The sequence below is a fragment of the Dendropsophus ebraccatus genome, chromosome 5 (genome assembly GCF_027789765.1).
Source record: "Dendropsophus ebraccatus isolate aDenEbr1 chromosome 5, aDenEbr1.pat, whole genome shotgun sequence".
Taxonomy (NCBI): Eukaryota; Metazoa; Chordata; class Amphibia; order Anura; family Hylidae; genus Dendropsophus; species Dendropsophus ebraccatus.
The window spans coordinates 144,040,435-144,328,792 of record NC_091458.1 but is presented as its reverse complement, the minus strand read 5'-3'; the positions used below and the strand labels follow the sequence as shown (position 1 = coordinate 144,328,792).

The window sequence follows — 288,358 nt, the reverse complement described above, 5'->3', positions numbered from 1 at the left end:
TCGGAGTCGGGCCGTGGAATACGGCCTTAAGACAGTGGCCGTTGTTTGACACGGCCTTGTCAAATAATAGCCATTGTTCCCTACATAGTGTGAACATAGCCTATGACTGGAACACAGTTGCAAAACCACATTCAAACTGAGGACAGGAGCAGCCATGTTTTTCTCAGCCTGGACAACCCCTTTAAACATTCTCATAGTCAATGGGGCTAGTTGCAGTCTGAGTTGTGCGATCAGTGCTGACAGTATTAGGTCGCATTCACACATTCTGCAAATACGGTCAGTGCACAGAGCTACGGACCGAAGCTTGGAACTCCCGGCATCTTCCTTTATTATGATGCTATGGGCTCCAAAACTGTTAAATCTTTATGCCGATTTTTCTACGGGTTCACCATTTAAAGTCCTACCAGATCCGCGTTTGTCTGAGAATGTCTATGCAATAAAAAACGGATCTGCAAAAAAATAAAAATGGCTGAAAGCCACCATGTGACCATTTGAACCAGTTCAACTTTATTGTCCTGCAGGAAGTGGTGTTTTCTTTTCAGTCTGACACAGTGCTCTCTGTTGACATCTCTATTCAAGACAGGAACTGTCCAGGGCAGCAGTAAGTCTCCATAGAAAGCCTCTCCTGCTCTGGACAGTTCCTGTCTTGGACAGAGATGTCTGCAGAGAGCACTGTGTCAGACTGAAGAGAATACACCACTTCCTGCAGGACATACAGCAGCTGCTAAGTATGGGAAGACTTGAGGGGGAAATTTATGAAGACCAGTGTACAAGTAAGACGGTCTTATATTAGGCCCCGCCCCCTTTCCCCAGCAGGCTTCACTAAGAGATGCACGCCTCTTAGTGAACCCAGGCGCCCAAACCTGCGCCCGGCGTACTAAATCTACAACTGCTTTCAGCAGGTGTAGATTTCAATCATGATAAATGAGGTGCAGAAGGAGGCGTGCACCTTGGGGCGTCCCCTGAGATTTTTAAATAGAAGTAAATTACAAGTCTATATAATTTTAGGAAACCAGTTGATTTGAAAGAAAAGAGATCTGCTGTAACTGAAATCTATTAAATTAATATATCATCTGTGATTTGAAATCACATTTGTATAACATGAGCATTTAGACAATGACAACCATCATGTAGTTGGTACTATTTTCTATAGATCTTTGATCTTAGCATGAATACAATCAGGGGCGTAGCTAATGTCTCCTGGGCCCTGGTGCGAGAGGCCAACTTGGGCCTCCCCCCCTCCTTTCATGACCAAGTGATGCTATTGGTGTGTATATATAAATATATATATATATATATATATATATATATATATATATATATATATTTATATATACACACACACCAAGACAGATATTACCAATAACACCAGCATATTGGAAGAAGAGTATTATCACCGTACATATTACCGCCATACTGTTACCGACCAAATCCTGTATACTGAGACCAATATTACCAGTAATACCAGTATATAGGAAGGAAACATTACTGCCACACCACAACCACTACCATCACCACCATATTGTTACTGACCAAATCCAGTATACTAAATCACCTCATCCAGTCATATAGAGGTGGCCCCAGCTCTACACAGGCTCTATACACCATATACATTACAGTGCAGTTATATCAGGTGACTCACAGGAGACGTCTTTTCTGATCGGAGTTCTTCCCTTTTCATCTTCTTCTCCATCTGCCCTGGGCCGTTATGAGAACTTCTCCAAGCCACGAATCCACAGAATCTGCCAGACAGACATATTAGTCTCCTCACTCTGGCACCATCCTCATCTATATACATACTGCACATTTGTATTGGCCCCTTTACACCCTCATTTAGTGTGACCCCCTAATAATATATGCCCCCCTCTGTGTATTCCCTCTCCCCCTATGTTGCCCCCCCCCCAAATAGATGGCCCCTCTCCCCCCATGTTGCCCTCCTTATAGATGGCCTCCTCTCCCCCCTCCATATAGATGGCCCCCTCTACCCCCTCCCTTATAGATGGCCCCCTCTCTCCTCACCCTCCCTTATGGATGGCCCCCTCTCTCCTCACCCTTCCTTATGGATGGCCCCCTCTCCCCCCTCCTTGATAAATGGCCCCCTCTCCCCCCACCCTCCCTTATAGATGGCCCCCTCTCCCCCCTCCCTTATAGATGGTCCCCTTCCCCCCCCCTCCCTTATAGATGGTCCCCTTCACCCCCCCTCCCTTATAGATGGTCCCCTTCACCCCCCGTCCTCCCTTATAGATGGCCCCCTCTCTCCTCACCCTCCCTTATGGATGGCCCCCTCTCCCCCCCCCCTCCCTTATAGATGGCCCCCTCTCCCCCCACCCTCCCTTATAGATGGCCCCCTCTCCCCCCACCCTCCCTTATAGATGGCCCCCTCTCCCCCCACCCTCCCTTATAGATGGCCCCCTCTCCCCCCCTCCCTTATAGATGGCCCCCTCTCCCCCCCTCCCTTATAGATGGCCCCCTCTCCCCCCTCCCTTATAGATGGTCCCCTTCCCCTCCTCCCTTATAGATGGTCCCCTTCACCCCCCCTCCTCCCTTATAGATGGTCCCCTTCACCCCCCCCTCCTCCCTTATAGATGGTCCCCTTCACCCCCCCTCCTCCCTTATAGATGGTCCCCTTCACCCCCCCCCTCCTCCCTTATAGATGGTCCTCTTCACCCCCCCCCCCTCCTCCCTTATAGATGGTCCCCTTTCCCCCCACCCTCATAGATGCCCCCCTCTTTCCCCCCACCCTGCAGGCTGATAAAAAACAAAACAAAACTTAACTCACCTGACAACGCGCTCCCACGTTGATCCTCACTCCTTCGGTCTGTCCCCGGCTGCTGCGCAGCTGGCGGGGGTGTCGCGTCTTATCCCCGGCAGCGCGCGCATCCCAGAGCTCCCTGCGCGCCGGAACCGGAAGTCAGGGCCCAAGGCGCGCAGGGAGCTCTGGGATGCGTGCGCTGCCGGGGATAAGACGCGACACCCCCGGCAGCCGCGCAGCAGCCGGGGGAAGACGGAGTCGGACTCTTGTGACCGCAAGCAAAACAATGCTTGCAGTCACAAGAGTGATTGATCGGGAGGGCCCCCTTTGTGGCGGGCCCGGTCGCGGCGGCGACCCCCGCGACCACGGTAGCTACGCTACTGAATACAATACTATAGGGCAAGATAGAGGATGAGCATTTGCATATTACAGTCTAACAAATGATGATCTTGATTTATTCACTTTAAGGCTGGGTTCACACTACGTATATTTCAGTCAGTATTGTGGTCCTCATATTGCAACCAAAACCAGGAGTGGATTAAAAACACAGAAAGGCTATGTTCACACAATGTTGAAATTGAGTGGATGGCCGCCATTTAATGGCAAATATTTGCTGTTATTTTAAAACGACGGCTGTTATATTGAAATAATGGCCGTTATTTACTGTTATATGGCGGCCATCCACTCAATTTCAACATTGTGTGAACAGAGCCTTTCTGTGTTTTCAATCCACTCCTGGTTTTGGTTGCAATATGAGGACCACAATACTGACTGAAATATACGTAGTGTGAACCCAGCCTAACACTGCATTTATATTGCAGCTACATACAAAAGTTAAAGCCACTCTGTAACCACAATGGAGATCCGGTGTCAGGTCCAAGGATTTGTGCCGAGGACCGCAGGGACCAAAAAAAGGCGCTGGACGGCTTCAATATTCTCTGATTGTGTATGTCTCTCTTACTTGGCGAAGGGGTATCTTGCCCAGAAACGCGTTGGACATGAGACCAATAAAGTGTGACATTGTACCTACTGAATATTGAAGCCGTTCAGTGCCGTTTTTTGGTCCCTGCGGTCCTCGGCAGAAATCCTTGGACCTGACACTGGATCTCCATTTCTCTACTCCTCGTTTTCCTGGCTTGGAATCGTGGTATCTCTTTGGACCAGGCTGCTCCGGCTACCATCAATAATATTTTATACACTGATTACGCTTAGAGGTGTTGTGTTCTTAGCACAACACCATCAGGTGAGCAGTTTTAAACCTAGACTATTTACTTGTTTCTTTTGCTTTACGTTATCACCCTATGGCGCCTTGTATATACTTTTAGCCTTCATCTGTAAGCACAATCTGACCTCCCCCAAACCACTTGTACCTTTGGATAGCTGCTTTTAATCCCAAATCTGTCCTGGGGTCCGTTCGGCAGGTGATGCAGTTATTGTGCTAAAAAACAACTTTTATACTTGCGGCCCTGTGTCAAATTGGCGTGGCCTAGAGTACCCATGCCCTAGGATTGCGACGCCCATCCTTACCTCCTCCCCGCCCTCCTCATTATAAGGAATGCCCCTGGAACATTTTCTCCTATTCATCACCTGTGTAAACACTGCACATGAGCTGGATCGTTAAGGCACCTGTGAATAGGAAAAATGGTGACGAGGGCACTGAGGAGGGACGGATGGGCGTCCCAATCCTAGAGCATGGGTACTCTAGGCCACGCCAATTTGACACAGGGCTGCAAGTTTAAAAGTTGTTTTTTAGGACAATAACTACATCACCTGGCGAACGGACCCCAGCACAGATCTTGGATTAAAAGCAGCTATCTGAAAGTACAAGTGGTTTGTAGGGGGCAGATTGTGGGTACAGAGTCGCTTTAAGTAATGTGAAAACATCAAGTAAAAGATTTCTCTGTCCAGGGTCCTGAAGAAGCACACCAGCAATTTCCTACAGCAGGACTGGAGATTGGGAGAAATAAATAAATGAATGAGTCAATCTAAATACATCTATAATAATAGAATTACAGTAAATTATTTTTACAATGTTTTAAAATGATTGTTAAACATTTGAGAAGAATGGACCTTGAGCTCCCTCTGATTTATCCGAACCCGAACGTGTGGCATAAGATTACAGATGAAGCCCTTATTCACGTATTCAGTAGTTTTTACAAGATAATATATTATGTCCAGAATCCACAAAAAGTTGTTTGTAGTATATCCGTAATCTGTATCTTTTGCGGACCTGCTAGAAATGAGAAGGTGATAGTTAAGTTAAGGTGATCCATATATTTTGCCGACATTACAGTTGTGTCTTCTGTAAAAATTACAGATCTGCAAAAATTATGGAAACTCCCCTAAAATTCTATGGAAGAATCCATGCTGCAATTACAGCCCGGACTTTGCAGATTTGTAAAACTACGGATAGTGTGAATAGCCCTATAGAAACTAATGAGACCCAAATTTGTCTGTAATTGCGGATCCCCAAATTTCTGTAATGTGTAAATAAGGCCTAAGGCTGGCTGGAAAACATGGATATAGCCATATGCACGAGATTTGTTCGTCTTTATTTAACATGCCATCGATCAGTTTTTATGTTTTTTTTTTTAAAGGCATTTTTGATACCTATAAAATCTCTCTATTCCTTCGATTGGACAAGTAGGGGCTTAAAGTATTTGGGCATCATATTACCAACAACGCATAAAGCTCTGTATCGAACTAAATATGAATCATTTTTAACAGCGATCTCCAAGGAAGCAGAATTTTTATCTAAATTTGACATTTCCTGGATTGGTAGAGTTGCTTCTTTTAAAATGTTTCTCCTACCAAAGTTTCTCTACTTATTCAGGACATTACCCATAAAAACTTCTAGCACCAAATTTGTATGGGCAGGTAATAAACCCTGTCTATCATCGCAGATCTTGAGTAAACATAGATATATGGGAGGCTTAGGAGTTCCCAACTTAAAGTGACTGTACCACCAGGCCCAGGCTGAAGCACTGGAGGCGGGCCGACCCACCCTTAGTGGGAGGAAACCCCCGCCCCTCTATGATAGGGTTCCATTGATTCTAATGGAGTCACGTCATGGAGGGGCTGGAGTTTCTTCCCGCTAAGGGTGGGTCGGCACACCTCCAGTGCTTCAGCTTGGGCCTGGTGGTACAGTCACTTTAAAGGGATACTATGTCGCCACTCTTCTTTTCCAACTAAAAGATTGGTGCAAGCCATTTGTATATTCACAGATGGAAATAACATGGCCTGTTCCCCTTGTAAAGATGAAGCCTGCTTATTAACCAGCCCTGAAGCTGCTGGCCAAAAACAACTCAGTGTATAGACTTCAGAGCCTGAAACTCACTTAGTCTGAATACAACTTCTGTATTAAGAACAATCTTTGATTCTACATTTAAACCTGCTGATTTTTTTTTTGTTATAAAATGGCTCCTAATCTACTTATGACAGATTTTGTGCCCAGTGGTGAATATGGAAGGTTTAGGCTGTCTGGAACCTAAGTGCCCTATTACGGGACGATTATCGTGCGGAAAATCATTATATTGCTCGAATTTAAACAATAATCGTCCTGTGTAATTGCAGGCAACAATGCAAAGATCGTTGGTGGGTTTTTGATTGTCGATTTAGATCTGACCCTAATGGTGCACTTACACAGAGAGATTTATCTGCCAAATTTTTGAAGCCAAAGCCAGGAGTGGATTTGAAAAGAGGAGAAATCCCAGTCTTTCCTTTAGGACCTGTTCCCGTTTATAGTCTGTTCCTGGCTTTGGCTTCAGAAATCTGTTAGATAAATCTGTGTGTGTAAACACACCATTAGGGCCCTTTTCCACGGGACGATTATTGTTCGAATAATTGTTAACGATAAACGATCTCAAACGACCACTATTGCGAACAACCTGAAATCGTTCACCCAAATACACGGAATGATGATCGTTACTTATGATCGTTCTTGCGGTCGTCTTTTCGTCGCTACTGCAAACGACGTCTTATTCCATGCGAATGAGTAACAATAAAAATAGGTCCAGGTCTTATTAAGCGATCAACGATTTCTCGTTTGTTGTTTAATTGTTAACTGCTATTCAACCGAACGATTATCGCCTAGTTCCGAACGATTTAACGATTATCAGAACGATAATCATCCTGTGGAATAGGGCGCTAAGATCATCGTTAATCGTTCACTAATCATTCACTGTAAGGGCTGGTTCAGACTATGGAATTCACGCGGATAAAATCTGTCTCATTCCGTTGCCTGTATGTGCTCACGGCTGCCCTTTTCCGCCAGCTCCATAGACACCATTGGGCCGGTCGATTCTGCTATCTGACGAAAGAATTGATGTGTCAATTCTTTAGTCGGAATCTGCCCGTGCATAGAATGGTGCCCATGGCACGGGCAGAGAAATTGTACAGGCAACGGAATCCACCGGATTTTATTCCCGTAAATTCCGTAGTCTGAACCTGCCCTAATTCCCATTTGTTCACTAATTTCAAATCGTTTCTTCTTTTGCTGGGATCAGATGAAGTAGACAATCATAGTAATGATCGTAACTAAGGCTGCATTCCCACGTTCCGTAATACTGACGAATCACGGACGTGGAATGCATATACTGGAGTCCCCCCGTGCCCGGACAGCATCTGTAATTAGATGCTGGGAGCGGGGGAGGCTGTATTCATAAGTGCTGCGCTGTAGTAACAGCACCGCGCGGCTGCTTCATTACAGCGCGGCGCTTATGAATACAGTCTCCCCCGCTCCCAGCATCTAATTACAGATGCTGTCCGGGCGCGGGGGGACTCCGGTACATGCATTCCACGTCCGTGATCCATCAGGATCACGGAACGTAGGAATGCAGCCTAAGGATGCCTTTATGGTGCGTTTACACAGACAGATTTATGATCTTTGAAGATCTTTGAAGCCAAAGCCAGGAATGGATTTGAAAAGAGGAGAAATCTCAGTCTTTCCTTTATGACCTGTTCCATTTATAGTCTGTTCCTGGCTTTGGCTTCAAAGATCTGTCAGATAAATCTGTAAGCGCACCATTACACAGAAAGATTTATCTGACAGATTTTTGAAGCTAAAGCGAGGAACAAACTATAAACAGGGAACATGTCATTAAGGAAAGACTGAGATTTCTCCTCTTCTCAAATCCATTCCTAACTTTGGCTTAAAAAATCTGTCAGATAAATCTCTCTGCGTAAATGCACCATTACGACTATCGCTCTGTGTAATATGGTGAATGATTTCAGGTTAACGATAATCTCATTTGTGATCATTTATCATTAATTGTCTATCGTTAAAATTTGCTTCATCTAATAGGACCCTAAGGCTCCTGGGGTCCAAGGTAAATAAATGTGCCTGTTCTCCGCTGTTGCCTGCCAATAGCATCACTAGCGCAGACATCTGCAGTCCCCAGAATGCCATTGGCTCCCTGGCCTGTGTTTCACTTGTAAGGCTGGGTTCACACTACTTTTTCCTTTTTTTTTATTAGTTTCTACAAATAACGGGTGAGAAAATTGCATGGAAAATGTGTTTTTGTGCATCTGTTTTGATCCGTTTTTTCCATTGACTTTTATGATTAAAAAAAAAAACAGATCAAAATGCATCCATTTTTTTAACATGCACAAAAACATGGTCAACCACATTTTTGTGTATAGTAAAAAAAAGGATGCGTTTTGATTCCTTTTTTTTTTTTATAATGGAAGTCAATGGAAAAGCGGATCAAAATGAATGCACACACATACATTTGTTTTTCCATCTTTTTTTTTTTTGTAAAAATGGCTGAAAAAGACGTAGTGTGGTCCCAGCCTAAGCCACAGGCTACCTTAAAGTAGCTATACACCTTCAATAACTGTTCAGACACATATCTCTTCTGCCAACTTTAAACTTTATGCACATAAATCTTTGGCAGAAAATTCACAGCATAGCTGGCCCTGTGGGGCCGAAAAACAAATCTAAAAAGTGTTGTTTGCTCCCTCTGTTGTCATAAATTGATGTTGATGGAGGTAGTGGTCAGGCTTGATAGATTTTAACTGCCCAACCCCTATGTTCTCTGAGAGATAAGCTGCTGCAGAGCTGTCTGGCTGCAGTTTACCCCCATCCGTCACCATAAAGAACGCAGGAATGTTCAGCCATGCCAAACACTCATGTGTACGGTGAAGATGGAAGATACAAGGCTGTATTCCCACGTTCCGTGTTCTTCACGGAACACAGAAGAGGAATGCCTGTAAAGGAGTCTCCTCCGCCTGGACAGCATCTGTGATAAGATGCTGAGAACGGGGGAACTGAACTGATATGCAGCGCGCTGTAATGAATCAGCAGCGCGTGGCCCATATCAGTACAGTTCCCCCCGCTCCCAGCATCTTATCACAGATGCTGTCTGGGCAGGGGAGACTACATAACAGGATTCCTCTTCCGTGTTCTGTGAGGAACACGGAACTTGGGAATACAGCCTAACTGTTGGCCACATGATCATTTGGCTGACACTTATTAAAGATGTAAAGGCACTAGAAATGAGCGAACCTGGAGCATGCTCGAGTCCATCCGAACCCAAACTTTCGGCATTTGATTAGCGGTGGCTGCTGAACTTGGATAAAGCCCTAAGGCTATGTGGAAAACATGAATATAGTCATTGGCTGTATCCATGTTTTCCAGACAACCTTAGAGCTTTATCCAAGTTCAGCAGCCCCCGCTAATCAAATACCGAACGTTCGGGCTCGGATGGACTCGAACCCGAACCCGGTTCGCTCATCTCTAATAGGCACCTCAAAACATTTCCTTGTTATAACCTTACCTAACCTTCTATTTGGATTGTTTTGACCAGTTATTCCTTATATGCCCTGTCAATAGCATTGACGGCGAGCAGAGAATGAGGTGAAAGCAAGCGCTGATCTGACAGGTCGGCGCTCGCTTGCTTCTAAATATCGTCCGGTGTAATAGGGGCTTTAGGATCAGCAGGACTGGCACTCATTTGCAGAGGTCTTACAAGGCTAAATCAATCATGCAGCTTAGCAGCACAAACAATTACTGCCCTTTGATTTCATTGTAGTTGCCGCAGATTCCTGTTTACACACAAAAGATGTGATCAGCTAACAAACAAGCATTTTCTTATTTGTCAGCTTTCCCTTTAAGGCTTTGTACACATTCATAATAAGGCTACAATTGCCTTTTTATGGTGCAGATGTGCCCGATGCATGTAAATATATTCGCAAATGCTGGTTTTGTGAATAATTTATTCCATCGGGTCTCTCTGCCGCTTGCTCCTGGGGGGCGGGGAGCGGCCAGCATGGGGGGGGGGGATCGGCTTCTGTGTGTGCCACATTTAACATTTTTCCACTCGAAAAATCTAATTCAAACCAACACCAGGTTTCACTTTGTGAGGGGCTCCGGTGTACGCTGGATTGATGTAGAGGCATTGCGCTGTACATGAATCCTCAGAGCCTCGGCACTGCAGGGACATTTCTAAGCCCGGTCCACAAAATGCCGGACTTAATAAATGTCCCCCATGGTGTTTATTTAGCGCCAATGATGTAATTTTAATAATGTTTTGCCTCAAATTGCTCTGTTTTACATTAACGCAAAATAAACACCATGGGGGACATTTATCATTATTGTGCCCCTGGCATACACCAGGGATAAGGCGCTGATTTGCCCCTTCTCCCTGGCGTACGTCTGCCGTAATGAGTGGGCAGGGGAGCATTGCAAAGCGGGGGAGGAGTGGCCTCCTCCTGCGCTGCATTTACTATGATTTACCCTGCTCGCAGGTAGGAGCAACTATTTCATCCTTACTCTAAGTGTCAAAGTGACTTTTTGTTAAGTAACATCATCATACAGCAGGAACGATAGACTGCACGGCTTTTTGGCCAACTGTTTTTGTTTTTAAAAAAATTGGAAAAGGACACACCTGTTCGGTGTAGGTAACTCTTTATTTATATTCGATAAATAACTTTGTTGGTATGTGTACTGTTTACATTTATTTCATTACATATATCGGCTGTAGCATTGTATTGAAGGCACTGAGAATAATTTTGTTTAAAAAAAAAAAAAAAAAAAAGGTAATGAGAAGATAACAACCCTAATTAGATAAGACGTACCTGGTAAGGGTGCGTTTACACAGACAGATTTATCTGACAGATTTTTTTAAGCCAAAGCCAGGAACAGACTATGAACAGGGAACAGGTCATAAAGGCAAGATGGTAAAGTGTGACTCCACTACAGTAGTGGTTGGTCGGGGAATAGCTCAGCCAGGTGTTATGTTGTCATGACGCCAGTGCCTGGCGGTATGCTGGCACACCTGCTTTTATTTTAGAGAGGCTGGCTATACCCTTTCCCCTGTGGTCAGTAACCTGCCAGGCTGTTTGGGGATCCCTTGGGCGCTTATCACGATGGTCCAGAGTGGAGTTGTGACCCACCCAGACTATCAGTATCGCCACCCACTGAAAGGGGAGATGACCCAAGGAAGATGCAATGGCTGTGTAGGTGTTTAGAGAATAACCACTGAGTCCAGTTAAAATAAATAACTTTTTCTTTACTTACAGAAATACTTAAATACAGTAATATACAGCGGACATCTGTCTTGATAATATCCTTTAGACTGTAGTGACAGGATCTGTGCTGAGAGCTTGTAGAGTAGTGCAGCTGTGCTGGCTGTGTTGCGTGCTGAGAGGTATAAGAGGTACAGAGAAGTGAAGAGGAGGATGTCGAGAGAGTCCTAACCCAATGTAATACTGTGCTCTGCCGGAACTTAAGAGGTAGAACACTTGAGAGTTGGTTGAATACTTGTGCCTATGTTTTGACTCCTTGGTCTTTGCACCACCTATTGCCCCCCAGTGTCGGACGACCCGTCCTATAGGATGACACAAGCCCCAGACCTTGTTATTTGGGTTAAGCAGAGTGGTCAGAGTTCTCTGATTACAGCCGTTCTGCGAGATAGAGTACATAGGCTTCTAAAAACTTTGCTCTATCTGGATCAGTTCCTCTTTCTTGTTTAGACATGTTCAAGGCATGGACTGGGATGATCCCTGACTTTGTCCTCTCTGTGAGCGTTTAGCACTGCATAGTGTGTATAAGTGCTACTTTCAAGAAAAGAGTGTCTGTTCCCATGTACGTCTGTTCTGTACCACACCTCAGACTACACTGGGCTTGTCCTTTGACAGGGGACCTAGCATAAGCCAGGGCCCAACTTTACTGCTGTAGGGACTCTTCTGGCTTGCGTCCTTCCTCTAGAGAAACCAGAGTAAGACTCACTAAAAGTGTGGCTATACCTTTCCCCATGTGACAACTTCCTACTGGATATGTAATATGTGCTGTGAGTGGGTGAGAAGAGAGTGCAAGGGAAGAAAGAAAATAGGTAGAGAAGAGAAAGAGCTCTCATTGGTGCCCAAATCACAGAAACAATAAACCTTTAGTAACCTACAGCTGTGCAATACTTAAGCATACAATATACGTACTAGCGACATCTAGTGGTAAAACTTATGTACTACTTCATTACCACTACTACTTTAAAGTACAGGCTTTTGCAAGGGTTGTAGAGACAAGTAACACCCGTGGTGGGACACCACGCAGAGCCTGTGTACAACTGCTATCTATTAATGTATAGTCACTGTATAGGGGGATATTGGTCTTAGTATAGTATAGGAATTTATTAAGTAACAATGTGGTTGTAGGGGCAGTGGTTATGGGAGATGGTATTATTTGTCCCCTGTATAGTGGTATTATTGTTAATACTGGTCTGTCTCCCAAGGGCCTGCATAAATCTGAACAGGAGTTTGTCTGGCATAATATAACTGCATAAAGTGGTAGGTATGTGTTCCTGAGTCCCTATTCACACTTCCATGTCAGTTTTTACTGTCAGGAAATCCTGATCAGGATTCCTTAATGGGTGTCAAGAAATCCTCATGGTTTCCTCGAGCCCTTTAAGGCCTCCTGATCAGGATTTCCTGACAGTAATCAGTTTTTATGTTCAAGAAACCATCAGTAGTGTCTTCAGGATTTCCTGATGTGCATCAGGGTTTCCTAAGCTCCTATAGACTTCTATGGGGGTATCTGTTTTATAATTTCTTGACCTATTTTCCTGAATGGACACTATTCAGGAAAAATCCTGAATCCTGGGTGTCAGTGTTCAATGCAATGCAATAAATGTCAATTCTTTCAAGCAGAGAGGCGCGGAGAGAGGAGGCGCGCGAGCCTTGCCATAGACTGCTTGTATGACACGGTGGCTGGCGGCAGTTTTACTCCGTGTTTACTCAGAGTTCAGTGCTCTGCTGCCAATGAGAAGGAGAGCTGGGCACAGGCACAGTACGGGCCCAGACCCAGTGTGGTGTCCCACTATTAAGTGCTTTAGGCGCCTGTTGCAAAGTTCTCACTCCAGGTTAAGTGGTGAAGGAGTACTCTACAGGTTCACCACTAGATGTCAGGATCTCTTATATGTTTATGTTCTTATATGCACAGCTGAAGAGAGCTAATGGGTTACTGCTATTGTTATACCATGTGTTCTGTGCTAGCCAATAGGAGGTGCTGTCTCTTCTTCTACCTATCTCTGCTCTACACACACTCTCACCCTCTGTAGGAGGAATTAGTTAGCTCCGTGTGGGAGGAAGTGACCAGCTCAGTCTAGTCTAGACACCAAAGTGTTCAGAAGCAGTTAGAGAAAACCAGTTTGTTTACTAATTCTACTATATCTAGGGAGAAGAGTATAAGATCATCCTAAACTATGCCGTAAACCAGTCTAAAAAGTGCAGGGCAGAGACACAAGAGGAACTAGCCTGGATTGGACAAAGCTACCAAGGAAGGTCTACGTATTCTATCTTGCAGTGCAGGTAACTGGGACACCCCCGGAAACTTAGCTTCACCCAGATAACCACGACTGGAGCTTGTATCACCCTATTAGGATGGGTCACTCGACACTATAGGGCAGAAGGTGTTCAGACGAAGTCTATACACGGGTACAAGTAACTTCTCACTCTAAAGTATTCTCTCAAAGTTCTGGCAGAGTACATTGCTACATTAGGCTAGGACTTCCTTTACAAACCCTTCTCCTCTACTCTCTTCTACTCTCAACTCTCCAAGCACCACTACAACTACCTCTCTGCTACTTAAATTCTCCAGCACCTCCACAAGCACCAAGGGATGGTCCGAACAGAGTTCGGTTCGGATTCGTACGAACCCGAACTCTCGGTAATGATTCCCGCTGTCTGCCCGCTCCGTGCAGCGGGCGGATCCAGCGGGAGGACCGCCTGGAAAACTGGGATACAGCCATAGCCATAGGCTGTATCCCAGTTTTCCAGGCGGTCCTCCCGCTGTATCCACCCGCTGCACGGAGCGGGCAGACAGCGGGAATCTGATGCCGAGCGTTCGGGTTCATACGAACCCGAACCTCGGAGGGTTCGGACCATCCCTAAGCACAACCTAGTTAAGCACTAAAGTCTGTGTGAAGATTTATCTATTTTACTGAAGTGTATTGTACTACTGAGATACTTAGTAAAGTCTTTCCTATAGTAAAGTATTTCCTATGCACCAGCACTCAGACACACTAACCGCACACCTTGGGTTATTTTTCCCCTTCCTGTGGGTGGAGCTACCGTTAGTCTGGATGTGTCGATTGCCACTCAGGAATACCATGACAAGAGCCGTAGGGACCCGAACAAACCCTGGTCACCGACCGTTTGGGGATCACAGCCAGCCACAACACAAAGCAGGCACCAACATCACACCTGTGTGCTGGACAAGCACTGACATCATGACAATATCTTCTTTGGCTAATCTGTCACAACACTACCTGTACCTGTACCTCACCACACCAGGACAGCACACTAAGGACAGGTAAGTATATTAGGAAAGGGTTAACCATTTCCATATAGCTGTTTTCAAATTTCCCCAGAATACCCCTTTAAGATTCCTATAGCAAATTATCCATTCCTATAGCAACCAGTCACAGTTCCTATACCAAAAAGGCACACTTTCTATAGCAACAAGTCACAGTCTGTACAGTCACCAGTCAGGGCCGATTCTGGGGTCTCTGCTGCCTGAGGCAAACCTCAGGCGGCCAGACCCCCCCCCCAGCCAGCTGCTCACCTGTCCCACGCCGCAGCTGGCCTGCACTCTCTCCGCTGTCTCCACATCCCGTCAGGTCCCGCGGCGTCACCCTGCAGCTGTCACGAACCTCCAGGCTGTGGTGAGTGAGTGGGGTGATCGGGTCCCCAGGGTCCCCAGCGCGTCCCCCACCGACCCCGGGCACTCACCATAGCCTGGAGGTCCGTGACAGCTGCAGGGTGGCGTCGCGGGACCTGACGGGATGTGGAGAGCGCAGGCGACGGGATAGGTGAGCGGCCGCTGTCATTTTTGTTGAGTGATACTAAACAAAAATGACAGCAGGGGGGACATAATGCCGCCCCCTGCAGGACCGCAAAATCTGCCGCCTGAGGCGGAAGGCTCATTTTGCCTCATGGCAGAAGCGGGCCTGTCACCAGTTACAGTTCCAATAGCAAGCAATCACAACTCCGAGAACAACCACACTTCCGAAAGCAATCAGGCACAGCTGTCCAGTCCAGCACCAGTCACAATTAGTATAGCCACCAGTTACAGTTCCAATAGCAAGCAAACACAATTCCAATGGCAACACTTACTGTTGCTATAGAAATAAGTCATAGTTCCTATAGCAACCAATCCCAACTCCTATAGCAACTAATCACAGCTCAAGGCAGCTCTGCCAATCAGCGGCCGTAGCGGGGTCCTGCCTCGGCCGCTGAATGGCGAAGCTGCCTTGAGACGTCACGTCTCATGTGGCAGCTCTGGCCAGGAAGCGGCCGCGGAACGGGAGTACCGGGCCGCGCGATCCGGGCTCCGGCGCTGGAACGGGGGAGGTAAGTGACCTCCGGCTTTAATTTCCACCCCCTCCCTGGCGATCTTCAAAAATATCCCCCGGCCCGGAGTACCCCTTTAAAGACTGTGTACTTAAAGACTGTGGGGGATTTTGCTAGGAAGAAGCAGTGTCTGTATGTGGCTGAGAGCAGTATTGCCCAACTTTTTTTTTTTTTTTTACCTCGGGGCACCTCTACCGAATAAAGTTCTACAAAATACAAAATAAACTTCAAACACTGACTCACAGATGATGTCTTCTTAGATCAGAGGCGTTCGCCTTCCTTTTCCTCTTCATCTGTCCTGGATCACCATGATGATTTCTTGCAGCTACAATTCATCTCTTCAGAACCTGCCAGACAAACATCTTAGGCTCCGCAATTTTCCAGCAACTTCCTTCCCCTTTTCCCCACCCATAAGGTTCCAAACAGTAGTAATGCCGCTTTTTGGTGTCATGTCTAGTAAAGTAAGTAGGTATGTGGACTGTCCCTTATAAGTAGGGTCCCCTGCTGTGTCCCCAAATAATAATAATAATAATGTTGGTGCTGTGCCCTGTATAGTAATAATGTCCCCTGCTGTGCCCCCATATAGTAATAATGTCTCCTGCTGTGCCCTCCATATAGTAATAATGTCCCCTGCTATGTCCTCCATATAGTAATAATGTCCCCTGCTGTTTCCTTCATATAGTATTGTATAGTATTGTAGCTAACCCCTCCACTGCCAGGATGCCCCTAGTTCTGTAGTTAACCCCTCTACTGCCAGAACAATCCTGCAGCTGTTAATTCTGGCAGAAGACGTGTCAACTACTATACTAGGGGCATCGGGGGGGGGGGGGGGGGTAACTACCATACTAGGGGCATCCTGGGGGGGGATAACTACCATACTAGGGGCATCCTGGGGGGGGGATAACTACCATACTAGGGGCATCCTGGGGGGGGGGGGTCTGGATGACTACAATACTAGGGGCACCTCCCCAGGATGCCCCTAGTATTGTAGTTAACCCCTCCACTGCCAGAATGCCCCCTAGTAAACTACAATACTAGGGGCATCCTGGGGAGGTATCCCACTCCACTGTCAGGATGCCCCTAGTATTGTAGTTATCCAGCCCCCTGCAGGATGCCCCTAGTATGGTAGCTTCCCCACCCCCAGGATGCCCCTAGTATGGTAGTTACTCTCCCCCCCCCCAGGATGCCCCTAGTATTGTAGTCCCCCCCCCAGGATGCCCCTAGTATGGTAGTTATTGCCCCCCCAGGATGCCCCTAAAATGGTAGTTATCCCCCAGCCAAGGATGCCCCTAGTATGGTAGTTATTCCCCCCAGGATACCCCTAGTATGGTAGTTATTTCCCCCCCCCCCAGGATGCCCCTAGTATGGTAGTTATTCCCCCCCCCAGGATGCCCCTAGTATGGTAGTTATCCCCCCCAGGATGCCCCTAGTATGGTAGTTATCCCCCCCAAGGATGCCCCTAGTATGGTAGCTATTCCCTCCCCCCCAGGATGCCTCTAGTACGGTAGTTTCCCCCCCCCCAGGATGCCTCTAGTATGGTAGTAATCCCCCCTCCCCAAGGATGCCCCTAGTATGGTAGTTAACCCCCCCCCCAAGGATGCCCCTAATGTGGTAGTAACCCCCCCCCAAGGATGCCCCCAGTATGTTAGTTATTCCCCCCCCCCCCAGGATGCCCCTAGTATGGTAGATATCCCCCCCCCCCCCAAGGATGCCACTAGTATGGTAGTTATCACATCGCCCCCCCCCCCAAGATGCCCCTAGTATGGTAGTTATCCCCCCCAAGGATGCCACTAGTATGGTATTTATCCCCCCACGCCCCCCAAGGATGCCACTAGGGGACCCCCAAATAAATGCCCCCTAGTTTAAAAAATAATAAACGTCCCTCTTACCTGTTCTCCGTTCCAACGCTGCAATATCTCTTCATCTTCTTGCAGTCCCTAGCGGAGTGTGCAGATCTTCTGCAGGCTGCGCGCGATGAAATGACGTCATCGTGCGGCCCGCAGGAGAAGATGTGCGCCGCTCTGCCACACAGGAGAGCCCCAGAGATCAGAGCTCCCTCACCTGCTTCTCCTGGATATGGCTGAACCCGTCCCCCTCCAGAAGAAACCTGCTCTAATGCTTCTGGAGGGGGACTGGTTCAGCTACATCCAGGAGAAGCAGGTAAGGGAACTCTGATCTCTGGGGCTCTTCTGTGTAGCAGAAAGGTGCACATCTCCTGCGGGCCGCGCAATGACGTAATTTCATCGCGCGCAGCCGGCAGGAGAAGATCTGCACACTTCGCCAAGGACATGGATGTGGAGCACAAATTCCCCACCCGACTCCCACCAGCCCCCACCGGTTGGGCTCCGCTGGGGGTTGCTGTAGATCACTACAGATCTACCAGCCTGAACTCAGAACCCTGCTTCTGGGTTCAGGCTGGTGGGGCCTCCAAGTGGTGGAGGCCCAGGGGCACGTCCCCAGGTAACCTCCCTTTAATCCGGCCCTGGGCACAAGTATTCTCTCTACTTTCATGTATTCTACCTCTAAAGTTCTGGCAGTATTTCTTGGATTGGGACTCTCTCGACATCCTCCTCTCTACTGTTCAGATCCTTTTCTACCTCTCAGCACACAACCCAGCCAGCATGGCTGTATCACTCTATCAACTCTGTGGTTCTTCACCAAGCACCGACACAGTAATCACTTCATTGGGTTATCTCCTCTTTCTGTGGGTGGCAGTGCCAATAGTTCGGGTGGGTCACTACTCTACTCAGGACTACCGTGATAATTGCCCAAGGGACCCCCAAACAGTCCGGCAGGATACTGTCCTCAGAGAAAAAGGTATAGCCAGCCCTCTCAAACTAAAAGCAGATGTGCCCACATACCTGTGTGTCCAACTGGCACTGGCGTCACAACAAAACACCAACAGGCAGGGCTATACCTTGGCCAACCATTACAGTGGTGGAGTCACGCTGTTCCATCTAACCTGTGACCGACCATCTGTCTCTGCTCACCGGCAGGGCAGTAACAACCACCGAACGGGTCATCTTCTCTACTCTTCCTTCTTCCTGTCACGTAACCCTATATAGGTTAGGGGTTTCTTGTTTTTGGTGTGTTCAGTTCCCTTCACTCCAGTTTAGCTCCAGACAAGAAAGGGAAAGGACCTGTTTCCATTAAGAGATAGACTAAGACCACCAGTATGAAGTGCTAAGCTACAGAAGTGGGGTAACTGTGGGTTGGGACACCCTTGTCTACTCTATGGTTCTTAAACATCAGGACAGTCACCCCCTAGAAGAGAGGCAGAGGGACTGATCCACAGTAAGACAAAACTGCTAAGTGCCAATGTATCTTAATAACAACACTTATCCACTTGGAGGAATCTTCAGTGGGAGCTCGACCTAGAGACAGAGACCTAGCACTCGCACTACCTCACATGGTGATCTCTGAACTTGCATAGGCAGAAGGCACTCATATATATATATATATATATATGTATGTATGTATGTATGTTACTATGAGAAGTTCTTCTGTCAAGTATCTACACCACAATCCTAGAAGAGCACTGTACTAGTTAGAATACTGATAAGGAAAAACAGAAGTTGGCACTCACCGCTTGGGGTCGTGAAAGTCCTTTATTTAGAGGAACGTGGTACACTCAGCTAGGAAGGGGGAAGGTGGTAGAGGCAGGGAGCGTCACTAGTACAACAAGTACTAGTGACGCTCCCTGCCTCTACCACCTTCCCCCTTCCTAGCTGAGTGTACCACGTTCCTCTAAATAAAGGACTTTCACGACCCCAAGCGGTGAGTGCCAACTTCTGTTTTTCCTTATCAATATTCACACTGTGCGTTTTCCTGCAATTTAGTTGAGCACCTCCAAGGGTCTGTTTTATAACGTGAGAGCTACGTGTTGCCACTTTCAGTGGTCCGAGACGTCTGTGTTTTACGTGGTGCCGGCAACCGCTCTCTCTACTCCAGACTGTACTAGTTAGACTACTTTATAAAGTTTCACTACTTTACATTCTTTATATTTCACTGAAGCTGTTACAAGCAAATATCCACTGTTGGTTAAGTGCTTGACTCTGTCACCTCTTTTGCGGTGCACCTGTGCCTGCACCCTTACACCTTACTACTGTTTTACCAAAGGACTGGTGTTCGGGGGTGGGTACTGCCACTCCTGGTCACCGTGACAAAACCAACCCCAAACACCAGAAGCCCGCCAGCTGCCACAACACCTGCACACAGCACCCGGGCCACGGCACTAAGCCAAAATATGGTTCAGGGAAGAAACAGAGTGCTGCACCTCACACCTATGGCTGATACTAGTGCCGCTAGGCTAAATAAAAAACACATCAGAATTTTGTGTATGAATTGATCAAGCCATACTGCCCCATGTACCTCGTGCCGGTATCTGATACACATGGGTCCCTACACTAAGTCCACACCGTGCCAGTCAGTGGCCACCAACCCCGCAGGCGCGCACAGCCAGGGAACGGGGGCCATGGGACGGCCCTGCGACCCCCATGCCACAGGACCAGACCCAAAAACACCACACCAGAACCCGGCCAGCACCGCCGGCGGAGAAGGTCGCCCCCAAGCAACACAAGTCTGGATAAGGTATTACACTCGCCATAGCTGCAGCAAACAGAATGGGAAAAAAAACAGGAGGGATTAAAACCATGTGCACTCAGGTGTCTCCTGCTAATTGCGGTCATGTGGGTCTCACCAGGAGGAGTGCAAAACACGGAGAAAAGAGAGAAACAAAATGCGGTTCAGGGAAGAAACAGAGTGCTGCACCTCACACCTATGGCTGATACTAGTGCCGCTAGGCTAAATAAAAAACACATCAGAATTTTGTGTATGAATTGATCAAGCCATACTGCCCCATGTACCTCGTGCCGGTATCTGATACACATGGGTCCCTACACTAAGTCCACACCGTGCCAGTCAGTGGCCACCAACCCCGCAGGCGCGCACAGCCAGGGAACGGGGGCCATGGGACGGCCCTGCGACCCCCATACCACAGGACCAGACCCAAAAACACCACACCAGAACCCGGCCAGCACCGCCGGCGGAGAAGGTCGCCCCCAAGCAGCACAAGTCTGGATAAGGTATTACACTCGCCATAGCTGCAGCAAACAGAATGGGAAAAAAAATATACCCATGATATAGGCAAGCCTAGGCTACTCTAAAGCGATTCTGTACCCACAATCTGATCCCCCCAAACCACTTGTACCCTCGGATAGCTGCTTTTCACCCCTTAACGACAGCGGCGTAAATGTACGCCCCCGCAGCCCGTGCCTTAATGCAAATGGGCGTACATTTACACCCGCTGTTTCCCCGTTCGCTGTGTGTACACACATGGTGCTCGGGGAAGATGGCCTGCTATAATGTTGGCACGGGGGGTGGTTAACCCCTCTCCCGTGCCAACGATCGCTGCTATTGGCTGATCAATGCAGTTTTTTTTTGGGGGGGGGGGGGGAGTGGGGGGCAGATTGTGGGTACAGAGTCACTTTAACCACGAGTATAGTCTGGACTGGGGGTATACTCTGGCCTGCGTGTGATGAAGACCCCAGACATTACGCTACACTCAGGAGCTTCGTCAGGAGTTAAACAATGTACACAATATCAAAGCAGTATAGTCATACAGCACTACCGGAGGGAGGGAAAAACCGCACTGTGTGGACACGTTCTTGGTCCTGATACAGCTGGTGGTGCTCAATCGATCCAAACAATCTTCACATAGTACTGTCCATATAGACCAGAATATCGAGGCACTCACCACAGCTTCTTGACAAATTGGCTTGCTTTATTCACAAAAACACAGATACATGGATGCAGACAGGTGAACGGGCGACAGCCTGTTTCACGTGCTTAGCTCGCACGCTTCCTCTCGGCCCTGACGTCACTACGTTACACAGTCCTTTTAAAGGCATACTAATTGCTACATAAATACACACGTCTAAAAATACACATAGCATTATTTAAAAGAACATAGAACATTACAAATCTTACAGTAGTGATACCAATTAATAATAACCATGTAAATCGGAACAGTCATTTAGACCAAGTGGTCCAAGTGCTTCCGTCTTTAAGATAAGCTCTGTTTCCTTTTTAATCAGCCTGTTATCTCTGCCGCCTCCTGCTGGAGAGTTCTTAACTTGCAACAATCCCATAAAGCGCAATGCAGACGGGTTACCGTTATGTGCTACGCGCATGTGAGAGATCACTCTCGGACAGCCTCTACCTGTTCTCAAAGAGCGTGTATGTTCAGCAAAACGTTGATACAGTGGGCGTGTGGTCTTCCCAATATAATAAAAGCTGCAACTGCATAGGAGTGCATAAACCACAAATGCAGATCGGCAAGTAATGAAATCGCGTATCTGCCAAGTAAGACCACCTAGACGCACTGTATTACTCTCGTTCAGCTGGCCTCAAAAATTACAGTGACCACATCTGTGGTTTCCTTCTAACTTTTTTTGGCCCAACCATGTATTTTTATTTTTTTACCTCAGGTGAATTCTTAAACTGTCCCTGAACTAATTCATCACGAATATTCCTACATCTTTTGAACACCTGTCGGGAATCTGCAGTAGCCTGTGTGAACTGGACCTGGTGTTTTGCCTTTGTGTGCCACACCCGATTGCTTCTCAGCTTCTGGCTATGCAGGAGTTAAGCTGAGAAGCTCCTGGTCTTGAATTTACACCTGTGTTGTTGCTGTGATTGACAGGTTTCTCTGCCTGTCTGTACCTGGAAGATCAGAGCGCTGGTCCAATAAGGATCCAGACCGAGCTCTTGGTCAGCATAAAAGCTGAGTCCCAGCGCTGGCTAATTAGGTGTATTCCTGGTCCCAGCTCTCCCTTGTATATTCCTGCGCTCCCCGTCCTATCCCTCCTACTGCTCGACTCGTTTTTCTGACCTCCTGCCTGACTTGTGACTACTCTTTTGGATTACTGATTTTGTACTACGTTGCCCGTGTGGTTTGACCCGGCCTGGTTTACTATTCCTTATTGTGTTTGTCTGTCCGTATTGTTTTGTGTATCACGTATATAGCGCAGGGAACGTCTCCGTGGTTGTCCGCGACCGCCTAGGGTCGGCTGAGGCAATTAGGCAGGGACAGTGGGTGGTTCAGATAGGGCCCACTGTCTGGTTGTGTCTGTGTTAGTCTGACAACACCACTAGGGGTTTACTTTTCATATATTCCTGTAACAACTCCTCCCCCTCCAATAGATTCCAATATTTACATATTATAGATCTCACCTTTTTATCCATCGGACTGTATCAACGTTTTGCTGAACATACACGCTCTTTGAGAACAGGTAGAGGCTGTCCGAGAGTGATCTCTCACATGCGCGTAGCACATAACGGTAACCCGTCTGCATTGCGCTTTATGGGATTGTTGCAAGTTAAGAACTCTCCAGCAGGAGGCGGCAGAGATAACAGGCTGATTAAAAAGGAAACAGAGCTTATCTTAAAGACGGAAGTACTTGGACCACTTGGTCTAAATGACTGTTCCGATTTACATGGTTATTATTAATTGGTATCACTACTGTAAGATTTGTAACGTTCTATGTTCTTTTAAATAATGCTATTTGTATTTTTAGTGTGTATTTATGTAGCAATTAGTATGCCTTTAAAAGGACTGTGTAATGTAGTGACGTCAGGGCCGAGAGGAAGCGTGCGAGCTAAGCACGTGAAACAGGCTGTCGCCCGTTCACCTGTCTGCATCCATGTATCTGTGTTTTTGTGAATAAAGCAAGCCAAGCTGTGGTGAGTGCCTCGATATTCTGGTCTATATGGACAATGTACACAATATGGCAGTATTTATAATGAGATAACTTGCACATGTAACATTGTGAGAAACGGAGGACAGCGGGCGGGAGTAAGCTCTGCTTCTGCGCAGACCAAGTAGCGGTGATAGCTAATGACTCGCTGTACTGCTCATGCGTTCAGAACATCAGGATCAGTACTCATCTACATATGCGGATGTACACGAAAATTGTTTAGCATAAATCACATGACATGATGAGTCATCATAGATCAGGTGACCAATAGCGATCTGTTTATACCTGTGTAGCGAACAGTCAATAGTCAAGTCTCAGAGCAATGTGGGGTAATCCAATAAAGTGCACGAGCAAAGACGTGATGCATGTTAATATGCTAATATATTGTAAATAACCTGATAACAAAGAAATGCTAACAATTACCAAAACAATTACAAATATGTGTCCGTAGATGCTATTGCTGACCAGAAATGCACCTATCCGTGCCAAAACTATTACCCCTGAATTAGTGCCAGCAAAATCATAGGCCAGTATCAACCCTAAATAGTAAAACGCCTCCATTATAATATTCATGTAAAGGGCAGCAGTCTTATCATCTTTATGATAGATAGGTATAACTATATAATATCTCAGCAATTTATATGTATACTGGTATATATATACATTTCCCACCAGATGACGCTTGTGCTGGCATTTTAACTGTATTATAGGCCGTATGGTGAGATATCTTGTTAATAGGTTGACTACCAGTATTATGGACATAGCTGCTATTCTTACTAGCACCCCCAGAGGGCAGCAGTGTGCCATTATCCTGATAACTGCGGGAAATATTTGGGACTTTTCTTATGTAATTTACGTTATAATTTGTTTATCATCTCAACCTACTTATACTGGGTTGTTATTCTGGTGTATTCATTCAGAGCTCACATCAAACTGGCACTTCTTGTTTATTCATACGCACACGTTATTGGATCAGCACATGTTTTTATTCTTAAAACAGGTATTCACTTATTTTTTAGTCTTGATTACTTGCAGTGACTTGTATCCCTATCACTGTTGTTAGGATTGGCCTGTGATTTGATACAATTAGGTTCCACTAGATGGCAGCATTGTCTTATTAATAAGATTATTTGCATGCTAGAATACTATGGTTCCACTAGATGGCAGCATTGTCTCATTTATAAGATTATTTGCTTACTAGAGTATTGTATTGGTGAATGATGGTTCCACTAGATGGCAGCAGCATCTCACCGTTGAGACTGTGTGTTCGTAGATGAAAGTGCTAGTGCTGACCAGAAATGCACATATCCCTGCCGAAACTATTACCCCTGAATTAGTCCCAGCAAAATCATAGGCCAGTATCAACCCTAAATAGTAAAAAGCTGGTACAAAGTGATGGACACATAGTATAAACTGTAATATACATATATACATACGTCAAAACATGAAACATATACTGTGTGCTGACAAGGGTTGGTAAGATATTGAGTTGCTGTTAAAATATAGCAGCTCTCCCCATGATAATGGTAATCATCCTACTCACAGTCTCAATGGTGAAATCCTGCTGCGATCTAATGGAACAATCAATCACCAATATAATTTTCTAGCATGCAAATAATCTTATTAGTGAGACAATGTTGCCATCTAGTGGAAACATATTATTCTAGAATGCAAAAAAAATCTCATAAATGAGACAATGCTGCCATCTAGTGGAAGTATAAAATTAATGCATGCAAATACTCTCATTAATGAGACAATGCTGCCATCTAGTGGAAGTATAAAATTATTGCATGCAAATACTCTCATTAATGAGACAATACTGCCATCTAGTGGAAGTATAAAATTATTGCATGCAAATACTCTCATTAATGAGACAATGCTGCCATCTAGTGGAAGTATAAAATTATTACATGCAAATACTCTCATTAATGAGACAATACTGCCATCTAGTGGAAGTATAAAATTGTTGCATGCAAATACTCTCATTAATGAGACAATGCTGCCATCTAGTGGAAGTATAAAATTATTGCACGCAAATAATCTCATTAATGAGACAATGCTGCCATCTATTGGCACCAATGTGTATTAAATCACAGGCCAATTCTAACAACAGTAAGCGATAAGTATGCAAGTCTCATAATTAGGACTAAAAGATAACACCCCCAAAATAGGTAAATAACTGTATTAAATTGAAAAACTTGCTGATCCGATAATGAGTGCATACAAAAAAGCAACAAGTGCATGTTTGATGTGAATTTAAAGGAGAAGTCCGGCGAAAATTTTTATTAAAGTTTTGTATTGCCCCCCAAAAAAGTTATACAAATCACCAATATACACTTATTACGGGAAATGCACATAAAGTGCTTTTTTCCCTGCACTTACTACTGCATCAAGGCTTCACTTCCTGGATAACATGGTGATGTCACAACCCGACTCCCAGAGCTGTGCGGGTTGTGGCTGCTGGAGAGGATGATGGCAGGGGGATGCTCAGTGTCCCTCCAGTGCCCTGTGTCCCTCAGTGTCCCCCTGCCATCATTTCCCATAATAAGTGTATATTGGGGATATGTATAACTTTTGGGGGGCAATACAATACTTTAAAGGGGTTGTCCGGCGATAAAAAATTATTCACAGAATAACACACATTACAAAGTTATACAACTTTGTAATGTATGTTATGTCTGTGAATGGCCCCCTTCCCCGTGTTTCCCCCCACCCACGCTAGACCCGGAAGTGTGGTGCATTATACTCACCGCATGTCGTGTCGTCCACGGTCTCCGATCGTCAGCAGTGACGTCTTCTTCGTGAGTCCGGCGGATCTTCCCGAGTGCTGGCCGCCCTCTGCAGCGTCATCCGAAGCTCAGCCGCGATTGGCTGAGCATAACTGTGCTCAGCCAATCGCGGCTGAGCGGCTGATGACGCGGCCACGTCATCAGCTGCTCAGCCGCGATTGGCTGAGCACAGTTATGCTCAGCCAATCGCGGCTGAGCTTCGGATGACGCTGCAGAGGGCGGCCAGCACTCGGGAAGATCCGCTGGCCTCCCGAAGAAGACGTCACTGCTGAGGATCGGAGACCGTGGTCGGCACGTGACAGGTAATGTATAGCGCACCACACTTCCGGGTACACGGGTGGGGGTGGTGGTACACGGGGAAGGGGGCCATTCACAGACATAACATACATTACAAAGTTGTATAACTTTGTAATGTGTGTTATTCTGTGAATAATTTTTTTCGCCGGATAACCCCTTTAATAAAAACTTTTCCTTTAAATAAATATACCAGAATAACAACCCAGTACAAGTATGGGTGAGATGATAAATTATAACGTAAATGACGTAAACAAAGTCCCAAATATTTACAACAGAATCCACATAATAAACTCTATAATACAGTTAAAATTCCATAACATTGTTACCTCCATGTTTTTAAGTGATTGGCTTGAGATGCATTTCACACTGTTCCTGTTAGATGGCAGCATTGTCTCAGTATTGTGATCATGTTCGCCAGATTATTATACTGTATTGGCATATCATGTAATACACACTGGTTCCACTAGATGGCAGCATTGTCTCATCATTGAGATATCGTGTGAATAGGATGACTGCCAGTATTAGGGTATGTGCACACTGAGCAATTCTCGAGGAATTGTAGCTGAACGTTTTCAGGCAGAATTCAAGCAGAATTTAAGCCCCTCATTGACTTCTATAGGATTCCTCTAGCAGATCTACAGCAGAAAATTCTGCTCGGAAATTCTGCAGTGTGAACAACAGAGCAGAAAACCCATTGAACACAATGGGACTTTGCTCTGTACATATTTTACGGGAAGAATTTCAAGCTGAATTTCAAGCTGAATTCCTCGCCTTTTCCTCATACCCTTATGGAGAGAGCTTGTACGCTTATCAGCTCCACCAGAGGGCAGCAGTGTGCCACTATCCTGACAATTGCTGTAAATATTTGGGACTTGTCTTACGTCGTTTACCTTATATCTTGCTTATCATCTCACCCATACTTGTACTCAGCTGTTATTCTGGTATATTCATTTTTACACTGCTATGAGCATTTTTTGTCTAGCACTAACACTTTATTAATAACTATATATTTGTAGGTGCATATGTAGTTTGCTGCACTGATATATACAATTTGCAACCTTTATTATTATGTTTTGTTTCTCACGTTATCTATGATGTATTAGCACATCATACATGCACTTTTTTTTCGTTCACACACGTCCTTGCATTAGCACATGTTTTTCTTCTTATTACAGATATTTACTCATGTTTGGGGGTATTATTTTTTAGTCCTAATTATGTATAATCAGGGCACACCGTGTGACTTGAATATCTATTACTGTTACTAGAATTGTCCTGTGATGTAATACATATTTGTTCCACTAGATGGCATCTCAATAATGACATTATAAGCGAGCTAGAATATTATGGTTCAACTAGATGGCAGCATTATATAATCAATGAGATTATTTGCGTGCTAGAATAATATATTTCCACTAGATGGCAGCATTGTCTCACTTTTAAAATTATATGAATGCTAGAATATTATATTGATACATTACCGTTCCAAAAGATGGTAGCAGCATCTCACCATAGAGACTGTGTGCTCATTTATTTCCCCAGTACATGGTATAACAGCATGCTCACAAGCTGAACATTTTCCTCAGTCCAAACAACATGGAGTCCTGGGCGGACATTTCGGAGGACAGACACTTCCCCTTCTTCATGCACCAAACAAGGGTTGGTAACTCATTGGTACTATCTCATGGAGCTCATAAATATAGCAGTTCTACCCATGATAACCGTAATCATCCAACTCACACACAGTCTCAACGGTGAGATGCTGCTGCCATCTAGTGGAACCACCGTTCACCAATATAATACTCTAACACGCAAATAATCTTAATAAAATTAATGAGACAATGCTGCCATCTAGTGGAACCGCAGTAGTCTAGCATATAAATAAGCTCATTAATGACACAATGCTGCCATCTAGTGGAACCTAAATGTATCAGATCACAGGCCAATTCTAACAACAGTGATAGGGATACAAGTTACTGCAAGTAACAAACTAAAAAACAAGTGAATACCTGTTTTAAGAATAAAAACATGTACTGATCCAATAACATGTAATAAGTGTAGAAGCTCTCCTCCATAATACTGGGAGTCATCCTATTCACACAATATCTCAATGATGAGACAATGCTGCCATCTAGTGGAACCAGTGTGTATTACATGATTTGCCAATACAGTATAATAATCTAGGCCCATGATCGCAATACTGAGACAATGCTGCCATCTAACGGGACCAGTGTGAAATGTATCTCAGGCCAATCACTTACAAATGTGGAGGTATCAATGTTATGGAATTTTAAATGTATTATAGGGCGTATCATGTAGATTCTGTTGTAAATATTTGGGACTTTGTATACGTCATTTACGTTATAATTTATCATCATGTACTTGTACTAAGTTGATTTTCTGGTATATTTATTCAAGTTCACATCAAACATGCACTTGTTGTTTTTTTTGTACGCACACATTATTGAATCAGCAAGTTTTTCTTCTTATTTACCTATTTTGGGGGTGTTATCTTTTAATCCTTGAGACTTGCATACTTATTGCTTACTGTTGTTAGAATTGGCCTGAGATTTAATATACATTGGTGCCAATAGATGGCAGCATTGTCTCAGTAATAAGATTATTTGCATGCAATAATATTAAGCTTCCACTAGATGATAGCATTGTCTCATTAATGAGAGTATTTGCGTGCAGTAACATTATACTTCCACTAGATGGCAGCATTGTCTTACTAATAAGATTATTTGCATGCTAGAAAATTATATTGATGATTGATTGTTCCATTAGATGGCAAGAGCATTTCACTATTGAGACTGTGTGAGTTGGATTATTATCATTATCATGGGGAGAGCTGCTATATTTATCAGCAACTCAATATCTTAACAACCCTTGTCAGCACACAGTATATGTTTCCAGGCCTGTATTTGGAGTACATGCTGCCCTAGGCACCTCTGTGTAGCTCATTATGCACGTTTGTTCTGAGGAAGGGAGAATTTTCTCCTGAAACATGTTAACGCTGTGCTATAATTAAAGACATTTTTTTTAATCTCACACCGACTCCAAGAGGAGAAATTTCTTCAGTGACAGCGCTGGTCAGTGTATATACCTTTTTTCTTTTACCTTTTTATTTTTTCATTATGTCAGGGAGGCTGGCGACATTTCACGGCGGACAATTCCGCTAGTTTTGTGACCTGAGTATACAGAGAGGAGGTAGGGGATCCTGTACACCCCATGCCCTCCCCCCTCACCCATGTACTGTTCAGGGCCTGGTGCCTATACAGAGCCCCCCCTCCTGTATATTTGGGCACCAGGCCCTGAACAGTAAATAGGTAAGGGCGGGGGATGTGTACAGGATCACCTCCTCCTCACCATACGGCTTACTAGGCTTACCGGTGCAGGGGAGAGGGAATACTGTATAAAGATCCCACCCAAATTTTGCTCAAGGCCTAGACCACGGGTGCCTAGTGGCAAATATGGCTCTGTATGTTTCATGTTTTGACATAGTATAAACTGTAATATACATATATACATATCTGTCCATCACTTTGTACCAGCTTTTTACTATTTAGGGTTGATACTGGCCTATGATTTTGCTGGGACTAATTCAGGGGTAATAGTTTTGGCACGGATATGTGCACTTCTGGTCAGCACTAGCACTTTCATCTACTCACACACAGTTTCAACGGTGAGATGCTGCTGCCATCTAGTGGAACCATAGTATTCTAGCACGTAAATAATCTCATTGATGAGACAATGCTGCCATCTAGTGGAACCTAAATGTATGAGCTAACAGGCCAATTCTAACAACAGTTAAAGGTATACAAGTCACTGCAAGTAATCCGGACTTAAAAAATACGTGAATAACCTGTATTAAGAATTAAAACATGTGCTGATGCAATAACGTGTGCGTACAGAAAAACAACAAGTGCATGTTTGATGTGAGCTCTTAATGAATACACCAGAATAACAACCCAGTACAAGTACGGGTGAGATGATAAACAAATTATTACGTAAGAAAAGTCTCAAATATTTCCCGCATTTATCAGGATAGTGGCACACTGCTGCCTTCTGGTGGGGCTAATAAGTATAGCAGCTCTATCCATAATACTGTTAGTCATACTGTTAAAATGCCAGCACAAGCTTCATTGGTGGGACATGTATATATATTTTACAAAAGGCCATTCATACCAGTATACATATAAATTGCTGAGGTATTATATAGTTATACCTATCTATCATAAAGATGATAAGACTGCTGCCCTTTACATGAATATTATAATGGAGGCGCAGTCATTTGGCATTTGGCAATAAACCGCTCACACCAGTATGATACCAATAGTTACAAAATGTCTAACTAGATAGAGAAACACTTTTCTGTTAATAAATAAATAAAAATAATAACAATAATACATAATTAAGCATCATGGAGTACAATGAGATGATGCTTTGTATTTTGTGCCGCCTAGTCCCATTAGAAGTCAGCCTTGTCTCAGGATTATGTGTGCCAGATTATTATATTTTGCCAATGATGTAAGGGTCCATTTACACAGAAAGATTATCTGGTAAAGATTTGAAGCCAAAGCCAGGAATGGATTTAAAAAGAGGAAAAATCTCAGGCTTTCCTTTGTGACCTGATCTCTGTTTATAGTCTGTTTCTGGCTTTGGCTTCAAATCTTGGACAGATAATCTGTCACATAATCTTTCTGTGTAAATGGACCCTAATACTTACTAGTTCCACCAGATGACAGCATTGTCTCATAATTGAAATATTGTGTGAATTGGATTGCTACAAGTATTATGTTTCACTTATCAGTTCCACCAGATGGCAGAAGTGTGCCACTATCCTGATAATTATTGTTGTTATTGTTGTTGTTATATTTGGGACTTGTCTTACGTCATTTACTTTATAATTTGTTTATCATCTCACCTGTACTTGCACTGGGTTCTTATTCTGGTTTATTCATTCAGCGCTCTTATTTTTGACACTGCATTTTTTTTTTGTCTAGCACCATTACCTCATGAATAACTATATATTTGTAGGTGCATTGTGCGCACACGTCATTGGATCAGTACATTTTTCTTCCTAATATTCTTTGGGTGTATTATCTTTTAGTCCTAATTATCTATAATCAGGGCACATATCCTGTGAATTGCATATCTATCGCTCACATATTACTTTCACTAGATGGCAGCATTGTCTCATTAATGAGATAATTTGCGTGCTAGAATATTAATTTTCCACTAGATGGCAGCATTGTCTTATTAATGAAATGATTTTGGTTGTAGAATATTAAACTAGCGAATGATTGTTCCACTAGATGGCAGCATTGTCTCATTAATAAGATTATTTGCATGCTAGAATATTATGGTTCCACTAGATGGCAGTATTGTTTCATTAATGAGATTATTTGCTACATCCAGATAACCATGGCTGGGGCTTGTAGTACTCTACTGGGACGGGTTTGATGATACCAGGGAGCAGAAGGTGATCAGACTAAGTCTATACACAAGTACAAGTAACTCTTCACTACAAGATATTGTCAGGTTCCGGCAGAGTACATAGCTACATTGGGTTGGGGCTCCTCTGGCCAACTCCTCTCCTCTACTCTACTTCACTCTACTCTACAAGCCCCACTACAACTACCTCTACCTTCTCCAAGCACAAAGGGTCAAGTACTTCAGAGCATGTAAACATTTATCTATTCTGTGAAAACGTGTACTATTGTATTGCAAAGTCTGACAGTAAAACTGTTAAATTTTGATACTACTGGGACTCTGTCATCTTCTATCCACACTGGCACCTATATACACAGCACCGTACACCTTGGGTCATTTTTCTCCTTTCTGTGGGTGGCGGTACCGACACTTGCCACTCAGGACTGCTGTGACAAGAGCCCAAGGGTTACCGACCATTTGGGGAACACAGCCAGCCATACAACAAGCAGGTACCAATGTGGTAGCTTGACCGGTCACTTTCTAGGTTGTTATGGGTGACGCTAATTCTGTGGTGGTTGGTCGGCTTTGCACAGCTCAGCCAGTGATGGTACTGTCGTGATGCCAGTGCTAAATCAGCACACAGGTGTGTAGGTATACCTGCTTTTTATTGTGGCTGGCTGTATTGATCCCAAAAGGTCGGTGACCTGCCAGGTTGTGATGGGTCCCTTGGGCTCTTGTCACAGTGGTCCAAAGTGGAGAGATGACCCACTCGGACTGTTGGTACCACCACCTATAGAAAGGAGAGAGTAACCCAAGGAGTGTGTAGCCAATATGTGTAGGTGCTGGTGCAATGATCATTGAAGCCCCGTAGAATAAGTAAAATAGCTTTACTGATGATAAAATGGCTTCTCTTGTGATACAGGATACTTCATGTGTATAGACTCGTGTTCACTGGATCTGTGCTGGGAGATACTTTAAGTGCTGAGGTTGGATAGCAGAGAGCAGAGAGTAGAGGAGTTTATGATGAGAGTCCCAACCCAGGGTAGTAGTGTGCTCTGCCGGAGCTTGAGAGAGACATACTTGCCTGTGTTTCATCTAACCACATTCTGCCCTGCAGTGTCGGGGTACCCGTCCTATCAGGGTGACATAAGCCCTAGTCTTGGTTACCTGAGAGTAGCTAAGTGTCCGGTGTCACCTGCGCTGCGAGATAGAGTACTTAGACCTTCGTACAGTTGCTTTTCGGGTCAGTTCCTTTGTACTAGGACACTGCCCTGCACTGTCTAGAGAGGCTCACGGCGTGGTCTGGGGAGATCTCTGACTTGTCATAGTGCACACTGCATAGTGTCTGTAGTCATAGTCTTGGAAGTATACATCTCAGTGTTCTCCATACTGTCACGGCCGCGGCGGCGTCCCGTGCTCCGAGCCGCCGCCGCGACCTCCCTCTGCCCCATGCAGCTGCCGGGGTCCTTGTGCAGGGACCCGGCGCTGCTACATCTTCGGCCCCGGGGGGCGCCTTACCTCGCCCCGCTCCTGTCTCCGTCTGTGCCGGCCGGCGCGCGCGTCCCCACCATCTCAGATTTAAAGGGCAAGTCCGCCCCTAATTGGTGTTGCACACAATCACTCCCTATAAATTCCAGCCCTGCCCCACCACAGGTGTTGGAGCCTCTACATGCTTCCCATAGCGTTTGGCCCAGCTCCCTGTTTTTCCTGACCTTAGTCCTTGTCCCTTGTTCCTGTCTTCAGTCCTTGTCCCTAGTCCTTTCCCGCTGCCTTCCCATTGTTCCTGAGTCCTGTCCGCCACCTGCCAGCACGTCTACAGTCCTCTGCCTGCACTATCTCCTGCCTACTGCTCCTGCCACGCCTCGCCTGCCGTCACTAGCAACCAAGCCAGGGGTAGCAACCTGGGGGTCGCCTGCCGCAGCAAGTCCATCCCGCCTTGCGGCGGGCTCTGGTGAAAACCAGCTGCCCCTTAGACTCCGCTCCCTGGTGAGGTTAGTGCTATCGCTAGTGACGGTCCAGGCGTTACAGTAGGCTCCGACCATGGATCCCGGCGAGGTGCCTGATCTCCGTGACGTCGCCAGAGTGGTCGCTCAACAGGCTCAACAAATCCAGCAACAGTCGCAGCAGATGCAGCAACTGACTGCCGCCTTACAGCAGCATACTACGGCTCAGCGCTCACCACCACCTGCAGCCACCTCGAGACTTCGACTGGCCCTCCCAAGTAAATATGGAGGCGATCCCAAGTTGTGCAGGGGATTCCTGACTCAGTGCACCATGCATATTGAACTTTTAAGTAGTCAGTTTCCCACCGAGCGCTCTAAAGTGGCTTTCATCATCAGCCTATTGGAGGGTAGAGCTCTGGCCTGGGCCACGCCGCTGTGGGACCGAGATGATCCTGTTGCTGCCAATCTCTGAACCTTCCTGGCCGAGTTTCGCTCCGTCTTTGAGGAACCTGCCCGTGCTACTTCAGCTGAGACGGCTCTCCTCAACCTCTCTCAAGGGAGCTCCTCTGTTGGTGACTACGCCATCCAGTTCCGCATCCTGGCAGCTGAATTGGACTGGAATGAGGCCGCTCTATTAGCCACCTTCAAGAAGGGCCTATCCAGTCGGGTGAAAGACCTGCTCTCCGCCCGCGACCTCCCTTCATCTCTGAACGATCTAATCCTACTGGCTACCAGAGTCGACAACCGATTTTCCGAGAGAGAGGAGGAGGTCCGGCAAGAACGATGACTAAGCCTGCCCCGTCGCCATCACCGCCTAGCACCGGTGTTCCAGAATCCTGTTGCTCCTGTACCCCAGTCGACTCCTGAGATTCCAATGCAAGTAGAACGAGTTCGCCTGACTCCTCATGAGAGGGCTCGCCGACTAGAGCTGAATCTCTGTCTCTATTGTGGTGGCTCTGATCACTTTCGGCAGAGATGTCCCCAACGTCCTCAGTGTCCGGGAAACGCTCGCACCTAGGTCAGGTAGGAGAGGCCTCCCTAGGTGTGAATGCCACCTCTCCAAGATTGTCTATGCCAGTTTCCATACAGACACCCTCAGGACAAATTCACCAAACCACTGCCTTCATCGACTCCGGGTCTGCGGGCAGTTTCATCGTAGCTACCTTGGTCCAAAGATGGCGGCTACCCGTGATCCAGCTAGCCCAACCTCTGTCTATCTCCTCGGTCACGGGCGAGACTCTTGCTGAAGCTGTGCTCTACCAGACTGCACCTCTAGTCCTCCAGGTGGGCGCTTTGCATCAGGAGAGGATCTCCTTCTACGTTTTGCGCCATTCCTCTTCCGACATCTTGCTGGGTCTACCTTGGCTGCAATTAGATACCCCTAAGCTAGACTGGAGAACCGGGGAGATTCTCAGTTGGGGTCTGGACTGCCCTAACCGGTGTCAGAAGCTTCCTCAGCCCAAGGGCTCTGTGACGTCACCTGACTCCGTCAAGCCTCTACCCGGCCTACCGGCAGAATACCAAGACTTGGCTGACGTCTTTTCTGCCAAAGAGGCGGATTCTCTACCCCCTCACCGGACATATGATTGTCCCATAGCCTTCCTTCCTGGAACTTCTCCTCCACGAGGTCAGGTGTACCCTCTCTCCGTGCCCGAGACTGAGGCCATGTCTTCCTACATCCGAGAGAACCTACAAAAGGGTTTCATTCGCAAATCCACATCCCCTGCTGGCGCAGGATTCTTCTTTGTACAGAAGAAGGACGGTTCTCTTCGCCCGTGCATAGACTACAGGGGCCTAAATAAGGTGACAGTCAAGAACCGGTATCCTCTTCCACTTATCCCTGAACTATTCGACCGTCTCCGTGGAGCCAAGATCTTCTCTAAGCTGGACCTCAGGGGAGCATACAATTTAATCCGTATTCGTGAAGGAGATGAATGGAAGACCGCTTTTAACACCAGAGATGGGCACTACGAATACTTGGTCATGCCATTCGGCCTATGCAATGCCCCAACGGTTTTCCAGGAATTCGTTAACGACATCTTCCGAGACCTCCTCTAAGTCTGTGTCATTGTCTATCTGGACGACATTCTGGTCTTCTCCCCTGACCAGCAGACTCACGTGGTACAAGTGCGTCAGGTCTTACGAAGACTACGGGCCAATCATCTGTACGCCAAGCTAGAGAAGTGCGTTTTCCATCAGCGCAGTCTTCCATTTCTTGGGTATATCGTCTCCGACCAGGGTCTGCAAATGGATCCGGCCAAGCTCTCAGCTGTTCTCCAGTGGCCACGTCCTGTGGGACTCAGAGCTATCCAACGCCTCCTAGGATTTGCCAACTATTATCGGCAGTTCATCCCACACTTCTCTACCCTGGTCGCACCCATCGTGGCCCTCACTAAGAAGAGGGCGGATCCCAAGCATTGGCTACCTGAGGCCGAGCAAGCCTTCACTAGCTTAAGAGGGGGTAATAGAGTGGAACTTCTCAAGAGAAGGGAAGCCTATTGGATCCATACACTACAAACAATAGAACCTCAAGGCCTCAACAGAGCGTACGATAGGGTTTACAGCATATAACTATCCCTGATGTACATCACAGTCTTCATATATGCAGGACCCCACTGTTACCGTGCTCTTTGCCATGTACACGTTTTTCCAAATCCGATATCACTTTTGTTCTCCTGGGCTCTATATATGCCTGATACATGTGCCTTATTGATTATTCCATGCATTTTTCTTCCCCTCAGGGCTAAGCCACGCCTTGGAACATGTACAGTTTAGACACCATGGTAACTATGGTAACCTGCGTCATGCATGTCATGCTGTTTCTCTTATCCTCTCCCCACCTACTCTCTCCCTCCTTACTTACATCCCATTATGCTTATTTTCATCTTTCATTATTTTTTTCTTTTTTTATTTTTTTTCTTTTTGTATTCCCATTCTTCACTTCTCTCACTATGGTTTTTTCGTTTTTATTCTACCTTTATTCCCTCTTTTCTATATTGTATGGCCTTACATTCCCTTTCATTTGCCGTCACACCCATAGTATATGCTCCCTCACTTCTGTAGCATCCTCACTAGTCTGCCCTCTCTTCTTGCCCATACTACACTTAGGAACGCCTACGCGCATGTGCGGCATGACGCGACTCCGACAGTCACGTGACCGGCCTTTTTGGGTCACATGACTGTACCCTTCCCCGCCCCCGGACATGACGCAGTACGGCTACTGCCGTCATGTGACCAGTCTACCCCAGTGTCACGTGACTCCACCTCTTCTGCCCCGCACATGACGTCTATGCCACGTGACTTGCTCGTACGCGGTCATGTGATCTCGCCCGCCTCCATTTAGCCCGTCCGGCGGTGCCCCACACACACTCCACCGACCCTTCTCCCTGCATATAGCACATGAGGTAAGAATGAGGCTCCATATTCTACCATGTTTTTGCACTCCAGATATCGCTTCTCCTTACAGCCCAGTATGCTTCTGTGCTTTTTCCTCTTCCTGAGTACTTTTCTCCTTCGATGTCTCCTTTTCCCCTCTCCACCCCCCCCCCCCCCCCCTCCTCCTCCGTGGTCATCATTTCCTTTTCGTACTTGCATGCATCTACTCCTCTCCACAGACTGCATGTCCTAGAATTGGCCACCAGATGACACCATATAACCATTATGTATAGCCAGCCCACTAATCTTATACCTAGCTGTCCCCTACGTAGTCTTCAGCCTCCCTTTGTCTGCATTTGTATATATGTATATATGTATATAGTCCTCCAGCTTACCATGTGGATATGGAATTTTTTATTTGTTATTTTGTGTTGTATGCCCTACACCTTAGATACTGTGGTTTTACCCCAAGTATTACTATATACTAGCTGTACTGACTTACCGCATATATGTTCTTTATAGAGACCCCATTGCTTGAGGAAGGTCCATAGCGGACCGAAACGTCGCACTATATGTTATTGGTCTCATCTCTTGCATTTCTTATGTACGGTCGGAGTAAATACCTTGTATCTATTTACTAAATAAAAACCCTCACTTATTCTTGCAACATCAAGTGCCGTGGTTTTCTCCTATACTCCTTCACTAGCTTAAAGTCAGCCTTTGCTTCTGCTCCTGCGCTAGTTCGCCCGGATGCCACCAAGCCGTTTTCACTTGAGGTCGACGCGTCCTCTGTAGGCGCTGGAGCCGTCCTCTCGCAAAAGGACGCATCAGGCAAAACCCGAACCTGCGGGTTCTTCTCTAAGACTTTCTCTCCTGCCGAGAGGAACTATACTATTGGCGACCGAGAACTCTTGGCGATTAAGTTGGCACTGGAGGAGTGGCATCATCTCCTAGAGGGGGCTAGACATCCGGTAAATATCTACACGGACCACAAGAACTTTCTCTACCTCCAATCGGCCCAACGTCTTAATCCCCGGCAGGCCAGGTGGTCGCTTTTCTTTTCACGTTTCAACTTCGTTATCCATTTCCGTCCGGCTGAGAAGAACGTGAAAGCCGATGCTCTCTCCCGAGCATCTGACGTCATGGGACAAGAGGACTCCCCTCGCCACATTATACCTCCCGATCGCCTAGTGCCAGTCGCCACATCGCCTAGTCCTTGTGCGCTGCCTTCCCATTGTTCCTGAGTCCTGTCCGCCACCTGCCAGCATCTCCTGCCTACTGCTCCTGCCACGCCTCGCCTGCTGTCACTAGCAACCAAGCCAGGGGTAGCGACCTGGGGGTCGCCTGCCGCAGCAAGTCCATCCCGCCTTGCGGCGGGCTCTGGTGAAAACCAGCGGCCCCTTAGACTCCGCTCCCTGGTGAGGTTAGTGCTATCGCTAGTGACGGTCCAGTGGATCCACTACTCCAGGCGTTACACATACACGTGTGTCTCTGACCACTAACACAACTCAACTGGACTGTCCCGGAGAGGGAACCTGGCAGACCCAGGCCCTAGCTAAGCAGGGATGCTTGTTCTGTGTGTATCCTACTCCTCAGAGAATCAGAGGGAAACTGACTCTACACTTCCTCTCCCCAGGTAAATACTTCCTACAGAATATGTAAGAGTCCCTGTGAGTAGTGGAGAAGAGAGTGTGCAGAGAAAGAGGAAGAGAGATAGGTAAAGAAGAAAGAAGTATCTCCACTGGTCCACAGATTCACATAATACAAAGAAACAGTAACCCTATAGTGACTACAGCTGTGTAATACATATATACAAGTTTAGACATAGAACACTGACATCTGGTGGCGACACTCACAAACATCTTCATCTCCACCTTACTTTGGAGTATAAGGCTTTTGTGACAGGTGCCAGACAAGGAACACCCGTGGTGGGATACCCCGTACGCCTCCACTTGGAAAAAGCCATCCACAGCGTAACACCTGCAGAAAAAGACTGGATGAAAACGTTAAGGCACAGCAAGGGTTATTTTGTGAAAGTGGTTATAAAAATACACAAAAAACTCTCTTTTGCTCTTTGCGCTAGTCAATGGTTAGATCGTTCATAGGCAGCAATAATTAAGCAACTGGAACTCTGTCCATATGCACCCTAAATGGTGCTATGATGCGTCAGTCTCTTGGTAACAACACAAGTGGTGGTGAGGCTCGTTCCTGACAAAAGGGAAAAGGGGAAGAGAACACGGCTTGGCTGGGTACAGGAGCTTAAACAGAGGATGTTGCTAACTGGGGACACACAAAACTTGGGGAGCCAACATGGCTAAACTTGGGCTCAGCAGAGCGTCCTAGGTGAGCTCTTAAACAGCAGAGTGTCCTTGGTGAAAGACACACTTTCACTCTTTCTTGTAAACTGAAGGTGCAGCCGGAGATTTCTTCCTGGGCTGTGCCAGAAGAAGTCGTCTGGGTCCACTCCTCTTACAGCAGAGGCATGTTTCCTGTACTGTTAATGAAGCAGTAGTGGTCACTAGAGTTGGGGTAGAGGCAGTGGCGTAGCTACCAGGGCCACGAGGGCCTTGCCACCGCACTGCGCCCCCTCCCCCGTTAATCACTCTTGTGACCGCAAGTATTGTTTTGCTTGCTGTCACAAGAACAGGCTCATCCGGGCCCCGGCTGATGCGCGGCTGCCGGGGGTGTCCTGTACTATCCCCGGCAGCGCCGCGCATCAGTGAACTCCCTGGGGCCCTGACTTCCGGCACAGGAGGTGCACGTCAGAGATGCTTCCTGTGCCGGAAGTCCCAGCCCAGGCACATAGGGAGTTCACTGATGCTCGGCGCTGCCGGGCATAGGACGGGACTACCCCGGCAGCCGTGCATCAGCCGGGGGCGCGGACCAGCCTGAAGAAGGAGAGGATCACCAGAGGAGTGTGTTGTTGGGTGAATTTGTGTGTGTGTGTGTTTTTTTTTTTTTAACTTCTGCTTTGCATAGAGGGAAGAGGGGGCCATCTATAAGGGGTGGGGGGAGAGGGGGCCATCTATAAGGGGTGGGGGGAGAGGGGGCCATCTATAAGGGGTGGGGGGAGAGGGGGCCATCTATAAGGGGTGGGGGGAGAGGGCACCATCTATAAGGGGTGGGGGGAGAGGGCACCATCTATAAGGGATGGGGGAGAGGGGGCCATCTATAAGGGATGGGGGAAGAGGGGGCCATCTATAAGGGATGGTGGAAGAGGGGGCCATCTATAAGGGAGGGGGACAGCATAGGGGAAGAGGGGACCATCTATAAGGGATGGGGGGAGAGGGGGCCATCTATAAGGGATGGGGGGAGAAGAGGAGGGCATCTATAATGGGGGGGGGGGAGAATAGGGGGCCATCTATAAAGGGGGGAGAAGAGGGTGCCATCTATAATGGGGAAGAGAGGGGGCCATCTATAAGGGATGGGGGGAGAAGAGGGGGCCATCTATAAAGGGAGGGAGAGAAGAGGGGGCCATCTATAAAGGGAGGGAGAGAAGAGGGGGCCATCTATAAAGGGAGGGAGAGAAGAGGGGGCCATCTATAAAGGGAGGGAGAGAAGAGGGGGCCATCTATAAGGGATGGGTGAGAGGGGGCCATCTATAAAGGGGAGAAGAGGGGGGCATCTATAAGAGGGAGAAGAAGGGGCCATCTATAAAGGGGGAGAAGAGGGGGCCATCTTTAAGGCATGGGGAAGAGGGGGCCATCTATAAGTGATGGAGAAGAGGGGACCATCTATAAGGGATGGGGAGAGAGGGGGCCATCTATAAGGGAGGGGGACAACATAGGGGGAGAGGGGCCATCTATAAGGGATGGGGGGACAGGGGGCCATCTATAAGAGATGGGGGGAGAAGAGGAGGGCATCTATAAAGGGGGGAGAAGAGGGGTCCATTTATAAGGGATGGGGAAGGAGAAGGGATGGAAGGAGGGGGAAGAGGGGCCATGTATAATGGGGAAGATGGGGGAAGAGGGGCCATGTATAATGGATGGGGGAGAGGGGGCCATCTATAAGGGGGGCAACATGCAGTGGGGCCATCTTTAAGGGGAGGGGGGAGAGGGGGCCATCTATAATTGGGGGGAGAGAGGGGGCCATCTATAAGGAGAGGGTCCATCTATAAGGGGGGGAGAAGAGTGGGCCATCTATAAGGGGGGGAGAAGAGGGGGTCATCTATAAGGGGGGGCACATGCAGTGGGAGCCATCTTTAAGGGGAGGGGGAGAGGGGGCCACCTATAAGGGGTGGGGGAAGAGGGGGCCATCTATAATGGGGGTAGAGAGGGGGCCATCTATAAGGGGAGGGGGAGAGGGGGCCATCTATAAGGGGGGGAGAGGGGGCCATCTATAAGGGGGGGAGAGGGGGCCATCTATAAGGGGGGAGAAGAGGGGGCCATCTATAAGGGGGGTAGAGGGGGGCCATCTATAAGGGGGGAGAAGAGGGAGCCTAATATGTTTCTCTGGCAGATTCTGTGGATTCATGGCTTGAAGAAAATGAAAAGGGAAGAACTCTAATCAGAGAAGACGTCCCCTGTGAGTCACCTGATATAACTGAACTGTAACATATATGGTGTACACAACCTGTGTGGAGCTGCGTCCACCTCTATAGGACTGTATGAGGTGATAGTGATCTGTGTACAGTGGATCTTATTCAGTAGCAGCGGTGGGGTTAGTCAGTATGTGGTGGTGTTAGTCAGCAGCAGCGGTGGTGTTAGTAAGCATGTGGCGGTGTTAGTCAGTATGTGGTGATGTTAGTAGCAGCGGTGGGGTTAGCCAGTATGTGCTGGTATTAGTCAGTATTAGGGATGGTCTGAACAGAGTTCGGTTCGGGTTCGTACGAACCCGAACCCTCGGTAACGATTCCCACTGTCTGCCCGCTCCGTGGAGCGGGTGGATCCAGTGGGAGGACCGCCTGGAAAACTGGGATACAGCCATAGCCATAGGCTGTATCCCAGTTTTCCAGGCGTTACTCCCGCTGGATCCGCCCGCTCCACGGAGCGGGCAGACAGTGAGAATCTGCTGCCGAGCGTTTGGGTTCATACAAACCCGAACCTCGGCAGGTTCGGACCATCCCTAGTCAGTATGTGGTGGTGGTAATATTTGTTACTTGTTATCCGGATAAGGTCAGTAACAGTATGACAGTAATATATATGGTGATAATATTTTTTCTTCCTATATGCTGGTGTTATTGGTAATATCTGTCTTGTGGTACATATATATATATATATATATATTTATATATATATATATATATACACCTACCAGTAGCATCACTTGGTCGTGAAAGGGGGGGGGCTAGTTAACCTCTCGCACCAGGGCCCAGGAGACATTAGCTACGCCCCTGGGTAGAGGTCACAGCAACATTATAAATTCGGCTGTGTCGCTGGAGGTCACAGCGGCAGTGCCGGACCAGGAGTTGCGGGGACTGGGGCTGCTGTAGTCGCTGTAGTCTGGTTTGCAGCTGCCGCTGACCAGTGGGCCAGGGATCCCATGATTTCAGTGATCGCTGTGGATGCAGCGTCCATGACTTGTTGCTCTCTGCTCCCCATTTTACTGTGTCTGAGGGCAGAGTCCTCACTTCCGGTAAAGCGCAGGCCACGTCGGAATCTTAAGTGGGAGTGTGTCTCATCATCAGGGGTCCTCCCGGAAACAGTCCCATGCCTTTTAGTTCCACTTGGGGGTGGTGTTTAGACTTTAGCGGGCTTTTCGCTGAGCTGTCCTACCCTTGTGCGGGTGGGCTTTTTGAAAACTGTGGCGTAGGTAGTAAGTACTGGAAACAGTCCCGATTCAATAGAGATGGCTCCCCCACTTTTATATATCTTTGGGGAACTTATCTTCTGGGCAGTATTTATTCTGAATCACATGTAGCACAGATGAAACAAACAATGAGCAACAGCTGAATATGTCATATTATAAGTTACTGTACATTATAGCAATCAGCATGGGGAGTATAATGTATAGTACATTTATAAACCTGAAAAAACAGCAGCAATTCGTAGATACAGGATGGAGATGCAGATTCCCATAATGCAGTAGCATAGTACAACAGGCTACAATAGAGAAGCAGGGCCGGCCTTTGGGGCGTGCGACCTGTGCAGTTGCACAGGGCGCATCACTCCTGGTCAGCTAGGGGGCGCTCTGGCAGACAGAGAGCTGCACATCTAACTTAGACATAAGAATCTCTAGGTTAGATGTGCTGTGTGTATGCCGGAGCACCCCTCCAGCTGGCCCCCTTCCCTCCTCCCATGCTGGTTGCTTTGGGGCACTCCTGCACACAGGCAGCACATCTAACTTAGAGATTCCTATGTCTAAGTTAGATGTGCAGCCAGTAGGGAGCTTGCTGGGGACCTGGCAAATTACTGTTACAAGTATGTCCTGGTAGGCTCCGCCCCCCACCGACAAGCCCCACCCCCGGCACCGACCGCGAGTGAGACACAGAGCCTTCATTATCCTGCACAGAGCCTTCATTATCCTGCTGAGTGGCAGCAAGTAAGGGCAGGGGGGAGATACAGGAGGGAGGGGGCAGTGAAAATAGCAAAGGGAGATAGCAGCAGCCAGGATATTGATGAGCAGCAGCCTGTACTCAGCACTGATACTACTGCACTATGCTGCTTGCTAGAAGGATTCTTTCCTAGGCTACTAACATTATATGGCATTTGTGATTGGCAATGATTTATTTAGCAATGATTTATCGTAGTTAATATGATGGAAGTCACCAAGCTTTCCTAGCATCCTGTATTTCAGTGTAATGGAGGTCACCCAGCTCTCCCAGCATCCTGTATGTCAGTGTGATGGAGGCCACCCAGCTTTCCCAGCATCCTGTATGTCAGTGTAATGGAGGTCACCCAGCTCTCCCAGCATCCTGGATGTCAGTATAATGGAGGTCACCCAGCTTTTCCAGCATCTTGTATGTCAGTGTAATGGAGGTCACCCAGCTCTCCCAGCATCCTGAATGTCAGTATAATGGAGGTCACCCAGCTTTTCCAGCATCCTGTATGTCAGTGTAATGGAGGTCACCCAGCTCTCCCAGCATCCTGTATGTCAGTGTAATGTAGGTCACCCAGCTCTCCCAGCATCCTGTATGTCAGTACAATGGTGGTCAACCAGCTCTCCTAGCATCCTGTATGTCAGTACAATGGTGGTTAACTAGCTCTCCCCCCAGCATCCTGTATGTCAGTGTAATGGAGGTCACCCTGCTCTCCCAGAATCCTGTATTTCAGTGTATAATGGAGGTCACCCAGCTTTCCCAGCATCTTGTATAGTAGTCAGTATAATGGAGGTCACCCAGCTCTCCCAGCATCCTGTATAGTAGTCAGTATAATGCAGGTCACCCAGCTTTCCCAGCATCTTGTATAGTAGTCAGTATATGGAGGTCACCCAGCTTTCCTAGCATCTTGTATAGTAGTCAGTATATGGCGGTCACCCAGCTTTCCTAGCATCTTGTATACTAGTCAGTATATGGAGGTCACCCAGCTTTCCTAGCATCTTGTATAGTAGTCAGTATATGGCGGTCACCCAGCTTTCCTAGCATCTTGTATAGTAGTCAGTATAATGGAGGTAACACAGCTTTCCTAGCATCGTTTATAGTAGTCAGTATAATGGAGCTCACCCAGCTTTCCTAGCATCTTGTATAGTAGTCAGTATAATGGAGGTCACCCAGCTTTCCTAGCATCGTTTATAGTAGTCAGTATAATGGAAGTCACCCAGCTTTCCTAGCATCTTGTATGGTAGTCAGTATAATGGAGCTCACCCAGCTTTCCTAGCATCTTGTATAGTAGTCAGTATAATGGAGGTCACCCAGCTAGATAGAGAGATAGGCATTGTAACCTGCTTATGTTCCCTATGGATAACATAATCGGTTGGGGGCCCACTCAGACTCCTCCTCAGACTCCTCCTCTAGGCTGAACCCCTAGCTACACCCCTGTGTGCAATTGTCTGCAGGAGCGCCAATCAGGAAGGCCACGGACAGCAGCGAAGGCACCTGTCCCCGTGTGCTGGTAAGTACCTTTATCGGGAGTCGGGTGAATTAGGGGGCTGGGGTTTAGGGGTGGTGCTCATTGTAGTAGGATTTAGTCTATCATATCTAAATCCTTAAGCCTCAGCCTGGTTTGATTGTGGGGGTTGTCTGGCGGGGTGGGAGGCTGTGGGATTTAGTCTGTCACTATTAGGGGGTATAAAGGGGGTGGGGGGCGCCGAAGGAAAGTTGCGCACAGGGCGCCATATACCCTAAGGCTGGCCCTGGATGACAGAGACTGCAGGGAGTAGAGGGAATGACCAGGGCAGATGTGATCACATAAATGCAGCACTCTCTGTCCAGAGACAGAGGGGTTACAGTTATAAAGAGATTACCTCTACAGTCCTGTCCCCTGATGTTATCCCCAGCCTGAAGTGGATCTGCTATAAATGGGAAGGTGAGGGAGACTTTCTAGGTCAGAGTACAGTGCTGTAGACCACCCTGTGCAGGTCATTCCCCTCCCCCACTCCTGCTCCCACCCTGTACAGGCAGCTCTTAAAGTGACTCCGTACCCACAATCTTCCCCCCCCCCCCCAACCGCTTGTACCTTTTGAATAGCTGCTTTTAATCCAAGATCTGTCCTGGGGTCCGTTCGGCAGGTGATGCAGTTATTATCCCAAAAAAACTACTTTTAAACTTGCAGCCCTGTGCCAAATTGTGTCTGTGCATTATGCTGGCACAACCTCTCTGTCCCTCCTCTTCACCATTAGGAATGCTCCAGGCAGATTGTCTCCTATTCATCAGCTGTGAGAACACTGCACATGGGCTGGATCGTTAAGGCACATGTGCAGTGTTCAGTGCAGAGGAATAGAAAAAATATTGCCAGTGGCATTCCGAATGATGAGGAGGGTAGGGAGGAGGGAAGGAGGGGTGGTGCAGAGTTAGGGCACAGATACTCTAGGCCACGCCAGTTTGGCACAGGGCTGCAAGTTTAAAAGTTGTTTTTTAGGACAGTAATTGCATCACCAGCCGAACAGACCCCAGGACAGATATTGGATTAAAAGCAGCTATCTGAAGCTACAGGCGGTTTGAGGTGGGCAGATTGTGGGTACAGAGTCACTTTAAACTAAAGAAACGCTCTTAAACCAAGTTACAATTTTGAAAATCTGTGAGCTCTTCTTGCAAAAGGCTCTTAATCCAAGTTACTCTTAAACCAAGGTACCACTGTATAGGGTTCTAGTAGGGCAGATTAGAGGGACACCCAGCATTGAGCATTTTGTTGGGCAGAGGCAACTTAGAGTTCATGCAGTAAAAATAAAAAAGTAGTAAAAAAGAGGAGGTAAAGCACAAAGACCAGCGCTGTCACTGGAAAAAGCCACTTTCTTGCACAGAGTTAACATGTTTCGGGAGAGAATTCTCTCTTCCTCAGAACAAAAATGCATAACTAGCTACTGGCAGCAGTAAGATTTAAAAGGCATGAAAAACCTGCGGGTTTTTCATGCCTTTTAAATCTTACTGCTGCCAGTAGCTTGTTATGCACCGCTTGCCGCTTTAAAGAGGGCAAATCTTGAGCACGCTCAGGTTGTTGTGAACCTAAACACTCTGCATTACGGTGGCTTAAAAAGTTGGATGATTTTTGCATTTTCGTTTTTCTTCCTTGCCTTCAAAGAGCTATAGCGCATTTATTTCTCTATCTACAGGGCCATGTAAGGATTTTTTTTTTTTTTTTTCAGGAACAAGTGTACTTTGTAATGGCGCTTTTCAAACAATGATAACATTTATGACGGAACCCTGAAAATATTTATGGGGTAAAATTAGTAAAAAAAATTTTTCCCAATTTTGTAACTTCCTGTGTCTATGTAATGCACTTTATAATTTTTTTTAAATTATATAATGTAACAAAAAATCTGCAATCCTGGTGTTCTTTCTCTTTTCGTTTACACTGTTCACCGCGTGGAAACGCTATTTTCTGATCTAAATATAATAATATAATAAAATATAACAATTACGCACACAATAACTATGCGCACTCTATGATATATAATATGTTTATTTAATTATTTTTACGTTTGTATTTTTTTTATTTGTATAACAGGGAAGTTTGGTGATTATAACTTTTTTTGGGGGAGGGGCTATATCTCATTTAAAAAAAAAAGAAAGAAATGTTCCCACTTTTTAAAATTCCCCTAGGGAACTATTACATTTAAACACTAGATTGCATACATTGGTCCATGCTATGCTATAGGAAAGCATTGATCAGCGTTATCTGCGATCTTTACACAGAGACTGTCTGTGGCAGACGCTATGGGGGACATTTATCAAGGGGTTTGTGCTAATTTTTGGTGAATAATTGCATTTTTCACCCATTTTTGGTCTAAGTTCTATTTATGAACCAGTATTCGACAGGTGAATATTTTTAGATGCGACTTTTTTTTTATTTGCCTGTTTTAAGTATTCACCCAAAAGTTTGCATAATCCGGGATTAGCGCCCAATTTATAATTTGCGACTTTTTAAAAAGTCGCATAAACAGGCGCAAGCTTCCGTCTGGTCAGAACCAGGTGAATAAAACTGCGCAATTTTTTTTTATAGTTGCGCCTTTTTTGCGCCTTTTTATTTAGATGCATTTACTATGGCAGTGCTACATTTTAATGAATCAGTCACAAGAAATAAGAACACACCAATCCCCATTAAAATAGTTGCACTTATTAGACTCCTTAGTAAATGTCCCTCTATGTCTCTATGTGAAGATCGCCAAGGTGATTACACAGAGGTAAGCAATATACCTCTGGCAGTCCAGGAAAACGATTGGGACCCCCACAATCACACTGCTGCTCCTGTCACTTACACTTAAAGACTGCGACCGTGGTATTTAAGGGGTCGATGACGGGCTGCAGTGTGTTTGCTGCGGCCTGTCAGAAATGGTGAGTGCCTCCTGAGCTCACTTCATAGTACTGCAGATTGCTTGTATACGTTGCATTTTGGAACTCGTCTAGCACATGTAAATACCACTATTTGCGGGCTAAGCCTGTATTTGCCACATTTTAAAGCCGATAAGTACAGCTACAACAGACTAGACGACTCTCAAATTAATAAGATACCAGACTAGTCTCCTGAATTACTACAGAACCCCAGGTGGACACTTAAAGGAAAACTCTAGCGGAAAGAAATTTCCAATCAACTGGGGTGAGATAGTTATATAGATTTAAAAATCTCCAGTCGTTTAATGCTTATCAGCTGCTGTATGTCCTGCAGGATGTAATGTATTCTTTCCAGTGTTACAAAGTGTTCTCTGATGCCACCTCTGTCCTTGACAGGAACTGTCCAGAGCAGTAGCAAATCCTCATAGAAATCCTCAACTTTGCTTCAATGAGCAAAATGACACGGTCACACATTATTTAATATTTTCTTGAAGTGTATTAAATAAAATAAAAAAATGCAGTTGCACAAAAAACTGGAACAATTCAGACCTTGTAAATATCAACACCCACAAATGCGGACAAGTGTGGTGTATGCTCCTTAAGTCAGCGTGTCATGTGCGGCAGAGACCTCCATTACAGCTGGGAGGCCAGCAGCTGGCATAGTCACGCTACATTTCAGAGGCAAAACCCTCCTTTGTCAAGTGTAATCGACAGGTGAAACCCACCACCAATATATAGCAACTTCTGACTTCATCAGATTCTGGACTATAACAATAAAATATACAAAATACATTGGTTAAAGGGAACCTGTCACCCCCCGTGACGGGGTGACAGGCTCCCGACCCCCCGTTAGAGCCCCATATACTTACCTAATCCCGCCGGGTCCCGCTTCTGGAGGTGGTCGGGTGACGGAGATCTCAGCCGCTGCAGCCCGGCGCGCGCTCCTCAGATGAGTCCCACACCCATAGAGAATGACGGAGCGCTGGACTCTCCTGTCATTCTCTATGGGTGTTGGACTCATCTCTCAGCGCGCGCGCCGGGCTGCAGCGGCTGAGATCTCCGTCACCCGACCACCTCCAGAAGCGGGACTCGGCGGGATTAGGTAAGTATATGGGGCTCTAACGGGGGGTCGGGAGCCTGTCACCCCGGCACGGGGGGTGACAGGTTCCCTTTAAAAACAGATTTCTGGGATAGACAGTTGCATGCATCATTATGCCTAGACCTTTTTCTAATTATTTTATTTAAATTATTTAATTAATTTATATAACAAAGAAAATACGAAATAATGTGTGATCGTGTCATTTTGCTTATTGGAATATTGGACATTTAGGAGTAGGCGACTCCATTTAGTGACACGAAACACCCCGAGTATACGGTGTACTGAACTTTGTTTGCAAACCTCTACTTTGCACAGTTCCTGTCAGACAGAGGTGGCAGCAGAGAGCACTGTGTCAGACTGGAAAGAATACACCACTTCCTGCAGGACATCCAGCAGCTGATAAGTACTGGAAGAGTTGAGATTGTTAAATAGAAGTACACTAAAAATCTACATAACTTTCTGACACCCCACACACATGCCCCTCTCACACAGACTGATCTCCTGCCCCCTCCCCTTTCTCACAGACTCTCCACAGTTCACCCCACTATATTCCACAACACTGAAAATCCTCCCCGTGTCATGTGACTTTGGAGAACTCTCTCACCAAATGTCCTGCAACTCTTCTAGTTGCCGTTTTGCATCGATTTGCATAATATACTACATCTACATACAACTGTGTACAATATACTACTACACATATGTACATACTGTGTGTGGTGAGCCCCCAGACAATGTTGTAGCGGTGGGACAGCCGGTCACTTGCTACTGTGGTGGATCGTCGAGATACAGCCGGACCTTAGGGTTTTGTCACGTGATGCCAGTGCTTGGTGGGCACACAGGTGTGTTGGCACGCCTGCTTTTAGGTGTAAGGCCGTTGTACCCTTTTCCCCTGTGGTCGGTGTCCTGTCGGGTTGCTGCAGGGTCCCTTGGGATAGTATTGCCACAGGTGGCCAGAGTGGTGTAATAACCCTCCCGAATAGTAGTAGGACCCACCACCCATAGAAAAGGGGGATGTCCCAAGGTTGCGGTGTAAGTGCTGTGCAGGTGATGGTAAATAATCACAGACTCCGTTGATAACGTTGACTTGGTTTACTATAGGCAAATGTGCAACAGGTAATACAGAGGTGCTTAGATATACACTTGACAAAGTTCCAATAAATACTGAGACGTAAAACCACCAGATCTGCATAAGTGTGGCGTAGGATGTAGTAGAGTTGATAAGGTTGTATTAAGGTAGCATAGTAGAAAGGAGGATGCTGTGAGAGTCCCAACCCAAGTAGTAATGTGCTCTGCCGGGATGTTGGAGTGTATAGAAGAATACTTGTAGAAGAAGACAACTTGTGCCTGTGTATTGACTTTTTCCTATAGTCTTCACACCACCTTATGCCCACTAGCTTTGGCTGAACCGTACTAAAGGGTGACACAGGCCCCAGACCTTGTTACCTGGGATGAGCAGAGTGCTGAGGGTTTCCTGCTGACACTCTCGCTGCAAGATGGAGTTAATAGACTTTCCAGTAACTTTGCTCCACCTGGATCAGTTCTCAGCTCTTTCGCTCTTTAGTGAATACTGTCCTCCACTGTGGTTACTCCTAGTCCTTTGCGTAGATTCAGATGATCTGTTGGCTAGTCCTCTCTAGGTACTTCAAGAAAGAAGTTTGTAAGAGGGCACTGTCCTGCGTCCTACCCATGCGGGGTACTGACTAAGACTGCAACTTAAACTTCCTATCCAGCGTGTAAGGTGCGCTGTGGTTGGGTGGAAAAAGTGCAACAGAAAAGTAGAAAGGGAAGAGTTGATAGGACAGAAGAAAGTAAACATCCTACTGGTTCACAGAATCTGGTACATACAAACAAAAACTCCCTTTGAGACACATCAGCTGTGCAGCTTCCATACTTCAATATACAATACAGCGACATCTAGTGGTCATCTCTAGTAATACTTTGGCTGCAATAAGACCACAAAAAGTACAGACTTTTACTAAGAGTGTGAATAATAGTAACACCCCTAGTGGGACACCACATGTGTAAGGCTGCTGTCACACACATTCTAAATGCAGAAATATGCCTTAGGCCCCTTTGAGTTATTCAGAGAGCAAGACACTAAGCAAGATGTTTGCTTTCCTGGTCTGTTCAGGACAGCTGTACAAATAATACAGTGTTTTTACGCCAATACATTCCTTTTGATAGGTGTCACTGTTAAAATATTTCTATAAACAGACTTGAAATCTCCTCCCTTTTTATAGTAGAATCTACAGCTACTCTTACACAGACCTGGCGTTAACAGAGTCTTGTAATCGGCTTTTAACAGCATGTCCTTTGTAAACAAGCATTAAGGCACATAAAGGTTTAATAATGGGTGTTTACTGCATGAAAAGGCTGATAAAGCCAAGGGATTATTATTACCTGTAAATTAGCACAGCCAGGAAAGGGATGATTACTAATCAGATAAACCTTGCAGAACATGGCCATAATGGAAGAGTGACAGCAATGTAGCTGGTATCATTGGCAATGTCACTCTTTGTATTACACATTTAGGCTATGTTCACACTACGTAAGTCTCCGGACGTAGCGCGTTCCAGGAATAAGCAGACGGAGACTTACGTAGTTTGCGTACAATGGAAAGTATACGATGTACACAGGGCCGTTTTAATACATTGGTGGGCCCAGTGCACAGCCCTCAAGAGTGGGCCCCCCCTTCCCTTTCGGCACATTGTATAATGTACTGAATTTGCCCCCACACTGTATCAAGAGCCCCAATACATACAGTAGTTACCTTATAACACTATTTCCACCATACAGTGATTACATATTACATAAAAACTGCACTGAACAAAACAGAAAGATATCACCAATGATACCATTACATAATACCGCCACATCATGACCCCTAACACTACAACCCTATAACAGAGTGCAGTTACATCCAGTGACTCACCGGGGGCGTCTTCTCCGATCAGAGTCACCTTTTCTTTTTCTCTCCATCCAGCCTGGGCCACCTTGAAGTCTTCTCCTGGCTGTGAATCTTCTCTCCAGAATCTGCTAGACAAATATTTTAGGCTCCAACACATACAGTAGTTAGGTCCCTTGTACCCCTATACAGTAGTTACACCCCTCTGTACCCCTACATAGTTACACCGCTCTGTGCTTCCATAGTTTTAAGGTGTCCCTGTAGTATATAGCCCCTCATGTGCTCCTCCAGTTATATACAGCCCTCCTGTGCGCTCCCCCATTAGTATATAGCCCCCCTGTGCTCTCCCACAATAGTATATAGCCCCCCTGTGCTCTCCCCCAATAGTATATAGCCCCCCTGTGCTCTCCCCCCAATAGTATATAGCCCCCTGTGCTCTCACCCCAATAGTATATAGCCCCCCTGTGCTCTCCCCCAATAGTATATAGCCCCCCAAGTGCACTCTCCCCAGTAGTATATAGCCCCCCCCTGTGCTCTCCCACAATAGTATATAGCCCCCTGTGCTCTCCCCAATAGTATATAGCCCCCCTGTGCTCTCCCCCAATAGTATATAGCCCCCCTGTGCACTCTCCCCAGTAGTATATAGCCCCCCCTGTGCTCTCCCACAATAGTATATAGCCCCCTGTGCTCTCCCCAGTAGTATATAGCCCCCCCTGTGCTCTCCCACAATAGTATATAGCCCCCCTGTGCTCTCCCCCAATAGTATATAGACCCCTATGCTCTCCCACAATAGTATATAGCCCCCTGTGCTCTCCCCCAATAGTATATAGCCCCCCCTGTGCTCCCTCCAATAGTATATAGCCCCCCTGTGCTCTCCCCAATAGTATATAGCCCCCCTGTGCTCTCCATAATATATAGCCCCCCTGTGCTCTCCCCCATAGTATATAGACCCCTGTGCTCTCCCACAATAGTATATAGCTCCCCTGTGCTCTCCCACAATAGTATATAGCCCCCCTGTGCTCTCCCCCAATAGTATATAGCCCCCCTGTGCTCTCCCCCATAGTATATAGACCCCTGTGCTCTCCCCCATAGTATATAGACCCCTGTGCTCCTCAATAGTATATAGCTCCCTGTGCTCCCCAATAGTATATAGCTCCCCTGTGCTCCCCAGTAGTATATAGCCCCCTGTGCTCCCCAGTAGTATATAGCTCCCCTGTGCTACCCAGTAGTATATAGCCCCCTGTGCTCCCCCATAGTATATAGCTCCCCTGTGCTCCCCAGTAGTATATAGCCCCCCTGTGCTCTCCATAATATATAGCCCCCCTGTGCTCTCCCCCATAGTATATAGACCCCTGTGCTCCTCAATAGTATATAGCTCCCTGTGCTCCCCAATAGTATATAGCTCCCTGTGCTCCCCAATAGTATATAGCTCACCTGTGCTCCCCAGTAGTATATAGCCCCCTGTGCTCCCCAGTAGTATATAGCTCCCTGTGCTCCCCAGTAGTATATAGCCCCCTGTGCCCCCCATAGTATATAGCCCCCTGTGCCCCCCATAGTATATAGCCCCCTGTGCTCCCCCATAGTATATAGCCCCCTGTGCTCCCCCATAGTATATAGCCCCCTGTGCTCCCCCATAGTATATAGCCCCCTGTCCTCCCCCATAGTATATAGCCCCCTGTCCTCCCCCATAGTATATAGAACCCTGTGCCCCCCCCATAGTATATAGCCCCCTGTCCTCCCCCATAGTATATAGAACCCTGTGCCCCCCCCATAGTATATAGCTCCCCCTCCCATATAACATTGAAAAAAACAAACACTTACTCACCTAGGTCCTCGCGTTCCTCTTCTCTTCCCTCTTGTGGCCGCACTTCCTCCGGTCACAAGAGGCTGCACTCCCCTTACCCTCGCGCCGACGCTCCAGTGACGTCGGGCGCTAGAGGGAGAGTGCGGCCTCTTGTGACTGCAGGAAGTGCGGCCACAAGAGGGACTGACAGGGAGGGAGCCAATGGCTCTCTCTCTGTCAGTGTCGCTGCTGCAGCAGCGCTGAAGCGCCACAGCAGCAGCGGACGGGGGCAGCGGCGAACGCCGGGGGGGCCCTGCAGGGGGCGCCATGGAGGGGTAAGTAGATTACCCATCCATGGCGCCCCCCCTGACAGGCTGGTGGCCGCAGCGCTGTGCAACTGCATTGGTCGCACATAGCAACGGCCGGCCTGCTCGGGGGGGCCCCTTTAACCAGTGGGCCCGGTGCACGTGCACCATGTGCCCTCTGGTTAAAGCGGCCCTGGATGTACAACTGCACGTGGCGCCGTACGTGGCGCCGTAAAAATTGAACCAGACCATTGTTTGAGGACGAAAATGCCGTAACTTACGCCCGTAGCGTAACATGCGGTCCCGTACGTCATGGGGGCCACCTCTGGGGGCATTATTAGTTCATGGGGGTACCTCTGGGGGCATTATTAGTTCATGGGGGGCACCTCTGGGGGCATTATTAGTATATGGGGGCACCTCTGGGGGCATTATTAGCTCATGGGGGCACCTCTGGGGGCATTATTAGTATATGGGGGCACCTCTGGGGGCATTATTATCTCATGGGGGCACCTCTGGGGGCATTATTAGTATATGGGGGCACCTCTGGGGGCATTATTAGTTCATGGGGGCACCTCTGGGGGCATTATTAACTCATGGGGGCATCTCTGGGGGCATTATTAGTGTATGGGGGTACCTCTAGGGGCATTATTAGCTCATGGGGGCACAGCAGGGAATCCTACATACAGGGGGAATCCCACACAGCGCAGTTACTATGGGAGCCTACAGGAGGGAGAAAGGAAAGGAAGTTGCTAGAAATGTGCGGAGCCTAAATTGTTTGTCTCGCAGGTTCTGAAAAGATGAAACATATCTGGAAGGAATCATCATGGAGGTCTGGGCCGGATGGAGAGGAAAAGGGAAAGTGACGCCTCAGATCAAAGAAAACGTCACCTGTGAGTCCCTGTATGACACTTTTCTTATTTTGTAGAACATCATTTAGTAGGGGCGCCCCGAGGTGACAGCTACTACATTATCTGTACTCAGAGATATCACTGTGTTATCTGTGGTGTTACATAGGACTGCAGGTGACTACTACATTATCTGTACTCAGAGATATCACTGTGTTATCTGTGGTGTTACATAGGACTGCAGGTGACAGCTACTACATTATCTGTACTCAGAGATATCACTGTGTTATCTGTGGTGTTACATAGGACTGCAGGTGACTACTACATTATCTGTACTCAGAGGGATATCACTGTGTTATCTGTGGTGTTACATAGGACTGCAGGTGACATCTACATTATCTGTACTCAGAGGGATATCACTGTGTTATCTGTGCTGTTACATAGGACTGCAGGTGACATCTACTACATGATCTATACTCAGAGATATCACTGTGTTATCTGTGCTGTTACATAGGACTGCAGGTGAAATCTACTACATTATCTGTACTCAGAGATACCACTGTGTTATGTGGTGTTACATAGGACTGCAGGTGATATCAGGTGATTTCTCCAGGTTGCAGAAGTTCAAACTTCATCGTGCCCTGGTGTGCTGGTGTCTGTATACATGTGTGCTGGTGTCTGTGTACATGTGTGCTGGTGTCTGTATACATGTGTGCTGGTGTCTGTATGTCTGTATACATGTGTGCTGGTGTCTGTATACATGTGTGCTGGTGTCTGTATGTGTGTATACATGTGTGCTGGTGTCTGTATACATGTGTGCTGGTGTCTGTGTGTGAGATCAATTCTAGAGAACTGGCTCATATATCCCATTTCCCCAGTGGCTTAAAATGTAACCTATGTTATACAGTTATAAAATTGTTGAACCTAAATGTGAACAAGGTGCAATTCAAATAGACACTTACTTGTATAGCTGTCTCTTGTGCTCTGTATGCAGTGCATTATATTCACCCTTGCAACGTACAATTTATAGCGTGTCTACAAGCCCAGCGGGGCTCATTATGATGGAGACTAAAACTTATACAAGAGTGGGGTAGGGGTTCCCCTGTATTCAGAATGCTGTTGAGTACTAGGCAATGCCCCGTTTGGGATTATTGAATTTCGAGGGTCTATGCAGAGCAGGATAAAGACACCTCTGCTGCACAAACAGGATCTCCTAGAAAGCGTTCTCACCGCCATGTATTCGCTATCACTGGCTTGGGTGAGCTAAACTAGTCTGCCTGGGGGGGGGGGGGGTGATTTGTATATGCTCACTAACATGGAACAGCCTCATTATATTAGCCTTATCAACATATTCTATGTTAGTGAGCATACCGGGGGGGGGGGGGGGATATTGGTGAACATATACAAATCAAACAGCCCCCCAGACCCTCGAAATTCAATAACCCCAAACGGGGCATTGCCTAGTACTCAACAGCATTCTGAATACAGGGGAACCCCTACCCCACTCTTGTATAAGTTTTAGTCTCCATCATAATGAGCCCCGCTGGGCTTGTAGACACGCTATAAATTGTACGTTGCAGGGGTGAATATAATGCACTGCATACAGAGCACAAGAGACAGCTATACAAGTAAGTGTCTGTATGGTGACATTTAAATTGCACCTTGTTCACATTTAGTTTCTACAATTTTATAACTGTATAACAGAGGTTACATTTTAAGCCACTGGGAAAAATGGGGTATATGAGCCAGTTCTCTAGAATTGATCGGAACCAAATTATACCTCCCAGCAAGGCGTGGGTCGAACACACAATTCTTTTTTTTTATTAATGTGGGGGGCCCAGACACTTTGGTTGTATGGGGCCCCGAAATTCCTGATGGCGGCCCTGCGTGTCATAGACGCCATTCTATGCATGGGCGGATTCTGTTGTCCGTCCAAAGAATGAACACGTCCATTCTGTCCGCAGTCCGCGAGCGGGCACAAGTGGTAAATTCCCCAACGGATTTTCCATCAAATTAACTCAGTGTGCACATACCCTAATCCGTGAAAAACAATGTGTGACTGCATCCGTTCTTCATCTGTGTCCATTTTTTTCACTGATCACATAACCCCACGTGTTTTACATTCAGACATAGCATAGCTGAATGTCAGATGTAGCAGAGCTGGATGTCCCCCCCCCCCCCAGACCACCCAGCGCATCCCCAACCACAAGCCTCAGCACCAGCATTTGTCTCTAACAAACGAATCTGTCCATAATACGATAGGGTTGGGCAATAACGGCCTAAATCAATATCACCGCTAACCAAACATGTAGGTGTGGTAACGATAATTGAACAATAATTATGAAACGCCCCTTTTGCATTTCAGGTAAATAGCCACTACAGGAAGTGTATGCACAGGTATACAGATATGTACACACTGCAGGACTGCACAGGTATAAAGCCACTACAGGACGTGTATACACAGGTATACAGCCACTACAGGATGTGTATACATAGGTATACAGCATAGTTGCCAATATTTGAATTTTTTTTCCAGGGACACTTTAGTGTTAACCCCTTAGCGTCCCATGACGTACCTGTTACGTCATGGTGGCGCAAGAGGAGTTCAGAGAGGGGTCCCCCCGGCTGCTATCTGCTGCTACCTGGTCCCATTGCCATAAATATATTTGGTATCGCTGCGTGCGTAATTGCCCAAACTATTAAATTATCACATCCTGATCTCGCATAAGCGCGTAACGGCGTAAGCGCAAAAAAAATCCAAAGTGCAAAATTGTGAATTTTTGGTTGCATCAAATCCAAAAAAAATGTAATAAAAAGCAATCAAAAAGTTGCATATATCCAAACAAGATACCGATAGAAAGTACAGATCATGGCGCAAAAAATGACACCTTGATCAGCCCCATAGACAAAAAAATGAAAGCGTTATAAGGCTGGGAATAGAGCAATTTTAAACACATTTATTTATTTATTTATTTTTAAAAAGGCTTTAATTTTTTAAAAGTCGTACCATAGGGCGAACAGCGTAAACACAAAACTCCCAGAAATGAAAACAAATTCTTTTTTTTTTCCATTTAAAAGCGCAAATGATTTTCTTCGAATTTCGCAGCGTATTTTATGGGAAAATAAAGTCTGTCATTGCAAAGTACAATTGGTGTCACAAAAAATAAGGGTTCATATGGGTCTCTAGGTGAAAAAAATTCAAGCGCTATGGCCTTTTAAACATGAAGTGGAAAAGTGCAAAAACGAAAATTGGCTTTGACCTGAAGGGATTAAAAAGGGTTGTGGCTTATTATGGGTGTGGTCTCAGTGGGGTGTGGCCTATCATGGGTGTGGGTTCAAAATTTTCCAGTTAGAATTTACAGACAGAAAAACACAAAAGAAGCATTACACACCCCAGTATTAGGTCCCCAGTATATTACACACCCCAGTCTCAGGTCCCCAGTATATTACAAACCCCACTCTGTAATATACTGAGACTCAGAGATAGCCTTCTACTTACTGTACATACTGGTAGTTTGTACCCATATGATGCAGCTGCACCCCGTATCATCATACTACTACCCCCTTCATCCTCCTGCTCCTCCATCATCATACTACTACCCCCTTCATTCTTCTGCCCCTCCATCATCATACTACTTCCTCCTTTATCCTCCTGCCCTTCCATCCTAATAGTATTACCCCGCTAATCCTTCTTTCCCCTCCATCATCATACTACTACCCCCTTCATCATCCTGCCCCTCCATCATCATATTACCACCCCTTCATCATTCTCCTGCCCCTCCATCATCATACTACTACCTCCTTCATCCTCCTGCCCTTCCATCAACATAGTACTATCCCTCTCATGCTCCTGCCCCTCCATCATCATACTACTTCCCCCTTCATCCTCCTCCTGTCCCTTCATCATCATTCCAGTACCCCCTTCAGCATCCTCTTGTCCATTCATCTGTATTAAAAAAAAAAAAGAAGCTATACTTACCTCACCAGTATGGTTCCTCTAGTCCCTGAGGGACTCATCTCCCTGCTTTGCATGAGTGACATCACACTGAAAGGGGGCGTGGCTTCCCGCAACGGGGGTGGAGCTTCTCAGGAAATGATGTTGCTGGGGCTCTCTCCTCAGAATCGTGACAGTCCCGGCAAAACCGGGACTGTTGGCAACTATGATACAGCCACTACAGGACATGTTTACACAGGTATACAGCCACTACAGGACATGTATACACAGGTATACAGCCACTACAGTACATGTATACACAGGTATACAGCCACTACAAGATGTGTATACACAGGTATATAGCCACTAACAGCCCGTGACATCGCAGTCCATGCTGGGGGCACTCTGTCAAGCCATGGCGTGTGGGAAGGGGGGCGCACTGACACACTGTGCTAGGCGGGGGGTGCACTGTCACGCCAGTCTGGCTGCAGTTACACACCATGCCCGGGGTGCTCTGTCAAGCCGTGCCGTGCTGGGTGTTGTGAGGTGCACACGCCGGGCTGGACATGCCGAACCAAGCGGTGTGTGTGTGGTGTCCCACCATGGGTGTTTCAATTCTTACACCTGTCTCAAAAGCCTTATCCTCTTAAGTAAGGTGGTGATGAAGTTGTATGTAAGTTTCACCACCAGATGTCAGTGTTCATAACTCTGTATGCATTGCACAGCTGAAGTCACTATAGGGTTACTGTTTTGTTATGTGATTCTGTGAACCAATGGGAGATGCTCTTTCCCTTCTACCTATCTCTATCCTTCTTTCTCACTTTTTTCACCACCACTCACAGGGACCCTTACACACCCTGTAGGAAGTAGTCACTTGGGGAGAGGAAGTGTAGTGTCACTTACTTAGTTTCCCTCTGATTCTCTGAAGAGTAGGACACACATAGATAAGGCATCCCTGCTGAACTTAGCCAGGGCCAGGCCAGGTTCCCTGTCCAGAACAGACCAGCTGTGTTAGTGGACATAGACACATATGTATGGAGAACCCAGAGACTTTATTTCTACAAGCTATAACTACAGACACTATGCAGTAGGACACTATGTATGTATAACTACAGACACTATGTATCCTAGGACAGAGGAACTGACCCGGATAGAGCAAAGCAACCATATAAAGGTCTACGTACTCTATCTCGCAGCGCAGGGGAAACAGGGACACCCTCGGACACTTAGCTTCGCCCAGGTCTGGGGCTTGTGTCACCCTCGTAGGACAGGTACCCTGACACTGCAGGGCATAAGGTGGTTTATTAAACACAGGCACAAGTATTCTCTTCTCAAGTCTTCTTCTCTTCAGTACTCTTCTCTCAATTCCGGCAGAGCACACTACTACACTGGGTTGGGGCTCTCCCGACGAACTCCTCTACTCTCCCGACAAACTCCTCTACTCTTCTGACAAACTCCTCTCAACTTCTCTAAGCCCCTCTACTCTTCTCAACACTCAACTGAAACAGCACTGCTACTCTACCTCAGCACTTGAATATCTCCCAGCACAGATTCAGTGAGCTCACGTCTTTATTACAGAAGTCACCTAGTAAAAAGCTATTCTGTATTGCAAGAGACTTTCAGTAAAACCACTTTATTTATTCTACTGGGTAGGGGCGTTGCTAGGATCCTAAACACACGGGCACGGGCCCTTCAGTGCTGTAGTAAGCGGTTAGCGAAAGAGCCCAGTACAGAAGCTAGTAACCCTAATGACAGCTCTATTAGCCCAGCTCTTTTGCCGCCACTCGTAACAACTGCAGCTGAGCAGACACAGACAGCCACCCGCCCTGGCCTCCTGTCACGGTCACTGTCATTAGTAGCAGTGCACACCACTGCCCAGGCAGCTCCTTCACAGCTCCCCCTGTACACACAGCCTCTGTGAGGTCTGCCCTAGCTCCTATCTTGTAGGCCAGTGTTTCCCAACCTTTTCTAACTCGGGGAACTCCCACCTTATTTAGTGACTCACAGGTGACGTCTTCTTTGATTTGAGTTGTTCTCTTTCCCTTTTCCTCTCCATCCGGCCCAGACCACCATGATGATTTCTGGCAGCTGCAATTCATCTCTTTAGAACCTGTCAGACAAACATATTAGGCTCCGCACTTTTCCTTCAACTTCCTTCCTTTTCCCACCTATAGGGTCCTATACAGTAGTAATGCCCCTGCTTGGTGTCAGTGAGTAGGTAGGTAAGTGTGTTGCCCCCTGTCTGTAGGATCCTCTGCTGTGCCCCCATATAGTAATAATGTCCAGTGTTGTGCCCCATAGTAATAATGCCTCCTGCCACCCACACACACTACCCCATCTGACCCCCCACACACTACCCCACCTGACCCCCCCCACACACACTACCCCCCCCCCCCGACCCTCTTCCCCCCCACAGTACAACCCCACACACAATCTCATCAGACCCCCTCCCCACACACGCATACTACCCCACCTGACCCCCTTTCCCCCCTACACACACACTACCCCACCTGGGCCCCTTTTTAACCCCCCCAACCTCACCTGACCCCCTCCACAAAGATACTACACTACCTGACCCCACGTCAACACACATACATATTACCCCACCTGGGCCCTATCTTAACCCCCCCCCAGCACACACACACAACCTCACCTGACCCCCTCCACACACATACTACACTACCTGACCCCCCCCCTTCACACACATACATATTACCCCACCTGGGCCCCATCTTAGCCCCCCCAACACACACACTACTTCACCTGACCCCCTCCATACACACATACTACACCACCTGACCCCCCGAATCGCTTCTCTCGTCTGCCCCCCCCGGATTGTCCATCCGCCCGAAACCTCCCCTCGTCCGCTACACTACTCACCAACTTGCACCAACAGCCAGGTCATCCCAGTCGCCGTGAAGAAGCGCTGCAGGGCAAATGCTTGCCGGGTGACTTCCTGGAGAGTCTGTCAGTGGTAGGAGAGAGGCTGGGCAGGAGCGCGGCGCCACTGCGGACGGCTGCAACGCAAGCATTCAATGATGCACAAGTGACGAGTGACATCACTAAAGCTGTACCATCGCGGCCAATGCGAGGTGCGGGTCAGGCCAGAGGTCAAAGGCCATGGCTGCTGCTGCTAATTCGGCGCTGGCGGCAGCAAATAACTTTTGGCGCTAGGCAAAATTCATTCGGGGCTTAGGCCCCGAATAACTATGCCTAGTGACACCACTGCTACTGGGACTCGGTGATCATTGCACCAGCACCTACACACACCAGCTACCCCATCCTTGGGTTATTTTACCCTTTCTATGGGTGGTGGTACTGACAGTCCGGGTGGGTCATCTTCCCACTCCGGACCACCGTTATAAGAACCCAATGGACCCATCACAACCCGTCAGGTTACTGACCATTTGGGATCCGTATAGCCAGCCATTAAACAAAGCAGGTATGCCACCACACCTGTGTGCTGAATTAGCACTGGCGTCACGACTGTACCATCACTGGAGGAGCTATACGCTGACCACCAGCATAACATCATCCCGGTGGTTGGGCACCACATGTGTGTGTGTGGGGGGGCTTTTGTGGGGCGCACTGACACGCTGGGCCGGGCAGGGGGGGTATCGTTATTTTCACTGTATATGGCCCAGCCCTACCTTCTGTTTAGATCGGTCATATTGACTGTAATGTAAAAAGAGAAAAAAAGGATGTGCACTTTCCGTTTATGTTCTGGGTTTTTTTGGACAGAAAAGAAATTTGTGCATGAATAAATTTTATGTCTGTCCAAGTCCAAAAAAACCCAGAACACTGACAATATTAATGGGGAGTTTGAAAGTTCCATTTCTCTGTCATGGAAACAAAAAAGAGAAACGCAATTGTTACCATTTGTTTTTAATTTCAACAGGGGTGACATTATCACCATGCGGCGGACTCCTCTTTAAGTTCCGCCTGTCCTGTAGACACAATAATATTCTAAAGCTCAATTCGCCATCAACCCAAAGAACTGATGTGGAAGAGCCAGGCTGTGACACAAAAAGCAGATGTTAAAGAAAATATAAATAAATAATATATATATATATATATATATATATATATATATATATATATACACAGTACAGTGATATTATAATACATTTTTTAGAATAACTCAATAGATTGATAAATGGCTAGGTAAAAAAGTAAGAAAAAAAAAAGAAATTTAAAGGGAACCTGTCACCCCCCGTGCTGGGGTGACAGGCTCCCGACCCCCTGCTGGAGCACCCTATACTCACCTGATCCCGCCGGGTCTCGCTTCTGGAGGTGGTCGGGTGACTGAGATATGAGCGCCCGAAGCCCAGCGCGTGTGCTCCTCAGATGGGTCCAACACTCATAGAGAATGACGGAGCGTCGGACTCGCCTGTCATTCTCTATGAGCGTTGGACTCATCTGAGGAGCGTGCACACCGGACTTCTGGCGCTCATATCTCAGTCACCCGACCACCTCCAGAAGCGGGACCCGGCGGGATCAGGTGAGTATAGGGTGCTCCAGCACGGGGGGTGACAGGTCCTCTTTAAAGGAGAAAAAAATGGTGATAATTAAAAAATGACAGGATGGCAGGGCGGTGTGAGAACACAATAAACAATGTATACTTGTCTAGCCTCATGCCCTGTAGCGCTGCTCCCATGTCTCGCTGTGAGATACTCGGATGGCGGGCTAAAATGACAGCCGGTGGATGTCAGTGAGACCCGGGGTCAGCGCTATGGGGGCATGGGGATGGGTAAGTATACTTTGTTATGTGCCTTTCTGTGATTTTTTTAAAATTTTCCCAGGACTTTCTCATCTCTTTTAATTAAATAAAGGATGTATTTAAAGGCTACCAATTGTACACAACTATATATCTTTTCTGACATGCATGTTTGATTGATCGGTCAAAGCTATACAGTTACATTATTAGTTATACACAGTGTTGGACTGGAGGATCCTCTGGTGGGCCCCCAGATTTAGAGCTTGCACTAACACTGACTGACATGTTCTTTCTTACTGGTTCTTACTGGCCCCCAGGATCATTTCCTCTGGTGAGCCCAAGATACCCCAGTCCTACACTGGTTAAACAGCTGCATTCTATTTTTTGCACTAATGGTTTTCCCTAAAATGCATATGTCTAATATAAATTGCAAACTATGTTCTTCCCATACAAGTCAATGGAGCCGTAGCCCGCAAGCTGGGCTGCACGTCAGACTTACTTCACCATATTTTTTTTTCATAGATTTCCTGGCGTGTAGCTTGGTGTGTGGCCAAAAACTAGATGTGGCTCTAGCCTTAGACAAATTCATCTTGTGATACTTTTCAATAAACGCAATAAGAAGTATATGTATTAATGTAATGCAACATTTTAAATTACATATTTTCTGCATGCATAATGATAAAAAAACATAGGCAAATAAGTGGCAAGTAGTTCTTGAAGACCATCTCTGTTGCTAAGACTTATAGATATAGGGAATATAAACATCATAGAAGGGGACCTTACTTGGGACCCTCTCTGTGAGCAACAGAGATGGAAATCTCCTGCTCTGACAGATCATACTACTGTCTAGCCCAGGGGTACTCAAAAACTTTTAGTGGAGGTTCACTTACCTGGGTCTATTGTCAGGTGAAGGTCCGAGCTGAACATTAGTAGTAAATTATGTTTTGTTAACTTTTCACAAACATTGTTGAACTATTTACATACAAAATTGATGCTTATTAGTGGAAAAAATTGAATTTTTTTCTCTCTCACCAGCCCTTATATAGTTCCCCTGTGCGCTCCACCAGTAGTATATAGCCCCCTAATAGTATATAGCCCCCCTGTGCGCTCCCCCCAGAAGTATATAGCCCTCTAAGAGCGTCCCCCCAGTAGTATATAGTCCCCTGTGAGCTCCCCCCAGTAGTATATAGCCCCCCTGTGAGCTCCCCCCAGTAGTATATAGCCCCTCCAGTATTATATAACTCCCCTGTGAGCTCCCCCCCAGTAGTATATAGCCCCTCCAGTAGTATATAACTCCCCTGTGAGCTCTTCCCAGTAGAATATAGCCCCCCAGTAGTATATATCCCCCCTGTGCGCTCTCTCCCTCCCATATAGCCCCTCTGTGCACTCCCCCCTCCCATATAGCCCCCCTGTGCGGCCGCTGCAGCCACAAGAGTGACTGACAGGGAGGGAGCTAACTACGAGTGCTCATAGTCACTAAGCAGAGCGCAGATCAGTATACAGGTATACTGAGCTGCAGCAGAGGTCCAGACAGCTGGCCTCCGTGGTCTGCCAGTTGAGGACCCCATGTCTATGCATTGCACAGCCTTGGGACTTAGGGTGCCTTTGCACAGAGAGATTTTTCTGCCAGATTTCTGAAGCCAAAGCCAGGAATAGGCTATAAACAGAGATCAGGTCATAAAGGAAAGACTGATATTTCTCCTCTTTTCAAATCCATTCCTGGCTTTGGCCTCAAAAGTCTGTCAGATAAATCTCTCTGTGTAAAGGCACCCTTAGGAGATACTAGGGCCACATCCAGGATGTCACAGGCAACAAAATTGGCCTCAGTGATTGACTGCAGGAAGTAAATCGATGCACTGGGGCGGACCAAAGTGCTGGCACTGGACTTGGCTCACTCACTGAGCCTGTGGTTTTAAAGGAGTTATCCAGCGCTCCCAAAACATGGCCACTTTCTTTCAGAGGCAGCCCCACTCTTATAGCTTATTTATTGATGCCTTGTTTGCAGTTCTTACCTAGTATATAGCACTTTATATGCCACAGTGTGAGGCTTTGTGAGCTGTATTGTCTTTTGTGTTGCAGGCCCAGGGGACCTTTTTATTGCATGGGTCCCTCATGTTTGTGGGTATTTTAATAGTGTATAGGGATTCAGTGTTCCTATGCCATTGTATTATTTCCTTTGCTTCAGAACAAGTAATAAAGTAGCGTGATATTTTTGTATCTGTGTTGGTGTGCTCCATTTTTGTAACGTACCTCTATTCTTTCTGTTGTGCTATCCTTTAAAGGGGTACTCCGGGCGGGGGGGTATTTTGGTGGATTACCGGGGGGTGGGGTGGGGTTGGGGGGCTGCGATTGAAGCCGGAGGTCACTTACCTTCCCCGTTCCAGCACCGATGACCGGATCGTGCCGCCCGGTACTCCCGTCTTGCGGCCGCTTCCTGGTCGGAGTCCCGTCTCGACAGCTGAATGGCAGAGCTGCCTTGGGACGTCAGGTCTCATGCAGCAGCTCTGACCAGGAAGCGGCCGCAAGATGGGAGTACCGGGCGGCGCGATACAGGCACTGGAACGGGGGAGGTAAGTGACCTCCGGCTTCAATTTCCACCCCCTCCCCGGCGATCCTTCAAAATACCCACGGCCCGGAGTACCCCTTTAAAAGAGCACGGTCACTGTTGAGGAATATCTTTTCTGTGTATACAAGGAATTGTGTAAAGCCACTTTCCTGGAAGACATTAATGTGTGTTGTCCCTGCAGGAATATGCTGGGAAGTGGCTACCCAGGTCTGCTGCCCATGTAATCATCACTTCAGCATATGTAGAACTTTAATAACAGCCTATACAGAGCAATTCTGCAGGGTTGGGGACTGTCTGACAGGTTCCCTTTAGGTTATATTACCGCGTCACACTAGGTTCACACATTATTTGCATGCATTGCCTGCAGTTATTTCTCATCTGCTTCTGAAATCTTTCACTATAGATCCACATCTTGAGAAACCCAACTTGGATTAACCCTCTGGCGATCACTGCCCAGGGTTACGCTGGGAAATGCTAATCTATGATGTGGATACATTTTCACATTTTACTGGAGTAAACACAAATCATCCTTAAATTCTACAATGTGTTAACCCTTAAAGGAGTACTACAGGGAAAAAATGTATTTAAAATCAAATGGTGCCAGAAAGTGCCAGAGATTTGTCATTTTACTTCTGTTAAAAAGCTGCTATATGTCCTGCAGGATTCTTTTGAGTTTGGAGAGCAGGGGAGGTTTTCTATAGGGATTTGCTACTGCTCTGGACAGTTCCTGTCACAGACAAAGGTGGCAGCAGAGAGCATTGTGTCAGACTTGAAAGAATACACAACTTCCTGCAGGGCATACAACAGCTGATAAGTACTTTTTTTAATAGAAGTCAATTACAAATTTACATAACCTTCTGACACAAGTTGATCAAGAGTTCCGGTTTAAGGGTACGTTCACACTCACCGGATCCGTAGCTGATTTTCTGCTGCGGATCCGCAACAGATTCGCAGCGGATTTCATTTAAATGATTGAACACAGCATCAAGTCTGCACCATCAAATCTGCTGCAGATCTGCTGCGGATCCTGTACGTGTGAACGCACGTACAAGGAAAGTCTGAGATTTCTCCTCTTTTCAAATCCATTCCTGGCTTTGGCTTCAAATCTTTGGCAGATAATCGGTCAGATAATCTTTCTGTGTCAATGGACCCTTATTGTAACACCCCTCCCCCCCATCACAAGAATATGGGAATGCTGCAGTCAGACAGGTGTGCGGCTCCATCAACCTGATGAAGATCGCTTAGTACAGCAATGATTTACGGTGGTTTGTTTTATGCATACATTCTACCAGGTGTTTTTCATACTCTACAGTGAGGCCTACAGAAAAATGCCTGAAAATAACAGCAAACCTGTAGCAGGCTGAATATTGAAGAAAAAAAAAACCAACAACCTTGAGCGCAAAGCATCCCAAAAGTGTAGAGCAAAAAGCATTGTTTGTAGTGTATATTATATCAGTAAATATCTGGCTGCAGCGTTTGTCTTCTCTAAAAATCCTATTTGTGAAGCCTGCAGCATTCTAGCAGTACGTGAGAAATGGAATTATCAGTTCTCTTCACACTGCATTGGGTTAGGTTCACATCCATGTTGGAATTGGCAGGTTCAGATACCAATTGAGGTTCAGAGTCCAATACCATTTTCTTTTAACCCAACATTAATGACTAGTGTTCAGTGAGCATGCTCGGACGCTGCATGGGTAACTGATGGCCCAACCATAGTTTAGAGCAGGGATGTAGAATTTTCAGCCCTCCAGCTGTTGCAAAAACTACAATTCCCATCATGCCTGGACAGCCAAAGCTTTAGCTTTGGCTGTCTAGGCATGATGGGAATTGTAGTTTTTCAACAGCTGCAGGGCTGAAGGTTCCCCATCCCTGTTTTAGAGCTCCCACGCAAAGATGTCATTGACATCATTCAAAGTGTTACAGGATTTACCTGCAAAAAATGAAATATTTGTTCTTCTGAAAAATTCCCTATGTTACCAGACAACCTCTGCTCTGGGGACATCTGGTTAAATGCTTGAGTCCCCCATTAATTACAATGGGGCTTGTTACTGGAGATGAATACTGGGGAACACACCTGGCTCTGGTTACTGTGACCATCAGACCAGTAGAAGTGACCTTGGTTCCCTCAGATTTTCTGTTATCTGTGCCAGTCATAGAGGATCTGACACCTCACTACACTATGTATGACCTGGGTCAGATCTCTATGTCATTCAGATGCTCCAGCCACAGATCGGCCCGGATGTCACATTGTAGAGCAGCAGCACATGTGTCCATCCCGGGCACACACCCTGAGCGGCAATGAAAGGGTGTCCTCCCCTCCGCTCCTCACACCTGTCTGTCCTCCCATGTGACAGTCCCAGCCCGAGGTGTCAGGTGAGCGTCTCTGCCTGCTGATTCCTCCTCCAGCCCCGGGGTGCAGGCTTCCTCCTCCTCCTCCTCCTCCTCATCCTCAGCCGGCCCGAACCCCAAGTCTCTGCTGGACTGAGCTAGAAGCCCCCCGCCAGCATGTCCGCTTCAGCGCCGGAGTCCCCGAAGAAGCAGGGGCTGAGGAAGAGGCTGCTCAGGTTCTTCTCCCGGGCTGAGGGCAACACGAAGGAAAAGTCCAGGACGCGAAGTGAAGAGGACGGCAGGATCCCCACAGCCGGGGAGCCCGGGCACCAGGAGCGGAAGGGAAGGAGCTGGAGTGAGAGACTGGGCAGGAGGGACAGGTAAGAGGCCCAGCATGGCACTCCTGAGGGGGCCACACTACGGTACACCTGAGGGGGCACACCTGAGGGGCCACACTACGGCACACCATAGGGGCCACACCATGGCACTCCTGAGGTAGCCACACTACGGTACACCTGAGGGGCCACATTACGGCACACCATAGGGGCCACACCATGGCACTCCTGAGGGGCCACACTATGGCACACCTGAGGGGCCACACCACGGCACACCATAGGGGCCACACCATGGCACACCTGAGGGGCCACACTACGGCACATCTGAGGGGGCACACCTGAGGGGCCACACCACGGCACACCATAGGGGCCACACCATGGCACACCTGAGGGGCTACACTACGGCACATCTGAGGGGGCATACCATAGGGGCCACACCATAACACACCTGAGGAGGTCACAGCACACCAGAGGGGCCACACTACGGCACACCTGTGGGGGCACACTACGGCACACGTGAGGGGTCGCACCATGACATATCTGAGGGGTGGCACCATGGCACACCCGAGGAGGTCACACCATGGCACACCACCATGCAACACAGAAAAGATTCCACATCAATCTGCGCTATGTGCACATGGACATGTGGTGTACCTTGATCACCCAGCTCTCTAGATCACAAAATGTTGTCCCTGTTTGCTCCTTTCATTTTCCTCTTTGACCAGACGTATATATGTACATAACATGTCCAATGCTGTCTGTTTATTTGGAAAGGGTATATTATTTCAAAATGAGGGACAAATGTCACCTTTCTGATGCTTTTTGTGCTAATATTAAAAAAAAAAAAGCGGATGAACTATAGGGCTTCATGCACACACAGCATAAGTAACTGCACTGTATCCAGCCCCAAACTCTGCAGTCTGCACCATAGTTGGCATTGAGATCGGCCTGTGTTATATAGCACTCACATCCAATCTGGAAGAGTGTTTAAGCAGTCGGGCTCTCTGACAGACATAGGGGCATCCCGACTGCTTGAACGCTCTCCCATATTAGATGTGAGATGGAGTTGGTGCCTGCGCCTAAGCAAATCAATTGATCAGATGTTGTCCCAAAGTCCTATTGAGGAATTACCATATTGTAATAGATGATGGTTAATTGTGATCACAAGCGGGGCTGCGGTATTCGGTTTATATCTGCCTTCAGTGGAGTTGTGCCTACCGTTTAGCACAACTCCATCCGGTTAGTACTCTGATACATCTGATTATCAAATACTATTGCACTGGAAGATTTAAGCCTAGTACACTAATTTAGCATCCTAGTGCGTTTTTGTCTATTGTGACCAGTGTTAGGTTATGTGCACACTACCGAAGTCACGTGGATAACTTGCTCGCAAACCCGGCACACACACCTCCACGCTCCCACTTGAATTTCCACTGGTCCCATAGACTCTTTTCTATGGTCAGGTGGATTCTGTCGTCTGCCTAAAGCAGGGGTGGGGAACCTTTTCCATGTTGAGGGCCAGTCGGGCATTTATAAAATTAATTGAGGGCCGCATACCGCACGCCGCAATTAGTAGCGTGGGTTTGCAGCACACGGGGCAAGGCAAAGTATTGTTCCCCTAGTTCCCCTGCTATTGTAGTTAACCCCAGTGATGCCCCTTGTAGTCTAGTTAACCCCCAAGTCATGCCCCCTGTAGTCTAGCTATCCCCCGCAGTGATGCCTATGGTAGGCCTAGTTGACCCCCCCCCAATGATGTCCCTTGCAGCCTAGTTAACCCCCCAGTGATGTCCCTGGTAGCCTAGTTAACCCCCCAGTGATGTCCCTGGTAGCCTAGTTAACCCCCCAGTGATGTCCCTGGTAACCTAGTAACCCCCCAGTGATGTCCCCGGTAACCTATTTAACCCCCCCAGTCATGTCCCTGGTAGCCTAGTTACCCCCCCCCCCCAGTCATGTCCCTGGTAGCCTAGTTAACCCTCAGTGCCTGTCCCAAATAAAAAAATAAACATGCCTCTGCTCCTACGCAGTCCAGGTCCTCTTCTCTCTCCTCTAGCCCATGCCCGTCTTCTCCTGCAGGCGGCACGCACTGAAATGACTTCATCGCGCGCGGCCCACAGGAGAAGGAAGACGTGCGCTGCTCTGGTGGGGAAGGGGCCGGCACTCACGGCATCCTCCTGTGTCATCTGCCTCGGCGCGGTCCGATCAGCGATCTGTTCACTAAGCCTGCATAGGCTGGCTCAATGAGCAGATCGCCTATCACACTGATCAATGCTATGCCTATGGCACAGAAATGATCAGTGTAGTAAATGAAAGTAGTGTATGTACAAGTCCCCCAAAGGGAAATGTATATAAAAAAAAAAAAGTTAAAAACACTAACACACTACCCCAAAACCCCTCCCCTATAAAAGTTGAAATCACCCCCCTTTCCCATTATATAAATAAAACATATAAAAATAAATAAATAAACAAACATATAATATACCGTAGCGTGCATAATTGTCCGATCTATTAAAATATTACAAGCGTCATTGTGAACGGTGAACGGCGTAGACGAAAAGAGGGAAAAAGTGCGTGGATTACCTATTTTATGTTATATTACATTATATATAAAAAAAATTATAAAAAGTGATCAAAACGTCCGATCTTCACAAATATGGTATTAATAAAAACAAGAGATCATGGCGGAAAAAATGACACCCCATACAGCCTCATAGGTGAAAAAATAAAACTGTTATAAGCGTCACAATAGGCCCATTTTATTAATAATTAATTGCCAAAAAAAAGGATTTCATAAAAAAAAAAATATATATCATTAGAGAATCTGTGTAACCTGCATATGGTTGTCTTCGGACTGACCTATAGAATAATAGTATCATGTCGCTTTTACCATATAGTGCATTAAGTAGACACAGGAACCCCCCAAACGTTACCATATTGCATTCTTTTTTACGATTTCACCTATTTATATCTTCATAAATAATATATTTGGGATTCCGTCATACATGTTATGGTAGAATGAAAGACGCCATTACACAGTACAACTATTCCTGTAACAAACAAGCCATAACATGGCCTTGTAGATAGAAAACTGAAAGTGCTAGAGCTCTTAGAAGGGGAGGAGGGAAAAACAAAAGCGCAAAGATCAAAATTTGCGCGGTCCACTGGGTCATTTTGGGCCTGGTCCTCAAAAGGTTAAAGGGAACCAATCAGCATGATATGATTTCCAGAATAATAGTATAGAGCTACTGTGCAGCTCGCAGCATGTACCAGCCACAGCTGTAGAAGTAGCTTTTGTAAGGAGAAAAAAGTACTTAAGAGAGGGGCGACAACTAATCACCCCTGACTAGTCACCGTTTTCTGAATGTTGGTGCACAGTGCTGGGATGATGCAAGCACCTAACAGGTCCCTTCATTTCGCATTTCTTGTGCATGCATGTACACAGGTGACATATTTTCTATTGTGTCTGTGCAATCTAATCCATTGTACTTGCTGTATTACACAAAGGTTTACATATAGCAAGAAATGAAAATAAGCATTCATTTGTATTTACAAGGAAACTTTCCTGCCTGTGTTCTAATATTGTGGGAATGTGCATTGCGGTGAGCAGGCTTCCGTGTGAACGGCGGGATTCATTGTATGCTGAGGACTTATTATTGTTTGATTAGGTTTGTATGTCGGCCCATGCACCGCAGTGAGTAAACAACAGACGCTCAGACCACAGATACTGTAAAAAATGTGACAGTAATAATAGCGGCATCATAGCTGCAGATGGTGTCGGCCATAAACCTGGAAGAACACAGCAGCTACATTCCTTATGAGCTATCTACTGAGCCTGTATACTCCAGTCTTTCAACATCAATAGATAGGTCTGTATGTAATGTCACAGTACATGGCTTAGTGCTGACGGCACTGAACCTTACAGATAAAAGAGACATACCCAGAGCTTATGGAGACACCAATTAAGTATTATAGTGGCTTCCTGTGCAGGCTGGAAACACCCTGAAGCCTACAGCTTCTAAGCTAAATACTAGGGGGTTGTATGCAGAACTAGAAAGGGAAATAACTAATCATTTAGAATCTCCTGACATATACCTACCCGCCCTCCCCTCTACACATACACTCTGCAAGAACAGTGTTCACCTGAGCTAGGTTCACACACCGTCTTCTATTGGCCATCGGTTGGCTATCATTTTGAGGCCAAATAGCAGCCATCATTATAAAAAAAAAGTCAGTTATTTGGCCTCATAGTGATGGTTGGCCATCGAACTGCCGAAAAAAACACGGTGAACATAGCCTAAAAATGCATAAAAATGGACCCAAATCCTGTCCTTACCAGGCATCTAATAGCATATAGGGATCTACAATGCTGTCAGTTAAAACTTTTAGCTGTTAAAGGGGTAGTGCGGCGGTAAACAATTATTCACAGAATAATACACATTACTCGTCTCCGATCTTCAGTCTGCGATGTCGTCTTCGGACGGCCCGGCCGAATCCCTCCGAGCGTCCTGAGTGCCGGCCGCCCTCTTCAGCGTCATCAGATGCTCAGCCGCGATTGGCTGAGCACAGTTTGGCTCAGCCAATCGCGGCTGAGCAGCCAATGACGCGGCAGAGGGCGGCCGTCACTCAGGACGGTCGGAGGGATTCGGCCGGGCCGTCCAAAGACGACATTGCAGACTGAAGATCGGAGACGAGTCTGCACGTGACAGGTATGTATAGCGCACCACACTTCCGGGTACACGGGTGGGGGTGGTGGGACACGGGGAAGGGGGCCATTCACAGACATAACATACATTACAAAGTTGTATAACTTTGTAATGTGTGTTATTCTGTGAATAATGGTTTACCGCCGCACTACCCCTTTAAGTGGATATAACAATGCAGTCGTATTGTGCTCATGCAAAAGTGGCCAAAATTTGGATATACTGACAGAAGTTGGTCAATGTACCTCATTGTTTCAGTTTAAATAGGTGGTGTTGCATAGTTAGTTGGCTGCGTGTGTGTGTGCCTATAAGGGTCCTTTTAAGCGCCAATTATAATTATTGTGCAAATTATAATACGATGATAGTTATCATGCAAAAAAAAGTCATGTCATTCGAATTTAAGCAATAATCTTCTGGTGGAAACGTAGCAACGTTCAAACTACCAATGAAAAATCAATCTTAATCGTTCTTAAAGGGGTTGTCCAGCGAAAAGCTTTTTCTTTCAAATCAACTGGTGCCATAAAGTTATATAGTTTTGTGATTTACTTTTATTAAAAAATCTCAAGTATTCCCATACTTATTAGCTGCTATATGTCCTGTAGGAAATGTTTTATTTTAATTCTGACACAGTGCTCTCTGCTGACATCTCTGGCCCAGACAGGAACTGTCCAGAGTAGGAGAGGTTTTCTACGGAGGTTTATATAAAACCGAGACAGAATTCCTGTCTCGGCCAGAGATGTTAGCAGAGAGCACTGTGCAGACAATGCACCTAGGACTTCACTGCTTTGAGTGCTTTCACTAGCAGCCGGCAGTGTTGTCTTTAAGCTGGTCTCCCTGAGATCAGCAATGTGTTTTTCTTATGGCTCTACTAGGCATTGTTCCCACCTAGCCAGAATCCTGCTCCACACTGATGAGGGGCAACACCCTGAAACAGCTGTATGTGGATGGTTACCTGGCCTTGGTTTTTCCCTTGTCATTACATTGACTTATAGGGCCACTTAATATGGTGGTTTCGGTGGTTTCCTTACAGGAGCCACCCCTCGGCTAGGTCCTTCCCGGAGGGATGTCTGGCTAGTCCTGTGTTTTGAGACTCTTTGATGAGGCTCCACAGGCTCTTCTTTTGCATATTCATGTTTCCCAGGGGGCAATGCACCTAGGACTTCACTGCTTTGAACGCTTTCACTAGGAGCCGGCAGTGTTGTCGTTTGGCTGGTCTCCCTGAGATCAGCGATGTGTTTCTCTTTCAGTGTAAACACTCATCTTTCACAGTATATAGATACGAATGCAATTAACAACTTTTTATAGCGAGTCTAAAAGACTATTTAGATGAAACGATCTGTGAATTATCAGCTAGAGACCAGTAATGACTTAAGAAGATATTGAACAATTTTTCGTTTGACGATTTTCCGCTTGTACACTCAAGTGTGATCGTTATTGTGAAAATTTGAACGATAATCACTTTGTGTAAACGGACCATAAATGCCCATTGTTTAAAAGATAAATTTATTACTTGTCGTTCGATAAACAAGCGATTTATCTGTTGCTGTAAAAGGACCCTTACACACACAGATATCTGACAGATATAATAATCTTTCACATATTTGTGTGTGTAAAAAGACCCTTAGTTACAAAAACAAATGTATATGGTTGAGAAATGGCATGTTAACTATATTCATACCATTAAAATGAATGGTGCCAGTTTGTACAGGTCTAGAGAATATAGTGTTCTGTAGACAGTGAGTGCTTATTACCACGTCATGTATTTTACGGATGCTACGGATGGGGAAGTCCTGTAGTGGACTCTTTCTCCGCCCGGCATGATGTATCAATATTAGTGTTGATCAAACTGTGTGAGGAAAGTTAGATTTGAGTTGAACATCTCGATTTTCTCGAACTCGGACCAAACATTTTACTGTTCGTTCGAGTTAGCGTTCGAGTACGAGTTAGCGTTTGAGTGCCTTTTTGCCAGCCAATCTGTGCAGAGCATATAGAAGTGTCAGAAAAGTCTGATTGGCTGCTAAAATCACATGACCATCCCATATAAAACTTACTGTGATGCATTCCGGACGCCATTTTCTGCTCACTCACTGTGCTGGAAAGAGTACTCTCTCAGTGTCTCATTGTTTCCATGCATGCTGCCATTTCGATTAGACAGATAGTGAGATTAGTGGGGTGTTTAGCAAGGTTAGACTAGCATTTTTGCAACAAGCATTTTCCTGTCCATAGACAGCATTGCAGTAACAGCAATACTTAGCTTTTGTATTGCAGGCTGCATGTTGGATTTACCAATTAATACAATAGTGCCCAAAAGTATATTTTTGTCTGCTCACATCTGTTATACCCAGTAATTAATCGTACATCTGATTTGTGTATGTGGATTTTTTTCAGTGTATTCCTATCAGCTGACATACGTTCTCAGCCCGATAGTCTGGAATATCAGTCCGATAGTCTACAATATCAGTACTGTAGTCTAGAACAGTGCTTCTCAAACTTTTTGTTCTCGGGCCTCACCTGGCAATCCATGTTGATGCTCGGGCCTTACCAAACATATACAACTATGAAGCGCCAGATACCGCCACGTAGTGCACATAATATTCCAGAGCAGAATCAAAACAACACCAAAGTGCAGAAATAAATGTCGCTTCACCTTTAGTAAACCACCAGCACAATGCAGAAAATACATACTGCTCCACCTGCAGTGACCCATTACCACATACTGCTCCACCTGTATACCAGCCCCACAGTGCAGCATTTCTTTCTCCATAACCCACCTGGCAGCTTACACACACACAAACACGCTAGCATTATTCTACTCTTAACCTCCTCTTCTTGTGGTAGCTCCCTTTCCCCTCAATACTCAATTTCTGTACATTTGCCATTCCTGTCACTGTCAGAGTGATGTGCAGTGTTCCTGGCACTGTCAAAGTAGTAGGTATTCCCATAATAGCTCCCATATAATAGTTAATACCTTCAATAGTGCCTTACAAATAGTAAATTCTCCCACTAGTGCCCCACAAACAGTTAATAACCCCACTAGTGACCTACAAATAGTTAATTCCTCTGTAGTGCCCCGCAAACAGTTAAATCCCCCAGATTAGGTATGTGGGTTTCCCCCTGTGCCCAAGACCCCCTGCTTTTCCCCATATACTAATAATGCCACAGCTGTGACACTCATACAATAATAATGCCCGCTGCTATACCGTTATATAGTAATAATGTCCCCTGCTGTTCCCTCCATATAGTAATAATGTCCCCTGCTGTGCCCTCCATATAGTAATAATGTCTCCTGCTGTGCCCTCCATATAGTAATAATGTCTCCTGCTGTGCCCTCCATATAGTAATAATGTTTCCTGCTGTGCCTCCATATAGTAATAATGTCCCCTGCTGTGTCCTCCATATAGTAAAAATGTTTCCCTGCTGTGTCCTCCATATAGTAATAATGTCTCCTGCTGTGTCCCCATATAGTAATAATGTCTCCTGCTGTGTCCCCATATAGTAATAATGTCTCCTGCTGTGTCCACATATAGTAATAATGTCTCCTGCTGTGTCCCCATATAGTAATAATGTCTCCTGCTAAGTCCCCATAGTAAATGCCCCCTGCCCTAGTGTGCCCCCATAGCAATATCCACCATTCCACTCCCCCCCACCACCATAACACAAAAAAGTCATACTCGCCTAATCTGGGCAGGGAGCGGGTCTTCCTCTCTTCTCCAGCTTCTGAGCCACTGGAAAAATCACGTCCAGGCCTGGTGTGCAGAGTGAGGTCCGAGGGGGACAGAGGGGGGGGGGGGGGGAGGGAAGGAAAGAGGGGGAGAGAGGAAGAGAGAGGAGGTAAAGGGGGTAGATGAGGTGAAGAGGGTAAAGGGTGGAGGAAAGAGGAGGTTATGGGGGAGAGGAGGATAGAGGGGGGAAGGGGAGAGGAAGAGAGAGGAGGTAAAAGGGGTGAGGGGGAGAGAGAAGGATGGAAAGAGGAGGTGATGGGGAGAGAGGAAGTAAAGGGGGAGATGAAGAGAGAGCGGAGGTAAAGGGGGTGAGAAGGAGAGAGAAGGGAAAGAGGTGGTGATGGGAAGAGGACAAGAGAGGGGGTGAGGGGGATAGGGGAGGAGGGAAAGAGGAGGTGATTGGGGGAAAGGTAATAAAGGTGAGGGGGAGAGAGGAGGTAAAGGGGGAGATGAAGAGAGAGGAGGTAAAGGGGGTGAGGGGAAGCAAAGAAGGGAAAGAGGAGATGATGGGGAGAGGAGGTGGAGGGGAGAGAGGAAGTAAAGGGGGTAGAGAGGGGGTGGAGGGGGAGAGAGGAGATTATAGGGGTAGAGAGGAGGGGGAGAGAGGATATGATGGGGGTAGAGGAGATGATGGGGGTAGAGAGGAGATAATGGGGTACAGAGGAGGGGGAGAGAGGAGATGATGGGGGTACAGAGGAGATGAGGGGGAGAGAGGAGATGATGGGGGTACAGATCAGAGAGAGAGAGAGAGAGAGAGGAGATGATGGGAGTACAGAGGAGATGAGGGGGAGAGAGGAGATGATGGGAGTACAGAGGAGATGAGGGGGAGAGAGGAGAGGATGGGAGTACAGAGGAGATGAGGGGGAGAGAGGAGATGATGGGAGTACAGAGGAGATGAGGGGGAGAGAGGAGATGATGGGAGTACAGAGGAGATGGGAGTAGAGATCAGAGGGAGAGATGAGATGATGGGGGTAGAAAGGAGATGATGGGGGGAGAGAGGAGATGATGGGGGGAGAGAGGAGATGATGGGGCTAGAGAGGAGATGGAGAGAGATGATGATGATGATGGGGGTACAGAGGAGATGAGGGAGAGAGAGGAGATGATGGGGGTACAGAGGAGATGATGGGGGTAGAGATCAGAGAGAGAGAGAGGATATGATGGGGGTAAAGAGGACATGGAGAGAGATGATGATGGGGGTACAGAGGAGAGAGAGAGAGGAGATGATGGGAGTACAGAGGAGATGATGGGGGTAGAGATCAGAGAGAGAGGATACGATGGGGGTAGAGAGGACATGGAGAGAGATGATGATGATGGGGGTACAGAGGAGATGAGGGAGAGAGAGGAGATGATGGGGGTACAGAGGAGATGATGGGGGTAGAGATCAGAGAGAGAGAGAGAGAGAGAGAGAGGATATGATGGGGTAGAGAGGACATGGAGAGAGAGATGATGATGATGGGGGTACAGAGGAGATAAGGGAGAGAGAGGAGATGATGGGGGTACAGAGGAGATGATGGGGGTAGAGATCAGAGAGAGAGAGAGAGAGAGAGAATATGATGGGGGTACAGAGGAGATGGAGAGAGATGATGATGGGGGTACAGAGGAAATGATGGGGTACAGAGGAGGGGGAGAGAGGAGATGATGGGAGTACAGAGGAGATGATGGGGGTAAAGAGGGGGGAGAGAAGAGGTGGAGGGGTGGATTTGGAGTGGGGGGAGGGGGATGTGCTATTACTGAGAGGGGTCTGGCCAGCTTCAGGTAAGGGAACCAGGTCAGCGAGGGGGCAGTGGTGTGCACGGCTACCCTGCCAGAGGCTCCTGCAGCAGTGGATTGTGGACCGGCAGATGTGGCACCAAACTTCCACAGGCAGCAGCGTCAGACGTAGCACGTGGGTGGCCCCATCTCCCGGTCAACAATCCACTGCCTGAATGGGAAGTAGCGGCGGCAGCAGGTGGGCATGGCGGGCGCCCCATCCCCCGGTCCACAGTCCACTGCAGGAGCCGCGGGCGGGGTAGCCTCGCACACCACAACCCCCTTAGCCACTGACTTTCCTTGTGGCCGTGCTGTTTCGGCGGCCGCCTGCAGGGACATCAGCCTGCCGCTGCCGCATCTTCTATCCGCCTGTGCGGGCCGACTCAGACAACCTGCCTAGGACTCCCCAGGCTGCCGCATATCCTCCTTGAGCCCCCGATCCTCCTACTTCATCCTTCATCCTAGCAGCCTCACCAAGTCCCGTACCCCACAGAACGCTGCTGAGCTGCTGCTGGGAGAAGGATGTAAGGGCAGCGGCAGTGATAGGTGCCGGGACACTGCTGTGTGATAGCAGTGTCCCGGCACCCAAAACAAAAGTAATTTCCCCACCCCCACCTCCCCGCATACCCCCTCAACCTGCGGCCCGTACCCCCTGGGGTACGCGTACCGCAGGTTGAGAAGCCCTGATTTAATTGGCAGGTAATAAATCTTGGAGTCCCTGCTGTGTGCCGATGTCAGGCACAGACCAGGTCCCTGCGCCTCACCAGACAGTGAGCTGCGCCTCACCAGTGAGGCGCGCCTCACAGTTTGAGAAGCGCTGGTCTAGAATATGAGTACTGTAGTCTGGAATATCAGCCCAGTAATCTGAAATATCAGTCCGATAGTCTGGAATATGAGTCCTGTAGTCTGTAATATAAGTCTGTTAGTCTGGAATATTAGTCCTGTAGTCCTGTTGGCTGTTCACCAAGCCTGGCCCCCCCCACCCCACTGTAACTATGGAAGCACTAGCCTGGCGTTCATAGTACAGGATAGATAATGTCATGATGTCCTGACTTAAAAAAACTGTGATTTTTTTGCAAATCATGGCAGAAGTGTAGCCAGGAGACAGTACACCATTCTTTTTGGGTGGTCATGGGCCCCCCAGGAGCTCAGGGCCCCAGGCTGCCGCCCAAAACGCCCCTATTATAATCCACTACTGCCTGTAGTCTGTAATATAAGTCCCATAGTTGGAAATATCAGTCTTGTAGTCTGGAATATGAGTCCTGTAGTCTGGAATATTTGTCCTGTAGTCTTTAATATCAGTCCGATAGTCTGGGATATGAGTCCTTTAGTCTGGAATATCAGTCCGATAGTCTGGGATATTAGTCCTGTAGTCTGGGATATTAGTCCTGTAGTCTGGAATATCAGTCCGATAGTCTGGAATATTTGTCCTATAGTCTGTGATATCAGTCCGATAGTCTGGAATATCAGTCCAATAGTCTGGAATATGACTCCTGTAGTTTGGCATATCAGTCTGAAAGTGTGGAATATGAGTCCTGTAGTCTGGAATATCAATCATGTAGTATTTAATATCGGTCCGATAGTCTGGAATATTGTAGTCTGTAATGGTGTGTTTACACAGAGAGATTTATCTGACAGATTTTTGATGCCAAAGCCAGGAACAGACTATGAACAGGGAACAGGTCCTAAAGGAAAGATTGAGTTATCTCCTCTTTCCAAATCAATTCCTGGCTTTGGCTTCTAAAATCAGTCAGATAAATCTCTCTGTGTAAACACACCATATGATGAATCAATCTTTGGTACAGAGGAGTTGGTGGTCATTTTGGTTAGTTTACATTGCTGAATAATTAAAAAAAATATCAATCCTTTATTTGTTAGATGTATTGATGTTTCATACAGAGAAGTTGGTGGTTAAATTTATCCAGTACAGAGTCTAGTACAGTGACAATCTCTTTATCTGTTAGATGAATCGATGTTTCGTACAGAGGAGATCCAAAGTATTTTTCTCCCATAGACTATAATGGGATTCGATATTCGTTCGAATATACGAATATCGGGAGCTATTCGAATCAAATTTCAAATTATCAAATATTTCACTATTTGCTCATCTCTAGCAGTATTTTATCCCCCCTTTTTCCTTTCATTCTTAAAGCCAAATTTCCATCTGAAAGTTGTTCCATGTTTCCAGTTTACTCTTATAATTACAGTTTCTCCTACTACATATAGGTGTTAACCCTTAGAGGACCCGGCCAATTTAAATTTTTGCGTTTTCATTTTTTCCTCCTTGTGCTTAAAAGGCCATAGCACTTGCATTTTTTCACCTAGAAACCCACATGAGTCCATATTGTTTGCGCCACTAATTGTACTTTGCAACGACAGGCTGAATATTTTCATAAAGTACACTGCAAAACCAGGGGTAAAATTGACTTGTTATATATGTTACTCAAGTTGTTATGATTACAACAATATGTAACATGTATAACTTTCATTGTATCTGATGGCCTGTAAAAAATTCAAACCATTGTTAACAAATATATGTTCCTAAAAATCGCTCCATTCCCAGGCTTATAGTGCTTTTATCCTTTGGTCTATGGGGCTGTGTCAGGTGTCGTTTTTTGTGCCATGAAGTGTTCTTTTTATCGGTACCTTGATTGCGCGTATGCAACTTTTTGATCGTTTTTTATTACAATTTTTCTGGATTTGATGCGACCAAAAATGCACAATTTTGCACTTTTTTTTTTTTTTTTTTGGCGCTTACGCCATTTACCATGCGAGATCGGGAATGTGATAAGTTAATAGTTCGGGCGATTACGCACGCGGCAATACCAAACATGTTTGTTTATTTATTTATTTATTTATTTATAACATGGGAAAAGGGGGGTGATTCTGACTTTTATTAGGGGAGGGGGCTTTTTATTAATAATAACACTTTTATTTTTACTTTTACACTTATACTAGAAGCCCCCCAGGGGACTTCTAGTATAAGTGCACTGATCTCTCATTGAGATCTATGCTGCGAGCGGCACCGGGGACCGCGGCGGTAAGAGCGCTGCCGCTGCACGGCCCCGCTCTGAACACATGGAGGCGGCCCTGAACGTACAGGTATGTCCAGGGTCGCCTAGGGGTTAATGGGGTTTGAGTTTGAGACGAGTTTTGAACCAAACTTCGCTACGGTTCGAGGTTCAACTCGAACTCGAGCATTTTACTGTTCGATCATCACTAATCAATATCATGCCGGGAGCAGCGAAACTGAATCTCTGCGGCTCTGTAATGACAGACGCCCTGTAACCTGTAACTGCAACTCATCTCCCGTTCTAGTGAATAGAAACTGAGCTGCAGTTGCTCTTCCATAGAACATAATAGAGATTCTATTCTTACCTCACCACACTCGCCAAGTGTTCTCTTGTGGAGTCTTTGAGTCCCACGATGAACACTCCTGCTGCCACTTCGGAGACAGACTCAACTCACCAATGACAGCTCACTCAGCCAATCACTGCAGCACTGTTTCATCTCAGTCATTGATTGGCTATGCGGGCTGTCACAACTGAGACGAATCTGTCCCAGAAGTAACTGCGGAGGCACTCCACAGGGAACCCAAAGATATCACAGGAGGACACCCAAGAGAGAGGTGAGGTAAGAATAGTATCTTTATTATATTCTATGGAAGGGCAACATTATATAAAAAGTTTTCCATGGCCCCTTTGATACACAGTCATGGTAGGGGGGCACAAACAGGGAACTACTCTACTACTCTTCTTCTCCAAGGCTATGTTCACAAATAGCGTTTAATTAGTGCTATTTTGCTGTAAATTGTGCAATTCGCTGCAAAATAATGCTATTTTTGCCTCAATTGTGGAATCGCTTCAAAAATATTGCTATTCTATTGCGACAATAGCTCTAATTAAATGTTATTTGTGGATGTCGCCTCATAGAGAATATGGACAAGTGTTGAAACAGGTGCTTGAATGCTAAAACACAATAAAATGTTGTACGTGAATTCAGCCTAAAACTACTAGTTTAATTTTTTGCTGAGAAACCTTGAAAAACCAGTAACTGAGTAAGATTTCTGTGAGGGTATCCTTTAATTGTGGGTCACAAATTGAAGACTACTACTTAGAACTCTCTGCAGGATTTGTAAATCCTCTTTGAGTGTAATAGGTATAATTGCTCTATGAGCTCAAACATATCATCAGTGCTTGGTCAGAATTTAAGGGACTTTCATTATTTGTTTATTTTTTAACCCTTAGACGACCCAGGGCGTATAGTTACGCCATGGAAGTCTGTCCCCAGACGACCTAGGGCGTAACTGTACGCCCTGGGTGTTTCTCCGGCTATGAAGCGTGCTCCGGAGCGGATCGTGCTTCATAGCAGGTGGGGGCCGGCTGCAATCAGCCGGGACCTCACCGGTAATGACACCGGTAATGATCAGTGAAGAAATCAAACAAATGTATGTAAAAGTCCCCCAAAGGGACTTCAAATGTGTAAAAAAAAAAAAGTTAAAAACACTAACACACTACCCCAAAGCCCCTCCCCCAATAAAAGTTGAAATCACCCCCCTTTCCCATTATATAAATAAAACATATAAAAATAAATAAACAAAAAAACATATAATATACCGTAGCGTGCGTAATTGTCCAATCTATTAAAATATAACAAGCGTCATTGTGAACGGTAAACAGCGTAGACGAAAAGAGGGAAAAAAGTGCGCGGATTACCGATTTTATGTTACATTATATATATATATATATATATATATATATATATATATATATATTGTGGACATGTCACTGGTAAAGTGCTCGAGGGGATGTACATCTCACCCAGGTTGATACACAGTGTGGGATGGTGAGTCCAGGAGGCATCTGTGCTCAGCAGTGTTATGCTGCTGAGCTATTATTTATTATTGCCGGGCCTGGACTTACATGGAATGGCAGGTAGGTTTTGGTAGTGGGACTTGCCATTCCCTCCCCCTCGATCCAGTGTGGGTTTTGGGATCAGGTGAGCTCTGATCCCAATCAGCCTGAGAAGGCAAAAGGTGGGCTCAGTGTACAGGTCTCTCTCTCTCAGCCAGGAGTGAACAGCCTGCATGCTGTTTGGTGAGAGCTGGGAAGACAGCCGCTGCTGGGGCCTGTTCACACCCCGCAATACTGACCACTGAAGTGCCAGAGAGGTAACCTGCTGTATTAGTAAGCGCCCAGACGGGCAGGACTTTTTGTTTTGTTTATTATCAATGCACGGTGTTGCTGTATTTATGTTGCTGGACCGTTTATGCTACAAATAAACACCAAAGCTGTTTTTAAGTCCAAGTTTGCTGCCTGAACTGTGTCCTAACACACCATCCCCCGGGAAGATCCTTACAATTGGTGCTGCGGAGCGGGCAAAACGGTTGCTAGGGGCAACGGTGTGCATCAACTTGGCTACAGCTGCTTATGTCCTGGGTGAAGGCTGCGGCTTCACTCCAAAAACAGTCAAGCAACATGGAGGAGATGATGAAGCAGTTAATGCAAGTGAGTCTGCAACAGCAACAGGCTAATATGCAGCAACAACAGGCTCTGACAGACGCTAACCTACGCCATGAGCAAGCATTGGCCGCACAACAACAGGCATTGGCCGCACAACAACAGGCTCAGGCAGCCGCTAAACAGGATCAGGCAGCCACTAATCTGCGCCACGAACAAGCGATGGCTCAACAACAGAGACTTATTGAGCACCTGATAGCAAAGCAGGAGGCGTCTGCAGGTGCTAATCCCCAGCTGGTGGCAGCAGCCGCGCCAGAGACTTTGTCTGTGAAAAGAGCCGTGCAGCGTGCGCTGCAAAAGATGACTGCTGATGATGATGTTGAGGCCTACTTAACTGTCTTTGAGCGTGTGGCTGAGCGAGAAAAGTTACCCTCCACTGAGTGGGCAGAGGTCATTGCTCCCTATTTAACAGGCGAACCTCAAAAGGCCTACTATGACCTCAGTGAGCAAGAGGTCAAAGACTATCCTCGGCTAAAAGCAGAGATACTTGCCCGACTAGGAGTTACTGCTGCTGTCCGTGCCCGGAGGGTCCGCAACTGGAGCTACAGTCTGGACAAGTCAGCGAGGTCCCAGATGTACGACCTGATTCATTTGGCAAGAAAGTGGTTGGAGCCAGACACCTCTACTCCTGCACAGATCCTAGAGAGGGTCGTGATGGATCGCTACCTCCGCGCACTTCCTGCTGATCTGCAACGCTTGGTGGGACAAGGCGACCCTAGGAGTGCCGACGAACTCGTCAGCCTTGTGGAGAGGTTCCAGGCGACCGAGGACTACCTCCGTGATGTTCCTGCAGCACCGTCACCTCCCCGGAGTGCCAGACCTGTGCCGTCAGCTGGTAAGAGACTTCCATCTATTGGGGGAGTGTGGAGGGGTGCTGATAGAGGGAAGAGCGCTCAGGTGGTGTCTCAAGGGCAAAAGACTGGTGATGGTTCCCGGTGGCTAAGTGGCCCTAAAAAGGACTCCCTGCCAAGGAGACCAGGCCCTATCCAGTGCTGGAGATGCCATGAGACGGGACATATGTCTGCCCATTGCCCTCTTACCACTGAGCCCATGGAGTGTGACGCTAGCCGGCGTCAGTCGCTATTTGCGGAGCCGTCTTTTGTTGCAGTCACTGGACTAGAGACTGAACCACAAGTCTGCAACATTACTGTAAATGACTTCCCTGTTAAGGCGTTGCTGGACTCAGGAAGCCTTGTCACCCTGGTGCATGCCAGCCTGGTGACTGGGGACTTTGTGCCAAAAAGACATATGAGTGTGGTATGCATACATGGTGATACAAAGGTTTACCCTATAGTGCTGGCTAATGTCGGGACTGAACTAGGCGCTGTACAGTATGAAGTGGGTGTGGTTAAAAACCTTATGCATAATGTGATATTGGGGCGTGATTTTCCTTTGTTCTGGGCTCTATGGGGAAAACAACAATCCCCTGAAAGGAGTGAGGAGACCCCTAAGTCTATTGCATTACCCACGGTAAATGATCGAAATGTACAGGATGAAAATGATGCTTTTCCTTTGCAGGTCCTGGCTGGTGAGGAAGAGGCTCCTCCCACTGCGCAGAATGTTCCAGACTTAGAGGTGTCTAGGGATAATTTTGGTACTGCACAATTACAGGACCCCACTCTCAAAAATGCTAGAGAGCAGGTCACTGTTATGAATGGGGTACCTCAGGAGCCAGAAGCTGAGGAAAAATTTCCACATTTTTCTATGACTAATGATCTCTTATATAGAGTCACTAAGATTAATGATGAGGTTGTGGAACAGCTTCTGGTGCCTAAGTCGTACCGGCGTCAGGTACTCGACATGGCCCATAATCATGTCCTTGGGGGCCACTTGGGGACAGATAAAACACAGGAGAGAGTCCTCCAGAGGTTTTATTGGCCTGCGATTTATGCTGACATAAAAAAATACTGTGAGTCGTGCCCCACATGTCAGCTTAGCGCTCCAGTGTCGCATTTTCGCAGTCCTTTGGTCCCACTCCCCATCATAGAGGTACCTTTTGACCGGATCGCAATGGACTTGGTGGGTCCCATTGTAAAGTCGGCTAGGGGACACCAGTACATTCTAGTGGTGTTGGACTACGCGACCCGCTATCCTGAGGCTGTACCCCTAAGAAACACTACCTCTAAAACAATTGCACGGGAATTGTTTTATATGTTTTCCAGGGTGGGGATCCCCAAAGAAATCTTGACCGACCAAGGTACCCCATTTGTGTCCAAGGTAATGAAAGAGCTATGCAAACTGTTTAAAATCTCACACCTACGTACCTCTGTATATCACCCACAGACAGACGGGTTAGTGGAGAGGTTTAATAAAACCCTAAAACATATGTTAAAAAAAGTGGTGGAAAAGGATGGTCGTGATTGGGATCACTTACTACCTTACCTGATGTTTTCTATTAGGGAAGTACCCCAAGCGTCCACAGGGTTCTCTCCCTTCGAATTAGTCTATGGTCGTCACCCTAGGGGTTTGTTGGATATAGCGAAAGAGACATGGGAAAGTGAGTCCACCCCATACAAGAGTGTTATAGAGCATGTAGCACAAATGCAGGACCGTATAGCCACTGTAATGCCCCTAGTAAGGGAACACCTCCAGAGGGCGCAAGAGGGCCAAAGCAGAATTTACAATCGTTCTGCAAGAATCAGGACATTTAGCCCAGGTGACCGGGTACTCATACTTGTTCCCATGGTAGAAAGCAAATTCTTAGCAAAGTGGCAGGGTCCCTATGAAATTGTAGAGAAGATCAGTGAGGTCAACTACAAGGTACACCAACCAGGTAGAAGGAAGCCTTTTCAAGTTTATCACATAAACTTGATCAAGCCCTGGAAAGACAGGGAATCCTTGGTGGCGACAAATCCTGTTGGTCATCTGTCACCACCAATCCCTCCGGTCAGGATTGGTGACACCCTATCAGTGTCCCAGAAGCAGGAAGCTAAGGAGTTCCTGCAGAAAAATAAAAACAAGTTTTCTGACCTACCAGGGCGTACGCATCTCATTAGTCATCATATTGAAACTGAGCCTAGAAGCAGAGTAAACCTGAAGCCCTACAGGATACCAGAAGCACGGAGGGAGGCGGTATCATCCGAGGTAAAACGTATGCTTGACCTAGGAGTCATTGAGGTGTCCCAGAGCGAGTGGTCCAGCCCGATTGTGTTAATCCCAAAGCCCAATGGAACTTGGAGGTTCTGTAATGACTTTAGAAAGTTAAATGAGATCTCCAAGTTCGATGCCTACCCCATGCCCAGGGTAGATGAGTTGATAGAAAGGATGGGTAATGCCAGGTACATAACTACACTCGATCTCACAAAGGGCTACTGGCAGATCCCACTCACTCCTAAGGCTAGAGAGAAGACTGCATTCTCCACCCCTGATGGGCTCTTCCAATATGTAGTGATGCCATTCGGGTTACATGGAGCCCCTGCCACTTTTCAGAGGTTGATGGACTTGATTCTGCGACCACATCGTGATTATTCCGCTGCCTACCTCGATGATGTGGTCATTTTTAGCCCGGATTGGGAAAGTCACCTCTGTAAGGTCCAGGCGGTGTTAGATGCCATAAGTGATGCGGGGTTAACCATCAATGCAGAGAAGTGTGCACTAGCCTTAGAGGAGGCCAAATACTTGGGCTACATTATTGGGAGGGGGTTAGTGAAACCACAACTAAATAAAATTGAGGCAATACAGAATTGGCCTCAACCCCTCACAAAGAAACAGGTCAGAGCTTTCCTGGGTATTACGGGCTATTACCGGAGGTTTGTGCCGAATTTTGCTTCAGTTGCAGCCCCACTAACTGACCTGACAAAGGGTGCAAAGTCCGCAATGGTGACATGGACTCCAGAGGCCGAGAAGGCTTTTCAAAGCCTTAAGTCTGCCCTGTGCCAACAGCCTGTGCTAGTTACCCCTGACTTTAGGCGAGAGTTTCTAGTACAGACAGATGCCTCTAACACAGGGTTAGGTGCCGTCCTCTCACAGGTCGTGAATGGCGAAGAGCACCCGGTGATGTACTTAAGTAGGAAGCTATCCCCGGCCGAGAAAAACTATGCCATAGTTGAGCGAGAGTGTCTGGCAGTGAAGTGGGCCCTCGAATCCCTGAAGTACTACTTGCTAGGCAGGAGGTTTAAGTTAGTGACAGACCATGCCCCCCTAACATGGATGAAAATAAACAAGGAGAAGAATGCAAGGGTGGTTTCTGGGACTAGGTGGTTTCTGTCCCTACAAAACTTTAATTTCACTGTGGAACACCGGCCAGGGAAATTACAGGCAAATGCTGACGCCCTATCAAGGGTACACTGCCTGTGGGGACAATACGCTCAGCCCTCCGGTCTGAAGAAGAGGGGGGGGATATGTGGACATGTCACTGGTAAAGTGCTCGAGGGGATGTACATCTCACCCAGGTTGATACACAGTGTGAGATGGTGAGTCCAGGAGGCATCTGTGCTCAGCAGTGTTATGCTGCTGAGCTATTATTTATTATTGCCGGGCCTGGACTTACATGGAATGGCAGGTAGGTTTTGGTAGTGGGACTTGCCATTCCCTCCCCCTCGATCCAGTGTGGGTTTTGGGATCAGGTGAGCTCTGATCCCAATCAGCCTGAGAAGGCAAAAGGTGGGCTCAGTGTACAGGTCTCTCTCTCTCAGCCAGGAGTGAACAGCCTGCATGCTGTTTGGTGAGAGCTGGGAAGACAGCCGCTGCTGGGGCCTGTTCACACCCCGCAATACTGACCACTGAAGTGCCAGAGAGGTAACCTGCTGTATTAGTAAGCGCCCAGACGGGCAGGACTTTTTGTTTTGTTTATTATCAATGCACGGTGTTGCTGTATTTATGTTGCTGGACCGTTTATGCTACAAATAAAACACCAAAGCTGTTTTTAAGTCCAAGTTTGCTGCCTGAACTGTGTCCTAACACACCATCCCCCGGGAAGATCCTTACAATATATAAAAAATTAATAAAAAGTGATCAAAACGTCAGATATTCACAAATATGGTATTAATAAAAACTAGAGATCATGGCGGAAAAATTGACGCCCCATACAGCCCCGTAGGTGAAAAAATAAAACTGTTATAAGCGTCACAATAGGCCCATTTTATTTATAATTAATTGCCAAAAAAAGGATTTCATTTAAAAAATATATATATATAACATTAGAGAATCTGTGTAACCTGCATATGGTTGTGTTCGGACTGACCTATAGAATAATTGTATAATGTCGCTTTTACCATATAGTGCATTACGTAGACACAGGAACCCCCCAAACGTTACCATATTGCATTCTTTTTTACGATTTCACCAATTTATATCTTCATAAATAATATATTTGGAATTCCATCATACATGTTATGGTAAAATAAAAGACGCCATTACACAGTACAACTGTTCCTGTAAAAAACAAGCACTTACATGGCTTGTAGATAGAAAACTGAAAGTGCTAGAGCTCTTAGAAGGGGAGGAGGGAAAAACGAAAACACTAAGATCAAAATTTGCGCGGTCCACTGGGTCATTTTGGGCCTGGTCCTCAAAGGGTTAAATAGGTTCCCTGGATTAACCCCTTGCCGCATATGGACGTACCGGCACGTCCAAATCTGCATACAGTTCCTGCAGATGGACGTGCCGGTACGTCCACGGGATGACAGGGGCGCAGGAGCTGCTCTCCTGTCATCCCCGGCGGGGCCCGGCTGTCAGTGATAGCCGGGCACCCGCCGCAACTGCCGAGATCCGCGCCGAGCCCCGATCCTGGCAGTTAACCCGTTAGTGACCGCCGATACGGCGGTCACTAATGGGCCGGCGCTGCAGTGCTTTTCATCTCCCCCCACCGTGAATCCACGGTGGGGGGAGATGAAATAAGTGAATCAGACCCCAGATCAGCCCCCCCCCCCTAGTAGCCAGTCACTAACCCCCCTCCCCCGGCGGCCATCGGATCCAAGATGGCCGCCGCCATCGCTGTGAACAGAGTATATCTGTTCACAGCGATGGAAATGTAAAAATGAATCAAAACACCATGCTCTCCGCCACCGGAGGTAGCGGAGAGCATGGGGCAGTGATCGGGGACCCCCCTGTGGGGTCCCGGAACAGGCGATTGGCGGTATATACTATATACCGCCGATCGCCTGTTCACAGTGCAGGGATGCACTTTTTATCCCCTGTCACCATCAATGATTGGTGACAGGGGATAAAAAGTGTCAGGGTCCGTCCCCCAAGTCGCCCCCGTTCCCCAGTCACCCCCCTACCCCTTATACCTTACCTGATCCTGGAGCTCCTTCCTCCTCGACTTCCTGGCTGGTTATGAAGTGCGCATGCGCTACATAACCAGCCAACTCTGAAAATTTAAAGTGACAGAGACCAATTTGGTCTCTGTCACTGAACTATGATTACTGTGATAGAAAATATCACAGTAATCATAGTAATACAGTGAAAATGAATGTGTAAAGTACAAAAAGTGACAAACACACAAACAAATAAAACACACACTTTTTATTATAGTAATAATTGCAGTTTACTCCTAAATTACCCCTAACCCCCCCAGATTACCCGTAACCACCGCAGGTTGCCCATAACCCCCCCAGGTTGTCCGTAATCACGTCAGATTGCACATAACCCCCCAGATTACACGTAACCACCGCACGTTGCCCGTAACCACCGCACGTTGCCCGTAACCACTGCACGTTGCCCGTGACCCCCTCTAGATTGTCTGTAATCACCCCAAATTACATGTACCCACCCCAGATTACCTATAAGCACTTCAGTTTATCCGTAACAAATCTAGATTGTCTGTAACCCCCCCCCCCCCCCCAGGTTGCCCTAACCACCGCAGGTTGCCGTAATCATGCCAGATTACATGTAACCCCCCCAGATTGCACGCAACCACCGCACCTCTGACCACCGCACCTTGCCTCTGACCACCGCACCTTGCCTCTGACCACCGCACCTTGCCACTGACCACCCCAAATTGCCAATGACCCCCTCCAGATTGCCCGTAACCACGCCAGATTACAGGTACCCACCTCAGATTACCTATGAGCACTTCAGTTTATCCGTAACCACCCCAGATTGCCTGTAACCACCCCAGATTGTCCGTAACCACCCCACGTTGCCCGTAACCACCTCATGTTTACCGTAACCACAGCAGGTTGCTTGTAACCACAGCCGGTTGTCCGTATCCTTGTCAGGTTGCCTGTAACCACCCCAGGTTGCCTGTAACCACCCCAGGTTGTCCGTATCCACGTCAGGTTGCCTGTAACCACCCCAGGTTGCCTGTAACCACAGCAGGTTGTCCGTATCCACGCCACGTTGCCTGTAACCACCCCAGGTTGCCTGTAACCACCCCAGGTTGTCTGTAACCACAGCAGGTTGTCCGTATCCAAGTCAGGCTAGGTTCACACTGCGTTTTCAGCATCCGTTTAACGGATTCGTTTTTTTTAACGTCCAGAAAAATAGGGTCAGCAACGTTTTTTGGTCCGTTTTGGTCCGCCCAAAAAAACGGATCCGTTTTTTTTTATAATGGAAGTCAATGGAAAAACGGATGCACACAAATGAATCCGTTTTTTGCAATCCGTTTTTCATGCGTTTTTTGCAAAAAACGGATGCGTTAAACGGATGCTGAAAACGCAGTGTGAACCTAGCCTCAGGTTGCCTGTAACCACCCCAGGTTGTCTGTAACCACAGCCGGTTGTCCGTATCCTTGTCAGGTTGCCTGTAACCACCCCAGGTTGCCTGTAACCACCCCAGGTTGCCTGTAACCACCCCAGGTTGTCTGTAACCACAGCAGGTTGTCCGTATCCACCCCACGTTGCCCGTAACCACCCTAGGTTGTCTGTAACCACAGCAGGTTGTCCGTATCCACCCCACGTTGCCCGTAACCACCCTAGGTTGTCTGTAACCACAGCAGGTTTTCCGTATCCACCCCACGTTGCCCGTAACCACCCCAGGTTGCCTGTGACCACCCCATGTTGACCATATCCACCCCAGATTGTCTGTAACCACAGCAGGTTGTCCGTATGCATGCCACGTTGCCCGTAACCACCCCAGGTTGTCTGTAACCACAGCAGGTTGTCCGTATCCACCCCACGTTGCCCGTAACCACCCCAGGTTGCCTGTGACCACCCCATGTTGACCATAACCACCCCAGATTATCTGTAACCACAGCAGGTTGTCTGTAACCACAGCAGGTTGTCTGTAACCACAGCAGGTTTTCCGTATGCACGCCACGTTGCCCGTAACCACCCCAGGTTGCCTGTGACCACCCCATGTTCACCGTAACCACCCCAGGTTGTCCGTATCCACCCCAGATTACCCGTAACCACCCCATGTTCACTGTAACCACCCCAGGTTGTCTGTATCCACCCCAGATTACCCGTATCCACCCCAGATTACCCGTAACCACCCCAGGTTGCCCGTAACCACCTCCAGATTACCCGGAACCACCCCAGACTGACCCCAGACTGTCCACCCCGACTGTTACTAGCTGCGGTTTTGCTCCAGCAAATTGACGCTCCTTCCCTTCTGAGCCCTGCTGTGTGCCCATACAGTGGTTTATGCCCACATATGGGGTACTGTTCTACTCAGGAGAACCTGCGTTACAGATTTCAGGGTACATTTTTTCTCCTGTTCCTTGTGAAATTTTGAAATTTCAAACTAAATGAACATATTATTGGAAAAATTCGAGTTTTTCATTTTTACTGGCCAATTTTGAATACTTTCCTCCAATACCTGTGGGGTCAAAATGCTCATCCTACCCCAAGATGAATTCTTTGAGGGGTGCACTTTCCAAAATGGGGTGTCTTATGGGGGGGGGGGTTCACTCCGCTGGCACTACAGGGGCTCTGCAAACGCACCTGGCTCTCAGAAACCTCTTCAGAAAAATCTGCACTGAAAATGCTAATTGGCGCTCCTTCCCTTCTGAGCCCGGCTGTGTGCCCATACAGGGGTTTATACCCACATATGGGGTACCAATGTACTCAGGAGAACCTGCGTTACAGATTTTGGGGTGAACTTTCTCTCCTGCTCCTCAATAAATTGAGAAATTTCAAACTAAAGGAATATATTATTGGAAAAATTTGTGTTTTTTATTTTTACTGTCTACTTTTGAATACTTTCCTCTAATAGCTGTGGGGTCAAAATGGTCACCACACCCCAAAATGAATTCTCTGAGGGGTGCACTTTCCAAAATGGGGTGACTTATGGGGAGATTTTACTCCGCTGGCACTACAGGGGCTCTGAAAACGCACCTGGCGCTCAGAAACTTCTGCAGCAAAATCTGCATTGAAAAAGCTAATTGGCGCTCCTTCCCTTCTGAGCCCCGCTGTGTGCCCATACAGTGGTTTATACCCACATATGATGTACCGTTCTACTCAGGAGAACCTGCGTTATAAATTTTGGGGTAATTTTTTTCTCTTCTTTCTCGTGAAATTGAGAAATTTCAAACTAAGCGAACATATTATTGGAAAAATTCGAGTTTTTAATTTTTACTGTCTAATTTTGAATACTTTCCTCTAATACCTGTGGGGTCAAAATGCTCATCCTACTCCAAGATTAATTCTTTGAGGGGTGTACTTTCCAAAATGGGGTGACGTTTGGGCGGGTTCCATTCTGCTGACACTACAGGGGCTCTGCAAATGCACCTGGTGCTCAGAAACTTCTTCAGCAAAATCTGCATTGAAAAAGCTAATTGGCGCTCCCTTCCTTCTGAGCCCCGCTGTGTGCCCATACAGTGGTTTACGCCCACATATGGGGTACCGTTGTACTCAGGAGAACCTGCGTTACAAATTTTGGGGTGCTTTTTCTCTCATGTTCCTTTTTAAAATGAGAAACTTTAATCTAAACGTATATATTATTGGAAAATTTTAATTTTCCATTTTTTTTACGGCCTAATGGTGAATACTTTGCTCCAGCCCCTGTAGGGTTAAAATGCTCATTATACCCCTAGATTAATTCTTTAAGTTGTGTAGTTTCCAAAATGGGGTCACTTATGGGGGTTTCCAGTATACAGGCCTCCTAAATCAACTTAAAAAAAGAACTGGTCCCTAAAAAAATCAGTTTTGGAAACTTTCACGAAAATGTGGTAATTTGCTGATAAATTTCTTAGCCCCGTAACACCCTAAAAAAGTAAAATATGTTTATGAAATGAAGCCAGAATAAAGAGGACATATTGGTAATGTGACTTAGTAACTAATTTATGTGCTACGACTTTCTTTTTTTAGAAGCAGAGAATTTCAAAGTTCATAAAATGCAAATTTTTAAAATTTTTCATGATATTTTGATGTTTTTCACAAAAAACACACAAAGTAGTGACCAAATTTTGCCACTAACATAAAGTACCATATGTGATGAAAAAACAATCTCAGAATCGCTAGCATACGTTAAAGCATCACTGAGCTATGAATGCATAAAGTGAGACAGGTCAGATTTTGAAAAATAAGCCTGGTCATTAAGGCCCAAATAGGCTTAGTCTTGAAGGGGTTAAAAACAACAACAACAACAATAAAACAGATCTCCTACTGTTGCCATTGCAAGGGTCACTGGGTCCCTATCTTGACATTGGCAAATGCCCCTCAGCTAATCACTGGCATTTCCTGTGTGTCAGAATGGTTACCAGTAGCTGGGGATCAGGCAGGCGTGTAATACAGTTTCCTAACACATATATATATATATATATATATATATATATATATATAATTTTTTTTTTTTACCTAGAATGGTCCATAAAATTGAAAAAAGGACGGACAACACCTTCAATAAAATAACACTGGTCAGCAACAGCTTATTCTGTTTGGGTTCCCTCCTATCTTCCCAGTTTTTTTGGAAAGGCATTTCCAAACTTAGATCCCAATACTAGTCTTACTTTGTGTGTGCACACTTTGGAAATTTGACAGAAAATCCGCTGCGGAATCCGCCGCTCGCGGACTGTGGGGGGCTTCTGCGTGTGACTTCTATAGGATTCCTCTAGCAGAATCTGCCCATAGAACTGACATGTCATTTCTTTAGGTGGAAAGCAGATGCACGGCAGAATTTTCAGTGCAGAAATTCCTCTGTGTGAATGAAGAAGAAGATAGCGCATTAAAGCCAATGTGCATTCACAATGGTCAATTTTTAACAGGCGGAATTACAGGCAGATTTCACGTACATTTCGACTTGAATTTGAGCAGAATGCATGTGGAATTCAAGCCCCATTGACTTCTATAGCAGAATCGGCCCAAATATGTCAATTCTAGAGGCAGAACGCGGATCCGCAACAGAATTTTCCTGATTAAAATTCCACTGTGTGCATGTATGAGCGGAAAGCCCTATTATACACAGTGTAAAATAGAAATGTTCATATTTTACAAGCGGAATTTCAAGCGGATTCCGCATGCATTTTGACGCAGAATCCTCTTGAAATTCCACACCGATTCCTCAGTGTAAACATACCCTTAGGATGCCTTCACACACATCAGATTCGCAATGGATTTCACTCTATGAGTTTGCAGCGAAATCCGCTGCAAATCCTTGTAGTGTGAAGTTCAATAGGGTTACCTACCTGCAGTGAAATTTTCATTCCGCTGCGAGTATGTAACCCTGCCCCTTTAACCCATTAAATTACCTGCTCGCTGTCGCTTCTGCGTGATAGGCCTTATGCACACGTTCCGTAATTTACGGATCCGTATTTATGGATCCGAGTTAGTGCACATTGATGTCTATTGGGCTATTCACATCAGTAGCAGAAATGGATGAAAATCAATCCTAAAAAAAAGGACATGTCCTAGTACGGACCCGGTAAGGCCTTAGGCTCACAATCGCTCCCGTCGGTCCCCATCAGCCAATCAGTGCACGTGTGTGAAACACAGAAGCTTTCCTTCAGAAAGAAGGCCACTCTTAGGCTATGTTGACACAATGTACATTTTATGCAAGAACGGCCATTGTTTTCAATTACAACAACGGCCATTGGGAAATGGGTTGCATTCACACAATGTATTGAACAATTGCAGTTGTTTGCCACAGCCATTGGAATAATTGACATGTCAATTATTTCCTGGCATTGTGCATTGATTTCAATGCAATTTTCAATGCAACAACGGCCATTGTTTGACACTCAATATTTAATACTCAATGCTCTTTTTTTTTGGAAGAAAACAGCTGCGTTTTTTTTAAATCGTGGAAAAGTGTGTGCACATTAGGTTTATTGCGTAATTTTAGGGCATTTTTAGGGTTGTCAAATGGCCCAAAATACTGATGCTTTATGGCTCAGAACAGTAATTTTTTTTTACTACTAAATGCAATAGCAAAGGGGCTTTTCCTATACACATATCAATTTTACAGCCACAAATGTTGCTGCCATAAAATTAAATGTCAGTGCCTTTGTACATGCCTTTTTACTTACCAATGTATGGCCATATTTTGGTATGTATGGTATGTATTATGGGGTGTTTTTTGGGGAATATAACTTTCCTATTTCCTATTCCAAAAAATAGCCTTAATTTACGGCAAAAAAATTGCCAAAAACGTAATGTCTGAAAATACATTTTAAAGTTACAGGCATTTTTGCTTGAATAAAATTTATGCACTGTAAAATATGGGCCAACCAACCTAATGCTCACATAGCCTCAATATCTCTCTTTTTGACTTAACAAATAACTTAAAAAAAATAAGGAATGTAAACGGCAAACTTGATTTATATCTACCGTTGATTTAGATTTTGAAAGTTATAACGACAGTGACAATTTAAATATAATACCTCAATACACTTTGCACTTAAATATAAAGCCTGTATGCACTGTGTATAATATTGTCACACTCAGCTCCCTAGTATTACCAGTCCCACACACATTGGTCCCCTTGAATATAATAGTTCTACTCACTGTGCCCCTGAAGACAGTGTCACAAATGTTGTCACCTGGAAATATTATTTCTGCCCATAACACCCCCTGAAAATATAAGTGCCTCATATTTCCTCCTGACAATATAATGCCGTTTATGATTCCCCTGCATAACATAAAAAACATTCTGAAAGTGCTCAGTAAGCAAGCACAGATTCACGCTTACCCTGTGCGTCAGGCAATCTAATACAGTCTTAAAAGAGAAGTCCGTCCAAGTTTTTTTTTTTTTTTAAGACAGGGACAGGGGGGAATAATAATAATGTCCTTACTTACTTCTCCCCGTGCCTGCAATCTGCAGAGTGACCGGCCCCAGGACCCCCGCCAGAAGGCATTTTCCCCTGAGTTGTAATGACATCATGACTCAGGGGTAAAATGCCGTCCCAACTGATGGACTGGCCACTCAGCCAATCAGTGACTGCAGTGGCATCCCACCCCAGTCACTGGCTGGCTGAGCGTCAAGTTGATCTACTGGGTCATGACATTGCTTTTAAATTCACGTTTGGAATGCCTTTTGAACACAGTTGGAACCATGCCCCCCGTTCTCGATCAGAAAAGTGACCGCAGCTGCAATCCATAGCGGCCACGGTCATGTGGGGTAAGCCCGCAACAGGCTTTCCTCTGAATTTTTTCCAGAAGGCTTGGTGACCTCACCTAATTCCCCTATAAAGAAACCCTTATTTTTTTATTTTATGTAATAAAAAATACCTCATGACCATATGCTTCACAAATGTATTAATGGTATAACTTTCTCCCTAGTGAACTTATTGTCATGTTCTACAGAAAACTTTCTTTTCCAACTTTTTTTTTAAAAGACATTCTCTCTTTCTGGAGTAAAACGTCCCATTTCTTCTGGGACCAAATACTGATACTTTCTGACAAGTGCTTTCTTATTTCTTGGCTTCAGTCTGCTCCTGTTGTACATTTTGTTTCTGGTTCAAGGTGAATCCTGAAATACAAAGAGACATGAGTATTGTCTTGAGAGCACTACAGGGATCAATAACTTTGGATTGTGGGGGGTTCTGTTCCTGGGTGGCTGACCTATTCTGTAGAACAAATGCAGTTTGCAGATCATAGATTCCTGCAAACCTGCCACCCAGCACCAGCTGATGGGTAGATCAGCACCAGTGGTGGGCTGGGCTGGGGGGCATAAGCCCCCGGGCCAGTTCCCCCAGTGAACTATAGAGCCGTGGCCCGACTGAGATGTGAGGGGGCCACCTGCCCCTGTGTTGTCAGTCGGAGACACTTTGGTAACTAACAGACAGCGCTGCGGTTGCTAATAACTTCTGTTGAGGAAGCCTTGCCACTGGACTGAGGCCCTCTCCGGTCAACCAGCTTGGTGGAAGAAAAAAAAACCATGAACTCATCAGTCATCAGTTCCTAGCAGCTCCTCTCCCGGCAGCGTGTTCTCCTGTCATCTTACGGTGCAGACAGCATGGTACAAAGACACTTTCTGAGCCGGATGTGTCAGGCAGCTTCTATCATGAAACATCTATCATGAATAATAGAGGTAGCCGGTACATCCAGCAAAGGCAGCGTCTCTGTACCATGTTGCCTGTGCTGGAAGATGACAGGAGAACACGCTGCCAAAGAAGAACTGCTGGGAACAGGTGGCAGGTGAGTTGATGTTTTTTTTCTTTTCTGGTGGGGTTAGGCTGGTGTAACTGGTGGGGGCACTGCACAGAGGGGAGGGGCTGGAGAACTATTGTGTGGACTTGATGTTATATGGGGCACTATTGGGGGATTAGATACTACATGGAGCACTATTGGGGGTATTGCATTCTATATGGGGCACTATTGGGGGGTATTGGATACTATATGGGGCACTATTTGGGGTATTGGATACTATATGGGGCACTATTGGGGGATTGGATACAATATGGGGCACTATTGGGGGGATTAGATACTATATGGGGCACTACTGGGGTATTGGTTACTATATGGGGCACTATTGGGGGATTGGATACTATATGGGGCACTATTGGGTGGATTGGATACTGTATGGGCCACTATTGGGGGATTGGATACTATGTGGGGCACTATTGGGGGGATTGAATACTATATGGAGCACTATTGAGGGGATCGGATGCTACATAGGGGAACTATTGGGGCATTTAATATTAAACAAGGCACTATTGGGGGATTGAATATTATATAGGGTACTATTAGGGGATTGAATACTATATGGGGCACTATTGTGGGATTGGATATTATATAGGGCACTATTGGGGGATTGGCTACTATATGGGGCACTATTGAGGGCCTAACTACTACTACTACTACTACTACTACATATGGGGCATTATTGGGGGGAGTAACTAGTATGTGGGCCAGTACTGGAAAAAGTTAGCTACTATATTTGGGCACTAAGGAGGGGATTAAAAACTATATGGGGAATTATTGGGGGGGGCTAACTACAATATAGGGCACTTGGGGGAATTAACTAATATATGGGGCAGTATTGGGAGGGATTGCCTACTATATTGGGCACTACTGGGGAATAAACTACTATTTGGGACACTAATATAGGATTACCTACTGCATGGGGGAAATAATGGGGAAACTACTGTGTGGTGGCACTATTATGGGATAACTTCTGTATGGGGCACTATTAAGGGGTACTGTTAAGGGAATTAATACTGCATCAGCTATAAAAGGTGGTATTAGTACCATTTAGGGCACTATGGATGGGCAGCTTGTATAGTGGTGGGTAGGTGGTGTTATAAAAGTACAGATCATAAGATGTGTGTCTGAAAGATGTTACATAGATGAGCGGTGACCAGAAGAAGTCATTATGACAGTCTGGTGAAAAGTTGGGAAGGTAAAAGAGCAAGAGTCCGATCAGAGAAGATGTCACTTGTGAGTCACTGGATGTACAGTATTTGTGCTGTAATATGCTCAATGTATGGAGGTATAAATGGTCTGCATATAGTGTATTATATACAGTCAGTATGTGGTGGTGATATGTGGTCATGGCATAGAGGTATAATTTGCCCCCTGTATAGTGTTATTGGTAATATTAGGTGCATACAACTGTAACCTAGTGATTAGCCGTGACTCATGGGCCACTGCTGTGTGCTTGCCCCCCAGGCTAAAACTTGCCAGCCAGCCCCTGATCAGCACACACCTGGTGGTAGCTCTTATGAAACGAACGAGTGCCAGTAAGGTTTTACAAAGGTCCTTTCAGACTTCCACCTGACTGCAAAAAAATTCTTTAAAATCAATTGGTGCTAGAAAGTGTCCAGAGACTTGTAATTTTACATCTGTTTAAAATTCTCCAGTCTTTCAGTACTTATCAGCTGCTGTATGTCCTGCGGGAAGTGGTGCAGTATTTCCAGTCTGACATAGTGCTTTCTGTTTCCACCACTTTCCATGACAGTAACTGTCCATAGTAGGAGAGGTTTTCTATAGGGATTTGCTACTGATCTGGACAATTCCTGTCATGGACAGAGGTGGCAGCAGAGAGCACTGTGTCAGATTGGAGCAAGTAGATCAGGCTTGCTTTCATGGTAAGTTCCTCAATAAAATAAGCTCCTTGCACACAAGATCTCCACATCCAAACAATATTTTATTTAGCCAAAGTACACAAAATTAATAAAAGGAGACAATTCTCCTCACAAGACCATGACAGGGTTAAAAACACTTAAAATGCGTAAATCAATACCCTGCTTGTGTCAAAGATGGAATACACTAACCTCTGACCCTTAAACACAACATTGATAAAGAGTAATGAAAAATTAAGTACAGTGGTGGAAAATACAGCGCTGGGGTCTTTGGGTTCAAATCCCACCAAGGGCAACAGCTGCAAAGAGTTTGTATTATTTTCCACCACTATACTTATTTTTTCATCAAGCCCTTCTCCTTATGACACCCATGTTGGGGTGAAACTAGTTAAGGGGCTATGCATAATTTTTTTTTTTATTTCACCCGACTACCAGTCCTTAGATAGACATATTTTACATCTAGATAGTCAGTCTGCAACCACCTGAGTGTGGTTTGGGCTTCTTGCCCTTTCATGTGGCAATTTTCATATGATAATCTACAAAAGGGGTCCCACACAGGGGGTCACCTACTTCTACTAAAGGGGACCCACCCAGGGTTAGTGGACACCCCAGGGTAATTTAATCCGTCACTGGGCATGACCAACACTTGACAGTAGCATTCCCCAAACCCCCATATTTGTGGTAGCATAATACACCCCAGGATTGGCTGTGGCATGTGGCATTGGTTGTACTATGGGGTTCCCGTGAATCTTAGTTAAAAGGTAGCAAAAAAAACAAAATGCAATAGAGGGACAATGTTTCATGTTGATTTATACCTTAGGGCAATGGGCCTGGATGCTACTGTGCGTTTCAGAATTCTAAGCTACAACCAGTTGGTAGTAAGGTTAGGGATTACAATCGCTAGTGCTAAACCTATTGTTTTGAGTGTGTTGAATGCAAAACCTGATTGAAACTTTAAAGTGTCATTGTCCAATCGGGAGAACAAGCCGGGAGAAGATGCGCTGCAGTATGCCCTCTTACATTAAAGGGGTTATCCATCACTTTAAGATTTTTTAATTGTGCTGCAGACTTATGATGGAAAATAGCAAAAAGCCTATGCTTACCTCTCTGTGCTCCCCCTGCATTATTATGCAGTGTCTCCGGTGTTCCCTGCTAGTTGCAGCCACCACCACTTCCAAAACACTTCCAAAATCACTGCCTGCAGCGCTGTCCTGTTTCAGTCAGTGATTGACTGAGCTTGCTGTCACTCCTGAGATTAGTTCTTCTCGGAAGTGGTGGCGGCTGCAACCAGCGGGGGACACCAGAGATACTGCAAAAGAACGCTGAGGCGGCCACAGAGTGGTAAGCCTGAAGGGAAGATATAGTTGCAATATGAGACGCCACTAGTAGTTGATGTAGACAAAGAAAGTCAACGCTATTCCAAATCAGGAATGACTGTGATAATCCTGGCTTGAAAGCCAGGTTAGCAAACAAGGGAGTCATAGGTCCCGGCCTGTGGCAAATAGCATGTTTGGTTACCCAATTGGTTAGCCCAATATGTCAGAGACTCTATTGGCTTTGACAAGTCATGGAGAAGTAGCAACCTGAAGAAATGCAAGATTTTAGGGCCACCCATCGTTTATATTTTGCATTGTACGTCCAGTCTACAATTTTCACAATCACAGCCGCATCATAATATAGCAGTCCAGCAACCCTGTTTCTCCATTGAACTTGTGTTTCGTAAGGGTCCTAATACTAAGCCTAGCCTTACAAGCACCCCACATGTACTTAGCAAGAGCTTGTTGTAGTTTTTTAACATAGCTTGATGGGATAGGTATCGAGACTGTCTGGAAGACAAAAAGGAAATATGGCAACACATTCATATTTAGTACATTCATGCGGCCAAACCATGACAAGAACTTTTGATAGTACGGTTGCAACATGTCAAGAGTTATGTGCAGTGGGAGATAATTTAATGGAAACAGCAACTCCAGGCGAGAAGGGATCTGAAATAAACTACAGGATCCGCAGCAGATCCGCAGCAGATTTGATGCTGTGTTCAGTTATTTAGATTAAATCTGCTGCAGATCCGGTACGTGTGAACGTACCCTAAAGTCTGCCAAATACCTCAAACTCCTTTAAGACCAACAGGAAGGAGACATGGGGCCGAGAAATGTATAGTACCAAGCATAGAGTGCAAACTTATGACGTGAGAATGTACAGTAAGTGATAATGGACAACCTCGCTGTGTCCCATTTTTGATCTGGAAGGCCTCCTACAGGGTGCCATTAGCTCCAACTCTAGCAGATAGTGAAGAGTAGAGAGCCATGACTTTAGAGATAAACTTTCCACCCAAGCCTATCTTAGGGATGCAATTAGATAATTCTATTAAGCCCTGTTGAAGCCCTGTTCTCAGAATCAACTGAAAGAAGGCACATCTGGATGTTAGATGTATGGGCATGCACTACTAAGGTCATAGCACGTATGGCCTGCCTACCTGGCCTGCCTACCTAGGACAAATACAACCTGGTCATCAGGGGTGTAGCTAAAGGCTGACGGGCGCTGGTGCAAAATTTTAGCTTGGGCCCCCCCATCCCATCCAATCAGGTGCAGTCAGAGACCAAAAAAAAACCAAAACGTTATGTCGAATAGCTCTAAGGTGACGCCCCCTAATGTGTCATGGGGGTTGCAGTTCCACAGCTTGGAGACACAAAAACTGCCAAACTACAACTCCTATCATGACCTGTCAGCAGGGCATGATGGGAGTTGTATTTCTGCAACCTGGAGAGCCACAGACTGCACAACTACAATTGTTAACACGGCATGATGGGGGTTGTAGTCCTATCCTGAGGACTGCAAACTGTCAGTTAATACTAGGAGTTGTAGTGTTTGCAGTTGTTGTAGTTGGACAGTCCTAGGTGTATTGTACACTGGATGCTGTTTGGGAGATCAGAACACATAGTTATGTGGGGTCTCAGTGTGTGGGAGTGACGCCAGAACACACTAATAGGGGATACAACAAATATATATGTGTTACCATATTATCACTAAACAAAGACCAATGAAGTAGTTAGGTGCCCTTTTGAGCATCCATATACTGTGAGACCTGGCTGGGGGAGGAGCATCAGCCATGCCGGTGCCTGTTTACTACTGAAGAGAGGAGGAAGACAGCCTCACGATTCCATAGCTAAACGCTGTATAGGTATGGCTGTATGACGCAGCGTGCCCCATGGGCACAGATGTCTGGAGGGAGTTCTGGTACTTGCTGACATCTGACTAGGTAAGAGGCCCAGTCAGATGACAGCATGTGCCTTTAGTTATGTCAGTGGCGCAGCGGCCCAGGACACTCAGACAGTGAGCTGGGAGGTGCTTGGCTGTAGGTCCATGGGAGAAAGTGGCAAGGAGGGGGCCACGCGGGCCCCCCTAGCATACAGGCCGGGTCGCCATAGTGACCACTGCAACCCCTATAGCTACGCCACTGCTGCTCATTGTTAATTACACAAGGAATGACAGTGTTTAGGCAGTTGGCCAGGAACTTGGAATACAATTTAATATCACAATTTATCAGTGATATTGGCCTATATCTGCCTCACTGGAGAGGGTCCTTTCTTGGTTTAGGCAAAACAGTCATATGGGCTAGGAAACTTGTTTGCTGCGGAGACTGAATTAAAAACCCTGGTCAGGAAGGGAAGTAAATGGCCTTTGAAAGATTTAAAAAATATGACAGTAAACCCATGTGGGCCAGTTCTATTCCCGCTCATTAAAGATGACTGCTGTCCACATTTGAGCCTCCAAGCCTTCCCTAGATTCCAGGTCAATGGTAGGCAACGCTATTGCCTAATTTTCCTAACAAATGAGATGGTAAGTCTGCATTATGGCCAGTTAATGAATATAGGGAGCTGTAGTCGTCCCAAAACACTTTGGCTCTATGCCGTGGGTTGTGTACTAACTTGCCCGATTGGTCTTTAATGTGAGGGATGTACGTGGGGGATTTACCGGGATAGATATGGCGCGCTAGCACCCTTTGTTAGTATTTGCATAAAGATAACGGATATCGGATGCTCTGGTTAGTGTCTGAGATGCATAATTTGAACTGTTCTAATCTCTGTTATCTTTTGCAAGTGACAGGTCAGAATCTTGTTTATGGCTTCTAGTAAGATTGTCCAGTTCAGTAAAGCCCTTATTACACGGGGCGACTGAGAGGAGCAAGCGAGCGCTGTCAGCGTTTGTTTGCTCCTCGTTCCCCATTCACTGCCCCTGCCATTGCATGCGCTCCTATTCCACTGTTGCTACATGTTGAAAGACAAACGATTGCACGATCAGCCAACATCGTTCATGTCGGCTGATCGTTGCCTTCTATTACACCAGGCGATAATCGGCCAAATACGGGCAATAATCGTTTTGTGTAATAAGGCCTTAAAGAGGATGTACCGCACGGTACATCCTCTTTAACCTGAACCCACGGATCGATTGGGGCCGGCACGGAGAAGCCGGTGCTGCGGTCCGTTTTTCGGACCGCCGTCCGGTTCCCGTGCACGGCGCCATTCGATCCAACAGTACCGACCAGTGCTGAAACACTGGAGGCGGGCCGGCCCTCCCCCAGTGGGAGGGAATTCCCTCCCCTGTATGACGCGGCTCGCTTAGAATGAATGGAGCCGCGTCATACAGGGGAGGGAATTCCCTCCCACTTGGGGGCGGGGCGGGCCGGCCCACCTCCACTGCTTCAGCACCGGCCGGTACCGTTGGCTCGAACGTCGCCGTCCACAGGAACCGGGTGGCGGACCGCGGCATCGGCTTCCCCGTGCTGGCGCCGATCGATCCGTGGGTTCAGGTTAAAGAGGATGTACCGGGTGGTACATCCTCTTTAAGTAATGCTCATATTTAAAATCCTCATGCTCTTTCAGTTGGGACCTCTGTTGGATACAAAAACACCTAACCATGCATTTTAGGGCCTCCTACTGCACAGGTAGAGGTGTAGAGTCAGTGATGGCACTCTCAATTTCAAACAAGGTCCCTCAGGAGGGATTTATTGAGTCGCCACGTCCATTCTGTAGGAACCCCTCCCAGGATTCCAACAGATATATAGGCTGGTGAATGATCAGACAAAAGAGCTGTTCCTATAGTAGTGTGTGGGGTATGAATCAGAGCGTTGGGAGACAGGAAAAACATCTATATTCAACTGTGTAAATTAAGGGCTGGCAGGTAATTTGTTTAGTCCCTATTGGTCGGGTGAAGCACCCTCCAAATGTCATTTAGTGTGCATGTAACGCCACCTTTGCCATTTCTAGGGAAGATTTAGGAACTATCGATCGCTCTGTAGACGCGTCTATTGTCAGGTCAGACTTCATATTAAAGTCACCTCCCAGTATCAATGTACCCTCTACGATGGCATCTATTTCGACAGGGTGTCCTTTAAGGCCCTATCCTGGTCCGCCTTTGGGAGGTATACTTTGCCAATGGTATAAATAGTGAAAGCCTTTTTCAGTTTGATTTGGGCATACCTTCTGTTAGGGTCTACCCAAAAGGTCATGCTGAAAGCGTAACTGTCATTTCAGGGTCATTTTTCTGAAAATATTAAATATCAACAGTACAAGCGATTTTAAGAAACTCTGTAATAGGTTTTATGTACTAAAAGAGTTTCCTTCTGGACTGAAAAAGCAATCTCCCAGCCTCCCCCCTCACATCAGATGAAGCAGGATTTCTGTCTCCATTATGTGGCTATGGAGAGGGGAGGGGCTGTTAGGAGTGACTGAGCACGGAGCAGTCCTGGACAGCACAACACCCTGCAATCTTCTCTCAGTAAGTTCATAGATAAGCACTGACCTTTCTGACACCTGAATTTAGCGTTTTAGGTGCCCAGAGAGTCTGCAAACAGCTGACCTTCATGTCACCTCTTCCTGCTCCCTCAGCCCCTCCCCCCTTCATAGGCTTACAATGGAGAGAGCAGAACCTGTCTTCACTGGCTTCTCTGTAATGAAGACATGTTTGCCTGATAATGCACAGATAAGAAGTCAGGGGGAGAGGCTGCGAGATTGCTTCTTGAGTACAGAAGGAGGCTTTTTTGGCTGATGAAACCTATTACAGAGTTTCTTAAAATCGCTTATACTACTGATTTCTGCAATAAAAAAAAAACCATGACAGTTACGCTTGAAGGGATCTATGCACCGATACTGCTGCACCCTTAGATTTTGAATCCAGATTGGTGCTGTGCAGCCAGTAGGAGTAATGTTGAGTCTGCAGCCAAAGCATACGATTTGTGCAGAAATACGTCTCCTGCAACAAAAAAACATAGCATAGAATATGTAACATTTAAGCGATTCTCCGGCTCATTAAAACCTCTTACATAGTGGTGTTACATTTAATACTGGTCTTTTTGACCCATCCTGTTTTACGATTTTAAATATATGACTTATGCAGCCCCTTTGTCCGGGATCTGTTTTTGATTTTTCCCTTGTCTGTAGGGCTAACTCTAAGGGCCATATTACGCGGCCCCATTGTCTATGTAAGTGAGAGCTAACCTGCTACAATATGAATATTCATCAGAAGAAATAGCAAAATATTAAATCATCCACAAGTGCAGTAGCGGATTATATTAGGTCCTTTTCAGGCGGTAGCCTGGGGCCCTGAGCTCCTGGGGGGCCCATAGCCAACCAAACAGACTTATTCTTTCAGTGGAGTATTGTCCCTGGCTATAGTCCTGCCATGATTTGCAAAAAATTTATGCTTTTTACTGCAATTTTGCACAGATCAGGGGAGCTTGACATCTATTCTGAACTACGAACACCACGCTAATGCTACCATGTATACAGTAGGGTGGAGGGGGGGCCCACACTTGGTGAACAGCCCAGGGCCTATGGTTAAGTTAATCCACCCCTGCACAAGTGCACTGACATTCATCAGGCTCTGTTTTGGTGTATCCGCATGGAATACTGAGAGTTGAAGTTTCTTAGCTGCAATTCATTCACTTTGCTTAGTTGACTGCAGGAACTGCTTGGTGGTACGTCATCCTGCAACATTTCTTGGGGTCACACCCTCCTTTGTCAAGCCTGTCTAATTAGTGAAACCCATTGGCTTATGTACACTTCCTTATAGATTTTATAGATTTGTTACTATAAAATATGTTTTAAAAAAACATGTTAAAAACAAATTTCATTTGGAATTTATCAGATTTACATATAACTGATTACTCATTTACATTATTTTTAATTCATTCAATGCTCAGCCAATCACTGGCCAAGAAAGGATATTAGCAGCAAGAATATACACACTGTAAAGGTGGTATTACACGGGACAATTGCCGTTTAAAAAAAAATTGTTAGAACGAGAAATCGTTGGTCGTTTGATAGAATTCAGACCTATTTTTATCGTTGATTGTTTGCAAATCATTCGCATGTAATAAGACATTGTTCAGCCGTTCGCAGCAGTGACAAACACAGTAGACAAACAAGTAAAGATCATCGTTCTGTGTAATTGGGTGAACAATTTCAGGCGGTTCGCCATAGCGGTTGTTTGAGATTGTTTATCATTAATCATTGAAAAATCGCTTTGTGGAATAGTACCCTAATAGTTAGAATCAGGAATAACTCTAATCCCAGTCAATTAACTAACTAGATGCAACAGTTAATAGCCACTTGGGCGGCCATGGCTGTACACCTATAAGGTTGCCTGCCAAAGCATTTAATCAGCGATCAGATGAACGCATTGTGAAGTCAGTTGGCCTGAAAAATAAATAAAGCTGCGAAGTTACATAGTTAGGACGGCTGAAGATGCCTGAAAAAAGATGCAGGTCCATTAAGTTTAGGGCGTTATTCACACGTCCCGTAATCTACGAATCCATATTTCTGTTTTCGAGTTAGTGCACATTGTTGTCTATTGGGCTATTCACACGATCAGTAGATTACAAGGACGCAAACCAATGCTGTCCTAGTGCAGACCTAGATTTTTTTCACGAATCCTCTCATAGAAATCAATGGAATCCGCTATTTTACCGATCGTAACCTGTTTAGCATCCGTATTTCCATAAAAAAAATAAATAGGCATGAGTTATAATTGACATGTTAAAAAAATGCACTACATATGTCCAATCTGCTATTTTTAGCAAGTGGTACGAGTGGATAGCGGGAGGAATCTATAGACTAACCAAGATGAGTGTTAATGAAGGGAAAGAGGGGTGGATGGTTAAAGTTTATTTAATTTTTTTTTTACAGTCTTCTGTACATGAAAATTATCAGGGTTCATCAATAAAAAATGTATATATTAGAGATGAGCGAACCTCGAGCATGCTCAAGTCGATCCGAACCTGAACGTTCGATATTTTATTAGTGGTGGCTGCTGACCTTGGATAAAGCCCTAAGGCTATGTGGAAATCATTGATATAGTCATTGGCTCTATCCATGTTTTCCAGACAACCTTAGAGCTTTATCCAAGTTCAGAAGCCCCCGCTAATCAAATACTGAAAGTTCGGATCGACTCGAACCCGAACCCGGTTCGCTCATCTCTAGTATATATCCTTTTAATGACCACCAATACATCTTTTAATGGCGATCATGCAAGGTACTTATTGTAATCCGCCATTTGTAAATCTAGTTGGCCCTTATAAACCTCTTTTCCCATTCAATCCCCGCTGACCGCAGTTGCCACTGCAGTGACAGCCCTCTTAGTCAATGGCTGTATCCATGTTTTCCAGGACTCCCTAGGGTGGCATCCAACTTCTCCAGCTGCTGGGAGTCAAATGCAGAGCGTTCAAATTGGGAGAACGTTGCCGAACCCCTACAGTTTGTCAAGTTCGCTCAACACTACTCATAATTCAAAACACAATCCCTTACATAGCTATATTGGTGGGGACAAAAGTTATGGCTCAATCTGTGATCAGAAAAAGCAAATTCCTGTTATCCTAAATGCCACATTTGGTTCCATTCTGAAGGGGTTAAATAGGTATGCATAACCGTTCAAGCATGTCACTAATTTCCATACATAAAAGCATTCCAGTGTAAGTATATACTTGCATAACATTGTTCTGTCCTCAGCTGAGTCAAATTTCACTAAAACCTGAAAATGTAGATATGACTTTGTTTACAGTTGTTAGTTAGGGTCCTATTAGACAAAGCGATTTTTAACGACTAATGCTAAAAGATCGCAAATGAGATTGTTTATCGCTAATCTGAAATCGTTCACCGTATTATACAGAATGATAGTCGTTAGCTACGATCATTACTATGATCGTTACTGCGATTGTTACTACGATCGTTTACTCCATCTGATCCAGGCAAAACAATGAACAATGTGCAATTACACTGAACGATTAGTGAATAAATGCAGAACTTAAACAAATGTGGAATTACAGCGATTAACAATGATTTTAGGTTCAGAACTAAATCAACAATCAACGACACACAAATGATTTTTTAATCGTTGCCTGCAATTACACAGAACAATTATCGTTTAAATTCGAGCAATGTAATGATTTTCATCCCCTGTAATAGGGCCCTTACTTAAAACTATTGTATGGCTGTGTTCACACAGAAAACTTGCACAAATGCAGTGGAGGATGTGTATGGTCACCTGTTTTTCCATTTGCAGCAGTTATTGATTGGTGTGCTGTCAGGACTTCACAGGGGACAGGGTAGCAAGGGTGCAGGATGCCATAGCTACTATGCATTTGGAAAGTCTTCAGACCCTTTAACTTGCGCGCCCGCATCCTAATTCGCTCCATTGTGTTAACTGACAGGGTTTTCTGCGGCTGCTATTCAGTGACTTGTCAGTTTCTTGCGGAGTGAGATGTGTATACACTTAGAAGGCGATTCCTTAGAAGGCAGCACTACGTAAGTTCCATAGTAATCACGGCCGTTGTTACAATTATTATTACGAAACTTATGCAGTGGGAATATGGCCTTAATCAGCGTAAAATTTTAACTGTAAGTGCTCATTAGGAGTGCTTACAGCTTACAGTTTTCCACTCTACCAGTCACTCTTGTAATTGAAAACAGTATTCTGTCTCCAGCCACAAGAGGACACTCTTTTCTTCCAGCTCTCTCGCGTTCGAGCATCGTCACTCATGCACTTACAGAGCAGTGAGAGGAGTTGCCAGACAGCGTCGGACTGGGCCACCGGAGGATCCTCCGGTAGCCCCCAGCCACCCACGCATGCGGCACACTGACTGTCGGGCTGCAGGGCCCCCCGACAGTGTCACACTGCTGCCGTAATAACAATGCTGTCATCTGACTGGGTCCTCACTTACCCAGCCGGATGACAGCATCTGTGTTCAGGCGCTCCCCCCAGGACCAGCAGAGCAGACAGCGGCCAGCGCCGGACTCCTGCCTCAGTCACCCCCAGCTGTCTCCCCTGCCCCAGTCACGACCGGCTGTCTCCCCCGGCTGTCTCCCCTGCCCTACTCACCCCAGCTGTCTCCCCTGCTCCACTCGCCCACAGCTGTCTCCCCTGCTCCACTCGCCCACAGCTGTCTCCCCTGCCCCAATCACCCCCTGCTGCCCCCTGTCCTCAATCACCCCCAGCTGCTCCAGTCAACTGTCCCTGTCATCTGCCCCAGTCACCCCCAGTCGCCTGCCCCAGTCACCCCCAGTCACCTGCACCAGTCACCCCCAGTTACCTGCACCAGTCACCCCTAGCTGCCTCCCCAGCTCCAGTCACCCCCAGTCACCTGCAACATTCACCCCCAGCTGTCTCCCCTACTCCAGTCACCTGCCTCAGTCACCCCCAGCTGTCACCCCTGCCTCAGTCACCCGCAGCTGCCTCCCCTGCCCCAGTCACGACCAGCTGTCACCCCCAGCTGCCTCCCCTGCCCCAGTCACCCCCAGCTGTCTCCCCTGCCCCACTCACCCCCAGCTGTCTCCCCTGCTCCACTCGCCCACAGCTGTCTCCCCTGCCCCAATCACCCCCTGCTGCCCCCTGTCCTCAATCACCCCCAGCTGCTCCAGTCAACTGTCCCTGTCACCTTCCCCAGTCACCCAAGCTGCCCCCCTGCCCCAATCATCCCCAGCTGATCTCGTCACCTTCCCCAGTCACCCCCAGCTGCTTCAGTCACCTGCCCCAGTCACCCCCAGCTGCCCCCCCCCCTACATACGATTTGTGGCTGGAAAAGTCTTCATGATGGCCGTGCCAGATGATGAAGAAAGCAAAAAGTGAGCGACTACAATCGGAGAAGACGTCACCTGTGAGTTATTAGTAAATGCACTGTAATCACTTATATAGTGTGCAGAGCCTGTGTACTATGAGCCAACTTTTTAATTGCCTAGGAGCTCCCGACATCATACATGATTGGGGGTCCAGTCCACAGAACACCGTCCATGTACGGACGCAATTCTACAGATGTGTGAACAGCATGTCGTGTCTCACTGGTTCTTTATTGGTGGGCCCCAAGGATCATTTCCTCTGGTGGGCTCAAGGTACCCCAGTCCGACACTGTTGCCAGACAAATGCTGTGCTGAGTATACTTTTTTTTTAATTACACTCTAGAGTAATAGGGCACCTTAACGTGGTGACATGGTACACTCTGTTTGATCAAATAGTTTGCTAATGTCCTCATTTTTTTTATATCTATAGAGCAGGCTTTTATTATGTGTACACCGGGGGAAGTATATACGGTAAAATTCCACTAATGTGTCATTCCCACAGGAACTACTGTGCTATACACTAAACTGTCTATGCTAAGCTGTCAAAATTATGACACATAGCGGGTGATATTATGGCAGTATACAATATACAGGCACACAAAATGTGATATTATAGCAGTGTGCAGTATACGGCATACAGCAGGTGAACCTAAATAAACAATAGATGTTATATAAAGCAAGTTTGCAATTTACATTAATTATTTTTTTTCTTTTTAGTTATCATGGAAAACACAGGACTTCCTGTGTTCTGGCTTTTTTTTTTTTTTTAAAGAGTCTAAACACAGGAAGTCCCGTGTTTCCCAGTTCATCTGCTCTCACAAAGAAGGCAGTCATTTGGTTGATGGACACATTGGGGGACATTAATGAAGTCCAGCGTTTTTTATGCCGGGCTTACAAATGTCCCCGCAGCTCCAGTGCTCAGAGGATTTATGTAGAGGCGCATTGCCCCCTCTGCGTGCTGCCGCACACACCGTAATGCGCTGCCGCACACACCGTAATGCCCCCTTTGGGCCCCCACTGGCGAAGGTGGCACAGATGAGGCAGATGCCAAAAAATATTCACAAAAATACCATTTGCGAATATTTTTACGCCAATCTGCCCCATGTGCGCCTAAAAAAGGCATTTACGCCTTTTCATACATGTCCCTCATTGATCTGTCACTATCTGTACTGGCCAGCACTTCATGTATTTAGTAATTTTTTTTAACCAGCACAAGGCTAAAAAGCTTCAGGTGTCTGGACCTGGATTTCAGGTAAGTATAGCTTTGTTTTGCAGCTTGATTACAAAAAATAAATAAATAATGAATGTAGATTGCAAACTTGCTTTATTTCATCTATACTGTTGATTTTCATTTTTATAGTTATAACGACACTTTAATACACTTTAATCTTAAATTGGAACATCCATCCTATAAATCAGGGATGTGGAACCACAATTCCCATCGGCTTTGATGGCAGTAATGAGATGGGTGTGACGGCCTCTATTCTTTGGTAAACCCTGTCCTAGGGACAGTCCTATGTGCTACAAATGTGTTCTCTCTGTGTCTGCCCCATCAATAGTGATAAATGGGATATAATGGGACTGTCCAAAAATTCTGTGAGACACCATGGTTGCAAGTTGCTGTAAGTGTAACAGCAACATAATTTACATTTATGGGACAAATAGATTTATAGTCACACAATGTCTGAAAGGATTTTAACTTGCACTTTAGTGATACGTTGTTCACTGTCAGTTATGAAATAAAAGTTGCATGTTATTGTATGTAGTGAGACGTCCTTTGTGCCAGTTTCCTATGCATGCTGGAGTGGTAGTTACAGTGTGGTTTCATCTAATAAAATAGTATTATTGGTAGGCTGGGTTCTTCAGAGTAAAGGTGCCCATACACTATATACTATATATGTTGGTTGAACCCGCTGCGAAAGTGTATGGGGCTCACCCAAGATTTCATCGATATGATGTTGCTAGAGATAGGAACAGGCAAGTTCAATCCCCACCCATAATATAAGCTTTTGTGTAATAGGTTTCTATTATATGAATTGGGCCGTGTGTCTGCAGCACATTCTGACTGTGAAGCTGCTGAAAAACCTCACTGCTTGATCTCTGTCTCTTTTGTTGTCAGGCAAACTGTAACACCTCATCTGTTACCTCGACTACCTCTGACATCACACAGTGATCAGCTGGCCAAGGGCGGGAAAACAACAGCCTTTCCCGAGTAGTATAGGGGAAAGCAGAAATTGTTGTTTCATCTTTCCCTTCATCCATCTATCTATCTATCTATCTATCTATCTATCTATCTATCTATCTATCTAGATACTGTGTTTACTGAGCAAAGCATTAGCAGATGGAGCCAGTGGTGGGCAGAAACTACAAGACAGGGGCGTGTACCCAGCAGTTGTCTCTGAGGTGCCATGATGTAAAACTGACATAATTTGGAAAAGTGTAAATTGTCACTGTCGTTATAACTTTCAAAATCTAAATCAACAGTAGATGTGATATAAAGCAAGTTTGCAATTTACATTCATATATTTATTTATTTATTTTATCATGGAAAACACGGCACTTCCTGTTTTCAGAAAACAGTCAAAAAACAGGAAGTTGTGTGTATCCCAGGCCATCTGAGCGCTCACAGTAAGAAGACAGCAATGTGATTGATAGACACATTGAGCCGTGACTCTCTGTACTGGCCAGAATTCCTGTGTTTAGTCTGTTTTTTACAACCAGAACAAGTCAGAAAATCTGCCTTCAGGAGACTGTACCTGGATTTCTGGTAAGTTCCACTTTGTTTTACAGCATGATAACAACAACAAAAATAATGAATGTACATTGCCAACTTGCTTTATTTCACATCTACTATTGATTAAGATTTAAAAGTTATAACGACAGTGACACTTTAACCCCTTAACGACATCGGGCGTAAACTTACGCCCTGGCGCCATGGTACTTAGCGCATCAGGGCGTAAATTTACGCCCGATGTTTCCCCGATCGCTGCGTGTTCACACACAGCGGTCGGGGAAGATGGCCTGCTATAAATCATAGCAGGCCATCATAGCTTCTCGGCACGGGGGGTGGTTAACACCCCCCGTGCTTACGATCGCTGCTATAGGCTGATCAATTCAGATCAGCCAATAGCGGCGATCGGAACCTTTCCGGGTCATCGGTGACCCGATGACCCGGAAAAAAATGGCGGTCGGTGCTGTCCGAGGACGGCACCGACCGCCATTACTGTAAAAAGTAATGTTGATCGCCGTGCCACCGGCCCGATCGCCGTGAACGGCCGGCCGGCCGTTCACGGCGATCGGGCCGGTGGCACGGCGATCAGAGTCCCACAAAATAGTAAATACCTGCCCTGGACCCAGAGCAGGTATTTGTACATTACTCACCTGTCCCGGGCTCCTGATCGGCGTCTTCCGGGTTCGCGGCGTCCTCCGTCATTCCATTCGGTCTTCGGGTCTTTCCGGCGGTCCTCGTCGTCTTCTTTCGGCTATTTTCGGCTCCAGCCTCGTCATTTTCCGGATTTTGCGCTCTGCTGCCCCCTAGCGGCTGATATGTGTAATACACTTATCAGCAGCTACAGGGATATTCAGAATATAAAAAAAAATTATTTTTTTTTCCCAAATTTTTTTTTTTCTATTTTCCGCACCCTATCGCCGCTGAGTGTTGATCAGCATCGCACGAAAGTGCGCTGCTAATCAGCAACTCCTCCTTTTTGGCGTAGGGTGTTTTTTTTTCTATATTCTACTGCCACGGTCTGCTTATAAGTGCCGCACATAAGTGCGACATTTATCAGCAACTCCTTTGTTGGCGTAGGTTTTTTTTTTTATACTTACTGTAAAAAAACACGTAAAAAACACTACATTACACCACACTACATTGAATAAAGTTTGACACTACACCACTACATACCCCATATACTAGTCCCCGTATAAAGATGGCCCCCAGGGTGTTTTCGGCGTCAGAGGGATACGTTATTATTGCCTCCGACACCAAAACAGCCAGTGAGGATGAATGGGGGGGATCCTTCTTTCCTCCATTCATCCTCATCATCCAGTGACGTGTCTGGGAGTAGCGTAGTGTACGCTGCCCCCCAGACACGTCTTTTCCGCCAGTACCGTCCCAATAAGAGATGACTGCATGGTGTGAAATTCTACACACTCTGTGAGCGTACCTCAGGGTACACTTACAGATTTCGGGTACGTGCAAACTGCAGAATGGCGAAGGATAACCCTTTGTGCATTCCGCAGCTGGCACCCGCCGGCGGACTGATGCGGGCGCATGTCTCCACCCGTGTCATAGACTCCATTCTATGCACGGGCGGAATCCGTCGTCCATCCAAAGAATGAACACGTTGGACGGAGAGCGGAATCCGCCCGTGCATAGAATGGAGTCTATGACACGTGTGGAGACGTGCGCCTGCATCAGTCCGCCGGTGGGTGCCAGCTGTGGAATGCACGAAGGGTTATCTGTCGCGATTCCGCAGTGTGCACGTACCCTTAGAGTGTATGTAGGAAGGGACACCCGAATCCAGCCCCCAGATGCCCCCTTCCCCCCCATCCTTGGAGTTAGTGGGGAGATCGTCCGGGAACTGATCTTCCCACTGCGGGATAAAGGTCACCACCTGTACGGGATAACTTTTATACCAGCACCCCCCTCTTCCAGTCCCTCGCTGCCCTGTAGCTTGCGGCACGATCCGAAAATATCAGAAGTAGTAATAGCGCCCTAATATTTAGCAGCCATGGAGCGGACCCAGCGCTTCTGGATATGAGGGACCCCGTATCGCACCAGGACAACATTTTCCAGGTGATGTCCCCCACACTGGAGAACAGGAGACCCCAGAAGAAGTGCAGAGTGTGGTGTAACAGGGGGATCAGGAAGGACACCCTTTTCCAGTGTGACACCTGTCCTGATCCCCCCGGCCTCTGCATACTGGATCGCTCCAAGGCGTACCACACGTCACTGGGGTTCCACATTATCTAAATTCTGTCCCTTATTCCTATTTCAGGGGTCACGTTGGTCCGGGGATTATTCTGATCTCCATTATGGAGTCGGGAAGGAATTTTTCCCCTGTGATGAGGCTACTGTCGTCTGCCTCACGAGGGGTTTTTGTTTGCCTTCCTCTGGATCAACACAGGTTGAGTTTGATGGACACCTGTCATTTCCAACCTTATAAACTAATAATTGGCCTAATACCCCCAAATAAGTTAGAATTGTCCCTTTTCCCCAGCTAAATAGGTATGGCCGCCATTCTTATTAGAGGGTGCCATGATGCAATTACAAAGCCTCTATGCGGCCAGGACAGTAGAAACCCCCCACAAGTGACCTTATTCTGGAAACTACACCCCATAAGGAATCTAAGAAGGGGGGCAGCGGGGATATGGCCCCCTGGTGACGGCCACATTTGGGACGTGAAAATGAAAAAAATTGTATTTTTTATTTTCTCGGCACATGTTCTACGTAAGTGCCCGTCACCAGTGGGGTCCATATGCTCACTGCACCCCTTGTTAGATTCCTTATGGGGTGTAGTTTCCAGAATAGGGTCACTTGTCGGGGGTTTCTACTGTCCTGGCAGCACAGGAGCTTTGTAATTGCGACATGGCCTCCATCCTCCATTCCAGCCTCTAAATGGCGCTCTGTCCCTTTGGTGACTTGCCGTGTGCCCATATGGCACATTATGCCCACATGTGGGGTATTTTCGTACTCGGGGGACACTACCCTACACGTTTTGTGTTCATTTTCTTTTTTAACCCCTTGTGGAAATGGAAAAAAATCAAGGCTAGACCAACATTTAGTGTAATTTTTGTAAAATTTTTACTCTGAATTATTAATCTTGTCATGTTTTTTCATTTTCACAAGGGGTTAAAAGATAAAAAAAAACATTTAATGTGTAGAGCAATTTCCCCTGAGTACGGAAATACCCCACATGTGGACATAAAGCGCCATGCGGGTGCAGGGTAAGCCTCCGAAGGGAAGAAGCGCCATTTGGTTTTTGAAGGCTGGATTTGGATGGAATGGATTTCGAGGGGCCATGTTGCATTCAAAAGGCCCCTGTGTTGCCAAGACAGTTGAAACCCCCCACAAGTGACCCCATTATGGAAACTGCACCCCTCAAGGAATGTAACAAGGGGTGTAGTGAGCATATGGACCCCACTGGTGACGGACACAAATGTGGAACAATGTGGCGTGAAAATGAAATATTACATTTTTTACACTATAATGTTGGTTTAGCCTTGAATATATCATTTTCACAAGGGGTTAAAAGAGGAGAAAAAAAACAAAATGTGTAGCGCAATTTCCCCCGAGTCCGTAAATACCCCACATGTGGACATAAAGCGCCATGTGGGCGCAGGGCAAGCCTCCGAAGGGAAGGAGCGCCATTTCGTTTTTGAAGGCTGGATTTGGATGGAATGGATTTTGAGGGGCCATGTTGCATTCAAAAGGCCTCTGTGTTGCCAAGACAGTTGAAACCCCCCACAAGTGACCCCATTATGGAAACTACACCCCTCAAGGAATGTAACAAGGGGTGTAGTGAGCATATGGACCCCACTGGTGACGGGCACAAATGTGGAACAATGTGGCGTGAAAATGAAATATTACATTTTTTACACTATAATGTTGGTTTAGCCTTGAATTTATCATTTTCACAAGGGGTTAAAAGAGAAAAAAAACACACAATATATGTAGAGCAATTTCCCCCGAGTCCGTAAATACCCCACATGTAGACATAAAGCGTCATGTGGGCGCAGGGCAAGCCTCCAAAGGGAAGGAGCGCCATTTGGATTTTGGAGGTTGGATTTGGCTAGAATGGATGATGAACGCCATGTCGCATTTACAGAGCCCTCGTGCTGCCAGGACAGTGGAAACCCCCCACAAGTGACCCCATTCTGGAAACTGCACCCCTCAAGGAATCTAACAAAGGGTGCAGTGAGGATATGAACCCCTTGATGACGGGCACATTTGTGCCATGAAAGTGAAAAAATGAAATTTTTCCCTTTCACGTCACATTGTTCCACATTTGTGCCCGTCACCAGTGGGGTCCATATGCTCACTGCACCCCTTGTTAGATTCCTTGAGGGGTGTAGTTTCCAGAATGGAATCACTTGTGGGGGGTTTCCAGTGTCTTGGCAGCACGAGGGCTCTGTAAATGCGACATGGCCCTTGAAATCCTTTTCAGTGAAATTCAGCTTCCAAAAGCCAATTGGCGCTCCTTCCCTTTGGAGGCTCGTCCTGCGCCCCCTTGGCACTTTATCGCCACATGTGGGGTATTTCTGTACTCGGGAGAAACAGCGCTACACATTTTTTGTCTTTTTTTGCCTCTTATCCCTTTAAGAAAATGAAAAATTGAAGGCTAGAACAACGTTTTAGTGTAAAAAATAAATTTTTCTTTTTTCACGCCATATTGTTCGGAAAATCTGTGAAGCACCTGTGAGGTCCAAATGCTCACCGCACCCCTTGTTACATTCCTTGAGGGGTGTAGTTTTCTAAATGGTGTCCCTTTAGGGGTGTTTTTTAGGTTTTGACACCCCAGAGCCTCTGCCAACCTGAAGTGGTACAGTCAAAAATGACCAAATATAACGGAGGCGTTGAAATTCACTAGGCGCTCCCTTATATCTGAGGCTTGTGGTTGCGTCAAATAGCGCAATAGGGTCACATATGGGGTATTTCTATAAACTGCAGAAACGGGGCAATAATTATTGGGGTGCATTTCTCTGGTAATAGGTTTATAATTATGAAAAATATTGGATTACAATAAAATCTCTGCACAGAAAATTTAAATTTTCAAATTCCTTACACACTTCGCTTTTATTTCTGTGACTCCCCTAAAGGGTTAAAACACTTTCTGGATGTGCTTTTGCAGAGTTTGGGGGGTGCAGTTTCTGAAATGGGGTGCTTTGTGGGGCTTTCTAACATACAGGCCCCTCAAATACACTTTAAACCTGAACAGGTCCCTAAAAATATCTGATTTTGAAATTTTACTGAAAATTTGGAAATTTGCTGCTAATGTTTTAAGCTTCCTATCGTCTAAAAAAAATGAAAGATAGTTTAATAAATGCCGCCAACATAAAGTAGACATGTTGCTAATGCTATTTAATATATAATTTATGTGGTATAACCACTTTCTGTATACGCAAAAAAAGTTTCAAAGTTGGAAAAATGCATTTTTTCACATTTTTTCACATTATTTGGTTTTTTTTCATAAAGATTTGTTATGAGTATCGACTCCAATTTACCAGAAATGTAAAGTACAATATGTCACGAGAAAACAATCTCAGAATCAGACGGATAGGTAAAAGCATCCCGAAGGTATTAATGACTAAAGTGACACTGGTCATATTCATAAAATTTGTCTCTGTCATTAAGGCCATTTCAGGCTCTGTCCTTAAGGGGTTAAATCTGGGGTTAGGAGCACCGTAGACAAGTGGCAAAGGAGTCAAACAATCAGTGAGAGGTAGGTTAGTGCTTTTGTGCATTTTATTTTTTAGGGGATCACTAGAGTTCCCCTTAAACCTGTCCGGCTGCGGCTTACCCCTCCCTCCCTTTTACTGTGTGTAAACATAGCCTAAGGGTCCAATCACACATAGGGTACAAACCCACACACCGTATACACAGCAGATACGCAACAAATACGCAGCAGATTTGTTAGTACAGATTTGATGCTGTGTTCAGTTATTTAGATATAATCTGCTGCGTTTTTGCTGCGTGTTTGCTGCGTGTTTGCTGCGTATTTGCTGCGTATTGCAGCAGTAAATACGCTGCTTATACGGTGTGTGGGTTTATACCCATACAGTGTTTCCAGCTGCACATTTTTTGATGCTGTATGTAACGCCTTACAAAAGACAAAACATGCAGCTAAAAATTCTCTTTGCACCTCTATTATTCTCTTTGCACCTTTTTTTTTTTTTAGCTAATTTGCTGTTTTTGCACACAGCGTAAAATTTTAAGCAACATTTATCCAGGTGTTTGTTCTATTTTATGTTTTCGTCAGCTGCGCCTTTTTTTTATACTTTTAGCTCAGAAGAGGTGTGGTCGGGGGGTCATTTTATATTAGCTATTTTATTAACCTGATTTGCTATGTGCAATTTTTTAGTGTTTGTGCAAACAATTTCAGTGCTTTACTCCTACCCTGGCATAGTTTTGTTATCAAAAGTATTGCGGAAGAAAGTTGCACATCTGCACAAAAAATGTGCAAGATTCATCAAGGCCTGTGCGTCTAATAATACATATGTGAGTCTTGTGCAACACAAACAAATTGTGCAGGTGATAAATTTACCCCTGTATATGTTAGTGGACGTTTAGGGGGAGATTTATCAAAGGGTGTAAAATTTAGACTGGTGCAAACTGGCCACAGCAACCAATCACAGCTCCTTTTTCCTTTCACCAGAGCTGGAAGCTGAGCTGTGATTGGTTGCTGTGGGCAGTTTGCACCAGTCTAAATTTTACACCCTTTGATAGATTTATAGCGGCACAACAAAGAGCTATAAGAAAAGATGTTACAGAATAAGGCTGGGTTCACACTACATATATTTCAGTCAGTATTGTGGTCCTCATATTGCAACCAAAACCAGGAGTGGATTAAAAACACAGAAAGGATCTGTTCACACAATGTTGAAATTGAGTGGATGGCCGCCATTTAATGGCAAATATTTGCTGTTATTGTAAAACAACGGCTGTTATATTGAAATAATGTCAGTTATTTACTATTATATGGCGGCCATCCACTCAATTTCAGCATTGTGTGGACAGATCCTTCTGTGTTTTTAATCCACTCCTGGTTTTGGTTGCAATATGAGGACCACAATACTGACTGAAATATACGTAGTGTGAACCCAGCTAAATAATAATGACAGAATGATTTCAGTGGGAAAACATGTATTTACTAACAGAGCAGTCAGGTCCTCCTTAAAATAAAACAAAATTTCCAGATGCAACTTTTCTTTTCTTGAATGGGCACTGGGAAAAGTCTCCTATTTTATGGACTGTCTGGGCATTTACAAAGTGTTGGAAACCCTGCCTCCACTTTGACTTCCACTTTATTCCCGAGCCACCTGTAATCATTTGGTTCAGACATTTTTTTTGTTCAAGTCAGGTACAGATTTAAAATGGAATACAAATAGTTGCTGTCCGGCTCCAAGTAGTATAAAAATCTTTTCTTTATTGTAGCATATTAAAAACTGTACATGACAGTATCATAAACTCCAACGCGTTTCGGAAAAGCTTCCATGCCATGATTAAGGAAGCTTTTCCGAAACGCGTTGGAGTTTATGATACTGTCATGTACAGTTTTTAATATGCTACAATAAAGAAAAGATTTTTATACTACTTGGAGCCGGACAGCAACTATTTGTATTCCATATATGTATCGGGAGTCGGCCCGACTCAAGGTCTCGTGCTTCATGGTGGCTGGTGCCTGAACTTTTGGATCAAGGGTGAGCTGATATTATCCCTTTCTTCTCTACAGATTAAAGCTGGGTTCACACACTGTATACTTCAGGCAGTATTTGGTCCTCAAGTCAGGTCCTCATAGCAACCAAAACCAGGAGTGGATTGAAAACACAGAAAGGCTCTGTTCACACAATGTTGAAATTGAGTGGATGGCCGTCATATAACGGTAAATAACTGCCATTATTTCAATATAACAGCCGTTGTTTTAAAATAACAGCAAAATTTGCCATTAAATGACGGCCATCCACTCAATTACAACATTATGTGAACATAGCCTTTCTGTGTTTTCAATCCACTCCTGGTTTTGGTTGCTATACAGCCTCACAAATACAGCCTCAAATATACATAGTGTGAACCCAGCCTTAGGCTGGGTTCACACTATGTATATTTGAGGCTGTATTTGTGAGGCTGTATAGCAACCAAAACCAGGAGTGGATTGAAAACACAGAAAGGCTCTGTTCACATAATGTTGTAATTGAGTGGATGGCCATCATTTAATGGCAAATATTTGCTGTTATTTTAAAACAACGGCTGTGGTATTGAAATAATGGCCGTTATTTACCGTTATATGGCGGCCATCCACTCAATTTCAACATTGTGTGAACAGATCCTTTCTGTGTTTTCAATCCACTCCTGGTTTTGGTTGCTATGAGGACCTGACATGAGGACCAAATACTGCCTGAAATATACATAGTGTGAACCCAGCTTTAAAATGACTCTCTCGGTATTCCCTGCTGGAATTGGCCTTCTGTGGTGTATATTCTATTATTATACTATTATTCTGTTCTATGCACTCATCAAAAGTCTAAAGTTGCATAGGCTGCATAGGGATTCTCATAAGGATTCTGGGAATGCCTGTTTTGTTTGCATAGTCCTCAGTAGATAAATTGTAAATGTGACTCAAAAGCCCAGGGGGTGTTCTCCAGCAAATGCACAGGCATCTCCAATTAAAGGGGAACTCCAGGTAGAGGTTAAAAAAAATTTCTTCACTTCCTGGATTTCTATCAGCTACCAGTGTGGCAGAACCACACAGATATGGCAATACATTATATAGACACATCTATATAACTTTTAATGTACTTTTAATAGAAAACAAGTTTTTCTTTTGTGGACTTCACCTTTAATGTTCTCTCATTTAGCAAATCTGTACCACTTGCATCTACCTGCACCATTTGGCTGACAGACACTACGTAAAGGGGACATGGGTCTTAGGCTGCCCCTTTTACGCGGGCTGATTATTGGTCCGTGTAAAAGGGGCAGCGATCAGCCAACACCCAATTAAACACTATGCCAACTTTTACAGATTTACATGTGCTTCTACGTTTTTAACATACACACAAACCGCCTTTATGCACATAATTTACACAAAGGCATAATTTTACACACATACAAACTTTTTTTTTACACACATACTGTACTTCTACACACACCAACATGCTTTTGCACATCTACACATGCGCAATGTCTTTTACATTAATATACTGTATATTACATTACCTATACACAGTATATTTCTTACCTGCTTTACATTGTGGTCTGTGGCAGATGCTTTGTGGAGTTTGCATATGACTCCAGATGCTGAGACATCCTTATTCCTATCTACTATTAGCCGGGCTCCACATTGAATGTGTCCACAGTTTCTGATTCTATAGAAAAATCCTGCCTGACTCTCCTCCACTGAATCACCCCAGTAATACTGACAGCAGCTGCATGGAGCAGCAGGACCTCTGAAAAACCCTGTTTCTTATGTCTTTAGTAGAGATGAGCGAACCTCGAGCATGCTCGAGTCCATCCAAACCCGATCGTTTGGCATTTGATTAGCGGTGGCTGCTAAAGTTGGATAAAGCTCTAAGGTTGTCTGGAAAACATGGATACAGCCAATGACTATGTCCATGTTTTCCACATAGCCTTAGGGCTTTAGCCAACTTTAGCAGCCCCCGCTAATCAAATGCCAAACGTTCGGGTTCGGATCGACTCGAGCATGCTCGAGGTTTGCTCATCTCTAGTCTTTAGATAAGTAAAGGAGACTTTAAGCCTGGTAATTTTCACAAAATTATCTGTATGAGGTCAGTGTGGGTCAGGGGACAGTATAGGGAGAGAAAAGAGGTCCCCAGGCCATCTACACACAGAGCGAGAGCAGAACACTCATGCCCCTGATATCTTGAAATCAGCACAGCCAGTGATATGCTGCTATATACTGCTGACACTATCAGCGTCTGCATGGGCTATTATCAGAAGTGAGATCTTCCAGTAGTTTGATGGGCCCCCTGGGAGCCTGGGTCCCATAGCAGTTGCCTGGTCTGCCTACATTGTTGCTATGCCACTGATTATATAAGCCTGTGCCATGCTAGGAAACACTGTGTGGAAATTTGAGCCTCATTTACATTGTAACAAAAAAAGCTTATATTTTGGTGCTGGAAAGGACTATGAAGATGACAGGACCCTACTAAGCAATGGTTTCAGTACCAAATCCAAGTACTTCGAGAGGGGTTCTGTAACTTATTCCCTACCCGCCACAATAGGGTGGGGAGGGCGATCTAGGTTTTTGTGCAACTCGGTAAGGTTTTTTTGGATTTACCAATAATAGTCATTCTGCAAACCTCCCTGATAATAAAACCTGTTGAACAATTCAGCATAATAAGCATTTTACTTTAAAGACATAACTGCTGGCAGGATCTTTTTTAAGTTTTTCATATGTGACAGGATCATTCAGCTGGCGATTAGCTTCAAAAATATAGTACTCCTTAGATAGGAGAACTATATTACCTCACTTGTCCGCTGGCTTCCCAATTATATCCTCTCTTGATTTCGTCTTCACTTATATTTAAATCGGCTCTAGTTTGAATTTTAGTGACTATGGATGAGAATCATGTTTCATATATCTGTGCTATCTTTCGTCCTCAACCATAATGCCTAATAATAGGGATTTTCAAGATTTTGTAAAGTACATGAATTCCAACATAATGGTGGTACCTTGGTTTAAGAGTAACTTGGTTTAAGAGCGTTTTGGTTTAAGAGCTCACAGTTTTTCAAAATTGTGACTTGGTTTAAGAGGATTGTTTTGGTTTAGGAGCTCCCTGTACTGGATGGGAGGGGGAGAGGGCGAGGGGCATGGTCTGCATAGCAGGGTCTACAGCCCTATACTCTGACCTAGGAAGTCTCCCTCACCTTCCAAATCATAGCAGATCCACTTCAGGCTGGGGCTTGCATCAGGGGACAGGACTGTGGAGGTAATCTCGCCATAGCTGTAACCCTACTTTTCCCGGACAGAGAGTGCTGCTATACTGTGCCCACATATGCCCTGCTCATTCCTTCATTCTCCCTGCAGTCTCTGTCAGTCCTGATTGGTCGGTGCTGAACCCACCCCCTTCCCCATTGCTGTCATGTGACCACATAGACCTCTGACAGCAGCCCTGCTTCTCTATTCTAGCCTGTTGTACTACACTACTGCATTTTGGGGATCTGCAGTTCCATCCTGTATCTACAAACTGCAGCTGCTTTTTCAGGTTTATGCACTTACTATACATTATACACCACATGCTGATTGCTATACTGTAACCTATAACATCACATATTCTGCTGTTTCTGAATGTTTGTTTCATCTGTTTTACATGTTAGTCAGAATACAAAATTATTATTTTTGGTGTGTGGAACCAATTGTCTGCATTTACATGATTTCTTATGGGAAAATTTGCTTTGGTTTAAGAGTAGATTTGGATTACAAGCACGGTCCCGGCACGAATTATGCTCGTAATCCAAGGCACCACTGTGTGTCATTCACATTCACATTTGGAGCTAACCGTCTACACTTCTTAGATGTCCAGTCACTAACTGGTTGGTCGTCAGTTAGAAATCAGCAGTTACCACAAACCCACGGCAAGTCATATGTTGCTGAATTATATGAATATGCCGTATAAAAAGCACGGATCAATTATTTGAAACCCAGGCCAGATCACTTAGTGATGGTTTACCAGAGCGTGGGTATCCTGCTAAAGTAATAAATGTAGCTTGGGAAAAAGCCAGTAGTCTTACCCCTTCCTCATTATTGAAGAAACATCATAAAAAAACTAAATAATCCAGGTTTAATAATCCACATTTAGACACACTATTATGGATGAGATTATTACATTTACCAATCTGAAACATTGGTGTCTCTAAGGGTGCCTTTACACAGAGAGGCTATGTTCACACAACCTCAAAAATATAGAAAAGGCGGCCGATTTTGATATTTAAAAAAATGTCCGTTATTGCCGCGATTTAATTGACTGCTATGGCAATGCATTGAAGTCAATAGTAAGACGGACGTCCAATGCACACAATGTATTGAATAACAGACGTTTTTACCGCGGACGTCAAAATAATGAACATGATCATTATTTTCGGACGTCTTTTGCAAACAGCTGACATTTTTTATTAGTTGTTCACACATAGTTTTTCTTTTGTCACCATTCTTTCTCCGTTTTTACTATTAAATTCAATAGACTTTTCAATTAAGCCGCAGCCAAAGGCCAATTAGTAGCCCAAACTAGAATAATGTGCAAACAGCCGTCATTGCAAGGGAAGGCTAGACAGTTAAAACAACTCTGTACCCACAATCTGACCCCCCCCCCCCCCAAACCACTTGTACCTTCAGATAGCTGCTTTTAATCCAAGATCTGTCCTGCGGTCCATTTGGCAGGTGATGCAGTTATTGTCATATAAAAGTAATTTTAAAATTGCAGCCCCTGCCCTACGGGCGTATCTGTGCCCTAACTTTGCACCACCCCTCCGTCCCCTCCTCACCAACCTCTTAATCGTTAGGAATGCCACTGGAACATTTACTTCTGTTTGAACATTGCACAGGTCCTTAAAGTGACTGTACCACCAGGCCCAGGCTGAAGCACTGGAGTCGGGCCGACCAACCCTTAGTGGGAGGAAACCCTAGCCCCTCTATGATAGGGTTACATTGATTCTAATAGAGTCACGTCATGGAGGGGCTGGAGTTTCTTCCCACTAAGGGTGGGTCGGTGTGGTGGTACAGTCACTTTAATGATCCAGCCCATGTGCTGTGGTAACACAGGTGGTGATTAATAAGCAATCTGCCTGGAGCATTCCTAATGATGAGGAGGGTGGGGAGGAGGGACGGAGGGGGTGGTGCAAAGTTAGGGCACAGATACGCCCGTACAAGCGGTTTGGGTGGGGGTGGGGGGTCAGATTGTGGGTACAGAGTCGCTTTAAATTACGTCCGTTATTTTAGACTCAAAATGACGGACGTAATTTTAAATGAAGCTGAATAAACGTTGTGTGAACATAGCCATAGATTTATCTGACAGAACATTGAAGCCAAAGTCAGGAACAGACTATAAACAGAAAACAGGTCATAAAGGAAAGACAGAACTGAGATTTCTCTTCTTTCCAAATCCATCCCAGGCTTTGGCTTCAAAAATCTGTCAGATAAATCTCTCTGTGTAAAGGCATCCTAAAGGGTGATACAGATTTAAGGGAGGTTGCAGCACAATGCCCACTAATAGCATTTTGTAGTGATGTCATACCTTGACAAAGCCACGCGAAACGCGCGTAGGGTGAGTAGGTGAGTGGGACTCAGTTGAATACAGGCATCCTCCTTGGTCAATATTTATGTAATATATTTTAGTGATTTCACCTCTTGTGTGGTATCTACTCTGCACCCCCGGCATTTTGCAGGGCTTTGCCTGTTTGATACTTGTTTCTCTTTGCCATTTAATTTGTTCATTTGTATTTGCCTGCCATCTAGTGGAGGCTGCCTGTATTACAACATTTACACATCTTTCTTATGAGCATTTCCTATGCATGTGCAATATATCTTATATATATAAAGTATATATGTATGTCCCCTCGCTGATTTCTTTATTGTATGGTTCTGTTTCACTTCTCTTATATTTCTCTTATCTTCTCTTCTCTTATAATGAATTTTACTAAATATGAATTATTCAAATAAAGATTACAATAATACTTATCTTAGATTGTCCTGCATTTTCTGTGATCCCTTTGTGGATCCTTTTTTTTTTTGTTTTGGTTGATTTGATGTCATCAAAAGTTATTGAAGAAGATTTCCGGGATGAGATTGCAGCAGAGTGATCCTCCCCCAGCTGTCTGCTCATTCCTTCCATATTTTCTCATAGACCTACATTGAGAATATTGACGAACTACGCTGCCGTTCATATATTCGGATGATAGCAGGTCTCGCTGTGATCAATAACTTGATGGGATGACATGTCAAAAGTTATTTTTAGTTACAGGTACTCTCTAGTTGTAGTTTACTTCAGCTATTACTGGAAGTGCTCCAGAATTTTTTGTCAGATTCAGGTGCATTTTTGGTTTAATTTAGGCTAGGCCTCTTTTGCATAAGCCAGGCCCTCTTTCGTGTCTGAAAATGCATAATAAATGTGAAGAAACGCCTTCTGCAACACTTTTTCAGTCAGAATTCCGGCAGAGACATATTAGTATATCTGGGCCACTGTATGTAATTCCTGTAATTCCTTATATTGTATTGTATTACAAACAGTGAGGTCGGCAGTGATAGCCCTTGACATATTTAGTCCAAAAGATAGGAACTGCACTCACTGCACAATGTCTTCATGGACTTCTTTATTCATTCACATATTATGATGCAAATGTGGTGTGGACATTAGCGGGCAGATGCCAGGTTGTGGTAGGTAACAGCCTGTTTCACACTAATTGCGCTTCAACTGACCCCACCTGTGCAATTTGTGCAAAACAGGCTGTTACCTACCACAGCCTGGCATCTGCCCGCTAATGTCCACACCACATTTGCATCACAATATGTGAATGAATAAAGAAGTTCTTGAAGACATTTTGCGGTGAGTGTAGTTCCTATCTTTGTATGATTTTGGACTTTGGATACAGAATGTTGCTGTTTGAACTGGCACCAGTCTCCCTCAGATCTTGAGAAGTGTTTTAACACAGTTTAGGAGTGTAATGTCGGCTTTCTATCTGTGTATGGTCTTGACATATTTAGTATTTTCTAGTCCACCAATCCACAGAAAAATCTGTGACATGAGTAAGTTTGGTAAAACACCATTCACTAGCAGTGTAACAACCTTACTTCTGATTTTTTTTGTATCTAAAATCTGACATCACATCTGCAAAGGGTAAATTAGGGCCCTTTTACTTGTACAGATAAATCGCATAATCGCTTCTTTAGCGAACAAGTGATGATTTTTTTCTTTAAAACAATAGGCATTTAGATGAGAAGATAAATCACTAGGAAAAGTCATCAATGCAATCGTAATTGCAGTTATTTATGTTCTGTTATGTGATTACGTTAGTACCTACAGTGGTTTGCAATAAATTAGAATATCAACAAAAATTTATTTTTTTCAGTATTTCAATTCAAAAAATGACCTCATATATTCTATAGAGTCATTACATACAGAGTGAACTTTTTCAAGCGTTTATTTCTGTTAAAGTTGATGATTATGGATTACAGCCAAGAAAAACCCAAAAATCTGTATTTCAGAAAATTAGAACAATTAACCCAAAACACCTGCAGTGGCTTCCTAAGTGTTATAAAAGGTCCCTAATGGTACTTTTACACAGAGCGATAATTCGCACGATTAACGATTCCAAATGAACAATGTGTTTTTCATAACGATCAGCGTTTAAGCCTATCTCACACATAGCTTAAATCGGTGAAAGACTGTTTACACGGAACGATCTGCAATTTTTTTGCGAACGACCAACGATGATTTGAGATCAAAATGAACGATTTCTCGCTCGTCGCTTGATCATTCGCTGTGTTTACACGGAACAATTATCTCTCAAATGCGATCGTTATCGTGCGAATTCGAACCATAATCGTTCCGTGTAAAACCACCATTAGGCTGGTTCAGTATGCAACACAATCAAAGGGAAGACTGCTGACTTGACAGATGTCCAGAAGGCAGTCATTTACACACTCCACAAGGAGGGTAAGCCACAAAAGTTCATTGCTTAAGAAGCTGGCTGTTCTAGGAGTGCTGTATCAAAGCATATTAATGGAAGTTGAGTGGAAGGAAAAAGTGTGGTAGAAAAAGGTGCACAAGCAACTGGGAGAACCGCAGTCTTAACAGGATTGTAACGAAAATGGCATTCAAAAATTTGGAAGATTCACAAAAAGTGGACTGCTGCTGGAGTCAGTGCTTCAAAAGCCACCACATACAGACGTCTGCAGGACATGTGTTGCATTCCATGTGTCAAGCCACTCCTGACCAAAAACAATGCCAGAAGCGTCTTATCTGGGCCAAAGAAAAGAAGAACTGGACTGTTGGTCAGTGGTCCAAGGTGCTGTTTTCAGATGAAAGTAAATTTTGCATTTCATTTGGAAATCAAGGTCCCAGAGTCTGGAGGAAGAGTGGGGAGGCTGCACACAATGTAAGCTGCTTGAGTTCTAGTGTGAAGTTTCCAAAATCAGTGATGGTTTGGGGAGCCATGTCATCTGCTGGTGTAGGTTCACTGGGTTTCATCAACACCAAAGCAGCCATAAGCAATCAAGTGCCTATCTCATCGATCTATGCTGTATAACTATATACAGCATAGATCAATGAGAGATCAGAGTGCATATACTAGAAGTTCCCCAGGGGGGCTTCTAGTATACTGTATGTGTAAAAAAAAAAAAAAAAGTGTCGTTAATAAAAAGCCCCCTCCCCTAATAAAAGTCAGAATCACCTCCCTTTCCCCATGTTATAAATAAAAATAAATAAATAATCATGTTTGGTATCGCCGCGTGCGTACTCACCCGAACTATTAATTAATCACATTACTGACCTCGCACGGTAAACAGCGTCAGCGCAAAAAATCCCAAAGTGAAAATTGCGCATTTTTGGTCACACCAAATCCAGAAATAATGTAATAAAAAGCGATCAAAAAGTCGTATATGCGCAATGTAGGTACCGATAGAAAGTAAACAACATGGCGCAAAAAATGACACCTCACACAGCTCCATAGACCAAAGGATAAAAGCGCTATAAGCCTGGGAATGGAGCGATTTTAAGGAACATATATTTGTTAACAATGGTTTGAATTTTTTACAGGCCATCAGATAAAAGAAAAGTTATACATGTAACATATAGTTGTAATCGTAACGACTTCAGGAACATGCATAACAATGCATCAGTTTTACCCCAGGGAGAATGGCGTAAAAACAAATAACCCCCAAATAAACAAAATGCGTTTTTTTTCCAATTTCACCACACATTGAATTTTTTTCTGGTTTCGCAGTGTATTTTATGCAAAAATTCAGCCTGTCATTGCAAAAAACAATTAGTGACGCAAAAAATAAGGGCTCATGTGGGTTTCTAGGTGGAAAAATGCAACTGCTATGGCATTTTACACACAAGAAGGAAAAAAAGAAAATGCAAAAACGAAAATTGGCCCCGTCCTTAAGAGGTTAAAGGGGTATTCCCCCCAAGAGCTAAAAAAATAAAATGCTCCCAAACCTAGCTGGCCTTACTTACCAAGTCCCCCTGAGAATTTTAAGCCGTCTCCCGTCTTTCTAGCTGCTTCCATTTCAAAGTTACAGGTTTTTTAAAAAGCCAAAATATATCCAACATGGCGCTGGCCAGAAAACTACATCTCCCATCGAGCAATGCTTATGCCTGATTGGTCCATGATGTAGCAGAGCTGATATCCACAAGATATAGCAGAGTTGAGGTGAGGCAGCGGAGTAGCCGTGTTAAGGCAGCGGGGTAGCAGAGTTGAGGCAGCGGAGTAGCAGATTTGAGGCAGTGGAGTTGAGTCAGCGGAGTAGCAGAGTTGAGGTAGCAGATTGAGGCAGCGGAGTGGTAGAGTTGAGGCAGCAGAGTTGAGTCAGCGGAATAGCCGATTTGAGTCAGCGGAATAGCCGAGTTGAGGCAGTGGAGTAGCAGAGTTGAGGCAGCAGAGTTGAGGCGGCAGAGTAACAGAGTTGAGTCAGCGGAATTGAGGACCGGGGGGGTGCGTGCCACGGGTGAGAACCCGGGGGGTGCGTTCCGTGGGTGAGGAAACTGGGGGGGGGGGGTGTGGGCTGTGGGTGAGGACTGGGGGTGGTGGTGCGGGTGAGGGGGCAATAGTTCTCTGGGGCTGGGGGGGCACATGGTGTGGGTGACGGGGGTAGCTGCTGTTAGAGAGGGAGACAGTGACAGCTGCACTGATCACTGTCTCCCTCTCTTACAGCAGCCACCGCCGGCAGTGTCCTCCTTTACTTCACTTTGGCTGGGTTAGAAGCGCTAACCCGGCCTATTGAAGAGACGGAGGACACAGGATGCCGACATGGAGGGTGCGGGCCAGGAGCAGGGAGCGTGTCGGGTTGGACTGAGGTTTGATGATTCTATGCATTCGGTGGGGGTGAATGCATCTAGATAACAGCAAAACTGTGCAGAATGCATAATAACTTTATATTGGAAAGATGGAAAGCAACGGGTGGGCAATGTATTAGTGCAAAAATAATTTGGGGGGAATACCCCTTTAACCCCATAGAGAATTTATGGGGTATTGTCAAGAGGAAGATGAAAAACACCTGACCCAGCCTATGGGTATGGCTGTATCCCAGTTTTCCAGGCGGTCCTCCCGCTGTATCCACCCTCTCCACGGAGAGAGCAGACAGCGGGAATCATTGCCGAGAGTTCGGTTCGGACCATCCCTAGCTGCTATCAAAGCAACCTGGGCTTCGATAACACCTCTGCAGTGCCATCAGCTGATCGCCTCCATGCCACGCAGCTGACTTTTGGGTTTTTCTTGGCTGTAATCCATAATCATTATTTTTAACAGAAATAAACGCTTGAAAAAGTTCACTCTGTATGTAATGACTCTATAGAATATATGAGGTCACTTTTTGAATTGAATTACTGAAAAAATTGTTGCTATTCTAATTTATTGCAAAACACTGTATGTTCTATGTGCAATGAGTGTTTACACTAAAAGGCTATGTTCACACAACGTTTTTTCAGCTCTGTTTAAAATGACGTCCGTCATTGAGTCTAAAAATAACGGACGTCATTTAGCTGGCTAGCCTTCTCTTAGTGCAATGACGGCTATTGGTACATTATTCTAGTTTGGTGTTACTAATTGGCCTTTGGGTGCGGCTTAATTGTAAAGTCAATTGAAATAATAGTAAAAACTGAGAAAAACTGTGACAAAAGAAAAACTGTGTGTGAACAACTAATAAAAATTATCCGCTGTTTGCAAAAAAAGACCAAAATTGCAAAAGCGGCCGCCTTTTCTTTATTTTTGACGTTGTGTGAACTGAGCCAAAGACCTCAGAATGATAAATAATGATTCTGAGGTCAGCTCAAAAGATGCAATCAACGACATACGAACAAATTTTCGTTCGTAGTTTGATCGTTGCTGCGTTTATACCAGAATATAATCGCTTAAATGCACAAGATTTGACAATTATTTGCACGATAATTGGCCTGTGTAAAAGGCCCTTTAGTTTCTGGTGATATTAAGAGCAGCCTACTAAAGTTATATCCATGCTGTCATGCTTTTGAAACACCACTAGGTGGCACAAACAAACCTAAAAATACAGTGACAAGGACTGAGGTAACGCTGTGCTATACTTACAAAAGAGGGTATATAGACCTGTTTGATGCATTACAAATGCTATTTTTTTCCCAGAAATAGACAAGCCTCTGGGCCGGTATACATACATTGTTTATCTGTTTTTAGTTGTCTTTGTTTTAGTGGCTGACTGTAAGAGCATATGAATACCTCTTTACACCTAATTTGTTGGTGCTTTATTTGCTGTGGGTATTATTTATTAACTATGTAAACCACACTTTGAGCAGTGCTTCTCAAACTGTAAGGTGCCCCATAGTTGCTGGTGAGGCACAGCTAAGGAGGCAGTTCTTACAAAAGTGAACATAAGCTGCATAGTCTTAAACAGTATTAGGTTTAGCAACATTTTTGACCTTGTTATACAGCATAGAAGCATACAAATGAAGGGTAGACTGAGCAATAGTTTTTATTTTTTCATGGACACCAGAGATGATAAAGCCCAGGCATCCCCTTGGTCAGTCTGGTGAGGCCCAGGCATCCCCATGGTCAGTCTGGTGAGGCCCAGGCATCCCCGTGGTCAGTCTGGTGATGCTTAGGCATCCCCGTGGTCATTCTGGTGAGAACCAGGCATCCCTGTGGTCAGTCTGGTGAGGCCCAGGCATCCCCTTGGTCAGTGGCGTAGCTACCATAGAAGCAGGGCAGGCAGCTGCTATGGGGCCCGTTCAGACCCGACCCGAACCAGGTTCGGACCATCCCTAGACCCAATGTTCACTTACATGCTGCAATATAAATAAAGGGTTAAAAAGCAAAAGACAAGGAGATTTCTGCTTCACTGCCCTGATAACTCCTGGCTTCTATTCTCCAGAAGGAAACCAAGTAGGAAAATGTGCGGAGCACTGTGCAGAGATCAGGGGTTATCAGTACACAAGCAGTGAAGCAGAGATGTCCTTGTCTTATGCTTTTTAACCCTTTTTTGTGTTGCAGCTTGTAAGTTACCTTTGGGTCTATTTGATCATAAAGGCTCCTAATGGGCCCTTATAGATAAATACAGTGGACTGACAGAGCAAGCAGCCATTGGTTCTCTGTTCTGCCAGTCACTTCTGTAGGTACAGGCAGGATTCTGCCTCTGGCCACAAGAGATTTTAATTTTTGTCCCCCGTTTTTTTGCTATGGGGCCCTATGAATCCTAGCTACGCCCCTGCCCTTGGTAAGTCTTGATGAGGCTCAGGCATTACTTTGCTTTGTTAGGGTAGGTTAACACCAAGTAATCCGCACGGAGAAGTTCAGGCGGAGTCTGACGCCCGTACCAGTTCTCGGCGGCTTGCCTCTCCGCCCGTACCATAGACACAATTCTATGGCCGGGCGGATTACGCCTTCTGCTAAAAGAACTGACTGTCTATTCTTTCGTCGGACAGCGGAATCAGCCCGGCCATAGAATGGTGTCTATGGAGCCGGCAGATATACGCCCCACCGTGAATGGGTATGAGCGACGGAATCCGCCGGAACTTATCCGCATGGATTACATAGTGGGAACCTACCCTTAGGTGATGCTTCAGTATAAAAAGTTTAAAAAGCATTTCTTTAGAGCTATAAAACTACTGTTAAAGCACAGGTATATATACACCCCCTCATCAGATTTTACATTATCATGAAACCTTTACTCTATATCTATGCATACAGGTTTCATGATAAAATAAAATCTAATGAGCCCTGATCCCAATTTATTTTATATATAAGGCCATGTTCACACATCGCATTTCCGTCAGTCTTTTTCTTTTTTTTTTTAAAGAATTTATTTAACGTTTTTCACAGACAGACAGAAGAAACAAAAAAAAACAAAACCATGCACAAGAGAGGTCAAGTACAATCCGCCTCCTGTAGAGCAAACCAATGCACAACCACATGGACCAAATGTTGCAGGGTTGATCAAAATGCATTATCACAGCGGTAGACATTATCAGCTATATTGTAGCACATACAAACAGGGCCACCTCGAAGCAGAAGTACCCGACCCCCCCAGGAACAGGACATGACAAACAACCCATACAACCAAGCACAGACATCCAGCTAGCGCCACACCCGCCCCCCCCCCAACCAAAGAGCCAGCACAAAGGCTTACACATCCGCCGTGACATCAAGCATAAGCCAGTGAATCCAAATTTTTTGAAATTTTTTGGGGCATTTGCGATGCTCATAAAGGGCTTCGTACAACGGGACATATTTATTAACTAATTTTTTCCAGTGAGCCAAGGAGGGGGTATCAGTACACTTCCACTCCATAGCTATTACCTTTTTAGCACAGAACAGGAGAAATCTGATGAAAATCCTATAGTGTTTATTGCGTGTGATTCCATTGATAAGACCTAGCAGGCACACGGAGGGGGTACAAACAAAAGGGAAGTCAAAATGATCGGATAGGAATTGCAAGACGGAACGCCAAAAGGATTGGATTTTGGGGCACGACCACACAGCATGCATGAAGGTACCAACATCAGACATACACTTGAAACAGGTATCAGAGGGGGACACCCCCATTTTTCTGAGTCTCTCCGGAGTGTAGTATGTACGCATCAGAAAGCGGAACTGGATCAACCGGTCTCTAGCACTGACCACTGTGGGATACTAGGTATGCACCACCTCTTTCCACTGCTGATCGCCCAGGGAAGGGATATCTACCACCCATCTCTCATACGCCTTCTGGAAAGGGGACGAGTCTTCTGAGCTCAGCATTAAGTAACTAAGCGTCAGGACCTTATCCAGATCAGGAGATCCTAGGAGCTTCTCTGCCTGTGTGAACCCCAGGGGAACCGTAAGGCTGCCAAACTGAGCGCGAATAGCATGCCGCAGCTGCAAATAGTGAAAAAAAGCTGAGCGTGGGATCCCATACAACTCACACAGGTCAGAGAAGAAGCGGAACACATTATCAGGGGAGAAAACGTGAGACAGATATCGAACCCCATATTTCCCCCAGAGGGCAGCACCCTGCAAACCCATGAGTTCCGAGAGATGGGGATTAAGCGACAGGGGGGTACGAGGAGAAAAGGATGAAGAAGGCATCTGTTTGTGTACAACCCTCCACACCTTTTGTATCGTAGTTAAGGGGGGAAGCCAAGGGGAAGAGGGGGTGTATCTACAGAGAGTGTTCGTCAGGCCCTCGTAGGACCCAGCCAGCGCCCCAGCCAACGCCACCGCTGCATTACTGAGGTCCAGATCCAGCCACCAATTAGCATACACCAATTGAGAAGCTAAGAAATAGTGGTACATATTAGGAGCTGCAAGGCCCCCCTGAAGCTTGGGCGCTAGGAGTTGAGAGTATCCAATCCTAGGAGACCTGCCCTGCCAGTAGAAGGATCTCAGGATCTTATCCAGACCTGCAAAAAACTGCCTGGGCGGGAAGACAGGGAGGCATGAAAGAGATAGAGAAATTTAGGTAGGAAAATCATTTTGAAGATGTTTATCCTTCCCATCAGAGATAGTGGCAATGGTCCCCACTTTTGCAGTCGGAGGTCGGTGGCCGACAGGAGAGGTGTGAGATTCAATGCCATATAACTATCAGTTGAGGCAGTGACCTCCACTCCCAGATACCGGAATTGGCGGGACGCCTGCAATCCATCTGGCAGAGTAGTAGGCAAAGGAAGAGAGGAGGACAAGGGCATCAGGACCGACTTAGACCAGTTCACCATCAAGCCAGATATTGCGCCAAAGTCATAGATGAGCGACATTAGGGCTCCCAGAGAGGGTCCCACATCAGCGAGATACACTAAGGTGTCATCGTACAGCGACACCTTTTCTACTATTGATCCTCTCTGAAGGCCCCTAACGGAGGTCGAGGCACGGATAGCTGCCGCAAGCGGCTCAATGGCAACGGCAAAAAGTAAGGGAGATAGCGGGCAACCCTGGCACGTCCCCCGCCCAAGAGAGAAGGAGGAGGAGACATCCAGGTTAGTGCGTATTCTAGCCGAGGGCTCCGCATACAACAACCGGACCCAGGCCCTAAATCTCGGACCAAACCGCATCCTACCGAGCAGAGACCACAGGAAGGGCCACTCGACTGAGTCGAAGGCCTTATGGATGTCAAGACTGAGTACATATCCGGGAACTACGTCCGTTGCACTAGCCGTTATGTTCATGAATAATCGAGAAATGTTGATGTCTGTGGCTCTCCCCGGCATGAACCCGGTCTGGTCAGGATGGATTACAGAATGCACAACCCCATTAAGCCGCATCGCCAGTACCTTCGCCAGAATTTTAACATCTATCGTGAGGAGGGAGATAGGTCTATATGAGGAAGGGGACAACGGGTCTTTGCCCGGCTTTAAGAGCAGTACTATCAGGGCCTCTCGAAGTGACTGTGGAAGCCGACCCATCTCTAAGGATTCCCCGTACATATTAAGGAGATGCGGAGCCACCACTTCGGCATTATTTTTATACCAGTCTATAACTATACCGTCCAAACCAGGTGTCTTCCCCAAGGGCATAGATTTAATAGCCTCCACTATCTCCTCGACCGTAAGGGGTACATCAAGGGCGTCAGATTGTGAGGGAGTAAGAGAGGACAATGGAATCTGATCTAAGAAGGTCGCATACAGTATGGGATCAGGAGGACAGTGGGGGGAGTAGAGGTCCTGGTAGAAGGCCCGAAAGACAGAATTGATCTGAGTAGCGTCAGTCACCGTATCCCCTCAGTCAGTAAGGACACCAGGGATAGAGACTGTGGGGCGCTCAGCTCTTGCCAGATAAGCCAGCAGTTTACCATTTTTATCACCAAACTCAAAGAGAGCCGCTTCCGTAGCAAAAAGCTTTTTCCTTGTGCGTTCTTTTTGTAGGATTAGGAGGTCTCTCTGGGCCCTAGACCATTTCCTCTTAACCTCCTCCTCCCCTGTGCGCGCCACCTCCACCTCCAGGGAGTCGGCGAGAGCCGACAGAGAAGCCTCCTTTCGCCTGTGTATATTTTTTTGGGTAGTAACTCCTGTGACGTATGCCCCCCTGATGGTAGCCTTGTAAGCATCCCACTTGATGAGTGGATCCGGGAAGTCCGAGTTATGTTCCCAATAGGAGGAATGGGCAGTCGACAAAGCCTCCTGCACCACCTCGGACGTTAACCATCCGGGTTGCATACGCCACAGCTTAGAAGAAGGGGGACAAGACAGTTGGAGGGAGACTAGCAAGGCAGAATGATCCGAGATCCCTCTACTGGTGTAAGAAATTTCCCCTATACGGGGCAATAAATCAGGAGAAGCAAGGGCCAAGTCAATCCTAGAAAAGGTACCATGTACCTGCGAGAAGTACGAGTACTTTACAGTTTGCGGGAACCTCCAGCGCCAAACATCCTGTAAATGGAGAGCAGCACACCAGGCGTTGAGCCGAGCGGAGGCCGGGTCCACACCACTCGTTCTGTCCAAGGAGGGAATGGGCACCGCATTGAAGTCGCCAACCACCAGAACGGGGTCTGCAGGGAAAGAGGATAGCTGAACAGATATGACATCCTGGAGAGACTCAGAAAAGGGAGGGGGGACGTACAGAGAGACCAGGGAGAACGACAGCGATTGACACACACAATGAAGAATCACAAATCGGCCAAATTGGTCACACACCACTCGAGAGACCGTTATAGGTAGAGCCTTGGAGATGAGTACTGATACACCCCTGGAGGACGTGGAGTAGGTGGCATGATAACCCTTGGCTATCCAAGCCCTTTTCAGAGCCAGGGTTTTCTGTCCCACTACATGAGTCTCTTGTAAACAGATGATATGGGGAGAATGGCGTTTAACAAAGTCCAGCACGAGAGCCCTCTTAAACTTAGAATTAAGACCCCTTACATTCCAGCTGAGTACCTTAAGAGACGCCATTGCTTGGGTTATGAAGATCTATGGAACCCAGCCTAGTCATCGGCCGGGGGGGAGAAAGGCGCAGCAACACACACCAACAACCACTCCACCAAGCACACAAGACAGACGAGCGACAAACACATAGCATAAAACAAATGAGAAACAGAAACATCCTAGTCAACCTGACTGGGTACCCAACTCCCTGTCTAACACTACAGAAATATAAGTGCAGACCTTAGACCCTAACTAGATACTGAACTATGAGGCCGGTTGCTGCCGAGGCAGAGGACTCCAACTACAGCTAAGGAAACTCACACTAAAACTACCCCCTACCCCCCCTAACCAAATAACTAAGAACAACCCCCCCTCCCTCCCCCCCCCCCCCCCCCCCCCCGTTTTCAGGAAGACATATGAAATAAGCAGCAAATGGGCAACCTAGATCCCTAGATTAACTAGCAAAGACTGGCAATCCCGGACAGGATGACTGCCGGAGCGTCAAGAACATGCAACAATCCCAACAGTAGATTCCGCGGAGCCGCCTCCACCCAGTCCAGGGCGGCCGTGGGTGATGTAAAAAATTTAGTGGCATTCCCGTCCACCACTCTCAGACGAGCAGGATACAGCATGGAGTATTTGTAGCCTTTGGCACAGAGTTTATTGCGGACTTCCGTAAATTGAGTGCGCTGCTTCCTTATTTCTACGGAGAAGTCAGGGTAGAAGGACACTCTGTTGTTGTCAACCAGGACTTCCCCCTTAATCCGGACCGCTCTCAGGATAGCGTCCCGGTCACAAAAATGCAGCAGCCTAATCAGAAAAGGCCGAGGGGGGGGTCCCTGGTGGCAGGGGTTTAGCAGGAACACAATGCGCTCGCTCAACCGTGAAAAAATCCGAGAAAGTCTCAGCAGGCAGGATTTGGCGTAGCCAGCGCTCAGCGAATTCCACAGGGTCATCTCCTTCCATTTTTTCAGGTAACCCCACAATGCGAACATTATTCCTCCGTAATCTATTTTCAAAGTCAGCCGCTCGGGCCATGACCGCTTTCATCTGCCGCTGCAAGTCTCCAATCTGTGCAGGGATAGGCCGGACAGCATCCTCCACCTCTGAAACCCTCCTTTCCACTTCAGTGGTGCGCTCACGGATCTTTTGGGTTTCATGCCCCAGTATGACAAAGTCCTGCCGTAACTCGTCCACCTTAGTAACAAGCATCGATTGGCACGTATTTATAGCCGCCAGAATTTCCGAGAACTTCCCATCAATGGCAGATGCTGAGTATTGGGACCGTTCTGGAGAGTGGAGCCTTGGTGGGCTTGGGGAGCCCTCGAAGTGAGGTGTCCCTGCGGCGCTCCCGGGACCTGGAGAAACGCTCCCGCTGCTTAGCCGCCTGGGACTGCACAGTCGCAGAGACAGGACTACGTCCTCCAGGGGGCACCTCCACCTCTTCAGAACCAGAGTCTATGTCCGAAGGGGGACGAGAGGGGGCAGCAGGGGTTCCCTTACCCTTCTTAGTCTTAGTAGGATTATTTCCCCCTCTGGAGCCTCCCATGGCGAATGGGGTGTAGGCAGCTCAGGTAACACCGCCACCAGGAAGGGTGATAACAGAATACAGTCAGGGAGAAGCAGGCAGGTGTATAGGCAGTAGCAACAGGCGACAGCAGGCAGTCCCACAGGGTGATCCCAGCCACAATTAACACAGAAGCAGTCACAGCAGCTTATGTCCTCCACACAATCAGTAAGATACGAGAGTACTCCAACTTTTACATGCAGAGCCGGTGGATGCAGGAGAAAGGTGCACAGGGGAGGGCTGGATTTCATGAGAGGTAGTGTCCGCAGGGCAGCAGATGGAGGCCTGCCACATGGCCAAAATGGCGGCCGCTGCCACCTAAATTACTGACTGGCCGGGTATGAGAGGCGCCACCACACTAACAGCCCCACCGACCACACTCTTCACCCCACGGATCCCACAAGCACAGGGGCACAGAGGGACCAGCTCTATCAGCACCCGGCCAGAGAGGAAAGAGGAGGGGGGGGGTCCGGACGTGCCTGGCAGACACTGAGGAGAAGAGGAACGGGGGGCCGAGCACCACACCGCTAGCACTAACCGAAGGCCTGGAGCAGCCTGCACTGATCCCAGGAGAGCACCGGAGAGGTGGATGGTCGCCGTCCGGCCACTTGCGGTGACGTCACTGCCAGGCGCGCGCGATGTCCGGCGCCGTTAGCTCCTGTAGGCCGCAGTCTGTCAGGGTCCCTCACGGGTGTCCGCCAGCCTCCGAATCCGCCACAGGGGGTGCGGGGGGTCACCCAGTGCCACAGGGGGAGAGTAGGAGCCGATGGGGGGGAAGCTCAGTCAGGATGGATCAGGATGGTGGGTCAGGGTATGCAGGAGCTCCAGAGAGGCACGTCTGCCTCAGTCAGCCATCAAGCCACGCCCCCCTCTGTCAGTCTTTTTCAACCAAAATCAGGAGTGGGTTGAAAACACAGAAGCTGTGCAAATCTTTCCATTATAATTTTGTCCTGTCGGTTTCCACTCCTGATTTTGGTAGAAAAAAAGACTGACCTAAAGACTGAAGGAAATACTATGTGTGAACATGGCCTTTCAGTGTATCTCTGCATAAGACAATGCTGCACTAACTAACTAACTAAAACAATCTCTCAACACTATACTGTAACTACTGCAAAGACCAATATAACCCCTAATAGTACCCCTACATAGTAGATACTAGTATTAGGGTGCGTTCACACGTACAGGATCTGCAGCAGATTTCATGGCCCAGATTGAATTTGCTTTGAATCTGCAACTTAAAATCTGCGCCATCAAATCTGCTGCAGATCCTGTTCGTGTGAATGCACCCTTAAAGGGGTACTCCGCCAAAAAAAAAAATATATTTTTTTAAATTAACTGATGTCAGGAAGTTATACAGAGTTGTAATTTACTTCTATTTAAAATTCTCCAGCCTTCCAGTACTTATCAGCTGCAGGAAGTGGTGTATTCTTTCCAGTCTGACACAGTGCTCTCTGCTGCCACCTCTGTCCGTGTCAGGAACTGTCCAGAGCAGGAGAGGTTTTCTATGAGGATTTGCTTCTGCTCTGGACAGTTCCTGTCACAAACAGAGGTGGCAGCAGAGAGCACTGTGTCAGACTGGAAAGAAAACGCCACTTCCTGCAGGACATACAGCAGCTAATAAGTACTGGGAGACTTGAATAGAACTAAAGTATAAATAGAAGTAAATTAAAAAATCTACATAACTTTCTAATACCAGTTGATTTGTAAGAAAAAAAAATGACGAAGTACCTATTTAACAATTTGATAAATGAATAATAAATTGTCATCAGCAGTGACTTTCAATATGAACCAATGAATAGTCTAAGATCTTTGTAGTAGTAGAACTGTAGAAAGGCCGATGCATGTTACAGAATCTTATTGCCTTCTATTTGGCAGGCAGGAACCACAAGAAGGATTACAGAGTCTCCCCAGGATGAGATACCAGAAAGCAGAAGATTCCATTTTAAGAAGAGCGTCAAGAGAATCAAAGGTTGGTTATTACATTCATTAGAGCTATTTAAGCTGATGTTTCCAAGTAGTGTCTTCCTAAATATCCATGAAACAGATAGCTCTATTCCTGACACATCATAATAAAATGTAATTATCATCATAGCTTGCCAATGAGTCACTGAAGATTCCTTCTTTCTGTGCAACCACCCACTACTCAACAGAATTTCTATTGTCCTGACAGAGCAGAAACCAGACATTGCTGAGTAGCTTAGACTCATGTGTTTTCCTCCTGTTCTTCCTGGATATCTGGGTCACCAGCAATTATTTACTAGAGGATTGCTCTCACACACGTGTCTGAGCAGTATACCAGACGCAATTTTATAGTGCAATAAAAGCAATATAATTATTGTAAAGTGTTTAATGAAATGTCAGGAGTATAAAATTAGCAGGTTCTCTTGATGACAAGGATATGCTAATTCAGTCTTGAGGACTAAGGGTCCTTTTAAACAGGCCGACATGAGATACAAATGATTAACGATCAGTGAGATTGGCACTCCTTTGCAGTGCCTTTGCACAACACGATCAATCGAGAGGCTGAGCTGCACAAATGATCCTTGTATCGTTTGTGTAGCCATGGATACCGACAGCACAGATATTTATATATCCGTGTTGTCATTTTCCAGATCACACAGTGGTGCATACTTACCTAGTGTGCTGCTGTGTGATCTCGCTCTCCAGTTCTCCTGTCCAGCCGCTGTGTCTTCAGGTTCCCGGAGGGGGCTTTCAATCATTCTGAGGGAGGAGACGGCCTGGGCAAGAGAGCCGGAGAGCGGGATGCCAGATTGCAGCAGCACACAAGGTAAGTATGCACTGCTGTGTGATCTGTGTATACATATGTGTGCTTTCCATTTCCCTTTATCGTTATCGACTTCACATCCCCTGTTTACACAGGAAGATATGCTGCCGATAAAATTTGAAGCCTGCTCCAAAGACACGAACAGTCAAGGTTTGCCCTGTCCTCAACTGATCGCTGTCACATTATTTCTAATAATGCTACTAGCTGATAATCAGACCATATAAAAAGGCCTCAAGAATGAACCCTGAAATCAGAAGATTTGTTTGAATCCTTTCTAATGTATATGAGGCCTCCTGACTGCCCCTCTATGGTGATGGCAGGGAAAGAGGGCTCGAGCATGTTCCATCTTTGTTCTAGTGAGAGATAGGACACTGCCAGAGCTGTCTGGAAGTGACTTATTTTCCTCTACCCACTAAAATAAATATGCACACTCACCCAAGCTGAGTGTGCATGGTAATGGGAGTCAGGGGAAATAGGTTTTTGTGTATAGCCTGCTTTACACAAGTGTCATGATGTTATTGGGTAATTATATCATTGTTCACTGACACCAGATGATGTTGTGCCATGAAACCACCAAGTGAGGTTCCTAATATAATGAATCACATTAGTGTCCATTTTGCAAAGACAGAAAGTACAAGACTTTAGAAGACTCTAACCTGCTGTTATATTCCCATAGCGCATGGTTATTTTTAGAGATGAGTGAGTACTACGAGTAGGTATTCGATTGAGTAGTACACTTCTCGAAATACTTCTTTTCCATCGAGTATTCGATCAAAAATGCAGTAAAAATGTGATTCCCCTCCCACCTTCCCTTGCGGTTTTTTTTATCAATTACTATCCAGGTGGTGTGGTACAGGCACTAGGAGCACACAGGAAGTAAAAAAAGAATCTACATTCTTTGGCTGGCTAAACCATGTGACCTTTGTAGTAATAGAATAGTGGATTTGAGATTCGTTATCAGATGCTACTTAGAGCTAAAGAGGGAGACAGTGTGTAGCAGAGTGAGTTAGGGTACTATTACACGGGACGATAATCGGCTCGATTCGGCCGATTATCGCTCCGTGTAATAAAGACAACGATCAGCCGATGATCGTTGTCATCGGCTGATTGTTGATATAGGTTAGAACCTATAATTGTCGGGCGTCGACCGCGCCTCTCTATGTATAATAGTGGTGCGCGGCCGGCGACTGACGATACACATTACCTATCCACGCTTTGGGGCTGCTCCTGCGGTCTTCTCCCCGGGTCCCGCGCGCTGTAGCTTCAGAGTGGCCTGTCAGCTGACCGGCCGCTAAGCCAATCACAGGCCGCGGCTGTCCCGGAAGCTAGAGCGCGTGGGACTCGGGGAGAAGGGGACCGCAGGAGCAGCCCTGGAGCGTGGATAGGTAAAGTATATGGTTAAAGCAAGGGCATTGGTAACAATGTCACTGCAGCTCTTGTTAAACGATTATCGGGCCGTGTAATAGGCCCAGTAAACGAGCGCCAATCTAGCAGATCGGCGCTCGTTTACAGGTATCATTGGGCCCCCACTGGCCCGTGTAATACCACCCTTAGTTATTAGGTGATTTTAGGCAGGAGAGACCCCCAGAAGCCCTTGTTAGGGCTAAAGCTATAGAAAGAATACATTTATCTAAACATATACTGCTATTAAAACGGCTAGTAGCACATAGGTGTGTTCAGACAGGCAGCTGGAGTGTATTCACTGTGAGGAATAGGCTGCAGTGTATCTGTCTATATAGGGTATACGGCTGTATACTCTGTGTGCCAAGGCAAAAAATATAAGTGTGGTGCTACTGTTCTGGGTGCTGTGCGCAACATAAAGTCTAACGCCTGTTGCCTACTGTAGGGCATTCTAATACGTCATAGAGAGGGTATACGGCTGTATACTCCTTGTGTGCTGAGGCAAAAACTATAAGCGTGGTACTACTTTTTTGTGTGCTGTGCAGAACATAAAATCATCTTTTATTCTTTTATTCCGGTGAAGGAGAGGAGCCATTGACTGCCGGAATACCATAAAGAAATCTTGCAAAACATGGTGTAAATATTACCACCTACCATCGCTGGCGGCAGAGAAGAGAAATCTTCCCAGAGACTGAAAACATCCATCAGGTCCACAGGCACCAGGGGAACATTACTCCAAGGTGTAAGACACGTTCATGGCACCCCCTTTCGAAACTTCCATCACTGCGGGGTCTGTAGTGAGCAGGAAGGAGAAGTAACGGCGGATGTTGTGGGAGTACCTGTCCGACCACAGCACTGTCCTCCCTGATAACTCAGCGCCCTACACTTTCTGGGTCTCCAAGTTGGACACGTGGCTGGAACTGTCCCTGTACGCCTTGGAGTTGCTTGCCTGCCCTGCCGCCAGCATTTTGTCAGAAAGGGTGTTCAGTGTCATCATAACAGATAAGTGCAGTCAGCTGTCAACTGATGGTGTTAGCCGGCTGATGCCGGCAGCCAAAAGGGAAGTGCCATGTGTCTGCTCCAGTTCATTTACTCCTCAACCACTGTAGAAATGGGCCATTTAAAAAAAAAGTAATTTTTGGAGCGCCACCTCAAGGGCCCAAAGCGAATTTTTGGAGGCCTTACCTCAAGGGCCTCTATCTCTGCTTTTAAAAGGCTCACCTTAAGTGCCTGAAGCTCATTTTGGAGGGTACTCCTCAAGGGCTCAACTCAAGGGCCTTGTGAGAAGGTACAGGGTGTCATAGTATATGACAGATACGTTTCACCGAGGTGCCTGGCCTCGGTGAAGTGAGTAGGTAGCTTTTGTCAGTAACCCTAGGTTACTGACACTTTTCAAAAGATAATATGGCTCTTTCGCACAGCTGATGCGGGCCAGTCTTTCCCTGGAGCAGTCTGAGTGCTGGGTGGGATGACTGCTCCACGAATTCCAGGGTGCCATATAAAATATTTGGCTAAACTGCATATAGAGAGAGACTTTTCTATTGCCATTTGAACTAATCCCTACACCTCTAACTCCGCTTTTAAAAGGTCTCAAGTGCCTAAAGCTAATTTTTAGAGGACTCTTCTCAAGGGCCATTCATAGAATTTTAATCGGCGGCTCACCTAAAGGGCCATCCATTCAATTTTTTCGAGTGCTCACCTCAAGGGCCTCAAGATAATTTTTTCAAGGGCTCATCTGTAGGCCCTAAAAAACACTGTTTGTAGGGCTCAGCTCAAGTGCCTAAAAATAATGTTTGTTGGGCTCACCTCAACGTTGTTAAATTACATTTTTGGAGGGCTCACTGTAAGTATATCCAGATAAATTTTTGGAGGACTCACCTCGACGGCATCATAATCGATTTTTGGAAGGTCTCAATTTAAATTTGTCTTACTCCATTTTTGTAGAGCTCACCTCTAGGGCAACAAAATAACTTTTTAAAGGCTCACCTCTACAGCATTTTTTGAAAGTTTTAATTATAACTTGTCTAACTCCATTTTTGGAGAGCTCAACTCAAGGGCCTAAACTCCATTTTGGAGGGCGCAACTTATTTTTTGTCAATGCTCATCCCAATTGGTATTGATAATTTTTGTGCCTTCTGGCTTCCTTAGCTCTTATAATTAGGCTCTCATGCACAATTGCATCCAGGTTTGGGGCAAAAACTTGACATTTCAACTTTCAATCAGAATCTTGCTTCTTTAGTAGGATCCTTTATCTCTAGATAAAAACTTGTTGGTGGTGTCTTCCACCTTCCTTTCATTTTGTAGCTGTTTCAAAGGCAGAAGCTAGAAGGTTGGTAACAGCCACTTTATTGGCTGTTTTTTTTAATCTTTAATTTCAAATTAACTTGAATTCAATTCAATCTTTTATTTACTATTTTTTAAATTAAATTAAATCGAATGGGAGTGTTTGAGGGCTTACCTCAAGGGCCAAAAAATAAATTTTTGGAGGACCCATTTCAAGGGCCTGCTAATTTTCTTTCTATATGCCTTCTCTTAGATACTCTTTAAAGGATTTAAAGTGTGAACATTCAAATTCCAGGGTCTCTTAAGAACACTGTATAATCCTGTAACTCCCAGGATTTTTCGAGGGCTCACCTCCCCAACGGGCCTCAGTTTCAGTTTTTACATGGTTTGCATGAGAACCACACCCCTTTATGTGTAGAATGTGTCTGACCTCATATCACACACACAAACACACAATGACAGTTAGCGGTGATTGCTGTTTGATTTCCCACCTGCCTATGCCATCTGTAGTTGTCATAGGCACCGTGATTTAACCCCTTAAAGACCGAGCCAACTTCCATTTTTGCGCTTCCTTTTTTTCCTCCTTGTGCTAAAAGGCCATTGCACTTGGATTTTTTTCACCTAGAGACCCACATGAGCCCTTATTCTTTGCGCCACTAATTGTAATTTGCAATGACAGGCTTAATTTTTGCATTAAGTGTGCTGCAAAACCAGAAAAAATAATATGTGTGGTGAAATAGAAAATAAAACACATTTTTTTTTTTTTTGAGGGGGGGGGGGTTTACACCATTTGCCCTAGGGTAAAACTAACTTGTTATACATGTTCCTCAAGTGATTACAACAATATATAACTTATGTAAATTAAATTTTTTTCATGACTTAAAAAATTAAAACCTTTAAAAAAAAAAAATCTTCCTTATAATTGCTCTATTCCCATCCTTATATCGCTTTTATCCTGTGGTCTATGTGAGGTGTCATTTTTTGCGCCATGATCTGTACTTTCTATTGGTACCTTGTTTGCATATATGCAACTTTTTGATCACTTTTTATTACAATTTTTCTTGATTGGATGTGCACCAAAAATGCTATATTTAGCATTTTGGGATTTTTTGGCACTTACGCCATTTACCGTGCGAATGGGATAGTTTAGTAGTTTGGGCGCATGCGGCGATACCAAATATGTTTACTTATTTAATATTTTTTATTTATGAAATGGTAAAAGGGGGTTATATATACTTTTATTAGGGGAGGGGATTTTTTTTTTATTAATTTTTTTAATATTTTTTTTACACACTTACTAAAAGTCCCCCGAGGGACTTCTAGTATAGCGACACTGTCCTCTCATTGAGATCTATGCAGTATACATATACTACATAGATCCATGAGATCTGTGATCTATTGCTCTACAGTCGAGAACAATAGATTGCCGAATCGAGATCAGCGCCATTACGGCGCAGACCCCTGGCTGGCTCAGATGAAGGGAGCGAGTTCCCCCACTAGACCACCAGGTATGGGGAAAACAGGCATTTAAATGCAGCTGTCAACTTTGCCGCAAATAGCATCGGGATCGCATCGGTTCAGAAGGGGGTCGCCATGCGGCCCCCCTCTGAGCGCCCCTAATGACGTCAGGGTGTACATTTATGCCCTTTGTTGTTAAGGGGTTAAAGGGGTGCATGAAAATGTTTCTTTTGCTTAAAATTTGGTTTTCTGACCATGCTAATGTAGAGGAAAGAAGGTTTCCTGGTGTTTTTTCAACTTTACATCGGGGTTATATTGTGTTTGGAGTGTATTGTTGGGAGGCTGTGATAGTGTCGTAATGCTGCGACTTTGGCGTGTTAGATGCACCCAGGCATGCTTCCCCTGCTGTCCCAGTTGCATTCCAGAGGTGTTGGCATAATTTTCGGGGGTGTGATTGTGGACTTGGTGGCCTCCAAGTGGTCGAATTTTGGTTTCCAATAAACAAGCATTTTTCTCCTATAGACTTTATTGGAATTCGATATCGCGGTCTACTCAACTTGAATTTCGAATTTTTAAATATATTTCACTACTCGCTCATCTCTAGTTATTTTCTTACTGTCCTCAGTGCTTTTTTTTTGTAAAACCCTGTGTTTAATTAATATGTACATTAGGTGGGTTGGTGCATTGGGAGCCAGACTACCACCCTCAGTGCTCTGATCTGCCCTGTCTGCTGGCTGCCTCCTCATAAATCATAAAATCTTCAGTATGAACAAACTAAATACTAGTTCAATACATATGAGAGCTGTCTATGGCTTTACTCCACACCTGGTAAACTTAATTGGCTGACATGGATACCCTACGAACCAGAAATGTATAGTATATTCTATTGTGTCTGTTGGTAAAATGCCTATAGTGTGCTTTCACATGGTATGAAAATGCTGCAAGTTGTCTTAAAGGGAACCTGTAACCAAGACAATGCTATCTAATCTATCGCAGTCATGTTATAGAGCAGAAAGAGTGGATTAATGTATATCTCTTTGTGGGGGAAAAATCTGTATAACTTGTAACATGTTGATTGAAATCCCTGCTCATTCTGTGTTAAGGAGTCCAGTGGGCGTTGTCACTCAATGGACTGGACTCTTTAGCTTGGAAAGATTAGAAATTTCAATCAATAAGTTAATCTGATCTTTTCCCATAAAGATTTCCCATAAAATGCAGATAGATTAGGTAGCATTTTCATGGTGACGGGTTCCCATTAAGCAGAAATCTACAGCACATAACTTAAGTAAGACCACAGCAGAAATTGCCAAATGTGCAGAATCGTTGCTGTGAAGTTTAAAGTGATACAGTCCCCCCCCCCCCCCCCCCCCCCACACACACACACACATATTATATTTGCGGTTCTGTTCACCATCCAAAAGCTTAGATGCTGCACATTTAATATATATGCATAAAACTCGCTTCATTTCATCGGCTGACAGTGTCACCTAGGTGGGATTTCAGGGCAGTTGGGCCCCCTTGACTTGCATTAGATTTTAAATCTATAATATATTTAAAAAAAAAAGGTTATGTTTCCACTATTCAGTGGAATTATAGCCTAAGGGTACAAACACACACAGCAGATACGCAGCAGATTTGATGCTGTGTTAAGTTATTTAGATCTAATCTGCTGCGTATCTCAGCAGTAAATATGCAGCGTATATGCCGTGTGTGTTTGTACCCTAAGGCTGCAATTACCTAAAAAAAAAATTTAATCGCCCCTCTGAAGTGTCATAGAGGCATTGCCGGGCACTTCAATGCACTGGTTACACCCCTATGACACTTTACAGCATAAATAATAAGGTTCTTTTTGTTTTACCGAAAATAAGACTTTGCCTTATATTACCCCCCCCCCCCCCCCCCAAAACAGGCACTATGTCTTATTTTTGGGGGATGTTCTATTTCTTTACAGCTGGGGGGGGGGGGCACTACAGGCAGCCTGGTCCATGGCCCCCAGACATGCGTCGGGTTTGGCGTTTGGCGTTTGGCGGTGTGCGTCGGGACGGCATAGGACATGGGGGCCATGGACCAGGCTGCCTGTAGTGCCGATATGGGAGGTCCATGAGAAGATTAGGTGAGTCCTGGAGGTGTGGGGCTGGGAGGAATATGGGGGCCTTACTTTCGAGGGGTGCCCTAGTGTAGAGTAGGGGGTGCCTTAGCATCAGGGGGATGCCTTACTTTAGGTTAGAGGGTAGAGTGTCTTATTTTCGGAGGGCATCTTATTTTCAGGGAAACACGGTAAGTGATTGTAGCTTTGAACTATAAAAGTATGTATTATGTATTACGTATTATGTAGCCATGCAAGTTGTTTGAGATGGGGTTTGTATCTGAGAGTTTCTATTTAGTACAAACGCTACATAAAAAATATTTTCTGGATAAATTTTTAATATTTACTATGTCCAATTTTATTTCTGTCCGTCTTCATTGTAATTATTGTTTACAAATTGTTTCCTTATTTTACATTCAGTAGCCTTCCTGTATGCACACCTATTAACCAGCATTGCTTCCAGGATTAGAGGAAGGAAGTAATTTCAGTATTTTAAAGGGGTTGTCCGGCGAAAAAAATTATTCACAGAATAACACACATTACAAAGTTATACAACTTTGTAATGTATGTTATGTCTGTGAATGGCCCCCTTCCCCGTGTCCCACCACCCCCACCCGTGTACCCGGAAGTGTGGTGCGCTATACATTACCTGTCACGTGCCGACCACGGTCTCCGATCCTCAGCAGTGACGTCTTCTTCGGGAGGCCAGCGGATCTTCCCGAGTGCTGGCCGCCCTCTGCAGCGTCATCCGAAGCTCAGCCGCGATTGGCTGAGCATAACTGTGCTCAGCCAATCGCGGCTGAGCAGCTGATGACGTGGCCGCGTCATCAGCCGCTCAGCCGCGATTGGCTGAGCACAGTTATGCTCAGCCAATCGCGGCTGAGCTTCGGATGACGCTGCAGAGGGCGGCCGGCACTCGGGAAGATCCACCGGACTCACGAAGAAGACGTCACTGCTGACGATCGGAGACCGTGGACGACACGACATGCGGTGAGTATAATGCACCACACTTCCGGGTCTAGCGTGGGTGGGGGGAAACACGGGGAAGGGGGCCATTCACAGACATAACATACATTACAAAGTTGTATAACTTTGTAATGTGTGTTATTCTGTGAATAATTTTTTATCGCCGGACAACCCCTTTAAGATAAACTGTCTCTTTAAATAACTAGTGGTTTCATGTGACCCCCTGAAATATTGGAATACACTTTTGAAATCAGGGTAAACTTGATGGAGCTTTGTCTTTTTCAGCCATGTAACACGTTTCATTACACGTCCCAACTATTACTCGATTCCAATGGTTTTCCGAGTAAATAAAAAAATTGAAAGACAGCAGGGGTGTTGTAACCATAATAATGAAGTTATGCACATCTCTCCTAGTCCCCCATAGCTGCCATGCTGCCTCTCTGTCCTCCACTGGTTTCTCACCTATCTCAGGTTCTTGTGACATCATGTCACCACAGCAACTTCCCACTCAGCCAATTGGTGACTCCATTGGTGTCTGATGTCAGTCACTGATTGACTAAGTAGGAAGTTCCTGTGGTGACGTAATGTCACAGGAAGTGGGAGATAGAGGAGACCAGCAAAAGATAGAAATGGTTATGTGGCAGGATGAGAGTGTATAATTTGATAAAGTGGTATTCTGCTCAAGCATAATTTTTTCAACTATAGCTGCTCATGTTGAGAAAATAACAGACAAACAGGCAACCTTTCTTTACATGCTGAAAGATCACTATTATGTCAGGTACAATCTGCTGCTCGTTGCTCCGTGGAATAGGAGCAGCAGCAGCAGACTGCCACTACTATCTAAGGATCGTTCAGGCATCCCGTCCCGCTCCTCCCTGCACACTGTCTGTGTGTATAATATCCCAGAAAGCAAGCAGGGAACGAGGGAAAAGCTCACTTCCCCCTGAAAAATCGTGCCATGTAACACGGCCTTAACTTGTTGTGGATGTTACAGGAATAACAAGTTTTATCTTTCCTACTTCTAAGGACTTTTTGAAATTTTCAGTTTTGTTGCAGCAGCTATTTTTTTTTTTTTTAAATGTAGTGCAGCCATATTGGCTTTTGAAATAGCATCTCAGAAACTGGTGAAAAGAAAGTTACAAAACCTAGGTCGCTTCTGTTAAATTGCCATTTTTACATTTCTATTTGTACTTTCTGCTCACATTGAAAAATGTTTCTCTTTTGCAGACTCGATCGCTTAGTTACTCAGAGTTGGAGTTACCAACTTCTAGCTTTCTCCAGAGGTTTGGGAGCATGACATGGCGCAAGAAAAGGTTTAGTGTGTTGGAATACAGCAGTGCTACCCCCGATGCATCAACCCCAGTAGGATCCCAATGGTCAGTGGGACGATTTGAAAGACCAGCTGTGGGAAGTGAGCTGAATTTGGAAAACAGGCGACCTAAGTCTTGTATTGATGACTATCCTTTCCCACAGATCAGCCCTACAAATTCTGAACATTGTTCTAAGAGGGAGCATAAGACTCTACAGGTGTCCACATCATTTGATTGTGTAGATGATGGCGGTGATGATGATGGTGATAGCAGCCCAAGTCAAATGACCCCAAAAGGGAAAAAGATTCAGCTGCCATTTGCATTTCCAGAAAGACTAGAAGGAGAAGATGAAGAGGAAGATTCACTCCCATGTTGGGCAGAGAGTATATTTAAAGACTACATATCACAAGACCACCATTCACCAGGTTTACTGCATTGCCCCCTATCTAGAGACTCTCACCCCTTAGAGGTAATTGGAAAGAATAAAGAACCTGACCAGTATCGAAGTCCTCTTTATCATCGCACGTCACCAAAGGATCTGACACTAGAAGAGGTTTTTATAAAACAAGCCCAAGCCCAAGATGCTCCTCAGTTAAAAAATCTTAAGAATCCGAACATCTCCATCAAAGCACCCCAAAAAAATAAAGTAGCAGGAAAGCATAATCTTACTAACAGAGACACGAAAATAACAACAGCGCACATACCTCTCTATACCAGCATCCTTTCTCAAGATGTGGAGCAAATTAGAGCTGGCCACAAATGGGGGGACACATCTCTACAAGAGTCACAGAATAGCGCATCTAGTTTACAAGAACTGCGAAATTTATCCACAGCGTATGTTCCAGAAAATAAGCCAGGCAACAGTCAAACCTTACATAAAAATAATGTACTGGATGGGCTTCAGAAAATGACCACAGAACCGCAAAAGCCTTTGGTCTTCGAGGACCCATTTGAAGACCTGACACAAAATATACTCACGGAAACAATAGATTGTGAACTAGCACAGAACGTATCTGATTCCTCTATGGTGTGCTTGGCAACAATTGAAGATGAGTGTAAACCACAGGCATCACCAAATACATCCAGAATCAGGTATGAAGTCATTATTACCATGAGTAAAGAGGAAAAAGAGAAAGATCAGTTGCCAAGGCTGGCACAAGAGCTGGTGAAAGCCGAGGAACTTGTAGGACTAGATCTGAGGATGTCACCTTCATTGGAATCTCAGGCATGTGGCTGCCATGGGGCGGGTCCTGCAGAAGTGACAGCTCAGGAAATTTTAGAAACATCAGAGCAGAGTGAGAAGAATACAGCACAGGAGGAGGATATCCCTTGCAAGAAGAGGGGAGGAGAGACTCCCAAGGGGGCACCACAGGACAGGTGAGCAATTGGTGGCAGTAATGCAGGCTAAATGGTGGGACTGATGTAGAGAAATATCACAGATGTATGTTTAGTATAAACATGACAGAAAAAGCAGTTTTAGCAACTCTAATGAAAATTAGGAGCATGTTTGCTGTGTGACAAAGAATAGATAAGGGAGTGTGTTCCTTCTGAAAGTTAGTAATGTTCAATGTATGAAATGAAATCACAAACGTTGTGACGTCTGTGGTGTGAAATGTAGTGATTTTGTCAGTGTTACCAAACATGTAGGGCTTGGCTGCTGCTTTTGAACTCTGTATTCTGCCTGTCATATCATAAAAAGACAAAGTTCAGTATGGGGAGGGGTAGAGGAGCGTAGGGAAGTACTGCAGGTAATATGTAGTACAGGAGTGGCCCAGGTTTCCCTGTATTGCCATCACTGCCTCAGCAATGAAGTGTTCTTTTTACTGAGACATAAAAAAAAGAAACTCTGAGATCTTGGTAAGTAACCTTTCAGTTTACAGGCAAAGATTACCGTGATGTCGAGTTTAAACAAATGATAGATAGATAGATAGATAGATAGATAGATAGATAGATAGAATCTGTGTTCTTGTGTTTGTTATATTGTGTATATGAATAATGGCCGAGATCAGGTAGTTTCAGGTGAGAGGTTGTTTAGTCAGATTGGAACATGACTATATACAGAAGAATTCACAGAATACTCAGTCTCATAACATTGTTACAAGTTAGTAAATGTCAGAGAGTTCTAACAATATGTGAAGCATTAATAATTCTACAGAACATTCTATGCAGGTAATGTACTGAGCACTTTTATAGCCCCATAAGGTGCTTATTACCCAGGGATGAGAACCACCCCACATATAGGTCTGTTTTTTCTTAAGAAAAGGATTATCCAAATGAGTAAAGAGCTAAACAAATTAAAGTGTTGTATTTAATGTATACATATGAACTAGTGTTATAGAACTGTAATGATCTGCAACTGTATTTTATCCAAATGTATATTGGTGTACTGTTTCCTAATGAACTGTGTGCATTTGGACACTGGATGAAACTATATGGGCAACATGTGTCTACTCTGAACTGTGTCATTTCTGGGCAAGGCAAGGCAAGGCACTATTCTTTGGGGTGTTGTGTGATAATAATCAGGCCCTTGCTGTCTGACACACACACACAGACACACACACAGACACACACTAACATACATAAACAAACACGTTGTCATTCTAGGACTGAAAAGGCCATACACCCTTATGTAAACCATACAATTATGCTTTAGCATTTGCCTTTGACACGGTAAAGATAAACAATGGTGACCACATTTTTCATTCAAACTAGTACTTCAGTGGGGATCAATATATTTTTCATGTCTTACACCTATAGGTACACTATATTAGTGTGGTAAAAAACAACAACTGAGAATCTTTTTCTTCTATGTCATAAAATCTTCCTATCATGCAAGGCCCTCGTCACTCCTAATCTTTCAGGTTTTCAAGTTAGGGCCCTATTATGGTGCGTTTACACAGGGAGATTTATCTGACAGATTTGTGAAGGCAAAGCCAGGAACAGACTATAAACAGGGAACAGGTCATAAAGTTATTCCTTACCTGTACAGGATTCCCAGTGTCCTCCTGCCTGTTCCAAGCCGTATCTGAAGTGACAGGCTGCTGCGCTGTCCCATCTTTGTTAGTGATTGGCTAAGCGGCCTGCCTCTGCACAAACGAGTGTAGAAGCTTCAGTGGCGGCTATGGTAAACAGGAAACAGCCAGTAGTACACTGGGGAGCCTGGACAGGTAAGTAAAATGTTATTTTCTATATATGCAGCAAGGGCTGCACAGATATCACTGACAGTATATATACAGCCCTGGTCGCATGATCATCAAGCTGTGTAATGGCTTAGTTAGCAAGCGCTGATCTAGCAGGGCTCTTGCTTACAGCAAATGTCGGCTGTGTAATCTGGCCCTTAGGCTAACCGTCTTAATCCTTGAATCTGTCAGAATGCAAAATCATATACTTCTCTGCTAACTAGAACACTTAATAACTGCAACTGAACCTAGGGCAATAGTGACTGAGAATTAGGGTGATTTTTGTCTTGTTTATTTTTGTAGCAGTCTTATTTTGTGCAAAGATGTTGTAGCTTTTAACTACTTGTGCTGCTTTAAAAAAAAAAAAAAGTATTGGGCTTTTGAGTTGTGTTTTACAATAATTCATGCCAGAAAACTAGTGCAAACTATATCAAAATCTTTGCCATCTTATAGCTGACATAGATTTCTGCAAGCGTTGTATGGAATGTTTGAGATGCACCAGATTTATTAAGGACACACTCCTTTTAATACATTTACAGCATCTTCTTCCAGCGCATTTTTGTTCATGAAATTAAATTTGTCCCTTTTTACACCATAATTATTGTACATGTTTGCTTTATGTGCTGGCATAGGCTTTGGTTGCCCAAACAAGGATAAAAGAATGGCAGCTTGGTAATTTACATCAGGGTTTATGTTTATACCTCATGGTATAATTCTTTTTTTCCCCCCATGGGATCATATGTATGATAAAGTCACTAAATGACATCATAAGCACGTGTCGGAGTTATAGATCAGTGGGTCCCATGATGTTGCTACATGTTAATGTGAAAAAGTAAAATAGTTGAATGCAAAGATTCAACTTTGCACCATGAGATTGGTTTTCCCCTTGAAGGCCCGTCTTTGTGATACTGCTGCAGCCATGGAAACCGGGACAGGCTCACCTCCAGCCCTTTTGCACTTCCAGTCACTGTCACCCATGCGTGGCATCCCCTTCATCTTTTGTGAGCCCTTCTGCTTGCAAGCACTGGATGGGACTGGAGACTTAGCCCCTTACATAAGATTGTCCTCAAGCCAAGAAATTGACATTTTCTACTTCACTTCTCAATGACTCATCTGAGGGTCACTCAGACACTTGCACTGATCAACCATGTATGGGAGAGTTTGCCAGCCTTTCAGTCTCCCTGCAAATTGTTGACATTAACCCTAGGTCTACCGCCACCACAGTAAGCAGTGAATGTCTGCTTAGAGGTCATTCTGACCTACAGGGCCTCTTGCTCTATTACCTACTTAAATTGACATGGATATTCGAGTCATGGATCTTAACTGAAAATGGTATCAGGACTTTAAGATTGCAATATAAATTGGCTGCCTTTCATAGAAACAAAGAAGGTTGTCGGCAGAAAAAGACCACCTGATCCATGTAGTCTGCCCTTTGAGTATTTACTTTATTATTATCTTAGGATAGATATATGTTTATCCCAGGCCGGTTTACATTCACTTATTGTGAACTTACTTACCACATCTGCTGGAAGTTTGTTCCAATCATCTACTACTTTTTTAGTAGAGTTAAGTAATAATTTCTCATGTTGCTTCTGATTTTTCCCCCAACTATCCTCTTGGTTCCCTGATTCTTAAGTTCAGTTTTCTATTAAAAACATTTCCCTCCTAAACCTTATTTAGTCCTTTAACATATTTAATGGTTTCGATCATGATCATGTTCCAAGTTTGCTCATCTCTAGTTATGACCAAAAAAATAAATAATTTATTTAAAAAAAAAATGTTTACGGCATTCACCAGATCAATAACATTGTATTTTAATAGTTAAGACAGTTCTGCATGGGGCGATACCAGATATATGTTTATTTTTTTATGTTTAGAGATGAACGAACCTCGAGCATGCTCGAGTTCATTCGAACCAGAGTGTTCGGCATTTGATTAGCAGTGGCTGCTGAAGTTGGATAAAGCCCTAAGGCTATCTGAAAAACATGGATATAGTCATAGGCTGTATCCATGTTTTTCAGACAACCTTAGAGCTTTATCCAACTTCAGCAGTCCCGCTAATCAAATGCCGAATGATCGGGTTCGAATGATTTCGAGCATGCTCGAGGTTCGCTCATCTCTAGTTTAGACTATTACCAGAGACACTTTGGCAGCTACAGAGGGTAAGTATAGACTTCCGGCTTCAGAAGTGACTGATCGGCACCCCACCATGATGTTGTGGGGGTACCGATTGGATATGTGACAAGAGAGGCATCTGTCATTTAGACATTTAAATACCATAATCACCATTGGTCTTGTTAGCATTGTCCATGCAACCCTTGTGAAAAAGAAATTATAAAGTTCATACATTACCTGTCCACACTTTCCGTTTTCTTCCTGGCTTCTCCCCCACTTCCCGCACCCGCAGTGCAACTGCAGAGCCGGTCTCTGAAGTGACAGGCCGCGTCGGTCCCAGCCTGGCCAGTGCTTGGCTGAGTGGCTTGTCACTTCAGAGAGCAGCCCTGCAGTTGCATCGGTGGCTGCGGGGAGTGGGGGAGAAGACAGGAAGACACAGGGGAGCGGGAAGTGGTAATGTATAAACTTTATATTTTTTTTTTAGACATTGATCAGCAATTGGCTGCGCATCAATATTGCACGTAGTGATGCACAGCTGGACGATTATTTTAGGTCAGGACCAAAAGACATGATTAGCAGATCGTTGTCATCAGGTGATCATTGTCTTTATCACACAGATTGATAATCTGCCGAATCAGTCTAATTTGGCCGATTTATGCTCCTCGAGCCACTATTACATGGGGCGATGAGAGCGAGGAAGCTCTTTTCGTTCTCTGATCCCTGGCGCTGCTATTACATGCGGTACAGCGAGCGCGTAAGTGTGCGGGGGGGGGGAGCTGCGGGGGACAATCTTTAGATCGTGCGGGGAGTCATAGGAGATAGTGACAGTCTGCTGTCACCACTCCTATTGCACAGAGCGACGGCAGCAGATCGTTGCTATATAATCATTTATATAATCGTGTATGTCGGCTGATCATTGCCTTTTATTATAAGAAGCGATGATCAGCAGTAGTGGACAGTAATCGGCTTTGTGTAATAGGGCCTTTAGTCATTAGTAGGAAGTGTCTGCTGCATATAGCAACAGACTCCTGCTGTGAATGGAGTGAGCTTAGCTCTTGAGCCCCCTCTATATACCCCTTCTACTGCCTATCCCTTTATTTAAGGCTCCGTTCACAAAACTGTCGGAATCCCGCCAGCCTCCTTGTCATATAGGCAGTCTATGGGAGGTTTGCGCACCTCCTCTCTCCGCGCTGAAGAATTATCTGCTGCGGAATTCTGCCAGTTTTGCTTTGTGTGAACGGAGCTTAATATGGGACAGTCAGGAAGGAGTTTATATATCTGGGCCATTGGGTTTACCTTCTGATTTTGTGAAAGTTATGATGCTGTTCATTGCTAGAAGTCTTAAATACAACATTTATAGCCTGAATTTTGTGGATTGTTGGCTGTAGGGTTATTTGAGAGAAAAGCCTCTCATTTCTGGAAACACTAAGGCAATACTTTTTTTTTATTTTTGTCATTATTGTATTTATACATAGGATAGACTATGTTATGAGACTATTCACATTAAGATTCCAAGACCCAGTTTTCAAATCCGTAGCCCTCTCCCTAGCCAAAGACCCTCAACGGACAGGACATCTGTATGGGGCCATTCATAAGTTTTATGCACGGTCTGTAAATAGGGACCATGTGCTACGGAACAGAGTGCAAAGTTGCCAGCATGTTCATTCATCACGATGCCAGAAGTTTAGAATTTATTTAAATGTTCACTCTGAAGCCTCATGTCAGTACAATAGTGAGAAGATTCAAACAGTTTTGTAGCTTCCCGTATCATCATGAATGATGATGCTGCCAATTCTGTTCCGTAGGACATTGTCTATATTTCCGAAATGTGTGAATCACTCCTAAATGACCACATTTGCACTGACCTATTAATCAGGAATAAGTACTATGGGCTCGCCCATTTTTGTTTTATTGCGGCCTGGATCATCGCCCCAACACGGATAAGTAAAAACTATGGATGTGTGCATGGGGCCATTGAAATGAATGGGTTCGCATTTGCAGGTCCATAAATGCAAACAGAATAAACGGATGTGTGAAAGGAGCCTTTTAAAGTGCAGATCACTGTGTCTCATAAGCAAACTGCATGTTGATCAGCTCCCTTTGGATGTGTGAAGTCAGGTGAAATTATTTTAGTGTTCACAGTTATCAGAGCTGACATGAACTGTAAAGACGTACTGTTCACACACAAATAAATGTTTAGTGATTCATAAATGACTTCTAATCACCAGTCACTTAACAATCAAGCCCATCCCTTCTCTGAAGGTTTAGTGTCAGGTGAACTGTAAGAACTCCATGGAGCTCCACTCAGTGTTATTTTATTTTATAAAATGCAATTAAATAAACATGAAGGAAATCAAGTGAAGTGAAGTCCAAGATGCGTCCAAGTCAAGTAGTATAGCAGGAATTATAAGTATAGGTATAACAGGAGATGAAAATAACCAGGAGCACTAGAAGCCAAATGTTCTTGAAATTTTCTAAATCCTTTTTTTTTAAGGACTAGTTCATTTCTGAAGCAAATTCGAGAGGCCTGTATGCAATTAACTTACATAACTCACCCTATCTACTCGTGTAAAAGGGCCATTGATCAACGAATGAGCAAGCAAGCGCTCACTAGTTGGCTGATTGGCTCTTTTGTGTGGCCATATAAATCATTGTTTCAGTCTAAACAGGGGATGTACTGCTGATAACAATGTATTTAAATGGCATGTACTAAGAGAGACACTGGGAACATTATGTAAGAGGGTTAAAGAGGATGTACCATCAGGTACATCCTCTTTAATATGACCCACGGACAGAACGGCACCGTCAGGAGGAAGCCGGTTCCCCAGTCCGTCTTTTGATGCGCGGCCGATTCCCTTGTACCGCCGTTGTATCCACGTGTACCGGGCCGGGGCTGAAGCACAGGAGGCAGGAGGAAACCCCGCCCCTTCATGACGCGGCTCCATTGATTCTAATGGAGCCACGACATTGAGGGGAGGGAATTCCCTCCCACTGAGGGCGGCCCGCCCGCCTCCTGTGCTTCAGCCCGGTACACAGTGATAGAATGGCGCCATACACAGGAACCAGGCCACGGTTAAAAAAGCGGACCGCGGCACCGGCTTCCCCGTGACAGCGCTGTTCTATCCGTGGGTCATATTAAGGGTACGTTCACACGTACCGGATCCGCAGTGGATTTCTCACTGCGGATCCCTTCCCAGTAAACTCTATGGGCAGACAAACTCGCAGTAGGATGCACATCCCTGCTGTGAGTTTGTCAGCAGCCCGCCCTGTTAACCCCCCGGCGCCGGCTTGCTTCAGGGCTCCCGGTGTCTTCACGTCCCGCTCAGCCAATCATGCGCCGGAGAACCTCAAAGCAAGGTTAGCAAGCAAGGGTAACGGGGCAGGCTGCTGACAAACTCGCAGCGGGATGTGCATCCTACTGTGAGTTTGTCTGCCCATAAAGTTTACTGGGTAGGCATCCGCTGCGAATCCGATACGCGTGAACGTACCCTAAAGAGGATGTACCTAATGGAAACAATGTGGTTAAGGGATACTCTGAAAATGTTATGTAATTAGTGTACAGTAGTAACATCTTGGTTTAGGGTATATAGGGAGTCCTTTGGTACGTATATGACCGGCTGTTTCGTGACCCGGCCGGGTTACGGAAAGGCCGGTCTCTGCAACAATCTTTTCAGCCGCAGTGTTCTGATGCATCAGAACACATCAGAACTTCACACAGCACACAATGAAGCAAGCGGCCGGAGCCGCTCGCTTCATTGTGTAAACTGACAGGTCTTTCTGCGGCCACAATTCTCTGAATTGCGGCCGCAGAAAACTGAAATGTCAGTTTTTTGCGTCGCCGTATGGGATCCCGGCTGGAGCGTATACTATGTGTATACGCTCCGGCCGGGATCCCATAGCAGTAAAGGCAGGTTCCACATCGTACGAAGTACAGCCTTTGTTGCCGATGACGTAGTGTAAACATAGCCTAATACTGTGACTTTAAGAGTACATCCACAGTCAATATTTTCTGTCTGCAGTTGGGGGAATATTTCCTTGGGCTTGTTCTTGCCACCTGTAAACATGACGAGATAAGTAGTCTTCAGTGTCACATAAAAATGTTGCCCTTTTCTTATTCTTGTTGGTCTGGAAGCCTGAGATTCTCTTATTTTTCTCTGTAAGGTTTCCATTGTCACTTATGATTGTGCAGTCCTATTGGTATCCATTCCATGTGGTGATACCCTAAATAGGTGACTGCATGAACTTCACATGCAACAAATCTAACATTCTCATGCTTATAATCCCTTGTGCAAATCTCTGTAGTGGAAAATTTCACTAGAGATAGTTTGTGCCCTTACATCATAGTTATAGACAATTTGCCTGTCCACATCCAGGAAGGTTTTGGGGGTGCAGGTTAAAAGGCAAACAGATATCTGGTTCACAGCTCAGTTTCTGTCCCCCCCCCCCCAAATCTAATTTGTCATATAAGTTCTTCAGCAAACAAACCATTTGCACTGAATTTGCTGGTTCTTTCATTATTTGTGTCATGCTTTCCATTTTTTTCATCTGGGATGTGCTAGTGTAGCAGAAATCTGATCCAATTAATAGCTGGCATAAAGGTCAGTGTTTGGTGCATGGGCAGAGGCGTAGCTAGGGGTTCAGCCTAGGGGGGCAAGTGAGTCTCAGTGGGCCCCCAACCGATTATGTTGCCTATAAGGAACCTCAGTAGATTACAATGCTTTCCGAATAATAAAGGGTATTTTCTACTACATTATTCATAGTTAACAGGGACTAAGAACAGTGGAAAAGAATTTCTACATTTCACATGTATAACCATGTAAAAATTAAAGGGGTTATCCAGCTTTGCAAAAACATAGCTGCCTTTTTTTTTCAGAAACAGCGCCACTTGGATGTGGTAGTGCAGCTCAGTTCCACTAAATAAGAATGGAACCAAGTTGTAATAACACACACAACATAGAGGAAGCTATGGCGCAGTGTTTGTTTTCTAATTAGCCATCCATCCATTCTTCTATCTCTTTATTTCATATCTATCTGTCTAATATCTATTGGGCAGCATGAGGACTACACCATAGCTGATGGTCAGTGACCAAATTAGCAACGCAGTACCAACAGAGTAAATGTATAGTACAAATGTTGGGTAATAACAATAAATAGTCCTATGCAGTTCAAGGCAACTATACTAAATAACCTACATACAAAAAAGCCAGACTACTGCAACATAACTAAATGGAATAATTATTTTACTAATCCATAGAAACAATACATGACAATACATTAAAAATGTAGGAGAAATCAGCCCCGATAATCATGGTGTACAGGGTATATGAGAGCAGCCAATTTATGCCTCCATGTAGTATTTAGACCCAATTTTAGCCCTTATATAGTTTGCAGGGTCCCTCTATGCTGTCATATAGTAAAAAGGCCACCATCTATACCCTAACATAGTAGATTATCCCGCCTTGTTCCTCCATATAGAAGATAGACCCTCCCTGTGCACCCCCATATAGTGGTCAGGCCCCTCTGTACCTTAATATTGAAATTCAGCTTCTTTGTGTATCCATATAGTAGTTAGGCCTTCTGAGACCCAATAAAGTTATTATTTCCCTGTTTTCATGCAGCAGTAGCTAGGGCCCTCTGTGCCCTTATATAGAAGTTAGCCTTGCCTCTGTGCAACTATCTAGTATTTAGACCACTCTTTGCAGACAACCCCCTTTTCAGTTAGCCAGCACATCCTATACCCCAACCCCCATAGATGACATCCTTCCCAGGACTTAGCCCCACCCACCCCCATAGATAACATCTTTCCCAGGAGTTATCCCTACCCACGCACATAGGTCTCCTTCTCTATAACTGAGGGATAAAAAGCCATACTTACCTGCTGTGCGGTTGCAGTACTGTAGTCTTCTCATGTCAACTCTCTCTCTTCTCTGTGAGCACACGAGTGACATCACTCATGTCCCACAGCTCTAAGGCAGAGGAACGGCCTCTTGTGGCCACAACAGTGATTGGCAGGGTAGAGAGCCAATGCTCTCCTTGCCTTGTCAATCATCCTGCTGCATTCAACTGTATGTTCTCCTCGCATTGCTAAAATCGCATTGCTAAAATCTTGCAGCAGGCAGGTGGAGGGGGGAAATTGATTGCACATAGGAACTTAGCTCTTCTAGTGCCTGAATTTAACAGCTGGAGCGGACGTAGGATCCCTGCTGGAAGTCACTGCCAGCCCTTACTGCTGAACTGGCCTCTCAGCCAATCAGTGACTGGAGCGGCGTCCTACCCCATTCACTGAGTGGCCAGTCCATCAACCGGGTCGTTGTGCACCCCTGAGATCCCGCCACTCACCGAGGGCATGAGGCCACTTGCAATCAATGTACCCCCCCCCGCCCCTGCCGGACTTTAGCAATCACCAGACTTCTCCTTTAAGATCTAAATAAAAAACTCTTTAATGTAAGATTTCTGGATTTCTGTTCATCCAGAGTCTGCAAAACTGTCATAAAAATGATAAAGGAATCATTCTTTAAATAACACCTGGGAGTCCCTGTACGGTTTTTAAGCTCGGAATTTAAGTTTTCCCTTCCGATTTCTCTGTCTTTAAAGCGACTCTGTACCCACAATCTGACCCCCCCAAAACCGCTTGTACCTTCAGATAGCTGCTTTTAATCCAAGATCTGTCCTGGGGTCCATTCGGCAGGTGATGCAGTTATTGTCCTAAAAAAAAATACTTTTAAATTTGAAGCCCGTGCCAAACGAGAGTATCTGTGCCCTAACTTTGCACCACCCCTCCGTCCTTCCTCCCCACCCTCTTCATCATTAGGAATGCCACTGGAACATTTTCTACATGCTGAACACTGCACAGGTCCTTAACGATCCAGCCCATGTTCCGGGCTAAACAGGTGGGGAATAGGAGGCAATCTGCCTGGAGCATTCCTAATGATGAAAAGGGTGGGGAGGAGGGACAGAGAGGTTGTGCAAAGTTAGGGCACAGATACGGACCGCAGGACAGATCTTGAATTAAAAGCAGCTATCCGAAGGTACAAGTGGTTTGGGGGGGTCAGATTGTGGGTACAGAGTCGCTTTAAGCATTTCCTCCGATCACTCCCTCCCTTGTAGCATTCCTGTTGTATATGCAAAGCATAACATAATACAGCAGAATATACTGTCACTGGTGGCAAACCCATACAGGTTTGTATTTATTGACTTGCCCTGACCTGTAGTATTAGATAAACAAGAACCTCACCTACAATACTTTTGCCAGCAAGTCAGAAATTTTCAGTTTTAGTAATCTGATTGTAATTTGGTTTTTCTTGTTTATTAGGTTGAAAGGTTAGCTATAGATAGCAAATGCAATTTTAGTAAAACTTGTCGAGTGGTTTGTTTTTCAGAATTTTAACACATTTTATTTTCATTCTTCCTAGGTCGATTAGATCCACAGTGGATGAGGAGTTTCTCTTTAACACCAGTAACTTTGATCAGGTGGATGATTCTTGCAGACTTCATTCTACTAACATGGAAAAACCTGATAATCAGCAAAGCATTTCTGAACCACCCAGGTCATTTAACAAGAAGGAAAACGATTCTACAAAATTATCGCATAGTGTTGTGTCATCTCAGCTGCATGCTGGCCATGTAAAAGGCTTGCAGAAAAAGTTTGAAAATATTAGCTCAAAAGATGTCGGCATCCATCCTAAAATACCAACCAGTTCTCAACTCTATGGCTCTCCTAAGGAGAAAAAGCATAGACCTTCCCAAGATATGCCCGTTACTCCCGGAGTTCATGGGCCAGTGTACTCTAAAATTTACAATCCTTTAAGAAAAGATCTTTTAGAGAATAGAAGTGATTGTGTAACTGTGACAGTACTTGACAGTTCTGAAAGATCAACACTCCATACAGTGTCACAAAAAAATATGGACAGCAATGGAAAAAGTTTGGAAATTAAGGGTAGTACCAAGAAATATGTTGCAAATGTGGAATTAACCAGTAAAAGCCATTCTAACAGTGAAGTCAACTATAGAAAGAATCCAAGACGCCAAGTTCCGGACCTTAAGCTTATTCCTAAGTCACTAACACCACCCCCTTATAGCAGTAAGAATAATGTTTCAATGTCCCTGAGTTCACCAAGAGGATGGAAAAATGAAAGTGCTACACTTCGCTCACCTATGTCACCTCTTCCACGACAATATGAAAATCAGAGGAAAAATTCCTATCCATTGGCATCCAAACCTTCAGGCGCTTTTTTCTTTCCAGTGGGAACTGTTTCTCACGCAAGGTTAGGTATAGACACAAATCAAAGTGTAAGAAAGAATGAACAAATACCAATGCAACCAAGACATGTAACCAAAAGTCATTATACCACTTACTCACAGAAATTGAGCAAAGCAGAATGTAAAACACTTTCCAATGCCAATATTCTCGATGATATGAACCACAATGATGATGAAAAAGAAGCTTTACACAACAGAAGCTTTGAGAGGTTAACAAATAACAATGACATTCAGGAAGACTCTGCAGCAAATAAAAAATCAGGACTAGGAGAAATGCAAGAAAGAATGCCAATAGAAGTCACATACACTCAGGGCATTAATAGTTCAGAAATGTTAAAATCAGGAGGTGTGGAGGCCTGTGAAGAATCCATACACACAAGTTATGATGCCCCTCCTGTACTAACTCACATAAACACTGGTAACAGTCAAATTCAAGAAGACTCCATAAGTGAAGATTCAGAACTAGGAGAAACGCATGAAAGGGTTAATGATAAACATGCAACAGAAAAAATGCACACTCAAGGCATAAGTACTGCAGAAAGATTAAAATCAAGTATGGAGACCTGTGGAGAAGAAACCAAAAACACAGGCACAATTCATAGTAAGCTTAGTCATGATCTCCCTCCTGTAATAACATGCTCAAATACCAGTAACAATGAAACTCAAAAAGACTATATAGGAGTTAAATACTCTATAGGAATTGAAGGTTTAGGACTAGGAGAAATGCACAAAAGAAGTACTCATAAACATACTGCAGAAAGAGTGCCGATAGATGACACACATTACCAAGGCAGCAGCACTTCAGAAATAGTAAAATCAAAAGAGGTCATGAGCATGACTGATAGTAAGCATGGTCATGACATCCCTCCTGTAATAACTCAGAGAAGAAAGCCACCCGATTATTTGCCCGATACCTACATTAACCATAAACTGAGAAACACTCTTAGAAAGAAAGTAGAGAATTCAAATGACAATAATAACTACAGTGCTTCAGGTTTTATGGATATAAACAATATGGCAGTTGACAGTATGGCCATGTCAGATGAGAATAGAGATGATATAGTTGGGAATTTGCACATCAACAAAGAAGTAAAAATTAAATGTCAACCCACAATAATCCTCCGTACAGTTGTACATAAAGTAAATCATGACAGTTTTAATCCAATAAGAAGAACAAATCAGGATGAAATTAGATATGAAGCCGCAGTCAGCAGTCAGTTACCTGAGGAAGAGACAAAACTTAAGTATGAAGGATTGAAAACCCAACATGCAGAAAATCAATCTACAACTACAGTAGACCAGGCTAACCCTCTAACTGATCGAGGAGAAGAGGCAATATTGGTGTCAGATAATGGTGAACTCACTCAAGAAACAAATATTATTGGTCTGGCTGATAACATTGAGGAAAATATACCAGGTGTGTTAAGTAGAGCTGGAATCGAGGTCAATTCTGCACTATTAAATGAAAAGGAAAGAGAAAGTTACATAGAACAGACCAAAATAGACATTGGCGAAGATATCAATGGTTTTGTACTGAATAAAACAGCAGATAAGAAAAAAGAGGACAAAACTGGAGATATTATGGATCTAGTTGATACTGTAGAGGAAAACAAAATAGATGTCTTAAGTAGAGCTGGTGGCAAGGTCAATTCTGCACTTTTAAATGAAAAGGCAATAGAAAGTAACATAAAACAGTCCGAAATAGACATTCTTGAAGATAACAATGGTTCTGTACTGAACAAAACTACAGATAAAGAAGACAATAAAACTGGAAATATTATCAGTATAGCTGATAATATTAAGGAAAGCAACACAGATGTGTTAAATAGAGCCAGTGGCAAGGCCAACTCTGCCCCATTATATGAGAGGGAAATAGAAAGTATAAAACAGCCCGAAATAGACATTCGCAAAGATGATAATGGTTTTGTACTGAACAAAACTGGAGAAGACAAAGGATTGGTTCTAGGATTTAGTAACCACATAGTTAGGGTAGACAAAGGATTATTTAACCAAGAGCAACATGATATGATTTCGGTAACGGCAATTGATGGACAAATGGAAAACTTGTTAGATACTGAGGAAAGCAACAGAGTACTAAAAACTATAAGTGCTATAGATATATTAGAGCGGCCTGAATGTGAAGTAGCAAAATTGACAGACCAACCAGTTAATAATGTGAAGCATAAATCCTCATTTTCCCAGGATAGATCTGAATATGAACAACATATAAAGTCCAATGATCTAGTGACCATGGATACATTGGATCATGTATTCCATATAGATTCTAATCTAAATGCTGTTGGTACAGATATAGTGGATCATGGCACAAACTGTGTGGAAACAGAAGGTGAACAAATGGACTATGTTAGTGACATATTTGTAAATTCCACAATAGTGAAAAAAACAGTCACTATAATTCAGGATAACACTAATGAAGAGGATATAAATACTCTTCACAACACGAATGCAGAAAGTATACTGCATGCAGCTGTAGATAAGCCAGATACAAATGTAACCCACATGCTTGCCAGTAATCTGGCAGTAAACACACAGAAGTTAAAAGAGTCAGTAAAAAATGCTGAGTATGATAAAGACCAAGAAGCACAAGGAGTTCTCTTTGTTGACTCATCTGTAGAGATCAGTGAACAACCATGTAACAATTTGAAAGAGGATTTGAATATAGTTGTAAATACCAATCACCTGTCAGATACACATGCACCCTATCAAAATGCAGCACAAACAAGTGAGGCAATTGGGAATAATAATATACAAAATACTGTTCTCATAAATGACCACCACAGGAGTGGGGCTCAGCAGGCTTTAGATTTGACTAATCCATTTGTGGATGTTAAGGTTATAGAAAAAACAGAAGTGGGTAGTAAAGTTGACCTAGGTATTTTTAGTAATAAAGATGTCATTATTGGAGATGCAATTGGTGACAGAGCTGATCAAGCTGGGAACATCTCTTTAGCAGGTGAAGAATTGACAGACAATGGGGATTCAGTGGCAGAACATAAATTAGAACCCATTATGTCCCTTATGGATAAGGCCAGCCAAATCACCTTGAGTCGTGCTGATGAGCCACAGAACATTCCAGATACATTATCAGTGGAAAATAGCAGCTTGATGGTGGAGGGGAAACAAAAAAATAGCCTCAATGAGATGAGTCAACAAATATTTTCAGAAGAAGTAGTTGAAGAAACTTTAGGCAATGTACTTATGGACCATGTTGAAAATTTGCCCAAGGTACAAAATGAAACTGAAGATGAAGTGGATGATAAGGAAAACGATAGACATGATGATGATGTAAATAAAGGCAGTCCCATGTCAAATATCGCTGAGGAAATACATGAGCATGCAAGGAGCAACATTGCTGATGACATTTTAACAAATATTGATATTAAGGATTCTTCAAATGATCAGCCGAGTGAAACTACTCATATTTGTAAAGGTACAGCAAGTCAGGCTATAGATGAAGTAAACCAACAATCAAGCCTAAAAGACAATCTCTTGAAAAAGGACCAAGCAGAAAGTTTAATTCATGATCAGCCAAGTGAAACTACTCAGATTTTTAAAGGTACAGCAAATCAGGGTGTAAATGAAGTAAACCAACAGTCAAGCCTAAAAGACAATCTCTTGAAAGAGGACCAAGCAGAAAGTTTAATTGATGAGTCACCTACTGTAACTTTGCACAGTAGTGATACACCGACTACTTTACTTTTGCCGGAAGCTAATTCAAATCAATTCCAAGAAAGAAACAAGAAAAATGTTGATAAGCATGAGAACAAAATTTATATGTCTTCAGACAATGAAGACATTTCGGGCCGCTGTTTGTCAGGTGTAGAGGAAATAACTGGTACTGCCGATATTGGGGAGATGTCCACTCCAAATAAAGTTTACCCAGACGTAAAGAGCAACTCAGTAGCTCAAACAACTGAAGTTGTTCAACTTCTTCATCTTCCTGAACCAGAAAAGTGCATTGATGAAGCTATGGTAACAGAACAGGCTATAGACAGTACAGAAGATGAACCTGAAACTCTTGAAAACATGGAGATTTGGGTGAACAAATTACGACAATTAGAAACTCCTCCATATGTGAAACATCTTAGAGAACCTCGTCAACCTCGTTGCTCAGCACTAAGCATGTATGCCACTCTTCCTCCTATTAAGGAGGATCAGGGTTCTCCAAAGAGCTACTGCTTTGATTTAAGAATGCCATATTCAGAGATAAATGAAAAGAAAATCCTTCCTGAAGAAAGTAAATTAACAGTAGAACCTAAAGTGGCAGAACAAGGTGAAAAGTCAGAACAGGGTGAAAAATCAGAACAAGATGAAAAGTCAGAACAGGGTGAAAAGTCAGAACAGGGTGAAAAGTCAGAACAAGGTGAGAAGAAATATTCATGGGAAAGAAAGACAGAAAGGTCCATGATTAGGTCATCCCCATTGGAACTAATGAGAAAACACTCCGGTGATGAGGCTTCTAGAAGTGACAGCTACAAAGCCTTTATTGCTCAGAATCTAAGTCAAAGGCAAGGTTCTATCATTGGATCATTACTTTTGTCTGAAAGATTAGATAAAAAGACAGACGTGTCTGAGAAGAAAACTTTTTCCAGGATTGAAAGCAGTTTGCTCCTCAGTAGTTATATGAAACCCCAGAAAGATAAACTGGGGGTGACAGAAGAATCAGAAACAATTTCAGAGAATGCAGCACCTGAAAATGATACCACTACAACCAATGACACTTCAGCTAGTACCACAGAAGATCCTAAACAAGAAGACCGCTTAGATTCTTCTATTCCAAAGGTTGATCATATAACAGACATTGATTCGACTAAGCTGTCATCTAAGATAGAAACTTCAGTATCTTCTCCTTTAAAAGTTTTCACGGATGTCTGGGTGAGATATGCTAAAAATTAAATGACTCATTTTATCTTGTTATGTGAAGATAAGTGAACAGCTGTCTGATAAATACTATTGTATGTATGTATGTTTACTTAATTAATTGGCTTAATTATAGTAGAATATCACTACTATCATTATCTTGTTTACTGTATGTAGTATTATTAGGCATCGTAGCAATTAGAAATAATGTAACATCTGTCTTTCAGCATCATCCGGAAAAGAGTCATGGCAAGTTGAATCCAAGACCAGGAAAGGTAAAGAATGTAAATAATAGAGGAACGTAGGGAATAGATTAGTATGATTCACTGCAAAACCCTGTTTAAGCAAATTTACAGACGTATGTAAAGACATGTGCGTACATGGTTAACCCGTTAAGCAGATAGCTATTTATGGCATTAAGGACACAGCAATTTTTTTTATCACTATATTTTTAAAGCCATGATGTTTACATTTTTCTTTAAAGCAGCTTTATGAGGACTTGTTTTGTGTGTGATGAGTTATATTCACAATTATTTAGCACATATAATTTATTAAGAAGGTGTGGTGGTAAAGGGGTTCATGCAAATTTGCAGGTTTCTTTTTTGGAGTTTCAAATTTACAGATTTTACCATATATAAGTAACATGTTTATGATATTCTGCAGGTTAGTACAATTATGCCATATTTTGAGAACTGTAACTTTTCTTGTTCTGTTGGTTCCATGTGAGGACTTTTTTTTGGGGCTATGATGTTTATGGGTACCAATTTGGCATACACACACTTAGGGCACTTACTTACCAAGCCTAATACATAACTCAATCACAGCGATGTCTAATACTTACCTGTCTACGCTCCTACCGTCCTCCTGGCCTCTGCCCACAGCTGCCACTGAGACGGGACAGCGTCGTGGCCAGTGATTGGCTAAGCGGCCTGTCTTTCCAGAGACTGCTTTAGAAGCCAGGTGGACATCAGGAAACGTGGAGAGGTAATTTCTACTTTATTATTTTCTATATACTGTTTTATCAGACGCCGCACCACCTGTTGATGTCCGGCAGCCAATCATTTTTAAACCGGCTGAAAGACAACAATCAGCAGGCTCTTTGGCTGATTGTTGTCTTTATTACATGGGGTGATATCTGCCAGATTCTACCTGATTGGGCAGGTTATCACCATGTCTAATAGGGCCCTTATTGATCCCTCTTTTTTTCTCTGAGAGGCTGTATAAACAGTCAACAGTAATTCCGGCATTGTTTTGACATTTTGGGACATAACAGATGTGGGAATTACGTATTATGTGTTCTTTTTATTTATTTATTTTTTAAGAAATAAAGCATCTTTTCACATACATTTTTTTTTAATTATTATTTTTTGAGAAAACTCAAAGGTATAGTGGGGGAAGGGATACAGAAAATAAAAAGGGGGGTCAGGAAAAACAATTTTAAATTAATAATATATTCCTGACAGAGCAGGTATTGCAGAATATAAATATTAAACATGTTGTTAGAACGGTAGTAGCTCACGTATAATTGTAGTAGATTAGTCTCTCCCATAATAAGGCATCAAGAGCGATAGTACTGCTGCTGTGGAGGGAGAAGCTGCATTAGCAGATTATAAGAGAGAGAAATACAAAGAATAAAACAAACCAAAACTAATATTAAAAAAACAAATATGTACAAAACAAGTTCAAATACAGAAAAAGCCCTAGAGAAAAGTACACAATATCATATACAGTCAGACACCAAAAATACATGGCCGTATAAAAATATATACTACAATGGAGCATAACAAGACCCATTACACCTGATACAAGTTTCACTGGGAAAGCTTCATCAGGGGCGATTTTACACCAATATTCTTGTTTTCTTACCATTGCGCTTTCGTATTGTTCTGTTGTATCTGTATTTGTGTTTTATTATGTTAATACATGCATTTTATTGACTTTTTATGCATTGCATTACTAAAGACAAGTTTATGCTATATAATCTATCTACAGAGTACTTCATGCATTTTCCTTTGGGTATTGTTTGTTCACTGTAAAAAATTGACCAAACTGCTCCTCCATCTATGTTATCATTACGAACACTCTCTAGCCCCATTGAAATGCATACCTGCCTTTTTCTAACTAGATTGGTCAGCTATGGCTAGCTAAAAGATCCAGATTGAGTCATTATTTGACATGCCTAAATATACGTTTGCCACATAATCGATGCTCGTTAATCAAAGTTTTGCATATACATATATCATGTGATGTTATATTGTGCATTTTCTTTCCTGTATTTCTTCACTACCAGATCATACTGTATTCAGAGCCTGATTTCAGGGGCCACAGTTATGAGCTCTATAGTGACGTGGCCAATACATGTGAGTGGGCGCTGCAGGGAACTATCTCTGTTCGAATTATACGAGGAGGGTAAGTGTTAGCAGAAATATGCTTAGACCGGTCAGAGTAATTAACTGATCTATTTTTGTTTGAAATATTTTAAATCAAATCTGTGCCGGCTGCCATCCACCCCCAAAGGACCGGTATCTCTTTCTACACTTCATCACACGTGTCCAGTCCCAGGTCTGCCTTTGTCTCGGGGCCGATATTTTGGCATCTGTGCACCAGGCCTGCAAGTCTAGGGCACAGATGCCTTAGGCCTCGCCTCATTCACACCGTGTCTCACCACAGCTCTGGAATAAAACTTGTTCTTAGCCAAAATTCTGACCTCAAAAGAAAGGCAGACTCCGGGACTGAACATTGGGGGTAGTGGCCGGTTCAGATTCACTTTAGTACTTAGGCCTTATTCACACGAATCATGTCCCGATCTTAGGAGGATTGCAGCACAGATCCCCTAGCTGGAGCCCACCCGCCACCTAGCACAGATCCTCCTCCACCTGGCAGCAAAGATGACAGGAGTGCATGATGTGCGCTCCTATCATTTCATCTACTTGTCACCTATTCCCCCGTGCTGACCGGCTTACATGCTCACCGGAAGTGGCCAGCACTACATTGCCACTCACAATCCACGCATGCAAAGACCACATGTAAGGGACGTTTTAAATGGCTTGATTTCGAACAGGAAGAGATTGATGATCTGCTAGATTGGCCCTTGCCTACCAAGCCTATGCACAGCTTGATAATCGTGCTTGTGGGCTGCACAGACATCATTATCGATGTCCATGCAGCCTTTGCTTTTAACATTAAAAATAATAATGTTTATACTAACCTATTCTTTCCCGGTGTTCTGTAGCCTTCTCCAATCACCGCAGCCGCCGCTGACACTTCTGGCCCCATCTCTTTTGTGACAGGCCACTCAGCCAATCACTGACCGAGCAGCAGGTCACTGAACATACAGGACTAAAAGTTAGTGTCAGTGGCAGCTGCAGTGAGCAGAGAACAATTTGAAAAGGCAGCAGGACACCACGGCAGCTTGGACAGGTAAGTATAAACTTTATTATTTCCTTACGCTGTCATCAGCCACTGCCCTCACTCATCGTATTATATGGGGGGGATGCACAATAATTTTTAAACATACTGAAAAACAATGATCAAAATGGAGCTCTTAATAGATATATATCCATGTGTACAGTATGTAGATATTGGATGAAAATGTGCACACTAAGGCTAGAGGTGAAATCTACTCAAATCTACTACGTACAGTGATACTATCCCCCACTTACTCTATGTGCAGTTCTCCACGCCATCCACAAGTGTAGATGCTGCACTTTCAATATATACCTGTATAACACTTGCCTGTGTCTTTTTCACTCTCCCGGGGGGTAGTGTGCCCAACTGCCAAGAAGCCCCACCTAGGTGACACTGTCCACTTAAAAAAAAGAAGCAATTTTAGAGCAGAAAGAAGATACAAGATAAGTGTTATACAGGTATATATTGAATGTGGAGCATTTAGGGGCCCTATTAAATGGGGCGATTATTTTGCAAAAAATCGTTATATTGTTTGACTTTAAATGATAATCGTTTCATGTGTATGCCGGCAACGATCAAAAAATTGTTTGTGTCGTTGATTGCATCTTTTAAGCTGACCATAAAATCATTGTTAATTGGTCGCTAATCATTTGCTAAATGTACACATTGTTCATTCTACATCGTTAAATGATTGTAGTATTGATCATAACGAACGACTATCATTTAGTGAGTTATGGTAAACAATTTTAAGTCGTTCCCAAAAGGTCTCGTTTGCGATCGGTAATCGTTATAAATCGCTTAAGGCCCTATTACACAAAGTGGATTATTGGACTTATTTGGCCGATATCATCCGCTATGGTCAATACTCCTTTTGTGTAATGGAAGACAACAATCAGCCGACATGCATGATGTTGGCTAATCGTTGTCTTTCAACATGTTGAAAAATAGACGATGCAGATAGCAGGAATTTGCTGTTGCTCCGTGCAATAGTAATGGCAGCAGCAGACCACCGCTATCTTCTGTGGGCTGCCCGCAGCCACCCAGGCACCTACCTAATTGTTGTCGACACGTGTAATAGTGCCAGCAGCAAGCGGGGAACGAGGAGTTAGCGATCAATGACCTGGACAGGTCGGCGCTCGTTTGCTCCCTCTCTTCGTCCCTTTTAATAGGGGCTTTAGTCAAATAGGACCCTAAGCTTGTGGATGGTGCGGAGAACGGTACATAGAGTAAGGGTGGTCACTTTAAATCTAATCTAGCATTGACCATTAACAAGTCTGTGTGGTACAGTAATACCAGGACTTCTTATCAAAAAAGTTGAAATTCACAAACCAACTAATTTACCTTTGTTATACGTAGATGGCTTTTGTATGAAAAGCCCCATTTTCGGGGAAGACGTGCAATGCTTTCAGAAGGGGACACTGATTTGACTTGTCCTTGGAATGTTCAAGAAAGATCAACTGAAAACCCTCAAGAATATACTGCAAAGCCCAAATCTTGGATTGGATCTTTGCGCCATGTTGTTCGTGTGAGTGAAAAGTATAAAGAAAAAAGAAGAGCCATCATTTAAAAATAAATAAATAAATAATAATAAAAAATGTGTTCAGCTTGAAATTTTATTATGTTTTTTGCTTTCTCCCATGTGCAGGATTTCCAGGTCCCTCGAATCAGTCTTTTTAAAGATGAAAATGGAGAGGGTAACAAGATTACAATATTGGGGGCTACTCCAGATTTTTGTGTCAATGGAAAACCAACCAAAACAGAATCCATTATAGTGCACAGTGGACTGTAAGTAATTGGGGATTTATAGGTAAAATGTGGTGTATGATTATGGAGGTAATAGGTTTGGTTATATGAATAATAGATAAAGTTAAAACATTTTTCCCTCAGCTGGCTGGTGTACAGTAAACCATTTTTTGAAGGGGACCCTTATATTTTGGAACCTGGAGGATATGCAAACAGAAAAGTCTGGAATGGACATGATTCACTTCTACGCTCTTTGCAACCTGCACTTATTGTGAGTTTTTTTTACCTGATACTGTGGGTATGTCTCTCTTTTTTTGCTTTTGACCTCAGCCCCCCCCCCCCTCCTCTGCCTTGTCAGGTGACTCAGCTTGCTCAGCTCCCATTGGCTGAACTGCAAGCCATCACTTGTCACATGTCACTTGCTTATCTTCCCTCCGACTGACTCCAGCACATAGTCAGCTCCCCCTCCCCTCATACTCTCTCCTGCTGCTGTGGACTCAGTGAGTGAAGGAGTCATGTCACTAGAGCAGATAAGCAAATGACAATTGGAGCTGAGCAAGCAGAGTCACAAGGGGGGGGGGGGGCTGGTGTAACAGGACCTAGACCAGCCCTCCTGCTGATGACTCATCCTCACAAGAAGGAGCTGCCTGGTGACGGTGACGACAGTCATTAGGTCTGTGTGAGTTAGGACACTTCCTGGAGGGGGGAAAAGACAGGGAAGGGAGGCAGATAGGTGATTGAAGCACATTACAGAGTTATATAACTTTGTAATGTGCTTCAATTACTGGGAAAAAGTTTTTCATGGCACTTGTCCTTTAACATTATGTCTATTAGTACTCCCAATGTGGGTAAAATATGGCCATAATTTTGGGGTAAAAATATTACAGTATTTTCAATATAATAATGTGCTCCATTGGAAATTTAATGGCATAATAGAAGAAACAGCCGTAACTGATTATGTCTGTCCTAATAAAGTACATGCACATTATTTACAACCTGCTTTTGCAAAATACGGCAGTTTTTTCCATCTGTCCACACATTATTTGTTTTATTTGTACTCAAAATTACTGTCACATTTAGCTTTTGTTTTACTGTGTGAATCTAGCATTACTGTATCTGTTTCTTTTTATGTATCATTTTTTTAAAGATTTTGAAAGCCCCTTCAGTAAATCCTTCTGTTTTACTATACTGTTAAATATTTTTGTTTTCTGCATCTTTTAGGGAGGCCCTACAGTTGAAAAACCTAATGAACCAAAGGTGAGTTGAATCAGAGGGCTAGTAGACTTAAATTATCTTTACTATCTACATAGATAAACTTTGAAAACACCTACAAAAATAATGTGTAATAGAAAGAATTTTTATTAATCATGATTAAATATAAAATATAAAAATAAATATAAAAAAAACACTAGATGATTTAGAACAGCTGCTTGCAAACACATGGGCAAAGGAAAAACATATTATGTGGTAATGGCACACAAATAGCCATTAGGCAGTGTAAGGGTGGTATTACACAGGCCGATGGGGGCCATATAATATCTGTAAACGAGCACCGATCTGATAGATCGGCAATCGTTTACTGGGCCCATTACACGGCCCGATAATCGTTTAACAAGGGCTGCAGGGACATCGTTACCGATGTCCTTGCAGCCCTTTTTTAGGCTGGGTTCAGTGGTCCCGGCCTGTGATTGGCCGAGCAGCCTGTCAGCTGAGACGCTGTGAAGCTGGAGCGCGCGGGACCCGGGGAGAAGCACAGAGGAAGAGGAGCCCTGCAACCTGGATAGGTAATGTATTCCTCTTTTCATATCGTCAGCATCGGCCGCGCACCGCTTTTACACGCTCGACGATTATAGGTCAGAACCTATATGAATGATCAGCCGATGACAACAATCATCAGCTAATCGCTGTCTTTATTACACGGAACCATAATTGGCCGAATAGGGCCGATTCGGCCGATTATCGCTCCGTGTAATAGTACCCTAAGGATGATAATAATAAAGTGCCAAACACCAATAACCAAATGATCTACTAATACTACTAAGTGGGACTCTAAACATTGTAAAACAATACGTGTCAAAAACATAGTTAACAACAATACTCCCTACTGGTATGTAGATCATTTGGTTATTGGTGTTTGGCACTTTATTATCATCCTTACACTGCCTTATGGCTATTTGTGTGCAATTACCACATAATATGTTTTCATTTGCCCATGTGTTTGTAAGCAGCTGTTCTGATTCATCTAGTGGTTTTATTATATTCTATTTTTTAATCATGATTAATAAAAATTCTTTCTATTACATGTTTCTTGGGTACAGCATTTTTTTTGTAGGTGTTTATATTGTTCTGCTGTGGTTTAACCCTGTGTGACACCCCTATGATTGTAGTATGTGCACTGGCTTTATTTACTATTGGGGTTATAAGATCAGCTATTACATATCAGTTGCATAGATAAACTTTACAATATGTGTAATAATTTTTCTTTTCGTTATAAGATTTTCCTTGGGAAGAAAAGTTTGATGGTCAAATAATGTACATGAACTGCAGGCTTGGGCTATGTTCACACACATTTTTTTTGCTCAGTATTTTTCAACCAAATCCAGGAAATGTTCACACTTTGTTTAAATTTAGTGGACGGTTGTCATTTAATGGCAAGTAATTACTGTTATTTTAACAGAATGCGTAATTAATCAAGGTTTACGCCTGGAAACAGGCTACACCTGCCCCAGAGTGCGTATTTACTAAGGTGTCTCTTAGTAAATCGGGCCGGGGAAAAGGGGGCTGGGCTATATTTAAGACTGGCTTACTCATAAGCCAGTCTTGATAAATTTTCCCCTAAATCTCTAAACAAATTATGCATTTTCCTGAACCAAACACCACTAACATACACAAACACACATTACTGACACTGACTGACTGACACACACTGACTGACTAACTTATACACACTGGCTGACACTGACAGACTGACACAAACAGTGGTGTAGCTACCAGGGCCGCTGCGACCTGTCCCGCCACGAGGGGGGCCTGCGAGGCCCCCCTCGCCACTGCACTCTCTTGTGATCTCAAGCATTGTTTTGCTTGCGGTCACAAGAGTCTTGCTCTTACTGTCCCTGGCTGATGTGCGGCTGCCGGGGGTGTCCCGTCCTATCCTCGACAGCGTGCGCATCAGTGCACTCCCTGTGCCGCCTTGGGCCCCTTCGGGCCCAGGAAGCGCACGTCAGAGATGCTCCTGTGCCGGAAGTCCCAGCCCCGGCGCACAGGGAGCTCTCGCTGCCGGGGATAGGACGGGACACCACCGGCAGCTGCAGACCAGGAGGCGAGAGGTTCGACGGGGGAGCGGGTGTCAGGTGAGTTGTTTTTTTGTTTTTTTTTATCTGCTGTGCACTTGGGGGGGGGGAGAGGGGAAGAGGGGGCAATCTATGAGAAGGGGGGAGAGGGGGCCATCTATAAGAAGGGGGAGAGGGGGGCCATCTATAAGAAGGGGGGAGAGGGGGGGCATCTATAAGAAGGGGGAGAGGGGGGCCATCTATAAGAAGGGGGGAGAGGGGGGGCATCTATAAGAAGGGGGGAGAGGTGGGGCATCTATAAGAAGGGGGGAGAGAGGGGGCCATCTATAAGAAGGGGGGAGAGGGGGCCATCTATAAGAAGGGGGGAGAGGGGGGCCATCTATAAGAAGGGGGAGAGGGGGGCCACCTATAAGAAGGGGGAGAGGGGGGCCATCTATAAGTAGGGGGAGAGGGGGGCATCTATAAGAAGGTGGGAGAGGGGGGCCATCTATAAGAAGGTGGGAGAGGGGGGCCATCTATAAGAAGGGGGAGAGGGGGCCAATCTATAAGAAGGTGGGAGAGGGGGCCATCTATAATAAAGGGGAAAGGGGGGCCAATCTATAACAAGGGGGGAGAGGGGGGCCATCTATAACAAGGGGGGCATCTATAAGAAGGGGGGAGAGGGGGGCCATCTATAACAAGGGTGAGAGGGGGGCCATTTATAACAAGGGGGGCCATCTATAAGAAGGGGGAGAGGGGGGCCATCTATAAGAAGGGGGGCCATCTATAAGAAGGTGGGAGAGGGGGCCATCTATAACTAGGGGGTCCATTTATAAGAAGGGGGAGAGGAGGGCCATCTATAAGAAGGGGGAGAGGGGGGCCATCTATAAGAAGGGGGAGAGGGGGCCAACCTATAAGAAGGGGGGAGAGGGGAGCCATGTATAAGAAGGGGGGAGAGGGGGGCCATCTATAATGGGGGTAAAGGAGGCCATCTATAATGGGGGGAGAGAGGGCCATCTATAAGAAAGGGGGGCATCTATAATAGGGGGGAAAGGGGGCCATCTAATAGGGAGGGGCGATCAATGGGGGAGAGGGGGCCATCTATAAGGGGGTATAAGTAAGGGGGGCATCTATAAGAGAGGGGGCCACCTATAAGGGAGGGGGAAGGGAGAGGGGGCCATCTATAAGGGGGTATAAGTAAGGGGGGCATCTATAAGGGAGGGTGAGAGGAGGCATCTATAAGGGGGGGAGAGGGGGCCATCTATAAGGGTGGTGTGGAAAGAGGGGGCCATCTATAAGGAGGTATAAGTAAGGGGGGGCATCTATAAGGGGGTTTAAGTAAAGGGGGGAGAGGGGGCCATCTATAAGGGGACTACATAGGGGTAGAGGGGGCCTATAAGGAGGCTACATAGAGGGGGGCATATACTATAAGGGGGATCACATAGAGTCAGCCTACCTACTAAATGAAGGCATAAAGGGTCCGATACAGATGTGCAGTTTGTAGATGAGAATGGTGCCCGATTGAGGAGCCTAATATTTCTGTCTGGCAGATTCTGTGGATTCGTGGCCCAGGAGAGTTGGAGAAGAAAAGGAAAACAACTCTGATCAGAAAAGACGTCCCCTGTAAGTCACTTGATATAACTGCACTGTAATGTATATAGTGTATAAAACCTGTGTAGAGCTGGGGCTACCTCTATATGACTGTATGAGGTGATAGTGATCTCTGTACAGTGGATTATTCAGTAGCAGCAGTGGGGTTAGTCAGTATGTGGTGGTATTAGTCAGTAGCAGCGGTGGTGTAAGTATGTGGTGGTATTTAGTAGCGGCGGTGGTGTTAGTCAGTATGTGATGGTGTTAGTCAGTATGTGGTGGTAATATTTGTTACTTTTATCTGGTACTGTGTTTTATTGGTCTCAGTATGGATTTGGTCAGTAACAATATGGTGGTGATGGTAGTGGTTGTGGTGTGGTGGTAATATATCCTTCCTATATACTGGTATTATTGGTCTCAGTATACAGGATTTGGTCAGTAACAGTATGGCGGTAATATGTATGGTGATAATATTTTCTTTATTGGTAATATCTGTCTTGGTGTGTGTGTATATATATATATATATATATATATATATATATATATATATATATATACCAATAGCATCACTTGGTCGTGAAAGGAGGGGGGGGCCAAGTTGACCTCTCGCACCAGGGTCCAGGAGACATTAACGACGCCCCTGGACACAAACACTGGTGGACTGACACATTCAGACACTGACAGGTATCACTTACAGCTTAGTCTTCCCCCTCTTCCTCTCTGTGGGACTGCTCTCCAGACTGTGAGGTTGATTACCTTTGGGTCTTGTGATCAGGGCCTTCTCCCTTTTCTCTCCGTGTAGGATGCTAACAAATCCTGTTCCTTTCTCCTATCTCTTCTGATGTTCAGCCAGCCGACTCACCCTGCACTACAGTTAGTGGGCTGACCATTAGAACACCAGGCCCCTCTCCCCTCTCCGGACCCCGTTTAGGAAATTGGCCAAACATAGTCACTAGTAGACAGTCACTAGGTTTGGTACATTAAACTTATTGGGCCCACCATCGCTTCACAATGGTATATACCTTTTTTCTAATATGCAGATGTATACCCAAATGTATGGGAAAGCCATGTTGTGAATAAAAAATAATCTATCCCTGCAGATTCTTCTGTTTCAAGACCCTGAATTTAAAGGCCAAACCTGGGTAGTAACCAGAGACCTTCACTCACTACAAGGGGAGCCTAACCAGCATGGAGAACGCCTTTGCAGTGTTGGCTCTATGAAAGTTCTCGGAGGGTGGTAGGTATTAATTTAAACTTGAATATTTAGAACCTTTTTCCAAAAGACAACAATCGCCAGTGATAGGGCCCTTACTTCGCAGACCACCAGGACAAAGTGACTGTTTCTCTGTTGTGCTTTCTAAAGATGTTTTAATTAGCTAAAACAGATAACAGATTTTGTTTGTTAATCCCAGATTGTGTTACATATTGTCTTTTGGAAGCCAAGGAGGCCAAATCTTATGAAATAAGTCAAGTTGGCCATTTCTTAATCCCAGTTTATGACATGCACTATCTGCATTGGTGGGGATAAAAGTATGGCTAGATTTTTCTTTTGAAGAAACAAAATATAGCAACTGCTTTGGCTAATATGGCCATATAGAAAACGCTAGAGTGGAACAGTAACCTGGTGTTGGCAGTTTGTAGAGAAAAAAAGATTCGCACAGGTTTCTTTTTGTCATGCAAATAATAATAATAATAATAATAGAAAATAATGTTTTTTTCTTTTTTACATCATTTTATTGCTTCTTTTGACTGCAGTTGGGTAGCATATGAGAAGGAAGGCTTTCGTGGTCACCAGTACCTTCTCGAAGAAGGGGAATATCAAAATTGGTCTAAATGGGGAGGTCGTACTGAGGAATTAGGATCACTGCGTCATATCTGTACTGTAAGGATACCGATTTTTAATGTATATTGTTAATATAAACTGCAGTATTTTTAAACACAGCCTACATCTGCTTTCTCAGGATTTCTCAGAACCTGAAATAATACTATATGAGAAGTCAGGATGCCTAGAAGGTTCATGTTTACGTCTTAATGAAGCATTGGCAGATATTGAAGTTGCTCAGTATGGGACTAATACTGGTTCTATACAAGTCCTGAATGGAGTGTAAGTTTTATTTTTTTTTAAGTATAATTTTACTCAATGTTTAAGGCTGGGTTCACACTATGTATATTTGAGGCTGTATTTGTGAGGCTGTATAGCAACCAAAACCAGGAGTGGATTGAAAACACAGAAAGGCTCTGTTCACATAATGTTGTAATTGAGTGGATGGCCGTCATTTAATGGCAAATATTTGCTGTTATTTTAAAACAACGGCTGTTATATTAAAATAATGGCCGTTATTTACTGTTATATGGCGGCCATCCACTCAATTTCAACATTGTGTGAACAGATCCTTTCTGTGTTTTCAATCCACTCCTGGTTTTGGTTGCTATGAGGACCTGACATGAGGACCAAATGCAGCCTCAAATATACATAGTGTGAACCCAGCCCCAAGGTGCATCTCAAGAGGTTATCCCCTATCCACAGGAACTCCTTGACTTTCATGGGATAGAAGATAGCAAGCTGATTGGTGGCAGTTCATGGGCCTTGATAATACAGGGGGCCCATGGTTGCCCAAAACAAACAAATGAGTATGCCAGTGTTAAATAAAGCCCTGCCTGATTTACTAGGAGGCACACGCCTCTCAGTAGTTCTGGCCAGCCCTGCACCTGGCGCAAGCATTTCGAAACAAATCTACACCTGCTTCCACCTGTAAGCAATAGTAAATCACGATAAATCAGGTGCAGGAAGAGGCTACGCCTCCTCTGATCTAGCCACGCCCTCTGCCCACCCGTCAGTTGAGTAGGGGATATGGCTAGTGTACACGCTGGAAAAGAGGCAAATCTGCCCCTTTTCCATGGTGTACACAGGGGCGCATTTTTATAAATTTCTGCTATAGTTTCTGTGCTGAATGGCCTTCCTGCTGCAGTTTCACAGTTAGCAAACTGCAATGTTTTCACAAAAAGTCTGAGGGGAGAAGGAGGCGGCACAGTGACCAGTCTGCGGTGGGAAGTACAGGCTGACCATTCTGGGGTTGGGGGTGAGGGCAGGACGACCAGTCTGGGGTAAAGGGGGAAAGGTGAATAAGTCTGGAGAGAGCAGCAGTCTAAGAACTAGGGGAAAGAGACAGAAAAGATAATGATATTTACGGAATGAATTCTTAATCTCCAGGAGGGGGGATCATTCAACTAGAATTCTAGCTGAGTGGAATACCCCTTCAAATAATACTATTGATACTACTATTAAGTGTATTTCTGTTTCTTAGGTGGGTGGCCTATGAGAATGTTGATTTCTCTGGAGAGCAGTATATTCTAGAGAAAGGGATTTATCATAACTATCATGACTGGGGAGCCAAGGACAGCCAGATTTGTTCTTTGCAGCCAGTACTACAGGTAAGATCTGTACATAACATAATCATTAGGTTTATCTCTGTGCATAACAATTACATTTGTTGCAGAATCCATCTTGCAGTGATTTCTGCAACAGAAAATCCACCCCAAATCCTGCAGATATTTGCTGCTGCATAAAGGAGCGGAAATTCCAGTTTATCTCCAGAATGTATAGTAGTAAGCAGCAATGCATACAGTAAGCATCATTGAGCTTTACTGTATAGGAGCAGGGATTGTGAGGATAAATAGGAGTCCCTGTCCATGTACATACAGTTCATTTTTAAGGTAAAAAATAAAGTTAAAAAATAAATGTACTTCCAGTTTGCAGTTGCAGATGCTGCAGTTGCTGCAGGTCATCAGCATATCAGATTAGGCTGCTTGAAATTTGTATCGTATTGCTGCCTACTTCTACTCCTACTAAACTTGCAGTAAACTTTAAGGTTCTACACCCTAGGGTTGGGTGCAGAGCTCCCAACCAGGAATGTAAGAAGTTAAGCAGCCCAGACAGGCATTCCTGCTCTTAAGAGGGTTTCCCGCTCAAGAGCAGACACTCCTCCTGCCTATACAGCCAGGAAGAGTTAAGTGGCAATGCTGTTTATCACCATTTAAAGTGTAAAGGCCCTATTCCACAGGCCGACTGGAGGAGCAAACGAGCGCTGTCAGCGCTTGTTTGCTCCTTGTTCATCGCTAGATCATCTGCTGCCAACGCTCCTTTTCCACGGAGTGACGGCAGCAGATCGCTGCTATATGAGTTGTTTGTTTTTCAACATGTTGAAAAACAAACGACTGCATCGATCAGCCGTTATGAACGATGTCGGCTGATCGTTGCCTTCTATTTCACTGAACGATTATCGGCCCAAACGGCCGATATCAGCCAAATACGGACGATAATCATTCCGTGGAATAGGGCCTTAACTGTCATTTGAATGTCACTTTCAGGAATCAATAACTATGAATAGTTCAAGCGATTTTTAAGAAATTCTGTAATAGGTTTTATTAAGCAAAAGAATTTCCTTATGTACTTAAAAAGCTGTTTTCCTACCTTCCCCCTCACTTCAGAAGAAGCAGGATTTGGAGGGGCCAAGGGGGATGAGTGAGCACAGAGAGGAGAAAAGTCATCCCTGCACAAAACATCATCCTGCATTCTTCTCTCACCAAGCTACGAGATAAGCACTGACCTTTCTGACCTGTGAATCCAGCGTTTTACGTCTGCTCTCCCTGCTCACTCATCCCCCTCGACCCCTTCCCCCTCTATAGGTTATAATGGACTCAGAAAACCCCTCTTCACTTTGCTCAATATAGACAACTTGGCCTGATGATGCACAGATAAGAAGTGTGTGGGTGGTAAAACAGCTTTTTGATTACAGAAGGAGGCTTTTTTTGCCTAATAAATCCCATTACAGAGTTTCTTAAAATTGCATGTACTAAAAAAAAAAAAAAATGACAGTTACACTTTAACTCTTTTGGGGCAATCTATATAAAGTGCTGCTTACTTTCTCCCCCACTCACTCACTGAGTGTTCTGGCCATGGCCCCAAAAGAATGCCGATCAGTAAGATCAGTGCTCGCTTGCAGTGCCTTTTCAAATTATTGCTGTTTACACAGAGCGATGTGTGGCCGATATAGTTAAATCTTAAATCTGTCGATCGAAAGATCCAATTAGCTGACGAGCAGTGTTTTCACATTCGTTGGCTGATCACTTGCACTTTTACACGGACTGATTATTGGCCAAGTGAGCGTCTCTGAAAATGTTTGTTGCTAATTATCGGCCCTTGTAGAAGGGCCTCTACAATCCATGGGGGCCGAGCGTTCTGTACCTGACCCATGAGTGTAAAACCTGCAGGTGCGGGTTTGCTGTTATTTAGCAGATTTCACAAAACTATATCCACTGCGTAAAATCTGTGGTGAATCTGCTAGGTGTGAATACACCCTTAGGCCATGTTCAAACAACATATATTTTAACTGTATTATGTACAACCATTATCCCAAGTTTGAACTTCCCCAAGGCTCCACTTCAAGTTATGGGTTAAAATTGATTGATTGATTTATTGATTAATTCATAGATTTTTTTATATGTAGTACTGCACCAAAATGGGAAACTGTGAACTGTCAGCTTTTCTTTTTCTTTCTCATATTAATTCCTTTTTCTTTCTTTTTTTCTTATAGGTTGGGGGTCAGAGTCTTCAGTATTTTCCTAAGGTAAGAGATAGAGAATAGAAGGTACACAAAAGGTAGAAGATTCTATATATAAAGTAAACAAATTTACAATCTCCTTAAGGTCACATGGGGTATAACACCGTCCGTTCTATGACCGGGCCAGGTCGCAAAACAGCCAGTGTTACTGAATATCATCCTGGCCGGTACTGCAGTACCGGCCGGATGATGTTCATTTCTGGTGAATTCGGATGTGGACACACCCATGTACGCACGCATCCTAATTCACCGCTGCACACAGTGGAGCGTGCTGCCGGAGCAACAACGGCCGTGAGTTATGCTAAACATTCGTTGAATTGCAACAACGGCCGTGATTTATGCTAAACATATGTCGTGTGAGCATGGCCAAAGGTTGCCTTCACAAGTACAGGATCCGCAGCAGATCTGCAGCAGATTTGATGGTTCAGATTTGAAACTGCAGATTTGCTTTGAATCGCACCCTGATCGCACCCGGGGGCTCGGTTCACACGTTGTAAGAGCGCGGCTGTATTTGCGGCTGTAATTGTGCGGCGGTATTTTTGGTGGTTCGTGTGTATGCTTGGAAGTATAGGATATGCGGCTGCACAGTGCACACTATCTCTGAATCTACGGCCCTATCGTAAACGGACCCGTAAAAAATGAACAAGACCATTGTTTGCGGCTGAACATGCGGCCGAGGATTGACAGGCGGTCCGTACGGAGTACTTCAAAAATAGCCGGCAATGATGCCGAATGCCGATGCCTCTAATAGTTAATATATTAAATTAATCAAACACATTTTCTTTGTAATCAAGACACTTTCGTTGATCAATAATTTATTTCTAACGAATCCATCATTTTGCAATTAAATATACTGTTAAAAAAAATAGATCTATAAATAAATGTATATTTATCTATATATTTATTTTTTGACAGTATATTGAATTGCACAATGATGGATTCGTTAGAATTAAATTATTGACCAACGAAACTGAATGTATTTAAACGAAAATGTGTTTTCTTAATTAAATATTAATTAGTACAGGAAGCTCTATAAGCCGTTAATTCATATGCCGGCAATAGAGCATTCTGTACTAATCATCACTTTACTTTAATGAAAACATCAAATGTTTCTTCTAATTATGTTATGACAATAGCATTATTAGAAGAAACATTTAGAATTATATGTGCGCTCAGCTGATTGGCTGTTCGGCTGAGCGCACATATAATGAGCCGGTCCGCAGTACAGTGACTTCATTGTGCTGCGGACCAGCGAAGAGGACACATCGGGGTGAGTATAGAGCTCTCTCCACCCCCTCCCCGACACTGCACCCCTCCCAGCAAGGAAGGGGGGTCACTTAACCCCTTCCTTGCTGGGATGGGTGCAGTCTGACATCAGTCTGGCCCCCAAGGGGTTAAGGGGGATGCAATACATCCTCCCTTAACCCCTTGGGGGCCAGACTGTAAGCAGCGATCTGTAAAGATGCTGCATACTGTAAGGAGCACAACACCGCTCACAATGATGGGTGTTGTGCTCCTGTTTGTGTGTTTTTTGTGTGTTTCTCCCTTTTTGTTTTTCAGATATCGGTATCCTGGGGATTACGTCGGATTCCATGGACTACGTCGATGACCAGCGGTTGTTCTTTGAATTTTTTTTAATAAAATTGTCAATGAGGGGTGTGGGGGTGTTTTTATTTGAATAAAAAAATTTGTAAACTTGTGTCTTGTCTTTATTTCTTTACTTTATAGACTTAGTAGTGGAAGCCGTCTAATAGACGGAATCCATTACTAAGTTGGGGCCTAGTGTTAGCCGGTATAAAATGGCTAACACTAACCCCCTATTATTACCCCAGTACCCAATGCCACCAGGGGTACTGGGAAGAGCCGGGTGCCAGTGGTCCCGGAGCGTCAATATTGGCGCTCCTGGACCGGGCGGCAGCAGGCTGGTAAGATTTAGGCTGGGGAGGGCCTAAACCAATGGCTCTTCCCACCCTGGTGTTACCAGGCTGCTGTCGTTTGGTTTTTAACCCGGCTGGTTATAAAAATAGGGGGGACCCTATGCGTTTTTTTTTAATTATTTATTTTAAAAAAAACCCGCATGGGGTCCCCCCTATTTTTATAACCAGCCGGGTTAAAAACCAAACGACAGCAGCCTGGTAACACCAGGGTGGGAAGAGCCATTGTTTTAGGCCCTCCCCAGCCTAAATCTTACCAGCCTGCTGCCGCCCGGTCCAGGAGCGCCAATTTTGACGCTCCGGGACCACTGGCACCCGGCTCTTCCCAGTACCCCTGGTGGCATTGGGTACTGGGGTAATAATAGGGGGTTAGTGTTAGCCATTTTATACCGGCTAACACTAGGCCCCAACTTAGTAATGGATTCCGTCTATTAGACGGCTTCCACTACTAAGTCTATAAAGTAAAGAAATAAAGACAAGACACAAGTTTACAAATTTTTTTATTCAAATAAAAACACCCCCACACCCCTCATTGACCATTTTATTAAAAAAAATTCAAAGAACAACCGCTGGTCATCGACGTAGTCCATGGAATCCAACGTAATCCCCAGGATACCGATATCTGAAAAACAAAAAGGGAGAAACACACAAAAAACACACAAACAGGAGCACAACACCCATCATTGTGAGCGGTGTTGTGCACCTTACAGTATGCAGCATCTTTACAGATCGCTGCTTTCAGTCTGGCCCCCAAGGGGTTAAGGGAGGATGTATCGTATCCCCCTTAACCCCCTGGGGGCCAGACTGATGTCAGACTGCACCCATCCCAGCAAGGAAGGGGTTAAGTGACCCCCCTTCCTTGCTGGGAGGGGTGCAGTGTCGGGGAGGGGGTGGGGAGAGCTCTATACTCACCCCAATGTGTCCTCTTCGCTGGTCCGCAGCACAATGAAGTCACTGTACTGCGGACCGGCTCATTATATGTGCGCTCAGCCGAACAGCCAATCAGCTGAGCGCACATATAATTCTAAATGTTTCTTCTAATAATGCTATTGTCATAACATAATTAGAAGAAACATTTGATGTTTTAATTAAAGTTAAGTGATGATTAGTACAGAATGCTCTATTGCCGGCATATGAATTAACGGCTTATAGAGCTTCCTGTACTAATTAATATTTAATTAAGAAAACACATTTTCGTTTAAATAAATGCAGTTTCTTTGTTCAATAATTTAATTCTAACGAATCCATCATTGTGCAATTAAATATACTGTCAAAAAATAAATATATATATAAATATACATTTATATATATATTTATTTTAACAGTATATTTAATTGCAAAATGATGGAATCGTTTACATTTAATTATTGAACAATAAAAGGGACTTTATTACAAAGAAAATGTGTTTTATTAATTCAATATATTAACCATGAGAGACATCGGCTATAGTGCAGAGGATCGCAAACCCCGGTAATAGCGATTTATGTAAACTGTGTTCCCTGCTTTCCCAGATGCATCCAGAGGTGTTTGCATCACTTTCTTAACATTTTATTTGTTATTTTTAGTTGAACCAGATTTCCAAGTAAATGACCGTATGTTTTGAGCCGCATGTCTATTTTTTCCCACGGCAGTAGTTTCACCCGCACATTTACAGCCGCATAAAAAATACAGCCGCACAGTTAGAGCGTGTGAACCTAGCCTAAAAAAGCAACTTGTTGGTATCAAATATAAAAAATATCCTGTGCTTGATTGGGCACTGTCATAAAAAAAATCTTTTGAGATGTCACAAGGACCTCACCGTTTAGGAGAACGATCCAGTGGAAGTGTGTGACAGCACATTTCACTCCCCAACTCACAGTTATCTCCACTGCAAGCAGCTTTAAGTCTGTAGTGCTGCCTGGACACACATGATTTATTGCAGGTAAGAGCGCCTCATTGAGCAAGACCACACACACGGGAGTCTCCTGATCAAAGTAAAAATTTTTTTTTAGTATGACAGGTGTGCTTTCACTTTATACATCCACATGTATCATGTTTGCTGTGGATTTCACACTGTATGCTGCAGAATTTATGCAGTGTCCTTGTACCCTCATCACAATGTATGTCACAAGATTAAATTGGTTTGCCTGTGTTTTTTGTTAGATTCAACTTTTTTCTGAGCCTAACTTCCATGGAGACTGTATGACACACACAGAGGACCGTGTATTTCTACCAAAAACCTTTTCTCCCCAATCATGTCGGATTGAAGGGGGCAGGTGAGAAAGTCCTATTTTTATGCTTTGACCATTTACCAGTGGTTTCCTACCATAGCACCTAACCACTGCTTTTTGCTCATATCTATATTGTTATTTTAATGTGTGTAAACATAGACTCATTTTATCACTCCTCCCTCCTCATAACTTAAAGAGATCAAGAAACAGATCATTGTATTGCCTCTTCGTATATTATACATAATCATCAGGTCACCCCTAAACTGTCTTCTAATTTTGATCATTCAATCCATTCTATTTATTACACTGGTTGTTCTCCTTAAAATATTTTGGAAGATTTATCAAAGGGTGTAAAATATACACATGTGTGAACTGTCCATAGAGCTGAAACCTGAGCTGTCATTGGTTGCTGTGGACAGTTTACACCAGTTTACACACTTTGATAAATCTCTCACTTTGTCTTTCTTAAATGCTGGTGGCCAATCATGTATGGCACCGTATATAAAAGGATTATATAAAAGTATACGATTGCGTACAGGGAGGGGGTGGCCTGTTCAGCCTGTCAGTGGCTGTACCGGTTTCCTGCCTCTGCCGCTTACTGGCTAAATGGGCCTGACACATCACATGCCATATCCTGTCTCAGAACACTCACAGGCTGTCATTTCCCAAATCCTGTCTCAGACCAGAAAGGGGACCGGGGACCAGGGGACCATAGTGGTGGTATGTGGGCACCAGAACTGGTGTTGGGGAGGTAGCTGTGTGTTGTTGTTTGCCCTTCCTAGCGATTAAAAAAAAAAAGTGTCCCTGCTTGGCGTTCACCTTTAAGTAGTATACATTAGTGCATAGTATCTTTATCTGTTGTCCAAACATCAACTGGTGAAACCAAAATATTAAAGGGGTTTTCCAGCGAAAATCTTTTTCTTTCAAATCAACTGGTGTCAGAAAGTTATATAGATTTGTAATTTACTTCTATTAAAAAATCTCAAGTCTTCCCATACTTTTCAGCTACTATATCATGCAGGAAATTTTGTTTTATTTTGAGTCTGACACAGTGCTCTCTGCTGACATCTCTAGCCTAGACAGGAACTGTCCAGAGCAGGAGAGGTTTTCTATGGTGATTCATAGAAAACCGAGACAGAGTTCCTGTCTCGCCCAGAGATGTCAGCAGAGAGCACTGTGTCAGAATGAAAATAAAACAACACTTCCTGCAGGATATATAGTAACTAATAACTATGGGAAGACTTTTTAATAGATTTTTTAATAGAAGTAAATTACAAATCTATATAACTTTCTGACACCAGTTAATTTGAAAGAAAAAAGATTTTCACTGGATAACCCCTTTAATCAAAAACCGGCATTAGACAGAACAAATCATTACCAGGAACCTCATATTAATACATCATCTGTCATTAAAAATTTAACTGTGAGAGGCTTCCATTACCAGCGATCAGACTGAGCACACATCCTGAGCCCAACACCACGGAAAGTATTCCCACCATGGGTGCGGCATGGTTAGAAACTCTTGGCTTTTTTACATGCATTTTGAATCACTAATTGAATACGACCTAGTGTTGTAAAAACATAACTTTTAATATGTTGCTGCCCAGGGTGAGACTAACAATTAATTCCATACTTGTTATTATCTGTTCAGTCTCCTTCCCTCAGTTCTCAGCTGCTTCTTTCTGCTGAAAATACAAAAATCTGTGTGGGAGCTTTTCTCTCTGTCTCCCTCTCCCCCTTCCTTCTGAGACGGCTGATGTAAACAAGTCCCTCACTGGCTTTATCTGCAACAATGTAGCTTGTTTGTAATGCTAGGAGGGTGAATCACAGTGAGTTTATTAGCAACTTGACCTGGGGAAGAACTGGGGGAAGGAGACTGAATAGATAATAACAGGTATGGAAGGAATTGTTCAGGCCCTATTACACAAAACTATTATCGTCTGTATTCGGCCGATATCGGCTGTCACGGCCAATAATCGTCTGGTGTAATAGAAGACAACAATCAGCCGACATAAACTATGTTGGCTGATTGTTGTCTGTCATTGTCTTTAAACATGTTGAAAGACAAACGACTAAGATAGCAACGAGCAGCAGACCGCTGCTATCTTCTGTGGGCTGCCCAGATGATCTAGCGATCACCCGGGCAGCTCCCCCCGGCTCTTACCCGCTCTCTTTCAACGTGTGTAATAGCGCCAGAAGCAAGCAGGGAACGAGGAGCAAGCGAGCGCTGACAGTGCTCGTTTGCTCCTCTCCATCACCCTGTGTAATAGGGGCTTTAGTCTCACCATGGGCAGCAACATATCATATGTTTCAGTGTAATTCCCCTTTCAATTTAGAATACACAGATGTTGGTCTGTTTTTTTGTTTTACCACATGTTAAAGAATAGAATGGCCACTTTTAAGGGAACTTAAAGGGAACCAATCACAGCTATAACCCATATAACGCTGTTAGCAGCTCCTAATGGCAGAGTCCCGCCTAATTCGCTGATTGGCTGGACGGGCCTCCACCGTCATGGCCCTGAAGCGAGTGAACAAGGGATGCAGCGGCAGTATTGCAACGGCGATTGCGGCAGTGGAGCCCAGGAGGTAAGTTTACTTTATTATTTTAAAACAGCCCATGTCCGGCCATATAGTAAAGAAATACCCCTTGCCCAGAATTCCTCTTTAAGGATGCAAAATGGAGACCATACTATATCTGAAACAAACTGGAGGCAGAGATATACTTCAAATAGCCACAAATTAGTCCTAGCATTACAGGGCTGTATGACATTACTTTTGGCTCATGTGGTATGACTTACAGCTCTGCATGTAAGAGATTATATGTTAGGGATCTGTGTGGTGTCAGTGTGCTGCCATCCAGGACTAGAAATGTGTGCAAGCTCTAACACTTACTAATTTAAAATTTACAAATTTTATGAACAGTCTTAAAATGCACCGGATTTATCTAATTTATTGATCTGGCATATCTAGTCTGTAGTCCATAGTCTGTCTAGCTTACTTTTAATTGGCTTTCTTCAAACCAGAACCATGTGCCAAAATGTTGATGCTTTTTTGGTGCATTTAGTCCACGCCCCTTTTACTGAGGCTAGCCGCTTTCTACCAAGGTCACTCCCCTTTTGCCAGTGTAACGACTGGAGTTGTGGAATCCGCTGTACCACCACTATCGATGACGTAAGCCATACAATGGAACAGAGTCTAAAGAGCCACTGGTCTTCACCAGGACCCCGCGGTGGGATGGACTTGCTGCAGCAGGCAACCCCCAGGTCACTACCCCTGGCTTGGCTTGCTAGTGGCAGTGGGCAAAGTGCAGCTGAAGACACATAGGCCGGCAGAAATGCAGCAGGACACTCGGCTGATATCACAGGCAGCAGGACAGATGATAGGAAGCACAGGCGGCAGGGACCATGGGCAGAAAAGAGCTGGGACGGAGAGCTGGGACCAAGCACTTAGGGAAGCATGCAGAGGCGCCAACAGGAAAGGTCAGCACTGGTGTCAAATATATAGGGAAGGTGATTGTGTAACTTAACCAGTTAGGGACGCACTGTCCCTTTAAATCTGTGATAGCCGGCGCATGCATGCCCTAGAAGGCGGGGACGCATGAGCCGGCCGGGACAGTGGGGAGCAGGAGCACGGAGAGGGGCCAAAGGAACAGTGGGCTCTGGTGTCCGCTGACATACTGCAGCTGGGAGGAGTGGAGTGGCGGCGGCCTGGAGCACGGGACGCCATCGCGGCCGTGACAATCAGGCTCAGACAAAAAGTATTCAAAAATTGAAAACTCAGAATACATGTGGCTCTAGTAATGTGAGTTTTTGGTAGATTTACAATAGTAAACCTGTGCCATTGTTTCTAATTTTTTCCCTTTATTTTATTTATTTCACAGCTGGATTCTGTATGAAGGAGAGGATTGCTGTGGAGAGCAATACATTCTGGTCGAAGGGGACTATCCTACTCGTACTGCTATGGGATGCCAAGCAATAAGTGTTATACGATCCCTTAAGAAGGTTCCACTTGTAAGTATCTGAATAGTTGGACATATTTATTTTGCTTATATACAACACTAAAGGTGAATAGAAAAGTCCACTAAAAAATGTTTCCTTAAATTCTTAGACAATTTGTTTAAATGGGAACTGTCATTAAAAAAACAACATTTTGACATATCAAAGTATAAAGTTTTAATAGGTTGGGGTCTGAGTGTTCAGACCGCGACTGATCACAAAAATGAGCCAGGAGAAGTCTGTGTGCCTTGGTTTCACCCCTGGCTCTCAGTCATTTCGCCGAGGTGGATGGCCACCCAGGCATTAAATTATGCAGCAGTTGAAGTCACATACAGACACAGAGACGGGAGAGAATGCGCTACGTCTTCCCCCTTCTCGCTTTTCTGTTTGGACGTTGTCTGAACGCTGACACCCTGACTGATCCAAACTTTTGACATGTCTCTCTGACATTCAAAAATAGAAAAATGCTGCAACAAACTGCAAGTTTTTAGAAAAAATAAAAAATTAGGTTCTTAGCAAACTATTTGATCAAAAAGAATGAACCAACTCACCATGTTAAGGTGAATCCCAGAGAGTTTAAAGAGTTTAAAGATTTGGAGCCAAACCCAGAAACAGAGTATAAACAGAGATCGGGTCATAAAGGAAAGCCTGAGATGTCTCCTTTTTTCAAATCCATTCCTGGCTTTGGCTTTAAAGCGACTCTGTACCCACAATCTGACCCCCCCCCAAACCGCTTGTACCTTCGGATAGCTGCTTTTAATCCAAGATCTGTCCTGGGGTCCGTTCAGCAGGTGATGCAGTTATTGTCCTAAAAAACAACTTTTAAACTTGCAGCCCCGTGCCCAACGGGTGTGGCCTAGATTCTGTATGCATTAGGCTGGCACAACCTCTCTGTCCCTCCTCCCTACCCTCCTCATCATTAGGAATGCTCCAGGCAGATTGTCTCCTATTTCCCACCTGTGTCAGCCCGGAACATGGGCTGGATCGTTAAGCACCTGTGCAATGTTCACACAGGAGAAAATGTTCCAGTGGCATTCCTAATGATGAAGAGGGTGGGGAGGAGGGACGGAGGGGTGGTGCAAGTTTAGGGCATATATATTCTAAGCCATGCCCGTTTGGCATGGGGCTGCAAGTTTAAAAGTTGTTTTTTAGGACAATAACTGCATCAGCTGTCGAACGGACCCCAGGACAGATCTTAGATTAAAAGCAGCTATCTGAAGGTACAAGTGGTTTTAGGGGGAGGGGGGGGGGTCAGATTGTGGGTATAGAGTCGCTTTAAATCTTTGGCAGATAGTCTGTCAGATAATCTTTCTGTGTAAATAGACCCTAAGTCTACAAAACTGGGCACACAAGATCAATTAAACTCTGTGTAAAACACCCACAGAAGCTGGGTATAGTGCATGGCTAAAAGAAGGTAGCCACCCCCCACATGGGACACAAAAAGCAAATGAATAGCCAGCACTCCACTAACACTTGTTCAGCAGCGTGCAAACTGCATAGTGTGAACAAGTGTGAGTGCGGTGCTGGCTATTCGTTTGCTTTTTGTGTCCCATGTGGGGTGCGTGGCTACCTTCTTTTAGCCATGCACTCCACCCAGCTCCTGTGGGTGTTTTACACAGAGTTTAGTTGATCCCGTGTGCCCAGTTTTGTAGACTTATATTCCGAGAGAGGTCATTAGCTATTATAGGGTCCAACTCTCTGGGGTTCACCTTAACATGGAGAGTTAGTACATCCTTTTTGATCAAATGGTTTGCTAAGAACCTCATTTTTTATTAAAAAAAAAAAAAAAAAAAAACCCCTTTGGAACAGGTTTTTATCATATGTATGCTGGAGGAGAACATATGTGAGAGGTCCTGTCACTTGCAGTTTGCTGCAGCATTTGTCTACTTTTGTCTGTATGTTAGCCATGCCAGCATGCAAACTGCAGTGTGAACAAGTGTTAGTGGAGTGTTGACTACTCATTTGTATTTTATGTCTCTCTGACATGTCAAGAGTTTTTTTTTCAGTACACTTCTTTAAAGGGTTATATAGTTATAAAGTTTCACAGGCGGCAGGATACGCAGTAAAAAGACCTGCTGCACCGTTCCCGCTGCAGGTACACACCAAGTATGGATTTCTTCCAGCAGTGCTTTTGATTGCAGTGCTTTTAAGACCATTATTAAGCAAGCAATACCTGTTATTTTAAATGGAAAACCCCTTTAAAGGACAACCACGGTGCTGATAAAAAAAAAAACTGAACTGAAGCTCCAGTTGGTGTCTTCATTTTTTCTTCACTTCCTGGTTTGGACTTTCCCATGATGAAGAAATCAGATGCATAGAGAACAGGAATGTTAGTTACGTTACTAAAAACAGGATATTTTTTCTCCTCTACATATGGTGCACATCTGATTTTATCATGTTTGCTTTTTGACACAACCCCTTTAAATTGGTAATTTGTAAGGAAAATATGTAATTTTATATACTTTAATGCTGCAAGCTCACACATTTACATGGTTGAATTTTCTTTGACCATTGCTTATGGAAACCACCGCAGTTACTTTTTTAGTCTAATGATTTCAGCCCAACTTGTATGCATTTAGTCAGTTATGCTACTACTTTACTATGCATGTATATGTGTATGCTTTATCAATAACAGACAGTTTATGCTTACTCTTGCTGTTTCTTTTCCAGTATTTTTCAATCCCCTCTATATCACTTCATGGCTTAGAAAAATTTGAAGGCAAAGAGCTAGAATTCACTGCTGCAGTTCGCAGTCTGCAAGGTGAAGGCTACAACAACCATGTGCTGTCTATTAAAGTGGCAAGTGGAATGTGAGTGATTTAAAAAAAAAAAATTTAATGCATTTTTCCAACAGAGCCAGGGAGGAGGTGGCTGAACATAAGAACATGCACCTACCTCCCTGACTACATTGCTGGGGTCCGCTGTCCTCTGCTCCAGTTCCCAGTATGCCAGCTGCTTCCTGGTCTGAGTGGGGACCTGGGTTGTGATGCATCAGGCTCGCTGAGCCAGTCAGCGACCAGGAACCGGAGCAGAGGACAGCGGACCCCAGTGCTGGAGCCGGGAAGCTAGGTGCATGTTCAGCCACCTCCTCCCTGGCTCTTTTGGAAAAGAGACTCTGAGCCTGGACTTCTCCTTTAAACTATACATGACAACTTCATATGTTATCTCTAATACTGTTAATATAATGTGCTGTTTATTCTGTTGTTTGGTAATGCAGATGGCTGCTTTATGAGCATAGCGATTTTCGTGGCAGACAGTGGCTACTTGAACGGACACAAATCACTAACTGGTTACTGTTCAGTGGGATTCAACGAATTGGATCACTCTGTCCTATTAGACAGGTAAAAATACTACTAATACAGTAGGCTGTAGTCAGACCCAAATTCCATAATGACACTCCCATGCATGTTCTCCCATTTCGGGAGGAAAGTAACAATATTGTTTTTTATGTTATGATTCACAGTACTGTATTTACATATCTTTTCCCATAGCATCATTGACAGGAGGTCTATGGGGGATGCAGAATCACAGAGTATAGTCTATATCAATATAATGCAGTGAATTGTACACACTGTTGAACTGGCCCACTGGGGGATTGAGGGGTTCTTTGGTAGACCCACCCAAAAGTTTGCATATTCTGGAATTAGCGCCCAATTTATCATTTGCAACTTTTTAAGACGTCACGCAAACAGGTGCAGGCCTACGTCTGGTCAGTACCAGGTGAATATGCTTGAGCAGTTTTTGTTTTTTTGTGACTTTTTACCCTAAATACATTTACTATGGCAGTGGTACATTTTAATAAATCAGTCACAAGATATTGGAACAAAATATACGCCAATCCTCATTAGACCATCGCACAAATTAGACTCCTTAGTAAATGTCCCCCTATATGTTCATTTCCCGTAATAAGTGTGTATTGGTAATCTGTATAACTTTTGGGGGGCAATACAATAGTTTAATAAAAATTTTCGCCAGACATCTCCTTTCATAAACAACTTTGACTTGTGACTAGTCCTGGGGAGTAGACACAGCTGGTTCTAGTCATTCTCACCTTTTTGTCCTCCCATGTGGCATCATATGGAGTATAAGTGAACAGTGTTACAATACTGTTTTCCTCACCTACAAGTTCCTGGAGCCAGTGTGTGGGGCACGAGGAAACTTACAGATTGTTAAAACCCCCCAACAACTTGTACCTTCGGATAGTGGCTTTTAATCCAAGATGTGTCCTGGGGTCTGTTCGGCAGGTGATGCAGTTATTGTCCTAAAAAACAACTTTTAAACTTGCAGCCCTGTGCCTAACAGGAGTATCTGTGCCCTAACTTTGCACCACCCCTCCGTCCCTCCTCCCCACCCTCTTCATCATTAGGAATGCCACTGGAACATTTACTCCTTAACGATCCAGCCTATGTGCCGTGCTAACACAGGTAGGGAATAGGAGACAATCTGCCTGGAGCATTCCTAAAGATGAGGAGGGCAGGGAGGAGGGACAGAGAGGTTGTTCCAGCCTAATGCATACATAATCTAGGCCACGCCCATAGGGCATGGGGCTGCAAGTGTTAAAGTTGTTTTTTAGGACAGTGACTGCATCACCTGCCAAACGGACCGCGGGACAGATCTTGGATTAAAAGCAGCTATCCTAAGGTACAAGCAGTTAGGAGGGGTCAAATTGTGGGTAAAGAGTCGCTTTAAAGCGAATGTACCATAAAAAATTTGTTAAGTACCTCATCAGAGCCGATGCAGGGATCCCAATGGCACAGTGCTTTTTTTGAAAATGCTGCTTGATTCCAGCGATCAGCGCCATTTTCTAGCTGCGCACTGGCCTGGCTCTATGCACTGGAGGCAAGCCAAGAGCCTCCAATGTGATGATCCCCTCCCCTTGATGCTACTGCCCTGCAGCGGCCCGATAAGGTACTGAAATTTTTTTCCAATCTCATGAGGGTAGTTTTTCTTTCAAGAAAGAGATGTTAAATTGGATATTGCAACTTTTTCATTTGTTGCACTTGGTTAGAGAGCCATTATTTGATGTCTTGGTTGGTTATGGTAGAGTATTGTTGTACCGTGTTAGCCATAGAAATCAGTAGAATAGAGAAGAAATCAGGCGATACCTTTTGAAGGCTAACTGAGTATATTTGATTGCAAGCTTTCAAGAGTCTAGCTCCCTTCGTCAGACATGATGTTATACAAAACTGAAAAAATAACAGGCTTATATACACACTAGACAGAGCTCATCAAAGGATTTTAGAAACTTTAAAAATAACAAAATGCAATATACACAGGGTCTGCTATTTACAACAGGTCAATAAACTAAAGCTCGTGAGGCGTGACGAGGATGGTAAGCTCTTGTTGCTATCTGATTGTTGTCAGATTAACCCCTTAGCGTCCCATGACGTACCTGGTACGTCATGGTGCCGCGGGGGGTGTTCAGAGCGGGGTCCCGCCGGGACCCCGCTCTGAACGGCACCGATCCTGGCTGCAATCTGCAGCCGGGCAGTGCCTCTATTAGCCGGCGCGGGTCCCGTTGCCGCACCGGCTAATTAAGCACTTCAATGCAGCTGTCAAACCTGACAGCTGCATTGAAGTGCTTTGTACTGCACGTCCCTGGTGTCTAGTGGCACGAGATCCGTTCTTCTGGCCGGCCCGGGTCTCAGCGTTGGAATGACGCTGATCCCGGCTCTGCAATAGATTGCTATGGCCTGCAGCAGGCCATAGCAATCTATCACTGATTACAATGATCTTTGCTGTGTATATACACAGCATTGATCTCTATGAGAGATCAGTACTGTCTATATACAAGTCCCCCAGGGGGGCTTCTAGTTTATGTAAAAAAAAAAGTAAAAATGTGTTTTAATTAATAAAAAATCCCCTCCCCTAATAAAAGTCCAAATCACCCCCCTTTTCCCATTTTATAAATATAAATTAATAAATAAATAAATAAATAAACATGTTTGGTATCGCCGCGCACGTATTCGCCCGAACTATTAATTAATCACATTCCTGATCTCGCACGGTAAACGGCGTCAGCGCAAAAAAAATTCCAAAGTGCAAAATTGCGCATTTTTGGTCGCATCAAATCCAGAAAAAATTTAATAAAAAGCGATCAAAAAGTCGTATTTGCGCAATCAAGGTACCGATAGAAAGAACACATCATGGCGCAAAAAATGACACCTGACACAGCCCCATAGACCAAAGGATAAAAGCGCTATAAGCCTGGGAATGGAGCGATTTTAAGGAACATATATTTGTTAACAATGGTTTGAATTTTTTACAGGCCATCACATAATATAAAAGTTATACATGTTACATATCATTGTAATCGTAACAATTGAGGAACATGCATAACAAGTCAGTTTTACCATAGGGCGAACGGCGTAAATGCAAAACTCCCCGAAATCAAAACAAATTCGTTTTTTTTTTTTCAATTTGACAGCGCAGATGATTTTTTTCCAGTTTTGCTGCATATTTTATGGAAAAATAATGCCTGTCATTGCAAATTACAATTTGTGTCGCAAAAAATAAGCGCTCATATAAGTCTCTAGGTGAAAAAATGCAAGCGCTATGGACTTATAGGGTATAAACCCACACACCGTATACGCAGCAAATACGCAGCAAATAGGCAGCAGATTTGATAGTTTAGATTTGATGCTGTGTTCAGTTATTTAGATCTAATCTGCTGCGTATTTGTTGCGTATTTGCTGCGTATTTGCTGCGTATCGCAGCAGTAAATACGCTGCGTATACGGTGTGTGGGTTTATACCCATAAACATAAAATGGAAAAAGCAAAAGCGCAAAAACGAAAATTGGCTTTGACCTTAAGGGGTTAATGGCCTGATAGCAATTAATGGTCTTCATAGCCAGAACAGGTCACACATAGGCCGACATGAAGCTGGCATGGATATTGGGACCATGTTACAAAGTTTTAAATTTGAGCATTAGTTTATATTCCCATTCCCTTCTTTCTCTTTGTGTCTTAAAATGTCCCATTAAGACCGTAACCCGCAAGTCTTCTACTGTGTGTCCCTCTCCAGAGAAATGTGCAGCCACAAGGAGATCTGTTAATAGTAAAGCGGTGTGAATTCATACGTTGACTAAGTCTCTGCCCTGTTTCCCCCACATAGAGGCCTGTAGTGGGGCATTGCACACACATGATACACGATACACCACATTGGAAGATCTGCAAGAAAATGTTCCCTTGATTGTGTGTACCTCCTGTGACTGTGGGACTGGTACACTGTCAGAGATGTGGATTCAGTATGTGTGCAGGTTTTGCACCGGTTTTGTAGGCAGGGTGAAGTGCCATTATCCGTTGGGGCCTTCAGAGCACTGCGGACAATGATTTGTCGCAGGTTTGGTGGTTGCCAAAATTAAAGCAGTGGGGGGACTGAGAATATTTCTTTTAGTCTGCTGTCCTTGTGTAGCACAGATTGGAGTTCTCTAGAAATCTTTTGTAGGTTCTCCAGCTGTGGATTGTAGGTGACAACTAGGGGCACTCGTGTTTCATCTTGGGCCTCCTTGTATGTGAGGAGAGTGTCACTGTTGATGGCTGCTGCTTGGCTGATCTGTTTGTCCGTCATGTTTAGTTTGTAGCCCAATTGGAGGAATTCAGTCCTAAGATTAAGGAGGTGCTGGTCCAGGTCTGCTTTTTCTGAGCAGATACGGTTGTACTGAATAGCCTGGCTGTATAGGCTAGGTTCACACTGCGTTTTTAGCATCCGTTTAACAGATCCGTTTTTTGCAAAAAACGGATTGCAAAAAAAGGATGCATTTGTGTGCATCCGTTTTTGATCCGTTTCTCCATTGACGTCCATTATAAAAAAAAAAAAAACGGATCAAAACGGATGCGTTTTTTTTGACGCACAATAAAGTACTGTTGACACTACTTTTTTGACCGTTAAAAAAAACGGATCCGTTAAACGGATTGCAAAAACGCAGTGTGAACCCACCCTAAGCAGCTCGGTCTGTCGGTTTGCGGTATATTGATGTAAGTATCCGGTGGTCTTTAATGCATATAGTTGTGTCCAAAAAGTTGATTTCACTACGGGAATGGCTTAGTTTGAGGTTTATGGTGGGGTGAAAGTTGTTGAAGTCTTCATGAAATTTAAGCAAGGCCTCCTCCCTGCAGTCCAGATAATCAGGATATCGTCAATGTATCGAAGGTAGTCATAGGTTTGATAGTGCATGTGGATAGGTATGCTCCTTCCAGTTCTGCCATAAAAAGATTTGCATACTGTGGTGCACATCTTGAGCCCATTGATGTGCCCATTCGCTGGGGGTATAGGTCATCTCCAAAGGCAAAATAGTTATGGGTTAGCAGGAATTGAATGAGTTGTGTGATTGGTTTTATTGGGAGGTCTTGTTTCTCCAGGTGTTTTCGACATGCTGCAATTCCATCCTTGTGGGGGATGTTAGTGTACAAGGATTCCACATCCATGGTGGCCAATATGGTGTCGTCAGGTTGTGGGCCTAAGGCTTTTAGTTTGTTTAGAAAATCAGTAGTGTCCTGTATGTAGCTGGGTGTGTCTCTGACCAGGGGTTTAAGGATATTTTCTACCAATTGGGCTACAAACCAAACATGACGGACAAACAGATCAGCCAAGCAGCAGCCATCAACAGGGACACTCTCCTCACATACAAGGAAGCCCAAGATGAAACACGAGTGCCCCTAGTTGTCACCTACAATCCACAGCTGGAGAACCTACGAAAGATTTCTAGGGAACTCCAATCTGTGCTACACAAGGATAGCAGACTAAAAGAAATATTCCCAGAGCCCCCTCTGCTTTCATTTCGGCAACCACCAAACCTGCGACAAATCATTGTCCGCAGTGCTCTGAAGGCCCCAACGGATAATGGCACTTCACCCTGCCTACAAAACCGGTGCAAAACCTGCACACATATCCACATCTCTGACAGTGTACCAGTCCCACAGTCACAGGAGGTACACACAATCAAGGGAACATTTTCTTGCAGATCTTTCAATGTGGTGTATCCTATCATGTGTGTGCGATGCCCCACTACAGGCCTCTATGTGGGGGAAACAGGTCAGAGACTTAGGGCCCTATTCCACCGGAAGATTATCGTTTACATAATCGTTAGCGATGAACGATCTTAAACGACCGCTATTGGGAAAGACCTGAAAACGTTCACTCATTTCCATGGAACGATAATTGTTACTTATGATCGTAATTGCGATCGCTTTTCTTCGCTATTTATTCGCTATTGCGTTCGTATCTATTGCAAACGACCGAAAGATGTCTTATTCAATGCGAACGTTTTGCAAACGTTTTGCGAACAAGCAACGATAAAAATAGGTCCAGGTCTTATAAAGCGATCAACGATTTCTCGTTCGGTCGTTAACCGTTAACTACATTTCAACCGAACGATTATTGTTTAGATTCGAACGATTTAACGATAATCTGAACGATAATCGTCCGGTGGAATAGGGCCCTTAGTCAACGTATGAATTCACACTGCTTTACTATTAACAACGGCCGGACAGATCTCCTTGAGGCTGCACATTTCTCTGGAGAGGGACACACAGTAGAAGACTTGCGGGTTACGGTCTTAATGGGACATTTTAAGACACAAAGAGAAAGAAGGGAATGGGAATATAAACTAATGCTCAAATTTAAAACTTTGCAACATGGTCTCAATATCCATGCCAGCTTCATGGCGGCCTATGTGTGACCTGTTCTGGCTATGAAGACCATTAATTGCTATAAGGCCATTAATCTGACAACAATCAGATAGCAACAAGAGCTTACCATCCACTTGTCACGCATCACAAGCTTTAGTTTATTGACCATTTGTAAATAGCAGACCCTGTGTATATAGCATTTTGTTATTTTTAAAGTTTCTAAAATCCTTTGATGAGCTCTGTCTAGTGTGTATATAAGCCTGTGATTTTTTTTCAGTTTTGTATAACATCATGTCTGACGAAGGGAGCTAGACTCTCGAAAGCTTGCAATCAAACATACTCAGTTAGCCTCCAAAAGGTATCGCCTGATTTCTTCTCTATTCTATTGGTTGGTTATGGCAAGAGATGCTTTTCTGCTTGCTGTTTCCAAGGGAGAGTGAAAGGACTGGTTGCCCTGGATGCTGGGGATAAAGTGGTGGAGGAGGGTTGCGCTGTGGTTGTCACTGGGTGGGCTTAGGCCTTAGGCCCGTAATTACAAACTTCATAATGATGCCATGAGCTCTGAATTAATTAAATCTTCATGGTACTGTACTGACACGCTGTATCAGTTCTAATATTTCAACTGAAGCAGGATTAATCTAAATCTGATGCCTACATTTCCTTCTCCTTATTTTAGAGGAGGGTATATTTCCAACTCCGAAACCGAGCCACAGGTCTGTTCTTATGTGTTCCTGAGCCAGCTGAAAATATGAAAGCTGCACGTGTCCAAGTGACTGAGCCAAAAGAGGGAAGCTGTGACCTTTGGTACTATGAGGAAGGGCGCATAAAAAACCAGGTTAGTGGAAAACATGCTTGTATAAGTGTTCTTTTATTTGCCTAATGCACTTGAGGTGTTAATGGATTTAAAGTGAATCTGTCAACTGCAATTTAGGTTCCATAATGCTGACACTGACATAGCTGCTAGGGCAAGGAGACACATGGTACCTTTAATATGTCTGTCTGGGTCTCTACAGTATACAAAAATGTATCAAAGAAGCCCAAGCCCCTGAAGTGCAGCAAGCTGGAATGCCACCCCATGCCCCCTTTCTAGTCATATTCCTGCTTGATTGGCATTAAGATGGAGTCCCAAGCAGGGTCAGGTATTGGAGGGGATGTGAGGAGGTGTTGCAGCTCTCAGCAGTTCAGGAGCTTGGGGATGACTCTTTGCACTGGAGAATAGAAGCATTTTTCTATGTTCTGAAATCAGAGACAGATAAATGAAAGTTACCATGTGTCTCCTTGACCTAATGACTATCTAACAGTGTCAGCAGTTTGAAAACTGAATTGCAGCTATGATCACATATACTGCAAGGTATGTTCATGCGTACTGTGTTTGCAGCGGACTCTTGCATCGTTTTTTTTTCCTTCTGCAAGAATATAGTACCATAGCCTTGTTTAACTATTTAGCTGCCTTGATGTTGAAGGCACCCTAAAGGGACCATGGATATAATGTGGAATCCACGTCTAGATAAATCCATGTGGGAGCCACATAAAATAATACATTGAGCTGAAGGACAAGAACCTTGTTTCCCTTTGAGCCATGGGCTAAAAACCTAAGCATTTATTTTAACTTGGGAAATCGATACCAAATACTTTGCAAAAAACAAAAAAATTATGGATAAAAACAGGTAATGCACAATGCCTATATATCACTATTATTATTTAGCACCTGAGTTAACCTATACAGTATGTGTGATAGCCACGCTTTCTCTCAGCAGTAAACACAGCATTAGCCGGCTGCCCATTTTACATAGGTTAACTGCAACAGAAGACAGGCTCACCAAACAGACACCCCTGGGGCCCTTCCTAGACTTCCAGGGCTGATTATGGAGCGTTTATAATTTCCAAGAGACCTGATCAGAGTGGGGAATACCCTTTCATATTGCCGCTGTAAGGGAATCAGGGACCTAGATGAAATATAGAGACAGACAGACAGTGGAAGCCCTAGTGCTAGGCTCCTCAATACTATCCCTAACTATTTGCCAGTCTTGCGCTAGGCTGCACCAACAACTGGGCGGCGGTCCCAATGCTGGATAAGTGAAACAAAGAACAATACAAGACTGGCAAACACAATAAAGACTAGGCAGATACAGGTAAAATCAGAGATACTAAAAGAGAGTACAAAAACATCAGGCAAAAATATCTATTTGCAGGTGAAAGTGTTATGTGGAGCACTGTCTGTCAATTTTACTGATTTCTTTCTGCTTTTATTTAATGGTAACCACATTTGTTTTTGTTAATCTCTTCATAGATGACTCCTCAAATGAGCCTACAGTTAGTTGGCATGACCACCCCAGGAACAAAAGTAGTCATGTGGTCTGAAGGGCGCAAGCCAATTCAAACTTGGTCACTTGAGGATTCTGGGCTTATAAAGAGCTGCTTGTTTGATGGCTTGTGCCTAGATATAAAAGGTAAGAAATGTAAGCAATGAAAGAAAGTTCTACTTACAGCATAGATCACGTTTGGAGCTACATATTGACATAGTTAATAAGGTTAAAAAAGGAAAGAGTCCATGAAGTTCAACCTACAGAAACCCTACTGTGTTGATCCATAGGAAGGTAAAATCGCAGGAAGAAAAAAAATATTTTTAATTTTTAAATGGTAATAAGAATAATCCCTGGATCACCATCTAGTGCCCATAACTTGTAATATAATATTTTGCAAGAAAAGCATCCAGGCCTCTTTTGAACTTATTTAGTGAATCAGCCATGATAACATCACGTGAGTTCCATTCACTGCTCTTACAGTAAAGAAGATGCCATCTCTGTACTGTCCATTCATATATTTGTACATTGTGATAGGATTGCCCCTAAGACATCTTTTTTCTAAACTAAACAGCCCCAAGCTTGATAACCTGTCCTGGTACTGTAACCCACCCATTTTTTAAATGACCTTGGTCGCCCTCCTCTGCACCCCCTCCAGTTAAGCCATTTTCTTTGGTGCACAAAACTGTACACAGTATATGTGGTCTGACCAGTGATTTATAAAGAGGCAAAGCTATGTTCTCAAATTTAGCAGCTATGCCTCTATTGATGCATCCCAATATTTTATTGGCCTCCGCAGCTGCTGCCTGGCACTGATCACTAACGTTGAGTTTACTGTCCACCAATACCCCTAAGTCTTTTTCAAAAGCAGTTTTAACCAGTGTCTCTAGCCTGTTTCGCTATGGGAATGTGCTGTATAAACTTGGCGCGCTGTATGTAAATTGCCCCCATGTAGTCATCGGGGTGGTAAACCACCAGCAAGTAGTCACTGTCCCCTGGGCGTTCTGGAATGGTAATCACTCCCCCTGGGCCGGATTAGGCTGCATAATTGGGGTGACATCACTGAGAGGCGCGCCTCCCCTCATGTCAGCACGCCTGCGTCCTTACTGCGCTGCATATGGGCAGTACAGCGGGTCCGGTCCGCGCCGTACTGCACAGAATAGCCTTGAACTCATTGCCGGAACTCCAGCAATGAGTTCGAGGCTATTCTGCACCTCCGCACTACGGCGCAGAGTGGACCTGCTCTACTGCGTAAGTGCGGCGCAGCAAGGTCTTAGGCGCACCGACGTTACGTTACCACAATGCAGTCTAATTACGCCCAGAGGGGCATGATTACCACTCCCAGGGGGCAGTGATCCGTCGAGGGTCTGTTCAGACTGCAAACGATCAGGAGAATGAGCTGTTGGTAGGGTAGATGCAGTGGTTGGTGAAGTAAATGTGGTTGTTGGTAGGGTAGATGCAGAGGCTGATGCGGTTGTTGGTAGGGTAGATACAGTGGTTGCTGCAGTTCATGCAGTTGTTGTTAATAGGGTAAATGCAGTGGTTGATGTGGTTGTTTGTGAAGTTGATGCAGTTGTTAGTAGGGTAGATGCAGTGGTTGGTGCAGTAAAAGTGGTTGTTGGTAGGGTAGATGCAGTGGTTGGTGCAGTTGATGCGGTTGTTGGTAGGGTAGATGCAGTGGTTGGTGCAGTTGATGCGGATGTTTGTAGGGTAGATGCAGTGGTTGATGCAGTTGGTAGGGTAGATGCAGTTGTTGGTGCAGTTCATGCAGTTGTTGGTAAGGTAGATGCAGTGGTTGGTGCAGTTGATGCGGTTGTTGGTAGGGTAGATGCAGTCGTTGGTGCCGTTCATGCAGTTGTTGTCGGTAGGGTAGATGCAGTTGGCGATAGGAGTAAAACAAAGCATAGTTGTGAGCTTTGTGTAATGTATATGAATGCTCACAGCTTAGGTAACAAGATCTGCAAGTTAATATCTAGGAATAATGCCCCCCTGTGCTCTGCCCCCATTGTAACACTGCCCCTGTGCTCTGCCCCCATTGTAACACTGCCCCTGTGCTCTGCCCCCATTGTAACACTGCCCCATGTGCTCTGCCACCATTGTAACAATGCCCCCTGTGCTATGGCCCCATAATAGTGCCCCCTGTGTTCTGCCCCCATTGTAACACTGCCACCTGTGCTCTGCCCCCCATTGTAACAATGTCCCCTGTGCTCTGCCCCCATTGTTACAATGCCCCCTGTGCTCTGCCCCTTAGTAATAATGCCCCCTGTGCTCTGCCCCCTTTGTAATAATGCCCTATGTGCTCTGCCCCATAGTAATAATTCCCCTTGTGCTCTGCCCCCATTGTAACAATGCCCCTTGTTCTCTGGCCCCATATTAATAGTGCCCTCTGTGTTCTCCCCCCCATTGTAACACTGCCACCTGTGCTCTGCCATTGTAACAATGCCCCCTATGCTCTGCCCCAATTGTAACAATGCCCCCTGTGCTCTGGCCCCATAATAGTGCCCCCTGTGTTCTGCCCCCATTGTAACACTGCCACCTATGCTCTGCCCCCCATTGTAACAATGTCCCCTGTGCTCTGCCCCCATTGTTACAATGCCCCCTGTGCTCTGCCCCATAGTAATAATGCCCCCTGTGCTCTGCCCCCTTTGTAAAAAAATAGAGCTGGGCGCCCCACAGAATGAGTGGTATAATCTGGTTGGTGGTGGGGACTCTTGGCAGGGGTCCTCAGATGCCGCAGAAGGGTGCAAGAATCGGGGCATCTGACTCTCAGCCCTTGTGGCACATGAGGGTATGGGAGTTGGAATGCCCGGTAGTTTGAAGACTCGGCAGGTGGAGTGGATAAGGTCCCTAATATAGGGACATTCGCTGTACCAAGTCGGACTTCAGTGGATGGGTGGAAGGGGCACCCACAAAAATAAGACCATGACCGCTTAATTTGTTGGATGAAAGTCGTTAGGGTTTGTAAGGTGTTGGGGGCCGCTGGGTGCACTGCTCCAGCTAGTACAATAGATAAATGGCCTGAATCATTCCTCTTGAGGAGTGTTAGTAGGTAATATCAAAGATTGTTGAGAACAAATTCGTTTTGTAGTGGTAGGTTTTGGATGCATAAGACGCGAAAAATAATCATGGACAAGGGAGAAGCAGTATCTTTTGCAAGGGGCTAAATTTTAGCGGGTCCAGTGTAAGAAGCATTAGATTACCTAGAAGCATTCTCGGGGATACCCCCTCTTGAAATTTGGTATAGATGTAATCTTCCTGGATACACCCCTCTGTTTGGAATAATTCAAAAGTACTGTTCCTGATTCTATATGATTTTAAACATGAATCTTCCTTTCTATTTAAAAATGTCCCCTGTGCTCTGCCCCCATTGTTACAATGCCCCCTGTGCTCTGCCCCCTTTGTAATAATGCCCTATGTGCTCTTCCCCATAGTAATAATGCCCCTTGTGCTCTGCCCCCATTGTAACGCTGCCCCTGTGCTCTGCCCCCATTGTAACACTGCCCCATGTGCTCTGCCACCATTGTAACAATGCCCCCTGTGCTCTGGCCCCATAATAGTGCCCCCTGCATTCTGCCCCCATTCTAACACTGCCACCTGTGCTCTGCCCCCCATTGTAACAATGTCCCCTGTGCTCTGCCCCCATTGTTACAATGCCCCCTGTGCTCTGCCCCATAGTAATAATGTCCCCTGTGCTCTGCCCCCTTTGTAATAATGCCCTATGTGCTCTGCCCCATAGTAATAATTCCCCTTGTGCTCTGCCCCCATTGTAACAATGCCAATTGTTCTCTGGCCCCATATTAATAGTGCCCTCTGTGTTCTCCCCCCCCCCATTGTAACACTGCCACCTGTGTTCTGCCATTGTAAAAATGCCCCCTGTGCTCTTCCCCAATTGTAACAATGCCCCCTGTGCTCTGCCCCATAGTAATAATGCCCCCTGTGCTCTGCCCCCTTTGTAATAATGCCCTATGTGCTCTTCCCCATAGTAATAATGCCCCTTGTGCTCTGCCCCATTGTAACAATGCCCCTTGTGCTCTGGCCCCATATTAATAGTGCCCTCTGTGTTCTCCCCCCCATTGTAACACTGCCACCTGTGCTCTGCCATTGTAACAATGTCCCCTGTGCTCTGCCCCAATTGTAACAATGCCCCCTGTGCTCTGCCCCCATATTAATAGATATACATTACAAGCCTCACTGATCACATGACACAGCCAGAAGAAGACTGCACTGAGCGCAGACTTCTACCAGCTCGTTCTCACGATTGGTACGGGTCTGAATGTTCATACCCAGACCGATAAAATGAATATGACCGATATTATGAATATGCCTCTATGACATGCAAAGATGGAAGACTCCCACAGCATCCAGGCTTCCAGCTTTATTACAACATTTGGTACAAGGAAGCCTTCCTTGTACCAGATGCTGTAGAAAAGCTTGGACTTTGCTGTTCTTGGATGCTGCGGGAGTCTTCCATCTTTGCAAGTTGGAACATCTGGGATTGTGGACTCTCCTGCGTGCATCACCTTCTCTAACTTGGGCATTGTCAGACTACACCAGATCACACATTATGCTAAATTTCTTTTTGGTACTCCATGGAGTAGCTTTTTCTTTTTGAACTTATGTTGTAAGGGGTTAAAGATGTACACTTACCTATACAGTATACCTGTGAGAGATGAGAAAAGCCGGTGAGTGGATTTTCTCCGGCAGTGGCAAGAGGTAACAGGTTACTTTCCAGGACAATTGGGAGCTACCGTGTGCCAATTTTCCATCTTTGTGTCAGTGACATAACCTGGCGCTGGAAGCACTGACTGTAACTAGGGCTGATTTTTTGAGTATGGCTTATAATTCAAGTCTACTCCAAAAACCCTGCAAAATCAACTAGGGCTTGTTTTTGGAGAAACAGGGTAATAAGAATCTTGAGTTTGGTTTATTTATCTGAACTATCACTTTTGCTCACATTTTCTTTCTTTACTTACAGGTGGGCACAGTTTTGACTCAGACCATGTTGTAGTGTGGGAAACAGCAGAAGACAGGCCGACACAGTGCTGGGATCTTGAGGTGTTCTGATGCTGCCAAGAGTTAGTTTTTTTTTATTTCAAGGATGACTTGTGTCACTGATGTTCTGGTCATAAAGAATATTACAGCACAAGCAGCAAAGACGTTACTTAGAGGGCTCACACTTAGTTATCAACAGTCACTCTAAACAGATTTTAGGAGCACATCATCACCTCCATGCTCTGTACTACAGTATTATGTAAGTTAAGATGCAGACTGGCAGATAATAAAGTGTGATGCACTTCACTATTGACATGAAAACATCTGGGAAATGCGAAACTCCAGCTGAAGATGACCGGATACAAAAGACTCAACTTGTATTTTTTAAGCATCTCAGCGAGTCAGGTTTTAAGTTCTAGAATATTTATATATATATATATTTTTTATACAGTTTCAGTCTTTGCCTTTCTTTTCTAATTCACAAGTTCGGGGTGATTTTGTATATATATTGTATTATATATATGGGACTTATTAAAATGAATGAGCACACAGCTGGTTCTGTAAAACTTTTTGTGTTTACGATCTGTTTATGTAACTCTACAACAAGCAAAAGTAAAATGATAATACAAATAGATATCACGTCATGATGCATTTCATGGTACAATCAGGTTTATTCTGCAAAACAGGCTCACTACAGGCAGTGGTTCAGAGAAAGTAGAGTAGATGTTTATTAGTTGCTTGGAGTCATCTAGACTCTTCTGATCTTCATCATTCAATTCTCATGGAAGAAGTTCACATGTTCAGGATATAGTGAGAAATTAAAAATGTAAGGATGGTAAGCAACATAGCAGACATGTCTGGAGCTCCATTCACAGTGTCTGGACCTTTAATAGTTGAAGTCAAGTTTTTGCCCTAGTGTGAAACAAAAAAATGGGGTATAAATGACTTCTAATAGTACATATCAAAATGAATGTCAGGTCTGTACCAGGTACAGAGCAGATAGGAGATAAAACAAGTAATGCCTTTGTCTTTGCTAATGGCCATTTGTAGAGTAATAAAATAGCATTTTTTTATTGGAAGCTTAAGTGCCTCAGAGTTGTGCTGAGCCATAGCATGCATGCCTTCTGCCCTACATCTCCCTGTCTTGACTGATTGACTTATGGTGCTGAGCCTCCAGCCCTGTACCTCAATTAGTCAAGGCAGGGATAGGTGGGGGAAGTTTTAAATCTTGTTAATGTCTGCATGATTTTCGCAGGTGAGACTGCGTATGATTTTCAACCACATTGCAGAAGTCCCTTGGAAATGTGGCATCTTCTGGGTCCTTAGCCGTAGACTAAACAGATGATGATGCAAACAATGATGTTATGTCATTACTTACCTACAACTTAATCTTAAAGTCATGACATATAAAAAAATTAAAAAAAAACAGCAACTATATCATTAATGCTTGCCTTATTTGAAAAATAGTCCCTGGATTACAAAAACTTAATTTTGAGCAATGGTGGCTTCAAAAAAGTATCAAAGGTATCAAATTACTAAGAAGGAGTCGGTGAGTAAAACAGGCGACTTTAGAAGTTATTTTGTGGAAATGACATGGGCAGAATAGCCCTTTAAACCCCCCCAAATGCCCCTGGTCCATAACTTAAAAATAATAAAAAATTCCACTCACCTTTCCTCCACTCCTGCGCTGGTCTGGTCCCCTTCAGTCAGCTGCAGTCTGTACGTGATGAAATTATGTAATTGTAAGTGCGGGCCCCCCTGGCATACATGAGCAGAAAGTTCCTGCTGTTGTATGTACAGACACCCTGCTCCTGTACAGTAGTGAGGGGTGATGCGTACATTATACTTTACATTGTTAGGTCATGCAAAATTATGTATTCCTAAGAAATAAACAGCGCAGACCGGCACCAAACTGTTTGTGCACCCCTGTGTTAGATTAGTCAGCTGCAGCAGTGCATAAGGGCATATATAGCTGCTCGCCAATCAGCATTCTTCTTCACTGGGAGGGTCTGTACAGAGCAGAAGGACAACTGGCATCACTTTGTGCATTTGGTCTCTTTTTGGTTGCATTAACATTGGAGCCTCCGCTGCAGTTTTTCAATTAAGTGAGACACCTAGTGGACAAAATTATATATAATGCCCGCTGAGCGTTCCGTATTCTCTGATGGCTTCTTTATTATTTTTAACATAACAGCAGCACTTTATAGTCACTTTTACAAAGTTATTGACTCTCACAGTGGAATGAAAATCCGCAGTGAGAATAGAGTGCCATAGACTTTAATGCTAATCAGAATTACAGCAGATTTCACTGTGAGAAACTTGCAGCATGAAATTCACTACTATACGGTATGTGTGAGCATACTCTTAAAGGGGTTTCCTGGTTTTATGTTAAGGCTCAGTGAGGTTAGAAAAGTTTTACATCTTTCTAATAGAAATAGATTCCTTACAGTTTTCTAGATATGAGTTTGCTGTCAGTGAATGATGACACTAAACTAGTTATGTTCTCAGCTGAGAAGTACATACACTTCTGTTAGCTTTAGGTAATGTTCTGTGTACTAAACATTCTGGACTGCTGAATGATATGCTGACATGTTTAGCCCACAGGGCCCTGCCTAGAATACATACAGCTGTATTAGCAGAGAGCAGCACTAGGTATGTACAGCATTTGAATATGAGTGTCCTCACTCACATCTTGTAATGCTTCATATTGGAAAACACATATTTTGAAAATGGTGAGAAAGTTGGGTGTACACTTTATAAGCATTTCCTGTAATAAGTGTATATTGGTGATTTGTATAACTTTTGGTTGACCATATAATACTTCAATAAAAATTTTCACAGGACTTCTCCTTTAAGTATCAGGTAATCCAGAGTATAGACGCAATTTAAGATAATATACATGACCTACTACACCCCCATTTTATTAAATAGAATTGGATGCAGAGAACTTTGTCTGTGTAAGATGGGGTATGGAGGAAACTGACTTGGTGCATGTTTTTTTTTTGTGTGTGTGTGACAAATTAAAGTCCTACTTGGATGGAATGTCAGTTATCTTGTCTCAAAAGGGTTAAACAAGCATAAATTAACCATAGAGTAAGCCCTGTTAGGAGAAGATGGTGATTTTAGGGAAAATAAGATTCTTATAAAGTACTGTTCCTGGCCAGATTGATAATATTAAGAAGATGGTAGTGTCCGTCAGATATATCCCCTGTAGGGTGGGAAGATCTAGTTGATTTGGTCAGGAGATATGAAGTGTTTTCCAGCAGCACTACTTGGGAATTAGGGAAAAAAATTCCAAAATATCTGGTATAGGTGGGTAGCGTCTGATGGATCCACAGTCAACTGACGCTGTATAACTTTTCCCCTCTCTCTCTTTATTATTTTAAATTTTTTGACTGTTTTTATACATGTGATGTAAATATGCAGATTTTCTACTTGTTACGAATTATAATTTTTTGCTCTAGTGGACACATGTGATGATTGCTAATTTACTTTATATAAATGAAAAGGAATAGAGCAATTTTAAAAAAAAAATTGTCAAAGAGGTGTGGCCCAGGCAGTTCACAGCTCTGAATTTGAACTTTTAGCACATTGTAGTCACAGACAGATAAAAGGTCATACATGAATCCTTTCCCCCAAAAACTGTGTAACATTCTCAGCACTTTGGTACTCAGCTTCCAAGTGACAGGATTACTTTAGGTAATACACAACAATATTTACAATATTACGCCTGTCAGAGTAACATTAAAGAAGCACTGCCCTTTATGTTTTGGAGGATAGATGGCACCCAGGTGCCGTGCTTACTCATTACTGTCTTTAATCCCCCGTACAGTGTTCTTTGCCCTGTAGTTTGCCATTCCGGGGCAGGGACAGTGCCCATGGGACATGCTGCATTGAAGAGACCGATAATCACTGCTTTGTACGTTTCTCTATATGATGCTGAATTGTGTGTGCCATAAAGAAACACTCCATCCTGGTTGAAGTTAATGTTATTAGTTTTCTGGCCCTACTCCCTCTTACTACTATTTCTAGCAGTCTGTATCTCCACCCAGCTCTTCTAAAGTTGGATCCTCACAAGAAACATCATGTGTTATGCCCCTTTAGGGTGTCCACACCCTTCCATGTCTGCCTGCCCACAGGCCTCTTCATAACAGTACATGCTCTGACACAGACAGTGACTCAGGCTGGAAAAAGACTCAACTCTACCACAACAGTATGTGCTGTTATGCAGAGGGCTGTGGTAAGTATTCAGCGTTGCACAAGCAGGGAGCTTCGCTTTTAGCTGACTGTCAATCAAGCAGGGATAGGAACAGGAGGGGAAGCAAGGAGGCATTCCAGCTTGTAATAGTTTACACAGGAAAATAAAAGCATCTTCCTGAGTTATGGAATCCCAGACAGATATATAAAAGGTGCCATGTATCCCCTTAACCCAACTGCGATTTATAAGTGTCAGCAGTTTGGAACATGATTTGCAGCTGACAGATTCACTTTAAGGCTGGGTTCACACTACATATATTTCAGTCAGTATTGTGGTCCTCATATTGCAACCAAAACCAGGAGTGGATTAAAAACACAGTAAGGCTATGTGTCACACAATGTTGAAATTGAGTGGATGGCCGCCATTTAACCCCTAGACGACCCTGGGCATACCCGTACGTCCTGGGCCACCTAGGGGTGTTCAGAGCGGGGCCGCGGTCCCGGGTGCCGCATGTAGGCCGGGACCGCGGCTATTAGCAGGCACGGTCCGATCGCTGTACCCGCTAATTATGTAATCAGATGCAGCTGTCAAAGTTGACAGCTGCATCTGATTACTATTTGCAGCCTTATCCCTGGTGTCTAGTGGGGGTACCGCCCCACCCCGCGACGCAATCGCAGAGGGGCGATCCCCATGTCCTGTACCTGCCGGGGTCTGCGCCCTAATGGCGCTGATCCCGGCTCGGCACTCCGTTATTTTCGGCTGCAGCAGCCGGAAGCGATCCAGTGCCTATCTCATTGATCTATGCTGTATAACTATACTGCATAGATCTCAATTAGAGATCAGTTTACTTATACTAGAAAAAAAGTGTTTTTATTAATAAAAAGTCCCCTCTCCTAATAAAAGTTTGAATCACCCCCCTATTCCCATGTTTTAAATAAAAATAAATAAATAAACATGTTTTGTATCGCCGCGTGCGTAATTGCCCAAAATATGAATTTATCAGATTCCTGATCTTGCACGGTAAATGGCGTAAGCGCAAAAAAGTGCAAAATTGTGCATTTTTGGTCGCATCAAATCCAGAAAAATTATAATAAAAAGCAATCAAAAAGTCACATATGCGCAATCAAGGTACCGATAGAAAAAACACATCATGGCACAAAAAATTACACCTCACACAGCCCCATAGACCAAAGGATAAAAGCGTTATAAGCCTGGGAATGGAGCGATTTTTAAGGAACATATATTTGTTAACAATGGTTTGAATTTTTTAAAAGCCATCAAATAAAATAAAAGTTATACATGTTACATATCATTGTAATTGTAACGACTTGAGGAACATATATAACAAGACAGTTTTACCCCTCCAAATAAAAAAAAAGCGTTTCGTTTTTTTTCAATTTCACCACACATTTCATTTTTTCCTGCTTTCGCAGTGTACTTTATGAACAAATTCAGCCCGTCATTGCAAAGTACAATTAGTGGCGCAAAAAATAAGGGCTCATGTGGGTTTCTAGGTGAAAAAATGCAAGTGCTATGGCCTTTTAAGCACAAGGAGGAAAAAAAACGAAAACGCAAAAATTGAAATTAGCCTGGTCCTCTAAGGGTTAATGGCAAATATTTGCTCTCGGACGTGTATAGCAAAGTGCCCAAAAAGCACTCCTTGGGGAGGGTGAGTAGATAAAAACAGCTTGTTTATTTTGCTGTGAATATAGCAAATTTATAAACAATATATATTTTAAAGGGCCAGAAAACCCCTTTAATATCTTTGAGGCAAGTATAAGGCTGCGTTCACATTACTGTGTTCTGTCTAAGAAACACTAATTGTGTTCTGGCTACACTAAATTATGGTGCAATGAGCTTTCAAACTGCCAAAGCACAACCCTACCCAACTGACAAAGCTGTAGGGTAGTCCTCTGTCATTTATGTAAGGTAGTCCTCTGGCCGTTTAGAAGCTCACTAAACACTGAAGTAATATCTGTGTCGGACACTACGTTGGGTGCCTCTGTCACAGGTTTCATCCAAAATACTGGACAAAAAACAGCAAAGGAAGGACAACATGCTGGAAACTAGGCAGTCCATAGGGTCTGTTGGACGCTTTTGGTGTCTGGCATACAGTGGTTCCCTTCTTTTTGAATCTCATTTTGGTCAGTATTTTTACAGTTGTACTTAGAGTTTTAGTCTGTCTGGTCTGATCCCATAAAAGAGCTATTGTACTATAGATAACTGAAAAAGTCAATACTGGCCATAATAACAAGATGTCAGAACATACAGTGCACTGTAGCTTGCTGCATAGTCATGTCTGTACAAGCTACAGTGCACTGTATGTTCTGACATCTTGTTATCATTGCCAATTATCGAAATGTGTGTTTTTTTTAATTGACACGGAGTGCATAATAATTCATGATAAGTACAATATCCCATGAACCTATGCTATAATTCTATGGTATTTTCAATTGAAGGTGCAAAGTGCACAAAACAATAAAAAGCCTCTGTATGCTCCATCATGTACTACCTCATGGAAAGCATTCTCCCCTCACAAAATTGGCTGTAGACTGAGGCATGTATTTCTATTTTCACACACCATTTTATGTGCCTGTTTTTGTTTTTTTTTTCGTTTTTTTCCCCAAATGTTTACTGCTCACAAATTGCATCAAATAACAATGTGTGAACACTGTAAGACCTTACCTCACAGTTGTAACTTAGTTAAGTTTTATACCAATCAGTCATAACATTGAAACCATACTATGTTCTACTGTTAGAACATACAGAGGCTTTTTATTGTTTTGTGCACTTTGCACCTTCAATTGAAAATACCATAGAAGTATAGCATAGGTTCATGGGATATTGTACTAATCATGACTTATCATGCACTCGGTGAACAGCGTCAGTTGAACAAAAACACACATTTGGAGAATTGCTGTTTTTTTTCCACAGCACGAAAAACAAAAAAAAACATAAGCAAATAAAAAGAATAACAATACAAGTGAATAAGCGTTATTCACTCCAAAATTATGGTAATTAAACTTTAGTGGCAAAATAAGAAATATACGGTTAAAGAATGTGACTTCCATAAAAAGTACTTTTATTGTGGAAAACATAAAACTTAAAAATGAGCCAGCTTTATTACCACTATAATCATAGCCCACAGGTTATAATTATAGAGTACAATTATTCTAAAATGCAAAAGAAACCTACCAATAAAAAAAACAAGCCATACTGATGCGTCAGTGGGAAAATAAAATAGTTTTGGTTATCAGAAAAAAATTGTGACATCCTTAACACTTAAAACAGACTTAAAGTGAAATGAAAGGTAAATTGTAATTGCTTGTTAGTGGTGGTCATTTAACTCCAAAGCTATGTTCACACACTGTCAATATGACGTCCGTTTTTATTGGGCAGCCATAATTTAACGGCAAATAATGGCGTTATTTGTTGTTAAATGTCAGTCATCTTATAAAAATGATTGTCATTATGACAGTGTGTGAACATAGTTAAATGCTGAGGGTTTGGATTCTGAGAAGTTGCTGGATCCGGACACTTTCATAAAATGTGACCAGGTTTTAGCTGCAATCACTTATTACGGATATAATATGTGCTTTATAAATATAAATAAGTTAAATATAAGTTTACACTAAAAAACAATTCCATTTGAAATGTTAGCATACCCGCCCAACCCTCATTGAGACAAAGAAAATAAAGTTCTCCCTATTGCTGCTGCTTTCATGTTTTCTAATGAACCCCTTTAAAAGCAACATATACTGTAGATTTACATATTTCTTACTTTTAAAACCTTCAGAGATGGATTGCACAAGGGTCATAAATTGAAGGCTCATAAAAAGGTAAGAGTCTTGTTCTGTGCATCCTATTTTAATCAATAGGACCTTGCCACCAGAAGATTTTATATTGCTATAGGTTAGAGTTTAGGTTACTGTCCACAAGGCACAGAATTTTGGGTACATTCACATGTAAAGCAATAAATCCACGGTATCAAAAAGTTTGCAGGGAAAAGTTTTGTTTCAGTTCTGTTTGAGTCAGAGTCTGGCTTACAGAATGAGCATCACTAATCACCAAATAAGTATTGACAAGGAACTGTTAAGGCCCTATTACACCAAGCGATTATCGGGCGTATTTGGATGATACTGACCGTTCCAGCAGATAATCGGTTAGTGTAATAGAAGACAACAATCAGCTAACATGCACAATGTCGACTGATGATTATCTTTAAACATGTTGACACAACAATGATCCCGATAGCAGCAATATGCTGCCATCGGTCCCCTCGCCCCAAACGAAGAGCAAGTGAGCGCTGATGTGACAGGTCATTAATTGTAATAGGGGCTTTAGACAGTAATACTGCTTATAAAGGGTTATGCACACAAACGTCTGAAGCATACTAAGGATTTTACTGCCAAATGTCAGTGTGACAAAATAACATTGGTATTGGTGATTTCTGGAAAAAAAATCTACCTGCACTGTTACTGTAAGCAATGCACATTCTGTAATGTTCTGGAAGTGACTGAAATCTTCACTGAAGATTCAGCTCTTAATACCTGAGCGAACTTACCGAATGTTTGGGTTCGGCCAAACCCAAACGATTTGCATTTGACTCCTGGTGGATGGAGAAATTGGATGCGGGAAAAGCAAGGTGCCGATGGCTGCACCCATATTTGCCAGGACTCCTTAGGGCTGCATCCAACTACTCCAGCCACCAGGGGACAAATGCCGAGTGTTTGGGTTCAGCCGAACCCAAAAGTACAGCAGGTTTGCTCAACACTTGTTTTATTTAATATGTTACAGAAAAATAAGGCATGACTGCAGTAGGAAGATTCACTGGCACTTACCGCATTTTCTTCTCCTAGTGCCACTACCATTAGGCAGAGCATCACTGCACATGGGAAAAGATAATGTTTCATTGTTTGAAGGAAGGTGTCACAGCAGAGCTTGTGATGGGCTCGGTAAGATGCACAACCTTCTAAACTCAGAGCGTTCTCCACAGGAAGCAATACAGTACAAGAGTATCGTTTTTCAACTATGAAAATCCTGAAGTGAAAGTATCTGTTGCTGATGGAGATGTTTTTGTTACTGACCTTATGGTTTAACACCTGCTCATAGAGACAGGAAGATTCAACGAACCTGCCCTACAATGAGCACAGCATGGGGACAATGTAAAACCACTTCCAGGATGTTCATCTTGTTTGTGATCTTCAGATAAACATCTCAATGCAGTAACAAGGAGAAAATGGAAATACTAGATATAACTTCAGATAAATGATGAACAATAGAACAAGCTGGGCAAATACTATGGGCCTGACACATGTACTGTAGATCTAGTCCTTTCATTTAGGGGTCATTCACATGTCTGTAAAAATCTGTCCAATAGCGGATTATAATAGGTCCTTTTCGGGCAGTAGCCTGGGGCCCATGGCCACCCAAAAAGACTTATACTTTCAGTTGTGTTCTGTCTCCTGGCTATAGTTCTGCAATGATTTGCAAAAAATGCCGCTTTTTTAATGCAATTTTGTGCAAATTAGGGCATCATGACATTATCTATCCTCTACTATGAACACCACGCTAGTGCGGCCATAGTTAGAGTGGGGTGGGGGGCCCAGGCTTGGTGAACAGCCCGGGGCCTATGGTAAAATTAATCCGCCCCTGATTCTGTCCGTACACGGACGGTGTTCAGCGTCTTGGACCACGGATGCTGGGAGTTCCTAAACAGTTTAAACATTTGCGTTGTGTGTACTGACACTATAAAGCTATACTTACTTGTAATCCAGATCCAGTCTCCTGAAAGAAGTTTTTTAGTCTTAAACTGGTTAAAAAAAAATATACTAAACGCAGGAAGTCACAGGAGTACAGAGTGTTTCGGCTCAATGTGTCTATCAATTAAATGACTGCCTTTTCTGTGAGCACTTAGACGACCGGGACTTCTTGTGTTTAGTCTCTTTGGGGGACATTTATGAACATAACGCCAGAGGCGTATGCCAGGGAGAAGGTGCAGATTCACCCCTTCTCCTTGGCGTACGCCATCTGTACGCCCCGCTCACCCAAAGGGCAGGCTGGAGGAGCTTGAGGGGGCATGATGAGGCAGGGAGGAGGCGTGGCCTCCTCTTGCGCCTAATTTTCCATGATTTACGCCTGCTCGCATGTGTAAATCATGATGCAAATCATGGAGCAAATTGGTACGCCGGGCACAGATTCGGGCACCTGGTCGGATTCACGCGCCTTAGTGTATCCTGCCGCGAAAAAGGGGGCGGGGCTTAATATAAACTTTATGAAGGGGGGGTCTTCATAAACCCCCCTCCCCCTTTATTTCCAAAGAGACCAAACATACAGTAGGAAGTCCTGTGCTTCCCATGATAACTATAAAAAAATAATGTATGTATATTGCAAACCTGCCTTATATCACATCTTCTGCTGATTTAGATTTTGAAAGTTATGGGACAGGGAAACTTTAAAGTGCACTGTAGCAAAAACCAACATATTATAAAAAAAACCTTCTAAAATGCCAAAGCAAGTGTTTGCTGTGCCTGTTTGTTTATTGTCCTCACCATTCACGTCTGCTAGGAGATTAGAAGTAGTTGAGAAGTAACAAGCAGAAACAATTGGGCACAGTGTTTCACTGACTTATTGATTGGTTGAGGTGTTAGCATCTGTATCCTCACTGATCCAAACTTAATACTTTGGATTGGTACCATTTAGAATGTGCAAACTTCTAAATAAATTTGATGCATCTCGAAGTCTGTGCCAGCTAGGAGCTGGAGTAGCTTTCTGGTGTAAATCCGGAGTGTTATGCCGACTTCTGCGAAACCATTATTTTTTAAAGTGGCATCAGCGGTGTAAAATGTTATTTGTAAAAGTCACACATTTTTGTCCATAACATGGCCTAAATGTGACTTTTGTATACCAGAAAAAGTACAAAGCTTAGTAAATTCTTTGTATATATTAAAGGGGAACTCCAGCTATCCCATAAAAAAATAAAATGCACAAAAAGCATCAAGAAGCACCACTGTTTTTTAAGACCTTTCCCCAACTAACATCAAGGCATCTGCCTGGGAAACTACATCTCCCAGCATGCATTGTACCTCAGAACTAACTGCCGGGTACCAACCCCTGGCTCGATCTGCTTCTACTTTTGCTTCTACAGTTAAAACACAGCAGTATGCCTCTATCTTTCTGTCTATCCGTCTACATAGATAGATAAGTAAAAGAGAGATGAAACAAAAGGGTCTCCTTTCCCCTATACTACTCAGGAGAGGCTGTTGTTTCCAGGTCATCAGTGTGTGATGTCAGTGATGGATAGGGTGTTACAGCTTGCAACAAAACAGACAGAAATCATGTGACCTCTGTCTCAGAAGGAAGGGAAAGGACAGAGGAGTGGAGACAGAGTGGAGCAGGCAGTGAAGAATTTCTGCAGTTTCAGAGTGTGAGTCAGGATGTGATGCAGACAAACGGCCCAATTCATGTAACAGAAAACACACAAGCTTAGATTATGTGTAGGCGTTGAACAGGGTTAAATCCTTCTTAATCAGAGTCAGGGCTGTATTTACCACTAGGCACCCCTGGTCCAGTGCCTAGGGCAGCACCTTGCAGGGGGGCAGCACGAGGGAACAGGAACCTTGAAAAATGTGATTCCGACAATGTTTCTACATGTAGAGAAATGCATGTGGCTGAAAAGAGTCTCCCATTTCTTCCCCAGTAGTCATGTGCTGTTACCAGGATTATTGGCCATACGCCTATTGGTTACCATATGAGCCTCTGGTTTCGGCTGCATGTGGTAACGTACAGTAAATGTGGGAGTACGGCCTAAGACTGATCAGATATTAATATGACGTTCAGAAACTAGAAAGTCATGCTAATTGGGGAGTGAAGATGGGGCGTCTGTAGGTTTAGAGCATAGGGCAGCAGCAGCAGCTGACCAGAGTCCCCTTTAAATGATAAATTAGGACTTAGTGCAATTCACTGGTGTTTAGGTCAACAGACTTTGTAACAGGTATGCTTGAAGCCTTTTGTTTAAAACCATCATAATAAGGAACCAAAAGAATTAAAAACAGGAAACATTTCATGACTGAAAGCCCAGTGTTCACAATGAAACTTGATGTGAGAGTAAATTAATAAAACTCCAACCATAACAGAGAATTAGAAGGAAACAGAATGACACAAAGTGTGCAGGGTGAATTTTTGTTCATGTCGTGGATTTATGGTGCACAGGATCTGCGACAACTGACAGTACAATACATAGTTACATAGATACATAGTTAATACGGTTGAAAAAAGACACATGTCCACAATATAGTGACTTTTGGCTTAAAGTGTAGAAAAGAAATGTGGATGGGGTTGGGGTTTTCCAAACTGCACCCACAAGGGTACTTTTTGTTTTTTAAACTGTGAAAATTTTTGAAAACCATCTTTGCAATGCATAAGGTAAAATACGCATCAAATCTACAGAATCCTTGTGTAACACATGCAGATTTTCCTGCAGATCCATTGCAAATTTGCCATTAACAAATATCTGCATGTTCTGGCCTTACTTAGTAGAGTCACACAACCAACTTCTTTACAGCTTATTATTAGAGATGAGCAAACCAGGTTCGGGTTCGAGTCCATCCGAACCCGAACTTTTGGCATTTGATTAGCTGGGGCTGCAGAACTTAGATAAAGCTCTAAGGTTGTCTGGAAAACATGGATACAGCCAATGACTATATCCATGTTTTCCACATAGCCTTAGGGCTTTATCCAAGGTCAGCTAATCAAATGCCGAAAGTTCGGGTTTGGATGGACTCGAGCATGCTTGAGGTTCATTCATCTCTACTTATTATGTGTATCCTTCAGCCATATACACTGGCACTCAAAAGAGTCTGTACTGAAATATATCAAGGTGTACAGTCGTACAATGGAGTTAAAGCGACTCTGTACCCACAATCTGACCCCCCCCAAACCACTTGTACCTTCAGATAGCTGCTTTTAATCCAAGATCTGTCCTGCAGGTGATGCAGTTATTGTCCTTAAAAACAACTTTTAAACTTGCAGCCCCGTGCCCAACGGGAGTATCTATGCCCTAACTTTGCACCACCCCTCCTTGCCACCCTCTCCATCATTAGGAATGCCACTGAAACATTTTCTCCTGTCTGAACATTGCAGCCCATGTGCCAGGCTGACAATGTGCCACGTGCCAGGGAATAGTAGACAATACAAGAATACAGCGTGCTGTGTGGTGTTACAGGTAGAGAATACAATATTGTGTCCATACTTACTTATTTATTTTGTTGTGTCCATCTGTTGCTGTCCCCTCTTGTACGTTCGCTGTTTTTAACATTCTTTCAGCCCTGGTTCATTGTTTATTGATTTATCATGAATTGTTATAGTGTTATGTTTTTAATAATAAAATTTATACATGTTGGAATATATGTATGTGTTGCTGGAAAAAGGTTTCATTGAGAAACTGAAATGTTGTATTGCACATAATGGGTGAATAAATTCACTTGCTTTATTCACTATATCTGGAGTGCCGCCTCATCGCCACGTTGTTTGAATTCAGCAGGAGATTGAGTCTAACTCTTACAGGGCTGTGCACCCACCGGAGCTATTGCCGCACAGTGCCGTCTACACCTTCCATTTCTTGGAATATATTAGAGGTTCAGTAGTTTCTTTATCGATCCTTAGTACTGTGTGGTGTTACAGGTAGAGAATACAGCGTGCTGTGTGGTGTTACAAGTAGAGAATACAGCGTGCTGTGTGGTGTTACAAGTAGAGAATACAGCGTGCTGTGTGGTGTTACAGGTAGAGAATACCGTTCGGCGGATGATGCAGTTATTGTCCTAAAAAACAACTTTTAAACTGGCAGCCCCATGCCCAAAGGTCGGGGCTTAGATTGTGTATGCATTAGGCTGGCACAAGCTCTTTGTCCCTCCTCCCCGCCCTCCTCATTATTAGGAATGCCCCAGGCAGATTGTCTCCTATTCATCAGCTGAATACTGAAGATGGGCTGGATTGTTAAGGCACCTGTGCAATGTTCAGACAGGAGAAAATGTTCCAGTGGGATTCCTAATGATAATGAGGGTGTGGTGGAGGGACGGAGGGGTGGTGCAAAGTTAGGGCACAGATACTCTAAGCCCCGGCCATCGGGCACGGGGCTGCAAGTTTAAAAATTGGGTTTTAGGACAATAACTGCATCACCTGCCGAAAAGACCCAGGACAGATCTTGGATTAAAAGCCGCTATATGAAGGTACAAGCGGTTTTGGGGATGGCAGATTGTGGGTACAGAGTCGCTTTAAAGGAGAAGTCTGGTGTCGGACATTTTATTGAAAAGAGCCTGAGGTGGCTATGAGGGCGGGCAGTAATCCTAACAGTCTCACCAGGCCGTGGTGCACACAACATACCTTCCTCTGTGGCGTCTCCAGTGCAATAGGGACATGCAGGTTTGATAACGGATAACCTGCTGGTAGTTCTCCTTTCAAAAGGTGTGTTTCAGTTAGCAAAGCCCTGTGTATCATAAGTGGCAGACAGATTTTGTATACCACATGTGAAATGAATAAAGCTAGTCGAACGCTCTCCAAATAAAATCTACAAATGTGGACTGATGAAGCTGATGAAGGCAATATGCCGAAACGCGTCCTCCTGTACTTTGTGATGCTTTGCACATAATAAATAAGCATATACTTGAATTGGTGAAGTGCCGGGACTTTCTTCTACATTACGTCTGGGACGCCATCCCACCACGAGCACCACCCCCGCAGCAGTGCCGTCTCCACCACCACTACAGTCTTCCCATACTTATTAGCTACTATATATCATGCAGGAAACATTGTTTTATTTTCAGTCTGACACAGTGCTCTCTGCTTACATCTCTGGCCGAGACAGGGGTTATAGTTCGGGTGAATACGCACATGGCGATACCAAATATGTTTATTTTTTTTCTTAATTTATTTTTATTTAAAGGGGTTGTCCGGCGAAAAAAATTATTCACAGAATAACACACATTAAAAAGTTATACAACTTTGTAATGTATGTTATGTCTGTGAATGGCCCCCTTCCCCGTGTTTCCCCCCACCCACGCTAGACCCGGAAGTGTGGTGCATTATACTCACCGCATGTCGTGTCGTCCACGGTCTCCGATCGTCAGCAGTGACGTCTTCTTCGTAAGTTCGGCGGATCTTCCCGAGTGCCGGCCGCCCTCTGCAGCGTCATCCGAAGCTCAGCCGCGATTGGCTGAGCATAACTGTGCTCAGCCAATCGCGGCTGAGCAGCTGATGACGTGGCCGCGTCATCTGCCGCTCAGCCGCGATTGGCTGAGCACAGTTATGCTCAGCCAATCGCGGCTGAGCGGCTGATGACGCGGCCACGTCATCAGCTGCTCAGCCGCGATTGGCTGAGCACAGTTATGCTCAGCCAATCGCGGCTGAGCTTCGGATGACGCTGCAGAGGGCGGCCAGCACTCGGGAAGATCCGCTGGCCTCCCGAAGAAGACGTCACTACTGAAGATCGGAGACCGTGGTCGGCACGTGACAGGTAATGTATAGCGCACCACACTTCCGGGTACACGGGTGGGGGTGGTGGGACACGGGGAAGGGGGCCATTCACAGACATAACATACATTACAAAGTTGTATAACTTTGTAATGTGTGTTATTCTGTGAATAATTTTTTTCGCCGGACAACCCCTTTAAAAAATGCGAGTGATTTAAACTTTTATTAGGGGAGGTTTTTTTTTTTATTAATAAAAACTTTTTTTTCACTTACATTAATTAGAAGCCCCCTGGGGGACCCCTATACACACAGCACTGCTCTCCCATTGAGATCAATGCTGTGTATATAATAGAGCACTGATCCATCAGATCAGTGCTCTATTATACTGGTCTGCAGCAGACCAGACGCACTGATTGCTGAGCCGGGATCAGCGTCATTCCGATGCTGAGCCCTGGCCAGCTCAGTACATCTCTCCTCCGTGATCGCATGGCACTAGACACCAGGGACAGGGTGCCATACACTATTTAAATTTAAATAGTTAAAGGAGTATTCCCCCCCAAGAGCCAAAAAATAAAATGCTCCCAAACCTAGCTGGTCTTACCAAGTCTCCCTGAGTATTTTAAACCGTCTCCCATCTTTCTAGCTGCTTCCGTTCCATAGTTACAAGTATTTTAAAAAGCCGATCTATATCCAACATGGTGCAGGCCAGAAAACTACATCTCCCATCATGCAATGCTTATGCCTGATTGGGGGGGCGCGAGTGAGCCACGTGTGAGCGCCAGGGGTGGGGGGCCACGGGAGCCACGAGCGAGTCCCGAAGGGGGGGGCGCGAATGAAAGCAGGGGGGTGGAAGTGAGAGTCGGGCGAGGGTGAGCGGGGGGCGGGTGGGTGACATAGCAGGGTTGAGGGGTAGCGACATAGCAGAGTTGAGATAGTGAGTTGAGGCAGGGGGCCACAGGTGAGCACGGGGGGCGGATGAGCCGCGGGTGAGCGCCGGGGGTGGGGGGGCTGCGGTGGCCATGAGTGAGAGCAGGGTGAGGCGCGAGTAAGAGTCAGGGGGCCGAGCATGAGCACCGCAGGGAATGGTGTTTGGTTGGACTGAGATTTGATGATTCTATGCGTTTGGTGGGGGGTGAATGCTTCTAGATAACAGCAAAACTGTGCAGAATCCATAATACATTGATATTGGAAAGATGGAAAGATATGGGTGGGCAACATATTAACCGGGGCTGTGGAGTTGGAACTAGTTTTGTCTGGAGTCGGAAAAAATGTACCGACTCCAGCTTTAAAAAAAACCTTAGAACAATTTAGAATTGAGTTTTGATAGGAATTTTATACGTTTTCTCATAAATATATATTATGAGCAACATTCTAATAGGACACTGGCCCTATTAGATAAGGGTGGTCGAGGAAAAGTTGTCAGTCATTATTTGGCAGTTTATTTCTGAGCTGGAAGAGTCCATTGTGCGGGGGGAGATCTGTGCTGTTCTCTTCTTGGATGCTGGATGGTTGTATATGAGCAGCAGTGTAATATGAAGATATCCTGTGTAATATAGAGGAGGAGGAGACGTAAGTAGTGTAGCAGTAACCTCTGTCCTCAATGTGGTGTTTTTCTTCAGTGTTCTATGGCTGCAGCTGTGTGTGTGTGTGTGTGTGTGTGTATGCTATGGCTGCAGCAGGCTGTGTGTGTGTTATGGCGTGCCCCCACACCCACAGCGACCCCTCTATATCACTATGGCTGACCTCTATATTACAGGTATATGGCATTGTTAGCACTGTTTCTGTGTGTATGGTGAATATTAGTTAGAAACATAGAAGATTGTCAGCAGAAAAGACCACCTGCTCCATCTAGTTGTATTTCAGGACATGGAGGCTGGAGACTGGCTGCATCCACTGCACACACAGGAGAAGCTGCTTTATATCTTTCCTTATTCCCTCAGAAATAGCCCCAGGATCATGTAGGTAGAAGCTGCTGAGCCAGTGTGATAAATAACTCCCCTGGTATATGACTGGCCATTTATGAAGGGGGCAGGAGTAGGAGTCGGAGTCAGTCCTGATAAAATTCAGGAGTCGGAGTTGTAGTCGGAGCTGTGGCTTACCGACTCCACGGCCCTGGTATTAACCCAAAAATACTTTTTGGGGGAATACCCCGTTAATTAGCTGGGACCGGCGATCGGCCGCGCCGGCTAATACCCACGGTCCCCGGCTGCACATAGCAACCGGGGACCTGGGCTGCAGAGAGGGCTCATGCCGGCTGGGCCTTAACGCAAATTTAGCGGAAATGTACACCCCGCCGGGGGTCGCTCTGTGAAGCGAGTTCTCGCTTGAACAGTTCAGCAAAAAATTTTATTAAAGTATTTTATTGTCCCCCAAAAGTTATACAAATTACCAATATACACTTATTACGGGAAATGCACAGCAGGAGATTTATCAAACATGGTGTAAAGTGAAACTGGCTCAGTTGCCCCTAGCAACCAATCAAATTCCACCTTTCATTTTCCAAAGAGTCTGTGAGGGATGAAAGGTGGTGTCTGATTGGTTGCTAGGGGCAACTGAGCCTGTTTTACGTTACACCATGTTTGATAAATCTCCCCCAAAGTGTTTTTTTTCCTGCACTTACTACCGCATCAAGTCTTCACTTCTTGGATAAAATGGTGATGTCACGACCTGCCTCCCAGAGCTGTGTGGGCTGTGGCTGCTGGAGAGAATGATAGCAGAGGGACACTGAGGGACACAGGGCACTGGAGGGACACTGAGCATCCCCCTGCCATCATCCTCTCCAGCAGCCACAGCCCGCACAGCTCAGGGAGTCGGGTCGTGACATCACCATTTTATCCAGGAAGTGAAGACCTGATGCAGTACTAAGTGCACAGAAAAAAAGCACTTTCCTATTTCCAATTTCCTATAATAATGTATATTGGTGATTTATACAACTTTTGGGGGGGAATACAATACTTTAATAAAATTTTTCGCTGAACTTCTCCTTCAAGCGACAGAAAAGGGTTACAGTATTACTTTAAGGGGGTTGTCCAGCAAAAAATTTTTTTTTTTTTTTAAATCAACTGGCGTCAGAAAGTTATATAGATTTGTAATTTACTTCTATTAAAAATTCTCAAGTCTTCCCATACTTATTAACTGCTGTATGTCCTGCAAGAAATGTTTTATTTTTAGTCTGACTCAGTGCTCTCTGCTGACATCTCTGGCCAAGACAAGAACTGTCCAGAGGAGGAGAGGTTTTCTATGGAGCTTCATAGAAAACCGAGACAGAGTTCCTGTCTCGGCTAGAGATGCCAGCAGAGAGCACTGTGTCAGACTGAAAATAAAACATTTCCTGCATGACATACAGCAGCTAATAAGTATGTGAAGACTTGAGATTTTTTAATAGAAGTAAATTACAAATTTGGCATAAGACAGCCACACACTGTGTGAAGTGTCAATTAGTTCCGGCCACTGTTTGGAAACAACGTCCGGAAATAATTGACAGGTCAATTATTTCCAAGGCTGTTGTTCAATACAGTGTGTGAACAACGGCCATTGTTTATATTCATTTTAATAGATTACATTTCTTATGACAAGAACGGTCGTTGTTTAAACCATTTAAAAAATAAGTGGTTTTTGATAGCTTTGATATATATGGCATATATATGGGTTAAAGGAGAAGTCCGGCTAAAAATTTTATTAAATTATTGTATTGCCCCCCAAAAGTTATACAAATCACCAATATACACTTATTACGGGAAATGCTTATAAAGTGCTTTTTTCCCTGCACTTACTAATGCATCAGGGCTTCACTTCCTGGATTACATGGTGATGTCACTTCCTGGATACCATGGTGATGTCACGACCTGACTCCTAGAGCCGTGCAGGCTGTGGCTGCTGGAGAGGATGATGGCAGGGGGATGCTCAGTGTCCCTCCAGTGCCCTGTGTCCCTCAGTGTCCCCCTGCCATCATCCTCTCAAGCAGCCACAGCCCGCACAGCTCTGGGAGGCAGGTCGTGACATCACCATGTTATCCGGGAATTGAAGCTGTGATGCAGTAGTAAGTGCAGGGAAAAAAGCACTTTATGTGCATTTACTGTAATAAGTGTATATTGGGGGTTGTATATCTTTTGGGGGGGCAATACAATACTTTAATAAAAAAATTTCGCCAGACTTCTCCTTTAATAATGCTTGATGGCTCTCATGTAGACTCTTTGTACGGTAGCACCAGTTGCAAGAGTAAGGCTGCATTCATACGCTCCTTGAAGATGTCTGTGCGCACGGATCCGTGTGCATGGACAATTTTACAACCCATTGCTTTGTATTGGGCTATTCAGACGCGGATCCTAGATGTTAAAAAAATAGGACATGTCATTACTCTGAACAGAAGCACGGAACTAGAGATGAGCAAACCTCAAGTATGCTCAAGTTCACCCAAACCCGAGCGTTCGGCATTTGATTAGCGGTGGCTGCTGAAGTTGGATAAAGCCCTAAGGCTATGTGAAAAACATGGATATAGTCATTGGCTGTATCCATGTTTTCCAGACAGCCTTAGAGCTTTATCCAACTTTAGCAGCCATCAAATGCCAAACGATCGGGTTTGGATGAACTCGAGCATGCTCGAGGTTCGCTCATCTCTACACGGAAGAAATTCCCCATAGAAATCTGTAATTTTTCACGCATGAACATGCATGTGATATCCGTGTACTTCCATGTTCATCCGTAAAAAACACAGATGTGATGTAATCAATGTAATTTAATATGCTTAAGGGTACAAACCCACACAGCAGATACGCAACAAATACGCAGCAAATACGCAGCAGATTTGTTGGTACAGATTTGATACTGTGTTCAGTTATTTAGATATAATCTGCTGCGTATTTGCTGCGTGTTTGCTGCGTATTTGCTGCGTATCGCAGCAGTAAATACGCTGCTTATACGGTGTGTGGGTTTATACCCTTAAACAGATTTGTGAAAAACACGGACACGTACATGTACTTTGTTGGTGTCTGGAAGAGGTGTCGCCCATACAGGTTGTGCCCTACAGGCTTCTTGCCTAAAAAAAAAAAAAAGCTAAGATTATTCTGTCATTTTTGACATTAGGCGTGAATGGCCCTTTTTTTTCCTCTGGCATTTTTCATACGAACACAAGAAATTCCATTGACCTCTATGGGACAGTTTGCTGAAAAGAACGCCACACCCTCAGAATGTCAGGCTTTGGATAAACTGCCACACAGCCAGAAAAAAATGCCAGAGAGGAGACAAAAATGACAAAAAAAATAAATAAATAAACGGCATGCCATCTGTTCCAGTTAACATCTGGCTGCAGACGTTTTTGCTCAAATAAATGAGCTGTAATTGGTTGCTATTGGCAACAGAACTTATAATAAGGCTATGTTCACACAACGTCAAAAATAGGGAAAAGGCGGCTGATTTTGCAATTTAAAAAGACGACCGTTATAGCCGCAATTGACTGCTATGCAATGCATTAAAGTCAATGGAAAGACGGACGACCAATGCACACAATGTAATGAATAACGGACATTATTGCAGCTGACATCAAAATAAGAGGACTTTCTTTATTGGTTGTTCACACACTTTTTACTTTTGTCACCGTTCTTACTAATAAATTCAATGGACTTTTCAATTAGGCCGCACCCAAAGGGCAATTAGTAACCCCAAACTAGAATAATGTACAAACACCAGTCATTGCACTAAGGGAAGGCCAGACAGCTAAATGACCCCGTTATTTTAAATTTAAAATGATGGATATCATTTTAAACAGAGCTCAAAAAACGTTGTGTGAACATAACTTAGGAGTGCAATAAATCTCTCTCTGATTTCTTGTTAGTCTACTTTTAGGCTATGTTTACACGTGGCCGTTCCGTGGAACGGCCGGTCTCAGAAAAGATCAACCTGCAGTACCGGCCGGATGATCTTTAGCGCAGCTGAATCCGGATGCGGAGCCGCACGCTCCATTGTGTGCACTAACAGGATTGTTTGTGGCCGCTATTCAATGAATAGCTGCCGCAGAAAACTATCATGTCAGTTTCTCGTGGCACCATTAGGGATCCCGGCCAGAGTGTATACTATGTGTACACACTCCGACTGGGATTCCACAGAGGGCAGCACAATGTAAGGTTCGTATAAATCCCGGCCGTTGTTTCAAATCGGCAACAACGTCCGTGATTAATATGAACCTCACGTTGTGTGAACATAGCCTTACGTTGCATAGTTCATATAGGCTATGTTCACACGTTTTTTCAGCTCTGTTTAAAATGACATCCGTCAGTTTGAGTCTAAAATAAGAGACGTCATTTAGCTGTCTAGCCTTCCCTTAGTGCAATGATGGCTGTTGGTACATTACTCTAGTTTAGGTGAACTAATTGGCCTTTGGGTGTGGCCTAATTGAAAAGTCCATTGAATTTAATACTAAAAACTGAGAAAGAACAGTGACAAAAGAAAAACTGTGAGTGAAAAACTAATAAAAAACGTCCGCTGTTTGCAAAAGACGTCCAAAAATAATTGTCATGATCATTATTTTGACGTCCGTTATTCAAAACATTGTGTGCACTGGACGTCCGTCTTCGCATTGACTTCAATGCCAAGGCAATGTCAATGGGAAGACGGCCATCCAGTTAAGTCAGTTAAATCGCGGCAATAACGGACATCTTTTAAAATTTCAAAAGCGCCTGCCTTTTCTCTATTTTTGACGTTATGTGAACATAGCCATACACTGCTCAAAAAATGAAGGGAACACATAAACAACACAATATAACTCCAAGTTAATTAAACTTCTGTGAAATCAAACTGTCCACTTAGCAAGCAACACTGATTGACATTACACATGCTGTTGTGCAAATAGAATAGACAACAGGTGGAAACTAGATTTGCATTTCCAGGGAAATACATAGTGCTTGAAAAGAGCGCCATTTTACCAGTGACTTCCTTTTAAGAGAAACTTTAATCCTGGGTGCCATCCCTTTAAGAGCGACTTGGGTCCCATCCCTTTAAGAGCAACTTGGCTCCCGTCCCTTTAAGAGCGACATGGGTGCCTTTAGGAGCGACCTGGGTCGCTTTAAGAGCGACCTGGGTCCCTTCGCTCTTAAAGGGACACAGGTCGCTCTTAAAGGAACCCAGGTCGCTCTTAAAGGGACCCAGGTCGCTCTTAAAGAGACCCATTTCGCTCTTAAATGGACCCATTTCGCTCTTAAAGGGACCCAGGTCGCTCTTAGAGGGACCCAGGTCATTTCTTAAAGTGACCCATTTCGCTCTTAAAGGGACCCAAGTCCCTCTTAAAGGGACACAGTTAGCTCTTAAAGGGACCCAGATCGCTCTTAAAGGGACCAATTTCATTCTTAAAGGGACCCATTTCGCACTTAAAGGGACACAGGTCGCACTTAAAGAGACCCAGGTCCCTCTTAAAGGGACCCAGGTCGCTCTTAGAGGGACCCAGACCGCTTTTAAAGGGACCCAGGTCGTTCTTAAAGGGACCCATTTTGCTCTTAAAGGGACATATTTCGCTCTTAAAGTGACCCAGGTCGCTCTTAAAGAGACCCAGGTGCCTCTTAAAGGGACCCAGGTCGCTCGTAAAGGGACCCATATCGCTCTTAAAGGGACCCAGGTCGCACTTAAAAGGAACCATTTCGCTCTTAAAGGGACCCATTTCACTCTTAAAGGGACCCAGGTCGCTCTTAAAGGGACCCAGGTTGCTCTTAAAGGGATCCAGGTTGCTCTTAAAGGGACCAATTTAACTTTTAAAGGAACCAATTTCGCTCTTAAAGGGACCCAGGTCGCTCTTAAGGGGACCCAGATCGCACTTAAAGGGACCCATTTCGCTCTTAAAGGGACCCAGGTCGCTCTTAAAGGCACCCAGGTCGCTCTTAAAGGGACCAATTTCACGCGTAAAGGGACCCATTACGCTCTTAAAGGGACCCAGGTCGCTCTTAGAGGGACCCATTTCATTTTTAAAGGGACCCAATTCACGCTTAAAGGGACCCATTTCGCTCTTAAAGGGACCCAGGTCGCTCTTAAAAGGACCCATTTTGCTCTTAAATGGACATATTTCGCACTTTAATGGAACCCATGTCGCTTTTAAAGGGACCCAGGTCACTCTTAAAGAGATCCAGGCCGCTCTTAAAAGGACCCAGGTCGCTCTTAAAGGGACCCATTTCGCTCTTAATGGGACTCAAGTCGCTTTCAAAGTGACCCAGGTCGCTCTTAAAGGGACCCAGGTTGCTCTTAAAAGGGACAAATTTCACTCTTAAAGGGACCCAGGTCGCTCTTAAAGGGACCCAGGTCGCTCTTAAAGGGACCCAGGTCGCTCTTAAAGGGACCTAGGTTGCTCTTAAAGGGACCCAGGTCGCTCTTAAAGGGACCCAGGTCAATCTTAAAAGGACCCATTTTGCTCTTAAAGGGACATATTTAGCTCTTAATGGGACATATTTCGCTCTTAAAGGGACCCATTTCGCTCTTAAAGGGACCCAGGTCGATCTTAAAGGGACCCAGGTCGAACTTAAATGGACCCAGTTCGCTCTTAAAGTGACCCAGATCGCTCTTAAAGGGACCCAGGTCGCTCTTAAAGGGACCAATTTCGCTCTTAAAGGGACCCATTTTGCTCTTAAAGGGACATATTTAGCTCTTAAAGGGACCCAGGTCGCTCTTAAAGGGACCCAGGTCGCTCTTAAAGGGACCAATTTCACTCTTAAAGCGACCAATTTCACGCTTAAAGGGACCCATTTCGCTCTTAAAGGGACCCAGGTCGCACTTAAAGGGACCCAGGTCGCTCTAAAAAGGTCCCATTTTGCTCTTTAAGGGACATATTTCGCTCTTAAACGGACCCAGGTCGCTCTTAAAAGGACCCATTTTGCTCTTAAAGGGACCCATTTCGCTCTTAAAGGGACCGAGGTCGCTCATAAAGGGACCTATTTCACTCTTAAAGGGACCCAGATCGCTCTTAAAGGGACCCAGGTCGCTCTTAAAGGGACCCAGATAGCTCTTAAAGGGACCCAGGTCGCTCTTAAAGGGACCTAGGTCGCTCTTAAAGGGACACAGGTTGCTCTTAAAGGGACCCAGTTCACTCTTAAAGGGACCCAGGTCGCACTTAAAAGGACCCATTTTGCTCTTAAAAGGAACATATTTCGCTCTTAAAGGGACCCATTTCGCTCTTAAAGGGACCCATTTCGCTCTTAAAGGGACCCAGGTCGATCTTAAAGGGACCCAGGTCGATCTTAAATGGACCCAGTTCGCTCTTAAATTGACCCAGATCGCTCTTAAAGGGACCCAGGTCGCTCTTAAAGGGACCAATTTCGCTCTTAAAGGGACCCATTTTGCTCTTAAAGGGACATATTTAGCTCTTAAAGGGACATATTTAGCTCTTAAAGGGACCCAGGTCGCTCTTAAAGGGACCCAGGTCGCTCTTAAAGGGACCAATTTCACTCTTAAAGGGACCAATTTCACGCTTAAAGGGACCCATTTCGCTCTTAAAGGGACCCAGGTCGCTCTAAAAAGGTCCCATTTTGCTCTTAAAAGGAACATATTTCGCTCTTAAAGTGACCCAGGTCGCTCTTAAAGGGACCTAAGTCGCTCTTAAAGGGACCCAGGTCGCTCTTAAAGGGACATATTTTACTCTTGAAGGGACATATTTAGCTCTTAAAAGGACCCAGGTCGCTCTTAAAGGGACCCAGGTCGCTCATAAAGGGACCCAGGTCGCTCTTAAAGGGACCCGAGTCGCTCTTAAAGGGACCCAGGTCGCTTTAGCGACATGGGTCTCTTTAAGAGCGACATGGGTCCCATACCTTTTGGAGTGACTTGGGTCCCTTTGAGAGCAACATGCGTCCCGTCCGTTTAAGAGCAACTTGGGTCCCGTCCCTTTAAGAGCGACTTGGGTCCCTTCCCTTTAAGAGCGACTTGGGTCCCTTCCCTTTAAGAGCGACTTGGGTCCCTTTAAGAACGACTTGGGTCCCTTTAAGAGCGTCATGGCTCCCGTCCCTTTAAGAGCGACTTGGGTCCCTTTAAGAGAGACTTGGGTCCCTTTAAGAACGATTTGGGTACTTATAATGGTAAAGATCATTGCTCGGTTACCATGACAATCTTACTCATGTCAGTGAGACAAAATCGTTAAGGACCTTCCATATATTACATCTTCTATTGGCCAATAGTGGACATGTGACTGTGGATGGTGTGATACATTGCCTGACGAGACCTTAGAGTTCCTATTGGCTGCTATATTTCAGCTATTTGCATATGTGCTGTGATTGGCTGTTAGCGGTTAGAGTGTGGCCATTATTTGCAATGGGCCATTATTTTCTATGGGAAATTCGGGGTCTTTAAACGTAAATTTCTTAAAAACGACAAATCCAATCGAAACGAATAATACATAGCACACCACACACCGCCGAGGGACCCATTTCGCTCTTAAAGGGACCCAGGTCGATCTTAAAGGGACCCAGGTCGAACTTAAATGGACCCAGTTCGCTCTTAAAGTGACCCAGATCGCTCTTAAAGGGACCCAGGTCGCTCTTAAAGGGACCAATTTCGCTCTTAAAGGGACCAATTTCGCTCTTAAAGGGACCCATTTTGCTCTTAAAGGGACATATTTAGCTCTTAAAGGGACCCAGGTCGCTCTTAAAGGGACCCAGGTCGCTCTTAAAGGGACCAATTTCACTCTTAAAGCGACCAATTTCACGCTTAAAGGAACCCATTTCGCTCTTAAAGGGAAATTCAAAGCATTGTTAACAAATATATGTTCCTTAAAATCGCTCTATTCCCAGGCTTATAGCGCTTTTATCCTTTGGTCTATGGGGCTGTGTGAGGTGTCATTGATGTGTTCTTTCTATTGATACCTTGATTGCGCATATACGACTTTTTGATCGCTTTTACCTGCGAGATCAGGAATGTGATACATTAATAGTTCGGGCGATTATGCACACGGCGATACCAAACATGTTTATTTATTTTTATTCATAACATGGGAAAAGGGGGGTGATTCAAAGTTTTATTAATGGAGGTTTTTTTTTTATTAATAATAACACTTTATTTATTTATTTTTTTACACTTATACTAGAAGTCCCCCAGGAAGCCCCGTGCCCAAAATGAGTATCTGTGCCCTAGCTTTACACCACCACCCTCCTCTCCATCATTAGGAATGCCACTGGAACATTTACTCCTGTCTGAACAGGTGCTTGACGATCCAGCCCATGTACCGGGCTGACACAGGTGATGAATAGGAGACAATATGCCTGGAGCATTTCTAAAGATGAGGAGGGCGGGGAGGAATGACAGAGAGGTTGTGCCAGCCTAAAGCATACACAATCTAGGCCTTGCCCGTTGGGCACGGGGCTGCAAGTTTAAAATTTGCTTTTAGGACAATAACTGCATCACCTGACGAATAGACCCCAGGACAGATCTTGGATTAAAAGCAGCTATCTGAAGGTACAGGCAGTTTGTGCTGGGGGGGGGGGGGGTGTCAGGCTGTGGGTACAGAGTCGCTTTAAGGACATTACATCAAATATTGGATCAGCCTGTAATATTGAGTGTAACGGCAAATTCAGGACCCCATTAGTTAATAAGTTTGTTTCCATTAATGATTTTTGTGGGATTTTGTTGTCGACACATTCAACTTTGTACAGAACAAAGTATTCAGTGAGAATATTTCATTTACGCTGAACACATCTATAGGCTCCCCAAACATATGCCAATAGCATGTCCTGTCCTAAATGTGTGTTTGGGAAGGGCAAGTGTCAATTTATCTATTCATAACACAGGTATTCTAAGGTGATCTGAGCAACTGTAAGGTATATAGCAGCATACATGGAGGGGTGGGCTTGGTGCATAAGTCAGATTTTCTTGGTGTATAGAACGAAATATGTCTTATTCTAGCAAACCATACTTAGTTGGTATATGGAAACCAGCATGGTATATTCCTTCTGCCACCCCCTAAATGACGGGACACACATCGCCTTCTGAAGCCTAGCTCCCACATTCACCAGGATCTGAGCTTATATATCTAAATATTGATCCAGCAGACCATTGGTATCACACGTACATCTGTATAGTGACAACACTCCATAGAGACTATGGGGGGGGATTTAAGAAGTACTTGTACACCAGTCTTATATTAAGCCCTGCCCCTTTTCATGGCAGGATTCACTAAGAGGCGTACACCTCTTAGTAAATCCGGCCGGGCGCCCAAATCTGCGCCCAGCGTACCAAATCTACACCTGCTTCCAGCAGGTGTAGATTTGCGTCACGTTTTGCGCCTGCTCGTAAATCATGATAAATGAGGAGCGGGGTAATCACGCCCCCGCAAGCTCTGCCAGCCCGCCCATCATGCGAGCAGGGCGTACGCCAGGGAGAAGGGGCGAATCTGCACCTTCTCTCTGGCGTACGCCTGTGGCATACCCTTCGTAAATCCCCCCCTAGCTGCATAACATTGTGACGGTAGAGTTCCACACATTCCCTGATGAAGTCCACTGCTATCAACAAGGTGAGAAACATGTCGGAAGTGAACCTGCTTGACTCAAACAGAAGTCTTGCCAACTAAAATTTGAAACTGTATTGCGATATTATGTGTATAACACCATTATATCAGCACAAGGCGGCACTATTCTATGACCACTTGACTTCACTGAACATACTTAGGGCCCTATTCCATGGGACGATTATCGTTCGAATTATCGTTACATCGTTCAGATCTAAACGATAATCGTTCGGTTGAATAGCGGTTAACGATTAAACGACAAACGAGATCGTTTAATAAGACCTGGACCTATTTTTATCATTGCTCATTCGCAAATCGTTTGCATTGAAAAAGACGTCGTTCGCAGTAGCAACGATCGCAATAGCGACGACAAGACGACCGCAAGAACGATCACAAGTAATTATAGTTCCATGTAAATGGGTAAGTGATCTCAGGCCGTTCGCAATAGCGGTCGTTTGAAATTGTTTATCGTTAACGATTATGCGAACGATAATCATCCCGGAGAATAGGGCCCTTAGTCTTTATACCTACTAAGCTGGTCCACCACAGCTGTCATTTTCTCCTTTTTGACAACCTAAATAAAACTGACTTTGGCGCCATATTCCCCACACGTGACCAAGAGGAATCTACATAGCAAACAAAGGGAATTTACAGCAATCCCTTCTCTCTATTTCCAGTCAGTTGCCTGTATATACGGGGGACATGACACACTACCATGTGCTTCCACAGTCCTCCCCCTCCGCACTGTCCCTTCCATGATATATACGTAAAGTACAGGGCTGACAGGTTTACGTTAGAGTAGGTTTGATTGCGGCTCCGCCCTTCTCAGCGTCCTCTCCGCCGGAAGTCCTCGTCTCCTAGTTACCGGCTCAAACAATATGGCGGCGCACTGTGTTGACTATGAGCAGCCCGCTAGTGACGTTAGGGAGATCCCGTAGGACTAAGATACTAGGTGGCCAGCACGACCCCCTCCGCCCCCATCCCGGTGGTGTCCAGGGGATGTCCCCTCACACTCCTGAGCCCATGGAGACTCCTCATAGGACGCAGAATGACGGGTAGGTAAAGCTCTTTACAGGGAGCAGCTCCTGTCAGCGCCATCTATAACTCCCTGCTGATTATTTCCACTTCTAGGCGAAGAGCCGCCCCGTTTAAGGATAATGCAGCTTACCTAGGTAAGTCTCCAGAGACCAGCAGGGGAATACAAGGCATGATGGCACCAGACCAGCCTGCTGAGCAATGTCACATCAATGTAGTGGCCAAGTCTGCAGGAGAATCGCTGCTATGTCCTGCTGGGGCTCCATAGTAATAGTCATTGCATCCCTCATACACAGTGCTCACTCAAGTTACAATGTTAATTGTATCTTGAGACCAAACTCTATAGAAATCTGGTGAAGCCCCAAAATATCACCCCAAAATGACAAAAAAATTAGGATATAAAGGGAAACTATCAGCAGTTTAGTTTAAAGGAGACCTGTCACCCGGCTGCCGTGGTGAAGACCCCCCCGCTGAAGCCCCTTATACGTACCCCTGCCACTAAGTCCCTGTCCCAGACCCCGTCCCGCCGCCGATAAATCCCCATTGGAAGCCGTGCACACGGGCACCAGAGATGACTGCTCCAGTCATTCTCTATGGGCGTCAAACTCATCTGTGGTGAGCATGCGCACAGCTTCCAATGGGGATTTCTCGGGGGAGGGACAGGGAACGGGACTTCGTGGAAGGGGTTCGTATAAGGGGCTTCAGCCGGGGTGGGGGGGGGGGGGGTCGGGCAGCCTTCACCCCGGCAGCAGGGGTGACAGGTCTCCTTTAACCTGCTCATATCTCCCTATAAAACATGGGGCTCTGAGGATGAAGGTCAGTTTCCTTTCACTTTGGAGTTAAATGGGAGTTTGGTGCCCTGGAGCGGGCCAGAGCAGTGCACTAGGCATTAGTCACATCCCCAGTGCACCAAACCACCTTATTAGCATAAAGATTTAACTTCAAACTGCAAGGAAAGATTTTCAGGGTCCTGTACAGATTACACAGGGTAAAAAAATTTTTATAAAATTAAGCTTCCCTCACTTGGTGCCCAAAAGAGCACCTCATCCTGGCCCAGGTAAAGAGCAGTGCAGAACATGTAGTATCACACTGAAAGGCGCTACTAGACACCCAATCACTGCATGCACTTCAGTAATACTGGGGTTTTACCAGTAAAATGGCCAATTTCATTGGTCAATCATCTAGCTATTCACATGTGCCGCAGAGCCTGACTGTAGCTCTTTCGATGGCCATTTAGGCATTTATCAAATCATTCAAGGGCCATGCACTACACAACCGCAGCACTCAATGTTCTATTGTGTGCAGAAGTGAATTAGCTAGAGATGGCAGCACCCAGGGCAAAGCAAAGTACTGTGCCTCTAATGCCCCTACTTCTCTAGTGTACCCTCTGTAATGGGCTTCTCTGCTTGTCAATCCTCCCCTCATTGTTGTTTTTGATATTACCACTAGAGGTCTTTACCTAATGTTCACATCGTAGGATAATAACTGATTTTATGTGGATGACCACTAGGAACTTCTACATTTAGGATATACAGTATAGTGGATAGTGTCAAGCGGGCCTGAACTACATAAATCTGTTAAAACTAATATATAATTGTGTTGTTTCATAAACCTCTTTACGTTTTGTCAGTTGCACTTCCATCCAGCAACAGTTTGCTTCAAGAGAAGGGAAACTTGGCGCTTGGCAAGGAACATGGTGAGAATCGCAAGAAAGAAGTACTGTACTGATCAAAAACTAAATGATTCATACAATATGTGTGGGTGATCTGTTGACATGCTTTTTTATGTTGTTGCAGGCTTAAGTGACTTTGAACTATTAAGTAGCACTGTGAAAAGAGTCAGCGAGTTGGAGACCCGAGTGAAACTACAAGCAAGGGAAATCCAGCTGAAGGTTTGATGTGCTCAGTAATCGATTTATTAAGCTTACTTTTTACAGAGGCCCAATTTTATTAATCTTGTTTAGTTTTCACATGGCAAGCAATCACAGCTCAGGTTTGATATCTTAATGAGTTCTGGTAAAATGAAAGCTGAGCTGTGATTGGTTGCTTTGGGAAAATCAGACATTTGCTGTCAGCAGACAGATTAATACATTTGGGCCAGATTTATTTAGAAAAGTATGAACATTTCTGTAACTTCTGACAACATTAAAAGGAGAAGTCTGGTGAAATTCAAAAAACGAGACTACATAGGAAGGAGCCATCTACTAAAGGGGGACAACTCTGGGGGTCATCTACTAAAGGGGGACCAAACGGGTGGGTCATCTACTAAAGGTGGACTACTCTGAGGGCTATCTGCTATAGGGGGCTATCTACTAGAGTCCTGTGTCAGTGTGTCTGTGCACTGAGGGTGGGAGCAGGATGCCGGATGGCTCAGGGCCCAAGGTACATTTAATATGCCCCTGTTTATGGCATATTAATTTTATATGCTACTAAAGTTGTAAAGGCCAGAATGTTTAGTACAGAGGTGATTATACCTAACAACTTGGCTATAGAGTCTGGTGGCTATACCTAACAGCCCACACTCCCAAATCCATTAAATAAGCAGCAGACGTTACTACTACAACATTCTGAACAACTGTGTTTTAGTCAGCTGACTTCATATCTCCTAAAGAAGCATATAGGCTGTTTCTCAATCTTCCAAAAAGTTCAGTGAAGAATGACTACACATAATATGATCACCTCTGTACTGGTATGTGTATGTTTAGTCATTCTTCATTGAACTTTATGGAAGATAGAGAAACAGCCTATATGCTTCCTAATAAGATAAAAAGTTAGCTGACTAAAACCCAGTTCTTAAGGGAATGTAGAAGTAGCAATGTCTACTGCGTATTTAATGGATTGGGAGTGTGGGTTGTTAGGTATAGCCAAGCAGTTAGGTATATCCACCAATCTCTGTAGCCAAGCTGTTAGATATAGCCACCAGAATCTATAGCCAAGCTGTTAGGTATATCCACCAGAATCTATAGCCAAGCTGTTAGGTATAGCCACCAGAATCTAAAGCCTAGCTGTTAGATATAGCCACCAGACTCTATAGCTAAGCTGTTAGGTATAGCCACCAAAACCTATAGCCAAGCTGTTAGCTATAGCCACCAGACTCTATAGCCAAGCTGTTAGGTATAGCCAGTGCCACCAGAATCTATAGCCTAGCTGTTAGATATAGCCACCAGACTCTATAGCTAAGCTGTTAGGTATAGCCACCAAAACCTATAGCCAAGCTGTTAGCTATAGCCACCAGACTCTATAGCCAAGCTGTTAGGTATAGCCACCAGACTCTTTGACACTTGTATTTTAGGATCAAGAAATTGCTACCTTGGAGCAGAAGATCAAGAAATTGCAAACACGAAGGACAGGTGAGCATTCATGTTAGTGATGTCTATGAATGGAGTGAATGATGAGGTCATTAACTAGAATTTTGATTATAGGCCAACCACAAGATGAGAAGCAATTTCACAAGCTTGAAAAAAAATGCCAGGAACTGCAGAAGAAAGTAAATGACATGGAGGTAAGTCTATCAGCGCTCCTGATTTTTTCAGTCTAATCAGTATTGGTTTTTGGATAGAATGCATGAACCCAATCAGTCAGAAAACACTTAACCTAATGAATCTAGCAAACTAATTCCTCTTGACTAGATTCCCCATTTTTTTTCGTTAAGCACCCAGTCACATTTCCCTCCATCCCTCACACACCAGACTCTCAGTTTCAAAGTGTGAGTAAACTGGAATTCACAGGGAAAAGTAAGAGAAACACGGACTGCGCATGTGTCACATCTAGCACCTTGATGTCCAAGACAGCAGTGCTAATCATTCACATCATTTCATGGTTATTGCCACGTGATGTATCCAATCAATCCTAGCAACATTGCATGGCTATGGCCCCCTTAGTGACTGGCCTATTTTGGGTCTTAGTGACCAAGCAATTTTCTTACTTTTTTCATTGCCTTCCTTCAAGAGTCCTATTGTTGTTTTATTTTTGACCATGTAGCGTATTGGTCGGGATAAGGCCCATTAGTGACCACTGTCAAAAACCATATTGGCGGTCACTAAAGGGTTAAATATGAGTGCATCTCTAGCACGCTGGAGTCTACTAGTTCGGTATTTGATTACTAGTGGCGGAAGAAGTTGGATACAGCCCTATGGAGTCCTGGAAACATGAATACAGCCATAGGCCATGTTAACACAACCTAAGTTATGTGTTAATCACGGCCGATGTTGCCGATACGCGACAACGGCCGTGATTAATACACAACTTACATGCACTGCAGTTAGAGGGAATCCCGGCCAGAGCCTATACACATAGTATAGACTCCGTTTGGGATCGCTAGCGGCCATACAAAAAAACTGACATGTCGCTATTCATTGAATAGCCGAGACACAGAATGGCTGGTGTTTCACGTTGTGTAAACATGGCCATAGGCTGTATCCATGTTTTTCAGGACTCTCTAGGGCTGCATCCAACTTCTTTAGCCACTGGTAATCCTATGCAGAATGATCAGACTCGAGCATGCTTCAGTTGCACTCATCTCTCCTATTTTTTTTTTTAACTTGTTTTATTAAGGATTAACAAGCATCGTATATACATACAAACCATGTATTTGCATATGGGACATTAAAGACAGTATCAAATACACTCATCTCTACTATTGATGGGCCTGGGTTTGACTGTACACCTAATTACAGACCTATTGGCTTTTCAGGAAATCAATGCAGTACAACAGGCTAATAAAGGACACTGTAGCATCTTCCATAACAGATCTGTGCAGGAAGTAGTGGCGTTCTTTCTACCCATCCTTTTCATGCCTGTAGGCTTGCTGTCTTTGTACATGTACAGATAAATCGCTCAAGCACTCGTTCAGTGAACGGCTAGCGATTTTTTTTTTTTTTTTTTTTTTTTTTATTTTATTATTAATTTATTTTTTTAAATTAAATGATATGTGCTAAGATGAAAATTGATTGTCATTGATCCCTGCACATTGACGACTTGAGAATAAGTAACAATGATTTTGAGGTCAGCTTAAAAGGTGCGATCAGCGACATTTGGGTAATTTTTCATTCGTCGTTTGATCGTTGCCATGTTTACACCAGAAGATTATTCCTTAAAGGAGAAGTCTGGCGATATATAAAATCCTGCAGCTGGCAGGGGGAAATTGATTAGAAGTACTAACTTACCTCTCCTTGTGCCCACAGTGAGCGGCGGGACCGGCTTTAGGACCCCCCGGAAGGCTTTTTCCCTCCAAGTTGTGATGATGTCATGACTCAAGGGAAAAGCCCTTTCCTGTCAGCCGGGTTATGGCATGTCAGCACCGGAGATTTTGGAGCCTGGCAGGGGTTCTGCGGCTGGACCCGCCACTCACTGCAGGCACGGGAAGAGGTAAGTTTGTACTTGTAATCATCTCCCCGCCCTTGCCGGCTTCAGAATTTTATAAATCATCAGACTTCTCCTTTAATTCGAATGATTTAACAATTTATGGCACAATAATCGGCCCGTGTACAAGGACCTTAAAATACTCAGAAACCAGTAAATGCTGGATGGGGAGGCTGATTACTCAGAGCACCTCACATAGCAATCCAGCTTAAGGCTGCGTGCACACTACGGAATTGCCACGTATAACCCGCGGCGTATTCCGTCGCTCGTCCCCGCACGCGGCGGCGCGCTTTTCCGCCGGTGCCATAGACACTGTTCTATGCACGGGCGGATTCCGCGTTCCGCCAAAAGAATTGACATGTCAATTCTTTCGACGGAACGCGGAATCCGCCCGTGCATAGAACAGTGTCTATGGCACCGGCGGAAAAGCGCGCCGGGGACGAGCGACGGAATACGCCGCGGGTTATACGCGGCAATTCCGTAGTGTGCACGCACCCTTACAGTAGGAAGAGTCTGCACACTTAGTTACAGAGAAAAACTGAACCTTTACAGTAAGGGTCAGTTCACACTGAGCAAATTCAGCAGAATTCTGTGGCAGAACTCACCACCGCGTAATCCTGCCTGCCTCAAACAGCGTGTCTGTGGGAGGGAAGCACGCAAGCCCTCCAATAGACACGCTGTTTGACACTAAGGCAGGTGGGATTCCACAGTGGAGAGCTCAGTGTGAACTGGACCAAATGGTGTAAAGTATGTGAGTGTTGAAGTAGATAAGACTGAATTTAGAGTCAGCCTAGGTGGCTGTCTCCGTTACCAGGTGGTTCTAACTATCTATTGCATTTGTTCTTATTTGCAAACACAGATACTTTTTAACCTTCTACAAATCTTTTGTGTCAAATAATTTATTTGTTGCTTCTTTACACTCAGCAATTTCTTAACGACTATGGACTAATTTGGGTCGGAGAAGAAGGTTCATCTGAAGCTTCAGAGCAGATGATCCCACAGAGCGGTGCAGGTGACTGGCCAAATTCCCAAACATAAGTATGAGCTGAAATAAAAGTTAACATTTAAACATTTTTTTTCCCTGTAAACTCACAGGACACTCTTCTGAATCTGGTTTCCAACCAGATTATGATCTGGTCCTTGAAAATCTTCGGGACTTGAATGTGCTGGGAGGAGAAGGTGTATCACATATAGAGTATAAAGAGGGGGCAGCGCGTCTGAGGTCGCCTGAACCTATACCACTCACTTTATATAAAAATGGAATCATCATGTTCCAGGGGCCTTTTCGTTCCTACCAAGAGTCATCAACACAGGTAGGAGAATGTGGGCCAAGAAGGATAAAGCCGGGTATGCAGCCATGCTAAAGTGCTTATGGTTTCTGTATTGCAGCAATGTCTGAGGGACATCATGGATGGATACTTTCCTTCAGAACTACAGACACGGTTTCCTGATGGAGTTACTTTTCAGGTAACTGAGTACAGTGTCTTTACAAAGATGCCTAAGTTTTCTATTTTGATTATGACCCTTTAAGGTTTTATCCAAGCTTTAAAAACTGATGGCATGGTATGGTGGTTCAACTCTCTGATTAGTGATGTCATTTGTGGTATTTATGTGAGCACTCTTAAATGTTTACTTCTACTGCATGTTCATTTAAAAGTGCAAACTATGCTGAGAGAGAGGTTTTCTATAGGGATTTACTACTGCTCTGGACAGTTCCTGACATGGACAGAGGTGGCAGCAGAGAGCACCGTGTCAGACTGAAAAGAAAACACAGGGCATACAGCAGCTAATAAGTACTGGAAGACTTGAGATTTTTAAATATAGAAGTAAATTACAAATCTGTATAACTTTCTGATTAGAAAGATTTTATTTTTGCTGGAGTTCCCCTTTAATCTCAGTCATATATAATTACGAAGATCATTCTGACACCAGTTGATTAGAAAGATGTTTTTTTCACTGGAGATCCCCTTTAATCTCAGTCATATATAATTATTTATCTCTGGCCGTACTCTCCATTGTGCGCCCGCGTCTGAATTCATCAGAAATGAAGATCATCCAACAGTACCAGCCGGGAAGATCTTCAGTATCACCGGCTGTTCTGTGTCCCGGCCTGGTCACAGAACGGTCATAGTTATACGAAGTGTAAACATGGCCTTAGTATGTACACCACACTGAGGGAGGCTCTGTGTCAGTATTACCGTGAGGGCAGCACAGTGCTTTAAGACTGCGGGGTGATCAGCCCTGCAGTTCCCAACCCAAACTTTGGTGTCAGCAAGAAGTCTGTGTTGGCTCTTACTGCTGCCACCTAATATCTAAAAGAAAATAATACTGGTATACTGGTATTTGTTTAAATGTAGTTATGTTTTTTTTCTCCAGAAAACACCTTTAAAAACAAAAAAAGAAACAACAGAATGAAATTTTTTTTGTTTCCCCTGCCCCAAAAAAAAAGACTTGGAAGAAATTCCTGTGGAAGGGGCTAAACGAATTTAATCAATAATCTTCTAGTGTAAACGCGGCAATGCTCAAACATGTCATTGATGACATCTTTTGATCTGACCTCAAAATCATTGTTTATAGTTTGCAAATCTTTCAGTGTAAACGCTTATCGTTCGCAGGGATCAGTATTATAAACGAGCACTTAAACAATTTATCTGTGTGTGTAAAAGGACCCTTAGTTTTTTCTTTGGGTGTTTTAAAAAGCTTCTGAACCTGCCAGGTACACTAAATGTAGGAAAGGAGGGGGGTATGCTTTGGAAGGTAGGAAAGATGTAACAAGATGTCTAACAAGATATAATACAAAGTTTCTTTCAAGTATTCACTTGCACTACTGATATATACAAAAATCTGTAATGATGGGTGTGATCCAACATTTACAAATACACACAGTTTATTAAAGTGTCAGAGATACTTTGAGCTCCTATTCAGTAATGACCTGATACTGCAGACACTCCCCAGAGTGAAATGACTGTCGGCTACGGTGATGTTGTCTTTTGCTGTGTTGAGGCATGTTTTGGGTTTAGGTTACCTTTGAGAAGCTTTTAGCATAGATTGTAATACTGATTTTACATTATTTTATGGCATTATATACTAAACTGGGCACTTATTCACTATTTATTTATTTATTTTTTTTAGAATAGAGCCAGTTTTTACGTGAAAATTGAGTCACTTTTTTTTTTTACTCATTTTGGCACAATAAATACCTGTTCCTGTTCTTTCAGGTGACCATTAACACTGCGCAGATCTGTCATTACAGTGCTGCAGAGGTGCAATCAGTTTTCCCACTCCCGGGATGAAATTGATACATTATGCTGGACAGAGAAACGCTTTATTACAGGGGTTTACCTGTCCATAGCATCTGTAAAATATGAGACGTAAGAATAAGCCTAAATGCCCTATTCACAGCAGCAGATACGTTAAAGGGAACCAGTCACCTCCCAGAGTAAGATTTGGCCTCAGTACCTTATAGCTGCCGGGCACAGCGCTCCGATGCTGTGCCTGGCAGACTCCAGCAGGGCAGTAATTTTAAAGTATTGATCTTTAATCCTCTGCCACGCTGCCTGGTAAAAAAGTATAGGTATATGTAGTCACGCTGCCTCCACCCTCTTTCCAGCGCTCATGTTTCAATTGTAGCTCTGGTCTTTGCATTAAAGTGTCTCAATAAAAAACTTTTCACATGTCCGACAAAAGTTTTGTTTGGTCCAGGTCTGAGTGTTCAGACCTTGACTGATCGTGAGAACGAGCCAGGAGAAAACTGCTCAGCTCAGTCAACTCCCAGCTCTGTATCACATAATGAGTCAGACTCTTGATGACTCTTCTTCACTGACAGAGTGGGGAGTGGACCATGCACTTTTATCACTACCCACGGGCACAGCTTTGCGTCATTCACAATAGATAATGGTACAAGGCCGGGCTGCCCCTTAGAGAATACAGCTTGCTGTGTGGTGTTACAGGTAGAGAATACAGCTTGCTGTTTGGTGTTACAGGTAGGCGTATGGCCAATAATCAGCACATGAGAAGAAATGGGAGTGTGGTTTCGGCCACATGCATTTCTCTACATGTAGAAACATTGGGAGAGAGTTATCAAACATGGTGTAAAGTGAAACTAGCTCAGTTGACCGTAGCAACCAACCAGATCCCATTTTTCATTCCTCACAGACTCCTTAGAAAATGAAAGGTGGAATCTGATTGGTTGCTAGGGGCAACTAAGCCAATTTAACTTTACACCATGTTGAATGGTGGTACTTCAAGTAATGTTGTCTGACCTAGCCTAATGTTTTTGTTACTGCCTTCTTAGGTAGATATGTGATTAGTATGCGGTAGGCCATTTTTCTTTAAAGTAACTGCACCACCAGGCCCAGGCTGAAGCACTGGAGGTGGGCTGACCACCCTCTATGATAGGGTTCCATTGATTCTAATGGAGTCACGTCATCGGGGGGCTGGGGTTTCTTCCCACTGGGGGTGGGTCGGCCCACCTCCAGTGCTTCAGCCTGGGCCTGGTGGTACAGTCACTTTAAGATAACTTCTGAATAGCTGATGTGTAATAAGTCATATATGTTTCTATATGTTTGTTGGTATTGCTTTGTTTTGTGTTAATTTGTGTTGTACAATTCCTGATCTAATTTCATGTGCAATACTTTTCCCTTGTTTTTCATTTGGAATTTCCTCCCTTCCTTTTCATTTCAGTACCCTTAATTTCTATCAATAAAAGTTTGAATATGGAAAAAAAATAATAAAAATAAAATTTCGTCTAACATGGCCGCTTTCATCCAGAGACAACATCACTCTTGTCTGCAGGTCGGGTGTAGATTTTGTAATGGTGTGTTTGCACAGACAGATTTATCTGACTATTATTGAGAAAATTGAAGCCAGGGCCAGAAATGAATTTGGAAAAGGGAGAAATCTTTCCTTTATGACCTGTTCTCTGTTTATAGTCTGTTCCTGGCTTTGGCTTCAATAATCTGTCAATATATCTGTCTGTGTAAACACACCCTAAGGGGCCTATTCCACGGAGTGATAATCAGCCGAATCGGCCTGATTCGGCCGATTATCCCTCGGTGGAATAGAGAAAACAATCAGCCGATGATCGTGTCATCGGCTGATCGTTTATTTAGGCCCAAACTAGCAGGGCTTCTCTTCCGCTCCGTCTTCCTCCCCGGGTCCCGTGGCGCAGCAGCAGCTTCGGTGCGGCCTGACTGAGCTGTCAGACCGCTCAACCAATCACTGGCCAGGACCACAGCGGCTAGTGATTGGCTGAGCGGTCTGACAGCTCAGTCAGGCCGTTTCGGAGTTGATGCTGCGCCGCGGGACCTGGGGAGGAAGACGGAGCACAGGAGAAGACCTGCTAGGTAATGTATGCTGCAAGGGTTGCAAGTACATTGGTAACAATGTCCCTGCAGACTTCGCTAAACGATCATCGGGCCATGTAATAGGCCCAGTAAACGAGCGCCGATCTAGCAGATCGGCCCTAAGGGTGCGTTCACACTACGAAATCTGCGCGAATAACCCGCCGTTTGTGCCTGCGCATATCTCCTGTGTTATGGACTCCATTCTGTGCATGGGCGGATTCCACCATCCGGCCAAAGAATTAAGATGCGAGCGGTGGTATCTGTGGTGGGTTATCTGCATGGATTCTGTAGTGTGAACGAATCTCAGTTCTATTGAAGTGAATGAAGATTAATTGCAAGCCACACCTGAACTGGAGACAAGAGTGGTGCTGTCTCTGGAAGAAGGTGGCCATGTTTTTGTAGCTCTGGAAAAACCCTTTAAGGGTATAAACCCACACACCGTATATGCAGCCTATTTACTACTGCGATACGCAGCAAATACGCAGTAGATTAGATCTAAATAACTGAACACAGCATCAAATCTTCACCATGACATTTGCTGCGTATACGGTGTGTGGGTTTATACCCTAAGGGTACAAACACACACAGCGTATACGCAGCAGATACGCAGCAGATACTCAGCAGATTTGATGCTGTGTTCAGTTATTTAGATCTAATGTGCTGCGTATCTGCTGCGTATTTGCTGCGTATCGCAGCAGCAAATGTTGAAGCTGATCAGTGTGGTTCCAGAGTGCATGCATCACTATGTCTTCACTACTATTAGTGACGTTAATTTTTATTGCTGAAAATAAATAAATGTAATGACAAACGTAAAGTAAAACTCAAGTATGTTCTTTCCAGGTTACAGATATGCGTAATGTTGTATTCCGTGAACGCAGGTCATGGGATCAGTTTCCAGGTTCAGGTCAAAGTGTTGGGTGTGTAGAAGCAAACCCAGCCATGACTAGTGAGATACCAGGTACGGTAAAATAAATGTTCATGTAGAAATTAAAGGGAACCAATCACCCAGAAAATCAATGTAAAGACAAGGATATGTGCTGATAGATCACCCAGCACACTTCCCAAATATGCCCCTGTAACCTCTGTGCCCCCCTCAATTAGACAGTAATCTTACTTTGTTCAGGTCCCGCGCTGTATGTAAATTTTTGCTAAGTAGTCCTGGTGGGCGTATGTAGTCCTGGTGGGCGTATGTAGTCACGGTCCGGGGGCGTATCTAGTCACGGTCCGGGGGCGTATGTAGTCACGGTCTGGGGCTTGCGGTCCAGTGACGTCAACCGGCGGCTTGCGTTCCGCGTCGCGGCCGCGCCGACGTGTACGGGAACCCGCGCATGCGCAGTACGGCGGGAGACGACACTGACGTACTGCGCATGCGCGGGTTCCCGAACACGTCGGCGCGGCCGCGACGCGGAACGCAAGCCGCCGGATGACGTCACTGGACCGCAAGCCTCCGAATCACGCCCCTCTGGGCGTGATTACAGCCCCAGACCGTGACTACATACGCCCCCGGACCGTGACTACATACGCCCACCAGGACTACATACGCCCACCAGGACTACTTAGCAAAAATTTACATACAGCGCGTGACCTGAACAAAGTAAGATTACTGTCTAATTGAGGGGGGCACAGAGGTTACAGGGGCATATTTGGGAAGTGTGCTGGGTGATCTATCAGCACATATCCTTGTCTTTACATTGATTTTCTGGGTGATTGGTTCCCTTTAATGCTGAAGCCATCTTATAACGTCTCTGTTCAATATCCATCATAAATATTTGTAATTAAATAAAATTTTTGTTTTTAGGTCCTCAGCTTTCTGTAAAACAATTCTTAGACAGACTCCCTAAATCTGTTATCAAGGGTGGTCGTGTCATCGATATTCAAGGTTCCATTAGGGCCACTCTGCTGGTATGTATATTTCACCTCCAAAGATTTAATGGTGTCCATCAATTTTCCAGATTTAACCAGTTTATTTAGCAGACTATAGTCTCTAGGATAAATCTGTTAAAAATCAATTCTTATACTGGATATACATTATAGAATAAATTTGGCCATTCCTAGGGAGGGGTGTATGGAGGCTATGCAAGATATCCGCTTAGCTGAGAAGCACCTGTTGCTCGCTACATCAGTTTTCAGCCTGCAAGCAGTACAGGACAGGCCCTGACTGCATCCTTACACTCCCTCTGAGACCTTTAGAGAATCTAGTAAGAGAGACCAGCTCTCCTCCCTGCAGCCAGATACAGAGAGCCCCGTGCATGGTGCCAGAGGCACCATCTTGCCTCCCTCTTCAGAGCTGCTGAGTGCACTTCTCCATGCTCTCCCCTGCTGGAGCACAGACACTGGAACCTCCCCTAACTTGCCAGCCCACCCAGCTGCTAGCCCCCACAGAGACGTTAGTTGGTGAGTCCCTCCATGTTACCACTTCTCTCCAGCATACCAGGGAGCCTGGCATCTTGGTGGGTAGAGACAACAGCTGCAGCCTTCCCTGAATTACCCTACACTGCTACACTGCTTAGGGCTGAAAAGGTCTACCTACTTGTCTCTCTCCACTACAGTCTCCAGGCAGCCATGATAAGGTGGGTTGTAGTCAGAAGTAATTAACCCTTTCACCTCACCCTTCCAGCTCCCTTCACTGCAACCCCCCTACTGGGGCAGAACCACACATACACTCCAAACAAGTGTCAGAAGTTAAGAAGGCTCATCCACTTCCACAATCTAGAATTTTAGACTGTTCTGTATCCTCACTGTTTTACAACCTGCCATGGAGTCATGTTGTTCTTCCTCGAAATCTCTCATGGAGGGTGCAGAAGACTCTGAATTTATCACCTCAAGCGCCCCCTACCCCGCCTGATAAGGTGCACTCCTGTTGTAGCTGCTGCCCAATCTAGAGAAGAAAGGAAGGACAAACTGAAAATAATAAAAGCAGCTAACGTTTTATTGTAAAAACAGACAATGCGTTTCAAGGAAGTTGTCTTCCTCTTCAGGTTCAATCAACAATGTGTTTCCAGGACATTGCACTTTCCTTCAAACACTTTGTCTCTTTGAACAATAATGCATCAGCTACTTTTATTTTTTTTTATGCCCACATGTGGATCAGGGGCATAGCTAGGATTCATGGGGCCCCATAGCAAAAAACTGTATGGGGCCCCCCTATGGTTCCTATGGTTATATACATAGGTGCAGGAGCAGACTACCTTTTGCTTAACCCTTGATTTACTGCAGTGTGTAAGTGACCCAGTGTTCTCTTACATGCTGCAACACAAAAAAGGGTTAATACAGAAGACAATTAGCTCTGATAACCCCTGACCTCTGCAGGAACTCAGAGAACAGAGGTTATCAGAGTAGTCAGGCAGAGAGCTAATTGTCTTCTGTATTAACACATTTTTTTGTTTTGCAGCATGTTAGAGAACACTGGGTTACTTACACACTGCAGTAAATAAGGGGTTAAGCAAATGGACACAGGAGGCTCTTATCTTCCCTGGGCCCCCTCCCTCCACAGGCCCCATAGCAACCGCCTTCCCTGCCTCTATGGTAGCTATGCCACTGATGTGGATCGAATGGCTGCTACGACGAAAGTGTGCCAGATGCTCTTTAGGGAAGGAGACACAGCCATCATTACCATCAGCCACAGCCATCAGCACATTAAAAAATCAATGTGCACGTTTATGAATTTTTTATTTTATTTTATTTTTTACTTACCTGTTCCATGAAGCCAGAATGCTCAGCTGTTATGTTTTGTGTCATATCTGTGATTTGTATATTCACTACGAAGTAAGAAAGCTGTGCATCCACATTCAGTAGCTGAGAATCCTGGGGGTGCTCGCATTGTATGGTCAGCACCAAAACCTCTGTAACCACACAGTGACATGATACTGACTGAAAAGTTGCATAACACAGAGCATTGTCTCCTGGTAAACATGCAGAGCTGATAAAATAATTAGCAAAATTTAATAATATAATTAGCCCTCAGTTGATATACAATCTGCATGATGAAAAGATGTCTTTCCTTGTGTGAGCAGCAAAGGACTGGGACTTCCTGTGTTTGCTCTTTTTTTTTTTTTTTGGAATAGAGAAAAGACCAAATATCGACATGGAGGGAGCATGAAGCAGAGTTTGGTCATATGTATAAGGTTGATTTGATTAAAAAAAGAGTCTATTGCAAAACTGCTTGCAATCACAACCCCTTGTTGATTTCTTTAAAAAAAAAAAAAAAAGTAGGCTTTAATATATTGATTCTATACTTTTCGCCAGGTGTTTTAATCTGTCACTTGACATTCCATATATGTACATATTTCAGGGGCCGAAAGCAGATGAAAAGACACAAGAGAGCCTTGTGGAATCTCCGCTTGTGTTGTCAATGGATAAGGGGTAATTGATATGAAAGTACAGTATAGTATTTTGTACTTGTTATACTTACTTTTGCATTAAAGTAGCAGTCTACACTGATCTAGTGTGAGGGCTGGATATCCATGCCTACATTTCCTACTCTTTAAAGTAGCGGCTGTACTGGCTGTGTCAGTACAGTACCGCAAAGATATAAACTTATTTGGAACCGATTATCAGACCTCCCGGCATCATGTATCATTATGATGCCGGGAGGTCTGATAATCCTTTCCATTGCACACCCTTAATATATAGAGAACCTGGGACTAGGGCCTAAGTCTATGCGTTGAACAGATATCCATGTTGCTTTAAAGCGTAACTGTCATGTTTTTTTTAATTGCAGAAATCAGTAGTATAAGCGATTTTAAGAAACTCTGTAATAGGTTTTATCAGCCAAAAAAGCCTCCTTCTGTACTCAAGAAGCAATCTCCCAGCCTCCCCCCCCCCCCCCCCCCTGACTTCTTATCTGTGCATTATCAGGCAAACACGTCTTCATTACAGAGAAGCCAGTGAAGACGGGTTCTGCTCTCTCCATTGTAAGCCTATGAAGGGGGGGAGGGGCTGAGGGAGATGAGGGAGCAGGAAGAGGTGACATGAAGGTCAGCTGTTTGTAGACTCTCTGGGCACCTAAACCGCAGGATTCTGGGGTCAGAAAGGTTAGTGCTTATCTATGAACTTACTGAGAAAAGATTGCAGGGTGTTGTGCTGTGCAGGACTGCTCCGTGCTCAGTCACTCCTAACAGCCCCTCCCCTCTCCATAGCCACATAATGGAGACAGAAATCCTGCTTCATTTGATGTGAGGGGGGAGGCTGGGAGATTGCTTTTTCAGTACAGAAGGAAACTCTTTTAGTACATAAAACCTATTACAGAGTTTTTTTAAAATCGCTTGTACTATAGATATTTATTGTTTTCAGAAAAATGACCCTGAAATGACAGTTACGCTTTAAAATGGGTTGACCATTATTAGAAAAACATGGTTGCTTTCTTCCTGACACAGCCGGAGGTGCTGTTTCTGGTTGAAAGCAGACATTTTTTTCTAACCCTGGATAGTCTCTTTACATTTCTATACAGCTTTTCAAGCATTGGAATTATGTCCCATTAGAATTATCCCCCAGGAAATGCCCACTTGGCCAGTCACTATAGAAGCCGGTCACCACTGCGGGTAATGATACGCTAAGAAGGCATTTCCTGCAGGGTCAACATTTCAGTAAATCGGAGAGCAGCGACGACCACTCTAAAACTTAGATTTTACTAGAAACCCCCTTTTAGGGACACAATAACACTATAAAAAACCTATATCTTCCAATGAAATAGCAATAAATTGTGACACTGTTTGTGGTCATGTTTTTCTTAATGGCAGAACCCAAGCAAATGCAGTAGTGTGCACTCTACGAATCAAGTCTGAGGCTGGAGACCACACTTACAAGATGCGAATGTTGCCCACTGAAACTATTGGAGATCTGCGGGCCTACCTTTCCCAACATAGGTGAATGCTGAGAGCTGTAATGTTTGAAATGTGCAATATTCACTTTTTTGCTGCCACACCAATCCTTTTGTCAAGTGACTGTCCCTGTCCAGATGAGATATATTTAGCAGCAAGGAAGCACACCAGACAGAGAGGGAGCTGGTATGATGCTTCCTCAGCCAAGCAAGGATCCTTCTCCTTTATTGGAGGAAGTTATACAGTTTATAAAGTCATGATATCCAGATATAATCACATGTATAATTATCAAAATATGATTGGTTAACCCCTTAAGGACCGGGCCTGAAATGGCCTTAAGGACCAGGCCAATTGTCACTTTAGCGGTTTCGTTTTTTTCCTCTTCGCTTTCTAAGACCCGTACCTCTTTCATTTTTCCACCTACAGGGCCCTGTGGGGACTTGTTTTTTTCAAGAGCAGGTGTACTTTGTAATGGCATCTTTCAATCTGCCAATAAAATGAATGACGGAACCCCCAAAATATCATTGGGGGTCAAAAAATACGATTCCGCAAATTATTTTTTTTTTGGGAGGGGGCTTCCATGTTTAATTAATGCACTTTGTGGTAAAACTGGCATTTTTTCTTTATTCTATAGGTCAGTCTGAACACAGCCATATGCATGTTTACTAGGTTTCCTTCCTTTACTATTTTTATTAGCAGTGAAACTTTTTTAAAAAAAATAGGTATATTTAAAATAGCCCTATTGTAACTCCTTTATTAGCTATTTTTTTAATGACATTTTATATATAAAAAAAATTATCTCTGCGGTTTTTTACCGCTTTTTGTTCACGCTGTTCACTGAGTGGGAATAGGATTGTTGTATTTTAATAGATCTGACGATTATGCACGCTACGGTATATTATATGTGAATTAACTTTATTATTTTTATGTGTTTTATGAATAAAAAGAGAAGGGGGGTGATTTTCACTTTTATTGGGGGAGGGGCTTTGGGGCATTTTGTAAAACATTTATTTATTTTCACTTTTATAGTTCCCTTAGGGAACTATCACATACATACATACATACATTACAATGCAGATACTGATCCCTGCTATGCCATAGCATAGCAGGGATTAGTGTCATCTGCTATCTTCTGATAGAGCCTGCCAGAAGACTGCACACGGAAGTAAGCTGTATACCTCCGGCAGTCAGAAAATGCAGTTGCAACCCCCGCAGACATGCTGCGGGGTCCTGATCGCTAAGTGACCGGAGTTGCTCTGGTTAGTTATACTTAAATGATCGCAGTGTTTAAGGGTTAATGGCAGGCGGCCCGCCATTGAGGGTGAGGGCCTGGCTGAAGATAGCAGCCGGTCCTCACCGGCTATGGAGCGAGCTTAGTTCGTGAGCCCGCTCCATAGCCCAGGACCGCGCCAGGACGTACATTTACGCCCTCCTGCATTAAGGCACAGGCGTGGTCGATAAGAGGTTAAATAAACCATAGTCTCATATAAAGTGAAAAAAGTTCTTGTAAGATTATTTTGCATCTGCGCGGTGAGTCTTGGGCGCTGGCTTTCCGGGCTAGCTGTTTCTCTTCTTAGCACAGGAAATCTGTATATAGTTTTTTTTATATTGCATTAGCAGAAGTTCCAGCCACAAACGAATATAATTATATTATATATTTTAAGGAAAAAATGATGTCTCTCATATGAAGAGAGAATGTTTGTTTGTTTTTTGTCATTTATGATCATTACCTTGACACTTTTAATATTTGTCAACAGAGCTTGTGACATGTCCTCTTGTGATATAATCCGGCCATTTCCACACCATGTATACGACAACAATGCTTCAACTCTGGAGGAAGCTGGACTTGTACCTAATGCGTTGCTCCTACTACGAAAGAATAGACCAAAAAATCCTGAAGAACGGGAGAACTCCTGATGACCAAGCAGCTGCAGTGTGATTTATAAATACTGTGGTACCTTTTGTTCTCAAACTTAATAGCTTCAGGAGGGACATTTGAGAACCGAGTAGTGTCTTCCCATAAGAAATTATGTAAATGTGTTTAATTGGTTCCAGCACCAATCAATAATTACTTAGAATACTCATTTACTACATTGTAAAGTGCCCAGTGTAATCACTAGATTACAGAACAGCACTATACTATACAGTACTTTATACGCAAGAAACATTCAACAAAACCAGCAATTATAGTAAAGTAGTCACTAACCCCCCCCCCCCCCCGCACTGTAATGGATGGGAGGTGGTGGTGCACTGACTGTACTACTACTACTGTACTGTATATGCACTACAGCAGTCTTATACAGTACTGTACTGTATGTGAAGCCTCACAAGTGCTAAACTCACAACGTACAACCCACCATCCACGCTCACAAAAATGTTCAGATACCAAGCAAAGTTCAAATTGCAAATGTTACTTAAATTTGCGTTCGAACACTGAACTGTTTGAAATCAGATGCTTTCAAACACTATGTACTAAGTACTGTACTTCAAGACTGGGTGCCGAAAAAGTGTTTGAGAACAGAGCAAAAGTTATGAAGTAAAGTTTCCTTGAAAATATGGTTTGAGAACTGAACATTTGGAGCTGAGAAGTTTAGAAACCGATATTCCACTGTACTAACATGTAAAACTAAATCATAACTTGAATGGAAAGCCGATGGTTTGAGTTCAAACGAACTTGAAAAATCTCAATGTTCAATCATCACTAGTCCTGAAGAACTCAAAACTATGCTAGATATCTTCGATATAGGGGTCATGCATAGGAGCCCTCTGTCAACATCCATGTTCCTGTATAAGCCTGCTGCAGCCCATGGCACACACACAGCCTGCTGCAGCCATAGCACACCGAAGAAAAACACAATCTCCCAGACAGAACACACCACATTAAAGACAGAGGTTACTGCTACACTACTTATGGCTTCTCCTTCTCTATATTAAACAGAATATCACATATTACACTACTGCTCATATACCACCATCCAGGAACAGCACAGATCTCCCCCCACACAATGGACTCTTCCAGCTCAGGAACAAACTGCCAAATAGTGACCAACTAATTTTCCCCGGCCACCCTTCTCTAATAAGGCCAGTGTCTTATTAGAATGTTGCTTATAAAATAAATTGATGAGCAAAACTTATAAAATCCCTAACAAAACTAAATTCAAAATTTTTTAAAGATTTTTTATTTTTTTTAAAGCTGGAGTCGGTACATTTTTTCTGACTCCAGCCAGAACTAGCTCCGCCTCCAACTCCACAGCCGATTGCAGGAGCGGGCCAAAGGGCCCCCTGATGCGGCGGGCCCCATAGCAGCCGCTATGGCTGCTACAGTGGTAGTTACGCCCCTGGCTTGATTCAAGAAACAAACCCCCCAAAAAAACAATAGGTTCACACATTTAATCAAGTTCAGCAGAGTGGAGGGTGTCTTCAATGTATCTAATAGTCAGGTATTATTAAAAACAGTCTGTGGAGTCTCATTTAAGAGTCTCAAAACACGGTACTAGCCAGATATCGCTCTGGGAAGGACTAAGCCAAGGGACGAGTCCTGTAAGGAGACCACTAAAACCACCACATTGTGGCCCTTTCAGTCACTAACAATTTTTTTTTACATGAGTTGTCTCGGAAGGGAGGGAGGGGGAGACTGAGAGAACAGCTTGTACACAGTTTTCTTTGTCTTCAGAAGAAAGCAGCAAGCTCAGAACTGGAAGAAGGAGACTCAATAGGTAATGACAAGTATGTAATGAATTGTTAGTCTCCATGGAATACCCCTTGAAGCTGCAATGCAGCACAAAAACTGAGGACATGTGTGGCACTGTTTGGTTAAAAAACATAGCTGCTTTCTTCTACAGTCTATTTTGACCACTTGGGATCTTTTTACTTCTGGTAAAAATCAGGACTTAGGTTTCACAACCAGGAAAGAACAGAAAAGATAATTATTGCAGTTGCTTCTCAGTGACTTTGGTTCTTCATTAAATCTTAAATGCCTAATCCTTTCTTGTATAGGGCTTTATTCACACGTTCCATAATTATGTACCTAAGTTACTGCCCATTGATTCAAATTGTGATATTCACATGATCAGTAGATTACAAGTATGTAATATGATCCGTCAAAAAAAAGGGACATGTCCTAGTGCGGACCCGTTTCTTTTTACGGATTTGGCAATAGAAGTCAATGGGATTCGCTATATATATATATATTTTTTTTTTATTATATTAACCTTTTGGTATCCAAAAATGTGGATCTGCATTAGGCAAACTGGTTTAACCTGATGAAATTTATTAAACTAGTACAGTATATATTTAACAGATACACAAAAAAAAAAAAAAAAAAAAGAAAGTATTGCGGAAGCACTACGGATGCAAAATCTGTATTTTCTATGGGATTGTGGATGATGATAGCGGAAAGAATATATGGGCCAGAAAAAAAAAACAGAAGGCCATCATTAGGCCAAACAAGCAACTAGAATAAAATGTCACGATTAAAGGTTCTTCCTGGTCTATAGAAGATTGCATGTGATGAAAACCAACCCTAACCACAAGAAAGAAGTACACAGCACCAGCACACCTTTATTGTGAAACACATTTATTGATCAGCTGGAAGACTCACTTCCTCTTTGGCAGGAAACACTCAATAAAATTCACAGTTATGATAGGAATGGGGATGGAATATCACAAAGCTGCCAGAAGGGTAGGGGCTTCTATACATCAGAAGGCAAACAGCCTCATGATTTCCAGTTTACAGGCTTACTTTGGAATGAATGGTGGCAAATTCCTCAGGAATGTTGTTTTATTTAGTAAAACTGGAATGACCAAAAGTGTAAAAAAAAAAAAATTTACAAAAATAATACAATTTTAACACTATTAAGTTTCAGTAACAAAACCTGACTAAAAAGTGAGATAGGAAAGGATTGGGGCCAGTTGAAAGATGAGCAGAATAAATGCAGAGAGGATCCCACTGTGGCTGCAGCAGTACAACTTATTTTTGCACCTCCAGAAACTTGTCCAGATTGCCATCTTCCACGGCTTCCATAAGTTGCTCATAGCCCTGAAGGGGAAAAGAGAATAAAAAGGATAAATGTGGCAGGACTAATACTCTGTGTACACAGTTATGTGAAGCTACCTTATATTTAACAAAGTGGCATGGGTTTATTTTATTTTATATTATAGGCATTGCCTAACAGGAGATACCTACCTGTTGGGAGACTACCTCCGGAGGGGGTAGGTGATTTAACTACCTATAAAGAGGGTTCTAACCACAAGGAGACCTACCTACTCTGCGGAAACTGGTAAAACCATCTGCATCTACTGCACCAACAACGCATTTACTGCACCAACCCTACCAACAACAACCGCATCCCCAGCACCAACCACTTAATCTACCCTACTAACAACCATATTTACTGCACCAACCACTGCATCTACCCTACCAACAGTAACCGCATTTACTGCACCAACCAATGCATCTACCCTACTAACAGTAACCGCATTTACTGCACCAACCACTGCATCTACCCTACCAACAATAACCGCATTTACTGCACCAACCACTGCATCTACCCTACCAGCAACAACCGTATTTACTGCACAACCACTGCATCAACAACTGCATTTACTACACCAACCACTGCATCTACCCTTCCAACAACAACAACCGTTTCACCTGCACCAACCACTTAATCTACCCTACCAACAACAACCGCATTATCTGCACCAACCACTGCATCTACCCTACCAACAATAACTGCATTTACTGCACCAACCACTACATCTACGGTACCAACAACAACTGCATTTACTGCACCGAACACTGCATCTACCTTACCAGCATAAACCGCATTTACTGCACCAACCACAGCACCATCACTATGGTGGTAACTAGAAGATACATTTAGAATTGTCTAAATTTTAGTATATGGAAGACAGTATGAAGAACCGCTTAACATTATGTAAGCTTATGTCTAAAATACTCCACTTAACAGCTGTCTGCTGACTCTCTCCCAACATCAATATGGGGGCTGCAATCTTGCCTAGGCCGTTTTTTTTTTTTGTTTTTTTTTAAATCAAGATATTTTTTATTGAAATTTTTCTTTGTGCAAAACACATTATCTCCCAACACAAACAGAACACCCCAGGAGGGCATACCCTCCATCCCACCCCACCCCCGATCCCTTCCAGCTTCATTAACTATGTAAAGCAACATGAAGAGCAATGTTCTAAAAATTATGACATTTCTGTGCAGTATAAGTATTGGTTGGCAACCTAACGAGAGGGTCTAATGCCTAGGCCGTTTTTAACAACATTTAGTGACATGCAAACAGATAAGGCTCAGTATTAGGCCTCATGTAAACAGCAGGGCCTTTGGTGGTATACAAAGGTTTATAAGGGTCACAAAAGGCTATGGTTGCCGTACTACAGCTCCATACAATCTTCTTTTGTGAACGAGTGCTTACCTGCAGCACAAAATGAATACAAAGATCTGAAAGCGCACCTCTCATTCACTGCATGTATAATGAAATGTTTATCTACACCATCACATACTTGTGTGTGGATGAAACCAGTTGTAACCTGCTCTATTACGTCTCGGATCAAATTTATTGCAGTGAACAACCTCTTACCTATTCCGCACAGTCTTCCGCAATCACCTAACTATAATGCAGGAAACACAGGACATTATATTGAGATACAAACACTCAAGGCGAAGAAGCATTGGCATGTTTTTTTTTTTTTTTTTTACTTTAGGGTATGTTCACACACACTGAGACTTTGTTGCAGATTTTGAGCACAACAGCATATAGTAGAAATCACCCAGTGCAAGTCGGCATCCAGAGAGAGGGGCCAACCGGACTCCTGGATAAATCGACTGAATCAATGTGCATAGATACCGGAGTATTGGAAGTCGGAGACTTTAAGGCGTACAGAGGCAATGTTGATGAAAGTAATAAGTACTTTATTCCTTCTTATAGGCAATGCGTAGGAAGCACGTGGGCCTCTTTATCAAGCCAAAGAAGCCACGTCTATTGAACAGAGAAAATCCACAACAATTATTTTACACTATAAGTAGCCATACAATAGACATGTCTTCTTTGGCATGATAAAGATGTCTACGTGCTTCAAATACACAAGGAATAAAGGACTAAAGGCGAAGCGAAGAGATTATCAGCCATATTACAGGCCGTGTAATAAAAGGCAACGCTCAGCCGACATGCACAATGTCAGCTGGTCATTGTCTTTTATCGTTTTACAACATGTTGAAAGACAATGATAGCAACGATCTGCTGCCGTCGCCCCGCGGAATAGGAGCTGAGGCAGCAGACTGCCGCTATCTCCTACGTTTGCCCGGGCAGCTCCTTCCCCACACTTACCCGCTCGGGGAACGACAAGTAAGCAAGTACTGACCTAACAGGTCAGCACTCACTTGCTCCTCTGAATCGGCCCGTGTATAAGGGCCTTTATATGAAGAAATTACGTTTTTTTTTCAGCAACGTTGCCTCTGTGCACCTTAAAGTCTCCTACTTACCACATCCCGTGTGTACCCGGTTAACCCCTTCCTACCTGTCCCTGTGCTGTGTAATGCCTATATTGCTCTGCACTTCTGTCCTCCAGACCCAATGCAATACAATTCTACTGGTGACTGACAGGTAAACAGAAGGTGTTAGAAAGTTATATTACTACTGCTTTGGACAGTTCTTGACATGGACAGAGGTGGCAGCAGAGAGCACTGTGTCAGACTGCAAAGAATACACCACTTCCTGTAGGACATACAGCAGCTGATAAGTACTGGAAGAAAGGAGGTTTTTAAACAGAAGTAAATTACAAATCTATATAACTTTCTGACACTTTCTGTGGTCGGAACACATTCTGAACTCAAGAGAAAAGAGGATAATAGAGGAAAAAGCCCCTTACCCCAATGTGCTTATCACCATGGAACAGCTGCGGTGGAAGTGCACTGGGATTTCCAGCCTTCTCTCTCATTTCTCCCAGAAAGCACTTGTCTTGGGAAATATCCACTGTGTCATACTTGGCTCCATGTGAATCCAGAATCCGAGTGACTTCACTCTGTTGTGATTTGGTCTGAGAGGTAAGAGGACATAAGTAATATAGTAACAATAGTAGTAATAATCCGATACAGAAGGAACTAATGATTAGAAAACAAACAGTGAGTCTGAATAGAGGAAGACGTGAACAATGTGACAGTATAAAGCTTAAAGTAAAAGTCCAGTAAAAATTTTATTTAAAGCATTGTATTGCCCCCCAAAAGTTATACAAATCAACAATATACACTTATTATGGGAAATGCTTATAAAGTGTTTTTTCCCTGCACTTACTACTGCATCAAGGCTTCACTTCCTGGATAAAATGGTGATGTCACGACCCGACTCCCAGAGCTGTGCGGGCTGTGGCTGCAGGAGAGGATGATGGGAGAGGGATGCTCAGTGTCCCTCCAGTGCCCTGTGTCACTCAGTGTCCCCCTGCCATCATCCTCTCCAGCAGCCACAGCCCGCACAGCTCTGGGATTCGGGTCGTGACATCACCATTTTATCTAGGAAGTGAAGCCTTGAAGTAATTGTAAGGAAGAAAGCACTTTATAAGCATTTCCTGTAATAAGTGTATACTGGCGATTTGTATAACTTTTGGAGGGCAATACAATACTTAAATAGAAATTTTCGCCGGACTTCTCCTTTAAGGGGCCTATTCCACGGAGCGATAATTGGCCCGATTATGCCTATTATTGCTCAGTGTAATAAATACAACAATCAGCAGATGACAACGATCATCGTCTGATCATTGATATAGGTTTGAACCTATGATTGTCGGGCGCCGAGCGCGCATCGCTACGTTTAATAGCGGTGCGCACCGGTGGCTCACGATTTACATTACCTATCCAGGCTGCAGGGCTCCTCTTGCGGTCCTCTTCTCCCGGGTCCCGCGCGCTCCAGCTTCAAAGCGGCCTGTCTCAGCTGACAGGCCGCTCAGTCAATCACAGGCCGGGACCGTCGTGACTAGTGATTGACTGAGCGGCCTGTCAGCGGAGACAGGCCGCTCTGAAGCTGGAGCGTGCGGGATGCGGGGAGAAGACCGCAAGAGGAGCCCTGCAGCCTGGACAGGTAATGTATAAAGCAAGCAAGGGCTGCAAGGACATCGGTAACGATGTCCATGCAGCCCTTGTTAAACGATGATCGGCCCGTGGAATAGGCCCAGTAAACAAGCGCCGAACTAGCAGATCGGCGCTCGTTTACTGTTATTATTGGGCCCTCATGGACCTCTGTAATAACACCCTAAGATACTGATGTGAAAAAAATATATGGATTTGTCATTTACTTCTGTTTCAAGTCTTCCAGTACTTATCAGCTGCTGTATGTCCTGCAGGAATTGGTGTATTCTTTCCAGTCTGACACAGTGCTCTCTGCTGCCAGCTCTGTTCATGTCAGGCCCTGTCCAGAGCAGTAGCAAATCCCCATAGACAACCTTTTCTGCTCTGGACAGTTCCTGACACGGACAGAGGTGGCAGCAGAGAGCACTGTGTCAGACTGGAAAAAATACATTACTTCCAGAAGGACATACAGCAGCTGTAAGTATTGGAAGACTGGAGATTTTTAAATAGAAGTAAAATTACAAATCTATATAACTTTTTGACACCAATCGATTTGAAAGAAATTCTTTTTTGCCTGGGTAATCGTTTAATAAAGACAAGAAAATCTGGAAAAAGGTGGAATTTCCAGTAATGGATCTGTATCTCTGTTAATATACACGTGCCGCATTTGCAGCAGATTTCACACTGCAAGTAGCTGGTATGCTCAGTACAATTACAGGCTATGGCCCTAAAAATCCGCTGCGAGAATTCGTACTGAGCATACCAGCTGTTTTCACTTCAAAACTCACAGTGTGAAATCCACTACAAATGCGGTACGTGTGAATGGACCCTAAAGAAAGATGCTTCTTTCAGTCTTATTTGTATGAGAAATATGGCTAACAGGAAAATCTTTGAATTGCTCCATATTAAGCATCATTGTCATCGGCTGTCACGTTCCCAGTTTCACACGGAACACAAATGCCTGTAACAGAGTCTCGCCCCCCACACGGGCAGCATCTCTGATATGATGCTGGGAGTGGAGGAACTGTATGAATATGCACCGTGCTGTAATGTAGCAGCGGCTGACACATAAGGCTGTGTAACTACAGCACGGCGCATATGCATACAGTTCCCCTGCTCCCAGCATCATATCAGAGATTGTGGCCACGCGGGGGGCGGGGGACTCCATTACAAGCATTCCATGTCCGTGTTTCGTGTGCAGCCACCGGAAATCAAATGCTGCATACTCGGGTTCAATAAGCGTGCTCAAGGGTCGCCCATCTATAGTTCTCAGCAGGTTTTGTGCGTCCTTATGACAGTAAAGCTGGCTACAGACCTGAGATATTTTGGTCTGGCACCACAGATGAAATGCACTGATAATGTCATCAGGAGAACAAGGATGTGACGGGATAGACATTCCACCAAGGCAAGCAGTAGCCAGACCTGCCCTCCACCTTGTTACACACCTTTCCAATATACAGTATGTACAGAACAGTGTGGGTGGATAATGACTGTTTGTTAGGAGGGGGGGGGGGGGGGAGAGAAAAAGTATGTAACCTTGTCTAGGAAAAAAGTTTAATTAAAAAAAAAAAAAAAGTGATTTTAAAACAATCTGTTAATCACAGTCAATGGCTGCACTCTGTACCCTGTCCGCCAACAGAAAATAAAGGTTTTTGCCAGCTCACCTCTCCTGTGATAGTCAAGCCGCTTGCACGGATCCACTCCAAGGGTGATGTAAAGGCTCTGATGTAAGTTCAAAATTGCTTCCCTTTATTCAAACAAAATAACCATGTGGTACATAAAGACACAAGCCCCCAGTACAAAAACTCCAACGCGTTTCGAGTGCGGTTTTTGCACTTTTACTCTAGGCTGTGTGAATAAAGGGAAGCAATTTTGAACTTACATCAGAGCCTGCTGGATCATCTGTTTTTTCCTTCATTGACCCTGTCCACCAAGTCCGCTGCCTTGGATTCTACCCTATTTTTTTTAACTGCACATTCAGACCCTGACCCCCTCCTGCCACCTTCTCTCTGGGCTTCCATATGACACCCTTACTCTCCTCCAGTCTATCCTTAAGGCCTCAATTACACGATCTGCACCACGATGACTGCAGCCCCCCCCCCCCCTCACCGCAGAGATGACAAGAGCGCAGAAGACAACTACTCACCTACTCCCGTTCACTGGCATGGGGGAAGCAGGCAAGTAGTTGTCTTCTGCTCTCTGTCATCTCTGCTGACGGAGGGGGGGGGGGGGGAGGGGGTTCCGTGCCACGATCCGCACTAGTACATGTCCTATTTTTTTCATGGTGTAGGTCGCGGCAAGGATCGTATGAATGGCTGCATTCACTTGAATGGCTCCTAAAATTGTCGGTCAATTTTACGGGACGTGTGAATGCAGCATAAGGGCAGCACGGTGGCTCAGTGGTTAGCACTGTAGCACTGGGGGCCTGGGTTCATATCCCACCAAGGGAAACATCTGCAAAGAGTTTGTATGTTCTCTCCGTGTTTGCGTGGGTACTCCGATTTCCTCCCACATCCAAAACATACAGATAGGTGAATTTAGATTGTGAGCCCCAATGGGGACGGGGAGCAATAATTGGCAAATACTATGTAAAGTGCTGTGGAATCTGTGTGCGCTATACAAATAAAAGCATTATTATTATCATTATTCACATGTCCGTATTCCACAGATTGGGATGGCCTGTAAGACCTTCAACAGCAACCTGAAATCCCATCTTTTAGGCTACAACCTACAATAATTCTGCACCACACTGTGATTAGCTTCCCCCTTACCTTCTGTCTCCCTCCCCTACCTTGTAGGCAGGGTCCTTTCTCCCCATATTATTGGGGGGCAGTATTCACATGGCCGCATATTAGGGCTATTCCTGTGGGGGCAGCATCTACATGCCCCATATTAGGGCTATCCCTGCGGGGGCAGCATCCACATGCCCCATATTAGGGCTATTCCTGTGGGGGCAGCATCCATATGCCCCCATATTAGGGCTATTCCTGTGGGGGCAGCATCTACATGCCCCATATTAGGGCCATCCCTGTGGGGGCAGCATCTACATGCCCCCATATTAGGGCTATTCCTGTGGGGGCAGCATGCACATGCCCCATATTAGGGCTATTCCTGCGGGGGCAGCATCCACATGCCCCATATTAGGGCTATTCCTGTGGGGGCAGCATCCATATGCCCCCATATTAGGGCTATTCCTGTGGGGGCAGCATCCACATGCCCCATATTAGGGCTATTCCTGCGGGGGCAGCATCCACATGCCCCATATTAGGGCTATTCCTGTGGGGGCAGCATCCACATGCCCCATATTAGGGCTATTCCTGCGGGGGCAGCATCCACATGCCCCATATTAGGGCTATTCCTGCGGGGGCAGCATCCACATGCCCCATATTAGGGCTATTCCTGTGGGGGCAGCATCCATATGCCCCCATATTAGGGCTATTCCTGCGGGGGCAGCATCCACATGCCCCATATTAGGGCTATTCCTGCGGGGGCAGCATCCACATGCCCCATATTAGGGCTATTCCTGCGGGGGCAGCATCCACATGCCCCATATTAGGGCTATTCCTGTGGGGGCAGCATCCATATGCCCCCATATTAGGGCTATTCCTGTGGGGGCAGCATCCATATGCCCCCATATTAGGGCTATTCCTGTGGGGGCAGCATCCATATGCCCCCATGTCAGGAGAGGTTCCTGGTTGCTCTTCTGGTTCCTCTCACACTGACAGCTTATGTCACTTCCTATAAATGTAGCCCCAACTACTTTTTGCATTAGGGAACTTAGGTCTGAGCCATCTCACTGTGCACCGCTACAGCATAGGCTGCCGCCATCAGAGGGATGTACAGATGCACATAGTCTATCCCATGCTGAGAGGCAGCGCATGACAAGGGCAATCGCTAATAGCCCATCATTAGTCTATGAAGATGTGACACAGCCCGGAACCACTCATTCTACTACTACAGGACCGCTAAGCCATGCCCACCACACGGGGACACGGGACTCTCACCTCCCGGGAGCTGGTCACCGATGTCATATACAGCGTCAGACTCATCCTGATCGTTCAGATCGCCGTTCTGCAATGTGGACTTCCGACCTCTCCCACCACGTGCCTACGTGTAGACCAATCACGGCCCACCGAGTGACACGTGACCACCAGCTGTGAACTACACGTCCCAGTGTGCACTGCGTTCTTTCCTGGAGCGGTCCTGCAGTCCCCGGGGAATAAAGCTCATCTGATGGCTTCTCCCTATACCGCTCGTTCTCTGTACAAAGCTGACAGTTTACATAACCCTGTGCACATTGAGCGCGATATTCACTATATATCTGAGAAAGCATAAAATATAAGCATATACGGTACATTATTGTCACACTGTACGGTTAAAGGTAGCTGAAAAATCCATAGATGACCTTGCATGTAACCAATATCCATAGTTTTCTTCCTATTTTCCATAAGGACTGTATATTGTATAATGTGACACGTATTTAAAATGTGCTCTTTCAATGGGCACAGTCACTGAAAAGAACTTTTGAGGTGAAAAGTTATTGATCGCAGTGGGTCTCTGCTGAGCCTCGCTCTGATCAGAAGATATAGGCGGTGAGAGATCACAGCGCTCTGATCCGATCGCCAACCACCAACTCAGTCTATCAGTATTTTTTAACAGACTTACATTGAAAAATATTGACGGAATGCGGAGCCTGCTGGGGATCAGATTGCGCTGCCACAATCTCTCTCCTATATCTTATGATCAGAGCGGTGATCATTTTCGACATGTGCGATAACATGTCAAAAGTTATATTTATTTTTAGTGACAGGTACTCTTTAATGGGGAACTATCAGTTATAACGCCTGGGACTCTTGTGTTTTAGGGCCCTTTTACACAGAAAGATTATCTGACAGAATATCTGCCAAAGATTTGAAGCCAAAGCCAGGACTGGATTTGAAAAGAGAAGAAATCTCAGGCTTTTTTTTATGACCTGGTCTCTGTTTATAGTCTGTTCCTGGTTTTGGCTTCAAATCTTTGGCAGATAGTCTGTCAGATAATCTTTCTGTGTAAAAGGGCCCTTACTTTTCCTCTCTGTGCCGGTCACGCACTGTCAATCAGGGTAAACTCTGCTCTGGAGCACTGTTAGGAGCACTGCCGCATCATCCGATCTGCCCCTTTTGCAGCAGTGCCCCTAAAAGTGCTTCAGAGCAGAGTTTACCCCGACTAACAGTGTGGTACCGGCGCCAAGGAAGAAGGTAAGACACATTACCTTCCTCCTCAGCACCCCTGGCGTTATAGGGGGCTAGCTGATAGTTCCCCTTTAAGCGTAAGATTACCCAAGAGATTCCATTGTTTTGCGTGGTTGCCCTTGGTTACAACCATCTTTAAAAAATAAAATAAAACAGTTCAGAGGGTAAACCAGGAAGTGATCAGATCCAAGGAGGAGAAGAATACAGATACATATGCAAAGCTTGTTATGGGATTTATTACAGTTGATTAATAGTATAACTTTTTTCCACTTTCTTTTTCCACATTTCTTTTCCACTTCACCATATCATTTATTGAATAATATAATCTATGATATACGAAAAACTGTGTCACCTTATTTGAACTATTTGTGATATGATCCCTTGCAGATTTATACACTTCCCCCCAAAATTCCATCTCTTTAACCCCTAGTGTTTTTTCCCATTTTTCTTGTGATTTCATTGTAAGTTTCCCATCTTCTCGTGCGCCCAATATTTTATACATTTTTGTGACTCCCCCTGTAGCCTTACCATCTATCTGGATGACTTGTGTAAACACTTTGGAGCTCATCACCCGCCATTTATTTACATCTGTTACTGTTCTTACTGACATATATAACTGGAGGTATCTTAATTTACACAGCTTCTTATCAGTAGACTTGCATAGGTCTTTGTCGAGGTTGGCTGTTTCCTAATTGAGTTGGAGAATGGGTCCGGATCCCCTCTCCCACACCATGCACTTAGAATGAAGACACAGACAACGTATCTTGCAAACAAGTCTGGTGTGTCCTGCTATCTCTGAGAACCCACCTTTATTTATACAGGAAAAAACCAATGGATATGAATGTAAAATGCAAAGTCATACACTATGCAAGTCATCAACTTCAAAAGAACGGATAACTACAGATATGTTTTGACAGATATGGACATACAATAAGATTAAATGTTCAATTAAAAATTGTTTACATAAGGATGTTGATATTAAAAAATTGTTTACATAAGGATGTTGATACATGAACATTTTGTTATCTGCTTACAAAAATGTGAATAATAAAATAACATTAATTATCTGCTAAAAACAGGTGGTAGACCAGCTGTGTCCTTGAAGTTCAGTCATATAGGAAAGTTCATTTAGAAAAGATTTTATTTTTCTTCTTATTTCTTCGGATGGATTAACTCATTCCTCTCATTTTCCCCCCTTTTTGGCGATGATGAAGAAATCTGGGTCCTGGACAGGATTAAATCCCAATATGCACCCTAAACACTCTCTGACCGGCGAGGGTTGCCAGGGTGCGGATGCTTCTGGGTCCAACACCATCACCTAGAGCCACATGGGCATATCCTCCTCCAAGAAATTTCCTCATCATAACGCCAATCTAGAAGGAAAAGAAACAAACATCATTACTTATAGAGTATAAGATTTAGTCTTTGTAACTTGCTGACAACAACAGCATAACCCTTTGATTACACAATAGACCAATAAAAGAAACAACATGATCTGAAAAACTGTTTGTAGTATTCCCATGAACCATCCTCCCATACCATTGAACCAATTTGCAGGATTTAAGCTAGCTAATGCCCCTGACCACCATTTATCCTGGTCTGCCAGAATCATCTCATCATGTTTTTTCCTTAGTTGTGCAATTTTATCCAGTCCTGCTGTGATTTGCACTATTCCCTGATCATTTACATAATGACAACATGTAGGGCCAACTACCTGACACATCCCCCCTTGAGCAGCAGTCAGAAAATCAAGTACCACAGTGTGCTGGTTAGTAACTACCATAAGTTGCCTCTGCACTGCTACTGAGGTGTTAAGTATATCCAGTATGTCAAATATCTGATCATCTAAATAATCTGTGGCTTCAACTAATTTGTCCCAAGTTTGCATCACCATAGGATACAGAAATAAAGTACTAAAGAATTTGTTGGCCATTGACATCTGCACTAGATGAGGTCTTCCATTATGTCGCGGTTTATTTTCCTTGGCCCTTTTTGTCAGTGAATGTCTAGGGATTTTACCTATTGGGAGGTCGTCAGTCTGTACTATAAAGGTAGCAGGTGTCAATCTTACCACTGTACAGGTACCATTTATCCCCACAGGGAGCCATTTGTAGGCGTTCCTTCCACAGACCCAATACACTCCTCCTGGGAGGTCCCATAGGTGAGAATGCTGTAAAACTAGATGATGGGCAAGATCAATCAATTTGCATACACTCTTTATTGCACACCACTCAGGATCTTGTCCCAAAGGGCTACAATATCCAGCATCTGGGTTTCCACATGTAGGATCGTTTGGACTGTATGCCGATGAATCATTACACCACAAGTTATGTTGTTCATTCTGACAGGTTGTCTCATTACCACCTTTGAATAAATGTGACCATTCCCATTTAGAATCTATGATCTTTCTCTCCAATAGGGATGGTTTCCACACCTCTGATGTCCCTTTACTAGCACCTGTCCTATTGAATACTATTTTTACATTCTCTAAGGGCACATCTCCCATGTGTATTATTTGAGTAGAGTTTCTCCTCACCCAACTACCCCCTTTGAATGCTAGGTATTGGTAACCTTTGGTTGGAGACCTCACTTCCCCTGCCCACCATGGAAAAGATATCCACCCTACTATTGGAATTGTGACACTGACATTCCACTGACTACTGTACTGTGTATCATTATTAGCTAATTGGTCCCAGCAGGAATCAACATCAAAAAATTCTTCAAATGGGACAGGAATAGCTAGATAAGCAAGAGAAGATGCAGTTACTGGGGAGTGGGTACATATCCAACAGTCAGATACATTTAGTTCCATGTTAAGTAATTTGTGATGTGTTAGTAACATGTTTTCTCGAGACTCAGATTTTTTTTTTAACAAGGATATACTCAACCCAGTTAGGATCAAAATCATGATGCAAGTTTGCAATGGCTGGCATGGATCCATGTCTCCTTTCCTTCCAACTTGACAGATGTAGGCGTTGTCAGAAGCACTTGGAATGGACCATCAAATCTGGGCTCAAGACTTTTTCGAGTATGCTTCTTTACATAGACAAGATCACCAGGTTGTAATTTATGGCTTCCAGTATCAGCCTCAGGGTCTGGAAGGGAAGAGAAAACTCGAGAATGGTTATTATTTAGTTGCTTTTGCAAACTGATAACATATGCAGATAGGTTATCGCAATTCATTTCCAACTGCTGTGGTAGATAACACCCCAACTGTGGTACCCGCCCAAACAATATTTCGTATGGAGAGAGTTTAGTCTTGCCCTGAGGGGCTGTTCTTACTGAATACAAAGCAATTGGTAAGCACTGTGGCCATGGTTTATGTGTCTCTTGCATTGTTTTTTGTATTTTCAGCTTAAGGGTACCATTCAGCCTTTCCACCTTTCCTGAGGCCTGTGGCCTGTAGGGGGTGTGTAGTGCTGAGTCTATACCCAAAGCTTGACACACATTTTGGAACACTTGATCAGTAAAGTGCGTTCCTCGATCTGATTCAATGACTTCTGGTAGGCCAAATCTTGGAACCAGTTCCATAGCAATCTTAGCTGCTGTATTTCTGGCATTGGCTGACTTTACCGGATATGCCTCTGGCCATCCAGAAAAGAGATCCACACAGACAAGTACATACTCATGTGGACCAGACTTTGGCATCTGGATGTAGTCAATTTGAAGTCTCTGAAAGGGATAATAAGCCCTTGGTAAATGTTTTTGTGGGACTTTTACTGTCTGTCCAGGGTTATTGGCCTGGCAAATGTGACATACCCTTAGGCGTTCATTCACATAGTGCCTGAACCCTGGTGCATACCAGAATTTTCTGCTTTGTTGCAACATCACATTTGCACTGACATGGCTAGGTAGATGTAAGGCTGAGTAAAGGGTTGGAAACCAGGCTTTTGGCAAAACTGGTAACCCTTCAATATGCCATATTCCATCCACCAACACCCCTTTTCTTGTACATTCGTCAAGCTCTTCCTCTGTCATAGACTGAATGACTTTTTGTAATTCTGTTTGTTCACTCACAGTATCCACTTCTTCATCAGGTTCTAGTGGAAGAAGAGCTGCTTTCTTTGCAGTTTTGTCGGCCAAATCATTCCCTTTGGCCTCCTTGGTATCTGCTCGTGTGTGAGCAGCCACTTTTATCACTGCAAGATCTCTGGTTTTTGCAGCTGTCTCTATGAGTTCTTTGATCAGAGTCCCATGCTTAATAGGGTTTCCTGCTGCAGTCAGAAACCCTCTTACTGCCCAAATGTGGCCTGAGTCATGGATTACGCCATGTGCGTATGCTGAATCAGTGTAGATATTGGTGGCATCATCTCCTGCTTGTTCTATGGCCTTTTTCAGTGCTGTTAATTCTGCGACCTGGGCAGAACAGCCTGGCGGCAAAGGGCCACATATCACTGTCTCATGCAGGGTTACCACAGCATATCCAGTATGGAATTTGCCATGCTCATCAGCAAACCTGCTGCCATCAATGAAAAATTCATGCACAGGATTTGGCAATGGGATTCTTGAAATATTGTGAATAGGTTGTGACTCTGCTTCTATTAGTTCAGCACAGTCGTGTTCCATGATTTCAAGTGTTTCTTCACCATTGTCACTGTCCTTTTCCCCCCTGTCCAAATCTGTGAATATGAGAAGTTCAGCCAGATTTAGACTTGTGAGTTTTTGAAAGATGAAATTAGGAGGAAGGAGAAGTGCACATTGCATACGGACTTGTCTAGCCATTGACAGATGCTTAGTTTGGACCTGTGTTAGTATGGCATAGACGTCATGAGTAGTGAGAATGGTGGTAGGATAATCTAGAGATACATCTGATGCTTTATCCACAATGACTTGTACTGATATAACAGTCCTTAGGCAAGTGGGAGCTGCTTTGACCACTGAGTCCAATTTGACTGAATAGTACCCCAGTGGTCTATGTTTGCCATCATGTTTCTGAGTAAGGACTCCCAAAGCATACCCATCTATTTCTCTAATAAAGAGAAAGAAAGGATACTCGTAATTTGGCAAACTCAAGGCAGGGGCTCTCAACAATTCTTGCTTGAGAGTTTGAAATGCAGCTGCCGCTTCTGCTGGAAATTTGAAAGGAATTTCTTTTGTGCAGTCATACAATGGTTGCATTAGTTTTGCAGCATTTGGTATCCACTGCCTACAGTAAGATACGAGTCCCAGAAAAGCACGAAGCTTCTTCACATTGGTTGGAGGTTTAGCTTGCTGTACAGTTTGTATGCGATTTGGACTCAGATGTTTCTGGCCAACTGATAGACAATGTCCCAGAAAAATGACCTTCTCTTGGACAAATTGTAATTTGTCTCTGGACACTTTGCAGTGTATTGTAACAAGGAAATTCAGTAATTCCATGCTTGTTTTTTCACAAACTTCTTTTGTTGGACAGCAAAGAAGTAAGTCATCAACGTACTGTAAGAGCACAGTCTCTGGTGGCAGCTGAAAGGCTTCTAGGACAGATGCCATTGCTGCAGAGTACAAAGTTGGCGAGTGAACCATTCCCTGTGGCAATCTCGTCCACGCATATTGGACACCCTTGTGTGTGAATGTGAACAGGTGATAGCAATCAGGATGCAATGGCACTGACCAGTAGGCATTGACTAAGTCAATGACAGTGTAGTACTGTGTTCCAGATGGTATTTGATTGAGCAGCGTATGGGGATTTGGGACTACTGGAGTAAGGGGTTCCAGTATTGCATTTATGGCTCTTAGATCATGAACCATTCGGTAAACAGTTGGTTGTCCCTTGATGGTCTTCTTTTTAACAGGGAATAATGGAGTATTAGCTGCAGATTTTAATTTAATCAGTACCCCCCTTTGCAACAATGGTTCTATTTGCTCAGATAATGACTTTTCTTGAGCAGAGTTAAGAGGGTACTGTTGAACTTGAGGCAGTGTGATATTTTCTTTCCATTTCACTTTTACTGGTGCTACTGGCATGTCTCCTACGTCAATTTTATCCTTAGCCCATAAAATGGGAGGTAAGGAATCAAGGAGTGTAGACTGAGAAGTAGCAGGAATGCTGTCATTCTGCTCTTCAAGGCTGAGTATTTGACACAGTGCCTCAGATTGTAGGTCTGAGGGAATTTTCAACATAACATTCCCATCTTCCATATATTGTATGTTCCCCTGCAGGCGGGACAAAAGATCAGCACCCAAAAGTGCCATTGTCCCAGATCCACCCACAAGAAATCTGGATACCAATATATGTGGACCTATTTTTGTTTTTAGTGGGTGGGTAAGAGAAATTTGTTGTAGGTGACCATCAAAGCCAGCTACACTCACTGCATCATCTGATATATCATTGGGAGACAACTTATCAGAGGGTATCATTGATCTTGAGGCTCCTGAATCTACTAGAGCTTGGGTTTGAACTCCAGAGACTTGTATGGGTATTTTGACAAATGGTCCTCTAGTGTCTTTATCCTCTGCTGCATATAGTCATTGTTGTCTCTTTGGCTCTGACTCCTCCTTTTCTTCTTCTTTATTATCCCGTTTTCTTTTCCTGCATTCCTTAATCACATGTCCTATCTTACCACAATAGTAGCAAGTGGGACCTCTCCGTGGTTTCTGGCCAGGTTGCTGTTCATTGGCCACAGCTACCACTACTCTTTTTTGTTTTCCTTCCTGCAAATCCAATTGGATTCCACATGCTTTTGTAACCATATCATCCACATTATCTGCCTGTCTCCACTCTGGGCAACATAATTTCAGTTTATCTGCAATTGGGTGTCTTAAACCATCTATGAAAGCTCTTGCTAGCAATCTTCTGACTGCTGCATCTTGTAGATCCAGTCCCTCATCTTGATATGACTGGTTTAGTCTGAAAGAATAGTCAGTCACTGATTCCTGAGGACCTTGCATTACTGGTCCTGCGGATCCCTTTTGTCTCTGTTGCATTTGGCAAAAAACATTTAAATGTGGCATAAACTGTTGTCCTGATGCCATTGACCTTATGTCATGAGGTGCACGATTGCCAATATGTGCCTGGAGTTGGGAAAATTGAACTGGGCTCATTTTCATTCTACAGAGATCCATCATGTCTATCCAAGCGGCTCTATATGTACCTTGAATTTGATCTAGATACCTCCAAAAACTAACAGGAGCTATTCCAGGATTTGGTGCATTCTGCAACAGGGACATTTGATCCCCAGGTTGCCAGGGTTTATATTCATCAAATGCTCTTAGTTGGTAATCTCGTGGAGCATCAGGATTATTAGGATCTATTGGTTCCTTAATAAATATCCTTCTCTCAATCACAGGGTGCAAAGCATCAGGATGAGGCTTGTGTGCCCCACATGCCAGGCAAGTGTCCTCCCAGTCTGGGTTTTGTTGACCACAGTTGAAACATACCCATCCCGGGGGTCCGTTTACTGTTTTTGTGTAAGAAGGGGGGGGGATTTGAGACTGAAGTAAGGCTCAGTCCCTTTTTGTTATCTCCCCTCTGGGTTATATCCCAGGTTCCCTCTTTCCAGTCATACATCCATTGTTGGTCCTTTGCCTGTTGAGATAGATCTTTCATATGGGTAACTGTCATTTCCCATCCATTATCAATTATTAATCCTCCCCTTGTCTCTTGGACTTCAGTCCAAGTATTGGGGTTAAAAACAGCATCGTGTTGGATGTTAAAATATTTCAACATTGCTTTTGCCCTTTTTGCTTGTTCTTTGCCATATCGGCAGGTCACTATGTGGGTTGCAGAAACCCCTTTTGATTCTGTTTGTCCCATTTTATATTACTTCGTGATCGTATAACAGGAGGCACCCAGAATGATCAACTGATGATTTTCTTTCTTGTGTCCTGTACACTTATGACCACGGATCACTACCAAAAGCTGGGACTTAGAATATTCCACGGTTCAGGGCTTCCTTTTCTAATGTTGAAATATACTCTTGCTGCTATGTAGATTGCAAAACAAGTTACCCCAAGTATACAGAGGACAGGGATTAGCATATTACAGATCTTTCCCTTGGAAACAACCAGACTACTGTCCAGCGTCCTTGTATAGTTAGGCTACTAGGCTCATTCCAAAGTGGTTTTAGCACTGGCACTGTTCCCACTGCACAACGCTCCGTGTTTATGAGGATCTGTGTGACAACCACGGCCGGGCCCTGAGTAACAGTTTTAGCCTGAATGAGCAATTCTTCGCCTACTATATACTATCCCTCACAAGTTAGGACAAACAAACATAGAACAGCCAACAAGAGGAGAACAGAGTTCAAATTAACACGCCTATCGTGAGTTCACTTTGATAACTTACTCTGCAGAGGTAGGTAAGAAAGATGTGAAGGAGGAGAGCACAGAAAAGAGCAAACAAATTTTTTACTCTTACCTGGCCAGGTTTTGTGGTCTCCTTGTTCACCCCTCTCTCTCCTGGTACAGCAGTGCAGGTCATCCGATCTCCCGATGTAATGGGCGTGTCCCTGTCCACGGGCGCCAATAATGTCGAGGTGCCTTCCCAAAGAAGGCCTACTGTTGTTGGCTGTTTCCTAATTGAGTTGGAGAATGGGTCCGGATCCCCTCTCCCACACCATGCACTTAGAATGAAGACACAGACAACGTATCTTGCAAACAAGTCTGGTGTGTCCTGCTATCTCTGAGAACCCACCTTTATTTATACAGGAAAAAACCAATGGATATGAATGTAAAATGCAAAGTCATACACTATGCAAGTCATCAACTTCAAAAGAACGGATAACTACAGATATGTTTTGACAGATATGGACATACAGTAAGATTAAATGTTCAATTAAAAATTGTTTACATAAGGATGTTGATATTAAAAAATTGTTTACATAAGGATGTTGATACATGAACATTTTGTTATCTGCTTACAAAAATGTGAATAATAAAATAACATTAATTATCTGCTAAAAACAGGTGGTAGACCAGCTGTGTCCTTGAAGTTCAGTCATATAGGAAAGTTCATTTAGAAAAGATTTTATTTTTCTTCTTATTTCTTCGGATGGATTAACTCATTCCTCTCAGTCTTCATATTTATTCAAAACTCCATCTGTAAAAAACTGTTTCACGTACCTCAAACCACTTTGTAACCAATATTCTGGGTCTGCTAACCCCTCCAATTCTGGATAGTGATTGTTTCGAAACAAAGGTGTAAAATTAAGAGCCCCCACAACCCCCTCCCCTTTTTTCACAAGACTCCATGCATTTAACAGCATCCTCTGTATGGAGTATTTAGGGTACCCTGATTGACTTTTCATTTCCAGCACCTTAAATATATTACCAGCTGCTCCCTTCTGTTCTTCCACCCAATTTGCCAGTACCTGCACCTCTTTCCATTTAGTCAGCCATGTCAATACCATTGCTACATAATATCTAAACACATCAGGCATAGCTAGCCCTCCCTTTTCTTCAGGTTGAGTTAAGTATTTCATTCTAATACGCGTTCTTCTACCTCTCCAAATAAGCATGTTAAATACAGCTTCTATCCTCCGAAACACCCGTTTACCCAGCCATACTGGTGCTCCTGCCAATACATACAGCAACTGGGGTAACCATATCATTCTAATTAACCCCATTCTGTCCGCTCTCGATAAGGGTAATTTATTCCATATCTGGGCTTGTTGTTTCATTTTATTTAATCTAGGGGAAATATTCAGCTCTTCAAATCTCCGTATGTCTGCAGTAATCATAATTCCCAGATATTTAAAGGAGCCCTCCGGTTTTAGTACCTGTAACTCAAGGCCTGGCTCAACCTCAATCTCTGGATCCAACAGCAGCAGCACTGATTTGTTCCAATTAATACCCAACCCAGAGTATTCCCCAAACCTGCTGACCTCCCTCATTGCCTGCTCTAGACCCACCCTGGTATTTCCCAGAAACAGGAGCAAATCATCGGCATACAATGCCACCTTGTCCTCTGTCCGCCCGGCTCCAAAGCCCTCGATCTTCTTATTCTTATTTAACTCTCTAGCAAGTGGCTCAATAGCCAGGGCAAAGAGCAGGGGGGAGAGAGGACAACCTTGTCTGGTGCCCCTCCTCAACCCAAAGTACTCGGAGGAGGAACAGAATGCAAATTAAAAGGTGTTCTCCAATTAAAACTTACTTACCACATGATAGGAGACAAGAGGTCTGACCTCCGTACCCCCCCCAGCGATCTCCAGATCGCCCCCCTTGTCTCCTTTGTTTTTAATAAAGCAGAGAGTTGGCACGTGACCCACAGCTCTATTTATTTTTTATGGAGCTGCCGTAGACAACCAAGTACAGCACTAGTTTCTTTCCAGCGTCTTCATAGAGAGAATAGAGCCGAGGTTCAAAAAAAAAAAAAAGAGACTAAACACAGGAAGTCCCGATCCTTTGTGCACTCTGCAAGGAAAGACACCTGTTCATCATGCAGGTTGTATATCAACTAAAGGCAATTAACTTAGGCTAATTATATTATTAACTATGAATGCTTATCGGGAGACAATGCAATCCAGTCCGAATAAGGTCACTGTGTGGTTACAGAGGTTTTGGTCTTGGTTTTGGACCAAGCACTCCCAGGATTCCCTGTGACTGAATATGGATGTGCAGTAGCTGTACACATGTGCAGTGAAGGAAAAAAATCTAGTGACCATATCTATAACTTATACAGTATATATAACCAGTATTCAAATGCTGAGTGATCCGACTCGAGTCACACTCATCTCTAATAACTGAGTTATAACCCTTTAAGGCACAGTCAATTTTTTTTTAGATTTGATATATGTCACTTTAGGTATTAATAATTTGGGGATGCTTTTGCCTAGGTTAGTGATTCTGGAAAACTTAAATTATGTACGGTAATTGTTTTTCTTTGAGCCCATGACAGCACCCATGGAGAGCGTCCACCTCCTTCTCGTCAGACGGGAAACAGTCACCAGGAAATTTCCATAAGAAGACCGGACTTCCCATCCTCCCCAGTCGTTAAAAAGAACTCGGAAGAGCCTAGGAAAAACCACAATCTGCTGCCTAGCAGAACTGATAGCCCTAGGGCCTAATACTGAAACTATTTAACAGAGGCTAGATAGCAATCTAGCTAACGTCTAGTAATTTTATAATTTTTGATCATCTATTTTATATAATATATATATAATTTTTTTAATATATTTTGAACATTTTTTTTTGTTATTATTACAGAATTCAACCGTGCCATAATAATTACATATATACAAGGGTGGGCAGGGGCGGATTAACTTTACCATAGGCCCCGGGCTGTTCACCAAGCCTGCCCCCCCCCCCCCACTGTAACTATGGAAGCACTAGCCTGGCGTTCATAGTACAGGATAGATAATGTCATGATGTCCTGATTTGTGCAAAATTGCCATAAAAAAACTGTGATTTTTTGCAAATCATGGCAGAAGTGTAGCCAGGAGACAGTACACCATTGAAAGTATAAGTCTTTTTGGGTGGTCATGGGCCCCCCAGGAGCTCAGGGCCATGGGCTGCCGCCTAAAACGCCCCTATTATAATCCACTACTGAGGGTGGGTATTAGGTGGGTGCTGTCATGGGCTCAAAGAAAAACAATTACCGTACATAATTTAAGTTTTCCCTTCTCGCCCTATGACAGCACCCATGGAGACTAGAATAGCTAATTTTAGGGAGGGACCACTGCCTGCAGAACCTTGCTGCCAAAGGCTAAATCTTCACTTGCTGGCAAAAGTAACCTATAATGCTTGAAAAATGTATGCGGAGAACTCCAAGTAGCCGTCCTACAGATCTGATCTATAGAGGCCGAAGCTCTCTCTGCCCATGACGTAGCTACCGACCTGGTGGAATGGGCCCCAAACCCCCCAGGTACTGGAAGATTAGAGGAAAAATAGGCTAAGGCAATACACTCCTTGATCCATCTAGCTATAGTCTTAGACAACAAAAATAAGGATGTAGACGGCACTGTGTGGCAACAGCTCAGGTGGGTGCACAGCCTCCACAAAGTCAGACCCAGACTCCACTTTGATCCAGAAAATGATGAAAACAAGGCAGCACTCCAAAAATATAGTGAATAAGATAGTGAGTTTATTCACCCATCATAAACTCACTATCTTATTCACTATATTTTTGGAGTGCCGCCTTGTTTTCATCATTTTCTAGCTATAGTCTTAGATGATGCTGCTTTACCCCTGCTTGCTCCCTGAAATAATAGCAGAAGCTGCTGAGACTTCCTCCATTCTCCATCTATCCAAATAATGAAGTAAACATCGTCTCACGTCTAGTCAATGAAATCTGTCTTCCCCCTTGTTTTTAGGATCAGGACAGAAGGAGGGGAGGATAACCTCTTGAGAACGATGGAAATCAGTAACCACCTTAGGCAGAAAGGCAGGGTCAGTAGACAAAATAATTCTATCCTGCAGGACTGACATGTATGGAGCATTAATTGAGAAAGCTGAAATTTCTCCCACCCTTCTGGCAGAAGTAACAGCCAGGAGGAAGGATAATTTCAGGGAAAGAATTTTCATCTAATGGCTCAAAAGGGGGAAGAGTAAGTGCGTTGAGAACTAGAATTAATTCCAACGGAGGAAGCCTTGACCTTAAGGTGGGACGCAACCTGGAAGCTGCTCTAATAAATCTCTTTATCCAAGGGTGATCCGCAATCTTATGTTCGAACAAAGCACTAAGGGCCGAAATTTGCACTTTAACCCCTTAGTGACCGCCATGCTGCCTTTTCACGGCAGCCACTAATGGGCTTTATTCCGATGCGTACGCCTTTTAACGGCGTACGCATCGGAACGAATAGCCGCCCGGCGGCGGCTGCAGAGCGGGTGATCAGCAGTTTAACCCGTTAAATGTCGCTGTCAAACCGTGACAGCGGCATCTAACGGGTCTCGGTGGATCACGGCCGGCGCCGTGGGTCACTTACGTGATCGCGATGTCCCACGGCGCCGTCCGGTCCTCCGATGTCTCCATGGTGATCCCGTGGTCCTAATGAAGGTCCCCGGGGTCACCATGGAGATGCCTCATGCTGACAGGGGTGGCTGTGGCCATTGCCTGTCAGCATGAGGCATGATACAATACATTGCAGTACATCAGGTACTGCAATGTATTGTATCAGTGATCTAAGTATTTTACACTAGTGTACAGTAATGTACACTAGTGTAAAAGTAAAAAAAAAGTGAAAAAAAATGTGCACCAAACACAACACAGCCCCCCCCCCAATAATAAAGATGCATTACATTCCCTATACCCAATAAAACATGACATGAAAGTGATCAAAAACACAAATCCTATACATATTTGGTATCGTTACGTTCGTAACGACCCAATCTATAAAACGATATTAATAATTATATCGCACAACACAAGCTGTAAAAAAACAAACAAAAAAAACAGTACCAGAATAGCTGTTCCATAGCAGTACCAGATGGCACTCCCTTCCTTCTGAGGCCCGCTGTGTGCCCACACAGTGGTTTATGCCCACATATGGGGTACCGTTTTACTCAGGAGTACCTGCGTTACATATATTGGGGTGAGTTTTCTCCTCTGTTTCTCGTGAAATTGAGAAATTTCAAACTAAACAAACATGTTATTGGAAAAATTCTATTTTTTCATTTTTACTGTCTTCTTTTGAATACTTTTCTCTAATACCTGTGGGGTCAAAATGGTCACCAAACCCCAAGATGAATTCTTTGAGGGGTGCACTTTCCAAAATGGGGTGACTTTTGGGGGGGTTCTATTCTGCTGACACTACAGGGGCTCTGCAAACGCACCTGGCGCTCAGAAACTTCTTCAGAAAAATCATGCACTGAAAATGCTAATTGGCGCTCCCTTCCTTCCGAGGCCTGCTGTGTGCCCACACAGTGGTTTATACCCATGTATGGGGTACCGTTCTATTCAGGAGTACCTGCGTTACATATATTGGGGTGAGTTTTCTCCCCTGTTCCTCGTGAAATTGAGAAATCTCAAACTAAACAAACATATTATTGAAAAAATTATATATTTTTTTATTTTTACTGTCTTCTTTTGAATACTTTCCTCTAATACCTGTGGGGTCAAAATGGTCACCACACCCCAAGATGTATTCTTTGAGGGGTGTACTTTCCAAAATGGGGTGACTTTTGGGGGGGGGGGGTTCTTTTCTGCTGACACTACAGGGGCTCTGCAAACGCACCTGGCGCTCAGAAACTTCTTCAGCAAAATCTGAACTGGAAATGCTAATAGGCGCTCCTTCCCTTCTGAGCCCCGCTGTGTGCCCATACAGTGGTTTAAGCCCACATATGGGGTACCATTGTACTCAGGAGAACCTGCGTTACAAAATTTAGGGGGCATTTTCTCTCATGTTTTTTATGAAAATGAGATACTTTAATCTTAACAAATATATTATTGGAAAATTTCTATTTTCCATTTTTTTCCTGCCTAATTGTGAATACTTTCCTCCAGCCCCTGTAGGGTTAAAATGCTCGTTATACCGCTAGATTAATTCTTTAAGGTGTCTAGTTTCCAAAATGGGGTCACTTATGGGGGTTTCCAGTATACAAGCCTTCTAAATCAACTTAAAAAAAGAACTGGTCCCTAAAAAAATCAGTTTTGGAAATTTCATGAAAATTTGATAATTTGCTGATACATTTCTAAGCCCCGTCACACCATAAAAAAGTGAAATATGTTTATGAAATGAAGCCAGAATAAAGAGGACATATTGATAATGCGACTTACTAATTTTTGTCATGTGACTTTCTTTTTTTAGAAGCAAAGAATTTCAAAGTTCGTAAAGTGCAAAATTTTCAAATTTTTCATTATATTTTGATGTTTTTCACAAAAAACACACAAGACAGTGACCAAATTTTGCCACTAACATAAAGTACAATATGTTACGAAAAAACTATCTCAGAATCGCTAGCATACGTTAAAGCATCACTGAGCTATAAGCGCATAAAGTGAGACAGGTCAGATTTTGAAAAATGAGCCTGGTCATTAAGGCCAAAACAGGCTTGGTCCCTAAGGGGTTAAGTGTACTTGGTCTAAGATTTTTATTTAGCCCTTCCTGCAAAAATTCTAGTATCTAAGGAATGTTGGGGGGTGCTAGAACATTGACTGGAGACCCTAGGAATCTACAAAAAGCTTTCCAGGTGCGTAGGTAAATCTGAGATGTAACCTTCTTCCTACTAGCTAGGAGGGTAGAAATGACCTGCTCGGACAAACCTCGCTCCAACATCAACCCCCTCTCAATAGCCAGGCCGTCAGGTGCAGACTGAGAATTGAGGATGAAGAACTGGGCCCTGGGAGAGAATGTTGGGAAGATCCGGAAGAACCCACGGCCTGGCTATTGACAGTCTCTGGAGCCAAGAAAACCATACTCTTTTGGGCCAGAAGGGTGCCACCAGAATAACATATGCCCCGTCCTCCCTGATCTTTCTGAGGATTCTGGGAAGGAGTCTTACTGGGGGAGACGCATAAAGAAGACCCCTTCTCCAATCCTGGACCAGAGCATCTACCCGATGGAAAATCCGTCGGGTTTAGAGAGAAGAACCTATCTACCTGACGTTTCTCTCTCGAGGCAAAGAGGTCTATTTCTGGCCAACCCCAAAGTTTCACCTAAAGGAACATAGATCTGTTCAGAACCCATTCGCCCTGGTTCAGATGAACCCTGCTGAGGAAATCCGCAGCCAAGTTCTCTGAGCCCTTCAAATAGAGTGC

General features: G+C 44.4%; 3 protein-coding genes and 1 long non-coding RNA gene across 6 annotated transcripts; 2 read left to right on the top strand and 2 right to left on the bottom strand.

The window, feature by feature from the left end:
- The first annotated feature begins 68,683 nt into the window (after window positions 1-68,683).
- On the top strand, window positions 68,684-213,518 carry CRYBG2 (crystallin beta-gamma domain containing 2). Of its 2 annotated transcripts, XM_069971524.1 has the most exons (22): window positions 68,684-68,918; window positions 143,206-143,299; window positions 153,537-154,996; window positions 166,326-172,068; window positions 172,281-172,328; window positions 174,344-174,462; window positions 176,818-176,986; window positions 177,107-177,246; window positions 177,349-177,475; window positions 178,426-178,461; window positions 183,164-183,300; window positions 183,819-183,945; window positions 184,025-184,167; window positions 185,369-185,495; window positions 187,658-187,690; window positions 191,761-191,873; window positions 195,709-195,838; window positions 198,494-198,633; window positions 199,041-199,164; window positions 206,131-206,289; window positions 207,745-207,904; window positions 212,733-213,518. In XM_069971524.1, the coding sequence occupies exons 1-22, from the start codon at window positions 68,716-68,718 to the stop codon at window positions 212,819-212,821; spliced, it is 9,621 nt and encodes a 3,206-aa protein (XP_069827625.1). In that variant the 5' UTR covers window positions 68,684-68,715; the 3' UTR covers window positions 212,822-213,518. The 2 variants fall into 2 exon arrangements, with proteins under 2 accessions (XP_069827625.1, XP_069827626.1); XM_069971525.1 differs by lacking the exons at window positions 68,684-68,918; window positions 143,206-143,299; window positions 153,537-154,996 and adding an exon at window positions 155,391-155,476.
- LOC138793164 (uncharacterized) lies at window positions 213,401-222,042 on the bottom strand. The gene is made up of 2 exons (XR_011363224.1): window positions 221,789-222,042; window positions 213,401-213,661 (listed from the first exon to the last, which is right to left on the bottom strand). It is a non-coding gene; the product is annotated as an uncharacterized lncRNA (long non-coding RNA).
- A 19,494-nt stretch (window positions 222,043-241,536) lies between these two features.
- UBXN11 (UBX domain protein 11) lies at window positions 241,537-262,415 on the top strand. 2 transcript variants are annotated; one of them, XM_069971523.1, is made up of 15 exons: window positions 241,537-241,928; window positions 242,005-242,045; window positions 243,539-243,604; window positions 243,705-243,799; window positions 245,200-245,257; window positions 245,330-245,409; window positions 248,193-248,280; window positions 248,364-248,581; window positions 248,658-248,735; window positions 253,454-253,571; window positions 254,412-254,515; window positions 256,905-256,975; window positions 258,352-258,477; window positions 260,190-260,386; window positions 262,106-262,415. In XM_069971523.1, exons 1-14 carry the CDS (start codon window positions 241,774-241,776, stop codon window positions 260,347-260,349), a joined length of 1,458 nt encoding a protein of 485 aa, XP_069827624.1. In that variant the 5' UTR covers window positions 241,537-241,773; the 3' UTR covers window positions 260,350-260,386; window positions 262,106-262,415. The 2 variants fall into 2 exon arrangements, with proteins under 2 accessions (XP_069827624.1, XP_069827623.1); XM_069971522.1 differs by lacking the exon at window positions 262,106-262,415 and having other exon boundaries at window positions 260,190-260,409.
- Window positions 262,416-262,991: 576 nt separating this feature from the next.
- On the bottom strand, window positions 262,992-271,631 carry SH3BGRL3 (SH3 domain binding glutamate rich protein like 3). The gene is made up of 3 exons (XM_069971519.1): window positions 271,522-271,631; window positions 266,329-266,496; window positions 262,992-263,470 (listed from the first exon to the last, which is right to left on the bottom strand). The coding sequence occupies exons 1-3, from the start codon at window positions 271,564-271,566 to the stop codon at window positions 263,402-263,404; spliced, it is 282 nt and encodes a 93-aa protein (XP_069827620.1). The 5' UTR covers window positions 271,567-271,631; the 3' UTR covers window positions 262,992-263,401.
- Between the last annotated feature and the right edge of the window lie 16,727 nt (window positions 271,632-288,358).

Bases quoted from the DNA above. Each gene is read 5' to 3' on its own strand.
- UBXN11 (XM_069971523.1), top strand. From the start codon at position 241,774: ATGAGCAGCCCGCTAGTGACGTTAGGGAGATCCCGTAGGACTAAGATA. The intron at 243,605-243,704 runs GTGAGAATCGCA...ATGTTGTTGCAG, and splicing joins GGCGCTTGGCAAGGAACATG to GCTTAAGTGACTTTGAACTA. The intron at 243,800-245,199 runs GTTTGATGTGCT...CTTGTATTTTAG, and splicing joins CAAGGGAAATCCAGCTGAAG to GATCAAGAAATTGCTACCTT.
- CRYBG2 (XM_069971524.1), top strand. From the start codon at position 68,716: ATGTCCGCTTCAGCGCCGGAGTCCCCGAAGAAGCAGGGGCTGAGGAAG. The intron at 143,300-153,536 runs GTTGGTTATTAC...TCTCTTTTGCAG, and splicing joins GAGCGTCAAGAGAATCAAAG to ACTCGATCGCTTAGTTACTC. The intron at 199,165-206,130 runs GTAAAAATACTA...TCCTTATTTTAG, and splicing joins CACTCTGTCCTATTAGACAG to AGGAGGGTATATTTCCAACT.
- SH3BGRL3 (XM_069971519.1), bottom strand. From the start codon at position 271,566: ATGAGTCTGACGCTGTATATGACATCGGTGACCAGCTCCCGGGAG. The intron at 266,497-271,521 runs GTGAGAGTCCCG...CTTACCTCTCAG, and splicing joins CGGTGACCAGCTCCCGGGAG to ACCAAATCACAACAGAGTGA. The intron at 263,471-266,328 runs GTAAGGGGCTTT...TTTCCCCTTCAG, and splicing joins ATGGTGATAAGCACATTGGG to GGCTATGAGCAACTTATGGA.